This window comes from Triticum urartu, chromosome 4A (assembly GCF_056163025.1).
Source record: "Triticum urartu cultivar PI428250 chromosome 4A, HENAU_Tu73, whole genome shotgun sequence".
NCBI classification, from domain to species: Eukaryota; Viridiplantae; Streptophyta; class Magnoliopsida; order Poales; family Poaceae; genus Triticum; species Triticum urartu.
The window spans coordinates 334044661-334333018 of NC_141876.1; the positions used below are offsets into that span (position 1 = coordinate 334044661).

General features: G+C 47.4%; 1 protein-coding gene and 1 long non-coding RNA gene across 2 annotated transcripts; both read right to left on the reverse strand.

Moving 5' to 3' along the window:
• Positions 1 to 60234: 60234 nt before the first annotated feature.
• Positions 60235 to 61239, reverse strand: LOC147975766 (uncharacterized). The gene is made up of 2 exons (XM_087520570.1): positions 60767 to 61239; positions 60235 to 60343 (listed from the first exon to the last, which is right to left on the reverse strand). The coding sequence occupies exons 1-2, from the start codon at positions 61237 to 61239 to the stop codon at positions 60235 to 60237; spliced, it is 582 nt and encodes a 193-aa protein (XP_087376696.1).
• Positions 61240 to 180977: 119738 nt separating this feature from the next.
• On the reverse strand, positions 180978 to 183408 carry LOC125551428 (uncharacterized). The gene is made up of 2 exons (XR_007302625.2): positions 183212 to 183408; positions 180978 to 181625 (listed from the first exon to the last, which is right to left on the reverse strand). It is a non-coding gene; the product is annotated as an uncharacterized LOC125551428 (long non-coding RNA).
• Between the last annotated feature and the right edge of the window lie 104950 nt (positions 183409 to 288358).

Sequence of the window (288358 nt, forward strand, 5' to 3'; positions counted from 1 at the left end):
TCTTTGGTGCTAAAGGGGCAAGCGCAGGCGAGGAGTCCTGAGGCATCAGGCAAAGGTTTCCATATTGGTGCAACAAGACCAAGACCAGCAGGACGGCAGGATGGAGGTCACCATGGAGCCCAAGACGGTGTCACCACCGGAGCCTTTGGTAGGAGAAGAATACTTTTGTCAAGATAGCTTGTACTAGTTGTCTTCCTTCGAATTTGGCCGTTGTGGAATCCCTTCCCGCTCAATATTTGGGAAGAGGACCAGAGCCTCTATATATCTGACTAGCCACCACCATAGGGAGGCATCTGATTCAAACCCGGATCATCCCGAACAACACAAGTTCACCAAGCACAAGAACACCTTACCTGAGGACATTGTGCTTACCTTGTAATTGTTCATCCTTAGCCCAAGAGGCAATCCACCACACCACACTGGAGTAGGGTATTACACCACAACGGTGGCCCGAACCAGTATAAATCTTGTGTCTCAAGTTCTTTGGGTTCGTCGAGCTAGGTCGTGAAATCATACGAATTGCAAGCTAGAGAGGGGGAGAGATCTTAGTGCGCTCCCCAGTGTTCGAACCTCAAGGGTTTTGCCAGAACCCGAAATCCGACATTTGGCGCGCCAGGTAGGGGTGCGCTTCAGCTTTCCTCTTCGTCGATCCGCGCTTCGCCACTCCTCCAAGCTCATGGTCGACGCTCACCGGGCCCGCGCTGAGCGTCGGGCCGCTCTCGCCACCCATGTCGCTCAGACAGCCCCTGTCGGCGGACCTCCCCGTCGTTCTCCGTCACCCGCCGCCAATGATGCCATCGGCCCGGCGGCAAACAAGCAGCAAGCCTCATCACTGCACCCCTCTGTGCGCCGTGACGGTCGCACCGCCACCCTGTCGCTGACTCCGACCGCCTCATCGTATCAAACTCGCCGCGCCCCCATAGATGCGCAGGCTGCACTGCTCATGGCACGCGAGCTCCTGCGCTACCGCCCGTTCGACGACCTCTACAAGGACTGGTTGGACCACATCGCCGATCTCGTCAGCGCCGCGGGGGGCTCTCCTGCACCATCCCTCGCGCTGCCTCGCCCACCCTCGGCTGTGGGCGATGTGGCTCACGGAGCGCCTACGCCCCCTCAGCACCAAGATGGCGCCCTTGCACCGAGGTGTGCGGCTCGTGGAGCGCCTCAGCCTCCCCCGCGTCAAGATGGTGTCCTCGCTCCAAGATGTGCGGTCCCGCGCCATGATCCACCGTGCCGTGTGCCTGCGCACGAAGAAGGAAGTTGCCAGGAGGTTCCCCGTCCGCAAGAAAATGCTCCACCACTTCCAGCACCGCTACGTCAGGATCGCTTGCTGCGGCAGGGCCATGTGCCACTTGTCGTGGCGGCACAGGGATGCCAAGGTCAAGCTCCGCCTCCGCCATGGGCCCTGGTGGCCACGGTGGTCTACCGCGCCTTCCCTCCTGAGGTACGTAGCGTCATCTGGCTGGGCAAGTTCAAGCCGGATCTGCCTCCTCTGTACGACGGCACCCCCGACCCTGCAGAGTTCTTGCAGCTCTACGAGCTGAGCATCGAGGCGGCCAATGGCGATGAAAAGGACACTGTGAACTGGTTTCCCATGGCTCTCAAGGACGGCGCTCGCTCATGGCTCCTGAACCTGCCCCCAGGCTCGATGTCCTCCAGGGATGAGATGCGCAACCACTTCATCGCCAATTTCTAGGGCACTTGTGACTGTCCCCCGGTCGCGGCTGACCTGCGCCGCATCAAGCACCAGCCAGGAGAAACCCTGCAGAAGTACATCCAGCGCTTCAAAAGCGCGTGTATCAAGATCCCCAAGGTGACGGACGAGGCCATCATCTCAGCATTTTCTGACCACATATGTGACATCGAGATAAAGGAGGAGCTCGCCATCCATGAGGATTTGTGCATGACTTTGGAGCTGTTCAACATAGCAACCAAGTGTGAAAGAACTGAGGAGGGGCGCCTCTCCCTCCTCGAGCTCCTTGCTGCGGATCCAGAGGAGAAGAAGGCCAAGGTCAAGGACGTGAATCGCAAAGGAGTGGTCGTACTTGCAGCATAATCGGACACCAAGCGTGGCTGAGATCTTCCCGAGTCGTTCAAGGGGAGCCGTACGTTCTGCGCCTTCCACAACGTGCGCACCCACAACACCAATGATTGTCAAGAGCTCAGGGCCATTCGAGATGGACGCTTCGGTCGACGCCCCGAGCGCAACGACCGGGGCTACGGCCGAGGAAGTGGACGAGGTGGAGGACGTTGGGATGACCGCGGCCCTCGCCGGGAGTGGCGCGACCAGCCTCACGAGGATCGTTGGCAGGACCAGCCTCGTGAGGGCGCCTGGAGGGACCAGCCTCACGAGGACCGCCCTCAGGGCAACCTTGGTCTCCCTCTGCTGCCGCCACCAAGGAGGAATGATGACCATCAACAGGACGAAGGGACTGGGGGCTTCCAGGAGTCATGCGTCATCGCCTGCATCTTGGGTGGCGCTCAGGCCCTAGCCTCCCAGCGCATCTTCAAGCATTTCTCTCACAAAGTGAATGCAGCTCTTCCCAAGCTCAAGGCTACACGCCCGCTCAGGTGGTCCAAGTACGCCATCACCTTTAGCTCGGCAGACCATCTCAAATGCGTGGCAACTGCTACCGTCCTCCCGATGCTCTCTTCACCCATCATCAGCAATGTCCAAGTCGCCAAGACCCTCATCGACGGCGGCGCAGGGCTCAGTGTCCTCTCCGTCAGGACGTTCGAAAGCCTTCAAGTACCATATGATCAGCTCCAACCTACCAGGCCTTTATCAGGAGTGATAGACGGCTCCACCACCCCGATAGGGCAAGTTCACCTCCCTGTCATCTTCGGTCAGCGCAACAACTACCACACCGAGCTCGTCGACTTCGATGTCGCCCACATCCGCCTGCCATACAATGCCATCCTCGGGTACCCAACACTGGCAAAATTCATGGCAGACACCCACCATGGCTACAACGTCCTTGATATGCCGGGAAGCGGCAGAATCATCACAGTCCCTTGCAAAGAAAGAGGCATGGTGTGCTCCCTCGAGCGCGCCTTCCAAGCTGCATCAATCGAAGACCCTGACAGAGCAGGCACGCAGTAGCATCCTGAGGCCAACCCCAAGAAGATGAAGCAGCTACTCCGTACTGGGCCACAAGGGAAAGGCACCTCCAGCGGCGCCACTTTAGGATCTGCGGCAGCGCCTGGGGCGCGGCCCTCCCTCGCATAGGGAGGCGCACCCAGCGCCCTCCTCGAGCAAGGCTCGGGGGCTCTCTTCTGGAGGGCCTCGGACCTGGCCAACATCACAAGGGAGGCGCTTGGTCACCACGTGGAGGCGTGCTTCACGGCATGTTTCCCTCAGGAGGACACCGAGCGAGGAGCGCACGACGCTCAGGAGTTCATCACCAAGGCATATCAGGAGCTTCAGGAAGCAAGAGCCATACGCGGCGACCACCGCCCACCTAGCGCTGCTCCCCACTCAGGCGATTGTGGTGAGCTATGCGTCTGCGTCGACATCCCAGGGCTCAATAGGGCCACGTCTCAGGAGCACTTCTGGCCTTCGCGTGTTGGACGGTGTGAGGGTCCACCTCACAGCTACGTTCGCATGTCGTTCGGCCTGCCGAGCATAGCAGTCGCCTTCCAGCACAACTTGCGGAGCGCCCTGGCGGGTCAGAAGGCCGGGCATCATGCAGTCCTGGCGGAGATGGAGACGGTCCTCAGGAGGCCACCCGAGCCTCTAGAGCCTCCCGAGGCTCAGGGTCTCAACGGCTCATGAGGAGCGGCTTCTTCGCTACGCGCCTTCAGCTACCCCAACACTCCTTCGACAACCAAACCAGCTAACATTTTTTCAAGTTCATTCAGCTGGGAGACCCCTAGGCTACATCATTCCCAAGACACATGGGTCAGTCCTTGTGGCATGAATCTATTGGATTTCGGTTCTGGCAAGACCCTTGAGGTTTGAACACTGGGGTGCGCACAAAGATCCCGCCTCTCTAGCTCGCACACTCAACGATCTACGACCTAGCTTCACGGACCCAAAGAACACGAGACACGAGATTTATACTAGTTCGGGCCACCGTTATGGTGTAATACCCTACTCTAGTGTGGTGTGGTGGATTGCCTCTTGGGCTGATGATGAAGAGTTACAAGGGAAGAACAGCCTCCTAAGGAGAGGTGTTCTTGTGCTTGGTGAACTTGTGTGTTTGAGGAAGATCTGGATCCTCCCCATGTGATGGTGGTGGCTAGTCCTATTTAGAGGCCCTGGTCCTCTTCCCAAATATTGAGCGGGAAGGGATCCCACAATGGCCAATTTGAAGGGAGACAACTAGTACAAGTTATCCTGACAAAAGTAGTCTATGCCTGCCAAAGGCTCTGGTGGTGACGTCCACGGTGACCTCGGTCCTGCCATCCTGCAGGTCCTGGTCTTGTTGCATCGATATGGAAACTATTGCCTGAAGCCTTGGAACTCCTCGCCTGCGCTTGCAGCCTTAGCACCAAATAGGAAGCGAGGACACTATGCTCGCTGGCGCCAGTCTGGCGCCCGCCTGGTCTTGATTGTCAAGTCTTACGTCATTGGAACCTCGCGAGGTTCACCTTGCCTTGATCTCTCCGCCCACGCGAGCCAGCCTGGTGAGTCCGCCCCTGAGGAGGTCTTGCATCGTCCGCCTCACGAGGCTTGGCCCCTCGTGAGGGTCTTGAATGTTTGCTGGTGAAGGTGGCCTGTACGGGGCCGCTGGAGGAGCCATGCCGTGGGCCGCGGGCAGGCAAGTCTGGGGACCCCGTTTCCAGAACGCCGACAGTAGCCCCCGGCCCCAAGGCGCTTGGGCTTGGCTTCGAGGCCAAGCCAAAGGGCAAGCGCGGAGCACTGCGGGCCCCAACAGCCTGCGGCCTTGGTCGATGCGTGGCAACTGATTGGACGTGGGCATCTCCGCAACTGCCCGACTTGACGGATCCTTGCTGCATGCAGGAAAAATATCATTATTACCTTAGATCATGGAGGCTGGCGGTTAGCCTCCCCTTGGCTATAAATGGGAGGTGGGGGCGGAGCCCCCATCACCCGTCTCTCCGCTGCGTCTCCCGCTTCTTCTTATTCCTTGCTCCACCGTTGGCAGCGATGCCTATGGCACCTGTGAAGAGGCTCTTAGCCGCAGAGAAGGGGAAAGCTCGCCTGGAGGGGCCTGGCTCACCGCCGCCCAAGAGGGGGCACGGTTGCCCCCGCAAGAACACTGTGACCCCTCGCAGCCGCGGTGGAGCCTCTTCATGTGGTGGCAGCCGCCGAGGTTGCGGCAGCCCCGTTGAAGAGGTGAGGTGTGCCTTGGTTGCGCAACCTCCCCGGCCGTGCTTCAATTCGGCGGAGGTGATGCCGGAGTTCATCGTGTGGTCGGAGAACCCGGCTGGCACCTGGCTTCAGCTCCCGAGATTCTTCGTCGGCGAACTGCCGTCCGAAGGTCCAGGCGGTCTCTGGTTGCAGGCGGACGGTTGCTGCAGCAGGGCTTCGTTGGTCACGGTGGACATCTCCTCCATGGGCAGCACGGTCCTAGCCCGCGCCTGGCAGACACTCACCCCCGCGCGCGGGCTGGGCAGGCGGTGTGCCCTCCACTTCAAGTACGACGGTGATGCGACCCTCTTCGTGAGGGTGTTCGGGGAAGATGGTCGCCGTGCCGGGTGCTGCCCCGAGGACAACGATGACAATGAGGTTCTCGGCCTTGGCAATGGTCGTGAGGAGGAGGCAGGTGGGCCCGGCCATGTCTCGTCCAGCTATGGCGACTTGCTACCTCTTGAGCACTGCGTTTGTTTTCCCCGAAAAGGAAGGGATGATGCAACAAAGTAGCGCAAGTATTTCCCCCAGTTTCTGAGAACCAAGGTATCAATCCAGTAGGAGGCTACGCCCGAGTCCCTCGTACCTGCACAAAATAAATAAATCCTCGCAACCAATGCGATAAGGGTTTGTCAATCCCTACACGACCACTTACAAGAGTGAGATATGATAGATATGATAAGATAATATTTTTGGTATTTTTATGATAAAGATGCAAAGTAAAATAAAAGCAAAGTAAAAATCAAATGAAATAACTAAGTATTGGAAGATTAATATGATGAAGATAGACCCGGGGGCCATAGGTTTCACTAGTGGCTTCTCTCAAGAACATAGGTATTCTACTGTGGGAGAACGAATTACTGTTGAGCAATTGACAGAATTGAGCATAGTTATGAGAATATCTTGGTATGAACATGTATATAGGCATCACGTCCGAGACAAAGTAGACCGACTCCTGCCTGCATCTACTACAATTACTCCACTCATCGACCGCTATCCAGCATTCATCTAGAGTATTAAGTTCATGAAAACAGAGTAACGCCTTAAGCAAGATGACATGATGTAGAGGGATAAACTCATGCAATATGATGAAAACCCCATCTTGTTATCCTCGATGGCAACAATACAATACGTGCCTTGCTGCCCCTACTATCACCGGGAAAGGACACCGCAAGATTGAACCCAAAGCTAAGCACTTCTCCCATTGCAAGAAAGATCAATCTAATAGGCCAAACCAAACTAATAATTCGGAGAGACTTGCAAAGATAACCAATCATACATAAAAGAATTCAGAGAAGATTCAAATATTATTCATAGATAGACTTGATCATAAACCCACAATTCATTGGTCTCAACAAACACACCGCAAAAAGAAGGTTATATCAAATAGATCTCCACAAGAGAGGGGGAGAACATTGTATTGAGATCCAGAAAGAGAGAAGAAGCCATCTAGCTAATAACTATGGGCCCGTAGGTCTGAGGTGAACTACTCACACTTCATCGGAGGGGCTATGGTGATGATGTAGAAGCCCTCCGTGATCGATGCCCCCTCCGGCGGAGCACCGAAACAGGCCCCAAGATGGGATCTCGTGGATACAGAAAGATGCAGTGGTGGAATTAGGGTTTTGGCTTCATATCTGATCATTTGGCGGTACGTAGGTATATATAGGAGGAAGGAGTGCGTCGATGGAGCAATAGGGGGCCCACGAGGGTGGAGGGCGCGCCTGGGGGTAGGCGCGTCCCCTACCTCGTGGCCTCCTCCTTTGTTTCTTGACATAGGGTCCAAATCTCCTGGATCATGTTCGGTGAGAAAATCATGTTCCCGAATGTTTCATTCCATTTGGACTCTGTTTGATATTCCTTTTCTTCGAAACCCTAAAATAGGCAAAAAACAGGAAATCTGGGCTGGGACTCCGGTTAGTCGGTTAGTCCCAAAATATAATATAAAAGTGGATAATAAAGCCCAATAGTGTCCAAAACAGTAGATAATATAGCATGGAGCAATCAAAAATTATAGATACGTTGGAGACGTATCAAGCATCTCCAAGCTTAATTCCTGCTCGTCCTCGAGTAAGTAAATGATAAAAACAGAATTTTTGATGCGGAGTGCTACTTGGCATAATTTTAATGTAATTCTTCTTAATTGTGGTATGAATATTCAGATCCGAAAGATTCAAGATAAAAGTTTAATATTGGCATAAAAATAATAATACTTCAAGCATACTAACAAAGCAATCATGTCTTCTCGAAATAACATGGCTAAAGAAAGTTATCCCTACAAAATCATATAGTCTGGCTATGCTCTATCTTCATCACAGAAAGTATTTAAGTCATGCACAACCCCGATGACAAGCCAAGCAATTGTTTCATACTTTTGACATTCTCAAACTTTTTCAATCTTCCTGCAATACATGAGCGTGAGCCATGGATATAGCACTATAAGTGGAATAGAATGGTGGTTGTGGAGAAGACAAAAAGGGAGAAGATAGTCTCACATCAACTAGGCATATCAACGGGCTATGGAGATGGCCATCAATAGATATAATGTGAGTGAGTAGGGATTGCCATGCAACGGATGCACTAGAGCTATAAGTATATGAAAGCTCAACAAAAGATACTAAGTGCGTGTGCATCCAACTTGCTTCCTCATGAAGACCTAGGGCATTTTGAGGAAGCCCATCATTGGAATATACAAGCCAAGTTCTATAATGAAAAATTCCAACTAGTATTTGAAAGTGATAACATAGGAGACTCTCTATCATGAATATCATGGTGCTACTTTGAAGCACAAGTGTGGTAAACGGATAGTAACATTGTCCCTTCTCTCTTTTTCTCTCATTTTTTATTTGGGCCTTTTCACTTTTTTATGGCCTCTTTTCTTTCTATTTTTTATATTTTTCGTCCGGAGTCTCATCCCGACTTGTGGTGGAATCATAGTATCCATCATCCTTCCTCACTGGCACAATGCTCTAATAATGATGATCATCACATTTTTATTTTTCTTACAACTCAACAATTACAACTCGATACTTAGAACAAAATATGACTCCATATGAATGCCTCCGGCTGTGTACCGGGATATGCAATGAATCAAGAGTGACACGTATGAAAGAATTATGAATGGTGGCTTTGCCACAAATACGATGTCAACTACATGATCATGCTAAGCGATATGAAAATGATGGAGTGTCTCATAATAAACGGAACAGTGGAAAGTTGCATGGCAATATATCTCAGAATGGCTATGGAAATGCCATAATAGGTAGGTATGGTGGCTGTTTTGAGGAAGGTATATGGTGGGTGTATGATACCGGCGAGAGGTGCGCGGTATTAGAGAGGCTAGCAAAGGTGGAAGGGTGAGAAAAGCGCGTATAATGCATGGACTCAACATTAGTCATAAAGAACTCATATACTTATTGAAAAATTCTACAAGTTAACAAAGCAAAGTATTACGCGCATGCTCCTAGGGGGATAAATTGGTAGGAAAAGACCATCGCTCGTCCCCGACCGCCACTCATAAGGAAGACAATCAAAAAATAAATCATGCTCCGACTTCATCACATAACGGTTCACCATACGTGCATGCTACGGGAATCACAAACTTTAACACAAGTATTTCTCAAATTCACAACTACTCAACTAGCATAACTCTAATATCACCATCTTCATATCTCAAAAAATTATCAAGCATCAAACTTCTCATAGCATTCAACACACTCATAAGGAAGTTCTTTTATTATTCTTGAATTCCAAGCATATTAGGATTATTTAAGCAAATTACCATGCTATTTAAGACTCTCAAAATAATCTAAGTGAATCATGAGAGATCAATAGTTTCTATAAAACAAATCCACCACTGTGCTCTAAAAGATATAAGTGAAGTACTAGAGCAAAACTATATAACTCAAATGATATAAGTGACGCACATAGAGTATTCTAACAAATTCCAAATCATGTATGATTTTATCAAAAGGTGTGTACAGCAAGGATGATTGTGGTAAACTAACAACCAAATAATCAAATAATACAAGACCCTCCAAGCAAAACACATATCATGTGGTGAATAAAAATATAGCTCCAAGTAAAGTTACCGATAGAAGTAGACGAAAAGAGGGGATGCCTTCTGGGGCATCCCCAAGCTTTGGCTTTTAGGTGTCCTTAGATTATCATGGGGGTGCCATGGACATGCCCAAGCTTAGGCTCTTGCCACTCCTTGTTCCATAATCCATCAAATCTTTACCCAAAACTTGAAAACTTCACAACACAAAACTTAAAGTAGAAAATCTCGTGAGCTCCGTTAGCGAAAGAAAACAAAAGACCACTTCAAGATACTGTAATGAACTCATTATTTATTTATATTTGTGTTAAATCTACTGTATTCCAACATCTATATGGTTTATAAACTATTTTACTAGCCAGAGATTCATCAAAATAAGCAAACAACACACGAAAAACAGAATCTATCAAAAACAGAACAGTCTGTAGTAATCTGTAGCTAGCGCAAGATCTGGAACCCCAAAAATTCTAAAATAAATTGCTGGACTTGAGGAATTTATCTTTTAATCGTCTTCAAATGGAATTAACTAAATATCACTTTCCAAATAAAAATGGCAGCAGTTCTCGTGAGCGCTAAAGTTTCTGTTTTTTACAGCAAGATTAACAAGACTTTCCCCATGTCTTCCCAACAGTTCTACTTGGCACAAACACTAATTAAACACAAAAAACAAAACCTAAACACAGGCTAGATAAATTATTTATTACTAAACAGGATCAAAAATCAAGGAATAAAAATAAAATTGGGTTTCCTCCCAACAAGCGCTATCGTTTAATGCCCTAGCTAGGCATAAAAAGCAAGGATAGATCTAGTTATTGTCATCTTTGGTATGCAATCCATAATTGGCTCTCATAATAGATTCATAAGGTAATTTAATTTTATTTCTAGGAAAGTGTTCCATGCCTTTCCTTAACGTAAATTGGAATCTAATTTTTCCTTCCTTCATACCAATAATTGCACCAATCGTTCTAAGGAAAGGTCTACCAAGAATAATAGGACATGAAGGATTGCAATCTATGTCAAGAACAATAAAATCTACGGGCACATAATTCCTATTTGCAACAATAAGAACATCATTAATTCTTCCATAGGTTTCTTAATAGTGGAATCCGCAAGGTGCAAGTTTAGAGAGCAATCATCAAAATCACAGAAACCTAACAAATCGCACAAAGTCTTTGGAATCATGGAAACACTAGCACCCAAATCACACAAAGCATAGCATTCATGATCTTTAATTTTAATTTTAATAGTAGGTTCCCACTCATCATAAATTTTCTAGGGATAGAGACTTCTAATTCAAGTTTTTTTTGTAAGATTGCATCAAGGCATCAACGATATGTTTAGTGAACGCTTTATTTTGACTATAAGCGTGAGGAGAATTTAGCACGGATTGCAACAAGGAAATACAATCAATCAAAGATCAATTTTCATAATTAAATTCCTTGAAATCCAAAATAGTGGGTTTAGCAACATCTAGGGTTTTAATTTCTTCAATCCCACTTTCATCAATTTTAGCATCAAGATCTAAAAACTCCGAATTCTTGGAACGTCTTCTAGGTAAAGGTGGATCATAATCAGTCCCATCATTATTAAGATTCATATTGCAAAACAAAGATTTAATAGGGGATACATCAATAACTTTTAGATCATCATCTTTATTTTCATAGGAACTAGAAGAACATGCTCTTATAAAGGCATCTTTCTTAGCTTGCATCCTAGCGCTTCTTTCTTTGCACTCATCAATGGAAATTCTCATGGCTTTGAGAGATTCATTGATATCATGCTTAGGTGGAATATATCTAAGTTTAAAAGAATCAACATCAAGAGAAATTCAATCAACGTTCCTAGCCAACTCATCAATCTTAAGCAATTTTTCTTCAATCAAAGCATTGAAATTCTTTTGCGAAGTAATAAATACTTTAATATTAGATTCAAAATCATAGGGCATCTTATTATAATTTCCATAAGAATTGTTGTAGGAATTACCATAATTATTAGAGGGATTACTAGGATAAGGCCTAGGATTAAAATATCCTCTATACGCGTTGTTACCAAAATTGTTCCTATCAACAAAATTCACATCCATAGATTCATTATTATTCTCAATCAAAGTAGACAAGGGCATATCATTAGGGTCAGAAGAAACACTCTTACTAGCAAATAATTTCATAAGTTCATCCATCTTTCCACTCAAGACATTAATTTCTCCTATCGCATGCACCTTTTTATTAGTAGATCTTTCAGTATGCCATTGAGAATAATTAACCATAATATTATCTAGGAGTTTAGTAGCTTCTCCTAAAGTGATTTCCATAAAAGTGCCTCCCGCGGCCGAATCTAAAAGATTTCTAGAAGAAAAATTCAAATCGGCATAAATTTTTTGTATAATCATCCACATATTCAAATCATGAGTAGGGCAATTACGTATCATTAATTTCATCCTCTCCCAAGCTTGTGCAACATGTTCATGATCAAGTTGCTTAAAATTCATAATATCGTTTCCAAGGGAGATGATCTTAGCGGGAGGACAATACTTAGAGATAAAAGCATCTTTGCACTTATTCCATGAATCAATACTATTCTTAGGCAAAGACGAAAACGAAGCTTCAGCACGATCTCTAAGAGAAAAAGGAAATAGCTTCAATTTAACAATATCATTATCCACATCTTTATTCTTTTGCATATCACACAAATCAATGAAGCTATTTAGATGGGTAGCCGCATCTTCACTAGGAAGGCCGGAAAACGGATATTTCATGACAAGATTCAACAAAGCAGTATTAATTTCACAAGATTCAGCATCAGTAAGAGGAGCAATCGGAGTGCTAATAAAATCATTGTTGTTGGTATTGGTAAAGTCACACAATTTAGTATTATCTTGAGCCATCGTGACAAGCAAGCAAACTAACACACAAGCAAACAAAAAGGAAGCGGGCAAAAAGAGGAACATAGAGAAAGAGAGGGAGGATAGAGAGAGAGAGGGCGAATAAAATGGCAAGGGTGAAGTGGGGGAGAGGAAAACGAGAGGCAAATGGCAAATAATGTAATGCAGGAGATAGGAATTGTGATGGGTACTTGGTATATTGACTTTTGCATAGACTCCCCAGCAACGGCGCCAGAAATCCTTCTTGCAACCTCTTGAGCACTGCATTGGTTTTCCCCGAAGAGGAAGGGATGATGCAGCAAAGTAGCATAAGTATTTCCCTCAGTTTTTGAGAAACAAGGTATCAATCTAGTAGGAGGCTACGCCCGAGTCCCTCGTACCTGCACAAAACAAATAAATCCTCGCAACCAACGCGATAAGGGGTTGTCAATCCCTACATGGACACTTACGAGAGTGAGATATGATAGATATGATAAGATAATAGTTTTGGTATTTTTATGATAAAGATGCAAAGTAAAATAAAAGCGAAGTAAAAAGCAAATGAAATAACTAAGTATTGGAAGATTAATATGATGAAGATATACCCGGGGGGGCATAGGTTTCACTAGTAGCTTCTCTCAAGAACATAGGTATTCTATGGTGGGTGAACGAATTGCTGTTGAGCAATTGACATAATTGAGCATAGTTATGAGAATATCTAGGTATGATCATGTATATAGGCATCACGTCCGAGACAACTAGACGGACTCCTGCATGCATCTACTACTATTACTCCACTCATCGACCGCTATCCAGCATGCATTTAGAGTATTAAGTTCATGAAAACAGAGTAACACCTTAAGCAAGATGACATGATGTAGAGGGATAAACTCATGCAATATGATGAAAACCCCATCTTGTTATCCTCGATGGCAACAATACAATACGGGCCTTGCTGCTCCTACTGTCACTGGGAAAGGACACCGCAAGATTGAACACAAAGCTAAGCACTTCTCCCATTGCAAGAAAGATCAATCTAGTAGGCCAAACCAAACTGATAATTCGAAGAGACTTGCAAAGATAACCAATCATACATAAAAGAATTCAGAGAAGATTCAAATATAATTCATAAATAGACTTGATCATAAACCCACAATTCATCGGTCTTAACAAACACACCACAAAAAGAAGGTTACATCGAATAGATCTCCACAAGAGAGGGGGAGAACATTGTATTGAGATCCAAAAAGAGAGAAGAAGCCATCTAGCTAATAACTATGGACCCGTAGGTCTGAGGTGAACTACTCACACTTCATCGGAGGGGCTATGGTGATGATGTAGAAGCCCTCCGTGATCAATGCCCCCTCCGGGGGAGCTCCGGAACAGGCCCCATGATGGGATCTCGTGGATACAGAAAGTTGTGGCGGTGGAATTAGGGTTTTGGCTTCGTATCTGATTGTTTGGGAGTACGTAGGTATATATAGGAGGAAGGAGTACGTCAGTGGAGCAATAGGGGGCCCACGAGGGTGGAGGGCGCGCCTGGGGGGGGGGGGTAGGCGCGCCCCCTACCTCGTGGCCTCCTCCTTTGTTTCTTGACGTAGGGTCCAAGTCTCCTGGATCATGTTCGGTGAGAAAATCATGTTCCCGAAGGTTTCATTCCATTTGGACTCCATTTGATATTCCTTTTCTTCGAAACCCTAAAATAGGAAAAAAAACGACAATTCTGGGTTGGTCCTCTAGTTAGTAGGTTAGTCCCAAAAATAATATAAAAGTGGACAATAAAACCCAATAATGTCCAAAATAGAAGATAATATAGCATTGAGCAATCAAAAATTATAGATATGTTGGAGACGTATCACGACTCTTCTTCCGGTGGCAGCTCCAGCAGCGGCGGCTTCGACCAGCCGCCATGCCGTCGCGCCCGCTTTGAAGATGGCAGCGGGTCAGCTCATCGCCGCGCTCCAGTGAAGCACGAGGAGGGGTCCGACTGAGCTCAGAAGAGCACCGCGAGCCCGTCCTCGCGACCTGCCGCAGGAGCACGTCCTGCTTTTGTTTCGTTCTTCCTTTCGTTCCTGCATTAGAGAAAGACAAGTATGGGGCCCCGTGGGGGTGTGCAACGAACTATGATTTCCGGGTTGTTATGCTGTGTTTACCATTCCTGTGCTGTGTTCCAACATCGTGATTTATGCTTAGCTCGATGCACCTGAAGTAGACCCCGCTTCGTGAGATGCGTGTTTCTTCATACCTGACAAGGAAGAACTGCGAAAATTTTCTAGGACATCCGTACCTAGTCCACGTTATTGTAGCCTGATGGCTAGCATGCGTCACCTGCGTATGACCACGACCTAGCACCTCGTGTCGCGGTACCCGAGGGGCACGGCTTGAAAGGGTGCGCTAGCTTGCGGCTCAAACGAGGGTGCCTCGCGAAAAACGAACAAAACGCTTATAAGGCCCCACGGGGCACCTTTCCAGTCCCCTCACGAGGGACGCGAGAGAGCGTACATGTCAAACAAAGAACCGAAGGCAGGGGGCATAATCGAAGGAACAAGATCAGCAAGTGACACCAGAAAGCAAATTTCAATTGAAGAGGTGCAAGCCAACTATAGAAAGCAAATGAAAAGCCGCGTCCGGCACCTAGTCTAGTCTTCTTATCTTCTCACCGGTGCGGAGCTAAGTGCTGCCACTAGTCGTGGGAGGGAGCCCCCGAGGCCCGAGGGCGGCACTCCTGAGACTCCGGAGTGTGTACAGCCCCACTCATTATTACGTGAGAGTGTCACGAGCAGAGATTCTTCACAGGCACTGGGCCTTGCTTCACAGGCACCGGGCCTTGCTTCATGGGTAGAACTTATTGAGGTGCTAGATGTTCCAGGCGTTCTGGATGGGGACCCCGTCCTGCTTCTCCAAGCGCGCAGCGCCAGGCCTCGAGACGTGGGCAACCTGAAACGGGCCCTCCCACATGGGCGAGAGCTTGTGCAGCCCTTCACTGGAGAGCACCCGCCTCAGGACAAGGTCACCCACCTCAAGTGTCCTGGAGCGGACGTTGTGGCAGTGGTACCGCCGCAGCGCCTACTGGTACCTCGCAGCTTGGAGCGAGGCTTCACGGCGGCGTTCCTCCCCCAGCACGAGATCCATCCCCCGCATGGCGTCCTGCCGCGTTTCATCGAATGCCAGGACCCGTGCGGAGCGATGCTTGACCTCATGTGGGAGAACCGCTTCTGCTCTATAGGCGAGGAAGAACGGGGTTTCGCCTGTCGTCCTGGTGGCGGTGGTGCGGATAGACCACAGCACGGACTGGAGCTCGTCGTGCCAGCCCCTGTCGCAGGCCTTGAGCTTCTTCTTGAAGGTCCTAGTTTTGAGACCCCTCAGGACTTCCGCATTGGCGCGTTCGGCTTGGCGGTTGCTACTGGGTTGTGCCAAGGAGGTGTAGCAGATCTGTGTCCCAAGGTTAGCACAATATGTTTTGAAGAGATTGCTAGTGAACTGAGAACCGTTGTCAGTGATGATGCGATTAGGGACCCTAAATCAGCTCACAATGCCCTTGATGAACTTGATTGCTGACCCGGGTGGGATGGTGCGGACGGCTTCCACTTTCGCCCACTTGGTGAACTTGTCGATGGTGACGTAGAGGTAGCGGTAACCTCTAGGCACTCAAGGGAATGGACCCAGGATATCCAGCCAAAGACCGAGAACGGCCATGAGAGAGGGATAGTCTGGAGGCCCTGAGCCGGCTGGTGATCTACTTGGTGTGGAATTGGTAGGCCTCGCAGGACTTCACCAGCTCAGCCGCGTCGTTGAGTGCTGTGGGCCAGTAGAACCCGCTGCGGAAAGCCTTGCCGACCAAGGTGCGCGACGATGAGTGGTGCCCGTAGTCTACGCCATGTATGTCAGCCATTATCTCGTTCCCCTGTTCCCTGGAAATGTACCGCAGAGAAACATCATTTGGTCGCTTCTTGTATAGCTCACTGTCCTGAATGCAGTACACCGTAGCCTGCCAGGCCACGCGCTCCCCGTCTTCCTCCTTCTCCGGCAACGTGCCCTGTGTCAAGTATGCCTTAAACTCCTCGATCCAGCACCCCTCCTGAGGCTCGAGTGCCTAGAGGAGGCGCGTTCCTGAGGTCGGGCCGCAGGCGGGGGCTCCCGAGACTGGCAGCTGAGGGAGCTCCTCCTGAGGTGACGCTAGCTCCGCAGGCTGAGGTGCTACTGAAGGCTTGAAGAGTCGTTCCTCGAAGACGCCATGTTCTTGGGGCAGCCGCTTGGATGCTCTTCTGGCGATGACATCGGCCTCTTGGTTGGTTCCACGTGGCACATCCTGCAGCTCTAGGCCCAGGAACTGCTTCTCCATTTTGCGTTCCTCTGCGAGATATGCTCCCCTATGCTCGTCCTTTGGCTCGTACACCTTGTTGGAGAAGTTGACGAGGAGCTGTGAGTCTCCCTTGATGGTGAGTGTCGGTGGGAACGACACCTATGGGATCACTGGGATCCCTTCTACGGTCGGTGGGCGCGGGGTCGTGAGAAGAGCAGGTTTAGGAGCAAGCACACGGATCGTTTACCCAGGTTTGGGCCGCGAGGATGCATAAAACCCTAGTCCTGCTTTGGTGGATGTATTGAGTGTTCTTGAGCTTTCCGAACTAGCTACGGTGGCTGTCTCGTTTCAAAAAGGCGAATCCCTCTCCTGGTCATCTCGGGCCTCCTTTTATAGGAAAAAGGGGCTGCCACAGTGGCACACAGGAGGTGGAAAGGCCTACAGTGCGCGAGCTTATCGCACGGCATTACGGGACAAACTACATTAAATGCAGTACATAGGTGTCCATTAGCTTTATCGGGGACGGGAACGAGGCCCGTCCCGTCCGTCGCCTCTTCGCCTCGCTTGGACACGCGCCCAGGCTGGCGATGCATGCAACGCCATGTAGGCAGGCAGGCAGCCGAGGTGGCACGGTGGTAGGGCCTTTAGGAAGATCTGCATGCCGCCACACATGTGCTTGCTGATTTGGCCTGGAAGATGCATGTTCCGATGCAGGTGCCTACCCAGCTAGTTGGGCTGGTAGCAGCATGCGAACGACGACGGAGTCTTGGCTGGTGCGAGCCTGGCAGTGGCCCTGCTGAGGCCCTCGGCAAGGGTCTTGACGGGGGCTTGACAAGGGTCTTGCCATGGCAATGCTATCATCCCCGACAAGGATCTTGCCGGGGGTCTTGTGGATTTCCTCGGCTAGGATCCTGCCGAGGGTCGCCGTCTTCTAGTCCTCCCGAACTCATATATTTATGAATTGACGAAGATTTGCATGCCACCACAGAGGCGCCTCCCGAGCCTTGGTTCCAACACAGATGGTTAGGTTGGAGCTGGTGGGCTCAAGGGTGGTTCACTCCACTGGCATCGGGAAAGTTGCCCTTGCAAGGCTCTTGCCGGGGCTGCGGGGGGGCGCCTCGGCAAGGATCTTGCCGAGGGAGTCCACCTCGCCCTCTTGCCCTCTTGTGCTCCTGGTCTTGGCATCGCCTTGGTCGTCTTGTGCCTTGGCTTCTCTCCGGCTTCCCTCCTCTGTCCTGCTAACTATGGCCACGGCACGTGGCTCTGACTTCCCGTGGACAAGTAAAGGGGTCAAAAGGAGAGCCCCTACTTTTGTACATCGACAGTGAGGCGCTTCACTCCCAGGGCCGCCGCCGTCTTGAGGCCGGCAATGAGTCCCTCGTACTTTGCGGTGTTGTTGGAGACCTTCTCGCCCTGCTGGAAGCAGAGCTGCACGGCATAGTAAAGTTTGTCCTGAGTGGGCGAGATGAGTACGGCTCCAGCCCCCTCGCCCTGGCGCGCGAACGCGCCATCGAATTACATGACCCAGCCTTCTGACGCTTCATTCCCTAGTTAGAGGGATTGGTTCTTGCTTGCTTTGAGCTCTGGTGTATCGGTCCATTCCGCCACAAAATCGGCGAGCGTTGCGTCCTTGATGACCCTGGTTGTGCTGAACTCCAGGTCAAACGCTTGCAGCTCGATGTTCCATTAAGCTACCCTCCCCGTTGCATTGGGGCTCTTGAGCACTCTCTCCAATTGGTAGGTTGAGACGACCTTGATGGGGTGACCCAGGAAGTAGTGGCGCAACTTACGCGAGTCCACCAGGAGCGCGAGCAAGAGCTTCTGAGGCACTGTACCGATGAAGTATACTTGGTGCTCAACAAGGGTGGGTTAGCTGATGAGTTTTTGGCTCCCGGGGACTGAGGTGTTTCCTGTGGATCTCCAGCTCCTATGGCTTGACAACTAGCCGGTCCAGCCACCGCATGAGGAACATCGTCTTGGTGTTGTGCAGCCTTATCGGGCTTGGCGGCTTCATTTGGTGAGCCCTTGACTTGAGGCTCCTCTCCGAGGGCCACCTACGTCGCGCTAGCGGAATGGGGTGTGGCAGACAGGTAGAGTACCAAGGGCTCGCGAGGACGAGGTGCCACCATCACCGGCGGGCTGGTCAAGTATCTTTTGAGGTCTTGAAATGCTAGGTCGGCCTCGGGGGTCCACTCGAATGGACCGTTCTTCTTCATCAGCTTGAAGAACGGAAGGGCGCGCTCCCCGAACTTGGAGATGAAGCGCCCCAGCGAGGTCACACAGCCTACAAGCTTCTGCATCTCCCTGAGGTTTTGTGGTGGACTCATGTCTTCGATTGCCTTGACCTTCTCCGGGTTGTCCTCGATCCCTCTGTGGGATACGAGGAAGCCTAGCAGCTTGCCGGAAGGGACACCAAACACGCACTTCTCCGGATTGAGCCGCAGTTCCACCTGGCGCAGGCTCTCGAAGGTCTCCTCCCGGTCCTGAATCAAAGTTCTTGTTTGCCGAGACTTTACCATAATGTTATGGACATAGGCCTCAGTGTTCCTCCCGAGCTGCTGCCCCAAGGCGATGTGCATCAGCCGCTGGAAGATTGCTCCTGCGTTGCGCAGTCCGAACGACATGCAAGTGTAGCAATATAGCCCACATGGGGTTAAGAAAGCTGTCTTTTCCACATCTTCCACTGCCATCTTGATCTGGTGGTATCCTGAGAACGCATCCAGGGAGCACAGCAGGTCACACTCCGCAGTGGAGTCAACAATCTGGTCGATGCGTGGCAGCGGAAACGGGTCCTGAGGGCAGGCCTTGTTGAGGTTGGTGAAGTCGACACACATGCGTTCCTTTCCTCCTTTCTTCAGCACAACGACTGGAATTGCCAGCCACTCCGAGTACCGGACCTCGCGAATGACACATGCTGCATCTAGCTTACGGGTTTCCTGAACGATGAAAGACTACTTCTCCGTGGATTTTCGCATCGCCTTCTGCTTCACAGGGCGCACGTTTGGGCACACCCTCAGATGATGTTTGATTACTCCTCTCGGGACCCCAACTAGCTGCTTGGGATCCCAGGCGAATACTTCCTTGTTCGCTCGCAGGAAGTCCACCAACTCCTTCTCTTGAGTTGGCGCAAGGTCGGCGCCTATGATAAAGGTAGCGCCGGAGGCCCCGTCCACGTCGACCGGTATCTGCTTTGTCTTGTCTTGACCTTGAGTGAACAACTGCTTCTTCTTCGTCGGTGCCGCCCCCTTGGCCTTGGGCATGGCCTTGTCGGCCGGGCAAGCTGCCGCCGTGGCCCTGAAGGCTAGCTTGAGGGCCGACACAGCTTCCTTCATGTCCCTGGCCATGGTAAGGATGCCATTGCTTCCTGGCATCTTCATGAGGTTGTACGTGGGATGGGTCGCCACCATGAACTGCGCCAGCACCGGGTACCCGAGGATGGCATTGTTCGGCAGATGGATGCGGGTGATGTCGAAGTCAATTAGCTCGGTGCGGTAGTTGTCGCGTGTGCCGAAAGTCACGGGGAGACGGATTTGCCCTAGGGGGTTGGAGGAGCCGCCGACTGCGGAGAAGGACCGGCTGGGGCGTAGCTGCTCGAGCGATACGTGAAGGAGACTAAAGGCCTCCACAGAGAGCACGTTGAGGCCGGCGCCGCCATTGCTGAGGATCTTGGTGACGGCTACACTTTAGATGGTCGGCGTGCCACGCATCAGAAGCACACCCGAACCGATGGTGTTGACCGGGTGATCTCTTAAGTCGAAGACCAGGTCGGCCTTGGGCGCTGCCCATCCCGGGGGAGCCCCCTGCCGCGTGGAGGCGGCGCTGATCTGGCAAAAGAATGGCTTGATGTGACGGTCCGAGAGTGGCGCCTGTGAGCCACCGAGGAGAGTCACGATGACCGGGGGTGCTGGTCCCCCAAAGGGCGCGATGAAGAGGTCGCGTAGATCCTCCCAAGAGGCCACGAAAGATTCTGGCAGGTGGAGGAGCTAGGCGCGCGGCAGGCCAGCGAGGGCCATCGACAACCAATTGTCCATGATCTTGTCGTCGCCCCCAGCCTCCAGGACAGCCTCCTCGTACGCCAGCAGGAAGGCTGCCGGATCCGCCGCACCATCATAGTGGGGCAGAATCTCCGGCTTGAACTTTTGTGGCCACTGCACTCGCCGCAAGACGGGGGTGAAGGCCCGGAGCCCCCTGGCGCTGCGGAGGGCGACCGTCAATCCAGTCAGGGAAGAGGCAGCGTCCATGAGAGTCGTTCGGAGAGGTGAGGCTGTCGAGGGGCGAATCTTCGGTGCACCCCTACCTGGTGCGCCAAATGTTGGATTTCGTGTTCCGGCAAAACCCTTGAGGTTCGAACACTGGGGTGCGCATGAAGATCTCCCCCCTCTCTAGCACACACACTCAATGATCTCACGACCTAGCTTCACGGACCCAAAGAACACGAGACACAAGATTTATACTGGTTCGGGCCACCATTGTGGTGTATTACCCAACTCCATTGTGGTTTGGTGGATTACCTCTTGGGATGATAATGGACAGTTACAATGGAAGAACAGCCTCACGAGGAGAGGTGTTCTTGTGCTTGGTGAACTTGTGTGTTTGAGGAAGATCTGGATCCTCCCCGTGTTATGGTGGTGGCTAGTCATATTTATAGAGGCCCTAGTCCTCTTCCCAAATATTGAGCGGGAAGGGATCCCACAACGGGCAATTTGAAGGGAGACAACTAGTACAAGTTATCCTGACAAAAGTACTCTTCGCATGCCAAAGCCTCTGGTGGTGACACCGTCTTTGGCTCCACGGTGACCTCCGTCCTGCCGTCCTGCTGTTCTTGGTCTTGTTGCACCGATATGCAAACCTTTGCCTGATGCCTTGGTCTCCTCGCATGCGCTTGCCTCCTTAGCACCAAAGAGGAAGCGAGCACATTGTGCTCGCTAGCGCCCGCCTGGCGCCCGCCTGGTCTTGATCGTCATGGCTTATGTCATTGGAACCTCGTGAGGTTCGCCTTGCCTTGATATCACCGCCCCTCGCGAGCCAGCCTGGTGAGGCCACCCCTGAGGAGGTCTTGTGTCATCCGCCTCGCGATGCTTGGCCCCTCGCGAGGGTCTTGAATGTTTGTTGGTGAAGATGGGCCATACGGGGCCGCTAGAGGAGCCACACCGCGGGCCGCAGGCAGGCAAGTCTGGGACCCCTGTTCCCAGAACGCCGACAGTATCCTTTTGCATCTTTAGTTCACATCGCTGGGGGTGCCCCTCGGGCTGCATCATCCCCAGGCTGCTCGGGTCCGACCCAGTGGCATGTATCATTCTTGCATTTACCTAAGCCAGTTGCTCTCATGCATAATCTATCTGTGGATATCACTTGCTTGATTGTCACCCACCACGGGAGCCGCGCGCCGATCGTTTTTCTTCAGGATCCTTCGCATAAGAAGGCTAGGCACGACATTTGTGCTCGGGCCCATCCCTGCAGTGTCGATAAATCCAACGGCTGAGCTCTGTCTGGCGGGCCGGCCCTGTTCACGTCACCTCCTGGGGTCGTTGGTGTTGGGCCTTCTCATGCGATACCCTCAGGAAATTCATTCGGCGCAGGTTGTCTAACCATCTCGCAGGAACACCACAGCCATCAAGAACCAAGACCAGGCGCAACCTGCCTTGAGGTAGGGCCTCGTGAGTCCCGCGCTGGCTCACGAGTGCCCAGACACACCTTGTCTAGCCCTGCCGTGTAAGCCACGTGTCAGGGCAGGGATGTACACGCCCCATGGGCTCTCCGTAGTAGGGAGTCCCCCCACACCATGTGCCAGTGACGAACCAGCAATCACCATGGCGATTTTTGCCCTTTCTCGCGCTAACTTGCATGAACTTCTTGAGGACTACTGCGGGCGGTACCACGGACTCTTCCTCTCCTCCCATGCGATTCGCTTGCACCTTAAAAGGGGGGCTCCTGAGCATCGCGACTCAGGAGCTCTCACTGGCTCTCCAACCCTCACCCCCTGGTATTGACCACGGCATTGGGACCTGGCATACCAGCGGCGGCTGAGCTCGCTCGAGGGCCGGGACCTGAGGACGCAGAGCACACAGAAGAGCCCAGAGAAGAGGAAGAGACTCACACGGGCCCAACCTAGCTACCCCATAGAGGACAACACCCAAATTTTGCGCAGCACGATGAACCAGCTCCGGAACACCAAGATAATTCTCGGGCCTGAATCAATGCAGCACTATGGCATAAGACCCTCGCCTCTTGCTGCCCTACTGCGGCAATGTCGCCTCCCTTTCTCATCCACAAGAAGCTGCTTGCGCGCTAAAGGGGACCTCTCGACCATCACGCCTCAGGAGCTCTTACTAGACCTCGGGCCGCTCACCTCCTGGCCTTGACCACGGCATCGCGACCTGGCATACCAGCGACGGCTGCAGCCTGCCTGGGGACCGGGACCTATCAGCGTAGAGCACCAAGCTACCGCGGGATTGGAAAGGGGAGACCGAGCCTCAGCAGGACATGCGCTCCCAAATTTTCATGAAAAGGGGAATATCAACAAAAGACATTACAAATCCTTTACACACCCCTACGGGGTCCGTTCTAATTCCTCGCAGGAAACAAAAGAAAGGAGTTCCTAGGAGCTCTATCTACGCGCGCCGAACAACGCCGACGCCATCATCCACAGTGGGCCTCCGGAGGCCGGCGCCAACCCCATCCAGGTCATTGACGGCGTTGGTCCGACGATGTGGCCTTGCTCCGAGCGCGGCGAGAGCTCGGGGGAACATAGCTGTCGTCGCTTGTCTCCGGAGACTCGACGAGCTTCGAAGAGTTGCAGGACCACCAGGAGTCACCGCTGTCGCTGGAGGAGCTGCGGGCAAGGCCGGCGGCAGGTCCGGCGCCGGCCGCTGCGCCGTCCTGGCAACCCCCTTCAGGGCAGCACTCCAAGCGGCAGCCTTCCTTGTCAAAGACCTTGAAGAACAGCGTGGAGGCACCATCGTACTCGAAGTGGATGGCGAGGGCGTTTTCCGCGTGGCAAACTCGAGCGACCTCGCCCCAGCCACGAGTCATGAGAACCTTCCGGAGGAGACGGCATCAACCTCCGCTCCGATCGCCGAGGTGTCGTAGTCGGTGTGCTGTAGCCAAAGCTCAAGGGGACCTCTCGGCGGCATCTCAGTGGCGAAGAACTGTGGGAAGAGAATCCAAGTGCTCGAAGGCATCGCCGCCCACAGCACGAACTCGCGCGAAGAGTCCGCAGCATGGACCCCTGGGGCGACGACGTGCGCCACCGTGGAGCGGCGACCACGGCCCTGGCGCGGACGGCAGCGCTCATCGCTCCTTCCTCCGAAGCCTTCGGCTTGAGCATACAAGGGAAACGGGTACCTAGGAGGTGGCCGCTCATACCACGACCGCGACACTACCAGCCTCACGACCATCTCGCGACGATGGGACCACCTCTTCGTCGGCGGGAGTAGCTCGGGCTCATTGAGGGGAGTCTTGCCCTTCTGCGCGGCTGAGAACCTTCGTATCGGTGCCATGACCGCGCCAGCAAGCACAGGAACGAGGAAGAAGAAAGAGCGGGAGGAGCAATGGAAGAGATGGATTACGGGGCCTCCACCCCCACTTCTCATTTATAGCCAAGGGGAGGCCAACCGCCGGGCTCCATGATCTAAGGTAATAATGATCTTTTTCTGCATGCAGCTAGGAGTCGTCATGTCGGGCAATTGCCGAGGCAGTGTGGGGAAGCGGAGATGCCCACGTCCAATCAATCGCCATGCGCCAACCATGGCTGCAGGCTGTTGGGGCCTGCAGCACTGCGCGCTTGCCCTTTGGCTTCGCCTCGAAGCCAAGCCCGAGCGCGCCTTGGGCCCAGGGGCTACTGTCGGCGTTCTGGGCATGGGGGTCCCCAGACTTGCTTGCCTACGGCCCGCAACGTGGCTCCACCAGCGGCCCTGTACGGCCCATCTGCACCAGCAAACACTCAAGCCTCAGGGGCAGCCTCACCAGGACGGCTCGCGAGGGGCGGAGAAATCAGGGCAAGGGACACCTCGTGAGGTTTCTGTGACGCAAGCCATGACAACTGGAGGCAGGCGGGCGCCAGCGCGCAGTGTCCTCGTTTCCTCTTTGGTGCTAAAGTGTCAAGCACAGGTGAGGAGTCCCGAGGCATTAGGCAAAGTTTTCCGTGGAGCCCAAGACCAGCAGGACTGCATGACAGAGGTCACCGTGGATCCCAAGACATCATCACCACCAGAGCCTTTGGCAGGCGAAGACTACTTTTGTCAGGATAGCTTGTAATAGTTGTATCCCTTCGAATTGGGCCATTGTGGGATCCCTTCCCACTCAATATTTGGGAAGAGGACCAGAGCCTCCATATATAGGACTAGCCACCACCATAGGGAGGCATCTAATTCAGACCCGGATCATCCCGAACCACACAAGTTCACCACGCACAAGAACACCTCAACTCAGGAGGCTGTTCTTCCCTTGTAACTGTTCATCCTCGGCCCTAGAGGCAATCCACCACACCACAATGGAGTAGGGTATTACACCACAACGGTGGCCCGAACCAGTATAAATCTTGTGTCTCGTGTTCTTTGGGTTTGTCGAGCTAGGCCGTGAAATCATACGGATTGCGAGCTAGAGAGGGGGACAGATCTTAGTGCGCACCCTAGTGTTCGAACCTCAAGAGTTTTGCCGGAACTCGAAATCCGATAGTATTGTAGGCAAACAAGATTGTAGTACACTTTCTGCTCCAGACTTGAGCCTCATACGCACCGCTCTCATTGGTGACAAAAGTTATAATCTTGGAGCGATTGTTGAACAAGGTTGCAACACAACACTAATAGTGGTTATTTCTATGGTGGCATTTATGCCACACGTTTAGCACGAGAGTTGGGTGTTCCACCTTTGCCCTATGATCCTATTTTACCCATGCAGTATTTAGAGTTTGACGCTATGAAACTCCATAAGATCCGTAAAAGTTGTCACATCCTTAGTTCTGGTATGACCTAGGCTAGCCTTCATGTTTGCATCATGTTTAAATTTCATTTAAATTTGAAATGGGGATTTGTGAAACCCTCAGAATCATTCTGGAAATGACCCAAATAAAAAAATTGCTCCAAAAGGGTCCAAGAAAATGCTCATGTTGCTCTCTGAAAATCTTGGACAGAGATAAAAATCAAACCAACATTTTCAGGAGCTCATAAGTATTTATTTTGGGCATTTGGAATTAATGTAGTAATTATTTGCTTTGGATATATATTGTTATATATATATAATATTGTCCAAAAATTATGCCAGTAGTTGATGAGCTCTGGAATAATACCACTAGCCCCTGCAAAAATTGGCATAAGAAAATAAAATGGTTTAGTATTTTTATTAAACCAAACAAATGTTAGAAAAATAGAAAAAGAAACAAAAGGGAAAAACCTCACCTGGCTTGCCTGGCCTAGGAGAGAAGCCGGACCAGTTGGCTGGCCAGCCCAGCCCACCTTGTAACACCCTCGATGCGACTATAACTCCCACGTGTTGAGGCACGACTTAGAGGCATAATCGCATTGAAGGCATATGTCGCAAGTAAGGCAATCTTCACAACATCCCATGTAATATGAATAATAAAATGGATAACATAGTTGGCTTACACTCGCCACGTCAAACAAGGTACTTAAATAACATTACATCATCCAAACACTCATGGCCCGACTACGGCGCCAAAATGGAAGATAAACCCAACATGCGATACGGTCCCAATCACCCCCAACTGGGCACCACTACTGATCATCGGGAAAGGAAACATAGTAACGTTGAGAGTCCTCATCGAACTCCCACTTGAGCTCGAGCGCGTCACCTGGAGCGGAATCATCAGGCCCTGCATCTGGTGTAATAGTAATCTGTGAGCCACAGGGACTCAGCAATCTCACACCCTCGCGATCAAGACTATTTAAGCTTATAGGTAAGGCAAGGTAAGGATATATGTGGAGCTGCAGCAAGCGACTAGCATAAATGGTGACTAACTTATTCGCAAAAGAGAGCGAGAAGAGGAGGCAAAGCGCGAGCGAGAAACTAGAGGACAACCTGCGCATACATTACTCCAACACCGTGTCCACTTCCCGGACTCCGCCGAGAAGAGGCCATCATGGTAACACACACGGTTGATTCATTTTAATTAAATTAAGGCTCAAGTTATCTACAACCGGACATTAACAAATTCCCATCTGCCCATAACCGCGGGCACGGCCTTCGAAAGTTCAAAACCCTACAGGGGAGTCCCAACTTAGCCCATGACAAGCTCTCACGGTCAACGAAGGAATAGTCCTCCTCCCAAGACGTTCTGATCAGACTCGGTATCTCGGTTCTTCAAGACATTTCGACAGGTTAAAACTAGACCAGCAACACCGCCCGAATGTGCCGACAAATCCTGATAGGAGCTGCACATATCTCGTTCTCAGGGCACACTCAGATGAGCCAGACGTCGGGTAGGCCAGCCCAGAGTTGCCCCTGGTAGCCCCGGACATCGCTCGGTTGGACGAACACTCAGAGGAGCACTGGCCCGGGGGGGGGCTAATATAAGATGACCCTCGGGCTCCAGAAACCCAAGGAAAAAAGAGGCTAGGTGGCAAATTGTAAACCAATGTTGGGCATTGCTGGAAAATCTTTAATCAAGGTGAACTATCAAGGGGTTCCCATTATAACCCAACCGCGAAATTAACGCAGAATCCGGGAACTTAACACCGATATGACGGAAACTAGGGCGGCAAGAGTGGAACAAAACACTAGGCGAGAGGCCGAGCCTTCCACCCTTTACCAAGTTAGATGCATTAAGAAAACATGGCAGTATAATGATATCCCAACAAGTAAATAAATGTTCCAACAAGGAACAGTCTCCAATCTTCACCTGCAACTAGCAACGCTATAAGAGGGGCTGAGCAAAGTGGTAACATAGCCAATCAACGATTTGCTAGGACATGGTGGGTTAGAGGTTTGACATGGCAATTTGGGAGGCTTGAAAGAAAATGGTAGGCATCATAGCATTGGCATAGCAAAAGAGCGAGCAAACTAGCATAGCAAAGATAGTAGTGATTTCGAGGGTATGATCATCTTGCCTCCAAAGCTGTCAGAGTTGACTGGATCCTCGAAAGCAAACTCAACGGGCTCCTCGTTAGCGAACTCGTCTCCCGGCTCTACCCAAACAAGACAAACAAGCAAACAGAACACAATCAACCACGTGCAAGGATCAAACAACATGACGCAAAGATGATATGCTATGCGGGATGGGATGCGGGATGCATATGCAAGATATGACAGGGAATGCATGAACCTGGCCTCAACTAGGAATTCCAAGTGTGCCACTGGAAAGATGAGATGAAATCTCTTGAAAATGATATAAAGAACGCCGGAATCGGAGTTACGGTTTGGAAATGGCAAGCAATTCAAATATGACACCGGTCTGCGATTTACAACAAGTAGCCATCTAAATGCAATGAGATGAACATGCTACAGCACCCAAACATGACAACAAAATACATGGCAGGGATGCATACAATATGCTTAACAAAATTCTAGCACTGAGCTACGGCCAATTCATCCATTAACAGGTTCAAACAAGCATGGCAAAAATGCATATGGTAAACAGATCTCAGACTTAGTGAAATTAACACTTGTCTGCAATCTCAGATCAGATAGCACTCTTCGGAGCAACAAAACTACATTCCACAGGACTTGAACATGACAAATAAGAACATGGCATGGAGCTACTCAAATAGCTTAACAAAAGTCCCTTAGTGACCTTGAGCCAAAAGGGATCAGAAAATATACTAACAAGCACGTGAACATAGCAAAAAACATAATCAGTTTTCAGACTTAGTGAAAACTGGCACATGCTGAAATAAAACTCAAGTAGGCATGTTTACGAGCTCGATGCACTCACTACGGTGCAAGCCATGACAAGATAAGCATACATCTATCAAGAACACAAAAAATGCAAGCTAGACATGGCAAGAACAATGGCATAGCATGCACGGATCAACTACAACATCATCGGCAAAAATTGCAAACAAGTTGACAATCTGCCCAGATTCACAAAGTAGCAAAAGTAGAGCTCGATTGACTCAATCTAGGGTGCTCCATAAATGCAAACAAAGACATGGATGGATAGAGCACTACAATATTAATAAAACATCCTTACTGGTCATCCTCAAAAGAGGCATGGATCACTCGGAAACAACATGAACATATGACAACATGAGCTAAACAGGTCAAGGACTTAGTGGAAATGCTAAGTCCCTGAAAACAGAATTACCAAGTGCCTCACTTTGCAAGCTTGCACTAGTCACCACACACATCACAAAAATACATGGATTGCACCTCTGGAAAGATGACAAACCCCTTAACAAAACATATGTAGAGCATCAGGGCATATCATGCACACAATAATCATGGCAAAAATGACAAAAGTCTAAATGGAGTAGCAGATCTGACGATTAACTCAAGTAGCCCTCTTCCAACAGCATTTCGGGTATCAAGATGAACTCAAATTAAAATGATGCAATGGAATTAAATGATGTACTCTCTGAGATGAACATTTTGATATGCTATATGCATGAATCGGAGCTACGGACGCAAAGTTATGAGGCTATGAACAGGAGCACTTGGATCTGGAATCTTTGGGACTTAGTAGGAAAAAAACACCTCCGGATCTAGGGTTTACTGTTCACGGCACACGAACCAAGGCGGCGGCGCTGCTCGCCGGGGAAGACGAGGACGGCGGCGGCGGATCCAGCTCTCCCGCTGCCGGATCCGGCCGGAGACGAGGTCGGGGACGGCGGAGGTGCGGTGGCGGGCCTCGCGGCGGGCGCAGGCAGCGGGCGCCGACGAGCTCCGGTGGCGCCGGGCACGGCCGGCTCTGGTGGAAGGCGGCGGCGCGGGGGAGTGCGGCGGCCGGATCTGTTGAAGGCGGCGGTGGGACGAAGGGCGCGGGCGGCGGCGGCCTCGGGCTTGCGTGGGCACGACGTGGGCTTCGCGGGCCTCGGGCGGCGGCGGGTTGGCGGCGGTGACGTGGCAGGCGGCGGTTGGCGGCGGTGACGATGTCCGGCGCGGGTCGGACAATGTCCGGCGAGCGGAGGGCGAGATCTAGGGTTTCGGGAGAGGGGAACCGCAAATTTTCGAGGAGGACCTATTTATAGGCATAGAGGGAGCTAGGAGAGTCCAAATGAGGTGCGGTTTTCGGCCACGCGATCATGATCGAACGCTCTAGATGATGGAGCAGGTTTTGGTGGGTTTTGGGCCAAATTGGAGGGGTGTTGGGCTGCAACACACACGAGGCCTTTTCGGTCCCTCGGTTAACCGTTGGAGTATCAAACGAAGTCCAAATGATACGAAACTTGACAGGCGGTCTACCGGTAGTAAACCAAGGCCGCTTGGCAAGTCTCGGTCCAATCCGGAAATGTTTAATCCCCACACATGAAAGAAAGCTAGAAATGACCACCGGAGGAGAACGAAGCGCCGGGATGCAAAACGGACAACGGGGAAAATGCTCGAATGCTTGAGATGAACACGTATGCAAATGCAATGCTCATGATGACATGCTATGAGATGCATGATAATGATAACAACACAAGGAGACAAAAACCCGAACCCGAGAAAATAAAATAACTTAACGCCGGAAACGGCAAAAGTTGGAGTACAAATTGGGAAAGTTACATCCGGGGTGTTACAACACTCCACCACTATGAAAGGATCTCGTCCCGAGATTTAGGACTGAAAGAATGCTGGGTACTCAGAACGGAGGTGATCCTCGCGTTCCCAGGTAGCTTCATGGTCGGAATGGTGTGACCACTTGACTTTGAGAAATTTGATTGACTTGTTGCGAGTCTTGCGTTCAGTCTCTTCAAGAATAGCAACTGGGTGCTGACGATAAGAGAGATCTTCTTGGAGCTCAATGTCCTCGAAGTTGACGGTGCGGTCAGGAGTCTTGAAGCACTTTCGGAGCTGAGAGACATGGAACACGTCATGAACATTTGCAAAGTTTGAAGGCAGCTTGTGTTGATTGGCGAGGTCGCCTCTCTTGCTGACAATCTTGAAAGGTCCCACGTATCTGGGGGCAAGCTTCCCTTTGATACCGAAGCGACGAGTACCTTTCATAGGAGAGACGCGGAGGTAAACCTGATCTCCGATCTCGAAAGCCAAATCACAGTGCTTACTATCATAGTAGCTCTTCTGGCGGGATTGGGCTGCTTTGAGGTTATCACGAATGACTTTGCACATTTCCTCTGCCTCTGTGATTAAGTCATTACCCAAAAGCTGACGTTCACCGGTTTCAGACCAGTTGAGAGGGGTACGGCACTTCCTGCCATACAGAATTTCAAATGGGGCCTTGCCCGAACTTGCTTGAAAACTGTTGTTGTAGGAGAATTCAGCATAAGGAAGATAATCCTCCCACTTCATGCCGAAGGAGATCACACAAGCTCTGAGCATATTTCAAGAATCTGGTTGACACGCTCGACTTGACCGCTAGTTTGAGGGTGGAAAGCTGTGCTGAAGCGGATGTTGGTGCCCATGGCCTTCTGAAAAGAATCCCAAAACTTGGAGGTAAAGATGCTGCCACGGTCTGAAGAGATCACCTGTGGGATACCGTGCAGAGAGACAATTCGAGAAGTATACAGTTCCGCCAATTGAGCTGCAGTGATCGACTCTTTGATAGGCAGAAAGTGAGCCACTTTGGTGAGTTTGTCGATGACAACGAATATAGCATCATTGCCACGCTTGGACTTTGGAAACCCAGTCACGAAGTCCATTTCAATGTGGTCAAATTTCCATTCTGGAATGGCAAGAGGTTGGAGGAGACCAGCTGGTCTTTGGTGTTCTGCCTTCACCCTTCTGCAGACATCACATTCATTCACGAATTGAGCAATCTCGCGCTTCATTCGAGTCCACCAATAAGCTTGCTTAAGGTCCTGATACATCTTCATGCTCCCAGGGTGGATGGAGAGGAGAGAATTGTGAGCCTCGTTCATGATCACTTTACGAAGTTCACCTTTGGGCACAACAATACGATCCTCGAAGAAGAGAGTATCCTTGTCATCAAGGCAGTAGCACTTGTACTTGGGTTGACTCTTGGCAATCCCAATCTTCACCTTTTTCACCATAGCATCAAGAAGCTGGGCTTGGCGAATCTGATCTTCCAAGGTAGGAGAGACTTGAAGGTTGGCGAGGAAACCTTGAGGAACAACTTGCAGATTAAGTTTGCGGAAAGCTTCACAAAGCTCGGGTTGATAAGGCTTGAGAATCAGACTGTTGCAGTAAGCTTTCCTGCTCAATGCGTCAGCAATCACGTTGGCCTTGCATGGAGTATACTCGATACTCTGATTATACTCTTGAATCATTTCGACCCATCGAGTTTGCCTTAGGTTGAGATTAGGCTGAGTGAAGATGTACTTGAGACTCTTGTGATCAGTGAAAATGTCCACTTTTCTTCCCAATAGAAGATGTCTCCAAGTCAAAAGAGCATGCACAACTGCCGCCAACTCGAGATCATGAGTGGGGTAGTTCTTCTCATTAGGCTTCAACTGGCGAGAGGTATAAGCAACAACTTTCTTCTCTTGCATCAACACTGCGCCAAGACCTTGGAGAGAGGCATCACAAAAGACCTCGTACGTTTTGGATTCATCAGGCGGAGTCAGAACTGGAGCCGTGATCAATTTCTCTTTCAAAGTGTTGAAAGCAATATCACACTCCGGAGACCAAACGTACTTGACGTGCTTCTGGAGAAGATTAGAGAGAGGCTTCGCGATCTTAGAAAAGTTTTCAACGAATCTTCGACAATAGCTTGCGAGACCGAGGAAGCTACGGAGTTGCTTCACGTTCTGAGGAGGTTCCCAATTCACAATTGCAGACACCTTCTCAGGATTCATGGCAATGCCCTTGGCAGAGATGATATGACCAAGATAAAGAACCTCATCGCGCCAAAATTCACACTTGGAGAACTTGGCGTAGAACTAATGTTCCCTGAGCTTATCGAGTACCAAACGCAAGTGCTTGGCATGATCTTCCTTGTTCTTCGAGAAAACCAGAATGTCGTCGAGATAGACCAAAACGAAGTCATTGGTGTAGGCGTTGAAGATGAAGTTCATCATGCGAGAGAAGGTCGGAGGAGCGTTGACGAGACCAAACGACATGACAGTGTATTCATATGAACCATAGCTTGTTCTGAAAGCCGTCTTGGGAATATCTTGCTCACGAATACGAATCTAATGATAACCCATACGGAGATCAAGCTTAGAGAATACTTGGGAACCTTTGAGTTGTTCGAACAGCTCATTGATGTTGGGAAGTGGGTATTTGTTCTTGATGGTCTTCTTGTTCAATGGACGGTAATCAACACACAGTCGGTCCATTCCATCCTTCTTCTTCACAAAAAGAACACCACAACCCCACGGAGAAGAACTAGGCCGGATGACACCCATTTTCTCTTGAATATCGAGTTGCTTCTTCAGCTCCTTCAACTCTTCAGGTCCGAGCTTGTAAGGACGCTTGCAAACAGGTTCCGTGCCAGGCTCAAGATCAATAACGAATTCAATAGGCCGGTGCGGAGGCATTCCTGGAAGCTCTTCTGGAAAGACGTCTTGATATTCGCAAACGACTGGAATTTGCGAGATAGCATCCAGTTCACCCTTCTCATTGAGAGAAAACATACAAATGGTATCATCATGAGCGGCAAAGACAATTACATCCTCATACGAATGAGTCAATTGAATCTGCCTGGCTGCACAATCAAGATGTGCCTTGTGCTTAGAAAGCCAATCCATTCCGAGAATAAGATCAATATCCGAGTTACCAAGAACCACCGGAGAAGAGAGAAATTTGTAGTCACCCAAGGTGATAGTAACATCTGGGGCGATAGCGCTTGCATTCATGAATTTACCAGGAGAAACAACAGATAACTATCTAGGCAAATCTTGTAAAGGCAACTCATGCTTAGAAACAAATGGTCTGGAGATGAAACAATGCGATGCACCCATGTCAAAAAGAACTTTTGCAGGAATATCATTAACAGGAAGGTTACCCATGATGACATCTGATGAATCCTCTGCCTAAGCTGCGTTCATCAAGTTGACCTTGGCGGACTTGGGGTTATGCTTGACCATAGCTGTACTTGCCGATCTGACAGGAGGAGGAGGAGGAAGACGCCTCTGGTTGAGACACTTGTTGGCATAGTGACCCTTCTGTTGGCACTTGTTGCACGTGACCTCTGAAAGCGGACGGTGGTACGGAGCACTCGATCTTGGAGCTTGAGACGAAGTCTTGTTCTGAAAGCCAGGGTTGGGTGGGTGGGAAGATCCACTGCCACTTTTGCTCTTCTGCTGATACGGCTGACGGAACAGAGGAGGAGGAAGCCAATACTTCTGTTGCTTGACCACTTGAGTAGAGGAAGAAGGAGTAACATCTCGGACTCGCTTCTTGGAAGCATCACACCTCAACTGAGCAGCCTCTTGCTTCAGTGCCATGTTGTAGAACTCATCGTACCTCAAGGGCTCAAAGAGAACAAGAGCTAGCTGAATTTCTTCTCTGAGACCACCCCTGAACTGGTATATCATGCTCTTCTCATCTGGGACGTCCTGCTTGGCAAAGCGGGTGAGCTTCTGGAAAAACTTGTTGTTGTCATAGACAGACAAAGAGCCTTGCTTCAGGTTGCGGAATTCCTCACGCTTACTTTCAACCACGCTCTGGGGAATATGGTGAGCTCTAAAATCTTGACGGAATTCATCCCAAGAGATAACACGTCCACCTCGAGAATCCTTGTACTGCTGGAACCATTCTGCAGGTTGATCTTTGAGTTGGAAGGAAGCGAACTTGACAAAGTCCTCAGGCCTGACGTTACTGCACTCGAAATGCTTGCACAGATCCACAAGCCAATCGTCAGCATCGGTTGCCTCAACACAATTGCTGAAAGTCTTTGGCCCATTAGCAAGGAACTGGATGAGTGTAGCAAAGTGATTCTGATTGTTGCCTTGATTCCCTTGGTTGCCTTGATTGCGCTCTTGGAGAATTTGCATGATCAACTGTGTGTTTGCATTGGTTGCGGCCATCACAGCTTGCCATGCCTCTGGAGGAGGTGGAGGTGGTGGCGGATCAGGATTCGGAGTCGTGCGCATTGGAGGAGCCATCCTGAAGAGGTTGACCACCATTAGCACATTGATAGACAAGTATTGAAGCTGAATCCAACGGAATGAAAATTGCAACATATAGTCTTCACATCCGAACGAAATGAACGAATGCAATCCTCTTGAAATGGTCACATATCCATAAGTTGAGAAGCCACATAGAATTAAGGTAGAGAAATAAATCAACAAGGTACGGATCAAGAACGAATAATCGGTAAGAAATCCCAATCTCAAACCAATATCCGTGGAAGAAGAACTAGAGCTACGAGAATTCCCACCTATGAAACTCCCGAACCTTTCCGGTTATGCAATCAGGTGTTGGGGATACAGGGGAAGCATAATATCTCACCCAAATCTAGCAAATCCTACATCCATCTGTATCCATCCTTCAACACATAACCGAGAAAAAACTTCGGAAACCATCTACCTCAACCTTCGAAAAGCATCCGTTATACAAGTTATGGCGATACTCCCGAACTCCCGCCCCAGTACTGGGTGGCGTCGAGGTTATCTCACCAACGAACTGCATAAAAGAGATTTTTGATGTCGGCGTACTAAACTCAGGTATACCAGAACTGCAACGATAAAATTATGACCACAACACCTCAGAGCTCAACTCCCCTGGACACTTCCACTAAACCCCTGACAGGAGGCACCAAGACAATGTTCTCATCATAAAACCATCGGAACGATTCCAAGATACCCGCGTGATCCTAAAAAAAATTAGTGAAATTTGAGAAGAGAAGAGTCAAAACTCTACGTCAGGATGCCTTACCAGAGCGATGAGGAGACTGGGAAGTAAAAAAATTCCTAAACTCTCCGATATATAATTCCTAGATGACTCAAAACATTTTTCTAGACACAACTCAGCCGCTAAAAACGATCAAGCAATGGGGCTCCTAAGGTCGGGGAAGGCTCTGATTACCAACTTGTAACACCCTCGATGCGACTATAACTCCCACGTGTCGAGGCACGACTTAGAGGCATAATCGCATTGAAGGAATATGTCGCAAGTAAGGCAATCTTCACAACATCCCATGTAATATGAATAATAAAATGGATAACATAGTTGGCTTACACTCGCCATGTCAAACAAGGTACTTAAATAACATTACATCATCCAAACACTCATGGCCCGACTACGGCGCCAAAATGGAAGATAAACCCAACATGCAACACGATCCCAATCACCCCCAACTGGGCGCCACTACTGATCATCGGGAAAGGAAACATAGTAACGTTGAGAGTCCTCATCGAACTCCCACTTGAGCTCGAGCGCGTCACCTGGAGCGGAATCATCAGGCCCTGCATCTGGTGTAATAGTAATCTGTGAGCCACAGGGACTCAGCAATCTCGCACCCTCGCGATCAAGACTATTTAAGCTTATAGGTAAGGCAAGGTAAGGATATATGTGGAGCTGCAACAAGCGACTAGCATAAATGGTGGCTAACTTATTTGCAAAAGAGAGCGAGAAGAGGTGGCAATGCGCGAGCAAGAAACAAGAGGACAACCTGCGCATACATTACTCCAACACCGTGTCCACTTCTCGGACTCCGCCGAGAAGAGGCCATCACGGTAACACACACGGTTGATTCATTTTAATTAAATTAAGGTTCAAGTTATCTACAACCGGACATTAACAAATTCCCATCTGCCCATAACCGCGGGCACGGCTTTCGAAAGTTCAAAACCCTGCAGGGGAGTCCCAACTTAGCCCATGACAAGCTCTCACGGTCAACGAAGGAATAGACCTCCTCCCAAGACGTTCCGATCAGACTCGGTATCTCGGTTCTTCAAGACATTTCGACAGGCTAAAACTAGACCAGCAACACCGCCCGAATGTGCCGACAAATCCCGATAGGATCTGCACATATCTCGTTCTCAGGGCACACTCAGATGAGCCAGACGTCGGGTAGGCCAGCCCAGAGTTGCCCCTGGTAGCCCCGGACATCGCTCGGTTGGACCAACACTCAGAGGAGCACTGGCCCGGGGGGGCTAATATAAGATGACCCTCGGGCTCCGGAAACCCAAGGAAAAAAGAGGCTAGGTGGCAAATGGTAAACCAATGTTGGGCATTGCTGGAAAAGCTTTCATCAAGGCGAACTATCAAGGGGTTAGCATTATAACCCAACCGCGTAAGGAACGCGGAATCCGGGAACATAACACCGATATGACGGAAACTAGGGCGGCAAGAGTGGAACAAAACATTAGGCGAGAGGCTGAGCCTTCCACCCTTTACCAAGTATATAGATGCATTAAGAAAACATGGCAGTATAATGATATCCCAACAAGTAAATAAATGTTGCAACAAGGAACAGTCTCCAATCTTCACTTGCAACTAGCAACGCTATAAGAGGGGCTGAACAAAGCAGTAACATAGCCAATCAACGGTTTGCTAGGACATGGTGGGTTAGAGGTTTGACATGGCAATTTGGGAGGCTTGAAAGCAAATGGTAGGCATCGTAGCATTGGCATAGCAAAAGAGCGAGCAAACTAGCATAGCAAAGATAGTAGTGATTTCGAGGGTATGATCATCTTGCCTGCAAAGCTGTCAGAGTTGACTGGATCCTCGAAAGCAAACTCAACGGGCTCCTCGTTAGCGAACTCGTCTCCTGGCTCTACCCAATCAAGACAAACAAGCAAACGGAACACAATCAACCACGTGTAAGGATCAAACAACATGATGCAAAGATGATATGCTATGCGGGATGCGATGCGGGATGCATATGCAAGATATGACAGGGAATGCATGAACCTGGCCTCAACTTGGAAATCCAAGTGTGCCACTGGAAATATTAGATGAAATCGCTTGAAAACGATATAAAGAACGCCGGAATCAGAGTTACGGTTTGGAAATGGCAAGCGATTCAAATATGACGCCGGTCTGCGAACATGCTACAGCACCCAAACAGCAAGTAGCCATTTAAATGCAATGAGATGAACATGCTACAGCACCCAAACATGACAACAAAATACATGGCAGGGATGCATACAAGATTCTTAACAAAAGTCTAGCATTGAGCTACGGCCAATTCATCAATTAACAGGTTCAAACAAGCATGGCAAAAATGCATATGGTAAACAGATCTCAGACTTAGTGAAATTAACACTTGTCTGCAATCTCAGATCAGATAGCACTCTTCGGAGCAACAAAACTACATTCCACAAGACCTGAACATGACAAAAAAGAACATGGCATGGAGCTACTCAAATAGCTTAACAAAAGTCCCTTAGTGACCGTGAGCCAAAAGGGATCAGAAAATATACTAACAAGCACGTGAACATAGCAAAAAACATAATCAGTTTTCAGACTTAGTGAAAACTGGCACATGCTGAAATAAAACTCAAGTAGGCATGTTTACGAGCTCGATGCACTCACTACGGTGCAAGCCATGACAATATAAGCATACATCTATCAAGAACACACAAAATGCAAGCTAGACATGGCAAGAACAATGGCATAGCATGCACGGATCAACTACAACATCATCGGCAAAAATTGCAAACAAGTTGACAATCTGCCCAGATTCACAAAGTAGCAAAAGTAGAGCTCGATTGACTCAAGCTAGTGTGCTCCATAAATGCAAACAAAGACATGGATGGATAGAGCACTACAATATTAATAAAACATCCTTACTCATCATCCTCAGAAGAGGCACGGATCACTCGGAAACAACATGAACATATGACAACATGAGCTAAACAGGTCAAGGACTTAGTGGAAATGCTAAGTCCCTGAAAACAGAATTACCAAGTGCCTCACTTGGCAAGCTTGCACTAGTCACCACACACATCACAAAAATGCATGGGTTGCACCTCTGGAAAGATGATAAACCCCTTAACAAAACATATGTAGAGCATCAGGGCATATCATGCACACAATAATTATGGCAAAAATGACAAAAGTCTAAATGGAGTAGCAGATCTGACGATTAACTCAAGTAGCCCTCTTCCAACAGAATTTCAGGAATCAAGATGAACTCAAATGAAAATGATGCAATGGAATGAAATGATGTACTCTCTGAGATAAACATTTTGATATACTATATGCATGAATCGGAGCTACAGACGCAAAGTTATGAGGCTATGAACAGGAGCACTTGGATCTGGAATCTTTGGGACTTAGTAGAAAAAAAACACCTCCGGATCTAGGGTTTACTGTTCATGGCATGCGAACCGAGGCGGCGGCGCTGCTCGCCGGGGAAGACGAGGACGGCGGCGGCCGGGGCCGGCGGCGGCGGATCCGGCTCTCCCACGGCCGGATCCGGCCGGAGACGAGGTCGGGGACGGCGGAGGTGCGGCGGCGGGCCTCGCGGCGGGCGCGGGCAGCGGGCGCCGGTGGGCTCCGGTGGCGCCGGGTGCGGCCGGCTCCAGTGGAAGGCGGCGGCGCGGGGGAGTGCGGCGGCCGGAGCGGTTGAAGCCGGCCGCAGGATGAAGGGCGCGGGCGGCGGCAGCCTCGGGCTTGCGGGGGCCCGACGTGGGCTTCGTGGGCCTCGGGCGGCGGCGGGTTGGCGGCGGTGACGTGGCAGGCATCGGTTGGCGGTGGTGACGATGTCCGGCGTGGTTCGGACAATGTCCGGCGCGCGGAGGGCGAGATCTAGGGTTTCGGGAGAGGGGAACCGCAAATTTTCGAGGAGGACCTATTTATAGGCATAGAGGGAGCTAGGAGAGTCCAAATGAGGTGCGGTTTTCGGCCACGCGATCGTGATTGAATGCTCTAGATGATGGATTAGGTTTAGGTGGGTTTTGGGACAAATTGGAGGGGTGTTGGGCTGCAACACACACTAGGCCTTTTCGGTCCCTTGGTTAACCGTTGGAGTATCAAACGAAGTCCAAATGATACGAAACTTGACAGGCAGTCTACCGGTAGTAAACCAAGGCCGCTTGGCAAGTCTCGGTCCAATCCGGAAATGTTTAATCCCCACACACGAAAGAAAGCTAGAAATGACCACCGGAGGAGAACGAAGCGCCGGAATGCAAAACGGACAACGGGGAAAATGCTCGAATGCATGAGATGAACACGTATGTAAATGCAATGCACATGATGACATGATATGAGATGCATGACAATGATAACAACACACGGAGACAAAAACCCGAACCCGAGAAAATAAAATAACTTAACGCCGGAAACGGCAAGAGTTGGAGTACAAACTGGGAAAGTTACATCCGGGGTGTTACACACCTCCTCCCCTTGTCTTCTTCCAGCTCGCGCCAGAAGGATTCGGCGCGTGGTCTCCGCGCGCCCGGCCACCTCCTCCCTCCCAGCCTGCCTGGCTACTCCCCGACATGGCCGGACGAGGCCACGTACCCCCTGCACTGCTCCCCTCTCCCCCTGAACCCTTTCCCCCCCTCTGTTCTCTCCTTCACCCCCCTGACACCATGGCCGACGCGTGCTTGAGCTCGCTGCCGCCATAGCCGCGACCACTGTGCTCCCCTTACCGCCACTCTGAGTCCGCAAGAACCACCGACGATCGTTGCTTCACCCTACCCTGGCCCCAAGCGCTGGGACGACTTGCATCACCGGCTACTCCACCTTCCTCCTCGGTCGCTGAAGGCCGCGCCCGTCGATTCGCCGCCGTTTCCGCGTCCCCGAGCTCACCGACCTGCTCGTCCGACTCGTCGTGAGCCACTGACCCGAACCCCCCTCCTTTGCGCCTCATTTGCATGCTGTAGCCGTCTCTCCGCCGGAGACCGAACCGCGCCGCCGCCTGAGCTTCTCGCCGCCGTGGCCCTAGTCGTCGTAGCTCCCAACCGAGCACACCCACATGCTCACTGCGCCGCGTAGGTGCCGTACGAGCCAAGCATGCCACTCCACGGCCACCGCAGCCCCGTTCCCTAGTGCGCCCGAACACCGGCCACCGCGCTTGTCATCACCGGCGACGATTCCGGCCACCCCAGGCCCAAACACCTTCACCAATAGGTGCGGACGAGCATCTGCATCACATAGATGCCCTCCGCCAGCCATTTGGTCGCCGGAGGAGGAATCCCGCACCTCGCCGCTGTGTCTGGCCTCGCCGGCGTCGAGTCGTTGGTGGATTAGCCACGGTTGACTAGGGATTTGACCCATCTGGGTCACTGACATATGGGCCCCACCTGGCTAACTAAGTTAGTTAGTGATAATCCTATTTAGGTTAGTTAGGTTAGCCGCTGACGCGTGGGCCCAACCCCATTAACTAAACCAGTTTACGTTTAATATAATTTAGGATTAACCACAGACACTGACGTGTGGACCCCACACGTCAGGTTTGACCTGGTCAGCCGCCTTTGACCTGCTGACGCAATGTTGCTGTCATGCTGACGCAATATATCATTTTTCTGGTTTAAAAATAAATCAGGAAATCCCGAAAAATCATATAAACTTCAAAAATTCATAGAAATTCAACCGTAGCTCAGATTGAAATAATTTATATATGAAAAATTATCAGAAAAATTCAATCTATCCATCTGTGCCATTTTCATGCATGACAAACCAACCTATACATGCTGTATATATGAAAACACACTTATGGCATTTATAAAGACTTAACTTGGAGTTGCATTTGAATTCTTGATTCAAATGGACTTCATCCAAATAGAAGGCTAGTTGCATTAGCTCAACAGCATCACATACTCATGCCATATTCATGCATCATATTGTTGCATATGCTTGTGTTTGATTGTCGACACCGTTCCTTCTCGATAGGTCCCGATCCGGAGAGTGCTCTAGAGTACCTGTCAGAGGAGCAGTGCCCCCCTGTTGATCTACCAGGAAAGCAAACCCCACTTGTTCATTCCGATACAATCCTACTCTCTCGCTCCTGCTCTCATTTATTGCATTAGGACAACAACGATTCAACTGCTACTTTATGCTGTGGTAGTTGAACCCATTCCTCTGCATGACCTGTCATTGCCACAGTAAATAGTTAAAACCCACTAGCATATGTAGGGGTTGATTGAGCCATGTTGTGTTCCTACCATGCCATGCCTGCTATTGCTTAGAGTTGTGTCAGGTCTGATTCATCGGGAATGAATTGGAGTGTTATTCTATGTTCTGATGCTGAGAGTTAAGTGTGCGAACACGATTTGGGGAAGGTAGCGGTGAGAGGCCATGTAGGAGTACATGGTGGGTTGTCTCACTGGAACCGTCCTTAAGCACTGAGTTCCGTGTATGTCGTCCAATGACTAGCTACTACCACACATTGGAATTCTTAAGTGCCCCTCTCGACTTATTGACCAACTTGATCTCTGTCCAGGAGTTGCAAATAGTTTCTGGTGTTTGTAGGTAGTGTTATTTTTCTACCGAGTGGCACCCGGCAGGGTGGACTTGGGACAGATTGGTACACGTGGCCCGGTGTACCGAGTGGCACCCGGATGGTGGGCTCGGGAACCCTGTACACATCGTTTGGGGCCATGAGCGAAACCCCGGCCAGATCTCCTTGCGGATGGAACCCGAATAGGTCATAAACCTGGACTAGAGTCTTGTGTGGTTAGTTAGGTCGTGGCCGACACCCTCGCCAGGCTTCCGCTTGAAGGTTGCCGAGGTACATGACGTGTACATGGTGATAAGTGGTGAGAGCGTGTGTGAAGAAGTACACCCCTGCAGGGTTATCATGATCTATTCGAATAGCCGTTTCCTCGGTTATGGACTTCTTGGATGCTTACGTGGTACATAGACAACTTAAAGTGGATACTCTAAAATGCTCAAGACAAGTGTGAGTGCTATGGATGGCCTTATCGTAGAGAGACAGGATTGAATCCATAGTAGTGTATTGATGTGGTGTTTGGTGGACTCGTGTGCGCTGCCTCACCTCAAAGAAGTTTCTCGTTGTCTGAGAACAGGATAGCCACTGAGTCAGAGCTGGCTTGCTGCAACTAAACCCCACATTACCTTCTTGATACAAATGCATGTATGATAGGATCTGATGTAAGTTTTGTTGAGTACCTTTGTAGTCACGTTTGCTTTATTTATGTTTTGCAGGCGAGACATCTGTCTCACTAGTAGTACCGCTTGGACTTCGACGAGTAGCTTGTTACCTCAGCTACGATCTTGTACCCTTGGGAGGGACTTGTAAATAGTCAGGCTTCTCGGCCTTTTTCTTTTGTAGTTGTCTATACTCAGACATGTAATTCTTCCGTTGCTTGTATGCTCTGAATGATGGGTCATGAGACCTCTATTTGTATTAATTCTATGTGGCTCTTCTGGGCCTTTATCTATATGGGTTTGCGTTATGTTGTGATGCCATGTTGTACAGCACATAGTTGCATGTTATGCATACATGTGACATGTATTGCTATGTGTGGGATCCGACAACCTAGTTGTCTATCCTTGGTAGCCTCTCTTATGGGGAAATGTAGTCTAGTGCTTCCACCGAGCCAGGGTAGTCCGCTACAGCCTGGTTTACCCGGAGTCCTGCTAGCCCCGCACTACTGCTCCAGAACACTTAGACTGGCCGGCACGTGATTCACTTTGTTCCTGTGTCTGTCCCTTCGGGGAAATGTCACGCGGTGACATCCGGAGTCCTGCCTAGCCTGCTACAGCCCAGATCACCGGAGTCCTGTTAGCCCAGTGCTAGAGCCCAGATTCGCACACTGCTGACCAACATGCTCGATGTTGATTCATTTATGCCTGTCCCTGTAAGTTAGTGCCACTTTGGGTTCACAGCTAGTCATGTCGGCCCGGGTTCTCTGTCATATGGATGCTAGCGACACTTCATATACATGAGCCAACAGGCGCAAACGGTCCCGGGCCATGGTAAGGCGACACCCGTGGGAATACCGTGCGTGAGGCCGCAAATTGATATGAGGTGTTACATGCTAGATCGGTGTGACTTAGAATCGGGGTCCCGACAGCTTTGGTATCAGAGCCTGATTGCCTGTAGGATTACCAAGCCAACCTGGTCGAAGTTGGGTCTAGAAATTCTTTAGCTATATAGGGGAATTGATTGTGGAAGGGAACGTAAGGCTCTTTTTACTCCTTATACCTCATGCCTTCTGATCTGAGTCATCCTATCTTTCCTACGGGTTTAAGGAACTAGGCTTTCTCTTCCGTCTATTAGGATCACGTGTTACTACTCCGTAGTCTCTTAGGACTGGTTGATCAGAGACATATTCCAGTTCTCGAGTACTTCCGGTGTAGTCTGTTTAGTAGTATCTCAGAACCTTGAGTAATCATGTTGAGTATAGTGCTACCCCGTCTTTTGCAGAATGTCTCATTTTGAGCATTTTACTGTCGTTATGCTGCCGGAATTGTCCTAGGAGTTCAAGAGATATCATTTTCCTTGTACTATATTCTATATCCTTATGGTGATGTTGAATCCATCCTTGTTTCCTTGGTTGGTTCTTCAGGATGTCGTGAGTTAACCGAAGTTCTGTTGCTCGTAGTCGGAACCACGAAGATGGTAGGGATGAGGACCCTCCCGACCAGTCTTCATTGGCAGAGTTCATGATGGAGATGGAGAGGAACAAGCATGAGTCTAACCGCTTGTTAGCACGTATTGAGGAGAACACCTCCCATCAGCACAAAGAGTCAGCGACCATCTATGATTTCATTGGTTTGAAACCACCTACCTTCCATCATTCCATTGAACCACTCGATGCAGATGACTGGCTCCGTAGTATCACACACAAGCTGTGTTCTGCGAACGTAGCTGAAGGTGACAAGGTCACCTATGCTGCATATCACCTGGAAGGTCCTGCTAGTATTTGGTTGCAGAACTATGAGGCTATGCTTCCAGCTAGCCAGATACCCACCTAGAGAGATTTCACTAAGGCTTTTCGCGAGCATAACATCCCTCTGGCTCTCATTGACCTCAAGAGAGAAGAGTTATGTAGTTTCACCCAGGATAAGATGGTTGTTGATGCTTACAGTAGAGAGTTTGAGAACCTCGCCCTCTATGCTACAGAAGAGCTGTCCACGGACGCCAAGAAGCAGTCTAGGTTCCGGAAGGGTCTCAACCCCAAGTTGCGTCATGATCTCCACTTGCATCATTGCAATACATTCCAGGCTCTTGTGAACAAGGCCATTAATGCAGAGATAGCTCAACTCACTTATGAGGAGTCTCATAAGCACACCCGTGATTTGGGTTCTTCCTCCGGTTCTACTTCGCAGAAGCACCGAATTTGGGTTCCGAACTCCGCTCTTCCACCCGGATATTCACCGAGGCCATCTTATGTTGTGCCTCACCTAGTTCAGTTACATGATCCACCCAGGCCTACTGGTAGACCGCTTGTCAATGCGGGTCCACGTCCCACTTCAGGGACTTGATTCACATGCGGAGAGCCAGGACACTATGCACGTGACTGCTCTCAAACCAACTATGCTCCACCCTCGTCTAAGAAGTCTGTTGGCCATGGTAAGCCATCACGCAAGATGATTAGTGTCAAGTCAGCTCCTACTGAACGTGGATGTGTGCATCATGTCTCAGCTAAAGATGCTCATGATGATCCGGATGTCGTTCTGGGTACACTCCTTGTCAACTGTCATCCAGCTTCAGTTCTGTTCGATACTGGAGCATCTCACTCCTTCATCTCTGAAGGCTATGCTCGTTTGCACGACATATAATTTCGTGATATGCCAACTCCACTTGAAATCCAAACTCCAGGGTCTAGATCACAAATGACTAGAATAAGCCATGGTAATGAAATCCTTGTCGGTAGACTTGTATTCCTTGCATCACTTGTAGCCCTCAAGTCTTTAGATATTAACATCATCTTGGGTATGGACTGGATGACAGCTCATCATGCCAAGATTCATTGTTTCACCAGGTCTGTTCAGCTTACACATCCATCTGGGAAGATAGTCACTGTCTCCACTAGAGTTGCAAAGCGCCAACTCTATTCTCTTAATGCCAACCCTCTTCCTGACCTTGAAGATATCCCGGTAGTCCGTGACTTTCTGGATGTCTTTCCAGAGGAACTGCCAGGTATTCCACCTGACAGAGATGTAGAGTTTGTCATAGATCTTATCCCAGGAACTGCTCCAATCTCTAGGAGACCTTACAAGATGGCACCCTTAGAACTAGCTGAGCTTAAGAAACAACTCGATGAATCCTTACAAAAGGGTTTCATCCGTCCTAGTTCTTCTCCCTGGGCTTGCCCCGTCCTCTTCGTCAAGAAGAAGGATGGTACGGATCGGATGGTTGTAGATTATCGTCTCGTTAATTTGGTCATGATAAAGAACAAGTATCCGCTCCCCAGGATCAACGACCTATATGATCAGCTCGCTGGATCCTCGGTCTTTTCCAAGATGGATTTGAGGTTAGGCTACCACCAAATCAAGATTCGAAATGGGGACATTCCTAAGACGGCTTTTGTCACTCGTTATGGCCAGTATGAGTACACCGTCATGTCCTTTGGTCTAACCAATGCTCCAGCTACATTCTCTCGCTTGATGAACTCGATCTTCATGGAGTACTTGGATAAGTTCGTCATGGTTTACCTCGATGATATTCTTATTTACTCGAAGAACGAGGAAGAGCATGCCGAACATCTTAGACTTGTGTTAGAGAAACTCAGAGAGCACCGCCTTTATGCCAAGTTCTCCAAGTTCGAATTTCGGTTGCCAGAAGTGACCTACCTGGGCCACGTGATATCTGGTAAGGGCATTGCTGTCAATCCCAAGATAGTTCAGGCCATTCTTGATTGGAGTCCGCCTGAAACGGTTAAGCAAGTTAGGAGTTTCCTTGGCCTAGCCAGTTATTGTTGCCACTTCGTTGAGAACTTCTCCAAAGTGGCCAAACCTCTCACGGAACTTCTCAAGAAAGATAAAAAGTTTGAGTGGTCCTCACAGTGTGAGTACAGTTTCCAGGAACTGAAAATACGCCTGACTTCTGCTCCCATACATGTGCCACCGGATTTCACTAAGGACTTTGTTATCTATTGTGATGCCTCATGACAAGGACTAGGTTGCATTCTTATGCAAGATCGCCATGTGATTGCCTATGCTTCTCGACAGTTGCATCCACATGAGGAGAATTACCCTACACATGATCTAGAGCTTGCAGCCATAGTCTATGCACTTAAGACATGGCGACATTACCTTCTTGGTAAACGTTGCGAGATTTACACCGATCACCAGAGTCTCAAGTATATCTTCACCCAACCATATTTGAACCTTAGGCAAAAGCGTTGGTTGGAGTTAATCTCAGATTACGACTTAGGGATTACCTACACCCCAGGCAAGGGAAATGTCATGGCTGATGCGCTAAGTCGTAAGTCCTACTGCAACAATCTCATGTTGCAACAGGGCCAACCACTTCTCCGTGAGGAATTCAGTAAGCTTAACCTTCACCTTGCTCCTCACGGATTCCTATCAACCTTGGTGGCGAAACCTACCCTTGAGGATCAAATCATTACTGACCAGAAGTTTCATAAGGGTGTTATCCGCATTAAGAGGAACATTAAGAACGGAGTTGGTGGATGTTTCTCTATGGATGATCGAGGTGTTGTTTTCTTTGAGAACCGCTTGGTGGTTCCCAAGAACCAACATCTGCAACAACTGATTCTTAAGGAGGCTCATGAATCTCCTCTCACGATTCATCCCGGTAGTACTAAAATGTATCAGGACCTATGCCAGAGGTTCTGGTGGACTAGGATGAAAAGAGAAACCGCTGAGTTCATTGCTAACTGTGACGTTTTTCGTCGCATTAAGGCAGAGCATCAAAGGCCTGCTGGCACCCTTCAGCCTTTAGCTATCCCTTAGTGGAAATGGGATAAAGTTGGTATGGACTTCATCACCGGCTTTCCTAGGATCAAGAGAGGGAATAATGCTATCTTCGTAGTCATTGATCATCTTTCCGAAGTGTCTCACTTCCTACCTGTTCGAGAGAGTATCACTGCTAGTCAGCTCACTAACTTATATATTTCTCGAATTTTGTCACTTCATGGTGTTCCACTAGAGATCAATTCAGACCGTGGTAGTCTTTTCACTTCTCATTTATAGGAGAGTTTCCAAACTGCCATGGGCACCCATCTTTCCTTTAGTACCGCTTTCCACCCTCAATCAAGTGGTCAGGTGGAACGGGTCAACCAAATTCTCGAAGACATGCTTAGATCTTGTGTTATCTCATTCGGTAAGGATTGGGAGAAGTGTCTTCCCTTCGCCGAGTTTGCCTATAACAATAGCTACTGATCCAGCCTCAAGAAAGCTCCTTTTGATGTTCTGTATGGACGAAGATGTCGAACACCTTTGAACTGGTCAGAAACCGATGAAAGACAATTCTTTGGACCGGATATGATCCAGGAGGCAGAAGAGCAAGTTCGCATCATTCGTGAGAATTTGAAAACAGCCCAATCTCGTCAAAAGAGCCAGTATGACCATAGTCATAAGGAAGTGGCTTATGAAGTTGGCGACAAAGCTTACCTTCGGGTTACCCCTTTGAAGGGTACCCATCGTTTCGGTATCAAGGGCAAGTTGGCTCCTCGTTACATTGGTCCATTTCGCATTCTCGCTAAACGAGGAGAGGTTTCCTACCAGTTGGAACTACCCCCACATCTTTCTCGAGTTCATGATGTCTTCCACGTCTCTCAACTCAGGCGTTGCTTCTCGGATCCCATCCGCGGAGTGGACCACGAAACTCTTGATCTCCAAGATAACCTCACATATCGAGAGTACCCTGTTCGCATTCTTGATCAAGCAGAGCGTGTCACTCGACGTCATAACATCAAGTTTCTCAAGGTTCAGTGGTCTCATCATTCCGAGAGAGAAGCTACCTGGGAGCGTGAAGATCATCTTCGACTTGAGTACCCCACTTTCTTTCCGCCGACCCCTGAATCTCAGGACGAGATTCTTTCGAGTGGGGGTGAGTTGTCACATCCCTAGTTCTGCTATGACCTAGGCTAGCCTTCATGTTTGCATCATGTTTAAATTTCATTTAAATTTGAAACGGGGATTTGTGAAATCCTCAGAATCATTCTAGAAATTACCCAAATAAAAAAATTGCTCCAAAAGGGTCCAAGAAAATGCTCATGTTGCTCTCTGAAAATCTTGGACAGACATAAAAATCAAACCAACATTTTCACGAGCTCATAAGTATTTATTTTGGGCATTTCGAATTAATGCAGTAATTATTTGCTTTGGATATATATTTATATATATATATAATATTGTCCAAAAATTATGCCAGTAGTTGAGGAGCTCGGGAATAATACCACTAGCCCCTGCAAAAATTGGCATAAGAAAATAAAATGGTTTAGTATTTTTATTAAACCAAACAAATGTCAGAAAAATAGAAAAAGAAACAATAGGGAAAAACCTCACCTGGCTTGCCTGGCCCAGGAGAGAAGCCGGCCCAGCTGGCTGGCCAGCCCAGCCCACCTCCTCCCCTTGTCTTCTTCCAGCTCGCGCCAGAAGGATTGGGCGCGTGCGGCCACCTCCTACCTCCCAGCCTGCCTGGCTACTCCCAGACGCGGCCGGACGACGCCACGTACCCCCTCCACCGCTCCCCTCTCCCCCTGGACCCTTTCCCCCCCTCTGTTCTCTCCTTCACCCCCCCCCCTGACGCCATGGCCGCCGCGTGCTTGAGCTCCCTGCCACCATAGCCGCGCCCATCGTGCTCCCCGCAAGAACCACCGACGATCGCTGCTTCGCCCCACCCTGGCCCCAAGCGCTGGGATGACCTGCATCACCGGCTACTCCACCTTCTCCCTCCTCGGTCACCGAAGACCGCGTCCGTCGATTCGCCGCCGTCTCCGCGTCCCCGAGCTCGCCGACTTGCTCGTTCGAATCGCCGTGAGCCACTGACCGGAACCCCCCTCCTTTGCGCCTCGTTTGCACGCTGTAGCCTTCGCTCCGCCGGAGACCGAACCGCGCCGCCGCCCGAGCTTCTCGCCGCTGTGGCCACAGTCGTCGTAGCTCCTAACCGAGCATGCCGATGTGCTCACCGCGCCACATAGGTGCCGTAGGAGCTAAGCACGCCACTCCAGGGCCACCGCAGCCCTGTTCCCGTGTGCGCCCGAACACCGGCCGTCATGCTTGTCATCGTCGGCTACGATTCCGTCCACCCCAGGCCCAAACACCATCACCACTAGATACGAACAAGTGTCCGCATCACGTAGATGCCCTCCGCCGGACATTTGGTCACCGGAGAAGGAATCCCGCACCTCGCCGCCATGTCTGGCCTCGCCGGCGTCGAGTCGCCGGTGGATTAGCCCCGGTTGACCAGGGATTTGACCCACCTGGGTCCCTGACATACGGGCCCTACGTGGCTAACTAAGTTAGTTAGTGATAATCCTATTTAGGTTAGTTAGGTTAGCCGTTGACGCGTGGGCCCAACCCCATTAACTAAACCAGTTTAGGTTTAATTTAATTTAGGATTAACCACAGACACTGACGTGTGGACCCCACACGTCAGGTTTGACTTGGTCAGCCGCCTTTGACCTGCTGACGCAATGTTGCTGTCATGCTGACGCAATATATCATTTTTCTGGTTTAAAAATAAATCAGGAAATCCCAGAAAATGGTATAAACTTCAAAAATTCATAGAAATTCAACCGTAGCTCAGATTGAAATAATTTATATATGAAAAATTATCAGAAAAATTCAATCTATCCATCTGTACCATTTTCATGCATGACAAACCAACCTATGAATGTTGTATATATGAAAACACACTTATGGCATTTATAAAGACTTAACTTGGAGTTGCATTTGAATTCTTGATTCAAATGGACTTCATCCAAATAGAAGGCTAGTTGCATTAGCTCAACAGCATCACATACTCATGCCATATTCATGCATCATATTGTTGCATATGCTTGTGTTTGATTGTCGACACCATTCCTTCTCGATAGGTCCCGATCCGGAGAGTGCTCTAGAGTACCTATCAGAGGAGCAGTGCCCCCCTGTTGATCTACCAGGCAAGCAAACCCCCCTTGTTCATTCCGATACAATCCTACTCTCTCGCTCCTACTCTCATTTATTGCATTAGGACAACAACGATTCAACTGCTACTTTATGCTGTGGTAGTTGAACCCATTCCTCTGCATGACCTGCCATTGCCACAGTAAATAGTTAAAACCCACTAGCATGTGTAGGAGTTGATTGAGCCATGTTGTGTTCCTACCATGCCATGCCTGCTATTGCTTAGAGTTGTGTCAGGTCTGATTCATCGGGAATGAATTGGAGTGTTATGCTATGTTCTGATGCTGAGTGTCAAGTGTGTGAACACGATTTGGTAAAGGTAGCGGTGAGAGGCCATGTAGGAGTACATGGTGGGTTGTCTCACTGGAACCGTCCTTAAGCACCGAGTTCCGTGTATGTCGTCCAAAGACTAGCTACTACCACACATTGGAATGCTTAAGTGCCCCTCTCGACTATTCACCAACTTGATTTCTGTCTAGGAGTTGCAAATAGTTTCTGGTGTTTGTAGGTAGTGCTATTTTTCTACCGAGTGGCACCCGGCAGGGTGGACTTGGGACAGACTAGGCACACGTGGCCCGGTGTACCGAGTGGCACCCGGATGGTGGGCTCGGGAACCCTGTACACATCGTTTGGGGCCGTGAGCAAAACCCCGTCCGGATCTCCTTGCGGATGGAACCCGAATAGGCGATAAACCTGGACTAGAGTCTTGTGTGGTTAGTTAGGTCATGGTTGACACCCTCGCGAGGCTTCCGCTTGAAGGTTGCCGAGGTACATGATGTGTACATGGTGATAAGTGGTGAGAGCGTGTATGAAGAAGTACACCCCTGCAAGGTTATCATGATCTATTCGAATATACATGTCCTCAGTTATGGACTTCTTGGATGCTTACGTGGTACATAGACAACTTAAAGTGGATACTCTAAAATGCTCAAGACAAGTGTGAGTGCTATGGATGGCCTTCTCGTAGAGAGCGGGGATGAATCCATAGTAGTGTATTGATGTGGTGTTTGGTGGACTCGTGTGCGCTGCCTCACCTCAAAGAAGTTTCTCGTTGTCGTAGAATAGGATAGCCACTGAGTCAGAGCTGGCTTGCTGCAACTAAACCCCACATTACCTTCTTGATACAAATGCATGTATGATAGGATCTGATGTAAGTCTTCCTGAGTACATTTGTACTCATGTTTGCTTTATTTATGTTTTGCAGGTGAGACATCTGTCTCACTAGCAGTACCGCTTGGACTTCGACGAGTAGCTTGTTACCTTAGCTACGATCTTCTACCCTTGGGAGGGACTTGTAGATAGTCAGGCTTCTCGGCCTTTTTCTTTTGTAGTTGTCTGTACTCAGACATGTAATGCTTCCGTTGCTTGTATGCTCTGAATGATGGGTCATGAGACCTCTGTTTGTATTAATGCTATGTGGCTCTTCTGGGCCTTTATCTATATGGGTTTGTGTTATGTTGTGATGCCATGTTGTACAGCACGTACTTGCATGTTATGCGTACGTGTAACATGTATTGCTATGTGTGGGATCCGACAACCTAGTTGTCTATCCTTGGTAGCCTCTCTTATGGGGAAATGTAGTCTAGTGCTTCTACCGAGCCATGGTAGTCCGCTACAGCCCGGTTTACCCGGAGTCCTGCTAGCCCAGCACTACTGCTCCGGAACACTTAGACTGGCCGACATGTGATTCACTTCGTTCCTGTGTCTGTCCCTTCGGGGAAATGTCACGCGGTGACATCCGGAGTCCTGCCTAGCCTGCTACAGCTCGGATCACCGGAGTCCTGTTAGCCCAGTGCTACAGCCCGAATTCGCAGACTGCTGACCGAAATGCTCTATGTTGATTCATGTATGCCTGTCCCTGTAAGTTAGTGCCACTTTCGGTTCACGACTAGTCATGATGGCCCGGGTTCTCTGTCATATGGATGCTAGCGGCACTATCATATACATGAGCCAAAAGGTGTAAACAGTCTCGGGCCATGGTAAGGCGACACCCGTGGGAATACCGTGCGTGAGGCCGCAAAGTGATATGAGGTGTTACATGCTAGATCGGTGTGACTTAGAATCAGGGTCCTGACAAAGGTGAACCCCATAATTTCACCTATAAATTGCTGTTTAATCAAGACTCTGTTGTTCACACATATTTGCCTGCGCCTGCTCTCTTTGATTATCACATCAACAGAAAATACTTTGTTCTTGAGAGTGAGGCCCGAGCTCATAACGCGGAAGTTGTGGCCACACGGCAGGCTGAGTCATCCGCACCGAGAGCCTCCGTGAGCTACCACCCCGACTATTATCCATGCTACAGACTGATTACCAAGCTAGGCCAAAAGCCTAAGCTTGGGGGAGTACATATTTCCACCGACCTTACATTCATGTTCACACATTTCATTTGTCAGTGTCCACACTTTTTCATTGTATTATCCATGTTAGTTTTATTTTCTCTCTTTCTTCTTGTGTGACTAAAAAACTTCGAGAAAATCCTAAAATATTTCCTGCTTCTTTTTTATTCTTCTTTCTAGAGTAGTTAGTTGTAGCACTAAAAATGAAACCCAAAAAGATTTCCTTATTCTTCTTTTGCTTGTTGGGAGCTTTGTAGTGTAAATAGTTTTTCTCGTTTTTGTTTTTTCCTTTTGTTTGCTTATTCAAGAAAACCAAAAACTCAAAAATATTTTATTGTGTTTCTCTGAATTCCTTTTCTTTTTATTGAGTTACACCAAGGAGAAGACCACGATGAAAAGGATGAGTGGCTCTCATATGCGTTATTGTTTATCTAACAAAGAGCCCATTTTACCTTGTCTTCTCCAGTTGAATAAAATGTTTGCAGATTCCAGCTTTGTCCATGACACTCTTGTACAATTATTATTTTCATATCGTTCGGTCATGCAAGTGAAAGGCAATAATGACGATATTCTATGAACTGGTCGTGGCAGAGAGAAACGGGCATGAACTTGACTTGTTCTGTTTTTGTAAATATGTTTAACCTAGTATCCATGCTTCAACCCATTATGGTTAAACATGTTTGCAATGACAATTAGAGATTATAGTTTCTCATGCCATGCATAAGTAGATAGGAGTGGAAAATGTTTTATCTTGGATGTCAACATTGCATTAAAATGATTGTGATGTAGTGTGATGATATGGTATCCTCCTCTGAATGTTCGAGTGGCTTGACTTGGCACAAGTTCATGCATGTAGCTGAATCAAAACCAACATAGCCTCTATGATATTTATGTTCATGGTGTTCATATCCTACTCATGCTAGTGTCCAATGTTACTTATGCAAAATGCATGCTCATGACCGTTGTTGCTCTCTAGCTGGCCTCTTCTCAACCTATTTGATAGCCTTCGCCTGTACTAAGTGGGAACTCTGCTTGTACATCCAAAACCTTGAACCCAAGTTATTCCAGATGACTCCACCATATCTACCTATATGGGGTATTACCGTGCCGTCCTAAGTAATTTTGCATGTGCCATCTCTAAAAACATCAAATAAATATCCTTTTTGCGTGCCTGGATCATTCATGGAGCGACAGGAGATAGTTGGTATCTTCCATGCTAAGCAGGTTATTCTCAGGTTGAGTGTTTATTCACTCGCCATTGCACGAGAAAAGGGCGGTAATAGGGATTCCTAGTCCCAAACTACAGACAGAAAAAGCTTACAAATAATCAAACAAAAACTCCAACGGAGTCATAAACTATATTGTATCGCTTGGGAACTGCCACTAGTGTGCTTAGTATGGAAGATATTGATAACTGATGGTCGTGAAGTAAACAAGAAGGATGCATGTCTCAAAATATCATTTACCTCTATTTTAAAATTTTGAGCTCTGGCACCTCTGCAGATCACTGCTTCCCTATGTGAAGGGACTATCTATTTACTTTTATGTTGTGTCATCACCTTCTAAAATAAGCGCCAGAATATGAGAGCACTACTGTCATGCTGATGCATTGTGTGTAGCTAATGTTGGGTGCATCATGACTGGATCTTTTCTACCATGAATTACAATGTTTATTTGCTGCTTGGACTTTGGAGGTGCTCTGCATTTATGTTTTGCGGTCTCATAAAGGGCTAGCAGAATACCACTATTGTCATATTATATCATGGGTTTTTCATAATGTGTTGTTGTTTGAGATATCTTATTATTGCTCGCTAGCTGATTATATCATTGATATGAGTTAATATAATTTTTAAGAGTAATTGTCGGCATGGTTAGTTATAATGTTGGCTGAAAACCTGGGTGTTGTTTAAGCTTATTTATGCAAACAAGGGCAAAAGAGTTTATAAAAGTTTTTCTTTTTCACTTCCAGTTTGTCAACTGAATTGCTTGAGGACAAGAAAATCTTTAAGCTTGGGGGAGTTGATACGTCTCCGTCGTATCTACTTTTTCTAACATTTTTCCTCTTGTTTTGCACTCTAATTTGCATGATTTGAATGAAACTAACCCCGGACTGACGTTGTTTTCAGCAAAACTACCATGGAGTTATTTTTGTGCAGAAATGAAAGTTCTTAGAATGGAACGAAACTTTGTGAGGATTTTTTATATCAATAAAGAGAATTTCTGGAGCCAAGAACCCACATATGGGGGCACCTGTGTGGGAAAAACCCACCAGGGCGCCCCCCCATCAAAACGCACCCAGGCGGGTTGTCCCCACCTGGTGGCCCGGAAGACCCTGAAACTGACGCTATAAAATCCTAGTTTTCCAGAAAAAATCAGAGAGACCGAATTATCATGTTCCACGAGACGGAGCTGCCATCACATCCTGTTCTTCATCGGGAGACCAGATTATGAGTCTGTTTGGGGCTACGGAGAGGGGGATCTTTGATCTTCGTCATCACCAATTCCATGATGCTCCCCACCGGGAGTGAGTAATTCCTTCGTAGGCTCGTTTGTCGGTGAGGAGTTGGATGAGATTCATCATGTAATCTAGTTTTGTTAGGGCTTGATCCCTAGTATCCACTATTTTCTGAGATTGATGTTGCTATGACTTTTCCATGCTTAATGCGTGTCACTTTCTGCCCGGGTGCCATGATTTCAGATCAGAACCGTTTGTGTTATCACCATTATATCTATGTTCTAGAGCTGATCTTGCAAGTTATAGTCACCTACTACGTTTTATGATCCGGCAGCCCTGGAGCGACAATAGTCAGGACCACTCCCAGTGATAACCATAGTTTTAGGAGTTCATGTATTCAGCGTGTGTTAATGATTTGTTCTGGTTCTCTATTAAAAGAAGGCCTTAATATCCCTTAGTTTCCAATTGGACCCCACTGCCATGGGAGGGTAGGACAAAAGATGTCATGCAAGTTCTTTCCATCAGCATGTATGACTATTTACAGAATATACATGCCTATATTATATTTATGAACTAGAGCTAGTGCCTTATCGCCCTAGGTTATTATTGTCCATTATGAATATCATCCAACAAATCACCGATCCAATGCCTACTAATTTTTATTATATTATTCTTGCTAAGTTACTACTGCAATCATTGTTACTGTTACTATTGCTGCTACTACTACTACTATCAAAACAATCATACTACTATGCTACTGATCACTTTGCTGCAGATAATTAATCTCCAGGTGTGGTTGAATTGATAACTCTGCTGCTAATACTTACAAATATTCTTTGGCTCCCCTTGTGTCAAATCTGTAAATTTGGGTTGAATACTGTACCCTTGAAAACTGTTATGATCCCCTATACTTGTGGGTTGTCAATGTCCCACTTCTACTATTCCCCATCGATCCAAGGTCCACAGTTCGGGACCCCCTACCCGAGATCCGCCGGTTTTGACACCGACATTGGTGCTTTCATTGAGATTTCCGCTTGCGTTGATTTTTCCTTGAAGAGGAAAGGGTGATGCAACAAAGTAGATATAAGTATTTCCCTCACTTAAGAACCAAGGTATCAATCCAGTTGGAGGCACAAGCAAGTCCCATATATGCACCTACACATACTAACAAACACTTGCACACAACGCAGAAAAGGGGTTGCCAATCTCTTCACGGTCAAGAACAAGAGTGAAATCTAATAGAGATAGGTATAAAAGAGAAATAAAAGAGCAAACCAAAATAAATATAAATAAATGGCAGCAAGCTATTTATGGGTTTTTTGTTTATAGATCTGAAAATATATGATGGAAAATAGACCCAGGGGCCATAGGTTTCACTTGAGGCTTCTCTCTTGAAAGAAAACATACGATTGGTAAATAAATTACTATTGAGCAATTGATAGAAAAGTGCATAGTTATGAAGATATCAAGGGCAATGATCACGAATATAGGCATCATGTCCGTGACAAGTGGACCGAAACAATTTTGCATCTACGACTATTACTCCACACATCGACCGACTCCTGCATGCATCTAGAGTGTTATGTTCATAAGAACAGAGCAAAACTTTAAGTAAGATGACATGATGTAGAGGGATAAACTCAAGCAATATGATATAAACCCCATCTTTTTATCCTCGATGGCAACAATGCAATACGTGCCTCCCTACCCCTTCTGTCACTCGGTGAGGACACCGCAAAATTGAACCCAAAACTAAGCACCTCTCCCATGGCAAGAAAAACCAATCTAGTTGGCCAAACCAAACTGATAGTTAGAAGAGAAATACAAAGATATCTTAATCATGCAAAAAAGTGTTTAGAGATGACTCAAATAAGATTCATAGATAATCTGATCATAAATTCACAATTCATTGGATCTCAATAAACACACCACAAAAGAATATTACATCGGATAGAAATCCAAGAACATCGAGGAGAACATTGTATTGAAGATCAAAGAGAGAGAAGAAGCCATCTAGCTACTAGCTATGGACCCTTTGGTCTGTGGTAAACTACTCACGCTCAATCGGAAGGGCGGCAAGGTTGATGTAGAGGCCCTCCATGATCGAATCCCCCTCCGGCAGGGTGCCGTAAAAGGCCCCTAGGTGGGATATCATGGGAATAGAGGCTTGTGGCGGTGGAAAGGTATTTTTGTGGATGATTATGATGTTGGGGGAATATTTGAGAATATGTAGCACTAGAATTAGGGTTGGAGGACTCCCGAGGGGCCCACAAGCCAACGGCGCGGCCCCCTGGGGCGTGCCCTAGAGGCTTATGGCCTCCTCGGTACTCTTCTGGCCCTCTCTCCAAGTCACGTAGGTGTCTTCTGGTCCAAGAAAAATCATCGTAAAGTTTTATTCCTTTTGGAATCCGTTTGATATTTGTCGGATCCGGGGTTCCGGAAAACCCTTGAGGTTCGATCTCTGGGGTGCGCACGAAGATCTCTCTTTTCCTAGCTTACTCTCGCAACAATCTCAAGGCCTAGCTCACCGAACCCAAGGAACAAGAGACACGAGGGTTTATACTGGTTCGGGCCACCGTTGTGGTGTAATACCCCACTCCAGTGTGGTGTGGTGGATTGCCTCGTGGGCAGAGGATGAATTAGTACAGTGGATGAATAACCTCCTGAGGAGAGGTGTTCTTGAGCTCGATGAGCTGGTGTGTCTGACGATGGTTCGGATGATCTGTCCCTCGCTATGGTGGTGGGTAGCCCTATTTATTGAGGCCCTGGTCCTCTTCCCAAATGTTAGGCGGGAAGGGATCCCACAACGGCCCATTTTGAAGGGAGACAACTAGTACAAGTTATCCTGGTAGTCTTCGCCTGCCAAAGGCTCTGGTGGTGCTGTAGCCGTGGGCTCCGCGGTGACCTCTGTCCCGCCGTCCTGCTAGTCTTGGTCTTGTTGCACCGATATGGAAACCTTTGCCTGATGCCTTGAGACTCCTCGCATGCGCTTGCTTCTTTAGCACCAAAGAGGAAACTGGCACTCTGTGCCTACTTGCGCCCGCCTGGCTTCGGTCGTCACAGCTCACATCACGCGAACCTCGAGGAGGTCCTGTGTCGTCCGCCTCACCTTGATATCGCCGCTCCTCGGGAGCTAGCCTAGTGAGGCTACCCCGAGGAGGTCCTGTGTCATCCGCCTCGCGAGGCTTGGCCTCTCGCGAGGGTCTTGAGTGGTTCCTCATGAAGATGGGCCGTACCGGGCCGCCAGTAGAGCCACACCGTGGGTCGCAGGCAGGCACGTATGGGTACCCCCGTTCCCAGGACGCCGACAGTAGCCCCCGGGCCCAAGGAACACTCGGACTTGGCTTCGAGGCGAAGCCTAATGGCAGGTGCGGAGCGCCGCGGGCCCCAACCACCTGCGGCCTTGATTGACATGTGGCGATTGACAGGACATGGGTGTCTCCGCTTCCCCACGCTGCCTCGACAACCGCCAAACTTGACGAGACCCTGTTGCATGTTGAAGAAATCCTTCGTTACCTTAGATCATGGAGGCCGGCGGTTGGCCTCCCTCTGGCTATAAATGAGGAGAGGGGCGGAGCCCACATCGCTCATCTCCTTCAGCACCTCGCCTGCTTCTTCCTCCTCTTTGCTCCATCGCCCTGCAGCGACACTCATGGCGCCGACAAAGAGGTTCTTGGCTGCAGAGAAGGGGAAGGCTCGTGAGGACGGGCCCGGCTCGTCACCGCCTAAGAGGGGGCGCGGTCGCCCCTACAAGCACGCCGCAACCTCAGCTGCAGTCCCTCATGGGCGCGGGCGAACATCCTCGGGGTCCGGTGCCGTCCCTGGCGGTCAGGGCAACACCTCTTCACGCATTGGGAGTCGCCCGAGACGTGGCAGTCCCGCCCACAAAGGGAGGCACACTATGGCCGCTCGACCTTCCCGGCCGCGCTTCCACTCGTCAGAGGCATTGCCGAAGTTCTTTATGTGGTCGGAGAACCCGGCTGACACCTGGCTTCTCCTTCCGCACCCCTTTTCCGGTGAGCTGCTGGCCATGGTTCCTGGCGGCCTCTGGCTGCAGGCCGACGGCTGCTGCAGCAAGGCCTCGTGGGTCGCAGTGGAGGTCTTCGTCATGGGGAACGTACCCCTGGCCCGCGGCTGGCAGACGTTTTCCCGTGCACGCGGTCTGAGCAGGTGGTGCACCCTCGACTTCAAGTACGACAATTTCGCGACCCTCTTCGTGAGGGTGTTCGGGGAAGATGGTCGCCGCGCCGGGTGCTGCCCTGAAGACAGCAATGTTGATGAAGTGCTCAGCCTTGGCGATGGCCGTGACGAGGACGAGGGTGAATTCACCGTCGGCGATGGCCGCAGCTCGTCCAACAATGGCAGCTCCTCCTCTGGCGAAAGCTCAAGCAGCGGTGGCTAAGACCAGCCGCCACGTTGTCGGGCTCGCTTCGAGGACGGTGACAGGTCGTCCCGTCACCGCACCCCACTGAAGTGCGAGGAGGGCTCCGGCTGAGTCCGGGGGTGCTGGGGGCCGGTCCTCATGAGCAGCCGCATCGTAGGAGCCGCGTTTGCCTGTCCTTTCCTTTCCTCCTGTATTACAAGAAACAAGTATGGGGCCCTGCGAGGTTGTGTAATGAACCGTAGTGCTTATGCTGCTTTGTGCTATGTTTATTGTTTCTGGGTTGTCTTGTGGAATCTGTGCTTTATGCAGGTGCAGAGGAATAACTTTGCTTGATAAATCCGGGGTAGCTTCCACCTTATGAGGGCACGCGCCTCCTGGCATCTGGCGGGACTTCCCTGCTGCTGACTCAGGCAACATCGCGAAGCTGCGAAAATTCGTTAGGAAATCCTTATCCCTCCTTGCGCGAGGCCTCAGGCATGGGCTAGTCATGGCCTAGCGCACCATGTCACGGTACCCATGGGGCACAGACTTAAAAAAGGGGGGTGCGCCAATCACAAGCTCAAATGAGGGCGCCTCGCGGAGATGAGGGGAGCACGGACGCACGCACACCTGTCCAGCCCCCACCCACGAGGCGCGCGAGGGAGAGTGTCGGGCAACTGCCGCCCTGCCTGGCCCAAAACAAAGAACCGAGGAAGGAATCATAGAGAATAGGGGATTCAACCAAGCCATCGAGAAATGCCAGAACTTCAAATTTCATTAAAAGGGGTGCAAGCCAACTACAGAAAGCAAATGAACAGCCGCGTCCGGCACCTAGTCTAGTTTTCTCACCAGCGCGGAGCTAAAAGCTGCCAGTAGGACGTGGGAGGGAGCCCCCGAGGCACGGGGGCGGCACTCTGGAGACTCCGGGGCATGTACATCCCCACTCATTATTATGTGAGAGTGTCACGAGCGGAGTCCTTCACAGGCACTGGGCCTTGCTTCATGGGTAGAACTTCCGGACGTGTTGGATGTTCCAGGCATTCTGGATGGTGATCCCGTCCTGCGTCTCCAAGCGCGCAGCGACAGGCCTGGACACACGGGCAATCATAAACGGGTCCTCCCACATGGGTGAGAGCTTATGCAGCCCTTCCCTGGAGAGCACCCTCCTCAGGATGAGATCACCCACCTCGAGTGTCCTAGAGCGGACGTTGAGGCAGTGGTACCGTCGCAGCGCCTGCTGGTATCTCGCCGCCCGGAGCGTGGCTTGACGGCGGCGCTCCTCCCCCAGCGCGAGGTCCATCCCCCGCATGGTGTCTTGACACGCCTCGTCAAACGCCAAGACCCGCGCGGAGCGATGCTTGACCTCATGAGGGAGAACTGCTTCGGCTCTATAGACGAGGAAGAATGGGGTCTCGCCTGTTGGCTTTGTTGTGGTGGTGTGGATGGACCAAAGCACGGGCTGGAGCTCGTCATGCCAGCCCCTACCGCAGGCCTTGAACCTCTTCTTGAAGGTCCTGGTCTCGAGGCCTCTCAGGACCTCTGCGTTGACGCGCTCGGCTTGGGCATTGCTCCTGGGGTGTGCCATTGAGGCGTAGCATATCTGCGTTCCAAGGTTAGCACAATATGTCTTGAAGAGATTGCTGGTGAACTGCGAGCCATTGTCGTGGATGATGTGGTTAGGGACCCCAAACCGGCTCATGAGGCCCTTGATGAACTTAACTGCCGACCTGGCTGGGATGGTGCAGACGGCTTCCACTTCTGCCCACTTAGTGAACTTGTCGATGGCGACGCAGAGGTAGCGGTAGCCCCCGGGCGCTCGAGGGAATGGACCTAGGATATCCAGCCCCCAGACCGCGAATGGCCTTGAGAGTGGGATAGTCTAGAGGCCCTGGGCCGGCTGGTGGATTTTCTTGGCATGGAACTGGCTGGCCTCGCAGGACCTTACCAGCTCGGTTGGGTCGTTGAGTGCCGTGGGCCGGTAGAACCCGCTGCGGAACACCTTGCCAACCAGGGTGCGCGATGTAGAGTGATGCCCGCAGTCCCCGCCGTGAATGTCAGCTAGTAGCTCGCTCCCCTGCTTCCTGGAGATGCATCGCAAAGAAACATCATTTGGTCGTTTTCTGTATAGCTCACCGTCTAGGATGCAATATGCCGCAGCCTGCCGGGCCAGGCGCTCCATGTCCTCCTCTTTCTCTGGCAGCGTTCCTTGCACCAGGTATGCCCTGAACTCCTCGGTCCATCACCCCTCCTGAGGCTCGAGTGCCAGGAGCAGGCGTGCTCCTAAGGTCGGGCCACAGGTGGGGGAACTCGAGGCTGTGGCTGGGGGAGTTCCTCTCGAGGCGGTTTAGGCTCAGCAGCCAAGGGGGATGCCGAGGGCTTGAAAAGTCGCTATTCGAAGACACCAGGCTCTTGGGGCTGGTGCCTTGATGCTCTGTTGGTGATCTCATCAGCTTCCTTGTTTGTTTCGTGTGGCACATGTTGCAGTTCTAGGCCCAAGAATTTATTCTCCATCTTGCGCACCTCCGTGAGGTACGCCACCATGTGCTTGTCCCATGGCTCATACACCTTGTTGGAGAAGTTGACGAGCAGCTGGGAGACGCCCTTGATGGTGAGTGTCGGCGTCCTGGGAACGGGGGTCTCCAGTCTTGCCTGCCCACGGCCTACGGCGTGGCTCCACCAGCGCCCTTGTACGACCCATCTTCACCAGCAAACGCTCAAGACCCTCGCGAGGGGCCAAGGCTTCCAAGCCGCAGCAGTCGAAGACCCTGACAGAGAGGGTGTGCAGTGCCCTCCTGAGGCCAACCAAAGAAGAAGAAGCAGCTACTCCACATAGGGCCTCAGGGGACCGGCGCCTCTAGCGGTGCCACCTCAGGATCGACGCCCGCACCTGGGGCGCCTCCCTCCCTCACATAGGAAGGCGTTCCCGGCGCACACCTCTGGTAGGGCTCGGGGTCTCTCTTCTGGAGGGCCTCAGACCTAACCAACATCATGAGGGAGGCGCTCGGGCACCACATGGAGGCGTGCTTCATGGCACGTCTCCCTCAGGAGGGCACTGGGCAAGGAGCGCCTGGCGCTCAGGAGTTAATCGTCAAGACCACCCAAGAGCTTCAGGAAGCAAGGGAGATACGGGGCGATCGCCGCCCACCTAGTGTATCTCCCCACCCGGGCGAGGGTGGTGATCTGCGCGTCGGCATCGACATCCCAGGGCTCAATAGGGCCGCATCTTAGGAGCACTTTTGGCCTTCACGTGCTGGCCGGTGTGAGGGTCCACCTCACAGCTACGTTCACATGCTGTTTGGCCTACCGAGGGAGGCAGCTACCTTCTAGTGCAATCTATGGAGCATCCTGGCGAACCAGGAGGCCAGGCATCACGCGGTCCTGGTGGAGATGGAGACGGTCTTCAGGAGGCCACCTGAGCCCCCAAAGCCTCCCGAGGCTCAGGGTCTCGACGTCTCAAGAGGAGCGACATCTTCAGCGCGCGCCTTCAACTACCCCAATGCTCCTTCAACAACAAAACCAGGTGACATCTTCCAAGTTCATTCAGCTGGGAGCGCCCCTCGGGCTGCATTATTCCCAGGTCACATGGTCCTGTCCCTGCGGCGTGTATCTTCTTGCATCTTTAGCTTACCCTACTGGGGGCGCCCCTCAGGCTGCATCATCGCCAGGCCTCTTGGGTCCGACCCAGTGGCATGTATCGTTCTTGCATTTACCTAAGCTAGTTTGCATTCACGCTGGCACGACGCTTGTGCTCGGGTTCATCCCTGCAACGCTGACAAATCTGAGCGGTTGAGGTCTGGCTCGCGGCACGCCCATGCATGTGACCTCAACAGACCCTTAGTGCCTTCACGTTCTTGCGGAGCAACTAGTGGCAGACCGGCAATCCTAGTGGCAGTTGGTGTCCCTCCTCACGCTAACTTGCAGGAACCTCCTGTGGACAACAGCGGGCGGTACCGCGGGCTCCCTCTTCTCCCATGCAATTCGTTTCCGCGTTAAAAGGGGGGCTCCTGAGCATCACGACTCAGGAGCTCTTACTGGCTCTCCAGCCCTCACCCCCTGGCCTTGACCACGGCACCATGACCTGGCATACCAGCAGCGGCTGAGCTTGCTCGAGGGCTGGGACCTGAGGATGTAGAGCACATAGAAGAGCGTGGAGAAGAGGGGGAGGCTTGCACGGGCCTAAACTAGCTACACTACGGCCGTCGTCACACGGGTCTGGCACAGCACGAGGAAACAACTCCAGACTACCAAGATAAGTTTCGCACCCGGGTTGGCCTATCGCTATGACATAGGATTCTCACCTCTCGCTTCCCTACTGCGGCAATGTTGCCTCCCTTTCCCACCTTTAGGTAACTGCTTGCACGCTAAAGGGGACCTCTTGAGCATCGCGCCTTAGGAGCTCTTACTGGACCTCGGGCCGCTCACCTCCTGGCCTTGACAACCGCATTGCGACCTGGCATACCAGCGACGGCTGCAGCTTGCCAGGGGACCGTGACCTGTCGGCGTAGAGCACCAAGCTGCCATGGGGTTGGAAAGGGGAGACCAAGCCGAAACAAGACATGTGTTTGCAAATTTCATAATAAGGATAATATCAACAAAATACATTACAAACCCTTTACACGCCCCCAGGGGGTCCATCTTGATTCCACGCAGGGAATAAAGGAAGGGTGTTTTTAGGGGCCCTATCTAAACGTGCCAAACGCCGCCGACCCCATCATCAAGAGTGGGCCATGGGAGGCTGGCGCCAACCCCATCCAGATCAGCGGCAGCAGCTGCCGGGCGCTGCGATCTTGCTCCGGGCGCGGCGAGAGCTCCACGGCACATAGCTGTCGTCGCTCGTCTCTGAAGTCTCGTCAGGCTTGGGAGAATCGCTGGACCACCAGGAGTCATCGCTGCTGCTGGAGGAGTTGCGGGCGAAGCCAGCGGCAGGCTCGGCGTTGTCCGCTGCGCCGTCCTGATGACCCCCCTTCAGGCCAGCACTCCAAGCGGCGGCTTTATTCGTCGAAGACCTTGAAGAACATCGTGGAGGCCCCATCGTACTCAAATAGGATGGCGAGGGCGCCTTCCACACGGCAGACTCGAGCGACCTCACCGCAGCCACGGGTCATGAAGATCTTCCCTGGGGAGACAGCTTCGACCTCTGCTCCAGTCGCCGGGGCATCGTAGTCGTCGTGCTACAACCAAAGCTCGAGGGGGCCCCTCGGCGGCGAAGAACTGTGGGAAGCGAATTCAAGTGCGCGGAGGCATCGCCACCCACATCACGACTTCGCCCGAGGTGTCCGCGGCCTGGGCTCCTAGGGCGACGGCGTGCGTCACCACGACGCGCCGACCATCGCGACGGCGCCATTCGTTGTGTCTTCGTTCGGAGGCCTCGGCTCCAGAATACAGAGACAGCGGATACTCGGGAGGCGGCCGCTCGCACCAAGGCCTCGACACCTCCGGCCTCACGACTATATCGCGACGGTGGGCCAGCCTCTTCTTCAGTGGGAGTGGCTCGGGCTCGTCGAGGGGGGGGGTTTCCCTTCTCTACGGCTGAGAACCTCCGTATCGGCACCATGGTTGATGCTTCTAGCGATGAAGCAAGGAAGAAGAAGGAGCAGGAGGAGCGAAGGAAGAGATGGGTGATGGGGGCTCCGCTCCCCCCTCCCATTTATAGCCAAGAGGAGGCCAACCACCAGCCACCATGATCTAAGGTAATAATGACCCTTTTCTGCATGCACCAAGGACTCGTCAAGTCGGGCAGCTGCCGAGGCGGCGTGGGGAAACAGAGACACCCACGACCAATCAACCGACACACGTCAACCGAGGCCACAGGCTGTTAGGGCCCGCGACGCTCCGCACTTGCCCCTTGGCTTCGCCCCAAAGCCAAGTCCGAGCGCGCCTTGGGCTCGGGGGCTACTGTTAGCGTCCTGGGAACGGGGGTCCCTAGTCTTGCCTGCCCGCGGACCATGGCATGGCTCCACCAGCGGCCATGTACGGCCCATCTTCACCAGCAAACACTCAAGACCCTCGGGAGGTGGACGACGCAAGACCTCCTTGGAAATGGCCTCACCAGGCTAGCTCGCGAGGGCGGAGAGATCAAGGCAAAGGACACCTCGCGAGGTTCCTGTGACGCAAGCCATGACGACCAAGGCCAGGCGGGCGCTAGTGCGCGCAGTGTCCTCGTTTCCCCTTTGGTGCTAAAGAGGCAAGCGCAGGAGCAGAGTCCCAAGGCGTCAAGCAAAGGTTTCCATATCAGTGCAATGAGACCAAGACTAGTAGGACGGTAGGACGGAGGTCACCATGGAGCCCAAGATGGTGTCACCACCAAAGCTTTTGGCAGGAGAAGACCATCTTTTGTCAGGATAGCTTGTACTAGCTGTCCCCTTCAAACTGGCCGTTGTGGGATCCCTTCACGCCTAATATTTGGGAAGAGGACCCGGGCCCCTATATATAGGGCTAGCCACCACCATAGCCAGGGATGGGCTTATCAAGAGATGAAAGGACCCTCTACCGCATCAACTCACCAAGCACAAGAACACCTCTCCTCAGGAGGTTGTTCTTCCCCTTGTAACTGTTCATCCTCAGCCCAAGAGGCAATCGATGACACCACACTAGAGTAGGGTATTACACCACATTGGTAGCCCAAACTAGTATAAATCTTGCATCCCTTTATTCTACGAGTTCAATGTGCTAAGCCTTGAGATTGCGGTGAGGGTGTGAGTTAGAGGGAGGAGAGATCTTCGTGCGCACCCCAGTGTTCGAACCTCAAGGGTTCTGCCGGAACCCGAAATCCGACAGTGAGACGCTTCACCCCCAAGGCTGTTACAGCCTTGAGGCCGGCGATCAGCCCCTCATATTCCGCGATGTTGTTGGAGACCTTCTTGCACCGCTGGAAGCAGAGCTGAATGGCGTAGTATAGTTTGTCTTGGGTGGGCGAGATGAGCACGACGCCAGCCCCCGCGCCCTGGCTTGTGAATGCGCCATCGAAGTACGTGACCCAGCCATCTGGCGCTTCACTTCCTGGCGAGAGGAATCAGCCCTCGCCTGCTTTGGGCTCTGGAGCGTCAGTCCATTTTGCCACGAAGTCGGCGAGGGTGGCTCCCTTGATGACCCTGGTTGTACTGAACTCTAGCTAAAACGCTTGTAGCTCGATGTTCCACTCAGCGACTCTTCCCGCAGCATTGGGGCTTTGGAGCACCCTCTCCAGTGCGTAAGGTGAGATGACCTTAATTGGGTGGCCTTGGAAGTAAAGACGCAGCTTGCGTGAGGCCACCAGGAGTGCGAGCAAAAGCTTCTATGGCATGGAGTATCGTGCTCTTGCGTCCCGTAACACCGTGCTGAGGAAGTATATCGGGTGCTCAATGAGGGCGGGAGCGTCGATGGAGCCTGTGGCCTCCGGAGGTTGTGGCGCCTCTTGAGGTGGGGGGACCTCAGGAGCTTGGTCACCCATCGGGGCCTCCGCAGGCTCAGAAATGCCGTCCTGTGGGGCCTGATCACCCTCGGGCGTTGTCGTGGCTTTGGGTGCACCGTCTCGGCGCCACACCGTCCCGGCTGAAGGTGCGGCGTTACGGGGTGTGCTCTTGGCATCGCGCCCCTCCTGGACATCCACCAACGCCGCACTGGCTGAGTGGGGCGTGGTGGCCAAGTAGAGCACCAGGGGCTCGAGGGGACAGGGCGCTACCATCACCAGAGGGCTGGTCAAGTTTCTCTTGAGTTCTTGAAACACTAGGTCGGCCTCTGGGGTCCACTCGAACAGGCCCTTCTTCTTCATCATCTTGAAGAACGGTAGGGCACGCTCCCCCAGCTTGGAGATGAAGCACCCTAGCGAGGTCACACAGCCCGCGAGGTTCTGCATTTCCTTGAGAGTTTGCGGCGGGCTCATGTCTTCTATCGCCTTGACCTTCTCCAGGTTGTCCTCGGTCCCCCTGTGCGACATGAGGAAGCCTAGTAGCTTGCCGGAGTGGACACCAAACACACACTTCTCCGGGTTGAGCTGCAGGTCCACCTCGCGCAGGCTGGTGAAAGTCTCCTCCAGGTCCTGAATGAGGGTTCTTGCCTCCCGAGATTTTACCATGATGTCATCGACGTAGGCTTTAGCGTTTCTCCCTAGCTGTTGGCCTAGGGCGATGTGCATCAGCCGCTGGAAGTTCGCCCCAGCGTTGCATAGCCCGAATGGCATGCAGGTGTAGCAGTATACCCCACATTGGGTCAAGAAGGCCATCTTCTCCACGACCTCCACGGCCATCTTGATATGGTGGTAACCCGAGAATGCATCCAGGAAACACAGCAGGTCACACTCCGCGCTGGAGTCGATGGTCTGGTCGATGCGCGGGAGTTGGAACTGGTCTTGGGGCAGGCTTTGTTGAGGTTGGTGAAGTCAACACACATGCGTTCCTTCCCGCCTTTATTTGGCATGACGACGAGGTTCGCCAGCTATTCCAGGTACCAGACCTCGCGAATGACGCCTGCCGCTTGTAGTTTGCGAGTTTCCTAGACGATGAAGGATTGCTTCTCCGTGGACTGCCGTCGTGCCTTCTGCTTCATAGGGCGTATATTGGGGCACTGTGACGCCCCGAGACTAATGCGCCAGGTGTCTTCCAATTATTCGCCGTCGTTGCCATGCCATTCGCTTGCGTGTTACATCTTGCCATGTCATCATCCGCATTGCATCTGCATGTTTTCGAAAACATGCATCCGTCCGGGTTCCCCCAGTTCCGTCCGATGTCCGTTCTGAGCCCAGACACACTTGCACGCGCCCGCGGCACGTCCGAAATATTATTTTATAAGTGGCCATAAAATTTTCTCAGAATGGAATGAAAGTTGGCATGCGGTGTTGTTATGTTGTTAGTAGACCGTCTACCAAGTTTGATCGCATTCGGAGTCCGTTTGATGCCCCAACGGATAACTATAGCGACAATATAGTCGGTCTAATCGTCGGACATTTTCGGTCTCCGAAAACTATTGCCGGGTTTTCCCTCTCTTTCCTCCCTAGACTATATTCACAGTTCACTACCTACTGCCAGGCCTAATCTAACCTCTCTCGTCAGCCTACGGCCCTCCTTGCGCGTGCATCCGAAAGCTGTCCCGGACCCGAACCAAGCAGTCATCACCGTTGGGTCCGGATCATCCCCAAACACCCCTAAAATGTCTTCGATTCTTTGTTTGGACGCCCTAGCCTTTTTATCCGGGACCGTCCGATTAAAATCGGAGGGACCAAATGCCCCTATCACAAATCCACATGATTAATATATAAGAACACCACCTACCAAATCAACCTAACCCTAAAATCTAGGAGCCTTGTCCCTCCACCGCCACCTACCTGCCTTTCTCTCTCTTGGGATCCATCCCGTCGCCACCTGGTCTCTCCTTGGATCCATCATCGACCAATCCCCACCGGAATCCTTTCGATCCAATCCATGCACCAATCCATCCAACCACCACAGCCCATGCCGAACCCCTGTTCCCCTCGTCGTGAGCCGGGGAGAGAAGCTCCCTGCCGCCTCCCGCCTCGTGCCGTCCTCGCCGCCCTGGCAAACCACACCTCCAGCGACCATTACCAGAACCGGCCGTGCCTAGCTGCTTCTCCTTCCATTCTTCTTCTCACGTTCCCTCTCTCACCTGCTCTCTGCCCTCTCCAGGAAACTGCAGGAGGCAAGCTCCACGCCATGGTTCCCCTGCTCGCCATTGCCGCTACTCGCGCCGACGACCATGACCAGGCCATCGCCCTCACCTACGCCCTTCTTCTCCTTTCCTGCCTTCTACTCCCTCCACTGCTCTAATCCCTCTATCTCTCCGACCTTCATTTGCTTCCAGTTGGGAACCAGGAGCGCCAACACCCAGCCGCCTTGAGTCCATGACGTCGGCGAGCCATCACCACCAGCTGGCGCCACCATCACCGGAGATGGGGGCCCGCAGATCAGATCCGCGCCTCGATCTGCCCATTCCCGCCGATTCCCACTGACCCCGTCGCATGGTTCCCCCTGACGTCGTCTCCTACATCGCGAGGGGCGCGATGCTGTTTCTGTTCTTCAGAAACGAGCAGCAGCTCGCCTGCTCATCCCCGTTGACTGCGCTATGGCTGCGAGCGACCGCCAGTGGGCCTCCCATATCCAGCTGGTCCAGTGCCTCCCTTGCTGGCCCCTCTCCTTACCGACTGGGATTGGCCCATGGTGAGAACACCCCTAGCACCCCACTTTTTTCCCCTGTTGTTGGGCCAGCAGATCCGGCCCAGAGTTTATTTTTTTAGACTCTGCGATTTGTCTAATTATCTAGTGTATTGCAGTTTTGCAGAAAAACCCTTGGACATCATGCATTTAATAACTCATGAACTGTACATCATATTGAAATGTGTTATACATGTAAAATGCTTAGAATTTTGTGTAGATTAACAATTTGCAACCTTCATCCATGTTTAAAATGTTTAAGATGATGTTCGCATATATTTTTCCTTATTGCCATGTTAAAATGCTTTATTTCATAATTAAATAACCGTAGCTCCAAACTTAACAAACTTTATATGTAAATGGGGTAGAAAAATGACTAGTTTAACATGGTGGCTTTACTTTGCATGTTTAACAATTCTAAAATATGGTTTAGGGAAGAACAGCACCAAAACTAAAATATGCACATGAGGAGTTTCCAGACTTGTTGTTTTGTTGTTCTGGTCTCATTTAAACTTGCCTAGATAGGTAGTTTTCATTTGCTTCCCATATTGCCATGTTTAAGAACATTTAATATTGATGGGTACCTAAACGAGAGAGAAATAAATAAGTCACGTGGTGTTTCTACAATATGCAAATGAGTTGCATATTGAGCTCCACTTAAATTGTAGTTTTGCTTGTGAACTTTGCCATGCCATGCCTCTTTAAACCAGACATGCATCATACTTGATTGTGCAAAATGCCATGTTTATGTTATGGTTGTTTACCATGTTGTTTGCTTCTTTCCGGTGATGCTTCTTCGGGTTAGTCCGACAACGTCGCATTTGTGAGGATCCGTTCGAGTACGTCTGTTTGTCTTCTGTATGGACTCGTTCTTCTTCCTTGCGGGATCTCAGGCAAGATGACCATACCCTCGAAATCACTTCTATCTTTGCTTGCTAGTTGCTCGCTCTATTGCTATGCCGCGATACCTACCACTTGTTATATCATGCCTCCCACATTCCCAAGTCAAGCCTCTAACCACCTCCCTAGAAAACCGTTGTTTGGCTATGTTACCTCTTTTGCTTAGCCCCTCTTATAGTGTTGCTAGTTGCAGGTGAAGATTAAGTTTGTTCCTTGTTGGAACATGGATATGTTTGGGATATCACCATATCTCTTATTTAATTAATGCATCTATATACTTGGTAAAGGGTGGAAGGCTCGACCTTATGCCTGGTGTTTTCTTCCACTCTTGCCGCCCTAGTTTCCGTCATACCGGTGTTATGCTCCTTGATTTTGCGTCCTTACGCGGTTGGGTGTTATGGGAACCCCTTGACAGTTCGCCCAGTATAAAACTCCTCCAGCAAGGCCCAACCTTGGTTTTACATTTACCTAACAACCTATCACCTTCCCTTGGGTTCTGCAGACTCAAGGGTCATCTTTATTTTAACCCCCCCCCCCCCGGGCCAGTGCTTGTCTAAGTGTTCGTCCGAACCTGTCAGCCGCGGGTGGCCACCAGGGGCAACTCTGGGCTGGCCTACCGGAAGTTTGGACAATCCGGTGTTGCCCTGAGAATGAGATATGTGTAGCTCCTATCAGGATGTCGGCACATCGGGCAGCTTTGCTGGTCTTGTTTTACCATTGTCAAAATGTCTTTTAACCGGGATTCCGAGTCTGAACGGGTCTTCCTGGGAGAAGGAATATCCTTCGTTGACTGTGAGAGCTTTTGATTGGCTAAGTTGGGACACACCTGCAGGGTTTTGAACTTTCGAAAGCCGTGCCCGCGGTTATGGGCAGATGGGAATTTGTTAATATCCGGTTATAGAAAACTTGACACTTAACTTAATTAAAATGAATCAACCGCGTGTGTAGCCGTGATGGTCTCTTTCCGACGGAGTCCGGGAAGTGAACACGGTTTTGGGGTTATGTTTGTGCATAAGTAGTTTCAGGATCACTTCTTGATCACTTCTAGTTCACGACCGTGCTTTTCTCCTCTTCTCGCTCTTATTTTGCGTAAGTTAGCCACCATATATGCTTAGTGCTTGCTGCAGCTCCACCTCATTACCTTATCCTACCCATAAGCTTAAATAGTCTTGATCTCGCGAGTGTGAGATTGCTGAGTCCTCGTGACTCACAGATACTTCCAAAACAGTTGCAGGTGCCGATGATACTAGTGCAGGTGACGCAACTGAGCTCAAGTGGGAGCTCGATGAAGATCGTGTTCATTGTGTTGTTTCATTTCGGGTTGATCAGTGTGGAGCCAAGTTGGGACGATCGGGGATCTAGCATTTGGGGTTGTCTTCTTTTATTTTGGTTCCATAATCGGACCTTGATTGTATTCTGGATGATGTATGTTTAACTTGTATTTGTGTGAAGTGGCGATTGTAAGCCAACTCTTTATCCCTTTCTTTTTCAGTACATGGGATGTGTAAAGATTACCCCACTTGCGACATGCCTACCATACGGTTATGCCTCTAAGTCATGCCCTGACACGTGGGAGATATAGTCGCATCGTTTGTGTTACAAGTTGGTAATCAGAGCCTTCCCCGACTTAGGAGCCCCCTGCTTGATCGAATCGCTGATGTTGTTGAGTCTAGAACAAAATGTTTTGAGTCTTACAGGATTATATATATCGGAGAGTAGGATTCTTTTTACTCCTCAGTCCCTTCGTCGCTCTGGTGAGGCCTCCTGAAGTAGAGTTTTGACTCTTCTCTTCTCAAATTTCACGAAAAAAATTAGGATCACGTGGCTATCTTGGAATCGTTCCGATGGTTTTCTGACGAGAACATTGTTCTTGGTGCCTCCTGACAATTAGGGGTTGTGGCAGTGTCCCGGGGAGTTGAGCTCCGAGGTGTTGTCGTCACAATTTTATCGTTGCAGTTCTGGAATACCTGAGTTTCGCCGACATCGAAAATCTCTTTTATGCAGTTGTTGGTGAGATAACCTCGAAGCCACCCAGTACTGGGGCGGGAGTTCAGGAGTATTGCCATAACTCGTATAACGGATGCTTTTTGAAGGTTGAGGTAAATGATTTCCAAAGGTTTCTTGGTTATGTGTTGAAGGATGGATACAGTTGGATGTAGGAATTGTTAGTTTGGTTGAGTTATTATGCTTCCCCTGTATCCCCAACACCTGATTGCATAACCATAAAGTTTCAGGAGTTTATAAATGGGAATTCAAGTAGCTCATAGGATATCTTTCCGACAAATGCATGATATGCGATTGGGGTTCGACGTCTAGTGGTCCGCCTATCCATGGTTGGTTTTACAGTGGTCTCGTTGTCTCTTAAAGAGTCCTTGGCTATGTTGACTCGGGGATGCTTCGTATGTCATGTGCATTTCCTTGTACATGATGGTGCTGTACGATCGAGCCCGTGTGGGCTCCACCACAAAAACTTCGGACGAAATATCTATCATATGTTTGTTCCGGCTTATTTTGCAAGCCAATCCTTTGTTTTGTTTTGATTGTGGTATTCGAGTTGCTTCGAAGTCAAGAGTTGATTCCATACCTTTCCTAAGCGGCGTTCTCATACTCTTATGTGAATACCAATCCTTCATGATAATCGAGATTGTCATGTCAACCCTTTTCAACTGGCGTGTTTCTCTTCAAGTGGATCCGATCATTTTCATCATCCGCAAGATCAATTCTAAGTTTCTCAACGGTGTTTGTTTCATCCGTCCGAAGTTGTCCTTGTTTTTCCTGCCCTCCCACCCTTTTCTTCAAGGAATCAGATGTCTTAATCAAGTATCCTTCTATTTATGGGAAGTCTCTCCATTCTTTTCTGTCAATATTCTTATCCGTTGTTTCTCACGAAGGTACTAGCAGAGATTCAAGTTCATCATTCTCCGTTCTCTTTCTTCTCCGGTGGATTCAATTCAAGCTTTTGGTGGTGATCATATCCCTTTCCTCGTTTAAAATGTTTTATCATACCGGTGCACCTCTTAATAATCCACTTCTTGCTATTCAATTGTTCCAGAGTGCTCAAGATATCTCGAAGATTCGTGTTTCCACTCTGCTTTCGTTCAAGCTCTTTCGAGGATGTTATCTCATTCAAGCCATTTAATTCAACCGGCGCAATATATCTTTAAATCGTTCAACAGTGTTTCTTTTGAGTGGGCCCTAACCCACAGGTCTTTTCCCAGGATCTTACCTGACTCTTCTAATTTTCCCGGAGCTACTCTCAAATTCTTTTCCAAGTTTGATGTAAGAATGAGTTTTCACCAGTCAAATGTCTTCCTTCAAGATCTTTCAAATTCTTTTCATTGTTGCCTCAACCTCTTCGCTTTTCATTCTCCCAGAGTATCTCAACAATTCATGGTAGTGTTTCTCATCATAATTCTCAACACTTGAAGACCGAAGAAGAGTTTTTCCTCCAAATCTTGGCCCCTTCTCTCGAAGATTCACGGTTCTAGCATGATGCCATCCTCTCATAATTGTTTTTGGTTTGCGAAAATTCGTTTCACCTATCCAGAGAAATTCAGGAGTCTTTTCAATTTGATTATCCGGAGCCCATCATCTCAGAATTATTTCATTCCAGCTCTCAGCTATTGTTCTCCAAATCTTATCGGTGCATCATTCAAGTATTCTCTTATCAACTCATGATCTCTTCGTTCTTATGTATCTAAATTCTCTCAAGTATCTTCGTTCATTTTCCAATTCCTCCTAGCGATGCGTTCATTTTTTCCGCTCATTCTTTCAATCCTAACAGTGGTTCGTCCAACATTCTCTTCCGTTGTTTCAATCCTACCAGTGGTTCATTGAAGTCCTTCTTTGAGTTTACGCTATATCTCTCTTAAACCTTCTACGAGAATAAGTAGTATGCCAAATCCGTTGCTTGAAATCAATTTAAATTGGTGAAGAATATGCATAATATAATTCTTATTCTTGTTTCATCCAAGTGATTAATTCCTTATTCCGGAGGTTCATCAAAATTCTTGAGTTCTTTTGTTCATCTTTCTTTTCCGGAGTTCCTAGTTTTTTTCCGCATTATCTCGTCACGAAGCTCCATCTAAATCATCGCAAGGCTTCACCTTGTGTTTTCAACTTCTCTTTCCTTTCGTTTGATCATCCTTTTGTTACCGGAGTTCTTCATGGTGGTTCTACATGATGGTTCAGCAAGGATTTAATTCCTTCTCGGAGTGTTCATCGAGATTCTTTCCAGAGGAGTTCAAGCATTCTTCATCCTGCATCCCAAAGTGCGATTCTTTCTATCTTATCTTTTGAGGTGGTAATATATCATTCTTCATTCACAAGAATGAGATATTTAAACCCATCACTTTCTTCCTTAGAGCTATCTTTGTATATTTTTCACCTAAAGCCTTCCATTGGGAATGTTTCTCCTTGTGGTGATTACCTATGATCCAAGTTTTCTTATTACCTCGATGGAAGAAGATTTTATCTTTTCTAGATCCCAATCAAATCTTTTCTATGAGTGGCAGGCTGTCACCTCATAATTTTGAGCTGTTTTCTATAAGCCCACATCAAGCTTATCCTTTCCTTGTTGATAATCCAACAATTCCGTTCTAGCGTTTGTTGTAAGCGTGCTCTCTCAAGATCTTGTTTCCCTCCGTTCTTTTCATTCCATTCTTTCTTTCTTCCAGAGGCATTGTGATGTTGCTCTTTTCTCTCATCATCTTGAATGGTGAGGATCGTGTTTTTTCGTGCTTATCCATTTATCCGGAGTGTTGTGCCCTCTGCTCTAGTTCTTTTCATCTTATCAAGTCTTACATCTCTTTTTAACCGGAGTGCTATCCGAATTTGTTCTTCCTTGTTCCTCTTTTCTAACAGAGTGTTTTCAACTTCGATCATCTCCGTTGTTTTCTTTTCTAAAAATGGTTTAACCTCTCAAGGTTCTTTGGTTTCACTCATTGGTCAAAGAAGCAACTTAGTTTTACCTCTTCCTCTTCCTTTTTTTCTCCGGTGCCATCCTAGATCTCGGGACAAGATCCTCTCATAGTGGTGGAGTGTTGTGACACCCCGACACCGATACGCCAGGTGTCTTCCAGTTGTTCGCCGTCGTTGCCATGTCATTCGCTTGCGTGTTTCATCTTGCCATGTCATCATCCGCAATGCATCTGCATGTTTTCGAAAACTTGCATCCGTCCGGGTTCCCCCAGTTCCGTCCGATGTCCATTCTGAGCCCAGACACACTTGCACGCGCCCGCGGCACGTCCGAAATATTATTTTATACGTGGCTGGAAAATGTTCTCGGAATGGAATGAAAGTTGGCATCTGATGTTGTTATTTTGTTAGTAGACCGTCTGCCAAGTTTCATCGCATTCGGAGTCCGTTTGATGCCCCAATGGATAACTATAGCGACAATACAGTCTGTCTAATCGTCAGACGTTTTCGGTCTCCGAAAACTATTGTCGGGTTTTCCATCTCTTCCCCCCCTAGACCGTCTTCACAGTTCACTACCTACCGCCAGGCCTAATCTAACCTCTCTCGTCAGCCCGCGACCCTCCTCGCGCGCACGTCCGAAAGCTGTCCCGGACCTGACCCGGGCAGTCATCACCGTTGGGTCCGGATCATCCCCAAACATCCCTAAAATGTCTTCGATTCTTTGTTTGGACGCCCTAGCATTTTTATCCGTGACCGTCCGATTAAAATTGGAGGGACCAAATGCCCCTATCACAAATCCACTTGTTTAATATATATAAGACCACCACCTACCAAATCAACCTAACCCTAAAATCTAGGAGCCTTGTCCCTCCGCCGTCACCTACCTGCCTTTCTCTCTCTCTCGGGATCCATCCCGTCGCCACCTGGTCTCTCCTTGGATCCATCGCCGACCAATCCCCACCGGAATCCTTTCGATCCAATCCATGCACCGATCCATCCAACCACCACAGCCCACGCCGAACCCCTGTTCCCCTCGTCGTGAGCCGGGGAGAGAAGCTCCCTGTTGCCTCCCGCCTCGTGTCGTCCCCGCTGCCCCGGCAAACCACACCTCCGGCGACCATTACCAGGACCGGCCGTGCCCAGCGGCTTCTCCTTCGATTCTTCTTCTCCCGTTCTCTCTCTCACCTGCTCTCTGCCCTCTCTAGGAAACTGCAGGAGGCAAGCTCCACAACATAGGTTTCCCCTGCTCGCCATTGCCACTGCTCGCGCCGACGACCATGACCAGGCCATCGCCCTCACCAGCGCCCTTCTTCTCCTTTCCTGCCTTCTACTCCCTCCTCTGCTCTAATCCCTCTCTCTCTCTCTCCTTCTCTTGCTTCTAGCAGGGAACCAGGAGCACCAACACCGGCCGCCTCGAGTCCATGACGCCGGCGAGCCATCACCACCAGCCGGCGCCACTATCACCGGAGATGGGGTCTCGTAGATCAGATCCGCGCCTCGATCTGCCCGTTCCCGCCGATTCCCACTGACCCCGTCGCATGGTTCCCCCTGCCGTCGTCTCTTGCATCGCGAGGGGAGTGATAATGTTTCTGTTCTTCAAAAACGAGTAGCAGCTCGCCCGCTCATCCCCGATGACTGCGCTGCGGCTGCGAGCGACCACCAGTGGGCCTCCCAGATCCACCCGGCCCAGTGCCTCCCTTGCCGGCCCCTCTCCTCACCGACTAGGCTTGGCCCATGGTGACAACATCCCTAGCGTCCCACCTTTTTCTTCCCTGTTGTTGGGCCAGCAGATCCGGCCCAGAGTCTATTTTATTAGACTCTGCGATTTGTCTAATTATCCAGTGTATTGTAGTTTTGCAGAAAAACCCTTGATCATCATGCATTTAATAACTCATGAACGGTGCATCATATTGAAATGTGTTATACATGTAAAATGCTTAGAATTTCGTGTAGATTAATAATTTGCGACTTTCATCCATGTTTAAAATGTTTAAGATGATGTTTGTATATATTTTGCCTTATTGCCATGTTAAAATGCTTTATTTCATAACTAAATAACCGTAGCTCCAAACATAACAAACTTTATATGTAAATAGGGTAGAAAAATGCCTAGTTTAACATGGTGGCTTTACTTTGCATGTTTAACAACTCTAAAATATGGTTTAGGGCACAACAGCACCAAAACTAAAATAAGCACATGAGGAGTTTTCGGACTTGTTGTTTTGTTGTTCCGGTCTCATTTAAACTTTCCTAGATAGGTAGTTTTCATTTTCTTCCCATATTTCCATGTTTAAGAACATTCAATATTGATGCCATGCCTCTTTAAACCAGACATGCATCATACTTGATTGTGCATCATGCCATGTTTATGTGATGGTTGTTTACCATATTGTTTGCTTCTTTCCGGTGATGCTTCTTCAGGTTAGTTCTGATAATGTCGCGTTTTTGAGGATCCATTCGACTACGTCCGTTTGTCTTCTTCATGGACTCGTTCTTCTTTCTTGCGGGATCTCAGGCAAGATGATCATACCTTCAAAATCACTTCTATCTTTGCTTGCTAGTTTTTCGCTCTATCGCTATGCCACGATACCTACTACTTGCTATATCATGCCTCCCATATTGCCGTGTCAAGCCTCTAACCCACCATCCTAGCAAACTGTTGTTTGGCTATGGTACCGCTTTTGCTTAGCTCCTCTTATAGCGTTTCTAGTTTCAGGTGAAGATTAAGTTCGTTCCTTGTTGGAACATGGATATGTTTGGGATATCACAATATCTCTTATTTAATTAATGCATCTATACACTTGGTAAAGGTTGGAAGGCTCGGCCTTATGCCTGGTGTTTTGTTCCACTTTTGCCGCCCTAGTTTCCATCATACCGGTGTTATGTTCCTTGATTTTGCGTCCCTTACGCGGTTGGGTGTTATGGGAACCTCTTGATAGTTCGCCTTGAATAAAACTCCTCCAGAAAGGCCCAACCTTGGTTTTACATTTGCCTAACAACCTATCACCTTCCCTTGGGTTCTACAGACTCAAGGGTCATCTTTATTTTAACCCCCCGGGCTAGTGCTTATCTAATTGTTGGTACGAACCTGTCAGCCGCCGGTGGCCACCGGGGGCAACTCTGGGCTGGCCTACCGGAAGTTTGGACAATCCGGTGTTGCCCTAAGAAAGAGATATGTGCAGCTCCTATCAGGATGTCGGCACATCGGGCGGCTTTGCTGGTCTTGTTTTACCATTGTGGAAATGTGTTTTAACCGGGATTCTGAGTCTGATTGTGTCTTCCTGGGAGAAGGAATATCCTTCGTTGACCGTGAGAGCTTGTGATGGGCTAGGTTGGGACACCCCTGCAGGGTTTTGAACTTTCGAAAGCCGTGCCCGCGGTTATGGGCAGATGGGACTTTGTTAATATCCGGTTGTAGAAAACTTGACACTTAACTTAATTAAAATGAACCAACTACGTGTCTAGCCGTGATGGTCTCTTTCCGGCGGAGTCCGGGAAGTGAACACGGTTTTGGAGTTATGTTTGTGCATAAGTAGTTTCAGGATCACTTCTTGATCACTTCTAGTTCACGACCGTGCTTTGCTTCTTTTCTCGCCCTTATTTTGCGTAAGTTAGCCACCATATATGCTTAGTGCTTGCTGCAGCTCCACCTCATTACCTTATCCTACCCATAAGCTTAAATAGTCTTGATCTCGTGGGTGTGAGATTGCTGAGTCCTCGTGACTCCCAGATACTTCCAAAACAGTTACTGGTGCCGATGATACAAGTGTAGGTAACGCAACTCAGCTCAAGTGGGAGCTCGATGAAGATCGTGTTCGTTGTGTTGTTTCGTTTCGGGTTGATTAGTAGTGGGGCCTAGTTGGCACGATCGGGGATCTAGCATTTGGGGTTGTCTTCTTTTATTTTGGTTCCGTAGTCGGACCTTGATTGTATTCTGGATGATGTATGGTTAACTTGTATTTGTGTGAAGTGGCAATTGTAAGCCAACTCTTTATCCCTTTGTTTTTCAGTACATGGGATGTGTAAAGATAACCCCACTTGCGACATGCCTACAATGCGGTTATGCCTCTATGTCGTGCCCTGACACGTGGGAGATATAGCCGCATCATGGGTGTTACAGGCACACCCTTAAGTAATGTTCGATTACCCCCCTTGGGACCCCTACCAGCTGTTTGGGCTCCCAGGTGAACACCTCCTTGTTCGCGCGCAGGAACTTCACCAATGCCTCCTCTTGATCCGGGTCAAGGTTGGCGCCTATGGTGAAGGTGGCTCCCGAGGACCCGTCCTCCTCGACTAACACTTGCTTCATTTCGGCCTGATCCTAATTGAAAAGCTGCTTCTTTTTCACCGGCGCGACCTCCTTAGACCCCGGGGCGGCTCCGTTTGTCGGGCGTGCTGCTGCGGCAGCCCTGAAAGCGAGCTTGAGGGCCGTCAGAGCCTCCTTGGTGTCTCCAGCCACGGTGAGGACACCGCTACTACCTGGCATCTTCATGAGGTTGTTGGCCGGATGGGAGGCTGATGCGCGTGATGTCGAAGTCAATCAGCTCGGTGCGGTAGTTGTCCCGTGTATCGAAGGTGACCAGGAGCTGTATTTGCCCCAGGGGGCTGGTGGATCCGCTACCGACTCCGGAGAAAAGCTTGGGGGGGCGGAGCCGGCCGTGCGGCACATGAAGCAAGCCGAAAGCTTCCACAGAGAGCATGTTGAGGCGAGCTCCTCCGTTGATTAGTGTCTTGGTCATGGCGACGTTGCAGATGGTGGGTGTGCAAACCAGTGGGAGCGCCCCCGAGCCAGCAGTGGTAGCGGGGTGGTCCCCTGAGTCGAAGGTGAGGTCGGCCATGGGCGCCGCCCATCCTAGAGGGGCTCTCTGCTACATAGAGGTGGAGCCGATCTGGCGGAAGAACTGCTTGACATGGTGGTCCGAGGGCGGTGCCTGCGAGCCACCGAGGAGGGCCACGATGGCGAGAGGCGCCGGCACCATGAAACGCACGACGAAAAGGCCACGCAACTACTCCCAAGAAGCCACAGAGGATTCTGGCAAGCTAAGGAGCAAGGCACGCGGCACGCCAGCGAGGGCCATGAGGAACCAGTTGACCATGACCTTGTCATCGCCTCCAGCCTCTAGAACGGACTCCTCGTACGCCAGCAGGAAGGTCGACGGATCCGCTGTGCCGTCATAATGGGGTGGCATCTCCGGCCTAAACTTGTGCGACCACTGCACCCGCTGTAAGGCGGGGGTGAGCGCCCTGAGCCCCATGGCGCCGTCGCGGGTGTCGACCGGTCCAGTCGGAGGAGCGGCGCCGGCCATCAGGGGCCGAACCGGGGGGTGAAGCTGGTGGAGGAGCGAAGCTTCGACGCACCCCTACCTGGCGCACCAAATGTCAGATACGGGGGTGCGTCAAACCCTTGAAGTTCGAACTCTGGGGTGCGCACGAAGATCTCTCTCTTCCTAGATTACTCTCGCAACGATCTCAAGCCATAGCTCGCCAAACCCAAGGAACAAGAGACACGAGGGTTTATACTGGTTCGGGCCACCTTTGTAGTGTGATACCCTACTCCAGTGTGGTGTGGTGGATTGCCTCGTGGGCTGAGGATGAATTAGTACAGTGGATGACCAGCCTCCTAAGGAGAGGTGTTCTTGAGCTCGATGAGTTAGTGTGTCTAAGGATGGTCCAAATGATCCGTCCCTCGCTATGGTGGTGGCTAGCCCTATTTATAGAGGCCCTGGTCCTCTTCCCGAATGTTAGGCGGGAAGGGATCCTGCCATGGAATTGTCCTAGTGTGAGGACTTAGTCATGAGACCAATGCATCTATGTGGTAGCTTGAGAGGGGTTGAGCGGAATCGAGAGACGCAACACAAGACAAGGATTTAGACAGCTACGGTCCCCGGGAAACATCATCCGGTAACAACCCTACATGATGTTTGAGGCTAGGTCTCATTATGCTCATGAGGGAGTCGCCATAAACCGGCTCTCCTAGTTATGTCTAGCGCTAAAGATTGTTTTTCCTCTCCCTCTTGGGGTGCCCTACCCCTCGTTATGTATGTTGAAGGGGCGGGTTACATGTAGAGTCCAACTCGGATTAAGACTTAAACTATTCCGGCTTCTCTTCATGGGCTTCTTAACATCTTGGGCTTCATAACATCTTTGGCTTCATAACGTATCGGGCTTCGTAACCCAGGCGACTCTATGTGTCGGGTTATGACTGTTAACCAGTTATCACTGTCTACCGGGTTATGACTATCAACATGTTATCATTGTCTGCCGAGTTATAACTGTCAACCAGTTATCACTGTCTGTCGGTTTATGATGGTCTGCTGGTTTATGATGGTCTGACTTATCTCCTGCCGGGTTATCATCTGACTTAACTCCTGCTGAGTTATCATCTGACTTAACTCCTGCTGGGTTATCATCTGACTTAACTCCTGTCGGTTTATCAAGTCTCAGCCGGGTTATAACTCTGGCCGGGTCATACCGTGGGGTATATCACCGACATCAGCCCCCAGTTTAATTTAGATTTATCCATGTTAAACTGATCCTGAGCATCCTTAAATCCTTGTCATTTCCTTCTAGAAAATCTGGGTCAATTGGCCAGCCTCATAATCAATTTGCTGACATTGGTTTGTCACAAAAAAATATTATGAAGAATAATTCATTTGACTCAGCTCCCAATGCTTAACAGAAATATTAATCCTTGAAATACTCATCTGATCTTCAGCCGGTTTAAGGATGTAGAACTTGCCGGTTTATAAATATTGATGGCACCGGGTTATACTTGTAGTTAACATCAAGCTTGAAAATATACCTCTTATACGCCTATCACTTGTAGCCCCCAAGTCTTTAAGAAGGTAACGTAGTAAAAGCTTAAGAATTGCTTCAATATGAATGTCACAAGCTTGAAGAAATCCAGATTGTTCATCTCAATCACTAATCAGAACCGAGTATTCCACATATGTAGCCCCCAAGTGCCGGGTTGTCATGCTTGCAGCAACCTGAGACTTGTAATTGCCCGATGCTCATAAAAACTTCAACCAGTGTAGCCCCCAAGGGTCGGGTCATTATACAATAATGAGCAAGGACTTTGTAAATATAATCATGTAAACTTTGAACAGCAACGTGTATCCCCCAAGGGCCGGCTCAGTAAGATAATATTGAGCTGGGACTTGATATATACATCAATGAAAATAACGTCATATGATGTAACCGCCATCATGGGGCTTGAACCCACGTCCACAAGGTTAAGAGCCTTGTGCTTTACCAACTGAGCAGTGGACCCTTCAATATAATGGATTAAAAGTTTTGTACCTTGTATTGTTGACAGGAGCAATTGGTAGCCCCCAAGGGCCAGCTCATTACGATGTGATGATTCGGGTCTTCAATAAGGTGAGAAAACAATGACTTTGCATTAGTCCCTAAGTGTCATGGTGCATGCTTGCAGCGACTTGAGACTTGTGTATTTGATGTAATCCCAACTTAAATAATGTAGCCCCCAAGTGCCGGGTCAGAAGCCTGTAGCGACTCGGGACTATTCCTTCCATTGTAGAATAAAATATACCCATTGCGCTGAAGCGACTTTGAAAACCTCAATCATAATATTGGCTATTGATAACCATAATAAAAATCCATCCGTGTTGGCTATTAAAGATTTGAATAATATAACCTGGTTTGAAAACCGATTCCTGCCATATAAGCCGGTATATCCGTGCCCTTATGATACATGCTATGATGATGTAATGATGATGCAATGTATGACGCAATATATGATGATGTATGTGTATGATCAAGAGGGTTTAAGATATGGTTGAGATATGACAAGATCCCCCAAGTAGTCATAATTGTGGCATTGCGTATGATGATGTAATGATGATGCAATGTATGACGCAATATATGATGATGTATGTGTATGATCAAGAGGGTTTAAGCTATGGTTGAGATATGACAAGATCCCCCAAGTAGTCATAATTGTGGCATTGCGTCGATCAAGAGGTGTAGCTATGGTTCGAATACGACCAAGCTCCCAATTGATTTCCCTGATGGCCTTACGCCTATCAAGAGGTGTAGCTATGGTTCGAATACGACCAAGATCCCAAGTGATTTCCCTGGTGGCCTTATGCCTATCAAGAGGTGTAGCTATGGTTCGGATACGACCAAGCCCCCAAGTGATTTCCCTGATGCCCTTATGCCTATCAAGAGGTGTGACTATGATTCGAACATAGCCCCCAAGTGATATTGTGAGTTGTGCTCAAGGGATACCCGTTTGAGCTGTGCTGTGAAGCATACTCTCTTTGGTCCCTTATGATAATATTGGCTTGATAGTCGGATTACCGAAGTAACCGGAAGTTGCGCTCTTATGATAATATCGGCTTGATATCCGTATTAATAGGGTAGTCACAGCTGTGATGAACAAGCAGGAAGCCCCCAAATGATCAATAATATGATAAACTAATAAGGCGGGATGCCCATGTTTGAACCGCGCATCATGGCAGCAAGTTCTCTTTGGCAATCTTTATTTTTTCCGTGAGCCGGATTTTTAAACCGGAATCCTTCTTTTTAAGCCGGAAATTTTCTAACGGCCTTTAAATTTGCACCAATATGGCGGTTTAGGGTCCTGCATTAGATAACTTTGCAAGCCGGAGTAATTGCTCTTTTAAATAAAGCAATATATAATATAAAAATATAGTGGATGGATTTCACCTGATATGTTAGGCCAGAAATTATCCACCATGGAGTTGATGATCACCCCAGTAAAGGCGGGCGAGTCGGCTGTGGGCGCGGATGATGAGTCAGTCGCGTATGTTTATGTAGCAGGGGCAACGACTTGCACATGTATTCGTACAGCAACACGGCAGGAACGCGCTAGTGTACAAAATAATATTGGTGCACGCCCCTTTGCAACACCTTTGTAATGAATAACGGTCCTGCGAAAAAATACCACAGACGAGAGTAATTGTTCTCAAACAAAATATGTGCTTATAAAATTCTTAGGAAAAACAGCACCTTATGTTTTGTTGGGCGAACATATCTCCTCTGGCTTCCTCTGTTTTATCAAGGGAACCATGATGTGATTAGCACTCTGGCCGCATTATCCACGCACGTAGCAGGTTTTATCCTTCTTTTCTTTTTCTTCTTTGAAGTAGAGTCAGATTAGTAACGATGGTATGAATTAACAAGTCCTCCCTCCTCCACGTAGTCACTTGTCTTGTTGTGCACATATAAGGCAAATCCCTTGGGAGTCCGTAATGTACCGACAAAGCTTGCTTTTGGGAACCTAAACCGGGTCTGTGCAGGTCCTTGTTGGTTCTGTTTAGTGGAGTTGATCCAGCACAGTTTACGCACAGCGGACGCCGCTGCTAACCCTACTCTAGTGCTCGTACTGTATGAGCAATGCCAACAGACATGACCCATCCAGGTAATGTGCTCAATCACTAACGAACCCTACAGAGGCCTGTATTCTGATCTTTAGATGTAGTCATTGATATGCTGCCGGTTCATAGCTGTGGTGGCAGCTCTCAACAAAAATGGCAGAGGCGGGCTGAAAGAACCGACGGTTTACGGCGCACCACAGAGAAAAGGCGCGAGGAGGCTTGCTCGGAACTGCAGAAACAACCGTAGAGGCCGACAGAGGTAGCAGGACTGGGTCGCAACGCGTGAGGCCGACGGAGGTAGCGGAGCACGTCAACAGTGGTCGAGCTCAGAGGAGGAGCCAAGTATGTCCGGGGCGGTTTAGCGCTGCTCAAAGACGCATCAGCAAGGGCGCCCGGAACGATTTCGAGTAGCAGCGGCCGGTCATGGTGACCCGGCAGGGCGGCTCACAGCAGAGGCGTTGCCAAATCAGTGGCTCATGGTGTTGCAGAGGAGGCGATGACACGCGGTCGGGCCCGAGACCGCGACGGTTTGCGGCAGAGGTGAGCCAGGATGGTTCGTCAACTCGGTGGAAGTGTCTGTCAAGCCGTGGTGGTGACTTGGCCACGTGGTCGTGCTCGTACGAGGGTGATGGCCGTTTGACGTGCGACGACGGAGGCGACCGGACCGCGCGACGACGGTCAGTCAAGGTAGGCCCAAGGCGGCGGTTCAACCGCAAGACCGGTGACTCGGGGCCGGTTTACCCGCAGCGGTAATGGCCGCTCACCGACGCCGGTCAGCTCGGAACAACTGTAGTTGAAAAGGCATCCGACGAGGCAAGACAGCGGCCTGGCGAGGGATCCCGGCGGTGAGTCCGGGCGGCTTGAGGTCACGGTGGGGGTCGCTTGAGGCCACATCAGCGGGACGATCTCGAGGTGATGGAGCCCGACGGTTTAGCGCATGACGGGCGATTCAAAGCTCCGGCGGTTGTGTGGCAGAGGCGAGTCGAATCCCATGGTAAAGCGGGTCACCGCATCAGCGGCGTTTTTGGGCGGTTTGCATCTTGCGACAGATGGCGGGTTGGCTCGGTACATCGATGGTGGCGATTTGAGGCAGTCGGGGGTCACGGCGGCCTTCCTGCTTGGAGATGGCGAACCGGTGGCCGTTAACGACGACGGGGCCGGCTCAAGAACAATGCATAACTGCTGCGGCTGTAGAAATCCCTGGCGAGGCGGAGCGATGCAGCTCGGCCGTGGCTGAGGCGGAGAACGGCGGAGGGGACTTAGCGCGTCGTGAGCGATGACTCAGACAGAAAACAAAGCGCGATCGCGCCCGGGCGGTCCATCAGGGCCATCGAGTAGGTGGAGGAAACCGGATGAAGCGGCAGACCGGCCCGGGGACCAGAGACTCCTGAGGCGGAGCGATGTAGCACATCCCTGCTGTAGTTGATGCAGCGCTTGGGGTGGTGATTTTGACGGTGACCAGCGGCTCTCGGTGGTGTCTTGGCACCACCGCGACTCGACGGCCGGCTCGACCCGCGGCAGAGGAGGCAAGACTTGCTGGCTCAAAGGCGCTGACTTGGATACTCCGATGGCGGATGGCGACTCGAAGCTAAAACCGAGGCGCAGAATGGCGGAGACAGGCCGGCCTGGTGCTGGCAGCACGGGGCGCAGTCATGACGACAGCAGCGCAACGAGGCCGGGTCAACACTGTTAGATCGTGGTTATATCCACTTCCAGATCGTGATTGATGATTTTTTTAAACCATGTAAGTACTAGTAACAACACCATTGTTTTCTTCGGGACTTGATCCATCAGTCGAATATGCGCGGAGGCGTGAAGCGGCTAGCACAATTTGACTTTAGACAGAACAACTGCGATGTAGATTTCTTGTCCGTTTCAACGCAGCTTGCAATTGGTAGATCGCCGAAAACCAATGACATGACTTTTACGGCGGCACACCAAAAAATATATGTCGTGTGCGGCTGCACGTACCAAACCCTAACCTCTCAAATTTAAACTTGTATGATGACTCTTCATCATCAGATGATCACGAGCTTCTTGATCCTTGGGAGAGATTCCTTCAAGAACTCAACACCACCGTGCGCGAGGCCCCACGATGGGCGTCAACTATCATCGAATTGTCACGGCAGATGTCCTAATGCGAAGACTTAGTCGTGAGGCCAATGCATCTATGTGGTAGCCTGAGAGGGGTTGAGTGGAATCGAGAGACGCAACACAAGACAAGGATTTAGACAGCTTCGGGCCCCGGGAAACATCATCCGGTAACAACCCTACATGCTGTTTGAGGCTAGGTCTCATTATGCTCATGAGGGAGTTGTCGTAAACCCGCTCTCCCAGTTATGTCTAGCCCTAACGATTGTTTTTCCTCTCCCTCTTGTGGTGCCCTGGCCCTCCTTATATATGTTGAAGGGGCGGGTTACATGTAAAGTCCAACTCGGATTAAGACTTAAACTATTCCGACTTCTCTTCATGGGCTTCTTAACGTCTTGGGCTTCATAACGTCTTGGGATTCATAACCCCAGGCGACTCTATTTGCTGGGTTATGACTGTTAACCAGTTATCACTGTCTGCCAGGTTATGACTGTCAACAAGTTATCACTGTCTGCCGGGTTATGACTGTCAACCAGTTATCACTGTCTGTCGGGTTATGACTGTCAACCAGTTATCACTATCTGCCGGTTTATGATGGTCTGTCGGCTTATGATGGTCTGCCGGTTTATGATGGTCTGACTTATCTCCTGTCGGGTTATCATCTGACTTAACTCATGCCGGGTTATCATCTGACTTAACTCCTGTTGGGTTATCATCTGACTTAACTCCTGCCGGGTTATCATTTGACTTAACTCCTGCCGGGTTATCATCTGACTTAACTCCTGTTGGGTTATCAGCTAACTTAACTCCTGCCGGTTTACCAAGTCTCAGCCGGGTTATAACTGCCGCCAGGTCATACCGTGGGGTATATCCCCGACAGATCCCACTGAGGGAGTCCATGATTATGGGGTCCTCGGGCGTCCGGGCTATGTGATATGGGCCGGACTAATGGGCCGTGGAGATACAAGACGAAAGATTTTCCCCGTGTCGGGATGGGACTCTCCTTGGCGTGGAAGGCAAGCTTGGCGTACGAATATGAAGATTCCTTTTCTGTGAACCGACTCCGTACAAGCCCTAGTCCCCTCCGATGTCTATATAAACCAGAGGGTTTAGTCCATAGAGGCAATCACAACCATAATCCTATAGGCTAGACGTCTAGGGTTTAGGCATTACGATCTCATGGTAGATTAACTCTTGTAACCCTTATACCCATCAAAGTCAATCAAGCAGGAAGTAGGGTATTACCTCCATCAATTGGGCCCCTGTCTCCTGTTACCTGCCGGTTTTGACACCAACCTTGGTGCTCTCATTGAGAGTTTCACTGTGCCGTTATCGAAAGGCTCGATGGCTCCATCAATCATCTACAACAATGCTACCATGAAGGAGATTTTTCTCCTTAACCAGATCTTTATATTCAGTGGCTTCGCACTACGTGCCAACTCGGTTGGCCACCTAGAGCAGATCGACAGCTACGCCCTGGTCACCAGATCAGTTTTGGAAATCTAAACTATGTCGCTGAGACCTGAGGAGACTTGATCTTCCAAGGGTTCGCAGCCCCAACCACCGCTGCAGCCTTAGATCCGGAGCACGTCATCTGGTCCAAAGACGGGAGTCTAGAGCTCGCCGGACTCTCTATAGCTATAGAGCTCAATACTGAAGATCCGGAGAGAATAGCGTCTCCGGCAAGCATTGCAAAGCCGGACTCTTCTTCAGACACTAATTCCAAACCCTGGAGGCCCGCATCATGTGAGTTGGGCCAGAAACTTCCGACCCCGTCCAAACCCTGCTCTTAAATGAGGCTTTGGACCTAATGTGATCGCTCATCATCATAGAGGAACCGCTTTTGAATCACGCCCAGCTCGGACTAGGGCTGGAAATAGGGAATTTTACTTCCCACCCACCACCCACTTCATAGCCACTGTCGAGGACCTAACTGACATGCTTGATTACGCCTCCGAAGACATCGACAGTATGGACGACGATGCCGGAGAGGAGCAGGACCAAAACCCGCCGGTCACCGGACGTTGGACGGCCACCTCCTCGTATGACGTATACATGGTTGATACACCTAAAAACGGCGATGGTGATGATGAGAACAACCCAGTCGAGGACGAACCTCCTGAGATACCACCGAAACGTCGACGTCAGCGGCGCCGCTCTAAATCGCGTCGCGGTAAGAACAACAATATCGGCACCGATGATAATGATACTCCAGAGAACGCTGAAGACCAAGAAGACCCCATCGAACCAACATCCGAACAGGATGATAGGGAGGATGGGAAAGGTGACCCTGAGAAGCAAGCAGGGAACAAAAACTCGGAAGACAGCAACTATCTGCCACTCACCGAGGATGACGTGAGCCTCGGCGACGAAGATTTTATCATGCCAGAGGAACGCCTCGAACAAGAGCACTTTAAGCGCCGGCTAATAGCCACGACAAGAAGCCTAAAAAAGAAACAGCAGAAGCTTCAAGCTGACCAAGATCTGCTCAATGACAGATGGACTAACGTCCTAGCAGCCGAAGAATACGGCCTTGAACGCCCAACATAGAGTTACCCAAAGCATAAGCTGCTACCCCAATTCGACGACGAGGCACTGGAGCCTATAGCACCCGCGCGTAACGCAGCTGACGAACCCGACCGCCCACCGCGTGGTCAGGACAGAACGACAACTCATGCCGAACACCAGCCCACACCACCTCGCCGTAAAAGTCGAGAAACAATAGCTCAGGGATACACATACGACATACGACAGGACCTCGAAAATAGGGAATGTCAGATCAGGTCAATCTAAGGATTACGGGGGCATGCTTCGGGGCGAGCGGAGGGCTATGAAGCCTGGTGCTATAAACATAACCAACCCCGGGCTGAAAACCGCATACGGGCTCCATCCGAACTGCATCGTGACATGGCCCGATACAGAGGCAAAACACATCCCCTATGCTTCACCGATGAGGTAATGGAGCACGAGTTCCCTGAAGGGTTCAAACCCGTGAACATCGAATCGACGGCGCAACAGATCCCGCAATATGGATTGAAGATTTTCTTCTCCACATTCACATGGCTCGCGGTGATGATCTACACGCCATCAAATACCTTCCCCTAAAACTTAAGGGGCCATCTAGGCACTTGTTAAACAGCCTCCTAGAAAACTCTATTAGAAGCTGGGAAGAATTGGAAAATGCCTTTAGAGACAACTTCCAAGAGACTTATATCTGGCCTCCGGATACCGATAACCTCAGTCATATAGTCCAACAACCCGGAGAGTCGGCCAGGAAATTCTGGACCAGGTTCCTAATTAAAAAGAACCAGATTGTCGACTGTCCGGACGCCAAAGCCCTAACGGCCTTCAAATATAGCATCCGCGACGAATGGCTTGCCCGAAACCTCAGCCAAGAAAAGCCAAAGTCCATGGCAGCCCTTACATCACTAATGACCCGCTTCTGCGTGGGCAAGGATAGCTGGCTAGCTCGTAGCGGTAATAGTACCAGCGACCCCGGCACTTCCGAAGCCCAAAACGGCAACAGAAGGCCCCGACGCAACAAACACAAATGTCAGAGCAACAATGATGATACAGAAAATACGGTAGTCAACGCCGGATTCAGTGGATCCAAATCAGGTCAATCGAAGAAGCCATTCAAACGAAACATAGATGGTTCATCAAGCCTGGACAGAATACGGGATCGACCCTGCCAGATCCACGACACTCCTGATAAGCCTGCCAATGACACCAACAAAAGATATTGGGTCTTCAAACAAGCTGGCAAGTTAAATGCCGAACATAATTTGAAAGGGTCGCCCTATGAGAATGACGATGAGGAACCTCGTGCACCGAAAGCAGGGGGACAGAAGAAATTTCCCCCCGAAATCAAAACGGTGAACATGATATACGTTACCCATATCCCCAAGAGGGTGCACAAGCGCGCGGTAAGGGACGTCTATGTGATAGAGCCAGTCCGCCCAAAATTCAACCCATGGTCGGCCTGTCTGATCACCTTCGATCGCAGGGACCATCCGACGAGTATCCGTCACGGAGGTTCAGCCGCATTTGTCCTGGATCCAATCATCGATGGATTCCACCTTACGCGAGTCCTCATGGACAGCGGTAGCAGCCTTAACCTGCTTTATCAGGACATAGTCCGCAAGATGGGTATTGATCCGTCAAGAATCAAGCCCTCTAAAACTACCTTTAAAGGAGTGATACTCGGTGTAGAGGCCCGCTGCACGGGCTCAATCACATTGGAAGTGGTCTTCGGTTCGCCGGACAAATTCCGCAGCGAAGACTGGATCTTCGATATCGTCCCCTTTCGCAGTGGCTACCATGCACTGCTCGAACGAACCGCGTTCGCTCGTTTCAATGTAGTCCCGCACTACTACTATCTCAAACTCAAGATTCCCGGACCACGTGGCGTTATAACAGTGAATGGAAATATGGAATGCTCCCTCCCCACTGCGGAGAACACCGTGGCCCTGGCAGTGGAAGTACAGGGTGGCCTCATCAAGCCAACTATTATGTCGGCGACCAAGTCCTCAGACACTGTCAAACGAGTCCGGACTACCCCACTGTACGACAGTCCAGCTCGTCAGGAGCTCGATTGGCAATTCCGCCTCCATCTCATCCCCTATCGAATTGTGGCATATGTACCACGCGTACATAATTATGCACTAAAAATACTATGGGAAAGGATGGAGGCATAATAAGGACAATGTCTACAATACGGCTAGACCCTATCAGGACACTTACATTTCCTTTTTATTTTTCTAGGTTCCTCACAACCCACACCACCCTTTCGACGGTACCAAGGCCTCTTTTCGTGGCCTATTATGAAAACACCGGACGATGATCCTCTCGAAGAACAATATACCAAGGAGAAAAGAAGCATAGACGCGTGCCAGAGTACCTAATGGATCATTAAAGATTACCTCGTCCGCTTTCAGGACGTAGGCACAGCTTCCCCTTGTGTTCGGCATGTAAAATAGCCTTGTTGCTTATCGCACTAGTTGTGTCAATACATTTTGACATATCAATCAGACTATAATGGAAGCAGTTTTTAGCCCAAACCTACGTGGCGTTGGCTTATCTCTTAACATATATTTCCCTATTTTTGTCCGACTGTCATGTACACCTTGGTATTACCTAAGTTGCCAGGGGCTCTATTAAGCCATGTACATCTTTTAAATACTAAAAATTCCGAGCACTTCCACAGTGCAATTCGGCGTCCCGAATATAGCATTATATGCATTGGCCTCGAATCATGTCTTTGGTCAATAGTTGGGTTGCCCGGCTCCTATGCTTGCTACCTTACGTTCCGTCTGATCAGCTAGGGTAGTAAAGGGAGAACTACTGCGATTGTGTTTCTAGTTTACCCAGACAAACACCTTAGTAGAGAAATCTGAAAACTGTCAGTCATGATGTGGCGAGAGCTAGTCAGCTATTCGGCGACCAAGTATAAATCTATTGCAATTTTTTCCACATTATTCGATAGGATGGCCTTCACCCGCTCGTGCATTTACAGCACCCAAGTTTGGATAATTGAACAATACTAGGGGTTGCGCCCACATCCCTATTGTAAAACTCCTATGGCTAAGTGACGGCGATAGAGCCACATAGTCTGATTGCTTGGTTCACCGCACTAACACCTCCTTCACGGACCAATACATTGGGTCAAGCGTGTTTACGTGTCATACCGAACACCCCCGTACTACCTACGAGGGGGCTGAAGCCGATGACTGGCCAACTCTCAGATGTATTAAACAGCCGCACAGGAGGAGATATTTTTAAAACAAGCAACATATCATACATAGGCCTTGTTTCATGATACATGATTAAATAACATAGATACATTCATTCAAAAATGATGTCCTTTGAACATTGGCCCTCTACAATGCGGGATCCTTTCAGGACATCATCAAAGTACCGCTCTGGCGGGCGATCCTCTTTGCCTGCCGGCGGTCCCTCGGTTGCAAGATTGGCGGCGTCCATCTTTGCCCACTGCACCTTGACACAGGCGAAGGCCATCCGCGCACGTTCGATGCAGACCGACCGCTTCACGGCAACAAGCCTAGGGCAGGCACTAACCAGCCACTTCATGAGACCGAAGTAGCTACTGGGCATGGGTTCGGCGGGCCAAAGACGGATTATCAAATCCCCGATGGCCAATTCAGCCACCCTATGCAGTTCGGTCCATTGGTTCAGCTGATCGCCGAGGGGCACAGGATGCTCTGGCGCAAGGTACTTCAACCAGAACAATTTTTTGTTGAGCTCCCCTCTTCGGCCCGGAAGACCTCTGCGGCATTAGCAACACTCCGGGGCAGGTCCACAAACACTCCTAGAGAACTCCAAATCCGGGTTAGAAAGATATACCTTTTCTTCACAAATTTTCTCTGCATGTTAAAGGCCTTACCTGCCGCAATTTGCTTTGCATCTTGGATCTCCCGGACAGTGCTTTCGGCTTCGGCCCGGGATTCTTCTGCACCTTGGAGTGCCTTGGCAAGTTCAGAATTTTTCTCCGAACTCTTGTGCTCTAAGGACTCGCATTTGCCTATGACATCCTTGAGCTCTTGCTGGACTTCTTCCACTTGCGATTCATGTTTAAGGCGGGAGGCTCGCTCCTCCTCCGCCTCCTTCCTGGCCTTGGCCAGTGCACTCTTGAGGGCCTCGACCTCAGACATGTCAACTGCAAACATAATTATAAAACTTATTGAGATACCACATCATAGCTGACATCGTTTCAGACGTGCTTGTGTATTACATACCTTGCTTTTCTTCTAACTTCCGCCTTAGCTCGAACGCTTTGATGGCATGGGTAGCTGACCCCTGTTTAGCAACTTGCTTGTTCAAATGGATATGTACCTTAACCCCTGCATGAGTTATTAGATCCTCTGTTTGGTTTTTCTTTCCAAACAACGAACAGAGTCTCAAGGGCTACTATCTATACACAGGCATTCTTTTCGTACAACTAAAAGATACTGTAAAGCACATACCTCAAAGCCTCTTAAAAGGCTAGTGTAGGCTTTGCTCAATCCGCTTTTCACGGACTGAACCTTTTCAATCACTGTACCCATAAGGGTACGATGTTATTCCACAATGGTGGCGCTCTGAACCACTCTCACCAGAGTGTCCGACGCCTCCGCATTGACAGAGGTCGCCGGTGTAGTAGGCACGCCCCCTTCTTGCAAAGAGAGTTGCTCCTCTGTTTTCGGAACCGTGTGGGTTCTTGGAGCGACATTTGGTTGGGGGGCCAAACTGGACATGGCCCCTGTGTCCAGTCTCCATGGGGGTTGGTTCCCCATGTTCTCGACAACCGAGGTGTCACCCTTAGGCACCATCTTGGCAGCCTACGGCACCTCTCCCTATTCCAGAAGGATCCATTGGGGTCGGTGTTGTCTGCTGCAGTGGGGGAGGAAGCTGGTGGAGGTGAATCGCTCTCCATCATGTTTGGACCCAGCGAATTCCCAGTAGAGGAAGATCACTGGGGGAGGACATGAACAGGAATGCAGCATGCAATTTAAGCGTGTTATAACTATAAGCCAGAAAATATGGACACACACACACACACACACACACACACACATATATATATATATACCTTTGAATACTTACGATCCGGCTAGGGGCTTCGGCCTGGGGCGCCACTCATCGGCATCCGACTCGGAGTCATCTGTAAGGGAGGTTCTCCCTTTCTTGGACGCCTCCGCCTCTAGATCAGTGGAGGCTGCCCTTTTCTTCTTATCCCCCTTAGGGGGGGGGTAGTTGCTCTCTTCCTCCTCCTCTTCCTCTTCGTCAGGGGAGGAGAGGGTTTCAGTGTCCCCGGACGCTATGTCCGAAGCACCCTTACGGTGGAGGCCACTCTTGGCCTCCTTACCCTTCTCCTTGGTTTTCTTTTCCGGTGCCTGGTACAGCACGGGACAAACATCCTCGTCAATAGGGGAATAGCTGAGTCTTTGGGTAGTGGAGCCGGACAGTGAATCCGTTCCGCTTTCTTTGTCCAGCCCTGCAAAAGAAAATAGAGAGTTTAGTTTGCTCCTTGGACTCGCAAAGTAAGGTTATCAAAGAACTTACGAGGGACGCGGCGTGGGTGCTATCATAGCCGAGGTCTTCGGCTGTCTCTGGACATGACTTTTGGGTCTTGAAGAGCAGCTTCCACATATCTTTGTGCTTCGTGCAGAAGAACTGCTACAGGGTCTAGGGACCGTCTGGGTTGAACTTCCACATGGGCTCTTGACGTGCCTGATAGGGGAGAATCCGGCGGAAGAGCATCACCTGGATCATGCTGTCGAGGCTGGTATTTTTATCTACCATGTTGTTGATACGCTTCTGCAGCATCGTTACCTCGTCACATGACGCCAAATCTAGGCCCTTGTCGAGCCAGGATGCCAGCCGCATTGGTGGTCTAGAATTGAACTCTGTAGGAGCAGCCCATGTGGAGTCATGGGGCTCTGTGACATAGAACCACCCCTGCTGCCATCCCATCACGGTCTCCATGAAGGTGCCCTTGGGCCAAGTGACGTTGGGCAGTTTTCTCACCATAGCGCCACCGCAATCAGTGTGCTGGCCGTCCACCACTTTTGGCTTTGCATTAAAAACCTTGAGCCATAGGCCGAAGTGGGGGGAAATGCGGAGGAATGCCTCACATACGATGATAAATGATGAAATGTTGAGGAAAGAATTTGGGGCTAGATCATGGAAATCTAGCCCATAGTAAAACATGAGGCCGCGGACGAAAGGATGAAGGGGGAACCCCGGTCCGTGAAGAAAATGAGGGACAAACACTACCCTCTCGCCGGGCTTTGGACTGGGGATGATATGCTTTTTGGCTGGAAGCCGGTGGGTGATCTCCTTGGCCAGGTACCCCGCTTCTCGGAGTTCCATGATGTTTTTCTCCATGACGGAGGAAACCATCCACTTGCCCTGCGCTCCGGATCCGGACATGGCTGGAGTACTTTCTAGGAACGGAGAGGATTGAAGCTTGGGCGCTGCAGCTTGAGGGTGGATGGGCTGAGGAAGGGGAAGGCATGGGGTAAAAAGGGGAATCTTATCTCCTCAAAAGGCAGTAAATATCATGCGTCCCCCACGAGCCTTAAAGCTCGCCTATTTCCAAGGGGTCGTGTGAAATGGCACGATTGGGTTTCCCAAACCCATATTGATGAGAATCCCGTAATAAGGGGGCACGATCTCTGCTTTGACAAGGCATGTAGTCGGTGGTTCGAAACACGAAATGGGAGGCCGAAAAACAGTTTGAAATAATAAAATGGCCGGACGTAACGTCTTACTAGTGAAATCTTCAGATGACAGAACTTATCTGTATTCTGCCATTGTGATTCAGAGGTATGACTGTTGTACAGAGCCAGATATAGTACTAACGATCAACTACTTTGAAATATTCGAAGGAGGAACCCGCCTTGCAATGTCGAAGAAAATCTGCGCGCCGGACACATCGTCATTGAAGACTGGTTCAGGGGCTACTGAGGGAGTCCAGTATTATGGGGTCCTCGGGCATCTGGGCTATGTGATATGGGCCGGACTAATGGGCCGTGGAGATACAAGACAGAATACTTTCCCCCGTGTCTGGATGGGACTCTCCTTGTCATGGAAGGCAAGCTTGGCGTACGGATATGAAGATTCCTTTTCTGTAAACCGGCTCTGTACAAGCCCTAGTCCCCTCCGGTGTCTATATAAACCGGAGGGTTTAGTCCGTAGAGGCAATCACAACCATAATCATATAGGCTAGACGTCTAGGGTTTAGCCATTACGATCTCGTGGTAGATCAACTCTTGTAACCCCTATACCCATCTAAGTAAATCAAGCAAGAAGTAGGGTATTACCTCCATCAAGAGGGCCCGAACCTAGGTAAACATCGTGTCCCGTGTCTCCTGTTACCATCGATCCTTAGACGCACAGTTCAGGACCCCCTACCCGAGATCTGCCGGTTTTGACACCGACACCCACAACGGCCCAATTTGAAGGCAGACAACTAGTACAAGTTATCCTGACAAAAGGTGGTCTTCGCCTGCCAAAGGCTCTAGTGCTGATGCAGCTATGGGCTCACCGGTGACCTCCGTCCTGCCGTCCTGCTGGTCTTCATCTTGTTGCATCGATATGGAATCCTTTGCTTGATGCCTCGGGACTCCTCGCTTGCGCCTGCTTCTTTAGAAGCAAAGAGGAAACTGGCACTCTACGCCCACTGCCGCCCGCCTGGCTTCGTTCGTCGTGGCTCACGTCACGTGAACCTCGTGAGGTGCCTCCCGCCTTGATATCTCCGCTCCTCGGGAGCCGGCCTAGTGAGGCTGCCCCCGAGGAGGTCCTGTGTCATCCGCCACGTGAGGCTTGGCCCCTCGCGAGGGTCTTGAGTGGTTGCTGATGAAGATGGGCCCTACCGGGCCGCTGGTAGAGCCACGTCATGGGCCGCAGGCAGGCAAGTCTGGGTACCCCCGTTCCCAGGACACCGACAATATTCCTTTTCTGTAAAAGTCAAAAACAAGGAAAAAACAGAAATTAGCACTTGGCTTTGGGTTAATAAGTTAGTCCCAAAGATAATATAAAATAGCATATTAATGCATATAAAAAATCCAAAATAGTTAACATAATAGCATGGAAAAATCAAAAATTATAGATATGTTGGAGACGTATCAAGCATCCCCAAGCTTAATTCCTGCTTGTCCTCTAGTAGGTAAATGATAATTTTTGATGTGGAATGCTACCTAACATATTTATTAATGCAATCTTATTTATTGTGGCATGGATATTCAGATCCATAAGATTCAAAACAAAAGTTTAATACTAACATAAAAAAAATTAATACTTCAAGCGTATTAATAAAGCAATCACGTCTTCTCAAAATAACATGGGCAAAGAAAGTTATCCCTACAAAATCATATAGTTTTGCTATGCTCCATCTTCATCACACAAAGTATTTCATCATGCACAACCTCGGTATTAGTCAAGCAATTGTTTCATACTTTTGGTGTTCTCAAACTTTTTTAACTTTCACGCAATACATGAGCGTGAGCCATGGATATAGCACTATAGGTGGAATAGAATATGGTGGTTGTGGAGAAGACAAAAAACAAGGAGAAAGTCTCACATCAACTAGGCAAATTAATGGACTATGGAGATGCCCATATATTGATATCGATGCAAGTGAGTAGGGATTGCCATGCAACGAATGCACTAGAGCTATAAGTGTATGAAAGCTCAAAAAGAAACTAAGTGGGTGTCCATCCAACTTGCTTGCTCATGAAGACCTAGGGCAATTTGAGGAAGACAATCATTGGAATATACAAGCCACGTTCTATAATGAAAAATTCCCAGTAGTATATGGAAGTGACAAAATAGGAAACTCTCTATCATGAAGAATATGGTGCTATTTCAAAGCACAAGTGTGGAAAAATGATAGTAACATTGTCCCTTCTCTCTTTTTTTCTTTTTTTGTTTGGTCTTCTTTGGCCTCTTTTTTTCTTTGGGCTTCTTTGGCCTCTTTTATTTTCTTTAAAGTCCGGAGACTCATCCCAACTTGTGAGGGAATCATAGCTTCCATCATCCTTTCCACACATGGGACAATGATCTAATAGTGATGATCATCGCACTTTTATTTACATACAACTCAAGAGTTACAACTCTATACTAGAACAAAATATGACTCTATATGAATGCCTCGGGCATATGAGAACAATATGATAATGATGTTATGTGTGATAATAAAACAGAATGGTGGAAGTTGCATGGTAATATATCTCGGAATGGCTATGGAAATGCCATAATAGGTAGGTATGGTGGCTGTTTTGAGGAAGGAATATGGTGGGTTTAATGCATCGGCAAAAGTTGCGCAGTACTAGAGATGCTAGCAAAGGTGGAAGGGTGAGAGTTACGTATAATCCATGGACTCAACGTTAGTCATAAAGAACTCACATACTTATTGCAAAAATATATTAGTCACCGAAACAAACTACTAATACACATTCTCCTAGGGGAGAGGTTGGTAGGAGTTAACCATCCCGCGCTCCCGACTTCCACACAAAGGATGACAATCAAAAAATAAATCATGCCCGGCTTCATCACATAATGGTTCACCATACGTGCATGCTACGGGAATAACAAACTATAACACAAGTATTTCTATCAATCCACAATTACTCACTAGCATGACTCTGATATCACCATCTTTATATCTCAAAACAAATGCAAGGAATCAAACTTATCATATATTCAATGCTCTTATATGAAAGTTTTTATTATATCCCTCTTGGATGCCTATCATACTAGGACTAAATCAATATCCTAAGAAAATTACCATGTTCTTTAAATACTCTGAAAATAATATAAGTGAAGCATGAGAGTTCATCAATTCTATAAAGTAAATCCACCGATGTGCTCTAAAAAGATATAAGTGGAGCACTAGAGCAAACTTCCTAGCTCAAAAGATATAAGTGAAGCACATAGAGTATTCTAATAAATTCACGTTTAAATTGTGTCCCTCTCAAAAGGTGTGTACAACAAGGATGATTGTGGCAAACTAAAAAGCAAAGACTCATATCATACAAGATGCTTGATGACCCACAAGTATAGAGGATCAATCGTAGTTCTTTTGATAAGTAAGAGTGTCGAACCCAACGAGGAGCAGAATCAAATGACAAGTGGTTTTCAGCAAGGTAATCTCTGCAAACACTAAAATTGTCGGTAACTATTAGTTTGATATCAAGGTAATTTGTAACGAGCAAGTAATGGTAACACTAAATAAAGTGCAGGAAGGTAGCCCAATCCTTTTGTGGCAAAGGATGGGCCAAAATGATCTGTTACAATAAGTGAAGCGTTGTTGAGGGTACACAGGAATTTCATCTAGTCACTTTCATCATGTTGGTTTGGTTCATGTTCGCTACTTTGTGTTGGGGAATGTATCATGCAATTTCAAAAAAATTCCTACGCTCACGCAAGATCTATCTAGGAGATGCATAGCAACGAGTGAAGGAAATATGCCCTAGAGGCAATAATAAAGTTGTTATTTATATTTCCTTATATCATGATAAATGTTTATTATTCATGCTAGAATTGTATTAACCGGAAACTTAGTACATGTGTGAATACATAGACAAATAGAGTGTCACTAGTTTGCGTCTACTTGACTAGCTCGTTGAATCAATGATGGTTATGTTTCCTAACCATAGACATGAGTTGTCATTTGATTAACGGGATCACATCATTAGATAATGATGTGATTGACTTGATCCATCTGTTAGCTTAGCATGATGATCGTTTAGTTTGTTGCTATTGCTTTCTCCATAGCTTATACATGTTCCTATGACTATGAGATCATGCAACTCCCGAAAACCGGAGGAATTTTTTTGTGCTACCAAACGTCACAACGTAACTGGGTGATTATAAAGGTGCTCTACAGGTGTCTCTGATGGTGTCTGTTGAGTTGGCATAGATCGAGATTAGGATTTGTCACTCCGATTGTCGGAGAGGTATCTCTGGGCCCTCTCAGTAATGTACATCACTATAAGCCTTGCAAGCAATGTAGCTAATGAGTTAGTTACGGGATGTAGCATTACGGAACAAGTAAAGAGACTTGCCGGTAATGAGATTGAACTAGGTATTGAGATACCGACGATCAAATCTCGGGCAAGTAACATACCGATGACAAAGGGAACAACGTATATCGTTATGCGGTTTGACCGATAAAGATCTTCGTAGAATATGTGGGAGCCAATATGAACATCCAGGTTCTGCTATTGGTTATTGACCAGAGATGTGTCTCGGTCATGTCTACATAGTTCTCGAACCCGTAGGGTCCGCACGCTTAGCGCTCGGTGATGATCGGTATTATGAGTTTATTTGTTTTGATGTATCGAAGGTAGTTCAGAGTCCTGGATATGATCACGGACATGACGAGGAGTCTCGAAATGGTCGAGACATAAAGATCGATATATTGATGACTATATTTGGACGTCGGAATGGTTCCGGGTGAGTTTGGGCATATATCGGAGCACTGGGAGGTTACCGGAACCCCCCGGGAGGTATATGGGCCTTATTGGGCCATAGTGGGAGAGAATAGAGGGAGGCCTAGGAGGGGGCGCAACCCCCTCAAGCCCAATCCGTATTGGGTGGGGGGACGGCCCCCTTTCATTCCCCCTCTCTCCCCCTTCCTTCCACTCCTAGTCCAACTAGGGAAGGGGGGAATCCTACTCACGGTGGGAGTAGGACTCCCCATGGGGCGCGCCATAGGAGGGCCGGCCCTCCCCCTCCTGCACTCCTTTATATACGGGGGAGGCGGGCACCCCATAGACACACAAGTTGATCATTGATCTCTTAGCCGTGTGCGGTGCCCCCCTCCACCATAATCCACCTCGGTCATATCGTAGCGGTGCTTTGGCGAAGCCCTGTTCTGGTGGCATCATCATCACCGTCATCACGCCGTCGTGCTGACAAAACTCTCCCTCGACACTCAGCTGGATCGAGAGTTCGTGGGACATCACCGAGTTGAACGTTTGCAGATCGCGAAGGTGTCATACCTTCAGTGCTAGGATCGGTCGATCGTGAAGATGTACTACTACATCGACCGCGTTGTCATAATGCTTCCGATTATGGTCTACGAGGGTATGTGGACAACATTCTCCCCTCTCGTTGCTATGCATCACGATGATCTTGCGTGTGCGTAGGAATTTTTTTGAAATTACTGCGTTCCCCAATAGTGGCATCCGAGCCAGGTTTATGCATAGATGTTATATGCACGAGTAGAACACAAAGGAGTTGTGGGCGTGGGTATATACATATTGCTTGCCGTCACTAGTTGTTTCTTGATTCGGCGGTATTGTTGGATGAAGCGGCCCAGACCGACATTACGCGTACGCTTACGCGAGACTGGGTCTACCGATGTGCTTCGCACATAGGTGGCTGTTGAGTGTCAGTTTCTCCAACTTTAGTTGAATCAGATTCAATGAAGAGGGTTCTTTCTGAAGATCAAAAAGCAATCACTATATCGTATTGTGGCTTTGGATGCGTAGGTAAGAATGGTTCTTGCTCAGCCCGTAGCAGCCACGTAAAACTTGCAACAACAAAGTAGAGGACATCTAACTTGTTTTTGTAGGGCATGTTGTGATGTGATATGGTCAACACATGATGCTAAATTTTATTGTATGAGATGATCATGTTTTGTAACATAGTTATCGGCAACTGGCAGGAGCCATATGGTTGTCGCTTTATTGTATGAAATGCAATCGCCATGTAATTGCTTTACTTTATCACTAAGCGGTAGCGATAGTCGTAGAAGCAATAGTTGGCGAGACGACAACGATGCTTCGATGGAGATCAAGGTGTCAAGCCGATGACGATGGTTATCATGATGGTGCTTTGGAGATGGAGATCAAAGGCACAAGATGATTATGGCCATATCATATCACTTATATTGATTGCATGTGATGTTTATCCTTTATGCATCTTATTTTTCTTAGTTTGATGGTAGCATTATAAGTTGATCTCTCACTAAATTTCAAGGTATAAGTGTTCTCCCTTTGTCGGAGTAATGGGCCACGGGTAGGCTCACCCGAGGCTCATAACCTTTCAAGACATCGGGGCTGACTGCGCCCCTCGAGACAACAGACGGAGAGCCGACTTCAGGAGAGCGCCTGGAGGAACAATCGGCTGCCCATATGCGTCCGAGTCCTAGAGATGAGATCAAGACCGGCCGACTCCGACTGGCAGCTTCCGGAGAAGCCGGCCACGGGGAGTCGGCCCACAACACCGGCAAAGCCCATGCCCTCATCAAGGGGGATGGGACAGGGAGTGGCGACAGTAAAGCCCACTCCCTCCCCTTTTCCAAGGGATGGCCAGGACAGAATGCGCTGTACCAGCGGAGATCTCCGTCTGGCAAAGCACTATTGCCATGCCATCCCTGACGTCGGCAACAGTGGGCGGAGTCCTGTACCCACGACGGCCTGCCGGTACATTCCACGGATGACGGGCCCTACCGGTCAGTGAGAGTCCGGAAGATGGCAAGGGCGCCACCAGTCGGACCCGAAGGGAGCCGGCCAGCGGGAGTCGGCCTGCCCCTCCCATGGGTCACACACGCCATTAACTAGACGAGACGGGGAGTGGCTACAATAATCGCCCGCTAGGCGGCATGACTGTTGCTGTGACCCCATGACCAAGCCTCTGTCATTAGAGGCACAGCTACAGTAATCAGCAGCTGGCAGGACCCGCTAGCGGCGGGTGCGGCCTATCGGCTCTGTACCAGACCAGTCGGCTAGGCCCACCAATCGGCGGGCCCCAACAGTCGGCAGGAGGGCCCATAGGCGAAGAGACTGCCAGCTGGGCCCTGCGTCCATATAGTTTACCTTTTTACCCCTGGGGGTAGGCTTATATAAAACCCCCAGGGCACCCATGCAAAGGGTTCCGATTCATTAGAACTAGACCAGACCTTAGAGGAAGGAGAGAGCTGGCCCTGCCTTCTCCTACCCACAGATACAGCTCGAGGAGCGCCTTTGTACTCCCTTTGCCTTAGTGATCATGCGGAGACCCCGCAGAGCAAGACTAGTGGTGTTATCTCCTAGGAGAGCCCCGAACCTGGGTAAAGTACGCCAGCGTTCGTGTCTACGCCTCATCCCGTTTCCAGGCACCGGTGACGTTCTACTCGCCCCCACCATGATAAGCCATCCATTGGCATATGTCGCACCCAACCCCCGACATTTGGCACCCACTGTGGGGCCTGGTGCACCATCGTCCGGAGACCTGTTCTGGACGGGAACCCTTTTTCTCCCTAGCGAGCGCAGCCAGCCCGGCACGCCAGACGGAGTCTGCGCCGATGCGCTGCATGGCGCTGAAATCGCCTGCACAGCCAGTTGCCTCGCCGATCTTGTCGGCGAGGTCCGCCTCTCCGACGAGCCCGCATTGGACTCAGGCACGGGCGGCCCCGAGAGCCTCCTTGCGGGCCTCCTCGATCAACTCCACGTCGCCAGCGAGCCAGCTGGGGACTTGCAGTTCGTAGGCTCCACCGATTCGATGTTGGTCGTCTCCGACACCGTGTCACTTGACACGTTCCCCACCAACGTGGTGGTCTAGGACAAACCGCTTCCTTGCGCGGAGAGCGGCGGAAGCACCGTCACGAAAATGCTTGTCATTGATCATGACGAGCACTCTGGCCGGGGTGATTATGACCCGTCAACGTGGCGCTACAAGACCTAGCGGTGCCCATCCCCGAAGACGCCGACGCTGAGACGCTGGAGGCACGCCGCCTTCAGCTAGTCGAAGGCGCCAAAAAGCTGGCCAGCATGAGACGCCTGTCAGAAGCCTACCAGCGCGAGATGGACCGCGCTGTGGGCGGCATGCCGGCTGTGGCTGGGCCTAGCCGCCCTGGCACGGTCCAGCAGTGCGGCGTGGCTATCGCCGATCTGTTCGGGGCGAATCACCCCGTCTACGCCATGCCTACGGAGAACATTCGTGCCGCCCAGACGGCGGCAGATGAGCTAGACAAGTTCGAGGGCGAAGAACGTTGCTTGATGACGGAGCGCGTCCAGCGACTCCTTGACGCGGCTGCTGAGCAGAACGAGGCCGGCTGCCACACTGATGCGCTGCGCCGACAGAATGACAACCTGCTTCCGCGCCGAGACCAAGGCACGGAGTCTCGGACGCCAACTAGCGGCGTCCGCGGAAGAAAAGACAAGGAGCCGGCTGCCTCCTCCCCCTAGAAGGGAAAGGCGAGTCTCCCCGCCTCCTGTTGATCACCCGACGCTCGGCGACCGCCTTGGCCGCCGAGAGGGAGTCAGAGAGAATGACGCCCGCCACCAGATCGACCGTCTCCACTGATCCCTGGCACTTGAAGAAGAAGATGAGTTGGGTCCGCCGTGTTTTGGCCCCCGCATCTGAGATGAGCCCTTCCCCAAAGGTTTCACGCTCCCTAGAGATACACCCAAATATACTGGCTCCATGAAGCCGGAAGACTGGCTAGTCGAGTACTCCATGGCCGTCAGCATAGCAAATGGCAACAAACGTGTTGCCGTGAAGTACATTCCGCTCATGCTCCAAGGCACGGCCCGGGCTTGGCTGAATAGCTTAAGGCCCCGCAGCATCAATAGTTGGGTCGACTTCACTGATGCCTTCGTCCGCAACTTCACCAGCACGTACAAGTGGCCTCCCAAGCCTCGCCAGCTCTCCTTATGTGTACAGGGCCCCAGCGAGTCAATCCGCGACTACCTCACGAGCTGGGCCGAGCTTCGCAACTCCTACGAAGGCGTGTGCGAGGTGCAGGCCATTGAGTACTTCACCACTGGATGCCAAGAGGGCACCCTCCTCAAGCACAAGCTTCTCTGCGACGAGCCGGAAACCCTCGACAAGCTGCTGATCATAGCAGACAAGTACGCCACAGCTGACTCCTCCATGAAGACGGAGATTCAAGTTAGCTCGACCAGCAAGGTGGCTCCTCAGGCTCCTCGAACCCCGGCCGGAGACATCAGTCGGCGTCAACCGCAGAACGACCGCAAGCGCAAAGCCCCACCACCGACTTCCACCAGTCGGCAGGTGGCGACAGTCGAAAACCAATAGCCGGAAGGGCAGCCCCTGCCCAAACGCCAGAAGGGCGGCAAGCCCAACTGGCAGCCAACTTTCTCATATAAGCAGACTTTGGATGGACCCTGCAAGTTCCACAGTGGCGCAAAGCCGTCCAACCACACCACTCAGAAATGTCACTGGCTCACCAGGATAGCCAAGGGAGACAGACTTTTGCCTCCCCCACCTGCGGGGCAGCTGCCTCCTCCGTCCCAGCAGCCGGCGGTCAGACCAGTCGGCATAGTACAAGACGAGTACCCAGAAGAGCTTATGTCGTGTTCACCAGTGTGGCTGACGATCGACGCAGCAGGCGGCTGCAGCAGCAGGAGGTGAATGCAGTGACATCTGACACCCCAGAGTTCATGCATTGGTCTGAGAAGGCCATCAGCTGGAGCAGAGCTGACGACCCAGAAGTAATGCCCAAACCCGGCTCCTACGCCTTGGTTTTGGACACCACCTTTGCCATGGACAACCGAGCTGCTCGCTTCTCCAGAGTCCTGATAGACGGCGGCAGCAGCATCAACATCCTGTACAAAGACACCATGGAGAAGTTAGGAATCAGGCAGAGGCAACTGCAGTCCAGCCAGACGGTGTTCCACGGCATAGGCCTTTCCTGCTCACCAATTGGCAAGATCTTTATCAACGTCCTCTTCGGAGACAAAGATCATTTCCGCCGAGAGACAGTTTGGTTCGAGGTGGTGGACCTAGAGAGCCCATACCATGCGCTGCTTGGCCGGCCTGCCGTGGCCAAGTTCATGGCCGTCCCCCACTATGCCTACCTCAAGATGAAGATGCTGAGTTCCAAGGGATCCTGACCATAATTGGCGATTACAAGAAGTCATCCGCCTGCGCATCAGAGAGCAGTCAGCTGGCCGAGTCCCTCATGATCGCAGCGGAGAAGCGATTGCTAGACCGGGTTGTGGCGATGGCAAGCAAACAGCTAGAGATGTCGCCTGATCCCAGAGAGTCGGAAGCTGAGGGCTTGTTCAAGCCGGCCAAAGAAACAAAGAAGATACCATTGGACCCAGAGCACCCAGAGAGGTACGCTGTTGTAGGCACCAACCTCGATAGCAAATAGGAAGGCGAGCTTGTCGATTTCCTCCGTGAGAATCGAGACATCTTCGCATGGCCCCCCAAAGACATGCCAGGTGTCCCGATGGAATTTGCCGAGCACAAATTACACGTCCGATCTGATGCCAAGCCAGTCAGGCAGCCTTTGCGTCACTTGTCAGAAGAGAAGAGGAGAGTTGTTGGAGAAGAAATAGCCCGGCTGTTGGCGGCCGGCTTCATCATGGAAGTATTCTTTCCAGAATGGCTGGCCAACCCGGTCCTGGTACTGAAGAACAAGCAATGGCGAATGTGTATTGACTACACTAGCCTCAACAAAGCATGCCCCAAGGACCCGTTCGCTTTGCCAAGGATCGACCAAGTGATAGACTCCACAGCCGGATGCGAGCTGTTGTGTTTCTTGGATGCATATTCAGGGTATCACCAGATCAAGTTGAACCCAGCCGACAGGCTGAAGACTGCCTTGATCACGCCATTTGGAGCTTTCTGCTACCTGACCACGATGTTTGGCTTGAGGAACACCGGCGCCACCTTCCAACGATGCATGCAGAAGTGCCTCCTCAAGCAGCTCGGCAGAAATGCTCATGTTTACGTGGACGATGTGGTGGTAAAGATGGAGAAGCATGTGACACTGCTGGAAGACCTCAAGGAGACCTTTGAGAACTTGCGCCGATTCCAGATCAAGCTCAACCCGGAGAAGTGCATCTTCGGAGTACCTCCCGGCCAGCTCCTTGGCTTCCTGGTCTCCGAACGCGGCATAGAATGCAACCCCGTGAAGATCAAGGCCATTGAAAGGATGGAGGTACCCGGCCGACTGCTGGACGTACAAAAGTTCACCGGCTGTTTGGCGTCCATCAGCGGATTCATCAGTCGGCTGGGTGAGAAGGCTCTTCCCCTGTACCAACTCATGAAGAAGACCACTTTTTTCGAGCGGAACCACAAGGTGGACGAAGCTTTTTTCCAACTAAAGAAGATGCTGGCTACTCCACCTGTCATGGTGGCTCCGACTCCTAAGGAGCCCATGCTCCTCTACATCGCTGCCACCAGCCGAGTAGTTAGCACAGTCATCGTGGTAGAACGCAAGGAGGAAGGCAAGGCGCTACCAGTCCAGAGACCGGTATATTATTTGAGTGAAGTGCTGTCGACCTCCAAGCAAAACTACCCCCACCACCAGAAGATGTGCTATGGTGTGCACTTTGCCGCCAAGAAATTGAAGCCTTATTTCCAAGAACATCCAACCACTATGGTCTGCATGGCTCCTCTAGCCGAGATCATCGGCAGCCGAGACGCTTCGGGCCGAGTGGCCAAGTGGGCCATAGATTTGGCCCCCTACACCATCTACTACCAACCTCGCACTGCCATCAAATCACAAGCGCTAGCCGACTTCCTCGTCGACTGGGCCGAAACCCAGTATCTACCGCCAGCGCCCGACTACACCCATTGGCAAATGCATTTCGATGGTTCCAAGATGCGCACCAGCTTGGGAGCCGGCATCGTCCTCACCTCTCCCAAGGGCGACAAGCTCAAATATGTGCTGCAAATCCATTTTTCCGCCTCCAACAACATCGCCGAGTACGAGGAACTCATTCATGGGCTCCGGCTAGCCAAAGAGCTCGGCATTCGCCGGATCCTGTGCTATGGTGACTCCGACTTGGTGGTCCAACAGTCGTCAGGCGATTGGGATGCCAAGGACGCAAACATGGCAAGATACCGCTTCCTCGTACAGCAACTCAGCGGATAGTTTGAGGAGTGCGAGTTTCTCCATGTACCAAGAAACGACAACGACCAAGCAGACGCCCTGGCGCGAATCGGCTCCACCCATCATGCGATACCGTCCGGCATCGCCCTCCAGCGCCTCCTCAAGCCGTCCGTCAAGCCATCGCCGGAGTCAGACTCCATCTTCGTGCTGGCTCCTCCTGAAGTAGTCGGATCCGACTCAAGAGCCCCCGCAGATGGCACGAGTATTCCGACAGGCGGCACGGGAATCGTGGCAGTCGCACCCGGCTCTGGGACTGCGGCAGTCAGCCCGGAGACTTCAGAGCTCGGCCCGGAGACTTCAGAGCCCAGCCTGGGGACTGCGCCAATCCGCCCGGGGACTTCATCGACACAGCAAGCGGCTGCCGACTCCAACCCGCCACCTCCCGGCCCAGCCGCCCTCGTCCAAGTCGCAGTCTTGGCTGTTGCAGAAATTGTAGCACCTTCATGGGCCCAGCCCATCCTCAAATTCATGGTGAACAAAGAGCTGCCAACTGATGAGATCTCGACTCGACAAGTACAACGCCGGGCGACAACGTACACCATAGTCAATAGATATCTTGTAAGGCGCAGTGTCACTGGTGTTTACTAGCGCTGTGTGGAGCCTGAGCAAGGCCAAGCAATTCTCAAGGACATCCATCAGGGCGAGTGTGGCCACCATGCGGCTTCGAGAGCACTCGTCACCAAAGCTTTCCGCCATGGATTCTTTTGGCCGACTGCTCTTGAAGACGCCAAGTCTTTGGGTCCAAAAATGCAAGGGGTGCCAGAAGTTCTGCTCTAAACCTCATCAGCGGACTTCTGCACTCAAGACTATTCCCATTGCCTAGCCCTTTGCTATTTGGGGCCTGGACATGGTCGGACCATTCAAGACGGCACGAGGCGGTTTGACTCACTTACTTGTCGCAGTGGACAAGTTCACCAAGTGGATAGAAGCAAAACCAATCAAGAGTTTAAATGGTCCGACCGCTGTGACCTTCATCTCCGACATCACAACTCGGTATGGCATACCGCACAGCATCATCACCGACAACGGCACAAACTTTGCCAAAGGTGCCTTGGCCCATTTCTGCGTGACGCAGGGCATCAGACTGGACTTAGCGTCCGTTGCCCATCCGTAGTCCAACGGCCAGGTAGAGCGAGCAAACGGCCTAATCCTGTCCGGCATCAAGCCTCGTCTGGTCGAGCCACTAGAGCGCTCGGCAGGCTACTGGCTTGACAAGTTGCCAGCCGTCCTTTAGAGCCTGCGCACAACTCCAAACAAGTCAGTCGGCTTCACGCCCTTCTTTCTCGTCTACGGTGCCGAAGCCGTCATCCCAACAAACATAGAGTTCGACTCCCCCCGAATCACCATGTACACCGAGGAGGAAGCAGAGGTAGTACGTCAAGACGACGTCGATCTGCTGGAAGAGGGCCGGCTGTTGGCACTCAGTCGGTCCAGCATCTACCAGCAGAGTCTACGCCGATACTACAATCGGAAGGTCAAGCCGTGATCTTTCCAAGAAGGAGACCTTGTGCTTCGGCTGATTCAGCGAACAGCTGGCCAGCACAAGCTCTCAGCACCCTGGGAAGGCGCTTTCATCATCAGCAAAGTGTTGGGCAACGACTCCTACTACCTGATCGACGCTCAGAAGCCCCGAGCACGCAAAAGGGACGACTCCGACAAAGAGATGGAGCGGCCATGGAATGCAAACCTCCTCCGAAGATCTTACAGTTAATGCAGTATGTATCACGCTACCTTTTTTATTAAAGTATGAAGACTTCAGGCCCCTCGAGAAGAGCTCAGGGACTGCCTTATTTTATCTATATGATAGAGTTATGACTATGAGTATGTTATTCTTTGTTATGCCATTTAGCACCGGGTTTGACTAGTCGGCCCGGGGACTTGCCGCCTTGAGCTATGAAACAACTTCCTACAGCTGGACAAGTAATGTGTGGCACTTAAGCCGTCTCTTGTTAGAAGCCGCATATCACAGAGCAACTGTCTGGCGAGTAGGAGTAAGGTAGAATGGGTGTCCATATGAAAAATGGCTAAGGATTCAAAGCTCGCTCATAGTTTAAAACCGGTTTACAACCTTTTACAACCGACTCTTTAGCAGCCGGCTTGCCGTTTATAAATTAACTTGCTAAAAACTCTAAAAGGCTAAGTACTTGCCTTCCCAAAGAAGCCAAGTATTTGATCTAGTGGCAGTCCACAGAGCGGCTGTCCGACTGGCAAGACGGCAACCAAGGGAAGGCGGCAAAGGAAAAAGTCAAAGAGCAATAAGCAAGAAGAGATAGAATGCGCATAAATATTTACATAGAAAGGCCCTTGGCCGAATCATCAAATAGAAGTTCAAGATACACCCAGTGGGTGGAATTGTGCAAAATAACAAGTTCATCGAGACTGCTAAGCAGGTAAAACAAAGATAAAGTGGCAGCCTAGGAAGCCGCGGATGGATTCGGAGGACCAGAGGGGTCGGCGGTGCCAGTTGCCGGGGCGGCCGGCTCGTTGGTCTCTGCTTGATCACCTCTGGCGATAGCTGGCTCAGTTGGGCATGGCTCGTTGCTAGAGGCGCGGTCGAGCTGGGGCTGGCCATCTACCTTGACCTCTGGCGTCTCCTCCTCGTCTCCCTCCTCCTCCTCGCCTTCCTCTTTGCCACTGGAGTCGATCACCTCCGCCGAGTCCTCGCCGTCGTCCGGGTTCAGCCCGAACCACTCCGGCGGCACCTCCTCGCCATTCTCAGTCCACTCTAGGACGAAGACGCTGGTGTCGGTGTACTCGGCGATCGACGCGGCGCGCTTGACAAGATCGTCCCCCACCGCTGCCAGCTCCGCCTGAGCTTCTAGCCGGAACGTGGCTAACTGGGCTAAACTCAGCCCGGGATACCACGCCTTGGCGAATTCTAAAGCCCGGCGTGCTCCAGCCTGGGCCGAAGAACCCTTCCAGGCCTCAAGACGGCCGACTGCTACCTCCAGCCAGTCGGCAGTCCGACTGGGGGTGGGCGGTGCCTGCATATCCGGCCACAGGGTGGCAATCTCCTGGGCGCCGACACGTTGAAGCCGGCGCAGCATCCGATGGGCCGGCCGAAGGCGGGCCTCGATGCTAAGAATCTGCTCGCCAAGAGTTCGGGGGTCGTTGGCGGCGATCTGTGCACCGTCCGCCCTCCGTGCTTCACGATCATCCTCGATGGCTTGATTGGCGTCATCCGAATGGCCGGGGAAGAAGTCTGCTAAGGAAGAAGAGCGAAGAAACAAGGTTAAAAATTTAAGGCCGACTCAGCCAGCAATCGGCAGCCTAGAAAAGGAAACGAGGAGAAGCTCACCATCGACAAGATCTTCGATTGCTTGGAAGCCGGAGACCAGCGTCGCCTCCTTGTCGGTCCAGGAGGAGCGCTCGGACGCAAATTTGGCAAGAAGGGCGGTCTCCTTGTCCTCTGCCTCCTTCTGGGCCCTCTGGTGCAACTCCTTCTGCTCCGCCAGCTGCGTAGCCAGCCGGTCACGCTCCTCCTTCAGCCGGCCGCACTCCTCCTCCTTGATGCGCAGAGCGGTGTTGACTTCGCCCAGCTGCTGCTGAAGGGCGGCGTTGGCCTCTGAAGAAGGAAAAGGAGCGGTGTCGGTCGTCAATAAAGAAGAAAGGTCGCCAGCGAGATCCGGCCCGACTGCTCAGCAGTCGGCCCGAATCTCAGGGACTACCGCCCGCGGGTGCGCTAGTGCGCCCCCATAGAAAAAGAAGAAGACTCACCCTGGCTGTCCGACAAGTCGGCGGTCCGCTTGGCCAGCTCCTCAACATTGGCGTTGAAGGAGGTCACGCGAAGATTGTGGTAATCCTGCATCAAAATTTCATACCAAATGTTTGTGCTTGGAGCTCACCAATTAGAGTTCCGAGCCGGCTGCTCAGCTGCCGGCCCGAAACTTGGGGACTACACCCAGTGGGTGCGCTGGTGCGCCCCCACAAAGAAAAACAAGGAAAGCAAAAACAAAAAGGAAGGACGCGTACCCGGATGGCTGTTCGCGATGCCAGATATGCCTTGGTGCACTCCTTGATGGCATCGCCCTCGGCTCGGAGCTTGGCTTGGACGTCCAAGAGCGCCCGGTTCAACGGGCCCGTCCCGCCTCCCCGCACCCACACGGTGGGCGCGGTGCTCCACACCTCGGTGTCCGGGATCGTGGAGCTCGCAGCGCCGGTCTCCAAAGGGCGCGGTGCTGAGGCCGCCCTCGCGAGACAGCGGCGCGTCGGGGTGCTGACCTCGAGGGCCAGGCCCGTCGCTGCCACGCCTCTGGTTGGCGGCACTGGCGGGTCCGCCGGTTGCCCGCCTGGCGCACTTCTGGAGGGCGGCGGCGGCATAATGACTTCCGGCGTGGTGGTGACGTTGGCGTCCCTCTCCATCACCGGGTTCTCATCGCCGAATTCCCCAGTCTGCGCCGTGAACTCTGGTGGCGGCGGCGCAGAGTTCAAGGGGACGACAAACACCGCCGACTGGCGGTGTGTGGCTTCCTCAGTGCGCTTCTTCTCCGCATCGGCGGCCTCGGCTTCCGCCAGCTTCTTCAGGGTAGCGGCCTCCGCCTTGTCGGCTTCCGCCTTCTTCAGGCGGGTGGCTTCCTGCTCCTCATGCACCTCCCGCGCGTTCCGCTCCGTCCCCTCCCTGAGGTCGGCGGCGGGATCAATCCGTCGGGTGATGGAGGAGGTCTCCGCCGACTTTACGACGGAGCCGGCGGCCGACTTCTCAAGAGAGAGCGGGGCCCTAAAGTCGGGAAAATAAAGAAAAGGGGATTTCAGACAGACTCAATAAAGAAATGTGAAGGCACAAAGGGAGGTAGTACTTACGCCGAAATCAGTTGCAGCGTCTTCACCACCTTGCAGAAGCGGTTGGCCTTTACGGCCGCTTCGTCCCGCTTGGTCACCGCGGCTGAGCCCTTGTGCTTTTTCGGCCGGCTGCCGAACAGGCTCGTCCCGGCCCTACGCTTCTTGCCGCTACCTTGAGCGTCCAGCGGGGCTGACGAGCCCGCGCCCGGCTGGCCGGCTCCTGGCTAGTGGCGCGGGGCGACCTCCTCGTCATCATCAGGCCAGTCCTCGAGACTAGCCCCATGTCTCGGGCCACCTGCTACGCCACCTCCTCCCTCGGCGTCGTCCTCCAGGGCCGCCGCCCCCAAGTCGGTGTCGTCCACATCACTCTCCGCTCGGTCGGGGAGGAACTCACACTCCGGCCCCACGGTGCTGGCTGCTGGCTGGAGGAGGGGGTTCTGACCAAAGCCGACTGGTCAGAATGGACAAGACGGACTCGGCGGCAAAGATGTCAGGAGAATCGAAGAAAAAGAGAGAAGGAAAACGACTCACCAGAGGTGGAGGGGCAGCACGTGAATACGGCTCCTTGCTGAACTGCCACTCTTCGTTGAGGTCGCAGCTCGCAAGATAGTTCACCATGTTGGCTACCTCCTCGTGAGGCATCTCCTTGGTGCACATCCGACTTGGGTGCCGATGCTCGCTCATCCGACAGATCATGTGGGGGGCGACTTTGGAGGGGAAGCACTCGGCGCGCCAGAAGGCGGCCAGCAAGTCCGGCCCGGTCAGGCCCTCTGAATGCGCCATCACTCGAAGCCGCGCAACGGCGCCGGCTCCTGCAGGCGTGGATGTCCGGGCCCGGTGCGACCAGTTGGGCTGCCTCCTAGCTGGCAGGCCGACTACGTAGGCTGGCAGGTTGACCCAATCACCCTCCGCGGAGACGTTCTTCACGTAGAAGTACGACCACTGCCACATCTTCACCGACTTGATCAGCCTGATGGAGGGAAATGGGTTGTCGCCCCCCGACCTCCGCACGGTGATGAAGGCGCCGCACTGAGCTGGCACGCCCACGGCTTGGGTGCCGAGCTTGGAGTAGAAGAACTCTCCCCAGAGCTCGATGGTGGGGAGAACGCCGATGAAGCCTTCGCACAGGGTGACGAAGGCGGACAATAGCACCACCGTGTTGGGGGTGAGGTGGTGCGGCTGGAGTCCGTAGAACTCGAGGAAGGAGCAGAAGAAGTTGCTTGCCGGCAGGCCCAGGCCGCGTAGGCAGTGCAAGTGGAAGATGACCCGCTCACACTCCTGCGGCGCCAGCGAGATTTCTCCCCTCCGCGCGAGGCGGACCCTCACGAGGTCCTTGCCGAGCAATCGACGCGTCTTGCGGAGGAAATCAATGTGATCATCTGGACCTCCGAACTGTCCCAGGTACCGGAGTGCGCCCTCGGGGGCGTGACGGCGGAGGAAGAGCTCATCGTGAGCGGACCGCCGCGACGTTCGACGAGGCTCAAGGTGCAGAGAGAGAGAAGAGGGAGAGGAAGCAGTGGGAAGGCGGGATGCGCGTGCTCCGCCGCTTCCCCTCCTCCCCCTACTTATAGCCCAGTGGACTGCGAAGCCGAGGGGGCGGTTGTGGGATTTACTGCGCCCACTACCCCACGCCCCCACGTTTATCACGTAAGGTTACTGCGCACAGTAACTACATGGGAACCTCAACCGTCCCCCACGGCCGCATCGGATCCGCTCGCGTGCCGAGGCGCGGTAGTGGCGGGCCCCGCCTACGGACATGTCCCATCTCGCGGATGGGCAGGCAGGCTGGCCCATCCACTGGTTGCCATGTGGCGGGCCTGAAGTGGGTGGCGGCCAGGAGGCTTAGCTTGTACGCCACTGAGTTCCCTCCAGAGCATTCGAAAGTATTTCGTGGACGAGTCAAAATCAGGCGACTCTGGCTCCTACCAGCCGGCCCGGCAGAGTCAAGCAGAGTCCCCACCTCAAGTACTCGGAGAATGAAACCGCTGAGGCTCCTTGGCTGGTTGCCCGTAGCGCCTCATCAGCTTCGGGGACTACTGTTGGAGTAATGGGCCACGGGTAGGCTCACCCGAGGCTCATAACCTTTCAAGACATCGGGGCTGACTGCGCCCCTCGAGACAACAGACGAAGAGCCGACTTCAGGAGAGCGCCTAGAGGAACAGCCGGCTGCCCATATGCGTCTGAGTCCTAAAGATGAGATCAAGACCGGCCGACTCTGACTGGCGGCTTCTGGAGAAGCCGGCCACGGGGAGTCGGCCCACGACACCGGCAAAGCCCATGCCCTCATCAAGGGGGATGGGACAGGGAGTGGCGACAGTAAAGCCCACTCCCTCCCCTTTTCCAGGGGATGGCCAGGACACAGTGCACTGTACCAGCAGAGATCTCCGTCTGGCGCAGCACTGTTGCCATGCCATCCCTGACATCGGCAAAGTGGGCGGAGTCCTGTACCCACGACGGCCTGCCGGTACGGTCCATGGATGATGGGCCCTACCGGTCAGTGAGAGTCCGGAAGAAGGCAAGGGCGCCACCAGTCGGACCCGAAGGGAGCCGGCCAACGGGAGTCGGCCTGCTCCTCCCATGGGTCCCACGCGCCATTAACCAGACGAGACAGGGAGTGCTACAGTAATCGCCCGCCAGGCGACAGGACTGTTTCTGCGACCCCATGACCAAGCCTGCGTCATTAGAGGCACGGCTACAGTAATCAGCAGCCGGCAGGACCCGCTAGCGGCGGGTGTGGCCTGTCGGCTCCGTACCAGACCAGTCAGCTGGGCCCACCAATCGGCAGGCCCCAGCAGTCGGCAGGAGGGCCCGCAGGCGAAGAGACTGCCAGCTGGGTCCTGCGTCCATATAGTTTACCATTGTACCCTTGGGGGTAGGCTTATATAAACCCCTAGGGCACCCATGCAAAGGGTTCCGATTCATTAGAACTAGACCAGACCTTAGAGGAAGGAGAGAGTTGGCCCCGCCTTCTCCTACCCACAGATACATCTCGAGGAGCGCCTTTGTACTCCCTTTGCCTTACTGATCATGCGGAGACCCCGCAGAGTAGGACTAGGGGTGTTATCTCCTAGGAGAGCCCCGAACCTGGGTAAAGTCCGCCGGCGTTCGTGTCTACGCCTCATCCCGTTTCCAGGCACCGGCGATGTTCTACTCGCCCCCACCATGATAAGCCATCCATTGGCATATGTCCCACCCAACTCCCGACACCCTTAGTATGCACCATTGCTATAGTTCGTCGTGCCGAGACACCACGTGATGATCAGGTGTGATAAGCTCTATGTTCACATACAACGGGTGCAAGTCAGTTTTGCACATGCGGAATACTCGGGTTAAACTTGACAAGCCTAGCATATGCAGATATGGCCTCGGAACACTGAGACCGAAAGGTCGAGCATGAATCATATAGTAGATATGATCAACATAGTGATGTTCACCATTGAAAACAACTCCATATCACGTGATGATCGGACATGGTTTAGTTGATATGGATCATGTGATCACTTAGATGACTAGAGAGATGTCTATCTAAGTGGGAGTTCTTAAGTAATTTGATTAATTGAACTTTAATTTATCATGAACTTAGTACCTGATAGTATTTTGCATGTCTATGTTGTTGTAGATAGATGGCCTGTGATGTTGTTCTGTTGAATTTTAATGCATTCCTAGAGAAAGCTAAGTTGAAAGATGATGGTAGCAACTACACAGACTGGGTCCGTAACTTGAGGATTATCCTCATTGTTGCACAGAAGAATTACGTCCTGGAAGCACCGCTAGGTGATAAACTCGCTGTAGGAGCAACGCCAGATGTTGTGAACACCTGGCAGAGCAAAGCTGATGACTACTTGATAGTTTTTTGCGCCATGCTTTACGTCTTAGAACCGAGACTTCAACGATGTTTTGAACGTCATGGAGCATATGAGATGTTCCAGGAGTTGAAGTTAATATTTCAAGAAAATGCCCGGATTGAGAGATATGAAGTCTCCAATAAGTTCGATAGCTGCAAGATGGAGGAGAATAGTTCTGTCAGTGAACATATACTCAGAATGTCTGGGTACCACAACCACTTGACTCAACTAGGAGTTAAACTTCCTGATGATAGTGTCATTGACAGAGTTCTTCAATCACTGCCACCAAGCTACAAGAGCTTTGTGATGAACTATAATATGCAAGGGATGGTTAAGACGATTCCTGAGCTCTTCACAATGCTAAAGGCTATAGAGGTGGAAATCAAGAAGGAGCATCAAGTGTTGATGGTCAACAAGACAAGAAGTTTCAAGAAAATGGGTAAAGGGAAGAAGGGGAACTTCAAAAAGAACAGCAAGCCAGTTGCTGCTCAAGTGAATAAACCCAAGTCTGGACCTAAGCCTGAGACTCCAAGTCTAGACCTAAGCCTGAGACTAAGTGCTTCTACTACAAAGGAACCGGTCACTGGAAGCGGAACTACCCCAAGTATCTGGCGGAGAAGAAGGATGGCAAAGTGAAAGGTATATTTGATATACATGTTATTGGTGTGTACCTTACTCATGCGCACAGTAGTGCCTCGGTATTTGATACTGGTTCAGTTGCTAACATTTGCAACTAGAAACAGGGGCTGCCGATTAAGCGAAGATTGGCTAAGGACGAGGTGACGATGCGCGTGGGAAATGGTTCCAAAGTCGACGTGATCGCCTTCGGCACTCTCCCTCTACATCTACCTTCAGGATTAGTTTTAGACCTAAATAATTGTTATTTGGTGCCAGCGTTGAGCATGAACATTATATCTGGATCTTGTTTGAGGCAAGACGGTTATTTATTTAAATCAGAGAATAATGGTTGTTCTATTTATATGAGTAATATCTTTTATGGTCATGCACCCTTGATGAGTGGTCTATTTTTACTAAATCTTGACAGTAGGGATACACATGTTCATAGTATTGAAGCCAAAAGATGCAGAGTTGATAATGATAGTGCAACTTATTTGTGGCACCGCCGTTTAGGTCATATTGGTGTAAAGTGCATGAAGAAACTCCATTCTGATGGACTTCTGGAATCACATGGTACTTGCGAACCATGCCTCATGGGCAAGATGACTAAAACTCCATTCTCCGGAACAATGGAGTAGGCAACAGAGTTACTGGAAATCATACATACTGATGTATGTGGTCCAATGAACATTGAAGCTCACGGCAGATATCGTTATTTTCTCACCTTCATAGATGATTTGAGCAGATATGGGTATATCTACTTAATGAAACATAAGTCTGAAACATTTGAAAAGTTCAAAGAATTTCAGTGTGAAGTGGAAAATCATCGTAACAAGAAAATCAAGTTTCTATGATCTGATCGTGGAGGTCAATATTTGAGTTATGAGTTTGGACATCATTTGAAACAATGCGGAATAGTTTCAGAACTCACGCCACCTGGAACACCACAATGTAATGGTGTGTTCGAACATCATAGCCGCACTTTATTAGATATGGTGCGATCTATGATGTCTCTCATTGATTTACCACTATTGTTTTGGGGTTATGCTTTAGAGGCAGCTACATTCACGTTAAATAGGGCACCATCTAAATCTGCTGAGACGACACCTTATGAACTGTGGTTTGGCAAGAAACCCAAGTTGTCGTTTCTTAAAGTTTGGGGCTGCGATGCTTATGTTAAAAAGCTTCAACCTGATAAGCTCGGACCCAAATCTAAGAAATGTGTCTTCATAGGATACCCAAAGGAGACTGTTGGGTACACCTTTTATCACAGATCCGAAGGCAAGATAGTCGTTGCTAAGAATGGATCCTTTCTAGAGAAGGAGTTTCTCTGGAAAGAAGTGAGTGGGAGGAAAGTAGAACTTGACGAGGTAATTGTACCTTCTCCCTTATTGGAAAGTAGTTCATCACTGAAATCAGTTCCAGTGATTCCTACACCAGTAAGTGAGGAAGCTAATGATGATGATCATGAAACTTCTGATCAAGTTAATACCAAACCTCGTAGGTCAACTAGAGTAAGATCCGCACCAAAGTGGTATGGTAATCCTGTTCTGGAGTCATGTTACTTGACCGTGAGGAACCTACAAACTATGAGGAGGCGATGATGAGCCCAGATTCCGCAAAATGGCTTGAGGCCATGAAATCTGAGATGGGATCCATGTATGAGAACAAAGTGTGGACTTTGGTTGACTTGCCCGATGACCGGCAGACCATAGAGAATAAATGGATCTTCAAGAAGAAGACTAAAGCTGACGGTACTATTACTGTCTACAAAGATCGACTTGTTGCGAAAGGTTTTCGACAAGTTAAAGGAGTCGACTACGATGAGACCTTCTCACCTGTAGCGATGCTTAAGTCCATCCGAATCATGTTAGAAATTTCCGCATTTTTTGATTATGAAATTTGGCAAATGGATGTCAAAACTGCATTCCTTAATGGATATCTTAAAGAAGAGTTGTATATGATGCAACCAGAAGGTTTTGCCGATCCAAAAGGTGCTAACAAAGTGTGCAAGCTCCAGTGATCCATTTATGGACTGTTGCAATCCTCTCGGAGTTGGAATATACACTTTGATAGTGTGATCAAAGCATATGGTTTTATATAGACTTTTGGAGAAGCCTGTATTTACAAGAAAGTGAGTGGGAGCTCCGTAGCCTGATATTATATGTAGATGACATATTGTTGATCGGAAATGATACTGAATTTCTGAATAGCATAAAAGGATACTTGAATAAGAATTTTTCAATGAAAGACCTCGGTGAAGGTGCTTATATATTGGGCATCAAGATCAATAGAGATAGATCAAGACGCTTAATTCGACTTTCACAAAGCACATATCTTGATAAAGTTTTGAAGAAGTTCAAAATGGATCAGGGAAAGAAAGGGTTCTTGCATGTATTACAAGGTGTGAAGTTGAGTCAGACTCAATGCCCGACCACTAAAGAAGATAGAGAGAAAATGAAAGGTGTTCCCTATGCTTCAGCCATAGGCTCTATCATGTATGCAATGCTGTGTACCAGACCTGATGCGTGCCTTGCTATCAGTTTAGCAGGGAGATACCAAAGTAATCCAGGAGTGGATCACTGGACAGCAGTCAAGAATATCCTGAAATACTTGAAAAGGACTAAGGATATGTTTCTCGTATATGGAGGTGACAAAGAGCTCGTCGTAAACGATTACGTTGATGCAAGCTTTGACACTAATCCGGATGACTCTAAGTCACAAACTGGATACATGTTTTTATTAAATGGTGGAGCTGTCAGTTAGTGCAGTTTCAAGGAGAGCGTTGTTGCGGGATCTACGTGTGAAGCGGAATACATAGCTTCTTCGGAAGCAGCAAATGAATGATTCTGAATGAAGGAGTTCATATCCGATCTAGGTGTCATACCTAGTGCATCGGGTCTAATGAAAATCTTTTGTGACAATACTGGTGCAGTTGCCTTAGCAAAGGAATCCAGATTTTGCAAGAGAACCAAGCACATCCAGAGATGCTTCAATTCCATCCGCGATCAAGTCAAGGAGGGAGACATAGAGACTTGCAAGATACATACGGATCTGAATGTTGCAGGCCCGTTGACTAAGCCTCTCTCGCGAGCAAAACATGATCAACACCAAGACTCCATGGGTGTTAGAATCATTACAATGTAATCTCGATTATTGACTCTAGTGCAAGTGGGAGACTAAAGGAAATATGCCCTAGAGGCAATAATAAATTTTTTATTTATATTTCCTTATATCATGATAAATGTTTATTATTCATGCTAGAATTGTATTAACCAGAAACTTAGTATATGTGTGAATACATAGACAAATAGTGTCACTAGTTTGCCTCTACTTGACTAGCTCGTTGAATAAATGATGGTTATGTTTCCTAACCATAGACATGGGTTTTCATTTGATTAACTGGATCACATCATTAAAGAATTATGTGATTGACTTGACCCATCCGTTAGCTTAGCACGATGATCGTTTAGTTTGTTGCTATTGCTTTCTCCATAACTTATACATGTTCCTATGACTATGAGATCATGCAACTCCCGCATACCGGAGGAACACTTTGTGTGCTACCAAATGTCACAACGTAACTAGGTGATTATAAAGGTGCTCTATAGGTGTCTCCGATGGTGTTTGTTGAGTTGGCATAGATCGAGATTAGGATTTGTCACTCTGATTGTCAGAGAGGTATCTCTGGGCCCTCTCGGTAATGTACATCACTATAAGACTTGCAAGCAATGTATCTCATGAGTTAGTTATGGGATGTAGCATTACGGAACGAGTAAAGAGACTTGCCGGTAACGAGATTGAACTAGGTATTGAGATACCGACGATCAAATCTCGGGCAAGTAACATACCGATGACAAAGGGAACAACGTATATCATTATGCGATTTGACCGATAAAGATCTTCGTAGAATATGTGGGAGCCAATATGATCATCTAGGTTCTGCTATTGGTTATTGACCGGAGACGTGTCTTGGTCATGTCTACATAGTTCTCGAACCCATAGGGTCCGCACGCTTAATGTTCGGTGACGATCGGTATTATGAGTTTATGTGTTTTGATTCACGGAAGGTAGTTCGGAGTCCCGGATATGATCACGGACATGACGAGGAGTCTCGAAATGGTCGAGACATAAAGATCAATATATTGGGTGACTATATTTGGACGTCAGAATGGTTCCGGATGAGTTCGGGCATATACCGGAGGACCGAGAGGTTACCGGAACCCCTCGGGAGGTATATGGGCCTTATTGGGCCATAGTGCGAGAGAAGAGAGGGAGGCCTAGGAGGGGGCGCGCCCCCCTCAATCCCAATCCAAATTGGGTGGGGGGCCGGCCCCCCCTTTCATTTCCCCTCTCTCCCCCTTCCTTCCACTCCTTTATATACGGGGGAGGGGGAATCCTACTCCCAGTGGGAGTAGGACTCCCCATGTGGCGCTCCATAGGAGGGCCGACCCTCCACCTCCTCCACTCCTTTATATACGGGGGAGGGGGTTATATAAAGGAAAGCACTCCCGAGGACACATGTTAATTATCGTCAAGCTCATATGATTCGCGTTCGGTACTTTGATAATTTGATATGTGGGTGGACCGGTGCTTTGGTACTGTCCTTCTTTGGACAAGCATCCCACTTATGATTAACCCCGATTGCAAGCATCCGCAACTACAATAGAAATATAAAGGTAAACCTGACCATATCATGAAACATATGGATCCAAATGAGCCCCTTACGAAGCAACACATAAACTAGGGTTTAAGCTTCTGCCACTCTAGCAACCCATCATCCACTTCTTACTTCCCAGTGCCTTCCCCTAGGCCCAAACAATGCTGAAGTGTCATGTAGTCGACGTTCACATGACACCACTAGATGGATGACAACATACATCTCATCAAAATATCGAACGAATACCAAATTCACATGACTACTTATAGCAAGACTTCTCGCGTGTCCTCAAGAACAAACGTAACTACTCACAAATCATATTCATGTTCATAATCAGAGGGGTATTAATATGCATAAAGGATCAGAACATATGATCTTCCACCGGATAAACCAACTAGCATCAACTACAAGGAGTAATCAACACTACTAGCAACCCACAAGTACCAATCTGAGGCCTTGGGAAAAAGATTTGTTTCAAGAGATGAACTAGGGTTTGAGATGAGATGGTGCTGGTGAAGATGTTGATGGAGATTGACCTCCTTCCGATGAGAGGATCGATGGTGATGATGATGGTGATGATTTCCCCCTCCCGGAGGGAAGTTTCCCCGGGGGAACAGCTCTGCCGGAGCCCTAGATTGGTTCCGCCTCTTGGCGGCGGAGTTTCGTCCCGTGAGCTAGATTATGATTTTTTTCCATGATGAAAGAAAACATATAGCAGAAGATGGGCATCAGAGGGCTGCCAGGGGGCCCACGAGGCAGGGGGCGCGCCCAGGGGGGTAGGGCGCGCCTCCCCACCCTCGTGGACGGTGGGTGGCCCCCCTCTGGTACTTCTTTCGCGCAATATTTTTTTATATTCTGAAACATCTCCCGTGAAGTTTCAGGACTTTTGGAGTTGTGAAAAATAGGTCACTAACTTCATGTAAACCTTGTAAAATAAGAGAGAATAGGCATAAGTATTGTGACATAATGTGCAATGACAGCCCATAATGCAATAAATATCGATATAAAAGCACGATGCAAAATGGATGTATCAACTCCCCCAAGCTTAGACCTCGCTTGTCCTCAAGCGAAAGCCGGAATCGAAAAATATGTCCACATGTTTAGAGATAGAGGTGTCGATAAAATAAAATACTGACATGAGGGCATCATGATCATTATTATAACAGCGATATATATATATTGTCATGTGATCTCTTATGCTAAAGTAACAATTCATTCACAGTTTCAAGTACGAATCATAAACTTCATTGAAAACTAACAAACTATAATCTCAGTCATTGAAGCAATTGCAATTTATCATAACATCTAAAAGAGTCAATAAGAGCTTTTCAGCAAGTCCACATACTCAACTATCATTTAGTCTTTCACAATTGCTAATACTCACACAATATTCATGGGTATGAAGTTTTAATCGGACACAGAGAAATATAGGGGCTTATAGTATTGCCTCCCATCCTTTTACCTCAAGGGTAAGGTCAACATTAATAGTTCATGAAAACTCACATCCAATTAGCTATATATATCTGGATCTTTCCAACACATTGTGATTGCCAAAGGATAAAATGTAAAAAGGAAAGGTGAAGATCACCGTGAATCTTGCATGAAGTATAAGACAAGAATAAAAGATAGGCCCTTCGTAGAGGGAAGCAAAGGTTTTCATGTGCTTTTATGGTTGGATGCACAAAATCTTAATGCGAAATAACGTCACTTTATATTGCCACTTGTGATATGGACCTTTATTATGCAGTCTGTCGCTTTTATTTCTTCCACATCACAGGATCGTATAAAGCTTATTTTCTCCACACTAATAATTCATACATATTTAGAGAACAATATTTATTGGTTACAACGATGACAACTTACTTGAAGGATCTTACTCAATCCATGGGTAGATATGGTGGACTCTCATGGCAAAACTAGGTTTAAGGATATTTGGAAGCACAAGTAGTATCTCTACTTGGTGCATAGAATTTGGCTAGCATGAGAGGGAGAGGCAATCTCAACATGTTGGATGATCCATGGCAATATAATTTATCTCAGATGTAAGAAAACATAACCCATTACGTTGTCTTCCTTGTCCAACATCAACTCTTTAGCATGTCATATTTTAATGAGTGCTCACAATCATAAAAGATGTGCAAGATAGTATATTTATATGTGAAAACCTCTCTTTCTTTATTACTTCCTATTAATTGCAACGATGAACAAAACTATGTTTGTCAACTCTCAACAACTTTTATTCATCATACTCTTTATATGTTAAGTCATTACTCTCCATAAGATCCATAAGATCCCTTTATTTCTTTTTATTCGTTCTCTTTTATTTTATTCCCTCAAGATCATAGCAAGATAATCAAGCCCTTGACTAAATACTAATATTTATTAAATATAGCTCACGGACTCGATTACATAGAAGGATCATAAAGCAAAACTCAAAACTAGATCATACTAAAACTTTATTCTACTAGATCAAGATATTACCAAAAGGATCGAACTAAGAAAAAAGATAAATATAAAAGTGTGATGGTGATACGATACCAAGGCACTCCCCCAAGCTTGGAAGTTGCCAAGGGTTGTGCCCATACCCATGTGATTATGTCTCCTTCTTCGGGGGTGGTGATGTGATATTCTTGGCGATGATGCCCCTCGGGATACGATTCTCTTCCTCGAGCTTATTGACTTGCTGATTGAGGTCCATTATTTCATTACAGAGCTTGCCCATGATGGCTAAAGCTCCTTTCACCCAAGGATGTTGCATGGCTGCGGGAGAATAAGTAACACTCTTTTTCATATTTTCGTAAGAAAGAAATCTAACATTGGAAGGGATGACTGAGTTTGGAATAGTTGACCTCTGTAGTTCCCCCATCGTGAAACTGGCTCGGAAATGAGAAGTAACTTCTTGATCTTCCTCTATTGCATCTATCCTTTTCAAGTCGGCATCCATCTCTTCCTCAGTTGATGACCCAAAGTGGTCAGCACTGCTGTTTGCTCTTGTCCCAGGTGTCAAATGCGACACCCGACTCTCCCCGACTAACTATTGAGAAGACATCTTGCTCTAAATCTACGGCAGAAACAACTCAAAACAAAAACAAAGGATAATCACGTGGTACGGTGGTCAAAACCTTCGGGAGATTATATAATGAATTTTTACCGACCGAAAGGAGTATCGTGCAAGAAAACGGAGTCTGGAGAGCAGACGAGGTGCCCACGAGGTAGCAAGCAGCGCCCAGGGGGGTAGGGCGCGCCCTCTACCCTCGTGGACGCCTCATATCCTTCTCGGACTACTTCCTATTTTCCTATTTTCTTAAATATTCCAAAATGGAGAAAAATTGCTATTAGAACTGTTTTGGAGTCGATTTACTTACCGTACCATGTACCTATTCCTTTTCGGAGTAAAAAACCTTCTGGAAAGTGTCCCTTATGTATTCCTCCGGAGTTATGGTTTTAATAACATTAGTTTCAACATTTATAGGATTACATGAGATATAATGTTTGATTCTTTGACCGTTCACCACCCTTGGATTAGTGCCTTCGAAGTTGTTGATTTTTATGGCACCGGAACGATAGACCACTCGATGACGTAAGGACCTTCCCATTTAGAGAGGAGTTTGCCTGCAAAAAATCTTAAACGAGAGTTGTACAACAATACATAATCACCTACATTAAACTCGCGTTTTTGTATCCTTTTGTCATGCCATCTTTTAACTTTTTCCTTAAACAGTTTGGCATTCTCATAGGCCCGGGTTCGCCATTCATCAAGTGTGCTAATGTCAAATAACCTCTTCTCACCGGCAAGTTTAAAATCATAATTGAGCTCTTTAATGGCCCAATATGCCTTATGTTCTAGTTCGAGAGGTAAGTGACATGCTTTTCCATAAACCATTTTATATGGAGACATACCCATAGGATTTTCATATGCAGTTCTATAAGCCCATAATGCATCATCAAGTTTCTTGGACCAATTCTTTCTAGATCTATTAACAGTCTTTTGCAAAATTGACATAAGCTCTCTATTACTCAGTTCTACTTGACCGCTAGACTGTGGATGATATGGAGATGCAATTCTATGATTAACATCATACTTAGCAAGCATTTTACGAAAATCACCATGAATAAAATGTGAACCACCGTTAGTCATTAAATATCTAGGGACTCCAAATCTCTGAAAAATAACTTCTTTAAGCATCTTAATAGAGGTGTTATGATCAGCACTACTAGTTGGAATAGCTTCTACCCACTTTGTAACGTAATTGACAGCAACTAAAATATGTGTATACCCATTAGAGGAAGGAAAAGGTCCCATATAATCAAGGCCCCAAACATCAAATGGTTCAATAACAAGTGAATAATTCATAGGCATTTCTTGATGTCTACTAATATTACCAATTCTTTGACATTCATCGTGAGACAAGACAAACTTACGAGCATCCTTGAAGAGAGTAGGCCAATAAAAACCGGATTGCAATACCTTATGTGTCGTTCTATCTCCAGTGCGGTGTCCTCCATAAGCCTCGGAGTGACACTTGTGTAGGATCTGTTCCTGTTCATGCTCAGGTACACAACGTCTAATAACACCATCTACTCCTTTATAAAGGTATGGGTCATCTCAGAAGTAATGTATTAAATCATAGAAGACCTTTTTCTTTTGCTGGTATGTGAAGCTAGGTGGTATAAATTTAGCAACAATATTATTAGCAGAATCAGCATACCATGGAGCAGTACGAGATGCATTTATGACAGCTAATTGTTCAACAGGAAAGCTATCATTAATATGTAGTGGGTGATCAAGAACATTCTCTAACCTAGACAAGTTGTCTGCAACGGGGTTCTTAGCTCCCTTTCTATCAATAATATGCAAATCAAATTCTTGTAGCAAGAGAACCCATCTAATAAGTCTAGGTTTAGCATCTTTCTTTTCCATAAGATATTTTATAGCAGCATGATCAGTGTGAACAGTTACCTTAGAATAAAAAATATAAGGTCTGAACTTATCACAAGCAAATACAACTGCTAAAAACTCATTTTCAGTAGTAGCATAATTTCTTTGAGCACTATCTAGAGTTTTACTAGCATATTGGATAACATTTAATTTCTTATCAACTCTTTGTCCAGGAACAGCCCCTATAGCATAATCACTAGCATCACACATGATTTCAAATGGTAAATTCCAATCAGGAGCCTGAACAATAGGTGCAGAAATCGAAGCTTTCTTAAGTATTTCAAATGCTTCTACACAATCATCATCAAAGACAAATGGAACATCTTTTTCTAAGAGATTAGTCAGAGGCCTAGAAATTTTAGAGAAGTCCTTAATGAACCTCCTATAAAAACCGGCATGGCCAAGGAAACTTCTTATACCTTTAATGTCCTTAGGACATGACATCTTTTCAATAGCATCAACTTTAGCTTTATCAACTTCAATACCTCTTTCAGAAATTTTATGCCCCAAAACAATACCTTCATTAACCATAAAGTGGCACTTCTCCCAATTCAAGACAAGATTAGTTTCTTCACATCTCTATGAAACTCGATCAAGGTTGCTTAAGCAATCATCAAAAGAAGTTCCATAAATGGAGAAATCGTCCATGAAAACCTCAACAATCTTTCCACAAAAGTCAAAGAATATAGCAGACATACATCTTTGAAAGGTAGCAGGTGCATTACATAAACCAAAAGGCATATGTCTATAAGCAAAGGTACCGAAAGGGCAAGTAAAAGTTGTCTTTTCTTGATCCTCTTTTGACACAGGTATTTGAGAGAAACCAGAATAACCATCTAGAAAGCAAAAATGTGTATGTTTGGATAATCTTTCTAGCATTTGATCAATAAAAGGTAACGGGTAATGATCCTTTTTAGTAGCTTTATTTAATTTGCGGAAATCAATTACCATTCTATAACCTATAACTATTCTTTGTGGGATCAATTCATTTTTATCATTAGGAACAACAGTAATAACTCCCTTATTAGGGACACAATGGACATGACTTACCCACTAACTATCAGCAACGGGATAAATTATACCTGCCTCCAGAAGCTTTAGTATTTCTTTTCTTATCACTGCTCTCATCTTAGGATTTAACTGTCGTTGGTGATCAACAACCGGTTTCGCGTCTTTATCCAATTTTATTTTGTGCTGGCATAGAGTGGGACTAATGCCCTTAAGATCATCAAGAGTATATCCAATAGCAGCATGGTGCCTCTTTAGAGTTTTCAATAATTTCTTTTCTTCATGCTCTGAAAGGTTAGCACTAATAATAACATGATATATCTCTTTCTCATCAAGATAAGCATATTTAAGAGTATCAAGCAATGGTTTAAGCTCAAACAGAGGATCACCCTTGGGTGGAGGAGGATCCCCTAAGATTTCAACAGGCAAGTTGTGTTTCAAAATAGGCCCCTGTTTAAAGAATACTTCATCTATTTCCCTTCTTTCATTCATAAACATATCATTTTCATGGTCTAGCAAATATTGTTCTAAAGGATCACTAGGAGGCACGGCAATAGAAGCAAGACCAATAATTTCATATTTACTAGGAATTTCTTTATCATGGGGTTGTCTATGAAATTTAGCAAAATTAAACTCATGAGACATATCCCCAAAACAAACAGTAACAACATCCTTTTTCTAGTCTATCTGGGCATTAACAGTATTCAAGAAGGGTCTACCAAATATAATGGGACAAAAGTCATCTTGTGGGGAGCCAAGAACAAGAAAATCAGCAGGATATTTAACTTGCCCACACAAGACTTCAACATCTTTAGCAATCCCAAATGGTGAAATAGTATATCTATTGGCAAGCTTAATTGTAACATCAGTTTCCTCTATCTCAGCAGGTGCAATATCGTGCATAATTTCTTTGTATAAGGAATGAGGTATTGCACTTGCACTAGCACCTATATCACATAAGCCATGGTAGCAATGATCTCCTATTTTAACAGAGATAACAGGCATGCCTACAACAGGTCTATGTTTATTTTTAGTATCAGTTCTAGCAATTCTAGCAGCTTCATCATAGAAATAAATAACATGACCATCAATATTATCGGCCAAGAGATCTTTAACTATAGCAAGAATAGGTTCAACTTTAATTTGCTCATAGGGTGTAGGTGTTCTAGTATTACTCTTACAAAGCACAGTTGAAGCTTTAGCATAATCCTTTATTCTAGCAGGCAAAGGTGGTTTCTCAATAAAAGGAGTAGGAACAACAGGATAATTATAAGTGATAGTATTTTCTTCAACTTTAATAGGTGCAACTACTTTTACTTCAATGGGAGGATTATATTTAAACCACTTCTCCTTAGGGAGATCAACATGAGTAGCAAAGGATTCACAGAAAGAAGCTATTATCTCAGAGTCAAGTCCATATTTAGTGCTAAATTCATGGAAATTATCGGTATCCATAAAAGATTTAACACAATCAAACTTAGGTGTTATACCTGACTCCTTACCTTCGTCAAGATCCCAATCTTTAGAGTTGCGTTTAATTCTTTCCAATAAATCCCATTTGAATTCAATAGTCTTCATCATAAAAGAGCCAGTACAAGAAGTATCAAGCATGGAGCGATTACCGAGAGAAAGCCGAGCATAAAAATTTTAAATAATAATTTCTCTCGAGAGCTCATGATTGTGGCATGAATATAACATTGATTAATCCTCCCCCAAGCTTGAGCGATTCTTTCTCCTTCGCGAGGCCAAAAATTATATATATATATATATATATATATAATTACGATCACGATGAACAAGATGCATAGGATAAAACTTCTGATGAAATTCCAATTTCAATCGGTTGTAGTTCCATGATCCCATATCATCACGTAGACTAAACCATGTCAATGCCTTTCCCTTCAAATATAAAGGGAAGACGTTCTTCTTGGTAACATCCTCGGGCATACCTGCAAGCTTAAATAATCCACAAACTTCATCCACATAGATTAGGTGCAAATCAGGATGTAATGTTCCATCACCCGTGAAAGGATTAGCTAGCAGTTTCTCTATCATACCCGAAGGAATTTCAAAGTAAACATTTTCAGTAGGTTCAATAGTTTGCAGAGAAAATCTTTGCTCTACTGGTCGGGGTGAAGATACCCCGAAGAAGCCACTCAAAGGATTATGTTCCATAGTAACAAGTGACAGTAAATTTTAGCACACTATATAAATTTTTCCTTACCAAATTCCACCTACCAAGGCGCTTCACTCCCCGACAAAGGTGCCAGAAAAGATTCTTGATGACCCACAAGTGTAGGGGATCTATCGTAGTCGTTTCGATAAGTAAGAGTGTCGAACCCAACGAGGAGCAGAAGGAAATGATAAGCAGTTTTTAGTAAGGTATTCTGTACAAGCACTGAAATTATCGGTAACATATAGTTTTGTGTTAAGGTAATTTGTAATGGGTAGCAAGTAATAAAAGTAAATAAGGTGCAGCAAGATGGCCCAATCCTTTTTTTAGCAAAGGAATAGCCTACACAAACTCTTATATTAAGGAAAGCACTCCCGAGGACACATGGGAATTATCGTCAAGCTAGTATTCATCACGCTCAAATGATTCGCATTTGGTACTTGATAATTTGATATGTGGGTGGACCGGTGCTTGGGTACTTTCCTTCCTTGTACAAGCATCGCACTTATGATTAACACCTATTGCAAGCATCCGCAACTACGACAGAAGTATTAAGGTAAACCTAACCATAGCATGAAACATATGGATCCAAATCAGACCATTACGAAGCAACGCATAAACTAGGGTTTAAGCTTCTGTCACTCTAGCAACCCATCATCTACTTATTACTTCCCAATACCTTCCCCTAGGCCCAAACAATGTTGAAGTGTCATGTAGTCGACATTCACATGACACCACTAGAGGAGAGACAACATACATCTCATCAAAATATCGAACGAATACCAAATTCACACGACTACTTATAGCAAGACTTCTCCCATGTCCTTAGGAACAAACGTAACTACTCACAAATCATATTAATGTTCATAATCAGAGGGTATTAATATGCATAAAGGATCTGAACATATGATCTTCCACCGGATAAATCAACTAGCATCAACTACAAGGAGTAATCAACACTACTAGCAACCCACAGGTACCAATCTGAGGCTTTGGAACAAAGATTGGATACAAGAGATGAACTAGGGTTTGAGATGAGATGGTGCTGGTGAAGATGTTGATGGAGATTGACCCCTTCCCGATGAGAGGATCGATGGTAATGATAATGGTGATGATTTCCCCCTCCCGGAGGCAAGTTTCCCCAGCAGAACAGCTCCGCCGCAGCCCTAGATTGGTTCCGCCAAGGTTCCGCCTCGTGGCGGCGGAGTTACGTCCCGTGAGCTATCTTATGATTTTTCCTCGACGAAATACCTCATATAGCAAATGATGGGCATCAGAGGGCTGCCAGGGGGCCCACAAGGCAAGGGACGCGCCCAGGGGGTAGGGTGCGCCCCCACCCTCGTGGGCGGTGGGTGGCCCCCCTCTGGTACTTCTTTCGCCCAAGATTTTTTATATATTCTGAAACATGCTACCGTGAAGTTTTAGGACTTTTGGAGTTGTGTAGAATAAGTCTCTAATATTTTCTCCTTTTCTAGCCCAGAATTCCAGGTACCGGCATTCTCCCTCTTCATGTAAACCTTGTAAAATAAGAGAGAATAGGCATAAGTATTGTGACATAATGTGCAATGACAACCCATAATGAAATAAATATCGATATAAAAGCATGATGCAAAATGGACGTATCAGATGGCACCCCATAGACACACAAGTTGATCATTGATCTCTTAGCCGTGTGCGGTGCCACCCTCCACAATAATCCACTTAGGTCATATCATAGCAGTGCTTAGGGGATGCCATGTTCCGGTAGCATCATGATCACCGTCATCACGCCGACGTACTGACGAAACTCTCCCTCGACACTCAGCTGGATCGAGAGTTCATGGGACGTCACCGAGCCGAACGTGTGCAGATCGTGAAGGTGCCGTACCTTTGGTGCTAGGATCGGTCCATCATGAAGACGTATGACTACATCAACCGCATTGTGATAACGCTTCCGCTTACGGTCTACGAGGGTACGTGGACAACAGTCTCCCATCTCATTGATATGCATCACCAAGATCTTTCGTGTCTGTAGGAATTTTTTTGAAATTACTACGTTCCCCAACAACGAGAGGGGGAGAGTGTGTCCACGTACCCTCGTAGACCGAAAGCGGAAGCGTTTGACAATGCGGTTGACATAGTCGCACTTCTTCTCGTTCTGACCGATCAAGCACCGGACATACGACACCTCCGAGTTCTGCACACGTTCAGCTCGATGATGTCCCTCGAACTCTTGATCCAACAAAGTGTCGAGGGAGAGTTTCGTCAGCATGACGGCGTGGTGACGGTGATGGTGAAGTGATCCACGCAGGGATTCGCCTAAGTACTACGACAATATGATCGGAGGCATAAACTGTGGAGGGGGGCGCCGCATACAGCTAGGAATCAATGTTGTGTTTTCTAGTAGTACCCCCCCACATATATATATAGGTGGGAGAGGGAGAGGGGCTGCAAGGGGTGCCCCAAGTAGGAGTAATCCTACTTGAGCGCCTCCTCCAAGTCGGCCTCCCCCTTCCATATCCATCGGAGGGGGAAGGAATGAGATGGGGGAGGGGAAGGAAAGGGGGAGGCCGAATCCTCCCCTTTCCTTCTCCCTTCCCTTCCTTTCCTTCTCCTCCAATTCAGACTATAGGGGGCGCACCAGCCCTTTTTGGGGCTGGTATGTCCCTCTATTGGCCCATTAGGCCCATATAGCTTGTCGGGGGTTGCCCAGAACCCCTTCCAGTGACCCGATACGTACCCGATACCCCCGGAACACTTCCGGTGTCCAAATACTATTTTCCTATATATGAATATTTACCTCTCGACCATTGCGAGACTCCTCATCATGTCCGTGATCTCATCTGGGAATCCGAACAACATTCGGTCACCAAATCACATAACTCATATAATACTAATCATCATCGAACATTAAGCGTGTGGACCCTACGGGTTTGAGAACTATGTAGACATGACCGAGGCACCCCTCCGGTCAATAACCAATAGCGGAACCTGGATGCTCATATTGGTTCCCACATATTCTACGAAGATCTTTATCAGTAGTAGGGTAATGACAACATATGGTATTCCCTTTGTCATCGGTATGTTACTTGCCTGAGATTCTATCCTCGGTATCTTCATACCTAGTTCAATCTCATTACCATCAAGTCTCTTTACTCATTTCGTAATACATGATTTTTGTAACTAACACATTAGTCACTTTGCTTGCAAGGCTTATTATGATGTGCATTACCGAGAGGGCCCAGAGATACCTCTCCGATACTCGGAGTGACAAATCCTAATCTTGATCTACGCCAACCCAAAAAACACCTTCGGAGATACCTGTAGAGCATCTTTATAATCACCCAGTTACGTTGTGACATTTGATAGCACAAAAGGTATTCCTGCGGTATCTGGGAGTTGCATAATCTCACAGTCAAAGGAATATGTATTTGACATGAAGAAAGCAATAGCAATAAAACTGAACGATCGATATGCTAAGCAAACAGATGGGTCTTGTCCATCACATAATTCTCCTAATGATGTGAACCCATTCATCTAATGACAACACATGTCTATGGTCAGGAAACCTAACCATCTTTGATTAACGAGCTAGTATAGTATAGGCTTACTAGGGACACAGTGTTTTGTCTATGTATCCACACATGTATCATGTTTCCGGTTAATACAATTCTAGCATGAAAAATAAACATTTATCATGATATAAGGAAATATAAAATAACAACTTTATTATTACCTCTAGGGCATATTTCCTTCAGTCTCCCACTTGGACTAGAGTCAATAATCTAGTTCACATCACCATGTGATTTAACACCAATAGTTCACATCTTTATGTGATTAACACCCATAGTTCACATCACCATGTGACCAACACCCAAAGGGTACTAAGTTGTGATCATGTTTTGCTTGTGAGAGAAGTTTAGTCAACGAGTCTGCCACATTCACATCCATATGTATTTTGCAAATTGTATGTCTACAATGCTCTGCATGGAGCTACTCTACCTAATTACTCCTACATTCAATATGTATCTACATTGAGACTTAGAGTCATCTAGATCAGTGTCGAAGCTTGCATCGACGTAACTCTTTACGACGAACTCTTTATCACCTCCATAACTGAGAAACATTTCCTTAGTCCTATTTAAGGTAACTAAGGATAATTTTGACCGTTGTCCAGTGATCTACTCCTGGATCACTATTGTACCGCCTTACCAAACTCATGGTAAGGTACACAATATGTATGGTACACAACACGGCATACTTTATAGAACCTATGGCTGAGGCATAGGGAATGACTTTCATTCTCTCTCTATCTTCTGTCGTGGTCGGGCATTGAGTCTTACTCAACTTCACACCTTGCAACACCGGCAAGAACCCTTTCTTTGACTGATCAATTTTGAACTTCTTCAAATCTTTATCAAGGTATGTGCTTTGTGAAAGGCCAATTAAGCGTCTTGATCTATCTCTATAGATCTTGATGCCTAGTATATAAGCAGCTTCACCGTGGTCTTTCATTGAAAAACTCTAATTCAAATATCCTTTTATGCTATCCAGACATTCTACATCATTTCCAATCAACAATATGTCATCCACATATAATATCATAAATGCTACAGAGCTTCCACTCACTTTATTGTAAATACAGGCTTCACCATAAGTCTATATAAAACCATATGCTTTGATCACCTTATCAAAGCGTATATTCCAACTCCAAGATGGTTGCACCAGTCCATATTTGGATCGTTGGAGTTTGTACACTTTGTTGGCACCTTTTAGGATCGACAAAACCTTTTGGTTGCATCATATACAACTCTTCTTTAGGAAATCCATTACGGAATGCAGTTTTGACATCCATTTGCCAGATTTCATAAAATGCGGCAATTTCTAACTTGATTTGAACGGACTTAAGCATCGCTACGAGTGAGAAAATCTCATCGTAGTCAACACCTTGAACTTGTCGAAAACCTTTTTGCGACAAGTCGAGCTATGTAGATAGTGACACTACCATCAGTGTTTGTCTTCCTCTTGAAGATCCATTTATTCTCAGTGGCTTGTCGATCATCGGGTAGGTCCACCAAAGTCCACAGTTTGTTCTCATACATGGATCCTTTCTCAGATTTCATGGCCTCAAGCCATCTGTCGAAACCTGGGCTCATCATAGCTTCTTCATAGTTCACAGGTTTGCCATGGTCTTATAACATGACTTCCAGGACAGGATTACCATACCACTCTGGTGCGGAATGTGCTCTGTTCGACCTACGAGATCCAGTAGTAAATTGATCTGAAGTTTCATGATCATTATCATTAGCTTCTTCTCTAGTTTGTGTAGGCATCACGGGAATGGATTTCTCTAATGAGCTACTTACCAATTCAAGAGAAGGTACAATCACCTCATCAAGTTCTACTTTCCTCCCACTCACTTCTTTCGAGAGAAACTCCTTCTGTAGAAAGGTCCCATTCTCGGCAACAAAGATCTTGCCCTCAGATCTATGGTAGAAGGTGTACCCAATTGTTTCCTTAGGGTATGCTATGAAGATGCACTTCTCTGATTTGGGTCTGAGCTTATCAGGCTGAAGCCTTTTGTCATAAGTGTCGCAACCCCAAACTATAAGAAACGACAGCTTAGGTTTCTTGCCAAACCACAGTTCATACGGTATCGTCTCAACAGATTTAGAGGGTGCCCTATTTAACGTGAATGCAGCTGTCTCTAATGCATAACCCCAAAACGAAAGTGGTAAATCTGTAAGAGACATCATAGATTGCACCATATATAATAAAATACGGTTATGATGTTCGGACACACCATTACGTTGTGGTGTTCCAGGTGGCGTCAGTTGTGAATCTATTCCACATTGTTTGAAATGAAGGCCAACCTCGTAACTCAAATATTCGCCTCCGTGATCAGATCATAGAAACTTTATTTTCTCGTTACGATGATTCTCCACTTCACTCTGAAATTCTTTGAAATTTTCAAATGTTTTAGACTTGTGTTTCATTAAGTAGATATACCCATATCTGCTCAAATCATCTGTGAAGTTCAGAAAATAATGATACCCGCCGCGAGCCTCAACACTCATCGGACCGCATACATCGGTATGTATTATTTCCAATAACTCAACGGCTCGCTCCATTGTTCCGGAGAACGGAGTCTTAGTCATCTTGCCCATGAGGCATGGTTCGCAAGCATCCAATGATTCATAATCAAGTGATTCCCAAAGTCCATCCGCATAGAGTTTCTTCATGTGCTTTACACCAATATGACCTAAACGGTAGTGCCACAAATATGTTGCACTATCATTATCAATGTTGAATCTTTTGGCATCAATATTATGAATATGTGTATCACTATGATCGAGATTCAATAAACCATTTATATTGAATGTATGACCATAGAAGGTTTTATTCATGTAAACAGAATAACAATTATTCTTTGACTTAAATGAATAACTGTATTGCAATAAACATGATCCAATCATATTCATGCTCAATGCAAACACCAAATAATATTTATTTTAGGTTCACCTCTAGTCCCCAAGGTAAAGGGAGTGTGCGATGGTGATCTTATCAACCTTGGAATCACTTCCAACACACATTGTAACATCGCCCTTAACTAGTATATGTTCATTTTGCAACTCCTATTTCGAGTTACAAATCATAGCAACTGAACCGGTATCAAATATAGAGGGGCTACTATGAACACTAGTAAAGTACACATCAGTAACACGTATATCAAATATAGCTTTGTTCACTTTGCCATCCTTCTTGTCCACCAAGTTTTTGGGGCAGCTCCGCTTCCAGTGACCATTTCCTTTGTAGTAGAAGCACTCAGTTTTAGGTTTAGGTCTAGCTTTGGGCTTCTTCATGGGAGTGGCAACTTGCTTGACATTATTCTTGAAGTTCCCGTTCTTTCCCTTTCCCAATTCTTGAAACTTGTGTTGTTGTTTAACCATCAACACTTGATGCTATTTCTTGATTTCTACCTTCGCCGATTTCAGCATCGCGGAGATCTTGGGAATCATTTTCGTTATCACTTGCATATTATAGTTCATCACGAAGTTCTAATAACTTGGTGATAGTGACTAGGGAACTTTGTCAATCACTATATTATCTGGAAGATTAACTCCGACTTGATTCAAGCGATTGTAGTACCCAGACATTCTGAGCACATGCTCACTAGCTGAGCTATTCTCCTCCATCTTGTAGGCAAAGTACTTGTCAGAGGTCTCATACCTCTTAATATGGGCATGCGTCTGAAATATCATTTTCATCTCTTGGAACATCTCATATGCTCCATGGCATTCAAAACATTTTTGAAGTCCCGGTTCTAAGCTGTAAAGCATGGTGCACTAATATATCAAGTAGTCATCATACCAAGCTTGTCAAACGTTTATAACGTCTGCATCTTCTCCTGCAATAGGTCTGTCACCTAGCGGTGCATCAAGGACACTGTGCAGCAATGAGGATAATCCTCAGATCACAGACCCAGTCCGCATCATTGCTACTATCATCTTTCAACTTAGTTTTCTCTAGGAACATATCAAAAATAAAATAGGGGAGCAATACGCGAGTTATTGATCTATATCATAGATATGCAAATGCTATTAAATTAAGTTCAGTTAATCATATTGCTTACGAACTCCCACTTATATAGACATCCCTTTAGTGATCTAAATGATCACATGATCCATATCAACTAAACCTTGTCCGATCATCACGTGAGATGGAGTAGTTTTCAATGGTGAACATCTCTATGTTGATCATATCTACTATATGATTCACGTTCAACCTTTCGGTCTCCAGTGTTCTGAGGCCATGTCAGTACATGCTAGCTCATCAAGTTTAACTCGAGTATTCTGCATGTGCAAAATTGTATTGCACCCGTTGTATGTGAACGTAGAGCTTATCACACCCGATCATCACGTGGTATCTCGGCACGACGAACTGTCGCAATGGTGCATACTCAGGGAGAACACTTATACCTTGAAATTTTACTAAGGGATCATCTTATAGGGCTCCCGTCGTACTAAGAAAAATAAGATGCATAAAAGATAAACATCACATGCAATCAAAATATGTGACAAGATATGGCCATCATCAACTTGTGCTTTGATCTCCATCTCCAAAGCACCGTCATGATGTCCATCGTCACCGACTTGACACCTTGATCTCCATCATAGCGTCGTGGTCGTCTCGCCAACTATTGCTTCTACAACTATCGCTAATGCATAGTGATAAAGTAAAGAAATTACATGTCATTTGCATTTCGTACAATAAAGCGACAACCATAAGGCTCCTGCCAGTTGCCGATTACTTATACAAAACATGATCATCTCATACAATAACGTATATAACATCATGTATTTAACCATATCACATCACAACATGCCCTTCAAAAACAAGTTAGACGTCCTCTACTCTGTTGTTGCAAGTTTTACATGGCTGCTACGGGCTTCTAACAAGAACCGTTCTTACCTACGCATCAAACCACGATGGTGATTTACCAAGTCTGTTGTTTTAACCTTCAACAAGGACCGGACGCAGTCAAATTTGATTCAACTAAAATTGGAGAAACAGACAGCTGCCAGCCACCTTTATGCAAAACTAGTTGCATGTCTATCGGTTTAACCAGTCTCATGAACATGGTCATCTAAGGTTGGTCTGGGACGCTTCATCCAACAATACCACCGAATCAAAATAAGACATTAGTGGTAAGCAGTATGACGATCACCGCCCACAAATCTTTGTGTTTTACTCGTGCAAATCATCTACGCATAGACCTGGCTCTGATACCACTATTGGGGAATGTAGTATGCAATTTGAAAAAAATTGCTATGCTCATGAAAGATCTATCTAGGAGATGCATAACAACGAGAGGGGAAGAGTGTTTCCACGTACCCTTGTAGACCGAAAGTGGAAGCGTTTGACAATGCGGTTGATGTAGTCGAACTTCTTCTCGTTCCGATCGATCAAGCACCGAACGTACGATACCTCCAAGTTCTGCACACGTTCAACTCGATGACGTCCTCGAACTCTTGATCTAGCAAAGTGTCAAGGGGGAGTTTCGTCAGCACAACATCATGGTGACGGTGATGGCGAAGTGATCAACGCAGGGCTTCGCCTAAGCACTTGGACAATATGACCGGAGGCGTAAACTGTGGAGGGGGGCGCCATACACGGCTAGGAACAAATGTTGTGTTTTTTAGTGGTGCCCCACCCCACATATATATACGTGGGAGAGGGAGAGGGGCGCCCCAAGTAGGAGTAATCCTACTTGGGCGCCTGCTCCAAGTCGGCCTCCCCCCTTCCATATCCATCGAAGGGGGAAGGAAAGACAGGTGAGGGGAAGGAAAGGGGGAGGCCGAATCCTCCCCTTTCCTTATCCCTTCCCTATCTTTCCTTCTCTTCCCAATCGGCCTATAGGAGGTGCACCAGCCCTTTTGGGGGCTGGTATGTCCCTCCCTTGGCCCATTAGGCCCATATAGCTTGCTGAGGGTTGCTAGGAACCCCTTCCGGTGACCTGATACGTACCCGGTACCCCCGGAACACTTCCGGTGTCCAAATACTATCGTCCTATATATGAATCTTTACCTCTCTACCATTTCGAGACTCCTCGTCATGTCCATGATATCATCCGGTACTCTGAACAACATTCGGTCACCAAATCACATAACTCATATAATACAAATAATCATCGAACGTTAAGAGTGTGGACCCTACGGGTTCGAGAACTATGTAGACACGACCGAGACACCTCTCCGGTCAATAACCAATAGCGGAACCTGGATGCTCATATTGGTTCCCACATATTCTACGAAGATCTTTATCGGTCGTATCAAAATGACAACATATGTTATTCCCTTTGTCATCGATATGTTACATGCCCTAGATTCGATCGTAGGTATCTTCATACCTAGTTCAATCTCGTTACCGGCAAGTCTCTTTACTCATTCTGTAATACATCATCTTTGTAACTAACTCATTAGTCACTTTGCTTGCAAGGCTTCTTATGATGTGCATTACCGAGAGGGCCTAGGGATACCTCTCCGATACTCGGAGTGACAAATCCTAATCTCGATCTATGCCAACCCAACAAACACCTTCGGAGATACCTGTAGAGCATCTTTATAATCACCCAGTTACGTTGTGACGTTTGATCGCACACAAGGTATTCCTTCGGTATCAGGGAGTTGCATAATATCATAGTCTAAGGAATATGTATTTGACATGAAGAAAGCAATAGCAATAAAACTGAACGATCGGTATGCTAAGCTAACGGATGGGTCTCGTACATCACATCATTCTCCTAATGATGTGATCCCGTTTATCAAATGACAACACATGTCTATGGTTAGGAAACTTAACCATCTTTGATTAACGAGCTAGTCTATTAGAGGCTTACTAGGGACACAGTGTTTTGTCTATATATGCACACATGTATCAAGTTTCCGGTTAATACAATTCTAGCATGAATAATAAACATTTATCATGATATATGGAAATATAAAATAACAACTTAATTTTTGCCTCTAGGGCATATTTCCTTCACTTTGATAATTTGATTTGTGGGTGGACCGATGCTTAGGAGTTTTTCTTACTTGAACAAACCTCCTACCTACGATTAACCCCCTCGCAAGTATCTGCAACTATGTAGTGACTCAATCCCAATGGACCGAAGTCTCTGTGCTTTAGTATCATCCTTGGATAGGTATTGCTGACACACACACACAGTACTCGAGGAATTATAGCAGAGTTCAATCACACACTTATTACATCGAATGTCTCAAGAGAGAACTTATTACAATAATATGGCCGAAGGCCATCTAAATAAGATAACTGCGGAAGCATCTAAGATAAATGAGTCCATCCAACTCCACGGCAAAACTGAGTGCATGACAATGACCTATCGCACCTTACTCTTCGTCTGAAAATTCTACAACATGATACATTGCAGCCGTGAAGGTCAGCACATGGAATATGCTAGCAAGACAACACTATAGAGTAAAGAACAAATAATAGCTATCACTACATGCATATATGGCTGGTGGAGGCTCTAGGTTTAACATTTTGCATAAAGCCAATTTTCCTTACAACAAAAGGAATAGATTTTATAACTACCAATTTTATGTCATTAATGAGAAGGTACCCCAACTCAATCCCAAAAGAATATTATTAACCCAACAAATTCATTAAGTAAGTGATGAGATCAAATCAATAATTCAAGTACCAGATACTCAAGATGTCCATAACCGGGGGCATGGATAATCATCACTAGTTTGTACACTCTGCAGAGGTTTGCGCACTTTTCCCAACAAGACTCGATCTCCTCCATTGGATTTCTCACGGTACATGATGTTTGAGAAATCGATGATCGAGACATAGTCTTTCCGAGGAGGTCCCCTTAACCGATAGATAGGCCGGTACACCTACAATTCCCCTACATCTGCTAGCCCATCATGGAAATGATTCCCACAAATTACTCAACTATGCCAGAGCCCATAATGGCATGTGGCTGCACACGGAAGTTTCTAGCATGAACAATCTTATGATCCCTTTGAGCCTGGGTGGCATTCCATAGGATGATCACACGGGTACCCCGGGATCTCCTAGGACAACACTGGATTCCCCAAGTGCCCATAACCATTCCAACCATATGTGTATTAAAGTAGCTACCTTAAGTTTCCCTTATATAATATTACTCTTGCAGCTTTCATGATTCTCACATACCCAAACCACGTCTACGAGCAAAGCAATATGAGCATAACATATAATACCCGGGGTTGATAAAAGACAATAGGTTCCTGCCTCATCAACTACTTAACCACACCCACACGTTAGCAATCCTACTCATGCAATGTTTGAGGGTTGAGAATAATGCATAAAAACTGGGTAACAAAGGGATATGATCAAAGTGTTACTTGCCTCATTAACGATCAGAACACCCTAGAGATTCGAAGTAGCAAGCTATGCACTCCCAGAACTCTATTGTAAACAAACAATAGCATACATAAGCACTCAAGCAGAAGATGCAAGGGTAAAAATAGAGAAAAAGATCTAAACAAAAATTTCAAGGAATAGCTTCGATTTGCAAAAAGAACCAGTTGAATCGGAGCTACGAATCTCAAACTACGATCAAAAGAAGTTCAAAATAAAATAAGCTTGAAATTAAATTTTAAATTTTCAAAAACATGTTTAAGTTGGTTATCTGAACATAGGGGAACATAATGAAGAATTTGGCATTGGTTTCATTGGATTTGGATAAACGAGCAAAAAGTTGTGAGGGTTTAAAGATCAGGGACTAATTTGTAAGAAAACAAATCGCGTGTAGGTCCCTGGCCGAAAAAAAACTAAAAGAAAAATCTAATGAACAAACGTTCGCTAACAGAAACTAACGAACAAAAGCCTATCACTAACAGATCTAAACAAATGAACATTCACTAATTAAACTACTCTAATAAAATAAACCGATATAAAAAGAAGAACCAAAACTAAAAAAAGGGGCGGGTTTATTTGGCGGTTATACCGGTTCGGCGAGAGACACCGGCGGTGGTGGATCGGCCTCCGGCGCGAGGCGGCGTGAGTGACGGTGGCTGCAGGGCGGGGTGGCACGATAGCGGCCCGGCGAGGCGGCGTCGGCAACGACTAGCGGCGGCGGGGCAATGTCGGCGGCAGGCGACGGCGACTAGCAGGGGGTGGCTGCGTGCAGGCGGCGGCTCGCGGCGATGCGGCAGGCGGCGGGGGTGTGAGGAGGAGGGGGCCAGGGTCTCGCCTTTTAAAGGCATGGTCGGGCGGTGGCTTGGGCAGGGGGCCAGGCGGTAGTGGCGGGGGTCCGAGCCGGACTCCGCGGCGGCGGGGCGTGCGGCGGCCGGACTCCCAGCCGGAGTCGGTCGTGGGCGAGGCGCTGGGCGGCTGGGCCTTTGGCCCAGTTCGGTCTGGAAGATTTTTTTAAAATCTTTTCACCGTGAAGAAATAAAAAAATACAAATAAAATAACAACAATTCCTAAAATTCTGGAAATAATTTTCATCGTCCTCTCCTAGTATTTAGGACAAAGCGAACATTTTTCTGAGCTAAATGCAATTTTTAAAAATGCACATTTTTTCCCTAATTTAACCGAATAAAATTCTAAATAACATTCAAATAAAATATATTGTAAAAATTAAATTTGCATTATTTTTCAGCTGTTTCTGAAGAAGTCATATTATCTTCTCTCATTATTTATTTATTTTGAAATAATTGGAAAAATACTTTCAAATAAAAAATGACATTGATCCCATTTTCCAATTTTGAAAAATTCAAAAATGGATTTTTGTGAAAACCTCCAACTCTCTCAACTGGTCCTTGAGTTGCTTAAGGTCTCTAGGATCAAAATGTCCAAATAAACCAAATTCAAAATGCACAAATCATGGATGCGTTTGATCACCTAGTGATTAACATCCAAATTGAAAATTGGGATGTTACAAACCTACCCCCTTAAGATGAATCTCGCCCTCGAGATTCGGGTTGGCTAGCAAAAAAGGTGTGGGTGGTCTTTCTGTAGGTCTTCTTCTCGCTCCCAGGTGGCTTCTTCCTCGGTATGGAGACTCCACTGAACTTTGCAAACCTTGATGACCTTGCTGCATGTGACTCGGTTGGCGAACTCTAAAATCTTGATGGGTTTATCCTCATAAGTCAGGTCACTCTCCAACTGAATTGCTTCCAGGGGCACTATATCTCTCAGAGGAATATCGGCCATCTCTGCATGGCACCTCTTCAACTTCGAAACATTAAACACATCATGAACTCCTGACAATCCTTCGGGTAATTCCAGCTTGTAGGCAACTTCTCCCATACGCTCCAAAACTCGGTATGGTCCTACAAATCTTGGTGCTAAATTTCCTTTGACTCCAAATCGTTTAACTCCTCGAAGTAGTGACACACGGAGATATGCTATGTCTCCAACTTCATAGGCTACCTCCTTGCGTCTACTATCAGCATAAATTTCTGCCTGGACTAAGCTACTGTCAGCGTTCTAGGAACGGGGGTCCCCAGACTTGCCTGCCTATGGCTCACGGCGTGGCTCTACGAGCGGGCCCATACGGCCCATCTTCACCAGCAAGCACTCAAGACCCTCGCGATGGGCCAAGCCTCGCGAGGCGGACGACACAAGACCTCCTCAGGAGCGGCCTCACTAGGCCGGCTCACGAGGGGCAGAGAGTTCAAGGCAAGGCAAACCTCGCGAGGTTCCAGTGACGTGAGCCGTGACGACAAAGGCCAGGCGGGTGCCAGCACGCACAGTGTCCTTGTTTCCCCTTTGGTGCTAAGGGAGCAAGCGTAGGAGCGGAGTACCGAGGCGTCAAGCAAAGGTTTCCATATTGGTGCAACGAGACCAAGACCAGCAGGATGGCAGGACGGAGGTAACCGTGGAGCCCAAGACGGCATCACCACCAGAGACTTTGGCAGGCGAAGACTGCTTTTGTTAGGATAGCTTGTACTAGTTGTCCCCCTTCGAATTGGCCGTTGTGGGATCCCTTCTCGCTCAATATTTGGGAAGAGGACCAAGGCCACGTTAAATAGGACTAGCCAGCACCGTAGCTAGGGGGAGACCTCATCTTTGACTAGAACTAGTTCATCCCCACAACCACATCCACCAAGCACAAGAACACCTCTCCTCAAGAGGCGGTTCTTCCCCTTGTACTGTTCATCCTCAGCCCGAGAGGCAATCCACCACCACCACACTGGAGTAGGTTATTACACCACAATGGTGGCCCGAACCAGTATAAATCTTGTGTCCTTTGTGTTGCGAGTTCGTCGAGTTAGTTCGTAAGATCTTAGCCGAGTTAGGACGTGGATCGGTAGGGGGAGATCTTCGCGCGCACCCCAGTGTTTGAACCTTGAGGGTTTGGCCGGAACCCGTGATCTGACATTTGGCACGCCAGGTAGGGGTGCGCCGGAGTCTTTCTTCCATCGATTCGTGCTCCACCATCTCCACGTCTGCTCCCCATGGCGGGTGCCCCTCCAGCTGGATCTATCTGTGCCCCCGGCAGCGCTTGGGGGCTCCGAGCCCTTGCCCCCGCCTTGCGGCAGGTGCAATGGCACCCAAGTTCAAGCCGGAGATGCTGCGGAACTACGACGGCGCGGCGGACCCCTCGGCTTTCCTGCTGGCGTACGAGGAGGCCGTTCTAGAAGCCGGGGGCGACGGCAATATCATGGCCAACTGGTTCCCAATGGCCCTCGTTGGCGCGCCGCGCGCCTGGCTCCTCCATTTGCTGGAGTCTTCTGTCGCTACCTGGGAGGAGCTACGCAACCTCTTCATCACTCGCTTCGGGGAACCGGCGGCCCCCATCATCGCAGCTCTTCTCAGCGGTTCGCAAGCACCACCCTCAGATCAGCATGTCAAGCCGTACCTTCGCCAGATCGGTGCCGCTTCCAAGCGCCCAGGGGCTCCGCCATCATCGGTTTGGGCGCGCTCCTGATGCTTTGCACAACCATTATCGGCCATGTAACCATCACCATACCCTCGTCGATGGCGGCGCCAGCCTCAATGTGCTCTCCGTCGAGGCCTTCAACCTCCTTCACGTACCGCTCGAGCGGCTCCGCCCTAGCAGGCCTTTCTCAGGGTCGGTGGAGGCTCTGCCCGCTCCCTGGGGTAGATCCGCCTCCTCGTGACCTTCGGCACGTGCAACAACTACCACACCGAGCTCATCAACTTCGACATCGCCCGCATTAGCCTCCCGTACAACGCCATCCTAGGGTACCCAGCTCTGGCCCAGTTCATGGCAGCGACCCATCCGGCTTACAACCTCATGAAGATGCCGGGGAGCGGAGGTGTCCTCACCATCAAAGGGGACGCCAAAGAAGCCTTGATGATGCTCAATCTCGCCCTCAAAACCGCCGCAGCAGCACAGCCCTCCGACTCGGACACCTCCAAGGCCAAGGGAGCCACACCAACCAAGAAGAAGAAGTTTTTCACTCAAGACAAGGCAGAAACCAAGCAAGTGCTGGTCGAGGGGGGAGGGTCCTCAGGGGCAACCTTTACCATAGGCGCCAACCTCGAGCCTGATCAGGAGGAGGCATTGGTGAGGTTCTTGCTGGCAAACAAGGAAGTGTTCGCTTGGGAGCCCGATCAGCTGGTGGGGGTCAGGAGAGAGGTGATAGAGCATCACCTGAAGGTGTGCCCCAACGTACGCCCCGTGAAGCAGAAGGTGAGGCGGCAGTCCATGGAGAAGTAAGCTTTCATCATCCAAGAAACCCGCAAGCTGGAGGTTGTGGGTGTCATTCACGAGGTTCGGTACCCAGAGTGGCTGGCGAACCCTGTCGTCGTCCCCAAGAAAGGCGAGAAGGAGCGGATGTGCATCGACTTCACCAACCTCAACAAGGCCTGCCCCCAAGATCTGTTCCCGCTTCCACGCATCGACCAAATCGTCGACTCCACTACCGAGTGTGACTTGCTATGCTTCCTGGATGCGTTCTCATGATATCACCAGATCAAGATGGCGGTAGAAGATGTGGAGAAGATGGCCTTCCTGACCCCGTGTGGGTTGTACTGCTACACTTGCATGCCGTTCGGGCTACGCAATGCGGGCGCAACCTTCCAGCGGCTCATGCATATCGCCTTGGGTCGGCAGCTTGGGAGGAACGCTGAAGCCTACGTCGACGACATCATGGTGAAGTCTCAGGAGGCGGGGACCTTGATCCAAGACCTGGTGGAGACCTTTGAAAGACTCCGCCAGGTGGACTTGCGGCTCAGCCGGAGAAATGCTTGTTTGGCATCCATTCCGGCAAGCTGCTTGGTTTCCTGTTGTCCCACAGGTGGATCGAGGCCAACCCAGAGAAGGTCAAGGCCATTGAAGACATGAGTCCACCGCAGAACCTCAAGGAAATGCAGAAGTTGGCTGGTCGGGTGACTGCGTTGCGGCGCTTCATCTCCAAGCTGGGAGAGCGCGCCTACCCTTCTTCAAGCTAATGAAAAAGAAGGGCCCGTTCGAGTGGACCCCAGAGGCCGACCAAGCTTTTCGAGACCTCAAGAGATACCTGACCAGCCCTCTAGTGATGGTGGCGCTGCATCCTCGCAAGCCCCTAGTCCTCTATCTTGCCGCCACCCTATACTCAGCCAGCATGGCTCTGGTGGCGGCTTGGGAAGAACACCAAGCCAAGGGCGCATCACGCCGTGCCAGGTCTCCAGCAGAGATGACGCAAGACCAGAACGGCGCCACAAGGGCCGCATCAGCAGCGGTAGAGGATCAGGCTCGGCAGGACGATGCCCCCAAACTAGTGAAGACCTGGGCAAGCGATCAAGCATCGGGGTCTCCACCACCTCAGGAGGCACCCTAGCTTCCGGAAGGCGCAAGCCTCATCAGCACGCCTACCCTCGTCGAGCACCCGGTATACTTCATCAGCACGGTGTTACGGGATGCAAGAGCATGGTACCGCATGCCTCAGAAGCTCCTGCTCGCCCTCCTAGTGGCCTCACAAAAGCTGCGACACTACTTTCAAGGCCACCCCATCAAGGTCGTCTCAGCCTACCCATTGGAAAGAGTGGAACATCGAGTTGCATGCATTCCAGTTGGAGTTCAGTACTACCAGCGTCATCAAGGGAGCCGTGCTTGCTGATTTCGTGGCAGAATGGACTGAGGCCCCGGCGCTTGAGGTAGGCGAAGACCGGTCCCTCTCTCCGAGAAGAGAGGCGCCCGATGGATGGGTCATGTATTTCGATGGTGCCTTCATGCGCCAGCGCGCGGGGGCTGGAGCAGTGCTCATCTCGCCCACTCAGGACAAGCTCTACTACACCGTGCAGCTCTGCTTCCAGTAGGGCGAGAAACTCTACAACAACATTGCAGAATACGAAGGCCTCATAGCTGGCCTGAAGGCTGCAGTGGCAATGGGGGTAAAGCGCCTCACCGTCAGGGGTGACTCGCAGCTCCTCATCAACTTCTCCAACAAGATATACGAGCCAAGGGACGAACAAATGGAAGCATACCTCGCAAAGGTGCGCAAGATGGAGAAACAATTCCTGGGCCTAGAGTTGCAGCACGTGCCCCGTGGCACCAACAAGGAAGCTGACGACATCACCAGAAGAGCATCCAAGTGACAGCCCCAGGAGCCTGGCGTCTTCGAGGAGTGGCTCAGGAGAAACTCCCGCAGCCGCCTGCCACAAGAGCCCCGGCCTGTGGCCCGACCTCGGGAGCGCGCCTACTCCTGGCGCTCGAGCCCCAGGAGGGATGCTGGACCAAGGAATTAAAGGAATACCTGATGCAAGGGACGTTGCCGGAGAAGGAGGAGGACGGGGAGCGCGTGGCCCGTCAGGCCACATCACACTGCATCCGGGACGGTGAGTTATACAGGAAGCGGCCAAATGACGTTTCACTGCATTGTATCTCTAGGGAGAAGGGCAAAGAGCTGATAGTCGACATACACGGCGGGGACTGCAGGCACCATTCTTCATCACGAACCCTCGTCGGCAAGGCATTCCGCAGCGGGTTCTACTGGCCTACGATACTCCATGACGCAACTGAGCTGGCAAAGTTATGCGAGGCCTGCCAATTCCACGCCAAGAAGATCCATCAGCCAGCCCAGGGCCTCCAGACAATTCCACTCCCGTGGTCGTTTGCAGTGTGGGGGCTAGACATCCTGGGCCCGTTCCCTCGGGCGCCTGGGGCTATCGATACCTCTACGTCGCCATCAACAAGTTCACTAAGTGGGCGGAGGTTGAAGCCATCCGCACCATCCCAGCTGGCTCTGCAGTCAAGTTCATCAAGGGCCTCGTGAGCTGTTTGGGGTCCCCAACCGCATCATCACCTATAATGGCTCGCAGTTCACTAGTAATCTCTTCAAGTCATATTGTGCTAACCTTGGAACGAAGAACTGCTACGCTTTGGTAGGGCACTCCAAGAGCAATGGCCTGGCCGAACGTGCCAACGCGGAGGTCCCGAGGGGCCTCAAGACCAGGATCATCAAGAAGAAGCTCAAGGCCTGCGGCAGGGGCTGGCATGATGAGCTCTAGGACGTGCTGTGGTCCATCCGCACCACCGCCACCGAGCCGACGGGCGAGACCCCGTTCTTCCACCTCTATGGAGCGGAAGCAGTCCTCCCTTACGAGGTCAGGCATCGCTCCGCACGGGTCCTGGCATTTGATGAAATGCAGCAGGACGCCAGGCGGGGGATGGACCTCGTGCTGAGGAAGGAACGTCGCAGCGAAGCAACACTACGGGCGGCAAGATACCAGCAGGCCCTGCGGTGGTACCACTGTCGCAGCGTCTGCTCCAGGACCCTCGAGGTCGGTGACCTCGTCCTGAGGCGGGTCCTCTCCAGGGAAGGGCTGCATAAGCTCTCACCCATGTGGGAGGGCCCATTCAAGGTCGTCCATGTCTCCAGGCCTGGCGCCACGCGCTTGGAAACACAGGACGGGGTACCCATCCAGAACGCCTGGAACATTCAGCACCTCCGGAAGTTCTACCCCTGAAGAAAGGCCCAACGACTGTGAAGAAGCCCCGGTGCCAGTGAAGAAATGCCCAGCGCCTATGAAGAAGGCCCGGTGCCTGTGAAGCAAGGCCCAGTGCCAGTGAAGCAAGGCCCCGTGGATGTGAAGAATCGCCGCCCATGACACTCTCACGTAATAACAAGTGGGGCTGTACACGCCCCGGAGCCTCAGGAGTGCCGCCCTTGGGGCTCGGGGGCTCCCTCCCACGCCGAGTGGCAGCACTTAGCTCCGCGCTGGTGAGAAGATGTCGACTAGGTGCCAGACGCGGATTTTCATTTGCTTGCCAACGTTGGCTTGCCCCTCTTTTAATTGACATTTGCTTTCTGGTGTCTCTTGCTGGTCCCGCCTTATCGCTTTCTGCCTTCATATCTTTGGTCGACCTGTACTTTCCCTCGCGTCCCTCGCGAGGGGGCTGAACAGGTACCTTCATGAGCTTCCTCCTTCTATCTTTTTGCGAGGCACCCTCGTTCGAGCCCACAAGCTGGCACACCTCTCCTAATCCGTGCCCCACGGGTATTGCGACGCGAAGCGCCGAGTCAAGGCTAGCAGCGCCTATGACCATGCCCCGGGAGAAAAATAAACCTCAAAAAAAGTCGAGCTAAGTTATCCCTACATAAAACGATGATGTTGCGACACAGCACAGGAACGACAAACACAACATAACAATTGAGATCATAGTTCGACACACGCCCCTCCGGCGGCCATTCTGGTTTCTTTCTGATGCAGGAAGGAAAAGAAGAACAAAATAAAAGCGGCGCCTACAGCGGTCCACGGGGGTAGGCCCTAGCGCCTTTGTGAGCTCAGCTGGACCCCTCCTCGCGCTTCACGGAGGCGCGGCAACGAGACGACCCGCCACCATCTTCGAAGCGGGCATGGCGGTGCGATGGCTGGTCGTAGCCGCCACTACTGGAGCTATCGCTGGGGGAAGACCTGCCATAGCTGGACGAGACGCGGTCGGCACCAAGGGCGGGTTCGCCCTCATCCTCGTCACGGCTGTCGCCAAGGCCGGGCACCTCCTCGCCGTCGTTCACCTCAGGGTAGCACCCGGCACGGCGACCATCTTCCCCAAACACCCTCATATAGAGGGGCGTGTCGCCGTCGTACTTGAAGTGGAGGGTGCACCGCCTGCCCAGGCCACCCGCGCGGGTGAACGTCTACCAACCACGAGCCAGAGCTATATTGCCCGCGGTGGAGACCTCAACCGCGACACAAGAAGCCCTACTGCAGCAGCCGTCTGCCTGTAGCCAAAGCCCGTTTGGACCTGAGGCAGGCAGCTCGTCGGCAAAGAAGCGCGGGAGCTGAAGCCAGTTGCCGGCCGGGTTCTCCGACCAGACGACGAACTCCGGCAGCATCTCCGCCGAGTGGAAGCGTGGCCGGGGAGGCTGCGCGACCACCGCATGTCTCCCTTCATCAATGAGACCGCCACGACCAGAGCGACCCCTGCCCCGCGAAGTGGCACCACCACGGCTGCACGGGGCCGCGGTGGGGGTCGCGGCGTGCTTGCGTGGACGGACGCGTCCACGCTTGGGCACCAGAGAGCCGGGTCCCTCGTGAGGGGCCTTCCCCTTCTTCGCAGCAGTGAACCTCCTCGACGGTGCCATTGGTAGGAGGAGTGGAGCAAGGAAGGAGAAGAAGGAGACGAGGCATAGGAAAGATGGGCGACGGGGGCTCCGGCCCCTCCCATTTATACCAGGAGAAGGCCAACCAGCACGCTCGGCGATCATAGGTAATGATGGTTTTCCATGCATGTCGCAGGGACTTGTCAAGTCAGGCAGTTGCCGAGGCAGCGTGGGGAAGCAGAGATGCCCACGTCCAATCAACTGCCCTGCGTCGACCCATGCCGTAGGCTATTGGGGCTCACAGCGCTTCGCCCTTGACCCATGGCTTCGCCTCGAAGCCAAGCCCGAGCATGCCTTGGGCCCGGGGGCTACTGTCACCATTCTGGGAATGGGGATCCCCAGACTTGCCTTGGGCCTGGGAATGGCGTGGCTCTGCGAGCGGGCCCGTACGGCCCATCTTCAACAGGAAGCACTCAAGACCCTCGCCAGGGGCCAAGCCTCATCAAGAGGACGACACAAGACCTCCTCAGGAGCGCCCTCACCAGGCCAGCTCGCGAGGGGCGGAGATTTCAAGGCGAGGCAAACCTCGCGAGTTTCCAGTGACGTGAGCCATGACGACCAAGGCTAGGCGGACGGCAGCACGCACAATGTCCTTGTTTCCCCTTTGGTGCTAAGGGAGCAAGCGCAGGAGTGGAGTACCGAGGCGTCAAGCAAAGTTTCCGTATTGGTGTAACGAGACCAAGACCAGCAGGACGACAGGACGGAGGTCACCGTGGAGCCCAAGATGGCGTCACCATCAGAGCCTTTGGTAGGCAAAGACTGCTTTTGTCAAGATAGCTTGTACTAGCTGTCCCCCTTCAAATTGGCCCTTGTGGGATCCCTTCCCGCTCAATATTTGGGAAGAGGACCAAGGCCACGATAAATAGGACTAGCCACCACCGTAGCTAGGGGGCGACCTCATCTTAGTCTAGAACTAGTTCATCCCCACAACCACATCCACCAAGCACAAGAACACCTCTCCTCAGGAGGTGGTTCTTCCCCTTGTACTGTCCACCCTCAGCCCGAGAGGCAATCCACCACCACCACACTGGAGTAGGGTATTACACCACAACGGTGGCCCGAACCAGTATAAATCTTGTGGTCTTTTGTGTTGCGGGTTCGTCGAGTTAGTCCGTAAGATCTTAGCCCAGTTATGGCATGGATCGGTAGGGGGGAGATCTTCGCACGCACCCCAGTGTTTGAACCTTGAGGGTTTTGCTGGAACCCGTGATCCGACAGCTACCTTCAGTTTATCGCGAATGAACTTGACTTTCCCGTCAGACTCTCTGATTAAGTCTAGCCCGAACAATTGTCGGTCTCCAACTTCATCCCACATCAATGGTGTCCTGCACCTCCTTCCATACAAAGCTTCAAAAGGGGCCATCTATAAACTAGCCTGGTAGCTGTTGTTATATGAGAACTCTGCGTAAGGCAAAATATCATCCCAACTAGACCCATAGTCTAGCGCACAAGCTCTCAACATGTCCTCCAGAATATGATTGACTCTCTCAGTCTGTCCATCTGTCTACGGATAAAAGGTTGTACTGGACCCTAGCCTGGTTCCCAAAGTCTGGTGTAACTGATTCCAAAACTTTGAGGTAAACTATGTTCCTCTATCTAATACGATGGTCCTCGGAACTCCATGCAGGCATACGATCCTGGTCATATAGATCTTGGCCAACTTCACGCTCATATAAGTGGTTTTCACAGGGATAAAGTGGGCCACTTTGGTCAAGCGATCAACTACAACCCAAATGGAATCACATCCTAAACGCGTCCTGGGTAATCCAGTGATGAAATCCATGCCAAGCTTATCCCACTTCCATTCAGGTATCAACAAAGGCTGAATTAATCCGGCTGGTTTCTGGTGCTCTGCCTTGACTCTCTAACAAACGTCGCATACTGCTACACATTCGACAATATCCTTCTTCATACCTGTCCACTAGAAACGTTCCTTCAAATCGAAATACATCTTGGTCTTGCCTGGGTGAATCGAGTATGGTGAGTCATGCACTACTAGGAAAAGGGCTACTAATGGCGCACCAGTTTTGCCTACTAATGGCGCATCACTGGTGCGCCATTAGTATCACACCACTAGTATTTTTTACTAATGGCGCACCACTGGTGCGCCATTAGTATCTGGTATACTAATGGCGCACCACTGGTGCGCCATTAGTATAGGCCACGGTGCGCCATTAGTATAGGCCACTGGTGCGCCATTACTATAGGCCACTGGTGTGCCATTAGTATTTTTGAATTTTGAAGGCGGGAAAATAGTAGTGGCGCACCGTCTAACCCCCACCGTGCGCCATTGCTATTTTTGAATTTTGAATTTGGATCTGGATCGTGATTTTTTTGCCCATTTTTTGCTCGTTTTTTTGCTCGTTTTTTGGCACGATATTATTTCAAATTTTGTTCCTGTTTTTGGATCTTGTACGTTCTTTTTCCGTGTTCTTTTGCCGGAGAGGAGTTCGCCGGAGAGGAGGAGGAGGAGGTCACCGGAGAGGCGCTCGCCTACATCGCTGGAGAGGAGGAGGAGGAGTTCGCCGGAGAGGAGGTGGAGGAGGTCACCGGAGAGGAGTTCACTGGAGCATCGGAGAGGAGGAAGGAGAAACCATGAGGGGATGGGAGGAGAGGAGGGAGGAGGATCTCACCGGAGAGGAGGGAGGAGGAGCTCACGGGAGAGGAGGGAGGAGAAACCGTGAGGGGAGGGGAGGGGAGGAGAGGAGGGAGGAGGAGGTCGCCGGAGAGGAGGAGGAGGCCACCGGAGAGGAGGAGGAGGAGGTCGCCAGAGAGGAAGAGGGTAGTATGGTGGAGGAGAGAAGGGAAGATGGAGTGGAGGCGAGGAGGAGATGGAGTGGAGGAGAGGTGGAGTGGAGGAGAAGAATGAAGAGGTAAGGAGGAGAGGACCACGCCCAGCCATATATACGGCATAGTAATGGCGCACCGCGGGCAGGTGCGCCATTACTTTTTTATTATTATTATTTTGAATTTTGAAGGCGGAAGATGCTAATGGCGCACCATGGGCAGGTGCGCCATTAGTAACTTTTTATTTTTATTTTTTTTGACTTATTTTGAATTTTGAAGGCGGGAAGATAGTAATGGCGCACCATGGGTAGGTGCGCCATCAGTAAGTTTGAATTTTTTTGAATTTTTTTGCCTCTCCAGATCTTAAAAGCCTTGTATCTTTTTTCTGTTAGGTTTTTGAGGATTTTGAAAATGTAACTTTTCGAGTAGATGATTTTTCATATAAAAAACTTTTTCATCCGAGTTCGTACGCAAAAGTTATGCCCATTTTACAAATTCTCGAGAGATTTTGCAAATAAAGTCGAAATTCATATTTGTAAATTTTCACAACAACTAGACCACATATCACATGGGAAACTTATTTTTCTTTTATTTTTTTTTGACATTTCCATCATTTTTTAAGAGTTCGTACGCAAAAGTTATGCCCATTTTACAAATTCTCGAGAGATTTCGTAAATAAAGTCGAAATTCATATTTGTAAATTTTCACAACAACTAGACCATATATCACATGGGAAACTTATTTTCTTTTATTTTTTTTGACATTTCCATTATTTATTTTATTTTTTTAAACTGAAAAAGCGGTCCACAGGGGGGGTGCATTCGGTGGAAGTGGTGGCCAAGTTACTAATGGCAACTAGTAATGGCGCACCACTCCCACGGTGCACCATTAGTAGTTTTGAAAAAAAATTATTTTTTTACTAATGGCACACCGTGGATGTGGTGCGCCATTAGTATTTGGACACTAATGGCGCACCAACACATGGTGCGCCATTAGTATATAGTAATGGCGCACCACATGTCTGGTGCACCATTAGTGTCAATTCCATCTATAGCCCTTTTCCTAGTAGTGATGAGCTTCCTAAAGAATTAACTTCTTGATCTCTGGATCATTGGGCACATAAATATGATCCACTAACCATAATGTTTCGTGTTCATCCTCACGAAAACCTTTGGCCTCTCCTTTATTCATCTTCTCCTTTATCTCCGCAATCTCCTTATCAGTCTTCTAGACTTCTCGAATCTTACCCAACAACATGGACTAAACATCCAACGCTGCAACAAAACCTCTCAGAACTATCTCCAAGCGAAGTTCTCTTAGATCATCGGCTAACTCCTGAGGTAATCCTTTGGTTATGAGAGTATTAGCATAAATCCTGCGGCTCCAGGCGTCGGCTACAACATTTGCCTTTCCTGGCTGATAATGCAGTTTGACGTCATAATCCTTTATCAGCTCCAACTATCTCCTCTTCCTGAGGTTCAACTCCTTTTGGGTGAAGATGTACTTCAAACTGTTATGATCCGTGTGTATGTCACAATGGTTTCCAATGAGAAAATGTCTCCAGATCTTGAGCGCATGCACTACGGACGCTAACTCCGAATCATGTGTGGCATAATTTAACTCATGAGGTCGTAGCTGATGTGAGGCATATGAAACAACTCTTCAGTCTTGCATAAGTATGCCTCCAGGTCCCTGGCAAGAAGCGTCGCAATATACTTGGAAATCCTTGCGTATATCTGGAAGAATTAGCACTGGGGTTGTAACTAAATGTTCCTTCAACTCCTGAAAACTGGCCTCACATTCCTCGGTCCATTTAAACTTTGTGTCCTTCTTCAATAACTCCATCATGGGTTCCGCAATCTTGGAAAAAAATTCAATGAATCTCCGATAATATCCTATGTGTCCAAGGAAACTGCGTATCTCTCCAACTGAGGTGGGTGCCAACCACTCAGTGACTGACTGAACCTTGGAAGGGTCCACTGCTATACCTTCTCCATATATAGCATGTCCATGAAATTATACTTCCTTCAACTAGAACTCATAATTGTTTAACTTGGCATATAACTGATGTTCCCTGAGCTTCTCGAGAACCAAGCGCAAATGTTTCTTGTGTTCTTCTTCATTCTTCGAGTACACCAATATATCATCAATGAACACCACAACAAACTTATCCAAGAACACCATGCACATCTTATTCATCATACTCATAAAGTAGGCAGGTGCGTTAGTCAAACCAAAAGACATGACCGTGTACTCATATAGTCCATACCTTGTGGTAAAGGCTGTCTTAGGTATATCCTGTTCTCGGATCTTTAGCTGGTGGTATCCTGATCAAAGTTCGATCTTGGAGAATACTTTAGGTCCCTGCAACTGGTCAAACAAATCATTGATCATCCGAAGAGGGTATTTGTTCTTGACCGTCACCTCATTCAAAGCACAATAATCAACAACCATTCTCAAAGATCCATCCTTCTTCTCCACTAAGAGCACTGGGCTCCCCATGGTGATGAACTTGGTCGAATATAACCTTTCTCCAATAACTCCTTAATCTGCTTCTTAATTTCCACTAGATCATTTGCGGGCATCCGATACGGTCTCTTCGATATTGGTCCAGTGCCTGGCAACAACTCGATCAAAAACTCTATGTCTCGATTTGGTGGCATGCATGGTAATTCCTCCGGGAATACATCTGGATAATCCTTCACAAGGGGCACTTCCTCCTGTACAACTCCCGAGAGTGAATTTACTTGAGTCCTCCTTGGCGCATGCCTAGACACATACTTGATCCTTTTTCCTTCTGGGTGGTGAGAAGAATTAACTTACTAGCACAATCGATATTTCCTCCATACATCGATAGCCAATCCATGCCTAGTATCACATCCAATCCTTGTGATTCCAAAATAATGAGGTCGGAGGGGAAAACATGCCTACCTATGGTCAATGGCAACTGAAAACATCCTCGGCTAGCCATATACTCTGCTCCTGGTGAGCTTACTAACATAGGTGTCTTAAGGGCTACGGTGGGCAACTTAAACTTATCCACAAATCCCCTTGGTATGTATGAATGTGATGCACCAGTGTCAAAAAGGACAATAGTTGTAAGTGAGTTAATCAAAAACTTACCAAGAACTGCGTCAGGCTGCGCTTCAACTTCCTCCGCGTTGACATGATTCACCTGGCCTCTGGTGAAAGGATTTGGTTTCTTTCCAGAGCTTCCATTGCCATTACCATTCTTTGCCTCAGAACAATCATTGGCGTAATGTCCTATCTTCCCGCACTTGAAACAAGTAACGTGACTCAGATCCTTCTTAGTGGGTGTCGCGGGGTTGGAACAGCTCTGACTGCTGTTACATCTATTCCCATTTCCATTCTTGGGGCCACTTGGTTATGTGAACTTCCTCCATTGTGAGAATGTCCCCTATGGTTATGATGGGTGTATCCTCCCGAGTACGGGGTTAAAAGTGGCTTCTGCTGAGCTCCAGAGGTGTACTTCCCCTGTCCATACTTTAGTTTGCGGCCCTCTATCTAATGCTGCTTGCCTTCAATCATGAGGGCCCTGTCTACCAGCTCCTGATAGTTGGTAAATGTTTCCACCATCAACTACATACTCAGCTCATCTTTCAGCTCCTTAAGAAACTTCTCCTGCTTCGCGGCATCTGTAGCCACATCATATGGGGCGTAGTGTGCTAACTTGCTGAACTCATACACATAACGCGACACAATACGATTTCCCTGGCGTAAGTTGCAGAACTCACGCTTCTCCATACTCATGGCTCCAGCTGAGACGTGTGTAGTGTGGAAGGCTTGTTGAAACTGATCCCAAGTCACAGTGGCCACGGGGAAAGTGGTAGTGTAATTCTCCCACCATGAGGCTGCGGGTCCATCCAGTTGATGTGCGGCAAAGCACACCTTCTCAGCATCTGTGCAACCTGCGGTGGTCAGCTCCCTTCCAATCTTGCGGAGCCAGTCATCAGCAACAATCGGCTCGGTTCTACTAGAGAACACCGGCGGGTTCAACCTTAGGAAACGGGCTAAGTTGTCAACTGGGGGTGGTGGCAGTGCGTGGTTGTTATTGTTGTTGCCTTGGTTCTGGACTAGCAACTGCATCAAGGCATTATGTTATTCGATCAATTGGGTGAGCTCCGGTGGGAAGGCGAATGCGTGGTCACGTCTCGGAGGCATCTGATGGGTTTAGATGTGTGAGAATAGAATAGAGTGAGGTCTAAAGAGATATTTCAATACCCATATGCACATGTGACAAACAAATTCATTCCATACCACTCAATATCAGAAAAGATTCATACAATCGATCTAAGCTACCGTTACAAAATCTCGTGAATGATTACTATATACATGGAAGAACTCTAATGGTAATATGGTGGTCGACTAGAAATTTTGATCGGTGGGAGACTCCATAATATCTGCTCCATCTTCGTCTTCATAATCATCATCGTTGTCGGGGTCGGAGTCTGTGTCATCTAGTATGATGTAGACTTCTAAACGAATGTCCACTCCAGGTTCAGGATCCCCCATGAATATTCCTAGTTTCCTCTTCAGTTCTTCATTCTTCTCCAGTAGTACCGCAATTTCTTCTTCATAACCATCACGTGTAGCCTTCAGTTCCTCTTATAGCTCCATATTCCGGATCATCACCTTCTTCGTGTCTATCATGTTGGCGCACATCTGGTTCTCATAAAGACAAATGTGCTGATTCAACTCATGTATGTAGGCTTCAATAGATTTATCCTTCCTGGTGCGAATCATCTCCCATTTCTCATCTCGGCCTCCACATATCTGGTAGGTGGTGTCTTTAAGATCCTTGTTGTACACCTTGCCTATGTGTCCAATGGCGATGTGGGCGGCCATGCTCTTTCCCAAACTCTAGGTTGGTGCATCAAAGGAAAACTTGATGGGCTCGGTAACTGGTGTAAAAGTCCTTCCTGGAACACGAACTTGAATCATCCAACACTCCTCTTTTGGTAATCTGGCGGTGAAGGTTCCAGTGAAGCTTGGTATGCCAATGTTCAGGTACCTAGTGACTTCCTTCAAGTGTCGTCCTAAAGGGGTGCCGTCATCTAGTTGAGTGAACTTGTTCCTTGGGTCCGCCATCTATAGAGTAGAAATGGAGAAGAGTTAGAAATAAGTAGAGGAGAGTATCATGTGGCTTTTCCTAGTGGTCGCATCATACAGTCAGCGTGTGCTCTGATAACATCTTGTAGCGACCCGATCCCAATGGACCGAAGTCTCTATGCTTAAGTGTCATCCCTGGATCGGTATTGCTGACACTCATAGTACTCAAGGAATTATAGCAGAGTTCAATCACACAGTTATTACATCGAATGTCTCAAGATAGAACCTATTACAATAATATGGCTGAAGGCCATCTAAATAAGATAACTGCGGAAGCATCGAAGATAAATGAGTCCATCCAACTCCATGGCAAAACTGAGTGCATGGCAACGACCTATCGCACCTTACTCTTCGTCTGAAAATTCTGCAACATGATACATTGCAGCCGTGTAGGTCAACACATGGAACATGCTGGTGATGGTAGCTGGACCTACATCGGTATTTCCTTGGAGAGGGAGGGATGATGTAGTACATCGATGGTAGGTATTTCCCTCAGTTATGAAACCAGGTATCGAACCAGTAGGAGAACCAAGCAACACAAATTAAGTAGCACCTACACACAAATAACAACACCTCACAACCCGACGTGTTAAAGGGGTTGTCAATCCCTTTCGGGGTATGACACCTCAAGATAGGCAAGCGGACGTGAGGTAAATTGTAGTAGATTGATAGATCGAACGCCAAATAAAATAAATTGCAGCAAGGTACTTTTGGATTTTTCATTTAATAGATCTGAATAAAAATGGGAAGGAATTGTAGATCGCAAGGAAAATATAAGAGAAAGAAGACTCAGGGGTTGTAGGTTTCACTAGTGGCTTCTCTTGAGAAAAATAGCAAACAGTGGGTAAACAAATTACTGTTGGGCAATTGATAGAACTTCAAATAATTATGACGATATCCAGGCAATGATCATTACATAGGCATCACGTCCAAGATTAGTAGACCGACTATTGCCTGAATCTAATACTATTACTCCACACATCGACAGCTATCCAGCATGCATCTAGTGTATAAGTTCATGGAAAAATGGAGTAATGCAATAAGAACGATTACATGATGTAGACAAGATCCGTTTATCTATATGGCGGTAGATATAGATCTCGTCTTTTTATCCTTAGTAGCAATGATACATACGTGTCGGTTCCATTTTTGTCACTGGGATCAAGCACCGTAAGATCAAACCCACTACCAGGCACCTCTTCCCATTACAAGATAAATAGATCAAGTTGGCCAGACAAGAACCAAATATTGGAGAAGAAATACAAGGCTATAAGAGATCATTCATAAAAGAGATTAAAGAACTCAAATACTTTCATGGATATAAAAACATACATCTGATCATAAACTCAAAGTTCATCGATCCCAACAAACACACCACAAAAAGAGTTACATCATATGGATCTCCAACATACCATTGTATTGAGGATCAAGAGTGAGAGATGAAGCCATCTAGCTACTAACTACGGACCCAAAGGTCTACCAATAACTACTCATGCATCATCAGAGAGGCACTAATGGAAGTGGTGAACCCCCTCCGTGATGGTGTCTAGATTGCATCTGGTGATTCTAGACTCTGCGGCGGCTGGATGAATATTTCGTCGACTCCCCTAGGCTTCTGGTATTTTTGGGGTATTTATAGAGGAAAGAGGTGGTCCAGGGAGCACCCGACGTGGGCACAACCCACCAGGGCGCGCCAGGGCCTCCTAGCGCGCCCTGGTGGGTGGTGCCCCCCTCGGGGCACCCCCAGGTGCAACCAGGGCCCATTGCCTTCGTTCTGGCCCATAAAAATCTTCGTAAAGTTTTGTGGCATTTGTACTCCGTTTGATATTGATTTTCTGTGATGTAAAAAACATGGAAAAAATAGCAACTGGCACTTGGCACTATGTCAATAGGTTAGTAGCAAATAATTATATAAAATGACTACAAAATGATTGTAGAACATCCAAGATTGATAATAAAACATCATGGAACAATCAAAAATTATAGATACGTTGGAGATGTATCAGCATCCCCAAGCTTAACTCCTACTCGTCCTCGAGTAGGTAAGTGATAAAAACAAAATTTTTGATGTGGAGTGCTATTCATGAAGTCATATCATATTCTTTTCTTTATAGCATGGACATTTGGACTTTTATGTGATTCAAAGAAATAGTCTAGTTTGACATAATAATTTAGATAGTTAAGCATATCAACAAGCAACCATGTCTTTCAAAATTTCAATGTTAAAATAAGTTATCCCTAGCCAATCATGCTCAAACATTGATCCATTCATGAAACACACTCGGATATTAACTACACCCAATACTTGAGCACGATCATATTGCCTCCTAGTTGGTGCTTTTATGAGAGAAGATGGAGACTCAAATTTCAAAAATAAAAATTGCATAAAGTAATAGATAGGCCCTTCGCAGAGGGAAGTATGGATTTGTAGAGGTGCTAGAGCTCAAAGCGAAAAATTAGAATAAAAATATTTTGGGAGGTGTATCCATCCAACCAACAAAAACAACTTAGAGTTCACAATACTTTCCATTCATAGATATATCATAGGCGGTTCCCAAACAGGAAATAAAGTTTATTCCTTATTCAACCATAACTTTCACTTTCCTTGGCTAACCGCATCCACGGGTGCCCTCCATACCAACACTTTTCAAGGAATTTATTATTTGATAACGTAAAGTAAATTCATTTCTTTTTGCATTTCGGGACTGGGCATCCATAATACCTTTGCCTTACTCTCGTCCAATGACAAGTGAATAAACACTCATCTTGAGAATAACACATCTAGCATGGAAAATATTAGCCACCCCTCACCTGTCCGTGAGCGAAACAAACACACAAAAGAGAAGTTTATTTTGAAAATTAGAGATGGCACATGCAAATTTGCTTAGAACAGAAAAACAATACCACATATAGGTAGATATAGCGGAGTCATGTGGCAAAACTGGTTTAAAGGATTTTGGATGCACAAGTAGAGGTCATACTTAGTGCAAAATGAAGGCTAGCAAAAGATTGGGAAGCGACCAACCAAGGAACCAATAATCTCATAGGCAAGCATTAAGCATAATTAACACCAAATAATGCACCACAAGTAGGATATAATTTTCATTACATGATTATTGACTTTCGTGCATGCATAGGGAATCACAAACCTTAACACCAATATTCTTACTAAAGCATAATTACTCATCAACATAACTCACATATCACATCATCATATCTCAAAACTATTACTAAGAATCAAGTTTATTTTGTCTAATGATCTTCATGACATTTTTTTACTTTATCCTTCTTGGATATCTATCACTTTGGCAGTAATTTCCATGTGTTGCTTTTCATAAGCTCAAACAAATATAAGTGAAGATCATGAGCATAACAAATTTTATTTCTCTCAAAATAATTTAAGTGAAGCAAGAGAGAATTTCTTCAAAATTTTAATAACTCTCGAACAAATCTAAGTGAAGCAAGAGAGCATTTCTTCAAAAAAAACAAAGCACACCGTGCTCAAAAAGATATAAGTGAAGCACTAGAGCAAGTCCTAGCTCATGAAAGATTTAAGTAAAGCAAAGAGAGCAATTCTAACAAGTCATGAAATAATTTTGGCTCTCTCAAAAAGGTGTGTCCAGCAAGGATTGATGACTTAAAACACAAAATAAAACAAGCAAATACACATATCATACCAAGACGCTTCAAGCAAAACACATATCATGTGACGAATAAAAATATAGTCTCGAGTAAAATACCGATAGTTGTTAGTTGGTTGCTCATTCTTGGATAATAGCTTGGGATGTCGGGGCATACCCATGCATAGGCTCTTACATCCTTCCTTCATCCATTGTAAGATAACCAAAAACTTGAAAACTTCAATCACACAAAACTCAACAAAGCCTTCGTGAGATCCGTTAGTATAAGAATAATAAACCACTACTATAAATGCTGTATAAAACTAGTTCATATTTTGTTTTTGTATTATATCTACTGTATTCCAACTTTTCTATGGAAAAAACTCATCAAATAAAACCATAGAGCCATCAAAATAAGCACACAACACAAAGAAAACAGAATCAGTCAAAACAGAACAGTATGTAGCAATCTGACTATTTCGAATACTTCTGTAATATAAAAAACTTTGAAAAATTAGGACGACCTGAGAAATTTGTATATTGATTTACTGCAAGTGGAATGTGTATCTTATCACTCTCTAGTAAAGAATGAAAATTAATTTCATGAGCGTAAAACTTTCTGTTTTTTCAGCAAAATCAAACAACTATTGCCCAAGAAGATACTAAAGGCTTTACTTGGCACAAACACTAATTAAAACACAAAAAAACACAATCATAACAGTAGCATAATTGTGCTTAACACTCAAAAACAGGAAGCAAAAAGCAAAAATAAATTTTATCCATTGGGTTGCCTCCCAACAAGCGCTATAGTTTTACCCCCTTAGCTAGGCATAAGATTTTATTGATGCTCACATGAAAGATAATAATTGAAACACAAAGAGAGCATCATAAAACATGTGACAAACACATTTAAGTCTAACATACTTCCTATGCATAGGAATTTTATAGTCAAAAAATTATCAAGACAAGAAATAACTAGTATATGCATAGGAGAGAAATGAAACATTGACAATCTCATCATAACGAGAGGCAATCTAGTAACATGAAAATTTCTACAACCATATTTTCCTCTCTCATAATAATTATATGTAGGATCATAATCAAATTCAAAAATATAGCTATCATATAAAATTTTCTCTTCATGATCCACATGCATAAAAGTTTTATGATCTTCCATGATTGTGGGATTAACATGAACTAAAGTCATGACCACCCCAAGCCCACTTTTATTAAAAATTTCATAAGATTCAAAACTCTCCAAATATGTGGGATTATTTTTATCTAATGTTGACACTCTTCCAAACCAATTTTCAATATTATAGCAAACATATTCATCATGAGGCTTAAATAAATTTTCAAGATTATAAGAAGAATCACCCCAATCTTGATCGTTGCAAAAAGTAGTAGACATAGCAAAATTAGCATCCCCAAGATTGGGGTTTTGCATATTATTAGCACAATTGACATTAATATAATTTATAGTAAAATCATTGCAATCATGCTTTTCATTCAAGGAGTTATCATGAATCACTTCATTAAGTTGTTCATCACAATTTTCATATTCACGAATCTCAAGCAGAACTCCATAAAGATAATCTAGTGCACTCAACTCACTAGAAATTGGTTCAACATGATTGGATATTTTGAAGATATTAGAAAGTGGATGGTGATCCATATCAATATATTTTTAGCAAGCGAAGATGCAAGCATATAGAAGGCACATGGCAACACAAGCAAACAAAAGATCTGACGAGAAAAAGTCGAACAGAAAAGAAGGCAAATAAAACAGCAAATTTTTGTGAAGTGGGGGGAGGAAAACGAGTGGCAAATGGCAAATAATGTAAATTGCAAGGAGATGAGATTTGTGATTGGGAACCTGGTTATGTTGAAGATCCTCCCCGACAACGGCGCTAGAAATTCTCCTAGATGGTAGCTGGAACTACGTAGGTATTTCCCTAGAGAGAGAGGGATGATGTAGCACAATGATGGTAGTTATTTCCCTCAATTATGAAACCAAGGTATCAAACCAGTAGGAGAACCAAGCAACACAACGTAAGCAGCACCTCCACACAAATAACAACACCTCACAACCCTATGTGTTAAAGGGGTTGTCAATCCCTTCCGGGGTACGGCGCCTCAAGATAGGCAAGTGGACGTGAGGTAAATTGTGGTAGATAGATAGATCGAACAGCAAATAAAATAAATTGTAGCAAGGTATTTTTGGATTTTTGGTTTAATAGATCTGAATAAAAATGCAAAGGAAAAGTAGATCGCAAGGCAAATATAAGAGAAAGAAAACCCGGGGGCCGTAGGTTTCACTAGTGGCTTCTCTCGAGAAAAATAGCAAACGGTGGGTAAACAAATAACTGTTGGGCAATTGATAGAACTTCAAATAATTATGACGATATCCAGGCAATGATCATTACATAGGCATCACATCCAAGATTAGTAGACCGACTCCTGCCTGCATCTACTATTCTTACTCAACACATCGACCGCTATCCAGCATGCATCTAGTGTATTAAGTTCATGGAAAATGGAGTAATGCAATAAGAATGATGACATGATGTAGACAAGATTCGTTTATCTATATGGCAGTATATATAGATCTCGTCTTTTTATCCTTAGTAGGAACGATACATACGTGTCAATGCCCTTTCTGTCATTGGGATCAAGCACCGTAAGATCGAACCCACTACTGGACACCTCTTCCCATTGCAAGATAAATAGATCAAGTTGGCCAGACAAAACCCAAATATCAGAGAAGAAATATGAGGCTATAAGAGATCATGCATAAAAGATATCAAAGAAACTCAAATACTTTCATGGATATAAAAACATATATCTGATCATAAACTTTCAGTTCATCGATCCCAACAAACACACTGCAAAAAGAGTTACATCATATGGCTATCCAAGAGACCATTGTATTGAGGATCAAGAGAGAGAGATGAAGCCATCTAGCTACTAACTACGGACCCGAAGGTCTACAAAGAACTACTCATGCATCATCGGAGAGGCATCAATGGAAGTGGTGAACCCCTCCGTGATGGTGTCTAGATTGGATCTGGTGATTCTGGACTCTGCGGCGGCTGGATGAATATTTTGTTGACTCCCCTAGGGTTTTTTGGTATTTTTGGGGTATTTATAGAGCAAAGAGGCAGTCCGGGGGGTACCCGAGGTGGGTACAACCCACCAGGGCGCGCCAGGGCTTCCTGGCGCGCCCTGGTCGGTTGTGGCCCCCTCGGGAACCCCCAGGTGCAACCAGGGCCCATTGCCTTCCTTCTGGCCCATAAAAAATCTCCATAAAGTTTCGTGGCATTTGGACTCTCTTTGATATTGATATTCTGCGATGTAAAAAACATGGAAAAAATAGCAACTGGCACTTGGCAGTATGTCAATAGGTTAGTACCAAAAATGATATAAAATTACTATAAAATGATTATAAAACATCCTAGATTGATAATAAAACAGCATGGAACAATCAAAAATTATAGATACGTTGGAGTCTTATTAGCTAGCAAGACAACACTATAGAGCAAAGAACAAATAACAGCTATCACTACATGCATATATGGCTGGTGGAGGCTCTAGGTTTAAGACTTTGCATAAAGCCAATTTTTCCCTACAACAAAAGGAATATATTTTATATCTACCAAGTTTATGTCATTAATGAGAAGGTACCCCAACTCAATCCCAAAAGAATATTATTAACCCAACAAATTCATTAAGTAAGTGGTGAGATCAAATCAATAATTCAAGTACCAGATACTCAAGATGTCCATAACCGGGGACATTGCTAATCATGATTAGTTTGTACACTCTGCAGAGGTTTGCGCACTTTTCCCCACAAGACTCGATCTCCTCGGTTGGATTTCTTGCACTACATGATGTTTGAGAAACGGATGATTGAGACATAGTCTTTCCGAGGAGGTCCCCTTAACCGATAGATAGGCCGGTACACCTACAATTCCCCTACATCTGCTAGCCCATCATGGAAAGGATTCCCACAACTTACTCAATAATGCCAAAGCCCATAATGGCATGTGGCTACACACGGAAGTTTCTAGCATGAACAATCTTATGATCCCTTTGAGCCTAGGTGGCATTCCATAGGATGATCACACGGGTACCCTGGGATCTCCTAGGACAACATTGGATTCCCGAGGTTCCCACAACCATACCACCTAGATGTGTATTAAAGTAGCCACCTTAAGTTTCCCTTAGATAATATTACTCTCCCAGCTTTCATGAATCTCACATACCCAAACCACGTCTACGAGCATAGCAATATGAGCATAACGTATAATACCCAGGGTTGATAAAAGACAATAGGCTCCTACCTCATCAACTACTTAACCACACCCAAATGTTACCAATCCTACTCATGCAATGTTTGAGGGTTGAGACTAATGCATAAAAACTGGGTAATAAAGGGATATGATCAAAGTATTACATGTCTTGCTGACGATCGGAAAACCCTAGAGATTCAAAGTAGCAAGCTTCGCACTGCAGGAACTCTGTCGTAAACAAACAATAGAATACATAAGAACTCAAGCATAATATGCAAGGGTAAAACCAGAGAAAAAAAAATCTAAACAGAAAGTTCAAGTCAAAAGCTTCGATTTGCAAAAAGATCAGTCGAATTGGAGCTACAAAACTCAAACTACGATCAAAAGAAGTTCAAAATCAAATATGCTTGAAACCAAATTTTAATTTTTCAAAAGCATGTTTAAGTTGGTTATATGAACAGAGGGGAACATAATGAAGAATTTGGCGTTGGTTTCGTTGGATTTGGATAAATGAGCAAAAAGTTGTGAGGGTTTAAATTTCAGGGACTAATCTGTAAGAAAACTAATCACGGATAGGTCCCTGGCTGAAAATAAAACTAAAAAGAAAAATCTCACAAACAAACATTCGCTAACAGAAACTAATGAACGAAAATGTTCACTAACAGATCTAAAAGAACAAATGTTCGCTGATTAGACTACTCTAATAGAATAAACCGCTCTAAAAAGAAAAACTGAAACTATAAAAACCGGGGCGAGTTTATTCAGCGGTCATACCGGTTCGGTGAGAGAAACCGGCGGCGGAGGATCGGGCTCCGGCGGCGGCTCGGCTCCGGCACGAGGAAGCGTGAGCGACGGCGGCTGCGGGGCGGGGTGGCTAGGCAACAGCCCGGCGAGGCAGGCTCGGCGGCGACTAGCAGGCGAGGCGGCTTGCGGCAGGCGGTGGCGATGCGGCAGGCGCTCGTGGCGTGAGGAGGAGGGGGCGGGGTCTTGCCTTTTAAAGGCGGGGTCGGGCGGTGGCTTGGGCAGGGCGCCAGGCGGCGGCGGAGCAGGTCCGAGCCGGACTCCGCGGCGGAGGGGCGTGCGGCGGCCGGACTCCCAGCCGGAGTCGGTCACGGGCGAGGCGCTGGGCCGGCTGGCCCTTTGGCCTAGTTCGGTCCAGAAGATTTTTTTAATACTTTCACCGCGAGGAAAGAAAAAAAATGCAAATAAAATAACAAAAAAATTCTAAAATTCCAGAAATAATTTCCACCGTCCTCTCCTAATATTTAGGACAAAGTAAACATTTTTCTAGCTAAATGCAATTTTTGAAAATGCACATTTTCCCCTAATTTAACCGAATAAAATTCCAAATAAAATTTGAATATAATATATTTTATTCAAAATTAAATTTCCATTATTTCTTAGTTGTTTTTTAGTAAGTCATATTATCTTCTCTCATTATTTATTTATTTTGAAATAATTGGAAAAATAATTTCAAATAAAAATCACTTTGATCCAATTTTCCAATTTTGAAAAATTGAAAAATGGATTTTTGTGAAAACCTCCAACTCTCTCTCAAATGGTCCTTGAGTTGCTTAAGGTCTCTAGGATCAAAATTTCGAAATAAACCAAATTCAAAATGCACAAATCAGGATGCATTTGATGACTTAGTGATTAAAATGCAAATTGAAAATTGGGATGTTACAAACTACGGGAAAAGTATTAGGACAAAATGTAACCATAGCATTAAACTTTTGGATCCAAATCAGTCCCTTATGAAGTAGCGCATAAACTAGGGTTTAAGCTTCTATCACTCTACCAACCCATCATCTAATAACTACTCCACAATGCATTCCCTTCAGCCCAAGTATGGTGAAGAGCCATGTAGTCGACGTTCACATGACACCACTAAGGGAATCACAACATACATATCATCAAAATATCAAACACACACTGGTGCGTGTCGGTCCTAAACAAACAGTTTTTAACCCCTTTCTGCAACGGCCTTTGGAACAGTCGCCAAGTGAGTGTGTGCGATAGGGGGTCCTTCCCACACGACCCAGAAACCGTCGGGGATATGGAACAGTGATCCAGAGGCCTTCCAAAATGTAATCGTGTGCGATGCAGCACACACTAAATTCTTTCGCACATGTGGTATCGGTGATTAAGCATTTCTAATGATGCAGTGAAACCATACGGTCTGTCGTAACAAACCGTTTGAGAAACAGTATGTAAGGCACACAGGCCAACATATGAACTGTGTGCGATTTGTGCCCTATCGCACACGAGTTTTCTGCGTAACCTGTCTGCCATGCTAGACTCTGTCGCACATGTTTTCCAACAATTACCGTCTGCGATAATGTTCTATCACAAATGGTTCAGAAGCCCCTTCGCACACATACAAGTGTTGCAGACCATTTGTGATTTGTTAGGTATCACCGACGGTTGCTGCAAGAGTGACATGTGCTTTTCGTGTGGGATCCCACACGTTTCATGAAAAAAATACAACTAGGATTGTATTTTGCATTGGGCATGGTTTTCTCCCAGTTCTCGTGTGCGATAACGCGATATGACAAACGGTTCCAGAGAACCTATGCACACGTAGTAGCGTTGCGAATCGTTTGCAATCTGCTATGTATCACCGACGGTTCCGCTACGATTGACATATGCTATCCGATGTGGATCGCACACACTCATTTAGTTGAACCGTGTGCGGAGCAATTGCCAGGTTAAAACAAAAATATCCCATTTTGAATCGGCACGCAAAAATCAAATTTGCCATAATATTCAATTGAACAAATAAACAAAAATATCCCATTTTGAATTAGCATGCAAAAACCAAATTCACCACAGTATTCAATTGAACAAATAGTGTCCAGAGGAAGAACATTCATCAGATTTCACAACAATTGCAATTGAATATATGGTAGCTAAATTCCAATGATTTGTCCACACATATATGCATTACATAATTAATCATAGTGTACGAAATATGAAGACCCCATCAGATGGAAAACAATGGATCCATGAGTTATATGTTTAGCGGCTAACTCTTACTCAATGTTTTAGGAGAAGGCATGCTGAAATCTTTATTATCACCAGTGGGATTGATGTAGTGATCCAGGAAGAAGTCGCTGATAAATCTCCGAACCATCAGCAATTCACCAGCCAGGAGTGGTTCAGGGGTCCTCGGTTCTAAGATGAGCTGCAGTATTTTAAGATCAGAATGTTCCATATGAGTGGATTAGTAGATATTAATTAAGATAGACTTACTGGTACTAATTCGCGAGGATCGTCACAACTATTAGCAGATTTGTAGATGGAGATCATGTATCTGTAACATAGTATCCACAAAGGTTGGTCCCTGCTTCTTGCTGAGGACACTGAATTTTTTTGTACAAAATTAGTCATGTATTTGTCCTGTTAGGAACAACCTAACCAGTGTTAGTTGTATTATTTTTTCTTTGGACAAAATAGAAAGAGGATTATTTGGAAGCTTGAACATTTGACTAGCGTAAGGAAAGGTATTTGCACACTGTTGGATAAATTTTCCGAAAATAACGGATTTCGGTGTGTTACCGGAGAAATGATCTCATGTTGCACGGGTTGTTCCGTCTTAAACTGGTTCCCTGGTTTAGTTTTCCACAATGAGAGCACACTGCAAAATGATGATGAATTTTGACAACATCAATTGTTGAACCATATATGAATGCAAATTAATTTTAACATCATGGAATTCAATACCGATCCAATTGCTGAACATGCGTCAGATCCTGAGCATTTGTTGACTCTCTGAGAGAATCGATGTAGTAAACTGTATTCTTGTTTGGAACAATGAATACCAATATCCAGTGATTGCTACATATTAAGAAAGACATGAACTTACGAATGATGCTGAAATCTGAAAGACAATCAGTGTATGCGTGGTTGTTTACTTGACTTATCGCTCATGATATGGCCAGAGAAATGATTGTGGATGGGACGTGTTTTCAAAGATACGGAGGACCGTGTTAACGGCCCAGTCCCGTCGGTCCTTACCATCTAATGTTGTGCCATTTGCTAATGCAGGTTCTATGAAATACACACTCTCCCTTATTCTTCTCCACGCGTTTAATCCCATGAGAGGAATAAAATGCAGTTAGTTGTTTATCATTTACAACATTGTACGGAGAAGTTGATCAGAGTTTGTTAAGTACTTACAAAATCAGGCATCTAACAAGAGTGGCATCGAGCACGTTGAAGTTGAAGAAGAGATGTAAGTCCTCGAAACTCACATTTATGGAACCAACATCGTGTCAGAAATGATCTCTATTGTAGTGGACTAGCAAAGCATGATAACCTGCTGACATTTGATCCATGCAATATTCATGTAACTTGCGGCAACTGGAGCTGCACTCATCAAAGTATTCGCCAACAAGAAATGGTTGACCATGGATGTAATTGCGTGCTTCAAGTACGTTTGCTTTCCTTTTAGCAAGCAACAATTCTACTTCTTCGTCATCCATGGCGTCAGAAATAATATTACTCCCCGATCCGAACAAGCTGCTGTTAATTTGGTTCTGTGCGATGAGTGCTTTCAGTAAGAGGCCATCGTTCTCTTTCCTCGTCACTCTCCCACTACACTTCCTCATGGTCATGGTTGTAGCCTTTTTGGCCACTTCCTTCTTGCTACTGGAAGCATTTCTGGCAGAACGTCTGGTTGCCTGCAAGGTACACTGCTGAGCAGACGGTGAAGCTTGGACGGACTTCTTAGCAGACGGTTTATCTATGCCAGACCGCTGAGCTAGCAGTGCTACTGTGACGGATTGCTGGGCTATAGGAGCAGAGGCATCAGACTGCTAACCATGCGTTGAAGCTATGTCGGGTTTCTCCGCAGGTGGTGCCAACTTGTTGGTGTGCTAAGGAGGCCGTGCCAAAGCGTTGGTTTGCTGAGTAGGAATAACTGACGCATTGGTATGCTGATCACGCGCCTGTAGACCGACAGACTGATGAGCAGTCGGTTCTGGACCTACAAACTTCTTAGCAGGCGGTTTCGAAGCATCAGACTGCTTAGCAGTCTGTTCCACCAGGTTGTTCTACTGAGCATGTGCTCCAGCTGGGTCTCCCTCCGCTGCTTCAGCGGCCAGCATCTGAATCGGTGGTGCATCATCAGAAGTTGTAGGCCTTGCCACTGGCTGCTTCGGGGCGGAGGATGACATGGCATGTATGCCACAAAGTCGGGCCGACAGATCATAGGTTGATGCATCAGCCTGCGAGAGCTATTGTGTCAAGGAGAGCGTCCTCGGTTTTGGGGCGACGGTGGTTGCTTTTGGCGGGGCTTCAGGAATCTCATCGATGAACTCTATTTCCTTTCGTGGCCACTGGATGTGATGTAATAGTGTTTCTCCCAAGGTCCTTTTCTCATTGAAGTCTCCTAGGACATTCTTCAGGGAAAATTCATTGAATCCAGGCTTTACTTCAGTCACGTAGCACTTCACACAGCCCGGCTTCAATGGCACATTGTCCAAGAAGAGGCCATCTTCCAAGAAGGGTGGGCAAACCCAAGTTGTTGCACATTTTAATGTACCTTCATAATGTGTAAGTACGCCCTTCAGTCTATCTTTCATTCCAGATAGATCAGATATAGCGTCATCACGAGCAGCTGTAGTCTCAGTGTCGCCGGGGTCAGCTGATGCACACCTACTCTTGTGCAGTGTTGCCGCGCAATAAGCAGTAGCATACATGCCCGCCTCCCTCCCATCTATTGGCTATCTGTCAGTGTTAGAGTCTTCTGCATCATCACTGACTCCTCAACATCCTTTCGAACAGCTGGATAAATCTCCTTCTTCATCTTTTCAAACAATCCATTCTGCTTCATTTCACTCCTTGCTTTTTTCATGATGAGCCTCTCTTCTTTGCTGAGTGTGAAAGCCCTCTTGTGTGGGACATTAACACCTATACCTCTTGCACGGCCAGGGGGCTCTTTTGTGTCCAGAGCAATGGACAGAATGTCACATGGCCCTGAGTTCCTGTAGAACCTTTCAGGGATCTTGGAAGCCTCTACCATCACTTCATACAGTTTGGCGTCATGTGCGTTTTCAAAGTAATAAGTTCCGTCATCACGCCTCTTTGCACGTGCCCTCAAGTAGTCTCTGGCGCATTCGCCCTTGATTTCACTAAAGGCCGGAGTCCCACCCACCGCTATTGCTTCTTTGTTCTCCTGTTCCCATATCAGTTTCATGCCGTAGTATCCTGCCACACCCGTATGGTGGGGGTGTATGGCCTACTTCTGAAGTTCCGATTGCTTGAAACTCTTCGCAGCAAACTCTGGAGTTGCCCTGACCCTTTTGAATTCTGCCGAGTCTGCCTCTGTAATTTGGGGGTATGCGGGGATTGGGTCCTTGCCTTCACTCAAGTACTTCTTGTACAACACGTGCTTCCAGTTTCTCCAAGCATCCCTAGCCTTCTTTAGTGCAGCATGTTCCACCTGCATTCTCCACTGCTCTAGAACGTTGAAGTGATCCATCAGCTCCCGGACTATCCTTCACCGTGTTTCTGTGTCAGCCCTCCGAAACCCCGGCAGATTAATGTTGAGTCTTGCCCTACCAACAAATACACACACACACACTCCTAAACCTCATGCATGCTTTCTTTGGTTTAGTTGGAGCCCGGGACTTTAAATCGAACTCGGTTACTTCATATGCACCTTTAGGCTGGTGTGTGGGCTTCCTTGGAGCGTTCCTCCATGTCCTGACCAGAAGGGTAATTGTTGTAGTTCTATCCCGTTCAATACTACTTGATCCCTCACAATTTGCTGAATACCTAGGGTTGTCCGAATCAGGAAGATACATGGCCAGAATGAGTACTCTTGCTGCTACTCGGCATCTACAGAGAACACATGCGAAACTCAGGAAAGGAGGATAAGCATAAAACTAACAACTCGGTATCAAGCTTTCTAAACATGCCATGCAATAATTTAGAAAATTTACGGGTAATTTGTTAAGTTTGTCTGTAAATAGGCAGTAACTTATTGGAACAAATATAGCTTATATGTAGTAAGGAAGGTAGATAATAAACATATATACACTCTCCATTATTTATAGCCAATTTGGGAACATACGGAACGAAATTGGAAGAGAGATTGCGAGGAAATATGCCTCACCGCGATGGAGAGCAGTAACTAACATGCTTCTTAATTCCAACCCGGCCAGACCACAGGAGAGGCGAGGGTTACTACATCGATATGCTCAAGGGTGGCTGGCGAGCAAACGAAGATGGCGAGGCATGGGCCATCGTCTGTTGGGAACGGGAGAGGAGGTATGCTTGACGCTGAAGAGCGGGCACATGGCCGGGTTGAGCACGGCAGCGCCGGAGAGGGTTCTGCTGTGGATCTAGGGAGGGGGGAGCTGGCGAGGGAGATTGGGTTGACTAGTTGAGTGAAATGTGGGCGGACGGTGTGTGTGTGTGTGTGTGGGGGGGGGGGGTTGGCAGCCTAGGTGAAAAGGGTGAAAATATCCACGATCGTCGGGCGCATGGAAAGGCCGATGCAAACGGTTGCCTCTAAGCGCTCGTGTGCACAAACAGAATAATTTCGTTTGAAATGAAGACGTACTAATTTTTCGCACGTAAACCAATCACAATTTTACCACGGGTTTGATTTGCTGGCGCATTTCAGGTCTCGTGTGCTATATGTAAGACATTTTTTGGCATTTACCGTGCATGTTGGCATATAAATCAATTCCTAGCCGGACTGCATTTCTTGTCGAAAGGGATGAGGATTGCCGTTCGATTTGGGAGCATCCAACGGTGCAGACGTACGATCCGTGGGGTTTGGGTTCTGGCCAATCAGAACGCACGACTCAGATCGAGTGCACAGCGAGGGGGGCATCGACCACGGTTTGGTAGGCACACGGCTTTCGTGTGTGAACCGTGTGATATTTGACAACAATTTTTGGGGAGGGGCTATTTGAAAACATGTACCAGTGTTTTCGAAAGGGATGAGGATCTTGGTTCGATCAAGGAGAATCCAATGGTGCAGACGTACGATCCGTGGGGTTTTGGTTCTGGCCAATCAGAACGCACGACTCAGATCGCGTGTGTGGCAAAGGGGTGGGGGGTGCATCGGCCATGATTTAGTGGACACACGGCTTTCGTGAGTGAACCGTGTGCTCTTTGAAAACATTTACATTACCTAACATCATATTTTTGTTCGAATGGAAACATGAGTTCCTCGTTTCGCCTCCATTTTTTTCCACGATATGAAATCATGAGTATAGTGGAGAGTGTCATATACTAGTATCATGAATATACAGTACATATGATACTAGTGTATCATTCTACCTTTAATTAATTATAGCGCATAGTATAATACATAGAGTATAGTATCATATATAGATCATATTATTGCCATGCATGACACAAATTAGCATCGCATTTAACATGATACGGTATCTACCTACTATATGTAACTCTAAACCTCTTTATATATATTTAATTCTTTGCCACACCAGCATACTTGCTATTTCCGAGTGCATGACATCGCCGGCCACTATGGCCAGCCTTATATTGTGGGGAGTATCATATACTATATATATAGTATCATGCATATGATACTAGTGTATGACACTAAGTACGTACCTTCATAGTGCATATATAGTATCATAGAGTAGTACTAGCTCCCTCTATAAACTATTATAAGAGCGTTTATATAACTAAATAGTTACCTAAACGCTCTTATATTAGTTTACGGAGGGAGTATATATCATAGATGACCATATTTATGAATTGAGCCCTATAAGGCTGGTTGTAATGGGGAGTATTATATATATACTAGTAGTATCATGCATGCATATATATGATAGTGTAGCTAGGATACTATTTCCGTAATGCATAGTATCATTAGTTAACATCTTAGGTTGCCTTACTAACTATCATGCATCACACAAAGTAGTAGTACAACATTTAATATGACACGGTATCATGATATGATACCACATCCTCTCTTGTGTGCCACATCATCCAAAAAGTCTACTTGGCATGCATGATACCGCTTATGATAATACCATTACAACGAGCCTAAACTGGAAACGAGGGAGTATGAGACTAGCCAGAATGGAGAGTAGTACACTAGTAACATACACATATCCCTAGACTATATATGTTACTACCTTCATAGTGGGTAGTAACATATGTTGTAGTGTCATGCAATGCTTCATTTCTTAGGTTACATACTCATATTGCATTCGGGCATGTAATGCTACAGTAACTAGCTAAGTTACCGAAACTATCTCTCTCCTGATTAACTTATTGCCACATAAGCAAGTTTGCTGAGTTGGAATCGGTGTTACTACTGAAGTTACTCCCACTGTGGCTAGTCTGATACTACCTATTCGTCTATGATATACTAGCTACCTCACTAAGAGCATGCGTGGTTAATAGTATAGCCAAGGGTCGGCTATAAGAAGTTGCCATGTCATATACAGCCAACCTCTTAGCGGGCATGTACAATAATATGTTTTATATACGTACTAGTTTATCAATAGTTGGCCCACCTTACATCCTCACAAAGTGTCTAAGGTCTCATGTTGTAGCTGGCTCTACTAACCAAGAGCCCGCTTCTCTTCTCTTTCCTCCAACTAATAAGCACATATATATATTATTCTATTCCATATAGCCAGACTACCCACAGTGGGAGTAACATAGGTAGTAACATCACACATATCTAGATAAAATAGATGATGTGGCAAGCAATAAATGAAGAAATGGAGGAAAGTGGATATGTGTGATGTTACTACCTATGTTACTCCCACTGTGGGTATAGTCTTACTATATTATGAGACTACCCACAATGGGAGTAACATAGGTAGTAACGTCACACATATCTAGATAAATTAAGTAGATGATGTGGCAAGCAATAAATGAAGAAAGAGAGGAAAGTAGTAACATAGCTAGTTACTAGTAGTATGAGTAACGTCACATGTACATATCGAGGCAAGATGTGTCTATAGCCTAATAAATGAAGTGTTGCATGTTACCACACATATATGTTACTCCCCACTATAGAGGTAGTAACATAGACTAGTAACACATGGGCATGTTACTAGTCTATGTTACTACCAATTGTGGCTAGTCTGAGTAACATCACACATCTCAAGGCAAGATGAGTCTATAGCCTAATAAATGAAGTGTTGCATGTTACTACACATATGTTACTCCCCACTATAGATGTAGTAACATAGACAAGTAACATTCTATGTTACTACCCATTGTCTCTAGTCTTATGTCACTCTATTGTGTACTTACTTGCTCTAATGCATAGTATCATAGAGTTGCCAGTATCATATGTAGTACTTTATTTATATTGTCATGCATGACACATAGTAGCATAACATTTATTATGATACGGTTTCATGATATGATACTTAACCCTCTCTTTCTTCATTTAATTAATTCTATGAAAACTCATCAAAATTGCATAGTTGGCATGCATGATACTAGCTATGATACCCCCTTACTATCAGCCTAGCAAAGGTGTATAGATCATCTGTGCGTCGCTTTGTGAGTTTTCATCCTTTTGTTCGAGAAGCAGGGCGAAGTTTCAAACATTTAGGTCGCAAGGTCCGGCCACTGGCATAGGCCTAGTTGGTATTTTAATTACAAAAAATTCAAATGGAGTTCGGACATCATCAAAATCGATGTGTGCCTATGGCGTGCTCCCACGACCCCGTGGAAAAAAATTGGTAAAGTTTGGCACAAGTTTTGATGACCGCTCCTTCCTAACCGAAGCATCTCACATGAAGGATCATGGTTTTCCAAAAGGAGAGGTATCAATTCAAACTCCTTTGGTCGGTGACTTCATCATTTGGCCTCATAAAAATTTCCACGGTACGCAATCACCATTATACCACATGTTTGATTTTCTGGCGTATTTCAGGTATCGTTAGCTATATTTAAGACATTTTTTGAGATTAACGTGCATTTTGTGCATAAAAATAAAATTACAACCGGAACAGCATGTGATGTTGAAAGGGATGAGGATTGTCGTTTGATCTGGGAGCATCCAACGGTGCAGACGTACGATCCGTGGGGTTTGGGTTCTGGCCAATCAGAAAGCACGAATCAGATCATGGGCGGGGTGGCGGGGTTTGGTCTGCACACGGCTTTCATCAACGAACCGTGTGCTATTCGCAATCCAGATTGCATATTTTTGTTCACACATACTGTAGTAACTCAGAAAGGGTAGTACATCACATACGGTTATGTAACAACGATCGTGTCTAACCTATGTTGTCTTCTCACATGGTTTGGTGCAGAAATCATGTGTGACATTGTAATACCCAACACAAATGACATGTACAAACAGTGTGCCATATAGAACATATATATAGTGCCATTAGTAGTTCCCGACCGTTAGATTATCTCCACAGTTTCCCCATTTGACCCAAATCCCTACATAGCCTCCAAATTCCCTCGGGTGGCGCTGACATTGGGGGAATGCAGACGAGTGGTGCTAATGGTTCCGGTGCGGCTACTCCTGCTCGTATCGCTGCCGAGCACTTGCCTAAGCTCATCAGAAGGCAAGTGTACTACGGATCCGAATCATCCTGTCAGGTTCGAATCTATCCCAATCTTTTTTAGCATGTCCAAAGTATAGATCCTTGTTGAATCCGTCCTGAATGACCCCCCCACCCCAGGAAAGCGATCTGCCGCCAGATCCAGAGCATGACTCTAGACTCCCGCAACATGACTTCGACTCCGAGTTTTGCGCCACCGAGAAGTACCAAAAGCTGGGTTGTGTGCACGGGCACACTCCCGCTCGACGTGTATGCATGGAGGTATTCGACATTGGCAGGAGGTTTCTCAGTTGCCCCTTAGAGGTTAGTGCTAATTAAGTTCATCATTTTACTTCAGTTAATGCCACCGCTCATCCAGAATACTATTTAACATTGGTAGGGATATGAGGATTGTGCCTTTGTTAACTGGCTAGAAAAAGAATGGCATGGCAGGGCTCGGAGTGTTATCACCAAGCTCGCAGAAGATAACATAAAGCTGAAGAAGAAACTTGTTGATCTGGAATGTACAATCAGTACGATGAAGCAAGAAAGAATCAATCACAGACAACAAATGAAAGCAAGAGACAAGAAGGAACTAGCATGTGTAGTTGTGGTTGTCGCATTAGCCATGTTCTATGAAATGTTTGCAATGATGATTAGGGGTTTTGTTTGACAGTATTGCTAAAGCACATCTAGATGTGCTCTAAGTAATGCACATCTAGGTCCTATGCCATTGATGTTATGCGAAGATTCCTGCAGATATTTTTCTTTGTCTTTTTTCTTATCCTTTCTAGTTTGATTATTACTGGCTTTATCAACAAGAAGAGCTCAATGTATTGCTTGCCAACTGTCCTACTCTGTTTGTACCGGTATCAGTGCATAATCCCAAAACTCGTTCCATGTATTTGTTCTGAAAAAGGAAACCAGCCAAATAGCCAATAGGAGTCATGCGCAACCCCGGGAATTTGGAGCGATTGGGTGCAAATAATTGCGGTTGATTATATATCAGCGGTTAGATAATACGTCAACCCCCGCTTCAATCCCCGCTTCAATTAGCAGTTCCTCTTCTCTGCATAACCCGCTTAAGTGTCCACAATCTTCATCGTCCTCGGCAGGCCACGCTACACACTGGCACACACTATTATGCCATGTCGAGCGATAGCGAGGACGAAGTTCGGCCAGCAGTCTGGCGCCCAATGATAGGGTAACATCAAAATCACCCCGCTCGTCTTCCATGAGTCCGGTGTCGAGCCAGACCTCGATTATATCCGGTTCATGGAAGGGACGCCGCCTCCGGACTCGTCAAACAACAACCAGACGAACGAGGAGCCATCGGAGGATGAAGAAGAGGATGATGATGATGATGAGGAGGAATGGTCGAACAAGGAGGAGGAGTACGACGACAGAAACGACGATGACGATGGCGGCGGCGATGAAAAGCCAACGGTCAGCGCTAAGAAGCGTCCTCGCCAAGACGATGTCGCGGGGCCATCCAAGAAGAACAACAAGAAGAAGAAGGACTAAATTAAGCAGACTGTATATATCTCTGTTTATCCTGTCAATCTCATCGTAGACGGTTAGTAATATGTATTCAATAGAGATCTTTTACATTATCGCCAACAGGTTGGTTTGTTGAACTGTGTGCCCTGACAAGCACACAATTCACAAAAAAAGACCGTATGGGCTGTCTATAATGATCGCACACAATTCTTTTTACCGACCTGTTTACCGGGTATCACACACATCTTATTACGTCGAATCATTTGTGTGCACCTCACTCACCGCAAACGGTTCATCGGAGTGAATTGTATGTCGTATATCGCACACACCTTGATCTGGCTGCCTGTTTCTATTGTTCTATCTCATCGCAAACAGTTCGTATAGATCAACCGTATGCCCCTCATCGCACACGCAACTATAATCTGAACCGTGTTTGATGTATCATTCATCGCAAACATTTAGCATCATTTCTGACAGTTTTCATAAGCACCGTTTGCGATTATTGCATCACACATAGTTTCTCGAAGGGTCTCCGATCGTAGTGTCGCATTAGCAGCATCCTGCAGTAGTGACATATCAAGTTCACATGATTACTTGCAATATGACTTCTCCCGTGACCTCAAGAACAAAAGTAACTACTCACAAATGATAATCATGCTCAAGATCAGAGGGGTATTAAATAGCATAATGGATCTGAACATATAATCTTCCACCAAATAAACCATATAGTAATCAACTACAAGGTGTAATCAACACTAGTAGCCACCCACATGTACCAATCTGAGGTTTCGGTACAAAGATTGAACACAAGAGATGAACTAGGGTGTTAGAGGATATGGTGTTGTTGAAGATGTTGATGAAGATTGGCCTCCCAAAGATGAAAGGGTTGTTGGTGGGAAGTTTCCTCGACGGAATCACTCCGCCGGAGGAAAAAAGTGCTCCTGTCCAAGTTCCACCTCGAGACGACGGCGCTCCATCCCGAAAGCCCCCTTCATATTTTTTTCTAGGTAAAAATGACCTATATACCCGAATATGGGCACCGGAGGTGGGCCGAGGAGGGGACAACCCACCAGGGCGCACCTGGGGGCCCAGGCGCGCCCTGATGTCTTGTGCTCACTAGGGTGGGCCCCTCTGGAAGTTATTTGCTCCAGTATTTACTATATATTCCAAAACAATTCTCCGTAAATTTTCAGCTCATTTGGAGATTTGCAGAATAGGTAACTCTGACGTAGCTTTTTCAGGTCCAGAATTCCAGCTGCCGGCATTCTCCCTCTTTGTGTAAACCTTGCATATTATGAGAGAAAAGGAATTAGAATTACTCCATAAAGCATTATTATGCATAAATATATATAACTATCAGTAGGAAAACATGATGCAAAATGGACGTATAAACGCTCCGAGCGAAACACATATCATGTGGTGAATAAAAATATAGCCCCAAGTAAATTTACCGAAGGATTGAAGACGAAAGAGGGGATGCCATCTTGTGTAATTAGGACAATGTAGTAATTTGTATATCCATCTTGTGTATCCATCTTGTGTAATTAGGACAATGTAGTAATTTGTATATCCATCTTGTGTAAAAAAATAGAATTTTATCACGCTTCTGTGATTTTAAACAATTCTACTACTGGACACAAAAGTTTTGGTTTTTCAGCAAGATCAAATCAACTATCACCATAGACCATCCCAAAGGTCTTACTTGGCTCAAACACTAATTAAAACACCAAAACACAATTACTACAGAAGTAATAATGTGTATTTATTAGAAAATAGTAGCACAAACAAAAAACACAAAAATAAAATTGGGTTGCCTCCCAACAAGCGCTATTGTTTAATGCCCCTAGCTAGGCATAAAACATAGATCTAGGTATTGTCATCTTTGTTATGCAATTCTTCAATTGCACATTTATGACCCGTAGGAGATTCTTTGGGTTTGCTGATAATCACACACATAGGTAGGAAATCAAGAAATTCACTTGTAACAATTGGTTCTTTAATGATATTGATAAAGCTAGGGTGAACAGTTATCGTCTTAAGATCTTCGTTCCCTTTACTAGATGATTCAACCTTATTTTTAGGAACATAAATAAACTTAGTAGATTTAGTAAGAGGAAAATTTGGAGTAGTTTTTACAGAGGCGAAAGCGGAACCAAGTTGGTAATAATATCTTCTAACTTATTAATTTGAGTAGAACCTTGATCTATTTTATCATTAACTATAGGTTCCTTTTCCTTTAGATTCTTTAAAGTGATTCCTACCTTCAATCCAATTTGATTAATGTGATTATGGATCTTCTTATCCAGATTTTCAAAAAGTTCTACGGTAGAAATTTTATTCTCAATAATATCAAGCCTTTGCATCACATGTTCCAAAGTTAAAACTGTTTCATTAACCATGAGTGGTAGTGAGCCAACCAAATCTATCATAGCATTATAAGCATCCAAAGTATGGCTGCCCAAGAAATTACCCCAAGTAATGGTATCTAGCACATATCTATACCAAGTAGTAACACCCACATGAAAACTGCGAAGGAGAACGGTAGTAGATTGCTTACGAGTAGATCTATTTTGAGAATGGCAAATTCTATACGAAGCATCTTTTAAAAATTCTCCCTCCCTTTGTTTAAAATTGAAAACCTCACTTTCAGGGGTACTAAGAATGGTAGGAGGACTAGCAATGATATCAAAACAACTGATCTAGCACACAAGCAAACGGAAAGCAAACAAAAAAGATGAACGAAAGAAGGGCGAATAAAAAGGCAAACATTTTTGTGATTTTCTAAAAATGTTTTAGAAGTGGGGGAGAGGAAAACGAGAGGAAAATGGAAAATAATGTAAGTGCAAGAGACGAGAGATTATGATGGGTACCTTGTAGTCTTGGTGTAGAACCTCCCCAGCAACGGCGCCAGAAATTCTTCACGCTACTTCTTGAGCTTGCGTTGATTTCGCTTGAAGAGGAAAGGGTGATGCAGCAAAGTAGAGATAAGTATTTGCCACAGTTAAGAACCAAGGTAACAATCCAGTAGGAGGCACAAGCAACTCCCCAATATATGCACCTACACAAACTAACGAACACTTGCACACAACGCAAAAAGGGGTTGTCAATCATTTCACAGTCATGAACAAGAGTGAAATCTAATAGAGATGGGTATAAAAGATAAATAAAAGGGCAAACTAAAATAAATATAAATAAATTGCAGCAAGGTATTTTTGGGTTTTTTGGTTTATAGAGCTGAAAATATATGATGGAAAATAGACCCGGGGGCCATAGGTTTCACTATTGGCTTCTCTCTTGAAAGAAACATACGGTGGGTAAACAAATTACTGTTGAGCAATTGGTAGAAAAGCACATAGTTATGATGATATCTAAGGCAATGATCATGAATATAAGCATCATGTCCGTGACAAGTAGACTAAAATGATCATGCATCTACTACTATTACTCCACACATTGACCGACTCTTCCCTGCATCTAGAGAATTAAGTTCATAAGAACGGAGCAACGCTTTAAGTAAGATGAGATGATGTAGAGGGATAAACTCAAGAAATATGATATAAACCCCATCTTTTTATCCTCGATGGCAACAATGCAATATGTGCCTCGCTACCCTTCTATCACTCGGTGAGGACGCCACAAGATTGAACCCAAAACTAAGCACCTCTCCCATTGCAAGAAAAAACAACCTAGTTGGCCAAACAAACCGATAGTTCGAAGAGAAATACAGAGATACCTTAATCATGCATAAAAGCGTTCAAAGAAGACTCAAATAATATTCATTGATAATCTGATCATAAATCCAAAGTTCATTGGATCTCAACAAACACACCGCAAAAGAATATTACATCGACTAGAACTCCAAGGACATCGAGGAGAACATTGTATTGAAGATCAAAGAGAGAGAAGAAGCCATATAGCTACTAGCTATGGACCCTTAGGTCTATGGTAAACTACTCATGCTTCATCCAAAGGGTAGCAAGGTTGATGTAGAGGCCCTCCGTGATCGAATCCCCCTCAGGCAGGGTGCCAGAAACGGCCCCAAGATGGGACCTCATGGGAATAGAGGCTTGCGGTAGCAGAAAACTATTTTTGTGGATGCTTTTGATGTTGGGGGGGGGGTATTTGAGAATATATAGCACTGGAATGTAATGCCCCGGACACACCCTCCGGTGGTCGTTACTCCTGGCGGGATCTAGACTGGCCCCATAGATCAGTACTAGTACTTTCTGCACACTTTGTCCTCACCCGTGCGCACCCAAGAGAAACTTCCTGGTCGGTCACCCATCCTGAAACTACTCAGCCGAGCACACTTAACTTTGGAGTTATGTAAGAATGGATTCCGGAAAATAAGGAATTCCTTATTGGTATGAGTAGTCTATCATCCCTATTAAGCCAGGCTATCACATACACCCCCACTAAGAGGAACCGACGTCCTCATCGAGCCATAGGGACGTTCCCTCTTGGCACAAACGTCTGTGCATCCAGTCCGGTACATGTCCCATGCCGTGTGCCACGACGGGTCACAAATGTCATGAGTAACATGAACGCACACCTATCCGCAAACATCCGTGTAACCGCGAGGGTCGGCTCTGATACCAACTTGTAGCGCCCTGGATACACCCGCCGGTGGTCGTTACTCCTGGCGGGATCTAGACTGGCCCCATGGATCAATACTAGTCTTTTCTGCACACTTTGTCCTCACTCGTGCGCACCCAGGAGCAATTTCCTGGTTGGTCACCCATCCTAAAACTACTCCAAGCTGAGCACGCTTAATTTTGGAGTTCTATCCGAATGGCTTCCGGAAAAGAAGGAATTCCTTATTGATATGAGTAGTCGATCATCCCTATTAAGCCATGCTATCACATAGTCTCGTGTCAAGTTCTCTACAACCGGATATTAAAAATTCCCATCTGCCACATAACCATGGGAACGGCTCTTGAAAGTTTAAACCCTGCAGGGGTGTTCCAACTTAGCCCATGACAAGCTATCACGATTAACGGAGGAAAATCCTCCTCCCAGAACAACCCGATCAAACTCGGAATCCTAGTTCACAAGACATTTCGACAATGGTAAAACAAGTCCAGCAAGACCTCTCGGCGTGCCGAAACCCTGATAGTAGCCGTGCGTATCTTGTCTCAAGCCACGACCAGATGGGACATCCTATGAGTAAAACCAGATCCTCGTGTTGCCCTGTGGTGGCCCCGCAGTGTACCCGTTTGGGACCAACACCATCCGCAATGGCCCCCTGTATTATGTTAAAAGAATCCTCGAGGACGCGACCCCCTATGCCAATTAATTAATTATCAGGATTATTATGTTGGGCAAATGTTAAAACCAATGTTGTGCCTTGCTGGAAGAGTTTTATTCAAAGCGAACTGTCATGGAGGGCCCATAAACCCCAACCGTGTTAGGAACGCAAAATCAAGGAACATAACACCAATATGATGGAAACTAGGGCGGCAAGAGTGGAACAAAACACCAAGAAAAAGGCCAAGCCTTCCACCCTTTACCAAGTATATATGTGCATTAATTAAATAAGAGATATTATGATATCCCAAAATATCCATGTCCCAACATGGAACAACCTGCACTGCACCTGCAACTAGCAACGCTATAAGAGGTGTTGAGCAAAGCGGTAACATAGCCAAACAACAGTTTTCTGGGATGGTGGAAAATGTTAGAGGCTGTCATGGCAATTTGGGAGGCTTGATAAACAAGTGGTAGGTAGCGCGACATAGCGATAGCATCGAGACAACTAGCATGGCAAAGATAGTAGTGAGATCCAAGGTGACAGTCATCTTACCTAAAATCCCTCTAGGAAGAGAACCGGATCCATGAAGAAGAAGATGAACAAACGTAGTCGAACGGATCGTCACAATCACAATGTAACCGGAACTATCGAGAAGAAGCACAACCGGAAAGAAGCAAACAATAAAGTAAACAACCATCACATAAACATTGCATGATGCACAATCAAGTATGATGCACGTCCGGTTTAACAAGTCATGGCATGGCAAAGTGCAACAAACAATACAACCAATTAAGTGGATCTCAATATGCAACGAGTTGCATATTGACGAAACACCACATTCAAGTCATTTAGTTCGCTCTCGTTTATGTACCCAACAAGATTAAATGTTGGTTAACATGGCAAGAAGTGAGGCATAACTAAACTACACATTTTAGGCAATTTAAATGAGGTCGGAAATAACAAACAACAATTCTGAAAAATCCCCATATGCATATTTTGAATTTCATATTGTTCTGCCCTATACAAAATTTTGGAGTTGTTAAACGGCAAAGTAAAGTGCAGCAAGGTAATCTATGCATTTTCTACCCCGTTTACAAATAAAGTTTATTTAGTTCGGAGCTACGGTCAATTGGTTATGAAATAAATCATTTTAACATGCATTTATGCAAATTTAGACAAACAACAAGTTTAAACATTTTAAACATGGATTAAAGTTGCATATTATGAAAATAGACGAAATTCTAAGCATTTTACATATATAAATTATTTCGATCCGATGCACGATTGAAGAGTTATTAAATGCATGATCTAGAAGGGTTTTTCTGCAAATTTGTTTTTACTGGATAATAGGAAATTTGCAGAATAGGAAAAAAATAGAACAGGCTGCATCTGCTGGGCGCTGGGGCGCTCACCATGGGCCAAGGCCCAGTCAGTGCAGCAGGAGAGGCCCACGCGGGCGTGGAAGTCAACGGGCAGGGGCGGCTTCCTTTGTCTGCTCCCAACAGAAGGAGGCAGCGCGGCGCGGAGCAGCTCTTGGGCTGCGGCACGAAGGCGATGGCAGCGACGTGCAAGGCAAGCAGGGTTGGCCGGTGGTCGACGAAGATGGCCGGGACCAGGCGGATCTGACAGGAGATGGTGGCTGGCGGGCTGGAGCTTGGCAGGGCCGGCCATGGCGACGTGCTGTGAAGAAAGGGACACATAGAGAGATGGACAACGTGAGAGAGAGCCAGGTAAGTAGAGGAGAAAAGAAAAGGGAGAAGCAAGGGCACCCGGCGACCTACGGGGCTCAGGTCGGCGATGCTGACCCACGGATGTGGCTCGGTCAACGCGAGCGATCGAGCTGCTAGTGCTTGATGCCGCAGAACAGGAGGCAGAGGGTTCTCCCAACGATGAGTTTAATTCATCAGGTTGGAGCTTGAGGTGGCGCACGGATCCGGCCGGAGACGAGACCATGAGCGGCGGCGAGCCCCTGCAGCAAAAGGCAGCGACAGCAGTAGCAGTCAAAAACAGGCAGACAAGGAGGAATGGAGGTTCAGCTTGAGCGACAAGATCGACATGAGGAGGCTAGGAAAAGGCGATTTGCAGGCATGATTGAGGAATGGGTGCGGGTAGTGGGAGGTCGTCATGGTGCAGGTGGAGGAGGTCGGCATCCATGGCAAGGCGGGGCTCGTCCTGTCCATGGCGCAAGGAACACTTGTTGTAGGAGAAGAACGAGGGAGATGAGAGGAGGAGACGAAGGAAGGAAGGAGAAGGGCAGGGGCGACGGGGTCCTGGTCCGGCTGAGGCGCCGGCTGGCGAGAGGCCAGGACTCCTGGATTGGGTGCCCTGGGAGCTCCTCTCCCGATCCAGATCGGATCGAGGAGGTTGTGGCGATGGGTCAGGCGCTCTGGTGGCCATCGGATCTTGATCTAGCGGCTACAGATCAAGGTGGAAGGTGGATGGCTGGCTGGAAGCCCTTGGATCTAAATCGGACGGACGAGAAAATAGGATAAAGGAGAGTTCAGTAAATAAAATGGAGATGTTTTGGGGATGTTTGGGGATGATCCGGACCCATCGGTAACGACAGCTCAGTTCGGGTTCGGGACAGCTTCGAACACGCACATGAGGGGTATGACGAAAGGCCATGGAGACAAAGGGTTTGATAGGCTCAGAGAAGATACAACAGAGACAAGGAAGAAGCGGCAACTACGAGCGGATCCAAGTTTTGTAAACATGACGACAACGAAGTGCCGATGCAATGCGAATGTTGTGATGATGAATGCAGCAAGCACATGAAACACATGGCAACAACGAAAATAACTGGAAGGCATCTAGAGCTTCGGTTTCGGGTCGTTACAACTCTCCTCCACTTACAAGAGATCTCGCCCCAAGATCTAGGGATGGCACTGGAGAGAAATGGAAGAAGGAAGAGATAAACTAAGTTGCTTCTTTGACAAAAGAGTGAAACCAACGAACCTTGAGAGGTTGAAAAAAACATGCAAGAACGGAGAGAACACAATGGAAATGAACAAAACTAAGAGCACTCCGGTATGAAAGAGGAACAAGGAACACCAAGAGAAACTTGGGGCTCTCAAGGATATGAATGACGAGCTCAATGGACAAGAAAGAATTTGAAACCACTCCGGTTAAAACAAGATGATAAAGGAAGAATTCGGGCAGCACTCCAGTTAAAATGAGAGGCAAGACTTGATAAGATGAAAGGAACTTGAATAGAGGACACAACACTCTGGTTAAATGGATAAGCAAGGAAAAGAAAAGAACATGATCATGTCAAAACGAGATGATGGGACGAAGAGAGCAACATCACAATGCCTCTGGAACAAAAGAGTGGAATGAAAAGAACAGAGTAGAGAACATCAACTTCCACCATGAAGGAACATGAAGGAGCCTTCCTACGAAGAAGGGTTGAACGGAGTTGTTGGAAATCAACAACAAAAGATATGGTTTCCAATGGTCTTATGGAAAACATCCCAAAATTATGAGGTGAAGACCACCCACTAACAAAATTAATTAATTTGATTGAGAACACCAAAGAGATGAAAAACTTCCTCCACCAAGATGATAAAGAGATAACTTGGATCATTATTAAGCACCACAATTAGCAACATTCCTTAGGGAAGGCTTTAGGTGAAATCTTTACCAAGATAAATCAAACAAAGAGACTGATGGATTTAAAATACCTCATTCTTGACAAAATTTGAATCATAAAACAAGAATGACATAACACCACCTCAAAAGATAAGATAGAAAGAACCGCACTTCGGAATGCAAGATGAAGAATACTTGAGCTCCCGCAACAAGTATATTTAAGAACACTTCGAGAATGAATTAAATCCTTGATGAACCATCATGTAGATCCTCCATGAAGAACTCCGGTAAAAAAAAAACGATGAGGAGGAAGTGATGGATGAAAAGAATATAATTGAAGCCTTGCAGTGATTTAGATGGAGCTTCGCGGCGAGTTAACTGAGAGAGATTGGAACTCTGGAAACAAAAGATGAAGCATCTTGAACCGAGAATGTGATATGATGAACAACTCAGAAAGAAAGATGAATCACTTGTAATCAAGTATTTATTCATCATGAACAATCTCCGGAAGAAAATAATTGAATCACCTCAAGGAAATAAGAATAAGATTTATTGTATGCTTATCCTTCATCAAATTAAATTGATGAAAAACAATGGATTTGGCATACTACTTATTCCCATTGAAAAGGATTAAAGAGAGATATAGAGCAAAATTGAGAAAGTCTTCAACAAATCACCAGTAGAATTGGAAACAACGAATAAGTTGATATGATAACAAGGAAGAGAAAACATGAACGAACCACCATAAGAACCGAAATGAACGATGAAAAGTGAACGAAACGCCGGGAAGAATTACAAAATGAACGAATATACTTTAGGGGATTTAGATGCAAGAGAACGAAGAGATCACGATCTAACAACTGAATACTTGGAAGAAGCACCGGTAGAATAAGGAGAATGAGAGTTGAAAGATGAGAATGAAGAATTCAAAAATGAAGGCCTTTGGAGGAATAAAATGGAAACAACTCATGAAATGCTTCGAATGGGTATGAAAAGAAATCTCACAATCAAAAACAATCATGAGAATGTCATAAAGCTAGAACCATGAATCTTCAATTGAACGGACAATATTTAGGAGAAATTCTTCTTCGGTCTTCAGATGTTGAGAATGATGACGAGAACCACCATGACAATTGATGAGACACTCCGGAACAATGAAGAATAGAAATGTTGAACCAATGATGAAAATGTTTTGAAAGTGATGTTGGAGAAGGAATATGACTGACGATAATTCATTCGTATGTCAAACTTTGAAAAAGAATTTGAGAATAACTTCGGAAAATTAGAAGAGTCAGGTAAGATCCTGGGAAAAGACCTGTTTGTTAGGGCCCACTCAAAGATACACCGTTCAAAGCAATTTAGAAATAGATGATGCACTGGAACGTTTCAAAGACTTGAATGAGGTGAAAACCTTGAATTAATTTGAACACAAACACGAATCCTCTGAGATGTCTTCGGCACTCTAGAATGATTAAATGGTGAGAGGGGAACGAGCAAGGGGAAACACTTGGTCCAAGGAAAAGAATATGATCAACCCAAAAAACTTGAGTTAATCCACCGGAGAATAAAACGAGAGAGAGTCTGACGAACTAGACGAGAATCCACTGGTTGAAGCAATTAAGGAAATAATGAAGAAGCTTTGCATGAAAGAATTGAATGCCTGTTTCGAGACTGTAGACTAAGTGAATAAAAAGGGTGGGTGGGTGGGAAAAGAAAATAACTTGCGTCGGTGAATCGAACTCCGTTGGGAAAACTGACAATCGATGCTGCAAGAGTTGAAGAGGATGGCTCGAAGAGAAGTGCGCCGGTTGAACAAAGGATGAACAAGAAAATCTCGATGATCAAGAAGAATTAGCACTCCCATAGAAATATGAGAAGACTGCTTAGGGACAGGTATGGAATCAACACTTGACATCGAAGCAACTCGAATACCACAACAAAAAAAACAAAGGATTGGCTTGGGAAATAAGTCAGAAACAAACATATAACCCCTCATGCATTTATTGGAAAGATAAACCTAGGTAATGTAACGACTTAGAGGCATAACCACATTGAAAGCAATGTCGCAAGTGAGGTAATCTTTGCAAGCAACTCATGTAATACATAAAGGGGAGAGAGATACATAGTTGGCTTACACTCGCCACGTCACACAATGCATAAATAAGTCATTACATTCATCCAAATACACTCAAGGTCCGACTATGGAACCCAAAATGAAGATAAACCCCAAATGCAACATAGTCCCTGATCGCCCCAACTAGGCACCACTACTGATCATCTGGGAAAGACACATAGTATCGTCCTGAGTCCTCATCGAACAGCCACTTGAGCTCAGTTGAATCACCTGGAGCGGTATCATTGGTCCCTGCATCTGGTTTTGGAAGTAATCTGTGAGTCACGGGGACTCAGCAATCTCACACCCTCCGATCAAGACTATTTAAGCTTATAGGAAAGGCAAAGGTATGATGTGGAGCTGCAGCAAGTGACTAGCATATATGGTGGCTAACATACGCAAAAGAGAGCGAGAAGAGAAGGCAAAGGCACGGTCGAACAACTATGATCAAGAAGTGATCCTAGAACAACCTACGTCAAACATAACTCCAACACTGTGTTCACTTCCCGGACCCCGCCGAGAAGAGACCATCACGGTTACACACGCGGTTGGTGCATTTTAATTAAGTTAAGTTTTAGGTTATCTACAACAGGACATTAACAAATGCCCATCTGCCCATAACCGCGGGCACGACTTTCGAAAGTTCAAATCCCTACAGGGGAGTCCCAACTTAGCCCATCACAAGGTCTCGCGGTCAATGAAGGATATTCCTTCTCCCAAGACAATCCGATTAGACTCGGCATCCCGGTTACAAGACATCTCGATAATGGTAAAACAAGTCCAGCAACACCGCCCGAATGTGCCGACAATACCCGATAGGAGCTGCACATATCTCGTTCTCAGGGCACACTCAGATGAGACTAGCTACGAGTAAAACCAACCCTCAAGTTTCCCTGAGGTGGCCCCGCAGGCAGCTCAGTTTGGACCAACACTCAGAGGAGCACTGGCCCGGGGAGGTTTAAATAAAGATGACCCTCGGGCTCCGAAAACCCAAGGGAAAAAGAGGCTAGGTGGAGAATGGTAAAACCAAGGTTGGGCATTGCTGGAGGAGTTTTATTCAAGGCGAACTATCAAGGGGTTCCCATTATAACCCAACCGTGTAAGGAACGCAAAATCCGGGAACATAACACCGATATGACGAAAACTAGGGCGGCAAGAGTGGAACAAAACACTAGGCATAAGGCCGAGCCTTCCACCCTTTACCAAGTATATGGGTGCATTAAAATAAACAAGATAATATGGTGATATCTCAACAATAAACATGTTCCAACAAGCAACGATCTCCAATCTTCACCTGCAACTAGCAACGCTATAAGAGGGGCTGAGCAAAGCGGTAACATAGCCAAACAACAGTTTGCTAGGACAAGGTGGGTTAGAGGTTTGACATGGCAATATGGGAGGCATGATAATCAAGTGCTAGGTATCGTAGCATAGGCATAGCAAAAGAGCGAGCATCTAGCAAGCAAAGATAGAAGTGATTTCGAGGGTATGGTCATCGTGCCTGCAAAGTTCTCGGAGTTGACTTCATCCTCATAAGCGTACTCAACGGGCTTCTCGTTCACGTACTCGTCTCTCGGCTCTACTCAGGCAAGAACAACAAACAAAAAGGAACACAATAAACCACGTGCAATGCTCAAGCAACATGATGCAAACATGGTATGATATGCAGGATGCGATATGTGATGCATATGCAAGATTTGGCAAGGAATGATTAAACCTAGCCTCAACTTGGAAAACCAAGAGTGCCACTGGAAATAGGAGTTGATTTCGGTTGAAATCGATATAAAGATCACCAGAATCGGATGCACGGTTTGGAAATGGCAAGCAAAACAAATATGGCACCGACCTGCGATAATCAGCACGAGACCACCTAAATGCATCAAGAACAACATGCTACAACACTCCAACATGACAACAAAATACATGGCATGGATCCACTCATGATTCTTGACAAAATATGAACACTGAGCTATGGCTAATTCACTCAATAGAAGGTTCAAACAAGCATGGCAAAAGTGCAAAAAATTACAGGTTTCAGACTTCGTGAAATTAACAGCATATCAGGAATTTAACATCAGGAAGCAATGTTTAGGGCACGATAACTACATGCTACAGGAACATATCATGGAAAAGCAAAGCATGGCATGAAGCTACTCAAAGCATACAACAAAAGTACCTTAGTGACCATGAGCCAAAAGGGATCAGAAAATACAATTGCAAACATGTGAACATAGCAAAAACATAAACAGATTGAGACTTCGTGAAAAACTGGAGTATGGCAAAACAGATAATGAGTAGGCATGTTTACGAGCTCGATGCACTCACTACAAGGCATTGCATGACAAACTAAGCATACACTCAACAAGTAGACATAGCATAGAAGGTAAACATGGTAAGAACAACAACATAGCATGCACGGATCAACAACAACAAGCTCGGCAAAATCGCTAAACATGTTAACAATCTGCCAGGAACATTTTATAGCAAAAGTAGAGCTCGATGGACTCAAGCTAGGAGCTCCATAATTGCAAACAAACAGATGGAGGGATAGAGCACCACAATATCTACAAAATATCCTTACTGATCACTAGGAAACAACATGAACATATGGCATAAAAATTACAGCAGGACAAGGACTTAGTGAAATTCTATGTCCCTGAAAACAGCAACATTGAGTAAGCTACTTTGCATGCTTGTGCTAGTCACCACAAAGACCACAAAAATACATGGCATACACCTCTGTAAAGATGGCATGGCATTCTTCAAAACACATGTAGAGCTCAGGATCATAGCATGCACACATTAATCATGGCAAAAATGACAAAAGTGCATTTGTTCAAACATATCTGAAACTATCATCACATAGTCCTCTTCCAACAGCATTTCGGGCATCAAGATGAGCTCAAAAGAAAATGATGCAATGAGATGAAATGATGTACTCGTCGGGACGAACATTTTGATATGCTACACGCACGAATCGGAGCCACGATGAGGGAGTTATGATGCGTCAAAGTATGCAAAAATCTAGGGTTTGAGGGGGAAAATCAACCGGATCTAGATCTCAGATATGGCGGTTACTGTAGTGATGCGGCGCCCGAGGTTCGTCGACGATCCACTATTCGCCGGAGTCGAGGTGGGAAGTCGCCAAACTTGGAGGGGCGCCAGAGAGGGTCGTCGCCGGCGAGGAGGGACGACGAGGTTGCGCGGGCGGCGGAGGACCTGGCGGTGCCGGCGAGATGGCGGCGAGGCGCCTCGGCCGGTGAGCAGCTCCGGCTGGCGGGGCTGGCGGCGTGGCGGAGGGAGAGGTGGCGCTGCGAGGAGCGGAGTCGGGCGGCGGCTTCCCAGGCGGCGGACACGAGGCATAGGGCGGCGGCGCGGGGGAACGGGCTCGGGGGCCCAAATCGGGCTTCCCAGGCCGCGGCGGCGGTGCGCGCTGGTGCGCCACGTGGCGGGGGCTGATTTGCGCGGGAGGTGGAGGCGATGTGTCCAGTGCTGGCGGACACGTCCGGCGCACGGAGAGCGGATTTCTAGGGTTTTGAGGAGGGAGAGATCGGAAATTTTCAGGGACGGTCTATTTATAGAGGTTGAGGGAGCTAGGAAGCTCCAAATGAGGTGCGGTTTGCGGCCACGCGATCGTGACCGAACGACCTAGGTGATGGGAGAGGTTTAGGTGGGTTTTGGGACACTTTGGATGGGTGTAGAGCTGTAACACACACGAGGCCTTTTCGGTCCCTCGGTTAACCGTTGGAGTATCAAACGAAGTTCAAATGGCACGAAACTTGACAGGTGGTCTACCGGTAGTAAACCAAGGCCGCATGACAAGTCTCGGTCCAATCCGAAAACATTTAACACCCGCACACAAAAAGATGTAGAAAGGGACGCCGGAGGACATAGGAGCGCCGGAATGCCAAATGGACAACGGGGAAAATGCTCGGATGCATGAGACGAACACGTATGCAAATGCAATGCACATGATGACATGATATGAGATGCATGACAAAGACAAAACACACGGAGACAAAAACCCGACAACGGTGAAATAAAATAACTTAGTGCCGAAAATGGCAAGAGTTGGAATACAAATAAGGTAAGTTACATCCGAGGTGTTACAACACTACACCACTACGAAAGGATCTCGTCCCGAGATCTAGGACTGGAAAAACTCTGAGTACTCAGAACGGAGGTGATCCTCGCGTTCCCAGGTGGCTTCATGGTCGGAATGATGTGACCACTTGACTTTGAGGAATTTGATAGACTTGTTGCGAGTCTTGTGCTCAGTTTCTTCAAGGATAGCAACTGGGTGCTCATGATAAGACATGTCTTCTTGGAGATCAATGTCTTCGAAGTTGATGGTGCGGTCAGGGGTCTTGAAACACTTGTGGAGCTGAGAGACATGAAACACGTCATGCACGTTTGCAAACTTAGATGGAAGCTCAAGTTGATAGGCGAGATCACCTCTCTTCTCTTGCTGATGATCTTGAAAGGACCCACGTATCTAGGGGCAAGCTTCCCTTTAATACCGAAGCGATGAGTACCTTTCATTGGAGAGACGCGGAGGTAGACATGGTCTCCGATCTCGAAAGCCAAGCCGCGATGCTTGCTATCATAGTAACTCTTCTGGCACGATTGCGCAGCTTTGAGATTATCACGAATGACTTTGCACATCTCTTCTGCCTCTGTGATCAAGTAATTGCCAAGAAGTTGACGTTCACCAGTCTCTGACCAGTTAAGAGGAGCACGACACTTCCTGCCATAGAGAATTTCAAATGGGGCCTTGCCCGAACTCGCTTGGAAGCTGTTATTGTAGGAGAACTTGGCATATGGAAGACAATCTTCCCACTTCATACCGAAAGAGATGACGCAAGCCCTGAGTATATCTTCAAGAATTTGATTTACTCGCTCGACTTGGCCACTAGTTTGAGGATGAAAAGCTGTGCTGAAACGAATGTTGGTGCCCATGGCCTTTTGAAAAGAATCCCAGAACTTAGAAGTGAAGATGCTGCCACGATCTGAAGATATCAACTACGGAATGCCGTGCAGAGAGACAAGACTGGAGGTATATAGCTCTGCCAATTGAGCTGCTGTGATAGATTCTTTGATACGAAGGAAATGAGCCACTTTAGTGAGTTTGTTGATGACAACGGAGATAGCATCATTGCCACACTTGGACTTTGGAAATCCAGTCACGAAGTCCATCTCAATGTGGTCAAACTTCCATTATGGAATGGCAAGAGGTTGCAGGAGACCAGCTAGTCGTTGGTGTTCAGCCTTCACACTTCTGCAGACATCACATTCATTCACGAAAGGAGCAATCTCACGCTTCATTCGAGTCCACCAATACGACTGCTTGAGGTCCTGGTACATCTTTGTACTTCCAGGGTGGATAGAGAGGAGTGAATTGTGAGCTTCGTTCATAATGACTTTACGAAGGTCACCTTTAGGCACAACAATGCGATCCTCGAAGAATAGAGTATCCTTGTCATCGAGACGACAACACTTGTACTTAGGTTGACTCTTGGCAATCCCAATCGTCACCTTCTTCACCATAGCATCATATAACGCCCTCGATGCGGCTATATCTCCTACGTGTCGAAGCACGACTTAGAGGCATAACCGCATTGAAAGCAATCTCGCAAGTAAGGCAATCTTCACAACATCCCATGTAAATAGATAATAAAAGGGGAAGGTACATAGTTGGCTTACACTCACCACGTCAAAAAAAGTACATAAATAGCATTACATCAACCAATCACTCATGGCCTGACTATGGTGCCAAAATAAAAGATCAACCCAACATGTGACACGGTCCCGATCGCCCCAACTGGGCACCACTACTGATCATGAGGGAAAGACACATAGTAATGGCGTGAGTCCTCGTCGAACTCCCACTTGAGCTCAAGCGCGTCATCTGGAACGGAGTCATCTGGCCCTGCATCTGGTTTGGATGTAATCTGTGAGCCATAGGGACTCAGCAATCTCGCACCCTCGCGATCAAGACTATTTAAGCTTATAGGTAAGGCAAGGTAAATATGTGGAGCTGCAGCAAGCGACGAGCATATATTTTGGCTAACCTGTTCGCAAAAGAGAGCGAGAAGAGAAGGCAAAGCGCGAACGAATAACTAGAGAACAACCTACGCAAGCATTACTCCAACACCGTGTTCACTTCCCGGACTCCGCCGAGAAGAGACCATCACGGTAACACACAGTTGATTCATTTTAATTAAGTTATGGTTCAAGTTATCTACAACCGGACATTAACAAATTCCCATCTGCCAATAACCCCGGGCATGGCTTTCGAAAGTTCAAATCCCTACAGGGGAGTCCCAACTTAGCCCATAACAAGCTCTCACAGTCAACGAAGGATATACCTTCTCTCGAGACATTCCGATCAGACTCGGTATCCCTGTTCTACAAGACATTTCGACAAGTTAAAACAAATCCAGCAACACCGCCCGAATGTGCCGACAAATCCCGATAGGAGATGCACATATCTCGTTCTTAGGGCACACTCGGATAAGCAGTCCGTACAACTAAAACCAGCCCTCGAGTTTCCCCAAGGTGGCACTGCAAGGGGTTCTAGGTGGCAAATGGTAAAACCAAGGTTGGGCATTGCTGGAGGAGCTTTATTCAAGGCAAACTGTCAAGGGGTTCCCATTATTACCCAACCGCGTAAGGAACGCAAAATCCGGGAACATAACAACGATATGACGGAAACTAGGGCGGCAAGAGTGGAATTGAACACTAGGAAAAAGGCCGAGCCTTCCACCCTTTACCAAGTATATAGATGCATTAAGATAACAAGATAATATAATGATATCCCAACAAGAAAATAATGTTCCAACAAGGAACGGTCTCCAATCTTCACCTGCAACTAGCAACGCTATAAGAGGGGCTGAGTAAAGCGGTAACATAGCCAATCAACGGTTTGCTAGGGCATGGTGGGTTAGAGGTTTGACATGGAAATTTGGGAGGCATGATAAGCAAGTGGTAGGTATCGTGGCATAGGCATAGCAAAAGAGCGAGCATCTAGCAAAGCAAAGATATATGTGATTTCGAGGGTATGATCATCTTGCCTGCAAAGTTGTCAGAGTTGACTGGATCCTCGAAAGAAAACTCAACGGGATCCTCGTTAGCAAACTCGTCTCCCGGCTCTACCCAAACAAGACAAACAAGCAAAAGGACACAATCAACCACGTGCAAAGCTCAAACAACATGATGCAAACATGGTATGCTATGCGGGATGCGATATGTGATGCATATGCAAGATTTGGCAAGGAATGAATGAACCTGGCCTCAACTTGGAAATCCAAGTGTGCCACTGGAAAGGTGAGGTGATTTCGGTTGAAATCGATATAAAGAACACCGGAATCGGATGCACGGTTTAGAAATGGCAAGCAATACAAATATGGCACCGGTCTGCGATATACAACAAGTAGCCATTTAAATGCAACAAGTTAAACATGCTACAGCACTCAAACATGGCAAAAAAATAAATAGCAGGGATCCATTCATGATACTTAACAAAATATGAACACTGAGCTACGGCCAATTCATCCATTAACAGGTTCAAAGAAGCATGGCAAAAGTGCAATTGGTAAACAGGTTTCAGACTTAGTGAAATTAACACTTGTCTGGAATTTCAGATCAGGTAGCACACTTTGGAGCAAGAAACGTATATGCTACAGGAACTTAACATGGAAAAGTAAGGCATGGCATGGAGCTACTCAAAGAGGTTAACAAAAGTCCCTTAGTTACCTTGAGCCAAAAGTGATCAGAAAATACAATTGCAAGCATGTGAACATGGCAAAAACATAATCAGATTACAGACTTAGTGAAAAACTGGAACATGCAAATCAGATATCAAGTAGGCATGTTTACGAGCTCGATGCACTCACTACAGAGCAAGTCATGACCAACTAAGCATACACCCATCAATAATACACATTATACAAGCTAGACATAGCAAGAACAACAACATAGCATGCACGGATCGACTACAACATCCTCGGCAAAATCGCTAACAAGTAGACAATCTGCCCAGATTCACGAAATAGCAAAAGTAGAGCTCGATTGACTCAAGGTAGGGTGCTCCATAATTGCAAACAAAGACATGGATGGATTGAGCACTACAAGATTAACAAATCATCCTTAATGATCATCCTCAAAAGAGGCACGGATCACTAGGAAACAACATGAACATATGGCATATTGATAAAAATAGTCCAAGGACTTAGTGGAATTTCTAAGTCCCGGAAATCAACATTAACGAATGCACCACTTTGCAAGCTTGTGCTAGTCACCACACTTATCACAAAAGTACATGGATAGCACCTATGAAAAGATGGAAAAGCATAAAACAAAACTCATGTAGAGCTCAGGGGCATATAATGCACACATTAATCATGGCAAAATTGACAAATAGCTATTTGGAGCAGTAGATCTGACACTTAACTCAAATAGCACTCTTCCAACAGCATTTCGGGCATCAAGATGAACTCAAATGAAAATGATGGAGTGAGATGAAATGAAGTGCTCTCTGAGGCGAACATTTTGATATGCTACACGCCCAAAACGGATCTACGGATGCAGAGATATAGCAGGTCAAAGTATGCAAAATAATCTGTGACTTAGGGAAAAAAAGAGGTCAACCCCTAGGGTTTCCAGATCAAAATCAGATCGGCGCACTGTAGCGCCACGGTTCCTGATGTTCGTCGCCGAAGTCGCCGGAGGACGCCGAAGCTTGGCCGGCCGGAGGGAGAGGATGCCGGAGCGGTGAGGAGCCGACGCCGGCGCGGCACGGTCGCCGGAGGCGTCGGGTCGGCGGCGGCTAATGAGCTGCGGCGCGCGGCGGCCGGCGCGGTCGGCGGAGGTGGCCGGTGAGGGAGCGGCGAGGAAGCTCCGGCCACCGGAGATGGGCAGCGGGCGGCGGAGCAACCCGGGCGCGGGAGGCGGCTGGCGGCTGGGCCGCGGGGGCCTGCCCCGGGCGGCGCGGGCCAGCACGGTGGAAGACGGCGACGGCGAGTGGCGGCGTGACACGTGGCGGCGGCGGCGTGGGTCGGACCTGTCCGGCCCGGCGATTTTTGTCCGGCGGCGGCGGATGGAGTGGATCTAGGGTTTCGGGGAAGAAGGGGACGTGAATTTCGGAGGGGGGCTATTTATAGGCATAGAGGGAGCTAGGAGTGTCCAAATGAGGTGCGGTTTTCGGCCACGCAATCGTGATCGAACACTCTAGATGATGGAGAGGGTTTTGGTGGGTTTTGGGCCAAAATGGAGGGGTGTTGGGCTGCAACACACACAAGGCCTTTTCGGTCCCTCGGTTAACCGTTGGAGCATCAAACGAAGTCCAAATGGTACGAAACTTGACAGGCGGTCTACTGGTAGTAAACCAAGGCCGCTTGGCAAGTGTCGGTCCAATCCGGAAATGTTTAATCCCCACACATGAAATAAAGGTAGAAATGATCACCGGAGGAGAACGGAGCGCCGGAATGCAAAACGGACAACGGGAAAAAAGCCCGGATGCACGAGACGAACACGTATGCAAATGCAATTCACATAATGACATGATATGAGATGCATGACAATGACAACAACCCACGGAGACAAAAACCCGAACCCGAGAATACAAAATAACTTAACGCCGGAAACGGCAAGAGTTGGATTACATATTAGGTAAATCATATTCGGGGTGTTACAACACTCCACCACCACAAAAGGATATCGTCCCGAGATCTAGGACTGAAAGAACGCCGGGTACTCATAACGGAGGTGATCCTCGCGTTTCCAGGTGGCTTCACGGTCGGAATGGTGTGACCACTTGACTTTGAGGAATTTGATTGACTTATTGCGAGTCTTGCGTTAAGTCTCTTCAAGAATAGCCACGGGGAACTCACGATAAGAGAGATCTTCTTGGAGATCAATGTCTTCGAAGTTGACGGTGCGATCAGGAGTCTTGAAGCACTTGCGGAGCTGAGAGACATGGAACACGTCATGCACATTTCCAAAGTTTTAAGGAAGCTCGAGTTGATAGGCGAGATCGCCTCTCTTGCTGACGATCTTGAAAGGTCCCACGTATCTAGGGGCAAGCTTCCCTTTGATACCGAAGCGACGAGTACCTTTCATTGGAGAGACGCGGAGGTAAACATGATCTCTGATCTCGAAAGCCAAATCACGGTGCTTACTATCATAGTAGCTCTTCTGGCGCGAATGGGCTGCTTTGAGGTTATCTCGAATGACTTTACACATTTCCTCTGCCTCTGCGATTAAGTCATTTCCCAGAAGTTGACGTTCACCGGTTCCAGACCAGTTGAGAGGGGTATGGCACTTCCTGCCATACATAATTTCGAATGGGGCCTTGCCCAAACTTGCTTGAAAACTGTTGTTGTAGGAGAATTCAGCATATCGAAGACAATCTTCCCACTTCATGCCGAAGGAGATCACACAAGCCCTGAGCATATCTTCAAGAATCTGATTGACACGCTCGACTTGATCGCTAGTTTGAGGATGGAAAGCAGTGCTGAAGCGGATGTTGGTGCCCATGGCCTTCTGAAAAGAATCCCAAAACATGGAGGTAAAGATGCTGCCATGGTCTGAAGAGATCACCTGGGGAATACCGTGCAGCGAGACAATTCGAGAGGTATAGAGCTCCGCCAATTGAGCTGCAGTGATTGACTCTTTGATAGGCAGAAAGTGAGCCACTTTGGTGAGTTTGTCGATGACAACGAATATAGCATCATTGCCACGCTTGGACTTTGGAAACCCAGTCACGAAGTCCATCTCAATGTGGTCAAACTTCCATTCAGGAATGGCAAGAGGTTGGAGGAGACCAGCTGGCCTTTGGTGTTCTGCCTTCACTCTTCTACAGACATCACACTCATTCACGAACTGAGCAATCTCGCACTTCATTCGAGTCCACCAATAAGCCTGCTTGAGGTCCTGATACATCTTCGTGCTCCCAGGGTGGATGGAGAGGAGTGAATTGTGAGCCTCGTTCATGATAACCATACGAAGATCACCTTTGGGCACAACAATACGATCCTCGAAGAAGAGAGTATCCTTGTCATCAAGGCGGTAACACTTGTACTTGGGTTGACTCTTGGCAATCCCAATCTTCACCTTCTTCACCATAGCATCAAGAAGTTGAGCCTCACGAATCTGGTCTTCCAAGGTAGGAGAGACTTGAAGGTTAGCGAGGAAACCTTGAGGAACAACTTGCAGATTAAGTTTGCGGAAAGCTTCACAAAGCTCGGGTTGGTAAGGCTTGAGAATCAGACTGTTACAATAAGCCTTCCTGCTCAAAGTGTCAGCTATCACATTGGCCTTGCCTGGAGTATACTCTATACTTGGATTATACTCTGGAATCATTTCGACCCAGCGAGTCTTCTTGAGGTTGAGATTAGGCTGAGTGAAGATGTACTTGAGACTCTTGTGGTCAGTCAAGATGTCCACTTTTCTTCCCAATAAGAGATGTCTCCAAGTCAAAAGAGCATGCACAACTGCTGCCAACTCGAGGTCATGAGTGGGGTAGTTCTTCTCATTGGGCTTCAACTGGCGAGAGGTATAAGCCACAACTTTCTTCTCTTGCATCAACACTGCACCAAGACCTTGGAGAGAGGCATCGCAGAAGACCTCGAACGGTTTGGATTCATCAGGAGGAATCAGAACTGGAGCAGTGACCAATTTCTCTTTCAAAGTGTTGAAAGCGATGTCACATTCCGGAGACCAAACGTACTTGACGTGCTTCTGGAGAAGGTTTGAAAGAGTTTTTGCGATCTTTGAAAAGTTCTCAACGAACCTTCGACAGTAGCTTGCGAGACCGAGGAAGCTACGGAGTTGCTTCACGTTCTGAGGTGGATCCCAATTCACAATTGCACACACCTTCTCAGGATTCACCGCAATGCCCTTGGCAGAGGTGATATGCGCAAGATAAAGAACCTCATCGAGCCAAAACTCGCACTTTGAGAACTTGGCGTAGAACTGGTGTTCCCTGAGCTTATCGAGCACCAAACGCAAGTGCTTGGCATGATCTTCCTTGTTCTTCGAAAAGACCAGAATGTCATTGAGATAGACCAAAACAAAGTCATTGGTGAAGGCGTTGAAGATGAAGTTCATCATGCGAGAGAAAGTCGGAGGAGCGTTGACGAGGCCAAAAGACATGACAGTGTATTCATATGAACCATAGCTTGTCCTGAAAGCCGTCTTGGGAATATCTTGCTCACGGATTCGAATCTGGTGATAACCCATATGGAGATCAAGCTTGGAGAATACTTGGGCACCGTTGAGTTGTTCGAACAGCTCGTTGATGTTGGGAAGTGGGTACTTGTTCTTGATAGTCTTCTTGTTCAATGGACGGTAGTCAACACAAAGTCGGTCCGTTCCATCCTTCTTCTTCACAAAGAGTACGCCACAACCCCACGGAGAAGAACTAGGTCGGATGAGACCCATACGCTCTTGAATATCAAGTTGCTTCTTCAGCTCCTTCAACTCTTCAGGTCTGAGCTTGTAAGGACGCTTGCAAACCAGTTCCGTGCCAGGCTCAAGATCAATGACGAATTCAACTGGCCGGTGCGGAGGCATTCCTAGAAGCTCTTCTGGAAAGACTTCTTGATATTCGCAAACGACTGGAATTTGTGAGATGGCATCCAGTTCACCCTTCTCATTGAGAGAGAATAGACGGATTGTATCATCACGAGCGGCAAAGACAATAACATCCTCAGACGAATGAGTCAATTGAATCTGCCTGGCTGCACAATCAAGCTGAGCCTTGTGCTTAGAAAGCCAATCCATTCCGAGAATAAGATCAATATCCGAGTCCCCAAGAACATTTGGAGAGGACAAGAACTTATAGTCACCCAAAGTGATTGTAACATCCAGAACGCATACTCGAGATGTCATTTGACGGGCCGGAGAGACAATAGCCAACGGTTTTGGCAACACTTGAGTAACAAAATCATGCTTATATGCAAAAGGTCTCGAGATGAAACAATGCAATGCACCAGTGTCAAAAAGAACTCTTGTAGGAATATCGTTAACAGGAAGGTTACCCATGATGACATCTGACGAGTCCTCTGCCTGAGTTGCATTCACCATGTTGACCTTGGCGTACTTGGGGTTATGCTTGACCACAGCTGTACTTGCCGATCTCACAGGAGGAGGAGGAGGGAGACACCTCTGGTTGAAGCACTTGTTGGCATAGTGACCCTTCTGTTGGCACTTGTTGCACGTCACCTCTGAAAGCGGACAGTGATACGGAGCACTCGATCTTGAGGCTTGAGACGAAGTCTTGTTCTGAAAGCCAGGGTTGGGTGGGTGGGAAGATCCACTGCCACCTTTGCTCTTCTGATACGGCTGACGGAACGGAGGAGGAGGAAGCCAATACTTCTGCTGCTTGGCCACTTGAGTAGAGGAAGAAGGAGTAGCATCTCTGACTCACTTCTTGGAAGCATCACACTTCAGTTGAGCAGCCTCTTGCTTCAATGCCATGTTGTAGAACTCATCGTACCTCAAGGGCTCAAAGAGAACAAGAGCTAGCTGGATTTCTTCTCTGAGACCACCCCTGAACTGGTATATCATGCTCTTCTCGTCAGGGACATCCTGCTTAGTAAAGCGGGCGAGCTTCTGAAACACCTTGTTGTAGTCATAGACAGACATAGAGCCTTGCTTCAGGTTGCGGAATTCCTCACGCTTGCTTTCAACCAAGCTCTGAGGAATATGATGAGCTTTGAAGTCTTGACAGAATTCATCCCAGGTAATCACACGGCCTCCTCTGGAATCCTTGTACTGTTGGAACCATTTTGCAGCTTGGTCTTTGAGTTGGAAGGAAGCGAACTTCACAAAGTCCTCAGGCCTGACGTTACTGCACTCGAAATGCTTGCATAAGTCCACAAGCCAATCGTCAGCATCAGTTGCCTCAACACAATTGCTGAAGGTCTTTGGCTGGTTAGCAATGAACTAGTTGAGTGTAGCAAAGTGATTCTGATTGTTGCCCTGGTTGCCTTGGTTGCCTTGGTTGCGCTCTTGAAGAATTTGCATGGTCAATTGCGTGTTTGCATTGGTAGCAGCCATCACAGCTTGCCATGCCTCCGGAGGAGGGGGAGGTGGTGGCGGATCCTGATTCTGATTCTGATTGCTGCTCTTAGCGGGAGCCATCCTGAAGAGGGTGACATCCGTTAGCACATTGACAGATAAAATTGAAGCTGAATCAAGCAGGTTGAAATTGCAACATATAGTCTTCACATCCGAACATAAGAACGAATGCATTCCACTTGAAATGGTCACATATCCATAAATTGAGAAGCCACTTAGAATTTAGGTAGAGGAATAAATCAACAAGGTATGGAACAAGAACGAATACTCGGTAAGAAATCCCAATCTCAAACCAAATATCCGTGGAAGAAGAGCTAGAGCTACAAGCATTCCCACCTATGAAACTCCCGAACCTTTCCGGTTATGCAATCAGGGGTTGGGGATACAGGGGAAGCATAATATCTCACCCAAATCAAGCAAATCCTACATCCAGCTGTATCCATCCTTCAACTCATAACCGAGAAAAACTTCAGAAACCATCTACCTCAACCTTCAAAAAGCATCCGTTATACAAGTTATGGCAATACTCCCGAACTCCCGCCCCAGTACTGGGTGGTGTCGAGGTTATCTCACCAACAACTGCATAAAAGAGATTTTTGATGTCGACGAACTAAACTTAGGTATTCCAGAATTGCAACGATAAAATTGTGACGCCAACACCTCGGAGCTCAACTCCCCGGGACACTGCCACAACCCCTAAATGACAGGAGGCACCAAGAACAATGTTCTCATCACAAATCCATCGGAACGATTCCAAGATACCCGCGTGATCCTAAAAAAAAATTAGTGAAATTTGAGAGGAGAAGAGTCAAAACTCTACGTCAGGATGCCTTACCAGAGCGATGAGGAGACTGGGGAGTAAAAAGAATTCCTAAAATCTCCGATATATAATTCCTAGATGACTCAAAACATTTTTCTAGACTCAACAACGGCTGCTAAAAACGATCAAGCAGTGGGGGCTCCTAAGGTCGGGGAAGGCTCTGATTACCAACTTATAACGCCCTCGATGCGACTATATCTCCTACGTGTCGAAGCACGACTTAGAGGCATAACCGCATTGAAAGCAATGTCACAAGTAAGGCAATCTTCACAACATCCCATGTAAATAGATAATAAAAGGGGAAGGTACATAGTTGGCTTACACTCGCCATGTCAAACAAAGTACATAATGTTGGGGAACGTAGCAGAAATTCAAAATTTTCTTACGTGTCACCAAGATCTATCTATGGAGAAACCAGCAACGAGGGGAAGGAGAGTGCATCTACGTACCCGTGTACATCGCTATGCGGAAGCGTTCAAGAGAACGGGGTTGAAGGAGTCGTACTCGTCGTGATCCAAATCACTAGAGATCCTAGTGCCGAACGGACGGCACGTCTGCGTTCAACACACGTACAGCCTGGTGACGTCTCCCATGCCTTGATCCAGCACGGAGAGAGGGAGAGGTTGAGGAAGACTCCATCCAGCAGCAGCACAACGGCGTGGTGGTGGTGGAGGAGCGTGGTACTCCAGCAGGGCTTCGCCAAGCACCGCAAGAGACGAGGAGGAGAGAGGTAGGGCTGCGCCAGGGAGAGATCAAATCGTCTGTGTTGGGCAGCCCCAAACCTCAACTATTTATAGGAGGAGGAGAGGAGGGTGCGCCCCCTCTAGGGTTCCCACCCCTAGAGGGGCGGCAGCCCTAGATGGAGGGGGCGGCCAAGAGGGGGAGAGGGGGGCGCGCCCTAGGGTGGGCCTTAGGCCCATCTGTGCCTAGGGTTTCCCCCTTCTCCTCCTAGCTGCGCCTTGGGCCTTGTGGGAGGCGCACCAGCCCACTCAGGGGCTGGTCCCTTCCCACTCTTGGCCCATGCAAGCCTCCGGGGCTGGTGGCCCCACTTGGTGGACCCCCGGGACCCTCCCGGTGGTCCCGGTACGTTACCGATAAAACCCGAAACTTTTCTGGTGACCAAAACAGGACTTCCCATATATAAATCTTTACCTCCAGACCATTCCGGAACTCCTCGTGACGTCCGGGATCTCATCCGGGACTCCGAACAACATTCGGTAACCACATGCAAACTTCCTTTATAACCCTAGCGTCATCGAACCTTAAGTGTGTAGACCCTACGGGTTCGGGAACCATGCAGACATGACCGAGACATTCTCCGGTCAATAACCAACAGCGGGATCTGGATACCCATGTTGGCTCCCACATGCTCCACGATGATCTCATTGGATGAACCACGATGTCGAGGATTCGATCAATCCCGTATACAATTCCCTTTGTCTAGCGGTATTGTACTTGCCCGTGATTCGATCGTTGGTATCCCGATACCTTGTTCAATCTCGTTACCGGCAAGTCTCTTTACTCGTTCCGTAACACATCATCCCGTGATCAACTCCTTTGATCACATTGTTCACATTATGATGATGTCCTACCGAGTGGGCCCAGAGATACCTCTCCATTTACACGGAGTGACAAATTCCAGTCTCGATTCGTGCCAACCCAACAGACACTTTTGGAGATACCTGTAGTGTACCTTTATAGCCACCCAGTTACATTGTGATGTTTGGCATACCCAAAGTATTCCTACAGTATCCGGGAGTTGCACAATCTCATGGTCTAAGGAAATGATACTTGACATTAGAAAAGCTTTAGCATACGAACTACACGATCTTTGTGCTAGGCTTAGGATTGGGTCTTGTCCATCACATCATTCTCCTAATGATGTGATCTCATTATCAACGACATCCAATGTCCATGGTCAGGAAACCGTAACCATCTATTGATCAACGAGCCAGACAACTAGAGGCTTACTAGGGACATGGTGTTGTCTATGTATCCACACATGTATCTGAGTTTCCTATCAATACAATTCTAGTGGATAATAAACAATTATCATGAACAAGGAAATATAATAATAAACAATTTATTATTGCCTCTAGGGCATATTTCCAACACATAAATAGCATTACATCAACCAATCACTCATGGCCCGACTACGGTGCCAAAATAAAAGATCAACCCAACATGTGACACGGTCCCGATCGCCCCAACTGGGCACCACTAATGATCATGAGGGAAAGACACATAGTAACGGCGTGTTTCCATGTCGAACTCCCACTTGAGCTCAAGCGCGTCATCTGGAACGGAGTCATCTGGCCCTGCATCTGTTTGGAAGTAATCTGTGAGCCACAGGGACTCAACAATCTCGCACCCTCGCGATCAAGACTATTTAAGCTTATAGGTAAGGCAAGGTAAATATGTGGAGCTGCAGCAAGCGACTAGCATATATGGTGGCTAACCTGTTCGCAAAAGAGAGCGAGAAGAGAAGGCAAAGCGCGAATGAATAACTAGAGAACAACCTGCGCAAGCATTACTCCAACACCGTGTTCACTTCCCGGACTCCGTCGAGAAGAGACCATCATGGTAACACACACAGTTGATTCATTTTAATTAAGTTAAGGTTCAAGTTATCTACAACCGGACATTAACATATTCCCATCTGCCCATAACCGCGGGCACGACTTTCGAAAGTTCAAATCCCTGCAGGGGAGTCCCAACTTAGCCCATGACAAGCTCTCACGGTCAACGAAGGATATACCTTCTCCCGAGACATTCCGATCAGACTCGGTATCCCGGTTCTACAAGACACTTCGACAAGTTAAAACAAATCCAGCAACACCGCCCGAATGTGCCGACAAATCCCGATAGGATCTGCACATATCTCGTTCTCAGGGCACACTCAGATAAGCAGTCCGTACAACTAAAACCAGCCCTCAAGTTTCCCCGAGGTGGCGCTGCAAGGGGCTCTAGGTTGGACCAACACTCAGAGGAGCACTGGCCCGGGGGGGTTAAATAACATGACCATTGGGCTCCGGAAACCCAAGGGAAAAGAGGCTAGGTGGAAAATGGTAAAACCAAGGTTGGGCATTGCTAGAGGAGCTTTATTCAAGGCGAACTGTCAAGGGGTTCCCATTATTACCCAACTGCGTAAGGAACGCAAAATCCGGGAACATAACACCGATATGACGGAAACTAGGGTGGCAAGAGTGGAACAAAACACTAGGAAAAAGGCCGAGCCTTCCACCCGTTACCAAGTATATAGATGCATTAAGATAACAAGATAATATAATGATATTCCAACAAGAAAATAATGTTCCAACAAGGAACGGTCTCCAATCTTCACCTGCAACTAGCAACGCTATAAGAGGGGCTGAGCAAAGCGGTAACATAGCCAATCAACGGTTTGCTAGGGCATGGTGGGTTAGAGGTTTGACATGCCAATTTGGGAGGCATGATAAGCAAGTGGTAGGTATCATGGCATAGGTAGAGCAAAAGAGCGAGCATCTAGCAAAGCAAAGATATAAGTGATTTCGAGGGTATGATCATCTTGCCTGCAAAGTTGTCAGAGTTGACTGGATCCTCAAAAGCAAACTCAACGGGATCCTCGTTAGCGAAATCGTCTCCCGGCTCTACCCAAACAGGACAAACAAGCAAAAGGACACAATCAACCACATGCAAAGCTCAAACAACATGATGCAAACATGGTATGCTATGCGGGATGCGATATGTGATGCATATGCAAGATTTGGCAAGGAATGAATGAACCTGGCCTCAACTTGGAAATCTAAGTGTGCCACTGGAAAGGTGAGGTGATTTCGGTTGAAATCGATATAAAGAACACCGGAATCGGATGCACGGTTTAGAAATGGCAGGCAATACAAATATGGCACCGGTCTGCAATATACAGCAAGTAGCCATTTAAATGCAACAAGTTAAATATGCTACAGCACTCAAACATGGCAAAAAAATAAATGGCAGGGATCCATTCATGATACTTAACAAAATATGAACACTGAGCTACGGCCAATTCATCCATTAACAGGTTCAAAGAAGCATGGCAAAAGTGCAATTGGTAAACAGGTTTCAGACTTAGTGAAATTAACACTTGTCTGGAATTTCAGATCAGGTAGCACACTTTGGAGCAAGAAAAGTATATGCTACAGGAACTTAACATGGAAAAGTAAGGCATGGCATGGAGCTACTCAAAGATCTTAACAAAAGTCCCTTAGTTACCTTGAGCCAAAAGTGATCAGAAAATACAATTGCAAGCATGTGAACATGGCAAAAACATAATCAGATCACAGACTTAGTGAAAAACTGGAACATGCAAATCAGATATCAAGTAGGCAAGTTTACGAGCTCGATGCACTCACTACAGAGCAAGTCATTACCAACTAAGCATACACCCATCAATAATACACATTATACAAGCTATACATAGCAAGAACAACAACATAGCATGCACGAATCGACTACAACATCCTCGGCAAAATCGCTAACAAGTAGACAATCTGCCCAGATTCACGAAATAGCAAAAGTAGAGCTTGATTGACTCAAGGTAGGGTGCTCCATAATTGCAAACAAAGACATGTATGGATTGAGCACTACAAGATTAACAAATCATCCTTAATGATCATCCTCAAAAGAGGCACGGATCACTAGGAAACAACATGAACATATGGCATATTGTTAAAAATAGTCCAAGGACTTAGTGGAATTTCTAAGTCCCGGAAATCAGCACTAACGAATGCACCACTTTGCAAGCTTGTGCTAGTCACCACACTTATCACAAAAGTACATGGATAGCACCTCTGGAAAGATGGCAAAGCATAAAACAAAACTCATGTAGAGCTCAGGGGCATATCATGCACACATTAATCATGGCAAAATTGACAAATAGCTATTTGGAGCAGCAGATCTGACACTTAACTCAAATAGCACTCTTCCAACAGCATTTCGGGCATCAAGATGAACTCAAATGAAAATGATGGAGTGAGATGAAATGAAGTGCTCTCTGAGGCGAACATTTTGATATGCTACACGCCCAAAACGGATCTACGGATGCAGAGATATAGCAGGTCAAAGTATGCAAAATAATCTGTGACTTAGGGAAAAAAAGAGGTCAACCCCTAGGGTTTCCAGATCAAAATCAGATCGGCGCACTGTAGCGCCACGGTTCCTGATGTTCGTCGCCGAAGTCGCCGGAGGACGCCGAAGCTTGGCCGGCCGGAGGGAGAGGATGCCGGAGCGGTGAGGAGCCGACGCCGGCGCGGCACGGTCGCCGGAGGCGTCGGGTCGGCGGCGGCTGACGAGGTGCGGCGCGCGGCGGCCGGCGCGGTCGGCGTAGGTGGCCGGTGAGGGAGCGGCGAGGGAGCTCTGACCACCGGAGATGGGCAGCGGGCGGCGGAGCAACCCGGGCGCGGGTGGCGGCTGGCGGCTGGGCTGCGGGGGCCTGCCCCGGGCCGCGCGGGCCGGCGCGGTGGAAGACGGCGGCGGCGAGTGGTGGCGTAACACGTGGCGGTGGCGGCGTGGGTCGGACGTTTCCGGCCCGGCGATTTTTGTCCGGCGGCGGCGGATGGAGTGGATCTAGGGTTTCGGGGAAGAAGGGGACGTGAATTTCGAAGGGGGCTATTTATAGGCATAGAGGGAGCTAGGAGTGTCCAAATGAGGTGCGGTTTTGGGCCACACGATCGTGATCGAACGCTCTAGATGATGTAGAGGGTTTTGGTGGGTTTTGGGCCAAAATGGAGGGGTGTTGGGCTGCAACACACACAAGGCCTTTGCGGTCCCTCGGTTAACCGTTGGAGCATCAAACGAAGTCCAAATGGTACGAAACTTGACAGGCGGTCTACCGGTAGTAAACCAAGGCCGCTTGGCAAGTCTCGGTCCAATCCGGAAATGTTTAATCCCCACACACGAAAGAAAGGTAGAAATGACCACCAGAGGAGAACGGAGCGCCGGAATGCAAAACGGACAACGGGGAAAAAGCTCAGATGCACAAGACGAACACGTATGCAAAGGCAATGCACATGATGACATGATATGAGATGCATGACAACGACAACAACACACAGAGACAAAAACCGAACCCGAGAAAATAAAATAACTTAACGCCGGAAACGGCAAGAGTTGGATTACATATTAGGTAAATCATATTCGGGGTGTTACACATCAAGAAGTTGAGCCTCGCGAATCTGATCTTCCAACGTAGGAGAGACTTGGAGGTTGGCTAGAAATCCTTGAGGAACCACTTGAAGGTTGAGTTTGCGGAAAGCTTCACAAAGCTCGGGTTGGTAAGGTTTGATAATCAAACTGTTGCAGTAAGACTTCCTCCTCAATGCGTCAGCAATTACATTGGCCTTGCCTGGAGTATATTCGATACTCGGATTATATTCTTGAATCATTTCGACCCAATGAGTCTGCCTGAGGTTGAGATTAGGCTGAGTGAAGATGTACTTGAGACTCTTATGATCAGTGAAGATGTCCACTTTTGTTCCCAATAAGAGATGTCTCCAAGTTAAAAGAGCATGGACAACTGCCGCCAACTCAAGGTTGTGAGTGGGGTAGTTCTTCTCGTTGGGCTTCAACTGGCGAGAGGTATAGGCCACAACTTTCTTCTCTTGCATCAACACTGCACCAAGACCTTGAAGGGAAGCATCACAGAAGACCTCGAATTGTTTGGATTCATCAGGAGGAGTCAGAACTGGAGCAGTGACTAACTTCTCTTTCAGGTTGTTGAAAGCGATGTCACATTGAGGAGACCAGACGTACTTCACATGCTTCTGGAGAAGGTTGGAAAGAGGCTTCGCGAACCCAATGAACCTTCGACAATAGATTGCGAGCCCAAGGAAGCTCCGGAGTTGCTTCACGTTCTGAGGTGGTTCCCAATTCACAATTGCACACACCTTCTCAGGATTTACCGCTATGCCCTTGGCAGAGATGATATGTCCAAGGTAGAGAACCTCATCGAGCCAAAACTCGCACTTTGAAAAGTTGGCATAGAACTGATGTTCTCTGAGCATATCCAACACCAAACGCAAGTGCTTGGCATGATCCTCCATGTTCTTGGAAAAAACCAAAATGTCATCGAGGTAGACCAAGACGAAGTCATTTTTGTAGGCGTTGAAGATGAAGTTCATCATTCGAGAGAATGTTGGAGGAGCGTTGACGAGGCCGAAAGACATGACAGTGTATTCATATGAACCATAGCTTGTTGTGAATGCTGTCTTGGGGATATCTTCTTCACGAATGCGAATCTGATGATAGCCCATACGGACATCAAGCTTGGAAAATACTTGAGCACCTTTGAGTTGTTCAAACAGCTCATTGATGTTGGGAAGTGGGTACTTGTTCTTTATGGTCTTCTTGTTCAATGGACGGTAGTCGACACAAAGTCAGTCCGTTCCATCCTTCTTCTTCACAAAAATAACACCACAACCCCATGGAGAAAAACTTGGTCGGATGAGACACATACGCTCTTGAATATCGAGTTGTTTCTTCAGCTCCCTCAACTCTTCAGGTCCATGCTTGTAAGGACGCTTGCAACCAGGTTCCGTGTCAGGCTCAAGATCGATGATGAATTCAACTGGCTGGTGCGGAGGCATTCCTGGAAGCTCTTCTGGAAAGACATCTTGATATTCGCAAACGACTGGAATTTGAGAGATGGCATCCAGCTCGCCCTTTTCATTGAGAGAAAACATACGGATGGTATTATCACGAGCGGCAAAGATGATTACATCCTGAGACGAATGTGTCAATTGAATTTGCCTGGCAGCACAATCAAGCTGAGCCTTGTGCTTAGAAAGCTAGTCCATTCCCAGAATAAGATCAATATCCGAGTTACCAAGGACCATTGGAGAAGCCAGAAACTTGAAATCACCCATCATGATAGAAATATCCGGGACCATCATGCTAGAACTCAAATGCTTAGCCGGAGAAACAACTTGCAATGCTTTAGGTAAAGCCTTAGTGCCAAAATTGTGCTCCGATGCAAATGGGAATGACATGAAAGAATGCGATGCACCAGAGTCGAAAAGAAATTTTGCTGGAATATCGTTAACAGGAAGGTTACCCATGATGACATCTGACGAGTCCTCTGCCTGAGCTGCATTCATCATGTTGACCTTGGCGTGCTTGGGGTTATGCTTGACCACTGCGGTACTGGCAGATCTCATAGGAGGAGGAGGAAGATGCCTCTGATTGAAGCATTTGTTGGTATAGTGACCCTTCTGCTGACACTTGTTGCACGTGACCTCCGAGAGCGGATGGTGATACGGAGCACTTGATATTGGAGTTTGAGACGAAGTCTTGTTCTGAAAGCCTGGGTTGGGTGGGTGGGAAGATCCATTGCCACCTTTGCTCTTCTGCTGATAAGGCTGACGGAACGGAGGAGGAGGCAGCCAATACTTTTGCTGCTTAGAAGCCACTTGAGTTGAGGAAGAAGGACTTGCATCTTTGACTTGCTTCTTGGAAGCATCGCACTTGAGTTGAGCAGTCTCTTGCTTCATTGCCATATTGTAGAACTCATCGTACTTCTTCAGCTCAAAAAGGACGAGAGCTAGTTGGAGATCTTCTCTGAGGCCACCCCTGAACTGATAAATCATGCTCTTCTCGTCAGGGACGTCTTGCTTGGTGAAACGAGCGAGCCTCTGGAACAGAATGTTATACTGGTAAACAAACAAGTTGCCTTGCTTCAGGTTCCGAAATTCCTCATGCTTGCTTTCAACAACACTCTGAGGAATGTGATGAGCTTTGAAGTCTTGACGGAATTCATCCCAGGTAATCACACGGCCTCCTCTGGAATCTTTGTATTGCTGAAACCATTCTGCAGCTTGGTCTTTGAGTTGGAAGGAGGCAAACTTGACAAAGTCCTCAGGCCTGACGTTGCTGCACTCGAAATGCTTGCAGATATCCACGAGCCAATCATCAGCGTCTGAGGCCTCGACACAGTTGCTGAAGGTCTTTGGTTGATTAGCGAGGAACTGGTTGAGTGTAGCAAACTGATTCTGATTGTTGCCATGGCCATGATTCCCTTGGTTGCGCTCTTGCAGAATTTGCATTATCAACTGCGTGTTTGCATTGGTAGCGGCCATCACAGCTTGCCATGCCTCCGGAGCTGGACGTGGTGGTGGCGGATCAGGATTCGGAGTCGTGCACGTTGGAGGAGCCATCCTAGAGAGGGTGACATCCGTTAGCATCTTGATAGACAAATATTCAAGCTGAATCAAACGGATCGAAATTGCAACATATAGTCTTCACATCCGAACAAAATGAACGAATGCATTCCAATCGAAATGGTCACATTTCCATAAATTGAGAAGCCACTTGAATAGAGGTAGAAGAAAAACAACAAGGTACGGGCAAGAACAAATACTTGGTGAGGATTACCCAATCACAAACCAAATATCCGCGGAAGAATTACTAGAGCTACAAGAATTCCCACCTATGAAACTCCCGAACCTTTCCGGTTATGCAATCAGGTGTTGGGGATGCAGGGGAAGCATAATATCTCACCCAAAGCTAGCAAATCCTACATCCAGTTGTATCCATCCTTCAACACATAACCAAGAAACCTTCGGAAATCATTTACCTCAACCTTCGAAAAGCATCCGTTATACGAGTTATGGCAATACTCCCGAACTCCCTTCCCAGTATTGAGTGGTGTCGAGGTTATCTCACCAACAACTGCATAAAAGAGATTTTCGATGTCGGCGAAACTCAGGTATTCCAGAATCTCAATGATAAAATTGTGACGACAACACCTTGGAGCTCAACTCCCCGGGACACTGCCACAACCCCTAAATGTCAGGAGGCACCAAGAACAATGTTCTCTTCATAAAACCATCGGAAAGATTCCAAGATACCCGCGTGATCCTAAATTTTTTTAGTGAAATTTGAGAAGAGAAGAGTCAAAACTCTATGTCAGGATGCCTCACCAGAGCGACGAAGGGACCGAGGAGTAAAAATAAGTCCTACTCTCCGATATATATAATCCTAAATGACGCAAAACATTTTTCTAGACTCAACAACGCCAGCGATTCGATCAAGCAAGGGGCTCCTAAGGTCGGGGAAGGCTCTGATTACCAACTTGTAACGCCCTCGATGCGGCTATATCTTCCACGTGTCGAAGCACGACTTAGAGGCATAACCGCACTGAAAGCAATGTCGCAAGTGAGGCTATCTTTGCAAACAACCCATGTAATACATAAAGGGGAGAGAGATACATAGTTGGCTTACACTCGCCACGTCACACAATGCATAAATAAGTTATTACATGCATCCAAATACACTAAAGGTCCGACTACGGAACCCAGGATGAAGATAAACCCCAAATGCAACATAGTCCCCGATCGCCCCAACTGGGAAACACTATTGATCATTTGGGAAAGACAGGTAGTATCATCCTGAGTCCTCATCGAACAGCCACTTGAGCTCAGTTGAATCACCTGGAGCGGTATCATCGGTCCCTGCATCTGGTTTTGGAAGTAATCTGTGAGTCACGGGGACTCAGCAATCTCACACCCTCGCGATCAAGACTATTTAAGCTTATAGGAAAGGCAAAGGTATGACGTGGAGCTGCAGCAAGCGACTAGCATATATGGTGGCTAACATACGCAAAAGAGAGCGAGAAGAAAGGCAAAGGCATGGTCGAACAACCATGATCAAGAAGTGATCCTAGAACAACCTACGTCAAACATAACTCCAACACCATGTTCACTTCCCGGACCCCGCCGAGAAGAACCCATCATGGTTACACATGCGGTTGGTGCATTTTAATTAAGTTAAGTTTCAGGTTATCTATAACCGGACATTAACAAATTCCAATCTGCCCATAACCACGGGCACGGCTTTCGAAAGTTCAAATCCCTACAGGGCTATCCTAACTTAGCCCATCACAAGCTCTCACGGTCAATGAAGGATATTCCTTCTCCCGAGAAGACCCGATCAGTCTCGGAATCCCGGTTACAAGACATTTCGACAATGGTAAAACAAGACCAACAAAGCCGCCCGAATGTGCCGACAAATCCCGATAGGAGCTGCACATATCTCGTTCTCAGGGCACACCGGATGAGCAAGACGTCGGGTTGGCATAGACCCTGGTTTCCCAGGGGGCGCCGGCCATCGCTCAGGTTGGACCAACGCTTAGAGAAGCACTGGACCGGGGGGGGTGGTTAAGATAAAGATGACCCTCGGAGCACGACTCCCAAGGGAAAAAAGGCTAGGTGAGGCAAATGTAAAACCAAGGTTGGGCCTTGCTGGAGGAGTTTTATTCAAAGCGAACTATCAAGGGGTTCCCATAATACCCAACCGTGTAAGGAACGCAAAATCAAGGAACATAACACCGGTATGACGGAAACTAGGGCGGCAAGAGTGGAACAAAACACCAGGCATAAGGCTGAGCCTTCCACCCTTTACCAAGTATATAGATGCATTAATTAAATAAGAGATATTGTGATATCCCAAATATATCCATGTTCCAACAAGGAACAAACTTCATCTTCACCCGCAACTAGCAACGCTATAAGAGGGGCTGAGCAAAGCGGTAACATAGCCAAACAACGGTTTGCTAGGACAAGGTGGGTTAGAGGTTTGACTAGGCAATATGGGAGGCATGATAAAGCATGTGGTAGGCGGCATAGGCATAGCAATAGAGCGAGCAACTAGAAAGCAAAGATAGAAGTGATTTCAAGGGTATGGTCATCTTGCCTGAGATCCCGCAAGGAAGAAGAATGAGTCCATGAAGAAGACAACCGGACGTAGTCGAACGGATCCTCACAAACGCGATGTTATCGGAACTAACCCGAAGAAGCAACACCGGAAAGAAGCAAACAACATGGTAAACAACCATCACATAAGCATGGCATGATGCACAACCAAGTATGATGCATGTCCGGTTTAATGAGGCGTGGCATGGCAAGGCAAAGTGCAACAAACAACACTACAAATTAAGTGGAGATCAATATGCAACGAGTTGCATATTGCCGGACACCACATTTGATTATTTAGTTCACTCCCGGTTAGGTACTCAACAATATTAAATGTTGATTAACATGGCAAGAGGTGGAGCAAAATAAAACTACCTATCTAGGCAAGGTTAAATGAGGCCGGAACAACAAGCAACAAGTCCAGAAACTCCTCCCAAGACAATCCGATCACAAGCTCTCACGGTCAACGAAGGATATTCCTTCTCCCAAGACAATCCGATCACATTCAGCATCCCGGTTACAAGACATCTCGACAATGGTAAAACAAGTCCAGCAACACCGCCTGAATGTGCTGATAAAACCCGATAGGAGCTGGACATATCTCGTTCTCAGGCACACTCAGATGATACTAGCTACGAGTAAAACCAACCCTCAAGTTTGCCCGAGGTGGCCCTGCAGGGAGCTCAGTTTGGACCAACACTTAGAGGTTCCCATTATAACCCAACCGTGTATGGAACGCAGAATCCGGGAACATAACACCGATATGATGGAAACTAGGGCGGCAAGAATGGAACAAAACACCAGGCATAAGGCCGAGCCTTCCACCCTTTACCAAGTATATAGGTGCATTAAGATAAACAAGATAATATGGTGATATCCCAACAATAAACATGTTCCAACAAGGAACGATCTCCAATCTTCACTTGCAACTAGCAACGCTATAAGAGGGGCTGAGCAAAGCGGTAACATAGCCAAACAACGGTTTGCTAGGACAAGGTGGGTTAGAGGTTTGACATGGCAATATGGGAGGCATGATAAGCAACTGGTAGGTATCGTAGCATAGGCATAGCAAAAGAGCGAGCATCTTGCAAGCAAAGATAGAAGTGATTTCGAGGGTATTGTTCATCTTGCCTGCAAAGTTCTTGGAGTTGACTTGATCCTCGTAAGCGTACTCAACGGGCTCCTCGTTCATGTACTCATCTCCCAGCTCTACTCAAGCAAGAACAACAAACAAAAAGGAACACAATCAACCACGTTCAATGCTCAAGCAACATGGTGCAAACATGGTATGATATGCGGGATGCGATATGTGATGCATATGCAAGATTTGGCAAGGAATGATTGAACCTGGCCTCAAATTGGAAAACCAAGAGTGCCACTGGAAAGAGGAGTTGATTTCAGTTGAAATCGATATAATGATCACCGGAATCGGATGCACGGTTTGGAAATGGCAAGCAAAACAAATATGGCACTGATCTACGATAATCAGCACGAGACCACCTAAATACATCAAGAACAACACGCTACAGCACTCAAACATGACAACAAAATACATGGCAGGGATCCAATCATGATTCTTGAGAAAATATGAACACTGAGCTACGGCCAATTCACTCAATAGAAGGTTCAAACAATCATGGCAAAAGTGCAAAAAATTACAGGTTTCAGACTTAGTGAAATTAACAGCATGTCAGGAATTTAACATCAGGAAGCAATGTTTAGGGAACGATAACTACATGCTATAGGAACATATCATGGAAAAGCAAAGCATGGCATTAAGCTACTCAAAGCATAAAACAAAAGTCCCTTAGTGACCATGAGCCAAAAGGGATCAGAAAATACAATTGCAAGCATGTGAACCTAGCAAAAACATAAACAGATTCAGACTTGGTGAAAACTGGAGCATGGCAAAACAGAAAATGAGTAGGCATGTTTACGAGCTCGATGCACTCACTACGAGGCATTGCATGACAAACTAAGCATACACGCAGCAAGTAGACATAGCATAGAAGCTAAACATGGTAAGAACAACAACATAGCATGCACGGATCAACAACAACAAGCTCGGCAAAATCGCTAAACATGTTAACAATCTGCCAGGAACATTTTATAGCAAATGTAGAGCTCGATTGACTCAAGCTAGGGTGCTCGATAATTGCAAATAAAGACATGGATCGATAGAGCACCACAATATCTACAAAACATCCTTACTGATCATGCTCCAAAGACGCACGGATCACTAGGAAACAACATGAACATATGGCATAAAAATTACAGCAGGACAAGGACTTAGTGAAATTCTATGTCCCTGAAAACAGCAACATTGAGTAAGCTACTTTGCATGCTTGTGCTAGTCACAACAAATACCACAAAAATACATGGCATACACCTCTGTAAAGATGGCATGGCATTCTTCAAAACACATGTAGAGCTCAGGATCATAGCATGCACACATTAATCATGGCAAAAATGACAAAAGTGCATTTGCTGAAACAGATCTGAAACTATCATCACATGGCCCTCTTCCAGCAGCATTTCGGGCATCAAGATGAGCTCAAAAGAAAATGATGCAATGAGATGAAATGATGTACTCGTTGGGGTGAACATTTTGATATGCTACATGCACGAATCGGAGCCACGATGAGGGAGTTATGATGCGTCAAAGTATGCAAAAATCTAGTGTTTGAGGGGCAAAAATCAACCGGATCTGGATCTCAAATCTGGCGGTTACTGTAGCGATGTGGCACCCGAGGTTTGTCACCGATCCACTGTTCACGGGAGTCAAGGTGGGACGTCGTCGGACTTGGAGGGGCGCCGGAGAGGGTCGTCGCCGGCGAGGAGGGACGGCGAGGTGGCGCGGGCGGCGGAGGACTTGGCGGTGCCGGCTAGATGGCGGCGAGGCGCCTCGGCCGATGAGTAGCTCCGGCTGGCACGGCTGGCGGCGCAGCTAAGGGAGAGGTGGCGCGGCGAGGAGCGGAGTCGGGCGGCGGCTTCCCAGGCGGCGGAGACGAGGCGTAGGGCAGCGGCACGAGGGAACGGGCTCGGGGGCCCGAATCGGTCTTCCCGGGCCGCGGCGGGCGCACGCGGTGGTGCGCCACGTGGCGGGGGCTGATTTGTGCGGGAGGTGGCGGCGACGTGTCAGGCGCCGGCGGACACGTCCGGTGCGCGGAGAGCGGATTTCTAGGGTTTTAAGGAGGGAGAGATCCGAAATTTTCGGGGAGGGTCTATTTATAGAGGTAGAGGGAGCTAGGAAGCTCCAAATGAGGTGCGGTTTGCGGCCACATGATCGTGATCGAACGACCTAGGTGATGGGAGAGGGTTAGGTGGGTTTTGGGCCACTTTGGAGGGGTGTTGGGCTGCAACACACACGAGTCGTTTTCGGTCCCTCGGTTAACCGTTGGAGTATCAAACGAAGTGCAAATGGCACGAAACTTAACAGGCGGTCTACCAGTAGTAAACCAAGGCCGCATGACAAGTCTCGGTCCAATCCGAAAACGTTTAACACCCGCACACAAAAAGAGGTTGAAAGGGACATCGGAGGACATAGGAGCTCCGGAATGCAAAACGGACAACGGGGAAAATGCTCGGATGCATGAGACGAACACGTATGCGAATGCAATGCACATGATGACATGATATGAGATGCATGACAAAGACAAAACACACGGAGACAAAAACCCGACAACGATGAAATAAAATAACTTAGTGCCGAAAATGGCAAGAGTTGGAATACAAATAAGGTAAGTTACATCCGGGGTGTTACAGGTAACTACTTGAATTCCCACCTATTAACTCACGAAACATTCTGGTTACGCAATCTGGTGTTGGGGATACAGGGAGGCACAAATATCTCACACAACTAACAAATCCTACACTCCAACTGTATCCATCCTTCAACACATAACCAAGAAAACATCGGAAATTGTGTACCTCAGACCTTCGAAAACATCCGATATACTAGATGTGGCAATACATCTGATCACTCTCCCTAGTACTAGGTGTCGTCAAACTACTCTCACCCCAAAGAGTATAGAAGCTTTTTCGATGTCGGCGACCTCTGGTATTCCGGAACTGAAATGATAAGCACTGTGACGAAAACACCTTGGTGCTCAACTCCCCGGGACACTGCCACAACCCCTAGATGTCAGGAGGCACCAAGACAGAATCCCCGTCACAATGATATCACAACAATCCAACAACACCCGCGTGATCCTAAAAAAATTAAGTGAAAAAGGATAGAAGAGTGGGAAAACACCTACGCCACGAGTCCTCAACAGAGTGATGAAGGGGCCGAGGAGTAAAAAGAATTCCTACTCTCCAATATAACTAGAATCGAAAATAGTTTTTTTCTAAACTCAAGAACGGCAGCAGTTCGATCAATCAAGGGGGCTCCTGTGGTTGGTAGGGCTCTGATACCAACTTGTAGCGCCCAAAATGTGATTCTATCCCAATCACGTGATGAACTCATGATTGGGGAACAACCGCATTTCGGGCGCATAGCAAGGTGGATATCATTACAACATACCATGTACTAAACATATGAGAATACAAGATAAAGGCTTACAATTGCCACAAGCTACATCATGAATACAACAATTCATTTTTTTGACCAGTGAAAACAGCAGGAGAGCCTCCTACTGTTGTTTTTCTTTTATTTATTGAAATGTTAACCAATGGTTAACATTAGAGAATCGGATGTTTTTACATGGCTATCACAAGAATACAGTAGGCACTAAACTAGCCTATGTAAAGCAGGAGATTAAACAGACAAAGAGCTGCTGAAGCTTCTAAAAAGGTTAATTTTTGAGGGTTGATCCTGTAACCCAAGATCACAAAATCTTCCTTGAGTTTCCTCAGCCACTCAGCATGTGTGGCCGTCTCTCCATCAAATACCTCTCTGTTGTGTTGCTTCCAAATATTCCAAAAGGTCAATATGGTTATCTCTTTGAGCAGAGGTCCCTGCCATCTTTCTATAGCTCTCTGTAACACCCTCGATGCGACTATAGCTCCCACGTGTTGAGGCACGACTTAGAGACATAATCGCATTGAAGGCATATGTCGCAAGTGAGGCAATCTTCACAACATCCCATGTAATATATAGATAATAAAAGGGGAGATAACATAGTCGGCATACACTTGCCACGTCAATCAAGTACATAAATAACATTACATCATCCAAACACTCATGGCCCGACTACGACACCAAAATAAAAGATAACCCAACATGCGACACGGTCCCGATCACCCCCAACTGGGCACCACTACTGATCATCAGGAAAGGAAACATAGTATCGTTGAGAGTCCTCGTCGAACACCCAGTTGAGCTCGAGCGCGTCACCTGGAGGGGAATCGTCAGGCCCTGCGTCTGGTGTAATAGTAATTTGTGAGCCACAGGGGCTCAGCAATCTCGCACCCTTGCGATCAAGACTATTTAAGCTTATAGGTAAGGCAAGGTAAATATGTGGAGCTGCAGCAACGACTAGCAAATATGGTGGCTATCCTGTTCGCAAAAGAGAGCGAGAAGAGGAGGCAAAGCGCGAGCGAGAAACTAGAGGGCAACCTGGGCAAACATTACTCCAACACCGTGTCCACTTCCCGGACTCCACCGAGAAGAGGCCATCACGGTAACACACACGGTTGATTCATTTTAATTAAATTAAGGTTCAAGTTATCTACAACCGGACATTAACAAATTCCCATCTGCCCATAACCGCTGGCACGGCTTTCGAAAGTTCAAATCCCTGCAGGGGAGTCCCAACTTAGCCCATGACAAGCTCTCACGATCAACAAAGGAATAGACCTCCTCCCGAGACGTTCTGATCAGACTCGGTATCTCGGTTCTTCAAGACACTTCGACAGGTTAAAACAAGACCAGCAACACCGCCCGAATTTGCCGACAAATCCCGATAGGAGCTGCACATATCTCGTTCTCAGGGCACACTCAGATGAGCGCTCCATACAACTAAAACCAAACCTCGAGTTTCCCCGAGGGGGTGCTGCACAGGACTCTGGTTTGGACCAACACTCAAAGGAGCACTGGCCCAGGGGGGGCTAAAATAAGATGACCCTCGGGCTCTGGAAACCCATGGGAAAAAGAGGCTAGGTGGCAAATGGTAAGACCAAGGTTGGGCATTGCTGGAAAAGCTTTAATCAAGGCGAACTATCAAGGGGTTCCCATTATAACCCAACCGCGTAAGGAACGCAAAATCTGGGAACATAACACCGATATGACGGAAATTAAGGCGGCAAGAGTGGAACAAAAAACTAGGCGAGAGGCCGAGCCTTCCACCCTTTACCAAGTATATAGATGCATTAAGATAACATGGCAATATAATGATATCCCCACAAGCAAATAAATGATCTCCAATCTTCACCTGCAACTAGCAACGCTATAAGAGGGGCTGAGCAAAGCGGTAACATAGCCAATCAACGGTTTTCTAGGACATGGTGGGTTAGAGGTTTGACATGGCAATTTGGGAGGCTTGAAAGCATGTGGTAGGCATCGTAGCATTGGCATAGCAATAGAGCGAGCATCTAGCATAGCAAAGATAGTAATGATTTCGAGGGTATGATCATCTTGCCTGCAAAGTTGTCAGAGTTGACTGGATTCTCGAAAGCAATTCAACGGGCTCCTCGTTAGCAAACTCGTCTCCCGGCTCTACCCAAACAAGACAAACAAGCAACAAGGACACAATCAACCACGTGCAAGGATCAAACAATATGATGCAAGGATGGTATGCTATGCGGGATGCATATGCAAGATTTTACAAGGGATGCATGATCCTGACCTCAACTTGGGAATCCAAGTATGCCAATAGAAAGATGAGATGAAATCACTTGAAAACGATATAAAGAACGCCGGAATCGGAGTTACGGTTTGGAAATGGCAAGTGATTCAAATATGACCATGTTCTGCGATTTACAGCAAGTAGCCATCTAAATGCAACGAGATGAACATGCTACAGCACCCAAACATGGCATAAAAATCCATGGCAGGGATGCATTCATGATGCTTAACAAAAGTCTAGCAATGAGCTATGGCCAATTCATCCATTAACAGGTTCAAACAAGCATTGCAAAAATGCATATGGTAAACAGATCTCAGACTTCGTGAAATTAACACTTATCTGGAATTTCAGATCAGATGGCACTCTTTAGAGCAACAAAACTATATGCTACATGACCTGAACATGGCAAAGTAAAGCATAGAATGTAGCTACTCAAAGAGCTTAACAAAAGTCCCTTAGTGATCTTGAGCCAAAAGGGATCAGAAAATACAATTGCAAGCATGTGAACATGGCAAAAACATAGTCAGTTCTCAGACTTAGTGAAATCTGGAACATGCTGAAAACAGATATCAAGTAGGCATGTTTACGAGCTCGATGCACTCACTACAGAGCAAGTCATGACAAGCTAAGCATACACCCATCAAGAATACACAAAATGCAAGCTAGACATGGCAAGAACAATAGCATAGCATGCACGGATCAACTACAACATCCTCGGCAAAATCGCTAACAAGTAGACAATCTTCCCAGATTCACGAAGTAGCGAAAGTAGAGCTCGATTGACTCAAGCTAGGGTGCTCCATAATTGCAAACAAAGACATGGATGGATAGAGCACTACAAGATTAACAAAACATCCTTACTTATTATCCTCAAAAGAGGCACGGATCACTAGGAAACAACATGAACATATGGCCATATGAGATAAACAGGCAAGGACTTGGTGGAAATGCTAAGTCCCTGAAATCAGCATTGCCAAGTGCCTCACTTTGCAAGCTTGTGCTAGTCACCACACACATCACAAAAATACATGGGTTGCACCTCTGGAAAGATGGAAAAACCCTTAACAAAACATATGTAGAGCTCATGGGCATATCATGCACACAATAATCATGGCAAAAATGACAAATAGCTAAATGGAGCAGCAGATCTGGCAATTATCTCAAGTAGCACTCTTCTAACAGCATTTCGGGCATCAAGATGAACTCAAATGAAAATGATGCAATGGAATGAAATGATGTAATCTCTGAGGCGAACATTTGCATATGCTATATGCCCAAAACGGAGCTACGGATGCAAAGTTACGATGCTATGAACATGAGCAAATAATTCTAGGACTTGGAGAAAAAGGTCAACCCCTAGGGTTTTGAATCCGGATCTGAGATCCGATCCGGCGTGCACGCGGCCCGAGGATGCCCGGAAGTCCTGTAGCGCCGGAGTTGCTCGTGGTTCGCCGGAAGGAGAAGGGCGGCGAGGCGGCGGTGGAGGGCGGCGCCAGCGGGGGCGGCGGCCACCGGCGACGAGGTAGGCGAGGCGCGCGGCGGGCGGCGCCCGCGGTGGAGCGGCGGAGGACGGCGGGGAAATCGGGGGGTGAGCTCGCCGGCGTGGAGGAGCGCGGAGCCGGGCGGCGGAGGCTCCCAGGCGCGCGGGGCGGCGAACGGAGGAGGAAGGCGGCCCGGATCGGGCGACAGGGAGGGCCGGGTGCGGGCCTGGCGGGCCCGCGTGGCAGCGGTGAAGTGGGGCGTCCGCCCGGGACAGGTGCCGCGCCTCTATTGGCCCGAGGCGGCGGTGGAGGCTGTCCGGCGGGAAGTGGACATGTCCGGCGGCGGAGATGGATTTTTCTAGGGTTTGGGGGACGAAGACCCGGATTTGGAATGTGGGGATCTATATATAGGCATAGGAGGAGCTAGGAGAGTCCAAATGAGGTGCGGTTTTCGGCCACGCGATCGTGATCGAACGCCCTAGATGATGGAGAGGGTTTTGGTGGGTTTTGGGCCAAATTGGAGGGGTGTTGGGCTGCAACACACACGAGGCCTTTTCGGTCCCTCGGTTAACCGTTGGAGTATCAAACGAAGTCCAAATGATACGAAACTTGACAGGCGGTCTACCGGTAGTAAACCAAGACCGCTTGGCAAGTCTCGGTCCAGTCCGGAAATGTTTAATCCCCACACACGAAAGAAAGGTAGAAATGACCACCGGAGGAGAACGAAGCACCGGAATGCAAAACGGACAACGGGGAAAATGCTCGAATGCATGAGATGAACACGTATGCAAATACAATGCACATGATGACATGATATGAGATGCATGACAACGATAACAACACACGGAGACAAAAACTCGAACCCGAGAAAATAAAATAACTTAAGCCCGGAAATGGCAAGAGTTGGATTACATATTGGGAAAGTCATATCCGGGGTGTTACAACACTCCACCACTATGAAAGGATCTCGTCCCGAGATCTAGGACTGAAAGAACGCTGGGTACTCAGAACGGAGGTGATCCTCACGTTCCCAGGTAGCTTCACGGTCGGAATGGTGTGACCACTTGACTTTGAGGATTTTGATTGACTTGTTGCGAGTCTTGCGTTCAGTCTCTTCAAGAAAAGCAACTGGGTGCTCACGATAGGAGAGATCTTCTTGGAGCTCAATGTCCTCGAAGTCGACGGTGCGGTCAGGAGTCTTGAAGCACTTTCGGAGCTGAGAGACATGGAACACGTCATGAACATTTGCAAAGTTTGAAGGAAGCTCGAGTTGATAGGCGAGATCGCCTCTCTTGCTGACAATCTTGAAAGGTCCCACGTATCTAGGGGCAAGCTTCCCTTTGATACCGAAGCGACGAGTACCTTTCATAGGAGAGACGCAGAGGTAAACATGATCTCCGATCTCGAAAGCCAAATCACGGTGCTTACTGTCATAGTAGCTCTTCTGGTGGGATTGGGCTGCTTTGAGGTTATCTCGAATGACTTTGCACATTTCCTCTACCTCTGTGATTAAGTCAATTCCGAGAAGCTGACGTTCACCGGTTTCAAACCAGTTGAGAGGGGTACGACACTTCCTGCCATACAGAATTTCAAATGGGGCCTTGCCCGAACTTGCTTGAAAACTGTTGTTGTAGGAGAATTCAGCATAAGGAAGACAATCCTCCCACTTCATGCCGAAGGAGATCACACAAGCCCTGAGCATATCTTCAAGAATCTGGTTGACACGCTCGACTTGACCGCTAGTTTGAGGATGGAAAGCTGTGCTGAAGCGGATGTTGGTGCCCATGGCCTTCTGAAAAGAATCCCAAAACTTGGAGGTAAAGATGCTGCCACGGCCTGAAGAGATCACTTGTGGAATACCGTGCAGAGAGACAATTCGAGAGGTATAGAGTTCCGTCAATTGAGCTGCAGTGATTGACTCTTTGATAGGCAGAAAGTGAGCCACTTTGGTGAGTTTGTCGATGACAACGAATATAGCATCATTGCCACGTTTGGACTTTGGAAACCCAGTCACGAAGTCCATTTCAATGTGGTCAAACTTCCATTCTGGAATGGCAAGAGGTTGGAGGAGACCAGCTGGTCTTTGGTGCTCTGCCTTCACTCTTCTGCAGACATCACACTCATTTACGAACTGAGCAATCTCGCGCTTCATTAGAGTCCACCAATAAGCCTGCTTGAGGTCCTGATACATCTTCGTGCTCCTAGGGTGGATGGAGAGGAGAGAATTGTGAGCCTCGTTCATGACCACTTTACGGAGGTCACCTTTGGGTACAACAATATGATCCTCGAAGAAGAGAGTGTCCTTGTCATCAAGGTGGTAGCACTTGTACTTGGGTTGACTCTTGGCAATCCCAATCTTCACCTTTTTCACCAAGCATCAAGAAGCTGGGCTTGGCGAATCTGGTCTTCTAAGGTAGGAGAGACTTGAAGGTTGGCAAGGAAACCTTGAGGAACAACTTGCAGATTAAGTTTGCGGAAAGCTTCTCAAAGCTCGGGTTGATAAGGCGTGAGAATCAGACTGTTGCAATAAGCCTTTCTGCTCAATGCATCAGCAATCACATTGGCCTTGCCTGGAGTATACTCGATACTCAGATTATACTCTTGAATCATTTTGACCCATCGAGTTTGCCTAAGGTTGAGATTAGGCAGAGTGAAGATGTACTTGAGAATCTTATGATCAGTGAAAATGTCCACTTTTCTTCCCAATAAGAGCTGTCTCCAAGTCAAAAGAGCATGCACAACTGCCGCCAACTCGAGATCATGAGTGGGGTAGTTCTTTTCATTAGGCTTCAACTGGCGAGAGGTATAAGCAACAACTTTCTTCTCTTGCATCAACACTTCGCCAAGACCTTGGAGAGAGGCATCACAAAAGACCCCGTACGGCTTGGATTCATCAGGCGGAGTCAGAACTGGAGCAGTGATCAATTTCTCTTTCAAAGTGTTGAAAGCAATGTCACACTCCAGAGACCAAACGTACTTGACGTGCTTCTGGAGAAGATTTGAGAGAGGCTTCGCGATCTTAGAAAAGTTTTCAACGAATCTTTGACAGTAGCTTGCGAGACCGAGGAAGCTACGGAGTTGCTTCACGTTCTGAGGAGGTTCCCAATTCACAATTGCAGACACCTTCTCAGGATTCACCGCAATGCCCTAGGCAGAGATGATATGACCAAGATAAAGAACCTCATCGAGCCAAAATTCGCACTTGGAGAACTTGGCGTAGAACTTGTGTTCCCTCAGCTTATCGAGTACCAAATGCAAGTGCTTGGCATGATCTTCCTTGTTCTTCGAGAAAACCAGAATGTCGTCGAGATAGACCAAAATGAAGTCATTGGTATAGGCGTTGAAGATGAAGTTCATCATGCGAGAGAAAGTCGGAGGAGCGTTGACGAGGCCAAAAGACATGACAGTGTATTCATATGAACCATAGCTTGTCCTGAAAGCCGTCTTGGGAATATGTTGCTAACGGATTCGAATCTGATGATAACCCATATGGAGATCAAGCTTGGAGAATACTTGGGCACCTTTGAGTTGTTCGAACAACTCGTTGATGTTGGGAAGTGGGTATTTGTTCTTGATGGTCTTCTTGTTCAATGGACGGTAGTCAACACAAAGTCGGTCCGTTCCATCCTTCTTCTTCACAAAAAGAACACCACAACCCCACGGAGAAGAACTAGGCCGGATGAGACCCATTCTTTCTTGAATATCGAGTTGCTTCTTCAGCTCCTTCAACTCTTCAGGTCCGAGCTTGTAAGGGCGCTTGCACACTGGTTCCGTGCCGGGCTCAAGATCAATAACGAATTCAACTGGCCGGTGCGGAGGCATTCTTGGAAGCTCTTCTGGAAAGACGTCTTGATATTTGCAAACGACTGGAATTTGCGAGATGGCATCGAGTTCACCCTTCTCATTGAGAGAAAATAGACGGATGGTATTATCCCGAGCGGCAAAGACAATTGCATCCTTAGACGAATGAGTCAATTGAATCTGCCTGGCAGCACAATCAAGATGCGCCTTGTGCTTAGAAAGCCAATCCATCCCGAGAATAAGATCAATATCCGAGTTACCAAGAACAATTGGGGAAGAAAGGAACTTGTAGTTGCCCAAGGTGATAGTAACCTCCAGGACGCAGGTGTTAGCTGTCATCTGCTTGCTCGGTGACACAATTTGCAAGGAACTTTGTAGATACTGATAATCGCACTCATACTTTGATGCAAAAGGTTTGGAAATGAAGCAATGCGATGCACCAGTGTCAAAAAGAACTTTTGCAAGAATATCATTAATAGGAAGGTTACCCATGATGACATCTGATGAATCCTCTGCCTGAGCTGCATTCACCATATTGACCTTGGCGTACTTGGGGTTATGCTTGACCACAGCTGTACTTGCCGATCTCACAGGAGGAGGAGGAGGAGGAAGACGCCTCTGATTGAGACACTTGTTGGCATAGTGACCCTTCTGTTGGCACTTGTTGCACGTGACCTCTGAAAGCGGACGGTGATACGGAGCACTCGATCTTGGAGCTTGAGACGAAGTCTTGTTCTGAAAGCCAGGGTTGGGTGGGTGGGAAGATCCACTGCCACCTTTGCTCTTCTGCTGATACGGCTGATGAAACGGAGGAGGAGGAAGCCAATACTTCTGCTGCTTGGCCACTTGAGTAGAGAAAGAAGGAGTAGCATCTCTGACTCGCTTCTTGGAAGCATCACACCTCAGTTGAGAGGCCTCTTGCTTCAATGCCATGTTGTAGAACTCATCATATCTCAAGGGCTCAAAGAGAACAAGAGCTAGCTGGATTTCTTCTCTGAGACCACCCCTGAACTGGTATATCATGCTCTTCTCATCAGGGACGTCCTACTTGGCAAAGCAGGCGAGCTTCTGAAACAACTTGTTGTAGTCATAGACAGACAAAGAGCCTTGCTTCAGGTTGCAGAATTCCTCACGCTTGCTTTCAACCACGCTCTGAGGGATATGATGAGCTCTGAAATCTTGAGGGAATTCATCCCAGGTAATAACACGTCCACCTCTGGAGTCCTTGTACTGCTGGAACCATTCTGCAGCTTGATCTTTGAGTTGGAAGGAAGCGAACTTGACGAAGTCCTCAGGCCTGACGTTACTGCACTCGAAATGGTTGCACAGATCCACAAGCCAATCGTCAGCATCGGTTGCCACAACACAATTGCTGAAAGTCTTTGGCCCGTTAGCAAGGAACTGGTTGAGTGTAGCAAAGTGATTCTGATTGTTGCCTTGGTTCCCTTGGTTGCCTTGATTTTGCTCTTGAAGAATTTGCATGATCAACTGTGTGTTTGCATTGGTTGCGGCCATCACAGCTTGCCATGCCTCCGGAGGAGGGGGAGGTGGTGGCGGATCTTGATTCTGATTCTGACTGGTGCTCTTAGCGGGAGCCATCCTGAAGAGGTTGACCACCGTTAGCACATAGACAGATAAAATGAAGCTGAATCCAACGGAATGAAAATTGCAACATATAGTCTTCACATTCGAACAAAATGAACGAATGCATTCCTCTTGAAATGGTCACATATCCATAAATTGAGAAGCCACTTAGAATTTAGGTAGAGAAATAAATCAACAAGGTATGGATCAAGAACGAATACTTGGTAAGAAATCCCAATCTCAAACCAAATATCCGTGGAAGAAGAAACTAGAGCTACAAGAATTACCACCTATGAAACTCCCGAACCTTTCCGGTTATGCAATCAGGTGTTGGGGATACAGTGGAAGCATAATATATCACCCAAATCTAGCAAATCCTACATCCAGCTGTATCCATCCTTCAACACATAACCGAGAAAAACTTCGGAAACCATCTACCTCAACCTTCGAAAAGCATCTGTTATACAAGTTATGGCGATACTCCCGAACTCCCGCCCCAGTACTGGGTGGCATCGAGGTTATCTCACCAACGAACTGCATAAAAGAGATTTTCGATGTTGGTGTACTAAACTCAGGTATTCCAGAACTGCAACGATAAAATTATGACGACAACACCTCAGAGCTCAACTCCCCGGGACACTTCCACAAAACCCCTGACAGGAGGCACCAAGACAATGTTCTCGTCATAAAACCATCGGAACGATTCCAAGATACCCGCGTGATCCTAAATTTTTTTTAGTGAAATTTGAGAAGAGAAGAGTCAAAAGTCTACGTCGGGATGCCTTACCAGAGCGATGAGGAGACTGGGAAGTAAAAAGAATTCCTAAACTCTCCGATATATAATTCCTAAATGACTCAAAACATTTTTCTAGACACAACTCGGCTGCTAAAACGATCAAGCAATGGGGCTCCTAAGGTCGGGGAAGGCTCTGATTACCAACTTGTAACACCCTCGATGCGACTATAGCTCCCACGTGTCGAGGCACGACTTAGAGACATAATCGCATTGAAGGCATATGTCACAAGTGAGGCAATCTTCACAACATCCCATGTAATATATAGATAATAAAAGGGGAGATAACATAGTCGGCTTACACTCGCCACGTCAATCAAGTACATAAATAACATTACATCATCCAAACACTCATGGCCCGACTACGGCACCAAAATAAAAGATAACCCAACATGCGACACGGTCCCGATCACCCCCAACTGGGCACCACTACTGATCATCAGGAAAGGAAACATAGTAATCTGTGAGCCACAGGGACTCAGCAATCTCACACCCTCGCGATCAAGACTATTTAAGCTTATAGGTAAGGCAAGGTAAATATGTGGAGCTGCAGCAACGACTAGCAAATATTGTGGCTATCATGTTCGCAAAAGAGAGCGAGAAGAGGAGGCAAAGCGCGAGCGAGAAACTAGAGGGCAACCTGCGCAAACATTACTCCAACACCGTGTCCACTTCCCGGACTCCGCCGAGAAGAGGCCATCACGGTAACACACTTAGTTGATTCATTTTAATTAAGTTAAGGTTCAAGTTATCTACAACCGGACATTAACAAATTCCCATCTGCCCATAACAGCGGGCACGGCTTCCGAAAGTTCAAATCCCTACAGGGGAGTCCCAACTTAGCCCATGACAAGCTCTCATGGTCAACGAAGGAATAGACCTCCTCCCGAGACGTTCCGATCATACTCGGTATCTCGGTTCTTCAAGACACTTCGATAGGTTAAAACAAGACCAGCAACACCGCCCAAATGTGCCGAAAAATCCCGATAGGAGCTGCACATATCTCGTTCTCAGGGCACACTCAGATGAGCGCTCCATACAACTAAAACCAAACCTCGAGTTTCCCCGAGAGGGCGCTGCACAGGACTCTGGTTTGGACCAACACTCAGAGGAGCACTGGCCCAGGGGGGGGGGCTAAAATAAGATGACCCTCGGGCTCTGGAAACCCAAGGGAAAAAGAGGCTAGGTGGCAAATGGTAAGACCAAGGTTGGGCATTGCTGGAAAAGCTTTAATCAAGGCGAACTATCAAGGGGTTCCCATAACCCAACCGCGTAAGGAACGCAAAATCCGGGAACATACACCGATATGACGGAAACTAAGGCGGCAAGAGTGGAACAAAACACTAGGCGAGAGCCCGAGCCTTCCACCCTTTACCAAGTATATAGATGCATTAAGATAACATGGCAATATAATGATATCCCCACAAGCAAATAAATGTTCCAACAAGGAACGGTCTCCAATCTTCACCTGCAACAAGCAACGCTATAAGAGGGGCTGAGCAAAGCGGTAACATAGCCAATCAATGGTTTGCTAGGACATGGTGGGTTAGAGGTTTGACATGGCAATTTGGGAGGATTGAAAGCAAGTGGTAGGCATCGTAGCATTGGCATAGCAATAGAGCGAGCATCTAGCATAGCAAAGATAGTAATGATTTCGAGGGTATGATCATCTTGCCTGCAAAGTTGTCAGAGTTGACTGGATTCTCGAAAGCAAACTCAACGGGCTCCTCGTTAGCGAACTCGTCTCCTGGATCTACCCAAACAAGACAAACAAGCAACAAGGACACAATCAAGCACGTGCAAGGATCAAACAATATGATGCAAGGATGGTATGCTATGCGGGATGCGATGCGGGATGCATATGCAAGATTTTACAAGGGATGCATGAACCTGACATCAACTTGGGAATCCAAGTGTGCCAATGGAAAGATGAGATGAAATATCTTGAAAACGATATAAAGAACGCCGGAATCGGAGTTACAATTTGGAAATGGCAAGCGATTCAAATATGACCATGTTCTGCGATTTACAGCAAGTAGCCATCTAAATGCAACGAGATGAACATGCTATAGCACCCAAACATGGCATAAAAATCCATGGCAGGGATGCATTCATGATGCTTAACAAAAGTCTAGCAATGAGCTATGGCCAATTCATCCATTAACAGGTTCAAACAAGCATTGCAAAAATGCATATGGTAAACAGATCTCGGACTTCGTGAAATTAACACTTGTCTGGAATTTCAGATCAGATAGCACTCTTCAGAGCAACAAAACTATATGCTACAGGACCTGAACATGTCAAAGTAAAGCATAGTATGGAGCTACTCAAAGAGCTTAACAAAAGTCCCTTAGTGACCTTGAGCCAAAAGGGATCAGAAAATACAATTGCAAGCATGTGAACATGGCAAAAACATAGTCAGTTCTCAGACTTAGTGAAATCTGGAACATGCTGAAAACAGATATCAAGTAGGCATGTTTACGAGCTCGATGCACTCACTACAGAGCAAGTCATGACAAGATAAGCATACACCCATCAAGAATACACTAAATGCAAGCTAGACATGGCAAGAACAATAGCATAGCATGCACGGATCAACTACAACATCCTCGGCAAAATCGCTAACAAGTAGACAATCTGCCCAGATTCACGAAGTAGTGAAAGTAGAGCTCGATTGACTCAAGCTAGGGTGCTCCATAATTGCAAACAAAGACATGGATGGATAGAGCACTACAAGATTAACAAAACATCCTTACTTATTATCCTCAAAAGAGGCATGGATCACTGGGAAACAACATGAACATATGGCCATATGAGATAAACAGGTCAAGGACTTGGTGGAAATGCTAAGTCCCTGAAATCAGCATTGCCAAGTGCCTCACTTTGCAAGCTTGTGCTAGTCACCACACACATCACAAAAATACATGGGTTGCACCTCTGGAAAGATGGAAAAACCCTTAACAAAACATATGTAGAGCTCATGGGCATATCATGCACACAATAATCATGGCAAAAATGACAAATAGCTAAATGAAGCAGCAGATCTGGCAATTATCTCAAGTAGCACTCTTCTAGCAGCATTTCGGGTATCAAGATGAACTCAAATGAAAATGATGCAATGGAGTGAAATGATGTACTCTCTGAGGCGAACATTTTGATATGCTATATGCCCAAAACGGAGCTACAGATGCAAAGTTACGATGCTATGAACATGAGCAAATAATTCTGGGACTTGGAGAAAAAGGTCAACCCCTAGGGTTTTGAATCCGGATCTGAGATCCGATCCGGCGTGCACGCGGCCCGAGGATGCCCGGAAGTCATGTAGCGCCGAAGTTGCTCATGGTTCGCCGGAAGGAGAAGGGCGGCGAGGCGGCGGTGGAGGGCGGCGCCGGCGGGGGCGGCGGCCACCGGCGATGAGGTAGGCGAGGCGCGCGGCGGGCGGCGCCCGCGGTGGAGCAGCGGAGGACGGCGGGGAAGTCGGGCGGCGAGCTCGCCGGCGTGGGGGAGTGCGGAGCCGGGCGGCGGCGGCTCCCAGGCGCGCGGGGCGGCGAACGGCAGGAGGAAGGCGGCCCGGATCGGGCGACGGGGTGGGCCAGTTGCGGGCCTGGCGGGCCCGCGCGGCGGCACCGAAGTGGGGCGTCCGCCCGGGACAGGTGTCGCACCTCTATTGGCCCGAGGCGGCGGTGGAGGCTGTCTGGCGGGAAGTGGACATGTCCGGCGGCGGAGATGGATTTTTCTAGGGTTTGGGGGAAGAAGACCCGGATTTGGAATGTGGGGATCTATATATAGGCATAGGAGGAGCTAGGAGAGTCCAAATGAGGTGCGGTTTTCGGCCACGCGATCGTGATCGAACGCTCTAGATGGTGGAGAGGGTTTAGGTGGGTTTTGGGCCAAATTGGAGGGGTGTTGGGCTGCAACACACACGAGGCCTTTTCGGTCCCTCGGTTAACCGTTGGAGTATCAAACGAAGTCCAAATGATACGAAACTTGATAGGCGGTCTACCGGTAGTAAACCAAGACCGCTTGGCAAGTCTCGGTCCAGTCCGGAAATGTTTAATCCCCACACACGAAAGAAAGGTAGAAATGACCACGGGAGGAGAACAAAGCACCGGAATGCAAAACGGACAACGGGGAAAATGCTCGAATGCATGAGATGAACACGTATGCAAATGCAATGCACATGATGACATGATATGAGATGCATGACAACGATAACAACACACGGCGACAAAAACCCGAACCCGAGAAAATAAAATAACTTAAGGCCGGAAACGGCAAGAGTTGGATTACATATTGGGAAAGTCATATCCGGGGTGTTACACTCTCTCATATTTGTGTTGCATGTCTGGGTGATTATCCCAATTTATGCCCACAAGTTCCCAATACTTTGCAGCAAAAGGACACTCATAAAAAAGATGGGCATTTGTTTCTAGTACCTCCCTGTTGCACATTGGACAATTGTGATCTTCTCCAATATTACAACGCCTTCTTAGAAGCAAATCCCTTGTGTTGACCCTATCATGCAACATCAACCACGCAAACACTTTATGTCTCATGATATATTTTGTTTTCCAAATGGATGTGATGCATTATGTAGCCAATATATTTCTAAACATGAATTGGTAAAACTAAAAAGAACGACATCCACCCTGCTAATCCCAGGCTCCCCGATCCGGAACCTAATCCCTTGAACGAAGAAGAAGAACTCCAAAAGCAATCAAGAATCACTCTCATGTCAGATCATTGCATTACCTATAACTACAACTATTGTTGTAGTAATCTATGAGCCACGAGGACTCAGCAATCCCATTACCATGGGTATCAAGACTAGCAAAGCTTAATGGGTATGGAATCGATAGTGGTGAGGTTACATCGACACTTAGCATTGTATGGTGGCTAACTTACGAGCATAAGAATAAGATGAGAAACTACGCAACGGGAGCAAACTAATAATTATCAAGAAGTGGTATTGAACTACTTGAGTTCAAACATAACCCCGCCGTCTTCTCTTTCGAACTCACTCGAAAAGAGACGGTCATGGTTACACACGCGGTTGGTGTATTTTATTTCGAATCTCGTGTCAAGTTCTCCACAACCGGATATTAAAAATTCCCATATGCCACATAACCGCGGGCACATCTCTCGAATGTTTAAGCCCTGCAAGGGTGTCCCCACTTAGCCCATGACAAGCTCTCACGATCAATGCAGGAAAATCCTCCTCCCAGAACAACCCGATCAAACTCGGAATCCCGGCTCACAAGACATTTCGACAATGATAAAACAAGTCCAGCAAGACCTCCCGGCGTGCCGGCACCCTGATTGTAGCCGCGCGTATCTCGTCTCAGGCCACGATCGGATGGGACATCCTACAAGTAAAACCAGATCCTCGGGTTGCCCCATGGTGGCCCCGTAGTCTACCTGTTTGGGACCAACACCAACAGCACTGGCCCCCATGTATTATGTTAAAAGAATCCTCGAGGACGCGACCCCCTATGCCAATTAATTAATTATCAAGTTTATTATGTTGGCCAAATGTTAAAACTAATGCTGGTTCTTGTTGGAAGAGTTTTATGCAAAGCAAACTTTCAAGGGGGGCCCATAAACCCCAACCGTGTTAGGAACGCAAAATCAAGGAACATAACACCGATATGAAGGAAACTAGGGCGGCAGGAGTGGAACAAAACACCAGGCAAAAGGCCAAGCCTTCCACCCTTTACCAAGTATATATGTGCATTAATCAAATAAGAGATATTGTGATATCCCAAAATATCCATGTCCCAACATGGAACAACCTACACTGCACCTGCAACTAGCAACGCTATAAGAGGGGTGGAGCAAAGCTGTAACATAGCCAAACAACAGTTTGCTGGGATGGTGGAAAATGTTAGAGGCTATCATGGCAATTTGGGATGGTTGATAAACAAGTGGTAGGTAGCGCGACATAGCGATAGCATCGAGACAACTAGCATGGCAAACATAGTAGTGAGATCCAAGGTGACAGTCATCTTGCCTGAAATCCCGCTAGGAAGAAGACCGAATCCATGAAGAAGATGAACCAACATAGTCGAACGGATCCTCACAATCACAACGTAACCAGAACTATCGAGAAGAAGCACAACCAGAAAGAAGCAGACAACAAAGTAAACAACCATCACATAAGCATTGCATGATGCACAATGAAGTATGATGCATGTCCGGTTTAATAAGTCATGGCATGGCAAAGTGCAACAAACAATACTACCAATTAAGTGGAGATCAATATGCAATGAGTTGCATATTGATGAAACACCACATTCAAGTTATTTAGTTCGCTCTCGTTTATGTACCCAAGAATATTAAATGTTGGTTAACATGGCAGGAAGTGAGGCATAAGGAAACTACACATTTTAGACAATTTAAATGAGGCCGAAAATAACAAACAACAATTTCGAAAAATCCCCATATGCATATTTTTAATTTTTTAGACAGCAAAGTAAAGTGCACCAAGGTAATCTATGCATTTTTCTACCTGATTTACATATAAAGTTTATTCAATTCGAAGCTACGATTAATTAGTTATGAAATAAATCATTTTAACATGGCATTTTTGCAAATTTAAACAAACAACAAGTTTAAGCATTTTAAACATGGATGAAAGTTGCATATTATGAAAATAGACGAAATTCTAAGCATTTTACATATATAAATTATTTCAATCCGTGATACGTCTCCAACGTATCTATAATTTTTGATTGTTCCATGCTATTATATTATCAACCTTGGATGTTTTATATGCATTTATATGCTATTTTATATGATTTTTGGGACTAACCTATTAACCTAGAGCCCAGTGCCAGTTTCTGTTTTTTTCCTTGTTTTAGAGTATCGCAGAAAAGGAAAATCAAACAGAGTCCAATTGACATGAAACTTCACGGAACATATTTTTCGACCAGAAGAAGCCCACAGAGTATCGGAGATGGACCAGGAGAGTCTCGGGCTGCCCATGAGGGTAGGGGGCGCGCCCACCCCCCTGGGCGCGCCCCCCTGCCTCGTGGACAGCCCGAAGATCCACCGACGTACTTCTTCCTCCTATATATACCCATATACCATAAAAACTTCGAGGAACACAATAGATCGGGAGTTCCACCGCCAGAAGTCTCCGTAGCCACCGAAAACCAATCTGGACCCGTTCCGTCACCCTGCCGGAGGGGGAATCCCTTTCCGGTGGCCATCTTCATCATCTAGGTGCTCTCCATGACGAGGAGGGAGTAGTTTTCCCTCAGGGCTGAGGGTATGTACCAGCAGCTATGTGTTTGATCTCTCTCTCTCTCTCTCGTGTTCTTGAGGTGGTACGATCTTGAGGTATCGCGAGCTTTCCTATTATAGTTGGATCTTATAATGTTTCTCCCCCTCTACTCTCTTGTAATGGATTGAGTTTTCCCTTTGAAGTTACCTTATCGGATTGAGTCTTTAAGGATTTGAGAACACTTGATGTATGTCTTGCGTGGGATACCCATGGTGACAATGGGGTATTCTATTGATCCACTTGATGTATGTTTTGGTGATCAACTTGCGGGTTCTGCCCATGAACCTATGCATAGGGGTTGGCACACATTTTCGTCTTGACTCTCCTGTAGAAACTTTGGGGCACTCTTTAAAGTTCATTGTGTTGGTTGAATAGATGAATCTGAGATTGTGTGATGCATATCGTATAATCATACCCACGGATACTTGAGGTGACATTGGAGTATCTAGGTGACATTAGGGTTTTGGTTGATTTGTGTCTTAAGGTGTTATTCTAGTACGAACTCTATGATAGATTGAACGGAAAGAATAGCTCCACGTTATTTTACTATGGACTCTTGAATAGATCGATCATAAAAGATAACTTTGAGGTGCTTTCGTACCCTACCATAATCTCTTCGTTTGTTCTCCGCTATTAGTGACTTTGGAGTGACTCTTTGTTGCATGTTGAGGGATAGTTATGTGACCCAATTATGTTATTATTGTTGAGAGAACTTGCACTAGTGTAAGTATGAACCCTAGGCCTTGTTTCCTAGCATTGCAATACCGTTTATGCTCACTTTTATCATTAGTTACCTTGCTGTTTTTATATTTTCATATTACAAAAACCATTATCTACTATCCATATTGCACTTGTATCACCATCTCTTCGCCGAACTAGTGCACCTATACAATTTACCATTGTATTGGGTGTGTTGTGGACACAAGAGACTCTTTGTTATTTGGTTGCAGAGTTGTTTGAGAGAGACCATCTTCATCCTACGCCTCCTACAGATTGATAAACCTTAGGTCATCCACTTGAGGGAAATTTGCTACTGTCCTACAAACCTCTGCACTTGGAGGCCCAACAACGTCTACAAGAAGAAGGTTGTGTAGTAGACATCAATCCGATGCACGGTTGAAGAGTTATTAAATGCATGAACTAGAAGGGTTTTTCTGCAAATCTGTTATTACTGGATAATAGGAAATTAGCAGAACAGGAAAAAACAGAATGAGCTGAATCTGCTGGGCGCTGGGGCGCTCACCATGGGCCATGGCTCAGTCGGTGTAGCAGGAGAGGCCCACGCTGGCCTGGAAGTCAACGGGCAGGGGCGGCTTCCTCTATCTGCTCCCGACAGAAGGAGGCAGCGCGACGTGGAGCAACGCTTGGGCTGTGGCACAAAGGCGATGGCAGTGACGCGCAAGGCGGGCACGGTTGGCCGGCGGTCGAGGAAGATGTCCGGGACCAAGCGGATCTGATTGGAGATGGTTGCCGGCGGGCTGGGGCTTGGCAGGGCAGGCCATGGCGACGTACTGTGAAGAAAGGGACATAGAGAGACATGGGCATCATAAGAGAGAGCCAGGGAAGTAGAGGAGAAAAGAGAAGTGAGAAGCAAGGGCACACGGCGACCTGCGGGGCTCAGGTCAGCGGTGCTGACCCACGCGCGTGGCTCGATCAACGCGAGCGATCAAGCTGCTGGTGCTCGACGCCGCAGAACAGGAGGCGGAGGGTTCAACCAACGGCGAGGTGAATTCAATAGGTTGGAGCTCAAGGCAGTGCACAGATCCGGCCGGAGATGAGACCATGAGCGGCGGCGAGCTTCTGCAGCAAAAGGCAGCGGTAGCGGCAGCAGTCAAAAACAGGCATGCGAGGAGGAATGGAGGTTCGGCTCGAGCGACAAGATCGACATGAGGAGGCCGGGAGAAGGCAATTTTGAGGCATGGTTGAGGAAGCGGTGCCGGGAGTGGCAGGTCGTCATGGTGCAGGTGGAGGAGGTCGGTGTCCATGGCGGCATCCATGGCTGCATCCATGGCGAGGCGGGGCTCGTCCTATCCATGGCGCAAGGAACACCTGTTGCAGGAGAAGAACGAGGGAGATGAGAGGAGGAGACTAGGGAAGGAAGAAGAAGGGCAGGAGCGATGGGGTCCTGGTCCGGTTGAGGCGCCAGTGAGCGAGAGGCCAGGCCTCCTAGATCAGGCGCCATGGGAGCTCCCATCCCAATCTAGATCGGATCAAGGAGGTTGCGGCTATGGGTCGGGCTCTCTGGTGGCCGTCTGATAATCCCCAAGTGTAGGGAATCATCGTAGCAATTCCCAAAGGTGGAAGTGATAAGTATGGAGTGTCGAACCCACGAGGAGCTAAACGTAAGATCAATATTCTCTCAAACCCTATCTGCCACCGATACGAGTCTACGTACACCGAACGTTTGCTGCCAACTAGAAACAAGAAATAAAACTAAGTGTGGGTATGAAGAGGATAACTTCGCATGATATCGGAGAGCTAAAATATAAAAGTAGGTTTTGTTCTCATAAATTTAGAATATATTGCTAAATATTATAAATAGCGAGTGTGGAATGATGATGGGTCAGTGTGCGGAATTGTCTTAGGCAATTGTTAACAAGACCGATAGTCGTCGTTGTAATTTCATATGAGGGAGAGGCATAAGCTAACATACTTTCTCTTCTTAGATCATATGCACTTATGATTGGAACTCTAGCAATCATCCACAACTACTAAAGATCATTAAGGTAAAACCCAACCATAGCATTAAAGCATCAACTCCCCTTTATCCCATACGCAACAACCCTCTTACTCGGGTTTATGCTTATGTCACTCAAGCAACCCACTATAAGAGAATTATGAATGTATTGCAACACCCTACAGCGAGAATCCCTCACGCTTGCGCGACATGGAAGGCACAATAGGACAGCACCAAAATAAAACATACAACTCATACCAATCTAGATCATCAATCAACCCAAAGACAAAGGATATGTACTCAAAACATCATAGGATGGCAACACATCATTGGATCATAATATGTGGCATAAAGCACCCTGTTCAAGTAGGGATTACAGCGGGGTGCGGGAGAGTGGACCGCATAAAAGAGATGAGGATGGTGATGTTGATGAAGACGATCACCGTGGCGATGATTCCCCTCCCGATGGCACTCCGGTGCCAGCAAGAGAGAGGAGGAGAGGTTCTCCCCCTTGTGCTTCCTCCTCCATGGCCTTCATGGTGATGATGGCCCCTCCGGGATCCTCCTCCATAGCCTCTGGTGATGACGGCCCCCTCTGGCATGGTGCCAAAGAGGGCCTAGATTGATTTCTCGTGGATATAGAGGCTTGCGGTGGTGGAACTTCCGATCTAGGTTATTTTTTGGTGATTTATGTATTTATAGGAATTTTTGGCATTGGTTTCTCATCAGGGGGGTCTCCGAGTCATCCATGAGATAGGGGCCCACGCCCAGGGGGGTGGGGTGCGCCCCCCACCCTCGTGGACGGCTTGGGACTCTTCTGGTCCAACTCTTTTACTCCGGGGGCTTCTTTTGGTCCATAAAAAATGATCAAAATTTGGCACGTCAATTGGACTCTGTTTGGTATTCCTTTTCTGCAATACTCAAAAACAAGGGGAAAACAGAAACTGGCACTGGGCTCTAGGTTAATAGGTTAGTCCCAAAAATCATATAAAATAGCATATAAATGCATATAAAACATCTAAGATGGATAATATAATAGCATGAATACTTCATAAATTATAGATACGTTGGAGACGTATCACCGCCGGATCTTGATCTAGCGGCTACAGATCAAGGTGGAAGGTGCCTGACTGGATGAGGGTGTGTGTGTGCGGGCGAGTGTGAGGTGGAGAACAGCTGTTGGATCGTTGGTGATCCTGAGGTGGAGCGACTAGGCGGCGGTGGGCGGAATGGGTGGATGGGACATCTAGGGCTAGGGTTAGGCTGTTATTTATTGCAAGTGGGTCTAAATGCAGACTAACGGAAGCCCTTATATCTAAATAGGATGGACGAGAAAATAGCTAAAGGAGAGTTCATTAAATAAAATGGAGATGTCTTGGGGATGTTTGGGGATGATCTGGACCCATCGGTAACGACAGCTCGGTTCGGGTCCAGGACAGCTTCGGACGCACACGCGAGGGGTATGACCAAAGGCCATCGAGACAAAGGGTTTGATGGGCTTAGAGAAGAGACAAGAGAGACAAGGAAAGCGGCAACTACGAGCGGATGCAAGTTTTGTAAACATGACGGCAACAAAGTACCGATGCAATGCTAATGATGAATGCAGCAAACACACGGCAACAACGAAAATAACTGGAAGGCATCTGGAGTGTTGGTCTCAGCTCGTTACATGGAATTAGGGTTGGAGGACTCCCGAGGGGCCCACAAGCCATGGGGCCGCCCTGGAGCATGCCCTAGAGGTTTGTGGCCTCCTCAGGACTCTTCTGGCCCTCTCTCCAAGTCACGTAGGTGTCTTTTGGTCCAAGAAAAATCATCGTAAAGTTTTATTCCGTTTGGACTCTGTTTGATATTCCTTTTCTATAAAAGTAAAAACAAGGAAAAAATATAAACTGGCACTGGGCTCTGGGTTAATAGGTTAGTCCCAAAAATAATATAAATAACATATTAATGTATATAAAACATACAAAATAAATAACATAATAGCATGGAAGAATCAAAAATTATAGATACGTTGGAGACATATTAGAGCACCAATATAGTTGTCTTCGAGGGACTTGTTGTTCTCAAGGAAGATAGTCTTGGAGATGTCGTTGTTCAATCCCATCATGAAGTGGAACTTCATCCGAACGGGGTCGTCCATGCCGGCTCGTTGCAAGGCTTTCTTCATCTCGTTGAATTACTCGTCGATGGACTTGGATCCTTGGACGATGTTCTCCAATTGACGGTGAAGATATATCGTGTAAGTGGAAGGCAAAAACTCTCGCCGCATAGCTATCTTCGTCGGGCCAACTCATGTTGAATCTCTTGGAAGGTGTGTGAAGCCACCATGTCGACACGTAGTCGTCAAATTTTCTTGCAGCGCACTTCACTTGATCTTCGGAATGGACATGAAGTGGCTTGAGGTAGGTGTCCATCTTGCGCTCCCACTCGAGATACTACTCGGGGTCTTGAGTCCCATAAAACATAATTTCATGGTCGGTGTTGAGGTCTTAGTATCTCGTGGAAGTCATGGATTTATGCTTGGGGAGCTTCACTTGAGCGTAATCTTGAGGTGCTTGTTGGCGAAGATGCCGCATATCCAAACGTGAAGATTCCTTGAAGTCGCTTGGCAAAGATGCCAAGGTAGATGGTGAATTCATCAAGCGATGGTTGGTGTTGAGCTCTTGACCTTTATGTTCTATTCGTTGATGGTGTCGATGTTGATGTGATCTTATTAGAGATGGTAGCTCGAAAGGATGTGCACTTGAGCTTCTTCTCGAAGATGAGGAAGACCAATTGCCGGTCTTTATGAGGGCTTTGCGCTCCTCCATTTGAGCTTCCATCTTGGCGTCGAAGAAGTTCTTCATGGCATCAAACTTGTCGTTGTTGGTGTAGAACAAAGTAGATGTGCTTTGCCTATCCATCACAAGACTCGAGCAAAGGTGAGTAGCAAATGTGATAAACAATACCAAGATACATTTCCCAAAGTTGAGGATGTATCCCGTTTCACATAATGTGAAATGAAAGAATAGTGGAATTGGTACCAGACTTGTTCACTCACACCTACAAAGTAAAGCTTATGGAGTGGCTTGGTTAGGACAAGTGGCACAAAATTCAAGCAATTATTAGTAAGAGTCAATAATGTGGAAAGAGATTCACAAATTCGCAAGTGAAACAAGTACACCAATAGCAATGAACGACACATGGAAACGCACACACGGATAGATAAATGGGGTTGTGCAACCAAGGAATGAGCACAAAAATGTGGAATCCACGAAAAATGCTCTTGTTGCACAATGCTAGAGAGACACTGGCGTGATTTCCAATAGGTGGATATGAGACTTGTGCACGAACTACAAAGCAAAAATGCAATGCCTTCTATCCCAAGTATGCTATATATGTATGGTGTTCCGGTGATATGATAGAAGATGATTGAGTATGGAAATTTGATATGCAATGTGGTATGATGTTATGGCTATTGCTTACAAACTTTTGCCTATTTTTCTTGTGCTTAAAAGCTTTTTGGCTCTTTCTCTTTTGAGCTCTTTCTTTGGCCACTTATACAAAATTTCACGAACCAAGATAGCAAATGTGTATATGCTAGAACAACCTTGTGATACCAGAGATGATATGATTACACCAAGATGAGGTATGTATGCAAAGTAATCGATGATCACTAATGTGCACAAGTAACATTGCCGGGCAATACTCAAATGCATAGTCTCGATAGGAATGTCACGGCGGGCTCGTGGTTAACAATGCAATGGCAGGGGAGAATATACAAGGGTGTCATCGAGGTTACCGTTCAAGTGGTCGTTGTCGATGTCGAGTCCGTGGAAATGATGGGAGGCGGTGTTATTGATGTCTAACCGCTCCTAAGTAGCCGAAACACCTTAGGAACTGGAAAAACCACAGCTCAAATATCTCAAACGAAAAATGTCAATTGGTGGTAGCGGAATGCGGTGGTGGTTTCAGAGTTTCTAATGTGGAAGTGATGGTGGTCATTGATGAAGAAGTAACCATCCCTAAGTAGCCAAAACACCTTAGGAGACTCAAATCACAACTCAAGCAACCCCAAATGGAATTGGGAACAAAATGGGTTAGGTTGCGGAAGACGGTGGTGGGAATGCAGATGATATGGTGGAATGCCTAGGCAAAGATGCCAAAGTTCCAAAAACTTTATGGAGTCAAATGGTGTTGGAACCTATCTACATGGATGGGGGGATGTCAATATCTACTCAACGAGCTAAAGAACATGAAAATCAGACTCCGGATGTGAAAGTTATGGTGAAAATTCTAAAGAAGGGCAATACTGGAATTTTGGGGAAAGTTGTTGGCTAGGCCAGAAGTTCCTGGGTTAGGGGCGGAAGTTCTGGGCTCCGGAGTTTCCCCGGGTGTTCTAGAAGTTCCGGGGGTCGCGGGTGAGGTGTGGGAGGATTTGGGGTAAACTTTCGGTTTAGCCCGAAAGTTTCGGGGTAAGGACCGAAGTTCCTTGGGAGTCTAGAAGTTCCAGGGGTCATGGAATTTCTTTTGGGACGAACCGGGAACGGGGGTGGAAAAACTAGATTTCCAAGGTCAAATTGAGAAGATTTCATGGATGGAAAGTGGAGAAAAGATGGGGAAAGCTAGATCGAGTTGAAACACTTCGAATCTATGGATCAAAAACAACAAAACATCATCAAACCAACAAATCACAAAAAATGGGGGGCCATTTTTGAAGGAAATATGCCGTGGAGGCAATAATAAAGTTGTTATTTTATATTTCCTTATTCACGATAATGAAGGAAAAATGCCCTAGAGGCAATAATAAAATTGTTATTTATATTTCCTTATATCGTGATAAATGTTTATTATTCATGCTAGAATTGTATTAACCGGAAACTTAGTACATGTGTGAATACATAGACAAACAGAGTGTCCCTAATATGCCTCTACTAGACTAGCTCATTAATCAAAGATGGTTAAGTTTCCTCACCATAGACATGTGTTGTCATTTGATGAACGGGATTACATCATTAGAGAATAATGTGATGGACAACACCATCCATTAGCTTAGCATTATGACCGTTTAGTTTTATCGTTATTGCTAGAATTTCTTTGGACCGTCCATGACGGAAAAACCCGTGGTAGAAGCGAGGGCAAGGAAAATATCAGGGGACTTCACGGTTACGGTGGGTGGTCGGGGCCGAGCGATGCGTGTTTCTCTCATATGTACGCGCGTGTGTGCGAGGCGTTAGGCTCTAATTGAACCTGAGCGAGGCGATGGGCTCTAGCTAAACCCGAGTGATTGCACGGCAGGCTACGCGTTACTGAACCTGAGGGATCGATCGATCCCTTGCTATTAACTAAACCCGAGTGATTCCTTCTCTACTGCTGCTAATTGAAGCCGATCGATGCTGCCTCTGGATGAACAGTGAGCGTTGTTGGGGGGGTTTGGATGAATAGTTCCTGGTGGGGGTTGGATGAACAGGACCCCGTGGTAGAAGAGGCCGTTGCCACTGGATGAACAGGACCCTGATCGATCGAGCCGGTGGATGAACAGGACCCCGTGGAGGGGTGGATGAACAGGACCCCGTGGAGGGCTGGATGAACAGGACGACCCCGTGGAGGGCTGGTTGAACAATACCCGGTGGAGGGCTTGATGAACAATAGCCCATGGAGGGGTGGTTGAACAGGACCCCGTGGAGAGGGCTGGTTGAAGAGTAATCGCAGTGGAGGAATGCGTGGTGGAGGCTAGTTGAACGGGAGCCCGTGGATGAACAGTCGCAGGTGAAGGCTGGAGGGGGTCAACGGTGGATGAACAGTAGCCCGTGGAGGCAGTCAATGGTGGATGAACAGTCGCCCATGGAGGCAGTCGACATGGAGTGCCGTTTTGCGGTACGCCACACCCCTGCCGATGAACATGACCCCAGTTTCGACCGTAGCGCTCCAACACAAGTCCGTTTCCTCTGTTTTGCGGTACGCCACACCCCTCCCGATCAACAGGACCCCGTTTCCACTATAGGAGGTCCATTTCCTCCGTTTTGCGGTACGCCAGACCCCTCCCGATGAACAGGATCCCGTTTCGACCGTGTTCGGTCAAACACAAGGACATCTCCGTTCTATGCTACGTCGGGCCTCGTTTCCATCGGTTGTTCCATCCAAGCCAGTTGGCTCTCAATGAACACGACGACGCATTCCGTTCCGACCCAGCCGATTGCCTCCCCATGATCACGATGACGGTGCAGCTTCTCCGTTCCGACCCAGCCATGTACACGAGCCCTGGCTGTATGTATGCGCGATTAGGTGTTCAAGACCCTGCTCGTACGTGTACATGCTACATGAACACCTCTACTACGACACGTGCGTGCCTCTACTACGACACGTGCCCTTCCTTACATGGCCACGGTTCATTGCTGCAGCCTGCAAACAGACCGATCATATGTACGTACACGTTTGCGACCAAAATGACAACGCTACATACGCTTCGACCAGGTGGGTCCCGACTGTCAAGCACTTCCTTGCGTGATAAGATGTAGCTGGTGGGTCCCAATAGTTAGCAGGGCGAATCATTTTTTTTGCCTGTAATATGGACGCACTTCCTTGCGTGTGAAGATGTAGCTGGTGGGTCCCAGCAGTCAGCAGGAAAACAATTTTTTTCACGAAATACGGTGGCCCGTCCGGTGGGTCCCTGTTGTCAGGTGGAGGAATAAGGAGGCACTTCCTTACTACGGCCGTGGATCCAGCTATTAGCCTCTCCACGTACATTACTCTTCTGATGGAAGTCGTTCGTTGACCACATTGGCCACGCTGCGCCAGGAGCGCCAAGGCGGTGGACGACGGTGAGGCCTGGGAAGGGGACGACACGGAGCCGGGGAAGACGCGGCAGTGGATGCCCACTAGGAGAGGAGTACGAGGGTTCACTGGTTCGGTTGCGGTGTGAGGCAGCCGTCGCTGCAAGGCCTGTCCAGCGGTGGGAGTAGTAGGGGCCAGTGAGGCCTCCACGGTAACACGGCCGGCCATGGGAGGCAGGAGCAGGAAGCACGACCGGCATTGCTTTGGGCGGCTGGAGTAAGAAGACCAGAGGTTGAAGAAGCACTACGACTGTTGGATGGACATCGTACGGTCACTGGAACTAGAATTGTTTATATTGACTAAGTTGACAAAGCCCTCCATCCCTGTCAACTTAGTAGGCCCACATGTCAGCCTCCCACTATGCTGGTTCCCAGCTAGTAGGGGGTATTAATTTTTTTTGTGCGTAATAAGGAGGCACTTCCTTGCATGCGAAGCTATAGCTGGTGGGTCCGACCTGTCTGTGGGAGGAACGTTTTTTCGTGAAATACAGAGGCCCTTCTAGTGGGTCCTAGATGTTAGGTGGAGGAATCATTATTTTGTGTGTAATAAGGAGGCATTTCCTTGTGTGCGGCTATGGACCCGGCTATCAGCCTCTCCACATAAAGTCCACATCCGATGGATGTCGTTCATGGACCACGTTGACCACGGCACGCGAGAGTTCCAGGGCGGTGGACGACGGCGAGGCCTAGGAAGGGGATGACGCGGAGCCGGGGAAGACATGGCAGTGGGCGCCCATGCGGAGAGGAGTACGAGGGTTCACTGGTTCGTTTGCGGTGTGAGCCTGCCATCGCCGCAGGGCCTGGCCAGCGGTGGGAGTAGTAGGGGGCGATGAGGCCTCAAAGGTAGCACAGCCGGCCAATGGAGGTAGGAGCACGCGGTCTCGCCGGCACTGGTTTGGGCGGCCGGTGCAAGAAGAGCAGCGATTGAAGAAACAACAGGACCATTTGATTCAAATCCAACGATCACTGCTTGTAGAATTGTTTGTTGACTAAGTTGACAAAGCCCTACATACGCGTCAACTTAGTAGTCCCATATGTCAGCCTCCGAACCGGTGTGCCCCAGATGTCAATGGGAGGAATCATTTTTTGCGTAATAAGGAGGCAGTTGATTGCGACCAGGAAGAGGAGGGAGCAGGCAGTCCCGCCTGCACTGGTTTAGGCGGCTGGAGCAGGAAGATCAGAGATTGAAGAAGCACGTCAGTCGTTGGATGGACATCCAACAGTCACTGCTGCTAGAATCGTGTGTTGACTGACAAAGCCTTGCGTAAACAAGTCAGCCTCAAAATTTGTTGCGTGTATAGCCCATTTGCTATTATTTTCATAATTTTTACTCATTTTCTAATTCATATGGAATTTATTGCAGCCCTTTTTCTGGTCAGTACTAGGGTTAAAGAATTGAACCCAAAATGTGCGAAATTTTGAAAATTCGCAATTTTTTGCTGGGGAACAAAATATTCTTAATCCAAAAATTATTAGCCATGCTAAAACAAATTTAAAAATAAATTAGTACTATTCATGTTAAAATCCAATGAAATATAAAATAACAATGAAGAACAAAAACAAAAAAGGAACTAATTTTCCCATTTACTTTTAACAGATACTGACCAAACTCTTTGGCCAGGCCGGAATGCATCCCTCCTCGTCTTGAAAGATTTGTATCCCAGTAAGTCAGAAAAAACAAATAGGCCTAGCTTGGGTATCCTTCAAAATGTGGGAGATAAGGATGAACGAGGCAAGGCCTTATCTATAAATGTGGAGAGAGGTGCGGGTATCTTTTGCAAAATTGTCATAGTTTGCTTTCTATCCGTCAGATATAGATCAGACGGTCTATACTATAAGATGACAGGCACACCATCATCACCAACTCGGTTTTTTCTCTACTCCTACTCCTATATTACTTATACTTATACTCCTATAAAAGACTCAGTTGGTGATGATGGTGTATCTGCCACCCGCCATTTCTAACCATTAGGTATGCATCTAATGGCTGTGATGTAAGTTGTGGCCTTTTGCAACAATTCCCACTTCTCTACTACAGTTTACACAAAACCCCTTAGTATCTTGAAACCAACCACATTCCTCCCTTACCTCATCAAAACAGCCCAAAGAATATATATGGAGTGAAACATAAGATATTTTTAGTGATATGTATATCAAAACTAAACTGTTTTCTTTCAAATTTGTGAATATGTGTTATTCTACTTTGGATCCGTTGCAACGGACGGGCTCATTGCTATAAAGGTTTATCTCCTACATCGTCCGCAACGAACACCTGGTGTACTCGTCCAGGCCGGATGCTTGCAGCGCGATGGCCTAAGTTCGAATTCTGTCCAAAACTGTAGCTTTTTATTATTTTTTAATATATACTTCTTCCGCTACTATACTGGGAGTGGAACCCACAGAGTACTTAGAATACAAGATTAAGGATGGATTCATTTATTTCTAACTTTCTATATGAATCTGTAGCCAGCCTGCAAGTAATGTACACTGTACTCACAGTGGAACCCACAGAGTACTCAGAATACAAGATTAAGGATGCAATTAAGTTTTTATGGAGGGAGAATCATACGCGCAATTAACTCAAATGGATTGGATGTTACTCTATTATTCTCCAACGGCAACTGGCAAATTTCCTCCCGCGGGTCGGAGTAGGTTTGTCAGTTTGCATGCAGATTTAACGGAGGGGCTTGATGGATGCGAGGTGGCGTGTTCAGCCGGCCGTGCAGCGGGCGGCCCAGTACTATTCGATTTGACAGCTACTAGTATATTATAAAAAAGAAAGAAGAGTAGTAGAGATAGAGATAAGAGTAGGGAGAGAGACTAGGGAGGATCAACATCTACTGATTCGTGTGCTACTCATGCGCTCCATTCGGCCGCCGCAACCTCCCCTATAGCCACTCCCTCCTGCGCTCCACTCAGCGGGCGCTATTGAAATTTGGGCAGCGCACTCTCGCGACTGCTCGCAGCGACGACTTCACTGACGATGAATTCTTCCGCAACCTCGGCAACCTCTTCCTCAACGAGATGGGCAACAACCTCAAGACCAACGGTTCTGCTCCCGTTGCACCATATATGTTTCTATCCTTCTTGTTCGAAATCGTGGTAGAATTCATGTTTCTAGTCTGTGTCCTAGATTCGATCTGTTCATCTAGTATGCTAGTCCACATGATTAGTTTAATCTCTGTTATAGCCATCATGATTTATTTTGTGCTTATTCAGACTAAATCTTGTAGTAACTTGCTCATATATTCAACTGGCACACCATCCCCTACAGCCACTCCTGTTTGATGGACGGTCTGGTTGATGCCTCCAAGGAGCCCTTCGTCTACTGCTATGAGTGCCCGATGCTGTTTTGGGGCTCGCCGGCGGACCTCGTGCATCACCTCACGCAGTCGTCCGTCTATCACCACTGGCCTGCGGCGAAGAACATCAAGTACGAGGCGTGCTGCCCGTTCACCGTGCCGGAGTCGCTGGAGGATCACCTCCGCCTGCTAGTCTCAGAGGAGGACGGCAACATCTTCCTCTTGATCGTGGGCACCAGCGAGACCCGTGCAGGCCGCCGCCCCGTCTCTGTAGTGTGCGTCAGGGGCGACGCCGCTGACGCTGACACTAACACGAGGCTGATGTATGGGTGCGTGCTCACTGTTACTAACCCTTCGAGTTACGTGGGCAGCGACACTAGCTATAGGAAGCTGACTAGGACTATGCCAAGCATGGACCTTCCCGGCGATGTGGACATGGAAGACGCATGGTATGATTTGCCCCCAACGTGGTGCACGGGGACTCCAAGGAGGTTCACCTGGACATATGCATTACCAAGTTAAATGTTGATCATTAGTCTTCGCTCATTGTAATCCGCTGTCTAAGCATGTGGAGACTTCCATGCATGATCTTGCTCTATTGGAGTATCGCGCATGAATAAAAGTGTATCCATTTATGGTTTAGTCTAGAATCTTCCATGTATGAAATTTTTACTACAGTACTGGTGAAAGACTTATGATGAAACATTTCTTACATCTCCTCTGCCCCCTTCCAAGTCATCCTGATGTAATCCCTCCGTCTAGGTGTATAAGGGCATGGTTAATACTTACTAGTATAGCCAACTATTGACTATAAGAAAGTGCCATGTCATCTATAGCCACATGTATAACAATCGATACTCAAAAACAAATTCTTAAAGATCATTTCTTGCAAAGCACGATAAGTGTTATTTCTTCACAAGTTTTGGATGCAGGTTGAACAGTTGAACGTTTTTGTTTGCAAAAGATACTTTTTTTATCTATTTCACCCGGATGTTTGTGAGCTCTAGAGATGAAATAATATCTGAAGAAACCTATCGATACCCGTTATACATGAGATGACCCACACATCCTTTGTCAAAATAAACAACTCCCCGATCAATGCATTTCACTGTTCCGTGCAATGCACGGGCACCTTACTATAGATTAGTACGACCAAAAATTGAACTAACATTCTATATAGTATGATAAATGCTGATGCATGTCATCTAAACTTATATCATTGAAAACTATGTTCAAATACGAATCCAATGGTATTGTTTTTGTTGACATGCACTAACATTTTGTCAGTTAAATATTTTGTCAAATTCAATGGGGGACTTATAAACCACGACCAACGTAGTACTAGTGTAGAGGGCAGCGCTGCACGCGAGTCTCACCCCGGTCGTGGCACGATAGTAATGTCGTCATATCACAAAACCCAACTACTCCTAGTATCCCTAGCTACCACTCCTACGGACAGTTCTTTTGGCGGCTTAAAAAATAAGCCATCTCTCCCCAGCTTTTCCCATAAGACTAGTCATAGTGGAGAGTAACATTAAGGCGCCTCACTAATTTATTTTGGCTTCTAAACTACTACTAGTACCTCTGTCCTGGTTTATTCGTCACCATTGTAATTTGTGCTAAATTTTCACCAAAGAATTAACTGATAAAATGTTAGCGCATGTGACATATGAATGTACTTACAAAATGCATACGGATACACAAGGTTTCCAAACTTTTCATTTTACATACTTAATTAAGGACGCTAATAATTCCCGAATGTTTAGGATTTATCATTTGCGTCCCAAAACTAATGAGCTCGCCTTACGAAACTAAATTATATTCCTAATAGAAGCCATGACGCTCGCGGGAGTGCTTGCGGCGTGCCACGAGCGCCCTAGTGCGCGGCCGTTTCCCAGCGCGCCGACACAACGCGGCTTGCCGGCGGGCGACGCGATCTCACTGGTGTGGTGATCCGGCGCCAACAGGTACTCCTCCTCGCTGGAAGCATCCACGTCCCGCCAAGCGTAGATGACGCGCTTGGGCCCGACTGCACTCAGGGCTTTGGCACGGGCGTTCTCCGCCACCCTCACGGCCCTCGCACGAGCCTTCTGCCAAAGAGCCAATTGCCTGACTCTCTCGGACGCGACATAAGCCTGCCAGGCAGCTTGCCCCATGGCGCGCTTCTCTTCCTCGACCTTCTTCTCCGCCTCTATTTTGGCGCGCTCTTCCGGAGGCAAATCCTCCCACAAGGCAGCATCCATTTCTTTCCAAAGCTCCTCAAGGTTGGGGGGCTCGGCGGGCGGCGTGGTGTTCTCCTCGTAGCGGGGAGCCGACGTGTCCTCCGACGTGCGTGCTGGCGATATTGGGAATGCCGGCGTGTCCACCTAGACACGTCACGGCGTGGAGCGGAAGGCCGATGCGTTCTCCTCGACTAGTGGCGGCGAGGAACTGAACGGCGACGCGTACTCCTCGACTAGTGGCGGCGAGGAACGGAACAGCGACGCGTGACCGTCCACGCGGTACTATGAGAGGCACCTAGGGCTTGGGAGGGGGGATGCCATGGTGGTCGATGTGAGAGGGAGGGGGAGGAGATAGCGATGAACGTGAGCGTTCTTCCGAATGTCGTGGGAGGTCCAGTAGGAACTGGCACACATACATAGTATATGGACTAAGCTTCACTGACTTAACTGCTGGTCCAGTTGCGTCACTGACATGTGGGCCAAATGCCTGTTGGGCCCACATGTCAGTGACCCAATGCACCCAGTTATGTAACTGAAGCAGCTATGTCGGCATATTTGTTGGAGTAAATTACGGGTGAGGGAAGGGGTGGAAATATTGCCAGTCACAATGGATTGGACGAGTGTGGGGAGGAGAGTCATGCATGCAGATTTTTTCCACACGGGGTGGAGTGGTGGGACTGCTGGAGAGAGAAGGAGGGTCAAGCAGGTGTTCAGATTTCAAGGTGCACTAAATTATTGCATGCGATGATTAAGTCTGGCCATAGTGGTGGTAATGTGGTACACCCTCCTTTCTAGTTAATAGGGCTTAATTTGAAAATCTCTTCAACCAAGGTAGATGATGAATGGTGCAAATAAGTCTGTAGTTTGCAAAAGTACTTAATTAGTACTCTCATTTTTCTCAAAAATTTGTGTAAACCGATGCATTAATTACACAACATGCATGCATGACCACTCCTATAAACATCTCAGTTGGTGGTGATGGTATGTCTGCCTCTGGACAACGTGAGTCGTTCGATCTACTTGGAACCAACGGCTGAGATGTGTGTTCATAGAGACATGGCCTTGCCACCGGAGGTATTGTATAGCAGATATTTACCCACCTCTGCCACTGTATAAAATATGGAACTACTCATTCCAGCCTCATTTCGTTTCTGGTTCATCTCCTTGCATTGTTGCCGGCGGCGGCGAAGGTTCCTGAAGATGGAGTCCAGACTCTAGAAACCACTACAAAAACTATTTCACCACCTCGATCTTGGTAAGAGTAGGTGAAATTTTTGAATCGAGCGCTTTAAACTAGAAGGGAGGTAGTTGTACTCTAATAGCTAACCTTGTTGTGATGACTAGATAGGACATGGAACGCACCTGGATGGAGGAACTAGTCTGCATTGTGCATTTAAGTTTTGTCTGAAGTCAATGTACGTCTAGTTTGAACAAACTTATAGAAAAATGTACATCAACATTCACAATGTCAAATCAATATTTTTATACTTATTATAAAACATAGTTTTTAAAATCATTATAATCAGTATTGTAGATATTGGTATTTTTAGTATAAATTTGGTCAAAAACATTGCAAACGGTTGACGGAAGTAAAAAGGACCACAGGGAGTATCATGCATGCGGAGTAGGAAAAAATGCTCATTTATAGCCGGTCGAAGTCTCAAAGGGCGTGACCGCGGGAGGGAGGCGAAGGTCATGGGAGGCACGACGGTTGAGGGAATTAAGTGAAGTTACATCCACGCGCCGGCATGGCGTGCGATCAGGCAGAAGCTACACCGTCACGCCTACGATATGGTTCTAGTAGACATGCCATCTAATGGGTCCCGCATAGTACTCGAGAACTCTTTGGGGGCTTGCAGCCATTTATCCACCGGGCAAGTGAACAACCCCAGGCTGTTTGCACGCTCTACTCGTCCCTGTCTTCTACCTTACAATAGTTTGCTCCCAGTCGTCCCGTCCTTTCACATTACACCAGTTCAACTTCTCCTAACCCTTCTCCAAAATCCATGGCCTCCCAAATCTCCATGGTCGCCGCAGAGTACCAGGTTAGAGCCATCACTGGCAATGAGTTCATCGTCATCTACACCCGTGGATCCGTGACGGTAAAGGATGCCTTGCTCGCCTCAGAAGCATGTTCAAAAACTCAAAGGATGAGTGGGTCACTGGGCTAGATGTTGAGTACACCACAATCCTGGAAAGCAAGAAGATTCTAAAGGAGGTAGAGAAGAAGAAGCCCGTTGTGATCCAGGTTTGCGTACATAATGTGTGCTTGGTCTACCACATAATGTGTGCTTGGTCTACCACATATGCCAGGATTTTAAGAATGTCCTCAAGGATGAAAGAGTGAAATTTGTTACTGTAGACTTTAGGAACGATAGGGATGTCTTGGGTCAGGTAGGCCTCGTTGTAGGCCAGCCCTTCAATGCTGACCCTGGCAGCAGCCATGATTTATCCTTCGTACGCTAAATTGAAGAAACCTCACCACGAGTTTCATCATGCATGGGAGTCACTACTCCAGGATGTTGCTAATGCGACACTACGATCAGAGACCCTTCGGGAAACTGTGTGCGATGCAATGATGGCAAACAGCGCTGTATGAAAACCGTCAGAAATGTGTAAAATGTCTGCGATGACGGATGCATCAAATACGGTTCAGGTTTTAGTTGTGTGTGCGATGAAGGGCATACGGTTCAGTTCAATGAACTGTTTGCGATGAGGAGGAACAAAAGAAACGGGCAGCTAGATGAAGGCATGTGCGATACACAGCATACGGTTCACTCGGATGAACTGTTTGTGATTAGGCAACACAAATGAAACGGTCAGCCAGATCAAGGTGTGTGCGATATACGACATGCGATTCACTCGGATTAACTCTTTGCGTTGAGACAGAAATGGTTCAACTTAACAAGATGTGAGTGATACGCGACAAATAGGTCCGTAATCAGAAATGTGTGTGAAGACCGATAATAACACAGACGGTTGCTGCTAATAAGACGTGTGTGTTGTGCGATGGGATTGCATACAGAACAACAACATATATATACACACACACACACACTTCTAAGGACATGCTTGCATAACCAAATTAAACATCCACTTACATAGGCGGCTACTACAACCATGGCATTTACACACACCAAAGTAAACTATTACATGCATAATGACATAGGTGGCTACTACACACATGACATTTCCACACACCAATAAAGTAAACTATATATTACATGCATGATTAACTAGCATAAACGATCATTTGATCATCATCTACTTCTTGTGACGCTTGCTCTGCTTGTGGCTTGATCCGGGCCTATCGATTTGGGTAACGAGGCACTTCCTCGTGTCAACGATCCGCCTGTGCATCTCGTAGCATGTGTACATGCTCTTGGCCGCGAACCTGAGGTGAGGTTCGTCCAGTTGCCGCATCCAGGCCTTGTGCCATGATACGGGACTTGTTCTCTGGGCATCCTGCTTCATCTTTTTGTAGTAGGGGTCGATGATGGCCGAGGCGAGTTCGACCAGGGAGTCCTGCTTCGTGCTGCCCCAGCCCCTGTAGTGGTCACACATTTTGATAAGGTTCTTGTAGGCCAAGCCCGTAACACTGAGCGCTTTTACATCGTCTTTGGTATCCACCATGGAGAAATTGTAGTCGGTGTTGTTGACAAACATGTTGAAACGGTCGCAAGGCTTTGTGGCCATGTAGTAGTAGTAGATGAGGACATGATGGTGCACGCACAACTGGGCAACGACAACCTTCTGATCTATGCCGGGATGACTGGTGGTGTACTGGAGGTCGATGCCGACCATCTTGTACTTGTCTCCAGCAAGTAACTGCTCAACGCTGTTGATGTAGTCATCCACCACGGCCGGGTTGATGGTGTACACCACCGAGAGATCTGTCTCCCTCTTGTGGGTCTCCACTCTATGCTCTCCGAAGTCCATTAGAGCACCGTCGGACATCCCCTCTCTATGTGTCGTCGTGAGTGTGCTTGTTGTGTTGTGGGGCGCAATTGAAAGGTTGAAGAGACTAAGGTTATAATGGCCACAGGAATTAAAGGGGAAGCTGGACGGCCAGGAATATCGGCAGGCCCTGATGGCAGTTCTAATTTGCAACACGTAACTCCATCGTGCCGCACGTAACTTCATCGTGTGGCAACGCATGGGGCACAACCGCATGCATATGGGGCCCCCGACGTGATCATGCACACGCTCAACCGCTGGCAAAGCATGCGCGGAGGGATGCGAGCAGAGCGCTCCGCGGTCGCCTCAAGGAAAAGTTGTCCACAAGCCGAGCACACCGACGGACGCGAGCAGAACGCGCCAACGGACTCTACAGAGCGCGCTCCAGCGCCTAACGGCGAGTAGAGGACGGCACAGTGATACGTGGCAAATAAGACGAACTGTGTGAGCGATGTCGGAGACATCAAGCACGAATCAGATTAGAGTTGCATGTGCGATACGTGGTAGACACTTGATCCATCAGAGCTATTTGTGATGGAATAAGCCGTGTGTGTTTCGGGCAAACGCTTGCTGGTGTATAACCTTAAATTTAACCAAAAAAGTGTTAATGCATGTTACAAAAATTGTATAGCTGGAAACTATGTTCAAATACGACTCCAACGATATAATATATGGTGACATGCATTCGTATTTTATTAGTTAAATCCTACTTATAAAACAGGACGGGGGTATAGTAGGTAATTAAATCGCAAACATTTTTTTATTAACTATATGTGTACGTGTCCTCTCGTTCTTCTCTCGCGCGTCTTGTCACCCCGCTGCCGCATATGGCCTACAGCGCAAGCTTGCGCAGAGCGCGGGGGCGTTCTTTTGGCCAAACGGTGGCGCCAATGAATCGTCGGTGAGCCCATTCCAACACAACCTCGTAGGTTCCCTCGCAAGCTTCCCGCCCGACTCGGTGAAATCCCCCAGAATCCCAATGCTTGCCGGCCTGCTATAAAAACCCTCACGGTCGGCGAGTCTTGCATCGCATTTTCCCCTCCCTCCCTGTAGCTTATCTTGCCTGCTTCTCCCACAATCGCCAATGGCACTGGTCCGTCATCGTCGCTCAGCCACTCCACCGTCATCAAAGGACAGCTCCAGCTGGGTGGATACACCACGGAGGCGGCGCAGTCCACGTGTGGCGTCCCTGTTGGGTGTGCGCGGAACACCCACCACCTGCTCCGCCGCCGCTGCCCGTCGGCTGCTGTTGCCGGCCGCCGTTGCCGCCACACCACCATCAAAAGCCAGGGCCATCTCCCACTCCGCCGCCACGACCCGAAGGCGGGACGTGGTCGTCGTGGCCGCCACCCCACTGCCGGCTACCGTGGCCATCACCCGCTCCGCCACCGTGGCCCGAAGGCAGGAGGTGGTGGTCGTGGCCGCCATCCCATCGTCGGCCACCGTGGCCGCCAGCCCACCGTCGACTGCCGGGATCATCACCAGCTCCGCCACTGCCGCCCGAAGGAGGAAGGCGGAGGTGGAGGCCCGCACGTGCATCAGCGACCTTGTGCACTACATCGAGTTCCTGCGGGAGGAGAAGGAGCGTCTCGTCGAGCATGCAAAGAGCCTTAATGTTGTCGTGGCCGCTGCACACGCCGACGCAGAGGCGAGGAATCAGGAGATCTACGAGCAGTTCGGCCGCTTCGAGAGGGATCGTGTGGAGCGGCAGTGGGAGTTTGAGCTGGCGAGCGTCGCTAAACATGCAGCAGCGGCAGGCATCGTATTGCATTTGTCCAGCTCGTCAGTAGGCTCCTCCTCCTCCTCCTCTGCCTCTTATTGAGCGCGCTCGGCAGAGGAGAGGCTGCCGGAAGTAGCACAAAGCCCCTCCGTGGTAGTAGTAGTAGTATTTAGGGGCTATTTTGGTCAGTTCATCTGACTATAGATGTGCGGTCGAACTGTACAACATACTTAAAATTAGCTAGTATATATAGTTGAACTAGCTATTTTAGTACGTGGTTGGCAACAATTGGGGAGAAGTTTAGTCGGTTCAGCTGTCGAGTTGAACTGTTTGTATAAATTAAGAAAGACTGCTTTATCTATGAATGAAATCTATGCTTAATTACTGAATTTTAAGTACGTTTGACAAATGTAAATCTTTCCAGTTTGAAAAATGGCAAAATACCCAATATGACATATGCAAATCTTACCAAATTGTTTGTACGTGGTTGCACACAGGTCATCCAAAACAACCGTTTGCGTTGAAGGGATGAACAAATCCTGCACTTCTCTCACTTTGCATATGGGTGTCCTATCTAAATCGTTTGCGATCAAGAGCTGCAGAAATCCTAACTAAAACGTTTGCGATGATTGTTCTATACTTAAAAAGAGAATTAAACTGCGACTAGGGCGCCATTAATGCAGAGGATGCGAGCAAGGCGGGCAGCCATGGAAGTCAAAGGGCTCACTTCCCAGTGAGGGTGCGCAGCGTACAACTCGCACGCTTCCCGGTGAGCTTGCACACTCGGGGACAGCTTGCACTCCTCTTGGCCCGCCTGCGCACCAGACGACACTCGCACGCCTCCCGTACAGTCAAGGTCAAGCAGCTATCCGCACGGAACCTCCTACAGCCATGAAAACCAAGACACGTGGCGTCACATGCATGGTTAAAAATTTTTTGGATTTATTAGAATTTAAAAACCAGGCATCTCAATGTTTTTCCGGCAATCAATGGCCATGGTGTTTAAAATTCATTCACATTTCTTGCATGGGACCTAAGCATGCACCCAAGGACACAGATTTGGTTTTTCAACCAATTTATATGCACTGTAGGATGTGCATGTAGTTCAAATTTGAATTATGCACATAAATGCATTGAAAACTCAGTTAATGCATAAAAATGTCCAAACGAACCCCGAAAAATCACAAAAATTCAGACAACACTCCTATTGTTCTATGTTGACATGAGAAAAAAATTGAAAGCAATAAGAGGCAATGGATATCGTTTCGTCCCCAATGGTGGGACATTCCCTATCGAAAACCATCATGCTTCTTGTGACACGCTCTGGTTTGTGAGAAGAATATACCCAAACCTACCCCAAATGGGACAAAATTTGTACCACGGCATGTTGATGCCGCTCCATGATAGCATGCCAAGTTTCATGATTTTTAGATGGGTTCTGGATTTACTAGAATCTAAAAACCAGGCATCTCAATGTTTTGCCGGCAATCAACAGTGCCCTGGTGTTTGAGATTCATTCCCATTTCTTGCATGTGACCTAAGCATGCTCCAAAGGACACATATTTGATTTTCAACCAATTTATATGCATTGGACATGCGAATGTAGTTCGAATTTGAATTATGCACATAAATGCATTAAAAACCTCAGTTAATGCATAAAAATGTCCAAGCAAACCCCGAAAAATCACAAAAATTCACACAACACTCGTATTGTTCTATGTTGACACGAGAAAATAATTTGAAAGCAACAAGAGGCAATGGATATCGTTTCTTCCCCAAATGTGGGACGTTCCCTACCGAAAACCATCATGCTTGTTGTGAGAAGCTCCGGTTTGTGAGAAGCATATACCCAAACCTTCCCCAAATGGGACAAAATTTGTACCATGGCATGTTGATTCCGCTCCATGATAGCATGCCAAGTTTCATGAATTTCAGACGATTTTTGAATTTACTAGAATTTAAAAACCAGGCATCTCAATGTTTTGCGAGCAATCAACGGTGCCCTGGTGTTTGAAATTCATTCCCATTTCCTGCATGGGACCAAAGCATGCACCCAAGGACACATATTTGATTTTTCAACCAATTTATATGCACTGGACCATGCGCATGTAGTTCAAATTTGAATTATGCACATAAATGCATTGAAAACTCAGATAATGCATAAAAATGTCCAAACAAACCCCGAAAAAATCACAAAAATTCACACAACACTCCTGTTGTTCTATGTTGACACGAGAAAAAAATTGAAAGCAATAAGAGGCAATGGATATCGTTTTGTCCTCAAAGGTGGGACATTCCCTATCGAAAACCATCATGCTTGTTGTGAGAACCTTCGGTTTGTGAGAAGCATATACTGAAACCTACCCCAAATGGGATAAAAATTGTACCACGACATGTTGATGCCACTCCATGATAGCATGCCAAGTTTCATGAATTTCAGACGAGTTTTGGATTTACTACAATTTAAAAACTAGCCATCTCAATGTTTTGCCGGCAATCAATGGTGAGCACGCACCCAAGGACACATATTTGATTTCTCAACCAATTTATATGCACTGGAATTTAGTGAACATGGCAGAAACAGTGACAAGTAGACATGTTTGCGAGCTTGTGCAACTCACCACACAACATTTCATGGCATGCGAATGTAACCAACAGAAAGAAGGCATATCTATGCAGCTACTGATGGCAAGAACATGGTCATAGGATGCATAGAACACTAACTATTCACATGGAAAAAATGAACTTACTGATAACAGACTGACAAAAACATTATTAAGCAATTTGAGAGCATGATAACAACAATATACATTAGGCTATAAATGCACACAAGGGAATGGGTGGATAGAGCATAACAAGATCTACAAAACATCTTTACCGAGCATCTCCAGATTATGCATGGATTCACTTGTAGCAACAAGTTAACATGGCAACATAATGTAGCAGGTTCAGACTTGCCAAAAATCACAGTCACTGAAATCGGCAATAGCAAGTACCCTACTTTGCATGCTTGTGCTAGTCACTCGAGAGCACATAAAAATACATGGATTGCACCACTGTAAAGATGGCATGAATATTCTTCTAAAACATGTTGACAGGATGCTCAAAAGATAACACACAAAATGCTATGAAAAAGACAAATCATCAAGTTATAACAGCTTTCAGCAGTTAACAGCAACATGCACTTTTGCAACGATGATTAAGGCATCAAGATGGATAGTAACATGTATGCAAACTAAACCAACATGTAGAGCACTCAGAGATGAACATGTCAAAATATCATACACGCAAATCGGAGCAACATGCACAAAGTTAGAGCCACTCAAAGATGCACACATGATATTGCAATCTCAGGAGTTGGCAGAAATTACCCTCACAAAACTAGGGTTCGTATGAGGCACGTGAACCGAGGCGAGCTCAACGGCGGCGAGGGAGTCGCGGAGAGGGCCGGGGAGGACACCGGAAGAGCGGGGGAGGGCGGATCCGGGCGGCGCCGGCCCGGATCCGGTCAGAGCCGAGGACGGCGGCAGCGGAGACGCCTGGGAGGTGGCGAGGAGGCGGTGGCGGCTGGTGTGCTGGTAGGCGGCGAGGTGGCGGTGCGGGCGGCGGAGCGCCGCGGGTGGAGGCGGCGGGGTTCCGGCGCAGGCAGCGGAGCGGGGCGCCAAGGCGCGCGGGGAGCTCGGGCGGCCGCGCGGGCCTGGGCGGGACCCGCCTGGGCCCGGCGGGCCACGGAGGCGGGGGAGTCGTGCAGGACGTGTGGCGGCGTGGTATTGGCCGAGGGCAGCGGCGCGGACAAGTCCGGCGGCGTGAGGAGGAGGGAGGCTAGGCTTTGCCCGCAAAAATAGGATGCGGAGGCTTATTTATAGGTAGAGGGAGCTAGGAGAGGGCTACTGAGGATCGGTTTTCGCCCACATGATCGTGATCCAACTGCGAAGAGAATGGAGGGGGTTTAGATGGGCTAGTTGGCTGCTATGAAGGAGTGTTCGGCTGCAAAGAGGAGGGTTTCGGTTAACGCGATTAACCGTTGGGGCGTCAAACGACCTCCAAATGGAACGACATTTGACAAGCTTTCTACTGGTGATATACCAAGACCATATGTCAACTCTCGGCCCATTCTGAGAACATTTTTCTCCCGCTCACAAAACGAGATCTGAGAGGTGCAACGGGTGCATGTGAGAGTGTCGAACTCCGAAACGGACAATGGAGAAAGTGACCGGATGTATGTTTTGAAAAACATGAGGATGCAGTGCACATGATGACATGGCAAAGTGCAACACGCAAGCGAATGACATGTCAACGACGAAGAATAACTGGGAGACACCTGGTGCATCAGTCTCGGGGCATTACAATTTGTTCTTCTAATTCTTTCCGGCGAGGAATTCTGTTTCATCATTCATTTTCAAATTCTCATGGTGGTTCGTTCTTGATTCCTTTTTCCTTGTTATCATATCAATTCATTTGTTTCTTTCTAATCCTATCGGTGGTTCATGAAGACCTTCCCAAATTTTTCGCTATGTCTCCCTTTAATCTTTTCCAACGCGGATAAGTAGTATGCAAATCCATTGCTTCTCATCAATTTAATTGGTGGAGGATAAGCATAACATTATTCTTAGTCTTCTTTCATCAAGTTGTTTAATCTCTTCTTTTCGGAGTTTGTTCATCATATCACATTCTCGGTTCGAAGTGTTTTCATCTTTTCTTTTCCGGAGTTCAAAGTTTCCTCGGCCATCTCATCGGAAACTCCATATAAATCATCGCAAGGCTTTAATGTTATTATTTTCATCCTTCAATTCTATCTCATCATCGTTTCGTTACCGGAGTTCTTCATGGTGGTTCGTTAAGGATTTAATTCATTCTTCAAGTGTTCATCAAGATTCTTGTAGGCGAAGCTCAACTATTCTTCTTCTTGCTTCTCAAGGTTCAGTTAATTCTCTGTATGCTTTTGAAGTGGAGTTTTACATTTCTTCGTTCTTCGCAGCTATTCAATCATTTGCTGGTGGCAGAAATTCACCTCAAGTTTTGAGATGTTTACATAAGCCCACACAAATCAATTCTTTTGTTGTTGAATTTCCAACAACTCCGTTGAACCCTTCTTCGTAAAAATGCTCTTCAAACTAAATTGTGGTAGAAGATGTCATTTTCTTCTTCGTTCTTTTCATTCCAATCTTTTAATTCTTTCGGAGGCATTCTGTTGTTCCTCTCGTCAAGTATCACTCCATATTATCAAGTTCATGTTCTATTCCATTCCATGTTCAACAGGGATGCTATCACAATTCTTTCATTCTTATTCCTCTTCTATCTTGTTCCAACCAGAGTGGTTTTAGAGTCTATCTTGTTCCTCGAGCTTTTGATTCTCGTCATAAAACACCGTTCTTCTATTTTACCCGAGTGCTCTCGATCTTGTTCACCTTCTCTGTTACGCTCTTGTTTCACCTCTTCCCCTTTCTCTTCTGTCTCGTTCTAAGATCTCGGGACGAGATCTTCTGTTAGTGGAGGAGAGTTGTGACACCCTGAGACCGATGCGCCAGGTGTCTTCAAGTTATTCGCCGTCGTTGCCATGTCATCCACTTGCGTGTTGCACTTTGCCATGTCATCATGTGCATTTCATATGCATGCTTTTTCAAAACTTGCAACCGGTCACTTTCTCCGTTGCCCGTTTCAGAATCCGACACTCTCACCTGCACCCGCCGCACCTCCCAGATATTGCTTCGTGAGCGGTAGAAAAACATTCTCGGAATGGGCCGAGAGTTGACGAGTTGTCTTGGTACATCACTGGTAGACCACCTGTCAAATTTCATTCCATTTGGAGGTCGTTTGATGCCCCAACGGTTAACCGCGTTAACCACTGGACCTCTTTCTCTTTGTAGCCCAACACCCCTTCACAACAGCCAACTAGCCCATGTAAACCCCCCTCCATGCTCTTCGCCATTGGATCACGATCGTGTGGGCGAAAACTGCACCTCTATAGCCCTCTCCTAGCTCCCTCTACATATATAAACACCTCCCCCTCCGAAATTTGCGAGCAAACCCTAGCCTTCCTCTTCCTCCACGCGACAGACGTGTCCACTCCGCCGCCGGACGTGTCCAGCCGCCGCACCCGGGCCAATCCTGTCGTGCCACGTCACCCCCGTGCCTCTCCACCGCCGCCTCCCACTGCGCAACGCGGGGAAGCCCATTCGGGGCCCGCCCAGGCCCGAGTCTCCGCCGCCGTGCGCTCCGCTGCCCCACCTCGCCTCCTCGCCGCATGCCTCGCTCCGCCGCCCCGCGCCGGATCCAGGGACTGGGATGAGATCCACCACTCCCCGAACCAAACGCACGCCCACGCCCTGGACCGCGACGTCCCGGATCTCCCTCGTCCCGTTTACCCGAGGTTGAAATTCCACAGTCCCAGATCTGTAGTATTATGTGTGCATCTTCATCATGACATAACTTTGTGCATATTGCTTCATTTTGCGTGTATGATATGTCAAATTGTTCATCTCTAAATGCTCTACATGGTGGTGTAGTTTGCTTGCATGTTACTATTCATATTGATGCGTTAATCCTCGTTGCAACAGTGGTAAATGGTATTATCTACTGGAAGTTGTCATAACTTGCTGATTTGTCTTTTTCATAGCATTTTGTGTGTTTATCTTTTCAGCATCATGTTAACATGTTTTAGAAGCATATTCATGTCATTTTTACAGTGGTGCAATCCATGTATTTTTATGTGCCCCGTGGTGACTAGCACAAGCATGCAAAGTAGGGTACTTGTTGTTGCTGATTTCAGTGACTTGATGATTTCTACTAAGTCTGAATCTACTACATTATGTTGTCATGTTAACTTGATGCTAGAAGTGAATCCATGCATAATATTGAGATGCTCAGTAAGGATGTTTTGTTGATCCAGTTATGCTCTAAGCATTCATGCCATTGTTTGCAATTATGTCCTGCCGTAGCTTGTCATTACCATGCTCTCAAGTTGCTAAATAATGTTGCTGTCATCCTGTTAACAGTACGTTCAATTTTGCCTTGTGAATAGCTAGTGTTCTGTGCATCCTATGACCATGTTCTTGCCATGAATAGCTGAATAAACATGTTTCTTGCTGTTGGTTGTATTCACATGCCGTGATATGCTTCTTGTTGAGTTAACCAAGCTTGCAAACATGTCTACTTGTCGTTGTTTCTTCCATGTTTACTAAATTCCACTGTGAATATGTTGTCATTTGCAATCTTGCCATGATGTTTTGAGCATGTTCTAGTGTTTTATAGTGGGAGCTCAGTGTTCATGTTTTGTAGTGCTTGACATGTAAATGTTGGCCATGCCGTTTGATGCCATGAAACGTTCTTGTAGCATATACTTTTGTTTTCTCAAAGTATGCATCATGAATCTGTTTTCAGCCTTCCTCTTTTTTTCACCAAGTCTGAGAATCTGTTATGACTTGCTTACTTGTCTTGATGATTTCCATTGATCTAGGGGTTATATGTAGATGCTTATTAAACATGTTTTTCCATGTTTAACCTGTACTTTAATGCCATGCTTTTTCTTGGTATGTTCTTGCGCTGTAGCATCAGCATTTCATGCCTCCAACATGTCAACATGTTATTTCTGCACACATGTATGCCATGTTTTTCACTAAGTCCTAATCTGTGATATTAAGTTGCTTCTTGCATTGATCTCCTTGGATTAACCCTGATGCCTATGAACATGAACCTTGATGTTATTTGAAGCATGTAATATGTACTTTGAGTGCATATCAACTTTGTGCCCATATGTTTCCTGTAGCATGTTGTTTCCTTGATTGTAAAGTGCTTAGTTGTTGTTTTGGGCAGATTGTGGTTGAAACTTTTATTGTGTGTATGTGTTGAACCGTGGCTCTGTTTGGAGCATGCTCTACATGAAACTTGCTTGGGTGTGCATGTAGTTTCATCTTGCCTTGTTGCATCTTTGGTTTGAGTATGTGTGCTTCATGTTTGAATGCATTTTGCATCAATGCCATGTTTAACTTGTTTTGCTCATATCTTCTAGGCCGTATCTCTGAACTAAATGAACTTTATATATAACTTGACTAGAAAGACACATAGATCATCTTGGTGCACTATAACCTGATATTTAACAACTTTAACATAATGTGTTATCCTGATGTGGACCAATTTCGAAATTTTCATATGATGACTTACCGGAATTGTTATATGTTGATTTCGGCCTCATTTAAACTTGCTTTGATGTGATGTTCTTGTATGCATCCTGTCTTTCCATGAGTAGTATCATGTAGCCTTGTCATGCATCATACTTAGATGAGCATCATGTCATGTTTATGTGTTGTGTGTTTACCGTGTTGTTTGCTTCTTTCCGGGTGTGGTTCTTCTCGACAGTTCCTGTTCCGTTGCGATCGTGAGGATTCGTTCGTCTACGCTTGGTTCGTCTACATGGCTTCATCTACTTCATGGACTTGTTCTTCTTCCTCGCCGGATTTCAGGCAAGATGACCGTCACCTTGGATCGGACTACTATCTTTGATATGCTAGTTGTCTCGATATTGTCGCTATGTCGCGCTACCTACCACTTGTTTATCAAGCCTCCCAAATTGCCATGATAAGCTTCTAACCTTTTTACGCTTCCTAGCAAACCGTTGTTTGGCTATGTTACCACTTTGCTCAGCCCCTCTTATAGTGTTGCTAGTTGTAGGTGTAGTTGCAGGTTGTTCCATGGTGGGACAGGGGATATCATGGGATATCACAATATCTCTTATTTAATTATTGCACATATATACTAGGTAAAGGGTGGAAGGCTCAGCCTTTTGCCTGGTGTTTTGTTCCACTCTTGTCGCCCTAGTTTCCGCCATACCGGTGTTATGTTCCTTGATTTTGCGTCCCTAACACGGTGAGGGTTTATGGGCCCCTCTTGATAGTTCGCTTTGAATAAAACTCTTCCAGCAAGGCCCAACATTGGTTTTAACATTTTACATAATAATATGGAACTAAATAATTAACTGGCATAGAGTGTCATGAACCGAGGATTCTTTATTCTACATACAGGGTGCCAGTGCTGATGGTGTTGGTCCCAAATGGGCAGACTGCGGCGCCACCACGGGGCAACCCGAGGATCTGGTTTTACTCATAGGCTTTCCCATCCGATCATTGGCTGAGATGAGATACGCGCGGCTACTATCAGGGTGTCAGCACATAGGGAGGTCTTGCTGGACTTGTTTTACCATTGTCGAAATGTCTTGTGCACCGGGATTCTGAGTCTGATCGGAGGGTCCCGCGATGGAGGATTGTCTCCGCGGATCGTGAGCTTGTCATCGGCTAAGTTGGGACACCCCTGCAGGGTTTAAACTTTCGAGAGCCGTGCCCGCGGTTATGTAACAGATGGGAATTTGTTAATATCCGGTTGTAGTGAACTTGAAGTAAACTCAATTAAAATACACCAACCGTGTGCGTAACCATGACTGTCTCTTTGCGGGGAAGTTCGAGCGGAGAACACGGTTGGGTTATGTTTGAACGTAAGTAGTTCAGGATCACTTATTGATCATTACTAGTTTGCGACTGTTTGCGTAGTTTCTCATCTTACTCTTGTACTCGTAAGTTAGCCACCATACATGGCTTAGCCACTGATGCAACCTCACCACTTTACCCCTTCCTTACCCTTTAAGCTTTACTAGTATTGATACCCATGGTAATAGGATTGTTGTGTCCTCGTGGCTCATAGATTACTACAACAACAGTTGAAGGTACAGGTTATGCAATGATCCGACATGAGAGCGATGTTTACTTATTTTGGAGTTCTTCTTCTTCTTCGTCGATCTTGGGTTAGGTTCCTGGTCGGCAGCCTAGGCTAGCAGGGTGGATGTTGTTTGAGTTTCTGTTTGTGATTCATCCATAGTCTGATGTTGTTCTCATGTATGATTTTTGATGTGTTCTTGCGGCATTTGTATGCCTTTGTATGTATCCCCAACTATTATGTAATGGTACGATGTAATGATATCCACCATCCAAAAGCGTCTCCAATATGCGCTTCTATCCTTGGTGGGACCTTCGAGTCCCTTTAGGATAGGGTCGCATATTAGGCGTGACACTTGCAAACCTTGAAACCGACGATATAAAATCCTATTTTTCCATAAAAATGAGGGAGAAAGAATTATCGCGTTCCATGAGACGGAGCTACCGTCGCCTCCTGTTCTTCATTGGGAGGCCAGATCTGGAGTCCGTTTGGGGCTCCGGAGAGGGGGATCTTCGATCTTCGTCATCACCAACCCTTCTCCATCGCCAATTCCATGATGCTCCCCACCGGGATTGAGTAATTCCTTCGTAGGCTAGCTGGTCGGCGAGGAGTTGGATGAGATTCATCATGTAATCTAGTTAGTTTTGTTAGGGCTTGATCCCTAGTACCCACTATGTTCTAAGATTGATGTTGCTATGACTTTCCCATGCTTAATGCTTGTCACTTTGGGCCTCGGTGCCATGATTTTAGATCTGAACTATTTATGTTATCACCATTATATCGATGTTCTAGATCCCATCTTGCAAGTTATGGTCACCTACTACGTGTTATGATCTGGCACCCCCGGAGTGACAATAATCGGGACCACTCCCAAAGATGACCGTAGTTTGAGGAGTTCATGTATTCACCATGTTTTAATGCTTTGTTCTGGTTCTCTATTAAAAGGAGGCCTTAATATCCCTTAGTTTCCAATTGGACCCCGTTGCCACGGGGGGTAGGACAAAAGATGTCATGCAAGTTCTTTCCATAAGCACGTATGACTATTTATGGAATACATGCCTATATTATATTTATGAACTGGAACTAGTGCCGTATCACCGTAAGTTATGACTGGTTATGACTGTCGCATGATGAATATCATCCAACAAATCGCCGATCCAATGCCTACGAATTTCTATCATATTGTTCTTGCTAAGTTGCCACTACTATCGTTATTGTTACACTTGCTACAAAATCATTGCTATCACTGTTACCATTGCTATTGTTGGTGCTACTATTTCCAAAACTATCATACTACTTTGCTACTGATCACTTTGTTGTAGATAATTAATCTACAGGAATGACTGAATTGACAACTCGGTTTCTAGTACTTGCAAATATTCTTTGGCTCCCCTTGTGTCCTATCTATAAATTTGGGTTGAATACTCAACCCTCAAAAACGGTTGCGATCCCCTATACTTGTGGGTTATTATTGACCTAATCGCACCTAGGGCCTCAAGGTCTGCCCACACCGAACACGAAGAAGAACAAAGAACGAGGAAGAACAAAATGAGGGGAAAGGGAGAAAGGCAAAGATAAAAAGGATAGATTGATTGGTTGATTGTCGCGACGTCTATTTGGGCTAAACCTACTGACTTTCGTATCTAGGCCTTCCAAAATTATAATCTTAAACAAACACATCAAATTCCCTAGAACCGATTCTACAAAATTAACTACTAGGCAAGCCAAGTTGGAAACAACGATTTTGGTGATTCTGGTCAATATTGAGCCCTACATTATTTCTAGTCAAAGTTGCAACAGAATTGCCACCCCAAGCCCATCTGAGTGAACCATCCCATCCTCTCCTCTCTCGTCTCTCCTAAGCTATTCCTCTAGTCTCCACCGCCTCTCACCCACACGTCATCGTTGCTTGACCGACCTACACTAGTGACTCAGCTCTCTCATCTTATCCAAGATGTCGCTGCAACCAAGGGAGAAGGTTGATCCCGCTAGGGCCCGCCTTTGTCGATGCTGACCTCCCTTTTCAAGCCACCTGGGTGTAGGGTGGAACCCAAGATTCAAGATCTTTCCACTCTTGGAGGTCGGGAGAAGAAGAACAAGGAAAAACACTCAACAAGTCCAAATCACGCATCCACTAAGATAGTACACATAGGATCCACAAGTATACAAGATCAAGCCAAGGTAAAAATAATAGGTGGAGTTCTTCCCAAATCGATAGGAGATGAGCCCTGGAGGTAGATAGATATTCCCTAAAGTATGGGCCTTGCATCCATGAGATGGATCTTCCCTTGAAGGGGCCTTGTATCCACTGACAGATCTTCTCCAATGGAGGGCTTGGTCTCCAATAGAGTGGTAGATAAGCTAGCCTCTCTAGTTCTTAGTTCAATGTACTTTGCTAACCCTAGTTCGTCCAAGGGAAGAGGTATTTATAGTCCAGGGTGAGAGGGGGACACATGGGTCAAAACCTGAAGGCTTCACACACAATATTCCGGACGTCCGGTGGCTCACGAGTGACCAGACTTTCGGTGGGTGCCGATCTTCCGTCCATTCTTCTCGGGTATAGTGGCACCGGGTTTCCGTTGGTGCGTGGATGTCTGGTGGCTCCGCAGGGTCCATATGTTAGGTGTAGATTAGAATTCTTCTAGTTTGCTTCTGGATGAGTCTTGCCAGATTTCCGGTGGAGACCGGACATCCGAGCGCTGGGACTTGCCGGATGATACGTCTCCAACGTATCAACAATTTTTTATTGTTCCATGCTATTATAGCATCAATCTTGGATGTTTTATATGCAATTATATGCAATATTATGTCATTTTTTGGGAGTAACCTATTAACTTAGTGCCAAGTGTCAGTTGTTGTCGTTTGCCTGTTTTGGTTTTCTAGGAAATCAGTACCAAACGAAGTCCAAATGCCACGAAACTTTTTGACAGTTTTTTCTGGATAGAAGAGACCCTGGAAGCTTTGTGAGGAGGCTAGAAGCCAAAGGAGTAGGCCACAAGGCACTTGGGTGCGCCTATGGGGGCAGACGCACCCAAGTACCTTGTTGGCCCCTCGTTCCTCTGTTTGACCTAATTCCAACTCCATAAGTTCTCTAAAATCAGGAAACTAACATAGAGCCACCCGGAATACTTTTTTCACCATGCGCAAGCCTATGTTCTTGCGAGATCCCATCTGGAGGCCTTTTTCGGTACTGTGTCAGAGGGGGAATCGATCACGAAGGGCCTCTACAACAACCTTCTGCCCTAATGATGATGTTTGAGTAGTTTGCCACAGACCTACGGTCCATACCTAGTAGCTAGATGGCTTCTTCTCTCTCTCTTTGATCTTCAATACAATGTTCTCCTCGATGTTCTTGGAGATCTATTCGATGTAATCTTCTTTTGTGGTGTGCTTGTTGGGATGCAATGAATTGTGGGTGGTTGATCAGATTATCTATGAATATTATTTGAGTCTTCACTGAATTCTTTTATGCATGATTATTGTAGCTTTGTATTTCTCTCCGATTTATCCATTTGGTTTTGCCAACTAGATTGATTTATCTTGCAATGAGAGAGGTGCTTTGTAATGGGTTCAATCTTGCGGTGCTCTATATCCTAGTGATAGAAAGGGATAAGACACATATTTGTATTGTTGCCATTAAGGATAAAATGATTGGCTTTATTCATATAGATTGGATTTACTTACATCATGTCATCTTGCTTAAGGTGTTAAACCATTCTTTTATGAACTTAATACTCTAGATGCATAGTGGAAGGCAAGAGTCGATCTACTTGTCTCGAACATGATGCCTATATACGTGATCATTGCCTTGGATATTGTCATAACTATGCGCTTTTCTATCAATTGTCCAACAGTAATTTGTTTACCCACCGTATGTTTTTTGTTTGAGAAAGAAGCCTCTAGTGAAAACTATGGCCCCTCGAGTCTATCTTTATCACATATAAAATCAAAATATACCTTGATGTAATGTATTTACTTTTTTTGTTTTTTTGTTTATCTATCTATCACTACGAGATTTGATCCTTGCAATTAACTACCAAGGGATTGACAACCCTTGTTTGCGTTGGGTGCAAGTATTTGTTATTTTGTGTGCTAGTGCTATTTACGAGGTCTTGCGTGGTTCTCCTACTGGTTGATAACCTTGGTTCTTAACTGAGCGAAATACTTATCTCAACTGTACTGTAACACCCCCAATAATTAAGCTACAGTAATCCCCTGCTAATGATGCCATGTCGCCACTATTACTGTTGCTAATCTCACTTTAATTCAAATCCAGTTAAGATTTAAAATGAAGTCAAACAATTAAAGTTTTCACATGTCAAAACTAAAATGTTTTAAATGTGACAAATAATCCATAGAAAGTATTGGTGAACAAACCACATTTTTATAAAGTATTTAAATGGCCTAAAATAATTAAAAAATAGGTGAAACAATTAACTCAATGTATTTTTAAAATTATAAAATTACAAACTATTTTATTTGAATGCGAAAATTATTATGGCAGTGGTATATTTAGTATCACTAATTTAGGTGCTATTTGTATATTTTATAAAACTAAAATAAATTAAAAAAATAGTAAAATAAAAATAAAAATAAATAAATACAAAATACAAAGAATAAAATAAAGCCTCCCCCACTGGCCCTCTGCCGAACTGGCCACCCAAGCCGGCCAGCCCAGCGGGCCCCTCCCACCTTGCGTGAACCCCTAACATAACCCCCCACTCGCCCCGATGCCATCCACCCTCTCCCCTCCCGATCTGGAGTGCCCGCCCCCGACGTCGTTGCCGCCATCCTCGGCCGCCTTCCCGATTCACGTCATCGAGCCTCGCCGGCGAACCCCGGCAACGGCCGTGAGCTCCCACTCCCTCCTCCCTCTCTCTGCTCGCCGTAGGCCGCGCCCGCGCCTGCTTGCCCCGTCGCGCTCCCGTGAGCGACTACTGGCCGTGCCCGCGAGCCCCGACCATGCCCTGCCTTCCCTTACGTGTGCGCTCGGCGTGCATCGCCGCATCCCCGCGTTGCGCGTCGCTACCTTCGCCCACGGCCGCTGCAACCACCTGCTCGTCGTCGCTTGCCGCTTGCTGCTACTGCCCGGCTCCGCCCTCTGTGCCGCCAACGTGGTCGCTGCCTCCCTCTCTCCCACTGCTCGCCATGCAGCCTCTGCCCCTGCGCCGATGCAGCCTCGCCGCGGGCAGCCTCGCATCGCCGCCCAACGCACGGCCTTGCCGCCCAGTACTGCGGCTCTGCCGCCTCTACCCCACCATGGACTCGCCCCTCGCCCGCCCCTGCGCTAGCTTGTCCGCTCCCGCACTGCTCCTTGTCGAGCCTTCACCTATAGCTGTCGCCCTACTAATGCAGCGGCTACTGCTATTGCCGCTCGCGCAGGCAGCCGTCCTCGCCGCCTCTTGCTGTCGCTGCCCCGCCCACGCCGGCGCCACTCGCCGCCGACCGCTTGGGTTGAGCCCCAGGCCACCGCCCGTGGCGCCCTCTGCCCCTCCCCTGTGTGCATTCGTGCACATGCAGGAGGTGGCCAGGGCCTATGACAGATGGGGCCCAGTGTGACGCCCCGAGACCGATGTGCCAGGAGTCTTCCAGTTATTTGCCGTCATTGCCATGCCATTCACTTACGTGTTGCATCTTGCCATGTCATCATGTGCATTGCATCATCATGTTTTCAAAACAAGCATCCGTCCCGGCCTCCCTGTTCCTTCTGTTGTCCGTTCTGAGCCCTGACACACTCGCACGCGCCCGCGGCACGTCCAAAATAGTATTTCTATGAGTGGCCGGAAAATGTTCTCGGAGTGGGTTGAAAATTGGCATGCGGTGTTGTTTTAGTGTAGATAGGCCTCCTACAAAGTTTCAACGCATTCGGAGTCTGTCTGACGCCCCAACGGATAACTATAGCGACAATATAGCCGGTTTAACGTCGGACGTTTGCGGTCTCCGGAAACAGACGCCAGGCCTCACTCTCTCTTCTCTCGTCTCAGCCCGAGGCCTTCTGCACATCCCACAAGCTCCAACCTACCCCTCCTCGCGTCTGGAGCCGTCGGATCGCAATCGGAGGCTCTGAAAACCCCCTAGAACCTCAACCCTAGCCACCTTTTGCTATAAAAGGGAACCCCTCCTTCCAAATCTGGACATTCCTCCCTCTCCTCGTTTTTCGCGCCCCCTAATCATCAGCCGCCGCCTTCCTCATTTTCAGTGTCGGCACGCTCCCTCACTGCCACTTGTCGCCGCCAGCACCACCCCGCGCCGCCACTACGTCAACAGCGACGCCGCGCGCAGCCAGCCACACGCCGCCACTTGTCCTCCTCGCGCCCCACTTCGTCGCGGCCCTCAGAGCCCATCTGGGCCCGAGTGCCTCCGCCCCAGCGCCTCGTGTTCCTCCTCGCGAGCTAGAGCCCGAGCGCTCGACCCCGCCGACTCGCCGGACTCCACCGCTGCGCCGGAGCACCGCCGCCACCGGCGACCACCTCCGCCCAGGCCGGACCCCGCACCCTGCTCCCTTTCCCTCCTCTGCTCTCCCTCTCCCTCTCACCACAGCTTCCTCCTCGTTCCCTGCAGGACGTCGCCCCACCACCGAACCCTCGCCACTGGACCTCCTCGAGCTCGCCGGGATCCCTGCCACCGGCGCCGTAGATGGACAGATCGGTGGATCCAGTCCGGATCTACGCCTCTAGGGCCTCCTCCGCCCATCCCCACCGGAGTCAGCCGTGCCCGTCGCCATTTCCCCCACGCGCCGCCCTTGCCAGAGTTCGGCTTCTGCCGCCGCCACCAGCTGTTGATCGTGCCCTTCGCCAACCGCACATGGGCCTCGCCCCGGCCAGAGCTTCCTCCAGCAAGGCTCAGGGCCTGGGCCGCGTCCAGCGAGCCGGCCCGTTGCCCCGCCGGCCTGCTGCCTCTTCCCCGACTGTGCCTCAGCCCGATGTGACCAGCCCCGCTCCCTGTGCACTGTTGGGCTAACCACTTTCGGCCCGTAGTTATTTTTTCCGCTGCTGTGAATTTTTCCAATTATCCAAAATTGCATATATATATATATATATACAAAATAGTTCCTCTAGTCCATGCATAGCGTAACTCACAAACTGTGCATCACATGTAAATAACTTATATATGAAAAATTCTTAGTTTTTCATCTAGTTTCACAATATCCAACTTTCATGCATGTTTGAAATGTTTAAAGTGTTGTTTGTTTAAATTTTCCATATTGCCATGTTAAAATGATTTATTTCATAACTAAATAACCGTCGCTCCAACCTTAACAAACTTTATATGTAAATGGGGTGGAATAATGCCTAGTTTAACATTGTGGCATCACTTTGCATGTTTAATAACTCTAAAATATGGTTTAGGGCAGGGCAGTACCAAATCTAAAATATGCACATGAGAATTCTCCGGACTTGTTGTTTGTTGTTCCGGCCTCATTTAAACTTGCCTAGATAGGTAGTTTTCATTTGCTTCACCTTTTGCCATGTTAACCAACATTTAATATTGTTGAGTACCTAACCGGGTGTGAACTAAATAATTGATGTGGTGTTTCGCCAATATGCAACTCGTTGCATATTGAGCTCCATTTAACTTGTAGGTTTGTTTGTGCATTTTTTCATGCCATGCTTATGTAAACCGGACATGCATCATACTTGGTTGTGCATCATGCCATGTTATGTGATGGTTGTTTACTATGTTGCTTGCTTCTTTCCGGGTTCCTTCTCTCGTAAGCTTCGGTTCCGTTCCGGAGTTGTGAGGATTCGTTTGACTACGTCTGTTTGTGTTCTTCATGGACCCGTTCTTCTTCCTTGCGGGATCTCAGGCAAGATGACCATACCCTCGAAATCACTTCTATCTTTGCTTGCTAGTTGTTCGCTCTATTGCTATGTCGCGATACCTACCACTTGCTATATCATGCCTCCCATATTGCCATGCCAAGCCTCTAACCCTCCTATCCTAGCAAACCATTGTTTGGCTATGTTACCGCTTTGCTCAGCCCCTCTTATAGCGTTGTTGGTTGCAGGTGAAGCTGAAGTTTGTTCCATGTTTTGGAACATGGATATGTTGGGATATCACAATATCTCTTATTTTAATTAATGCATCTATATACTTGGTAAAGGGTGGAAGGCTCGGCCTTATGCCTGGTGTTTTGTTCCACTCTTGTTGCCCTAGTTTCCATCATACCGGTGTTATGTTCTTTGATTTTGTGTTCCTTACGCGGTTGGGTGTTATGGGAACCCCTTGACAGTTCGCTTTGAATAAAACTCCTCCAGCAAGGTCCAACCTTGGTTTTACATTTGCCTAACAACCTACACCTTTCCCTTGGGAGTAATTAACCCGAGGTTCATCTTATTTTAACCCCCCCGGGCTAGTGCTTCTCTTAGTGTTGGTCCGAACTAGAGCGCCGTGCGGGACCGTCCCTTGGCAACTTGGGTTATGTTGGTACCTGTATGCTTAGCTTATCCGGTGTTGCCCTGAGAATGAGATATGTGCAGCTCCTATCGGGATGTCGGCGCATCGGGCGGCCTTGCAGGTCTTCTTTTACCATTGTCGAAATGTCTTGTAACCGGGATTCTGAGACTGATCGGGTCTTCCTGGGAGAAGGAATATCCTTCGTTGACCGTGAGAGCTTGTGATGGGCTAAGTTGGGACACCCCTCCAGGGTTTGATCTTTCGAAAGCCGTGCCCGTGGTTATGGGAAGATGGGAATTTGTTAATATCTGGTTGTAGAGAACTTCACACTTAACTTAATTAAAATGAATCAACCGCGTGTGTAGCCGTGATGGTCTCTTTCCGGCGGAGTCCGGGAAGTGGACACGGTTTTGGAGTTATGTTTGTGCGTAAGTAGTTTCAGGATCACTTCTTGATCACTTCTAGCTTCTGGACCGTTGTGTTGCTTCTTTTCTCGCTCTTATTTGCATATGTTAGCCACCATATATGCTAGTGCTTGCTGCAGCTCCACCTCACTACCCTTTCCTACCCATAAGCTTGAATAGTCTTGATCTCACGGGTGTGAGATAGTTGAGTCCTCGTGACTCAAAGATACTTCCAAACAGTTGCAGGTGCCGATGATACCAGTGCCGGTGACGCAACTGAGCTCAAGTGGGAGCTCGATGAAGATCTTGATCATTGTGTTGTTTCATTTCCTGTTGATCAGTAGTGGAGCCTAGTTGGGACGATCGGGGATCTAGCATTTGGGGTTGTCTTCTTTTATTTTGGTTCCATAGACGGACCTTGATTGTATTCTGGATGATGTATGTTAAGCTTGTATTTGTGTGAAGTGGCGACTGTAAGCCAACTCCTTATCCCTTTCTTATTCAATACATGGGATTGTGTGAAGATTACCCCTCTTGCGACAAACCTACCATGCGGCTATGCCTCTAAGTCGTGCCCTGACACGTGGGAGATATAGCCGCATTGTGGGTGTTACAACTTGGTATCAGAGCCTTCCCCGACTTAGGAGCCCCCCTGCTTGATCGAATCGCTGACATTGTTGTGTCTAGAACAAAAATGTTTTGAGTCATAGGATTATATATATCGAAGAGTGGGATTCTTTTTACTTCTCAGCCCCTTCGTCGCTCTAGTGAGGCCTCCTAACGTAGAGTTTTGACTCTTCTCTTCTCCAATTTCACTAAAACAATTAGGATCACACGAGTATCTTGGAATCATTCCGATGGTTTTGTGACCTCGACGCCACCCAGTACTGGGGCGGGAGTTCAGGAGTATTGCCATAACTTGTATAATAGATGCTTTTCGAAGGTTGAGGTACATGATTTCCGAAGGTTTCTTGGTTATGTGTTGAAGGATGGATACAGCTGGATGTAGGATTTGTTAGTTTGGGTGAGATATTATGCTTCCCCTGTATCCCCAACACCTGATTGCATAACTAGAAAGTTTCAGGAGTTTATAAGTGGGAATGCAAGTATCTCATAGGATATCCTTCCAACAGACACATGAAATGACATGGGGTAAATCTTATGTTTGTTTCCGGCTCATTCTGCAAGCCAATCCTTTGTTTTGTTTTGAGTTGTGGTATTCGAGTTGCTTCGAAGTCAAATGTGGATTCCATACCCTTTCTAAGCGGTGTTCTCACATTTCTATGTGAATACTAATCCTTCATGATAATCGAGATTGTCATGTCAATCCTTTTCAACCGTCATGTTTCTCCTCAAGTGGATCCGATCATTTTCAACATTCGCAAGATCAACTCTAAGTATTCTCAACGGTGTTTGTTTCATTTGTCCCAAGTTGTCTTTGTTTTCCCACTCTCCCACCCTTTTTCTTCAAGGACTCAGATTTCTTAATCAAGTATCATTTTATTGATGTGAAGTTTCTTCATTCTTTTCCTTGAAAGTTCTTACTCGGTGGTTATCTTGAAGATGCTCTACAAGTTTATCATTCTTCGTTCTCTTTTCTTCTCCGGTGGATTCAAGCCAAGCTTTGTTGATCATATCCTTTCCTTGTTTCAAATGTTTTCTCGTACCAGTGCACCTCTTATTCATCCACTTTTCGCTATTCAATTGTTCCGGTGTGCTGAAGATATCTCAGAAGATTCAAGTTTCCATTCTCAATTCGCTCAAGTTCTTTTGAGGATGTTAGCTCATTCAAGCCATTTAAATCAACCGGTGCAATCTCCCTTTTTAAGTAATCGTTCGAAGGTGTTTCTTTTCAGTGGGCCCTAACCCATAGGTCTTTTCCCAGGATCTTACCTCACTCTTCTATTTTTCCCAGAGTTACTCTCAAATTCTTCTCCATGTTTGACGTAAGTATGAATTATCATCAGTCAAATGCCTTCTCCAAGATCTTTCAAATTCTTTTCATCGTTAGCTCAACCTTTCTATTCTTCATTCTAGAGTGTCTAAACAAATTCATGGTGGTGTTTCTCGTCGTCATTCTCGGGTTTTGGTGACCAAAGAAGAGTTTTTCCTCCAAATATTATCCGTTCTCTTAGAGATGCGTAGTTCAAGCTTGCTGCCATCCTATAATAATAATTTCTGATTGTGAGAATTCTTTTCACCCATCCAGAGCAATTCAGTTGTCTTTTCAGTTTGATTCTTCGAAGGCCATCATTTCGAGTTTATTCATTCTCAGCTTTCAGCTCTTGTTCTCCAATCTTACCGGTGCATCGTTCAAATATTCTCTAATCAATTCATGATCTCTTCGTTCACATGTATCTAAATTCCTTCAAGTATCTTCATCCGTTTTCCAATTCTTCCCGGTGAATTGTGCCTCTACTACTTTCATGCTCAATTCTTACGGTGGTTCATTCAAGAGTTCTATTCCTTGGTTATCATATCAATTCATTCGTTGTTTCCAAATCCTACCAGGGGTTCGTTGAAGACCTTCCCTAGTGACGCTATATCTATCTTAATCCTTTCTACGAGAATAAGTAGTATGCCAAATCTGTTGCTTGTCATCAATCTAAATTGGTGAAGTATAAGCATACTATAATTCTTATTCTTGTTTCATCCGAGTGATTAATTCCTTATTCCGGAGGTTCATCAAAATTCTTGATTTCATTTGTTCATCTTTCTTTTCCGGAGTTCCAGGTTTTCCGCATTATCTCATCACGAAGATCCATCTAAATCATCGCAAGGCTTCACCTTGTGTTTTCAACTTCTCTTTCTTTCGTTATTCTTTTATTACCGGAGTTCTTCATGCAGGCTCTACATGATGGCACATCAAAGATTTAATTCCTTCTCGAAGTGTTCATCGAGATTCTTTTCAAAGGAGCTCAAGTGTTCTTCATCTTGCATTCCGAAGTGCATTCATTATACCTTATCTTTTGAGGTGGTGTTATGTCATTTTGACGGCTCCCTTCTTGTTTCATGATTCACAAGTCGTCCGAAATGAAATATTTTTAACTCATCATTTTCAATTTGTTCATGAGTTCCTTTGCAACCCATCAATCTCTTCATTGGAGTTATCTTGGGTTATATTTCACCTAAAGCTTTCCCTAAGGATTGTTGCTATTTATGGTGCTCATAAATGACCCAAGTTCTTCATTTATCCTCCCGGTGAAATAAGTTTCTCGTTTCCTTGTTCATATCAATCCAATCTATTTTTTTCGTTAGTGGCAGAATTTCACCTCAAAATTTCGAGATGTTTTCCATAAGCCCACTACAAGCTTTTTCGTTTCGTTGGTGGTTTTCCAACAACTCCGTTATAACCTTCTTGGAAGGGTGCTTTCCAAACACTTTGGTGGTACAAGTTGGCATTTTCTTCTTCATTCTATTATTCAAATGATCTATCTTCTATTCTTTCCCCCGAAGGCATTGTGATGTTGCTCTTTTCACTCATCATCTACAATTTTGAGGACCGTGTTCTTTCCTTTGTTTATCCATTTAACCGGAGCGTCGTGTTTTCATTTGAGCTCTCTCATCTTATCAAGTTTTACCTCCCTTCTCAACCGGAGTGCTGTCTGAAATCGTTCTTACCCCTTGTGCCATTCTTTCAATAGTTCCGGAGGCAGTGTGTTGTTGATTTGATCAAGTATCCTCTCATCTTGTCAAGATCATATTCTTTACCTTCCTTTTCCAACCGAAGTGTTTTCGTAATTGGTATTTATTGTTGCTTGTACATCTCGTTTATACCGGAGTTCTTGCATGTACTTGTTGTCCATTGTAGCCCTTTTCTTATGTCTTTCAACCTCAAGGTTTTTCGTAATGTTCCTTGTTCCTCTTTTCTAATGGAGTGTTTTCAACTTTGTTCATCTTCATTGTATTCTTCCTTTCAATTTGTTCAACCTCGCAAGGTTTGTTGGTTTCACTTGTTTTTCAAAGAAGCAACTTAGGTTTACCTCTTCTCTTCCTCTTCCGTTTCCCTCCGGTGCCATCCTAGATCTCGGGACGAGATCCTCTTGTAGTGGTGGAGTGTTGTGACGCCCCGAGACCGATGTTCCAGGTGTCTTCCAGTTATTCTCCGTCGTTGCCATGTCATTCAATTGCGTGTTGCATCTTGCCATGTCATCATGTGCATTGCATCATCATGTTTTCAAAACTTGCATCCGTCCCGGCCTCCCCGTTCCTTCCGTTCTCCGTTCTGACCCCAGACACACTCGCACGTGCCCGCGGCATGTCCGAAATAGTATTTTTTATAAGTGGCCGGAAAATGTTCTCGGAATGGGTTGAAAGTTGGCATGCGGTGTTGTTTTAGTGTAGATAAGCCACCTGCCAAGTTTCATTGCATTCGGAGTCCGTTTGATGCCCCAACGGATAACTATAGCAGCAATATAGCCGGTCTAACGTCGGACGTTTTTGGTCTCCGGAAACAGACGCCGGGCCTCACTCTCTCTTCTCTCGTCTCAGCCCGAGACCTTCTGCATAGCCCACAAGCTCCAACCTACCCCTTCTCGCGTCAGGAGCCGTCGGATCGCGATCGGAGGCTCCGAAAACCCCCTAGAACCTCAACCCTAGCCACTTTTGCTATAAAAGGGAACCCCTCCTTCCAAATCCGGACATTCCTCCCCCTCCTCCTCGTTTTCCACGCCCCCTAATCATCAGCCACCGCCGCCTTCCTTGTTTTCAGCACTGTCACGCTCCCCCGCCACCACTTGTCGCCACCAGCACCACCTAGCGCCGCCGCCACGTCAACGGCGATGCCGTGCGTAGCCAACCACACCCCGCCACTTGTCCTCCTCGCGCCCCACTTCACCGCGGCCGTCAGAGCCCATCTGAGGCCCGCCCGAGCCCATCTGGGTCCGAGCGCCTCCGCCCCAGCGCCCCGTCTTCATCCCCGCGAGCTAGAGCCCGAGCGCTCGACCCCGCCGCCTCGCCGGACTCCGCCGCCGCGCCGGAGCGCCGCTGCCACCGGCGACCACCTCCGCCTAGGCCGGACCCCGCACCCTCATCCCTTTCCCTCCTCTGCTCTCCCTCTCCCTCTCACTACTGCTCCTCCTCGTTCCCTGCAGGACGTCGCCCCGCCACCGAACCCTCGCCACTGGACCTCCCCAAGCTCGCCGGGATCCCTTCCACCGGCACCGCAGATGGACGGATCGGGTGGATCCCGTCCAGATCTGCACCTCCAGGGCCTCCTCCGCCCATCCCCACCGGAGTCAGCCGCGCCCGTCGTCGTTTCCCCCGCGCTCCACCCTTGCCGGAATTCGGCCGCTACCGCCGCCGCCCTCCATTGATCGTGCCCTTCGCCAACCGTACGTTGGCCTCGCCCCGGCCCAGAGCTTCCTCCAGCAAGGCCCAGCACCTGGGCCGCGTCCAGCGAGCCGGCCCATTGCCCCGCCGGCCTGCTGCCTCTTCCCCGATAGGGCCTCAGCCTGATGTGAGCAGCCCCGCTCCCTGTGCACTGTTGGGCTAACCACTTTCGGCCCGTAGTTATTTTTTCCACTACTGCGAATTTGTCCAATTATCCAAAACTGCATATTTACAAAATAGTCCCTCTAGTCCATGCATATCGTAACTCACAAACCGTGCATCACATGTAAATAACTTATATATGAAAAATGCTTAGTTTTTCATCTAGTTTCATAGTATCCAACTTTCATGCATGTTTGAAATATTTAAAGTGTTGTTTGTTTAAATTTCCCATATTGCCATGTTAAAATGATTTATTTCATAACTAAATAACCGTAGCTCCAAACTTAACAAACTTTATATGTAAATGGGGTGGAATAATGCCTAGTTTAACATGGTGGCATCACTTTACATGTTTAATAACTCTAAAATATGGTTTAGGGAAGGACAGTACCAAATCTAAAATATGCACATGAGGATTATCCGGACTTGTTGTTTGTTGTTCCGACCTCATTTAAACTTGCCTAGATAGGTAGTTTTCATTTGCTTCACCTCTTGCCATGTTAACCAACATTTAATATTGTTGAGTACCTAACCGGGTGTGAACTAAATAATTGATGTGGTGTTTCGCCAATATGCAACTCGTTGCATATTGAGCTCCATTTAACTTGTAGGTTTGTTTGTGCATTTTTTCATGCCATGCTTATGTAAACCGGACATGCATCATATTTGGTTGTGCATCATGCCATGTTATGTGATGGTTGTTTACTATGTTGCTTGCTTCTTTCCGGGTTCCTTCTCTCGTAAGCTTCGGTTCCGTTCCGGAGTTGTGAGGATTCGTTCGACTACGTCCGTTTGTCTTCTTCATGGACCCGTTCTTCTTCCTTGCGGGATCTCAGGCAAGATGACCATACCCTCTAAATTACTTCTATCTTTGCTTGCTAGTTGTTCGCTCTATTGCTATGCCGCGATACCTACCACTTGCTATATCATGCCTCCCATATTGCCATGTCAAGCCTCTAACCCTCCTATCGCAGCAAACCGTTGTTTGGCTATGTAACCGCTTTGCTTAGCCCCTCGTATAGCGTTGTTAGTTGCAGGTGAAGCTGAAGTTTGTTCCATGTTTTGCAAGATGGATATGTTGGGATATCATAGTATCTCTTATTTTAATTGATGCATCTATATACTTGGTAAGGGGTGGAAGGCTCGTCCTTATGCTTGGTGTTTTGTTCCACTCTAGCCGCCCTAGTTTCCGTCATACCGGTGTTATGTTCCATGATTTTGCGTTCCTTACGTGGTTGGGTGTTATGGGAACCCCTTGACAGTTCGCTTTCAATAAAACTCCTCCAGCAAGGCCCAACCATGGTTTTACATTTGCCTAACAACTTACACCTTTACCTTGGGAGTAATTAACCCGAGGGTCATCTTATTTTAACCCCCCCCCCCGGGCCAGTGCTTCTCTAAGTGTTGGTCCGAACTAGAGCACCGTGCGGGACCGTCCCTTGGCAACTTGGGTTATGTTGGTACCTGTACGCTTAGCTTATCCAGTGTTGCCCTGAGAACGAGATATGTGCAGCTCCTATCGGGATGTCGGCGCATCGGGCTGTCTTGCTGGTCTTGTTTTACCATTGTCGAAATGTCTTGTAACCGGGATTCCGAGACTGATCGGGTCTTCCTGGGAGAAGGAATATCCTTCGTTGACCCTGAGAGCTTGTGATCGACTAAGTTGGGACACCCCTGTAGGGTTTGAACTTTCGATAGCCATGCCCGCAGTTATGGGCAGATGGGAATTTGTTAATATCCGGTTGTAGAGAACTTCACACTTAACTTAATTAAAATGAATTAACCGCGTGTGTAGCTGTGATGGTCTCTTTCCGGCGGAGTCTGAGAAGTGAACACGGTTTTGGCGTTATGTTTGTGCGTAAGTAGTTTCAGGATCACTTCTTGATCACTTCTAGCTTCTCGACCGTTGCGTTGTCTCTCTTCTTGCTCTTATTTGCGTATGTTAGCCACCATATATGCTAGTGCTTGTTGCAGCTCCACCTCACTACCCTTTCCTACCCATAAGCTTAAATAGTCTTGATCTCGCGGGTGTGAGATTGCTGAGTCCTCGTGACTCACAGATACTTCCAAATAGTTGCAGATGCCGATGATACCAGTGCCGGTGACGCAACTGAGCTCAAGTGGGGCTCGATGAAGATCTTGATTGTTGTGTTGTTTCATTTCCTGTTGATCAGTAGTGGAGCCCAGTTGGGACGGTCGGGGATCTAGCATTTGGGGTTATCTTCTTTTATTTTGGTTCCGTAGACGGACCTTGATTGTATTATGGATGATGTATGTTAAACTTGTATTTGTGTGAAGTGGCGATTGTAAGCCAACTCCTTATCCCTTTCTTATTCACTACATGGGATTCTGTGAAGATTACCCCTCTTGCGACAAACCTACCATGCGGCTATGCCTCTAAGTCATGCCCCGACACGTGGAAGATATAGCCGCATTGTGGGTGTTACACCTAGCCCCATAGATAAAACGAAAAAAGAAAATGAAATGGAAGAATAAAAATAAATAATAGTAATAAATTAGTATTAAATAAGTTAATTAATTAGTTAACTTAACTTAATTAACTTAATCCTAATTAGTTAACTAATTAGACTAAACAGACTAATGACAGGGGGGCCACCCCCTGTTGACCAGTCAACTTTGACCGGTCAACTTGGACCCCCTGGACCCACATGTCAGCCCCTCTGGTACACTTATGTGTACTTAGAGTTGGGTGTACATAGCAGTTTTTTATTTAATTTTTGAAATAATTTAAACGCTTTTTATCATTTATGTCACCATTTATGTCCCACTACTCAGTTTCGCCAATAGGAATTTCAACTGCTAAAAATACCATCACTTTGTTCGACACATGCTCAAAAATGCCACTGGACATCATTATTGTGATCTCAAATCTCTTTTGACATGTTATAATGGCATAAATACCTATGGACCAACATGCCAACTCTCCCTCTGTCTCACTACAATAAAGTGTGGGGCCCACTTGATCCCAAGAGTGTTCCTATTTTCCTGTAAAATTATTCGCTTACTTACTCCTCACAAGTGGGGCCACACTTATCATTGTGAGATAGAGAGAACTGAAATGTGGACCGAGCTTTTTTGTCATATTGGATGGTTAACAAGTTTGACATGAAAATAACAATGTCTAATGGCATTTTTGAGCAAACATCTAAAGAACGATGGCATTTTTTATATATCTAATGGCATTTTTTAGTAAGCATCTCATGAATCGATGGCATTTTTGAGCGGCTGTAACTTCTAATGGAAAAACTGTTTAGTGGGATACAACTGGTGGGATAAATGATAAAACCCTAATTTAAATGATAAAAATATTATAAAATCATTTAAATTTTTGAAAATTAATACAAGATAATCCGTAAGTCAGATGAAAATAATTTATACATGAAAGTTGCTCAGAAAAATATGAATCCGAATATGCATTCCGTTCGTCTGCCGCATGCCTCTAGCATAGAGAACATGGATCCGTCCCCTCCTTTTCATCTATTCGAGAAATGCCAAACTTCGGGAAAACATTCCCAGATGTTTTCCATCCTCGTCTGTATCACCTGGCTCTGCGATAAATCACCCCTAGCACTGCATGTTGTCATGTCATGCATCGTGATGCATCTGTTTGCATTGTATTAATTGTTTCTCCCCCTTCCCTCCGTTAGACACCGAGACTTACGCTGCTCCCGACGTCGACTACACCATCGACGACCCCTCCTTCTCAGCAGAGCTTCCAAGCAAGTAAAACTCCCTTGATCATCCCGGTACCGCCTACTCCTTCTCTCTACTGCTTGCATTAGAGTAGTGTTACTGTTACAATCTTTTCGGTTGATCCTATATTGTTGCATAGCCTGTCCTTGTTGCTACTGTTGTTGATACCTTACCTACTATCCTATTTGCTTAGTATAGGTTGCCTGTAATCCATCAGTGGCCATACATTCTTGTCCATCTGCATGCTATATTATCAGGCAGTGATCCCTTCGTGTGGAGATGACAGGTATACAGATATATACATATTATACATGATACATGTGGTG

Excerpts from the sequence above, each read along its gene's own strand:
- LOC147975766 (XM_087520570.1), bottom strand. The coding sequence starts at position 61,239 with ATGGCACACCCCAGGAGCAATGCCCAAGCCGAGCGCGTCAACGCAGAG. Across the intron at positions 60,344-60,766 it reads TCACCCATGTGGGAGGACCC|GCAGGGCGGCAGTTGCCCGA; the intron begins GTTTATGATTGC and ends GTTTTGGGCCAG.